Source organism: Perca fluviatilis, chromosome 7 (genome assembly GCF_010015445.1).
Source record: "Perca fluviatilis chromosome 7, GENO_Pfluv_1.0, whole genome shotgun sequence".
Lineage (NCBI taxonomy): Eukaryota > Metazoa > Chordata > Actinopteri > Perciformes > Percidae > Perca > Perca fluviatilis.
Window position 1 is genome coordinate 30,147,056 of NC_053118.1, and position 247,381 is coordinate 30,394,436.

General features: G+C 40.8%; 10 protein-coding genes, 1 long non-coding RNA gene and 1 pseudogene across 17 annotated transcripts; 8 read left to right on the plus strand and 4 right to left on the minus strand.

Annotated features, from left to right (window-relative positions):
• LOC120561635 overlaps positions 1–1,409 on the minus strand; it is a 1,731-nt pseudogene extending 322 nt beyond the window's left edge.
• A 427-nt stretch (positions 1,410–1,836) lies between these two features.
• Positions 1,837–15,504, minus strand: notchl (notch receptor, like). The gene is made up of 11 exons (XM_039804799.1): positions 15,142–15,504; positions 14,026–14,170; positions 12,953–13,285; positions 11,787–12,007; positions 11,109–11,433; positions 9,991–10,166; positions 9,346–9,407; positions 8,873–8,996; positions 6,420–6,517; positions 5,943–6,274; positions 1,837–4,920 (listed from the first exon to the last, which is right to left on the minus strand). Exons 1-11 carry the CDS (start codon positions 15,191–15,193, stop codon positions 4,410–4,412), a joined length of 2,379 nt encoding a protein of 792 aa, XP_039660733.1. The 5' UTR covers positions 15,194–15,504; the 3' UTR covers positions 1,837–4,409.
• A 672-nt stretch (positions 15,505–16,176) lies between these two features.
• Positions 16,177–21,075, minus strand: LOC120561638. Of its 2 annotated transcripts, none has more exons than XM_039804800.1 (5): positions 20,838–21,075; positions 20,362–20,469; positions 20,051–20,199; positions 18,439–19,074; positions 16,177–17,612 (listed from the first exon to the last, which is right to left on the minus strand). In XM_039804800.1, the coding sequence occupies exons 3-5, from the start codon at positions 20,100–20,102 to the stop codon at positions 16,699–16,701; spliced, it is 1,602 nt and encodes a 533-aa protein (XP_039660734.1). In that variant the 5' UTR covers positions 20,103–20,199; positions 20,362–20,469; positions 20,838–21,075; the 3' UTR covers positions 16,177–16,698. The 2 variants fall into 2 exon arrangements, with proteins under 2 accessions (XP_039660734.1, XP_039660735.1); XM_039804801.1 differs by lacking the exon at positions 20,838–21,075 and adding an exon at positions 20,659–20,820.
• Positions 21,076–22,958: 1,883 nt separating this feature from the next.
• On the plus strand, positions 22,959–35,087 carry tap1 (transporter 1, ATP-binding cassette, sub-family B (MDR/TAP)). Its single transcript, XM_039804802.1, has 13 exons — positions 22,959–23,133; positions 23,633–23,965; positions 25,980–26,208; positions 26,456–26,570; positions 27,085–27,209; positions 27,849–28,054; positions 28,790–28,987; positions 29,334–29,462; positions 29,630–29,815; positions 29,925–30,098; positions 31,110–31,269; positions 33,806–33,942; positions 34,033–35,087. The coding sequence occupies exons 2-13, from the start codon at positions 23,645–23,647 to the stop codon at positions 34,261–34,263; spliced, it is 2,211 nt and encodes a 736-aa protein (XP_039660736.1). The 5' UTR covers positions 22,959–23,133; positions 23,633–23,644; the 3' UTR covers positions 34,264–35,087.
• A 4,203-nt stretch (positions 35,088–39,290) lies between these two features.
• brd2b (bromodomain containing 2b) lies at positions 39,291–58,001 on the plus strand. Of its 4 annotated transcripts, none has more exons than XM_039805833.1 (13): positions 39,325–39,424; positions 40,866–41,051; positions 50,075–50,363; positions 50,636–50,773; positions 51,856–52,000; positions 52,208–52,368; positions 53,008–53,505; positions 53,791–53,919; positions 54,085–54,330; positions 54,448–54,698; positions 54,901–55,217; positions 56,059–56,193; positions 56,374–58,001. In XM_039805833.1, exons 2-13 carry the CDS (start codon positions 41,008–41,010, stop codon positions 56,502–56,504), a joined length of 2,484 nt encoding a protein of 827 aa, XP_039661767.1. In that variant the 5' UTR covers positions 39,325–39,424; positions 40,866–41,007; the 3' UTR covers positions 56,505–58,001. The 4 variants fall into 4 exon arrangements, with proteins under 4 accessions (XP_039661768.1, XP_039661767.1, XP_039661769.1 ...); XM_039805835.1 differs by lacking the exon at positions 40,866–41,051 and adding an exon at positions 47,814–48,015 and having other exon boundaries at positions 39,344–39,424; XM_039805834.1 differs by lacking the exon at positions 40,866–41,051 and having other exon boundaries at positions 39,291–39,424.
• Positions 58,002–58,121: 120 nt separating this feature from the next.
• Positions 58,122–65,181, plus strand: LOC120562234 (H-2 class II histocompatibility antigen, A-U alpha chain-like). Of its 2 annotated transcripts, none has more exons than XM_039805838.1 (4): positions 58,122–58,675; positions 59,148–59,405; positions 60,529–60,813; positions 64,229–65,181. In XM_039805838.1, the coding sequence occupies exons 1-4, from the start codon at positions 58,618–58,620 to the stop codon at positions 64,360–64,362; spliced, it is 735 nt and encodes a 244-aa protein (XP_039661772.1). In that variant the 5' UTR covers positions 58,122–58,617; the 3' UTR covers positions 64,363–65,181. The 2 variants fall into 2 exon arrangements, with proteins under 2 accessions (XP_039661772.1, XP_039661773.1); XM_039805839.1 differs by having other exon boundaries at positions 59,185–59,405.
• A 402-nt stretch (positions 65,182–65,583) lies between these two features.
• LOC120562442 (HLA class II histocompatibility antigen, DR beta 5 chain-like) lies at positions 65,584–69,640 on the plus strand. The gene is made up of 4 exons (XM_039806155.1): positions 65,584–66,468; positions 68,025–68,294; positions 68,542–68,789; positions 69,557–69,640. The coding sequence occupies exons 1-4, from the start codon at positions 66,402–66,404 to the stop codon at positions 69,638–69,640; spliced, it is 669 nt and encodes a 222-aa protein (XP_039662089.1). The 5' UTR covers positions 65,584–66,401.
• A 52-nt stretch (positions 69,641–69,692) lies between these two features.
• Positions 69,693–71,548, plus strand: LOC120562235. Its single transcript, XR_005639712.1, has 2 exons — positions 69,693–69,814; positions 69,967–71,548. It is a non-coding gene; the product is annotated as an uncharacterized LOC120562235 (long non-coding RNA).
• A 393-nt stretch (positions 71,549–71,941) lies between these two features.
• LOC120561719 (vitelline membrane outer layer protein 1 homolog) lies at positions 71,942–76,469 on the plus strand. Its single transcript, XM_039804935.1, has 4 exons — positions 71,942–72,210; positions 74,142–74,254; positions 75,643–75,949; positions 76,378–76,469. Exons 1-4 carry the CDS (start codon positions 72,001–72,003, stop codon positions 76,378–76,380), a joined length of 633 nt encoding a protein of 210 aa, XP_039660869.1. The 5' UTR covers positions 71,942–72,000; the 3' UTR covers positions 76,381–76,469.
• A 6,863-nt stretch (positions 76,470–83,332) lies between these two features.
• Positions 83,333–197,650, minus strand: LOC120562846 (raftlin-like). Its single transcript, XM_039806763.1, has 10 exons — positions 197,075–197,650; positions 182,026–182,209; positions 147,732–147,909; positions 136,176–136,284; positions 130,166–130,646; positions 122,527–122,730; positions 110,176–110,294; positions 96,613–96,716; positions 91,005–91,080; positions 83,333–89,045 (listed from the first exon to the last, which is right to left on the minus strand). The coding sequence occupies exons 2-10, from the start codon at positions 182,171–182,173 to the stop codon at positions 88,398–88,400; spliced, it is 2,067 nt and encodes a 688-aa protein (XP_039662697.1). The 5' UTR covers positions 182,174–182,209; positions 197,075–197,650; the 3' UTR covers positions 83,333–88,397.
• Positions 197,651–204,439: 6,789 nt separating this feature from the next.
• On the plus strand, positions 204,440–213,533 carry LOC120562443 (cysteine-rich venom protein). The gene is made up of 9 exons (XM_039806156.1): positions 204,440–204,465; positions 205,771–205,822; positions 206,213–206,276; positions 207,288–207,391; positions 208,185–208,275; positions 210,335–210,477; positions 211,969–212,057; positions 212,211–212,293; positions 212,418–213,533. The coding sequence occupies exons 1-9, from the start codon at positions 204,440–204,442 to the stop codon at positions 212,552–212,554; spliced, it is 789 nt and encodes a 262-aa protein (XP_039662090.1). The 3' UTR covers positions 212,555–213,533.
• Positions 213,534–215,651: 2,118 nt separating this feature from the next.
• On the plus strand, positions 215,652–243,377 carry LOC120562225 (inactive phospholipase C-like protein 2). Of its 2 annotated transcripts, none has more exons than XM_039805822.1 (5): positions 215,652–216,081; positions 216,587–217,057; positions 234,979–237,462; positions 238,732–238,935; positions 242,189–242,569. In XM_039805822.1, exons 2-5 carry the CDS (start codon positions 216,806–216,808, stop codon positions 242,234–242,236), a joined length of 2,988 nt encoding a protein of 995 aa, XP_039661756.1. In that variant the 5' UTR covers positions 215,652–216,081; positions 216,587–216,805; the 3' UTR covers positions 242,237–242,569. The 2 variants fall into 2 exon arrangements, with proteins under 2 accessions (XP_039661756.1, XP_039661755.1); XM_039805821.1 differs by lacking the exon at positions 242,189–242,569 and adding an exon at positions 243,200–243,377 and having other exon boundaries at positions 215,653–216,081.
• The last annotated feature ends 4,004 nt before the right edge of the window (positions 243,378–247,381 follow it).

Consider the following 247,381-nt stretch of genomic DNA (forward strand, 5'->3'; position numbering starts at 1 on the left):
CACATTGACTGGCTGATCGGTTGGTTCTGGGACGGGCTCTGTTTGCTCGCTCGACTCGTCACTTTGTGGGGCTGTTGGGGAGTCGTGGGAGAGCGATGCGAGTCTCTATTGGTCTGAACACAACTGGTCACAGTAAGGGCAGGCGTGCACAGTCTGTGCCCGGACCTGTCCACCAGCAGCCGAAGAATAGACCTGGAGGACTTCCTGAGAAGCAGAGAGCTGGAGGAGGAATGAGCTTCACGTCTTCTTTGGACGCCTGCAGAGTCCGAGACTGAATGGGAAAGCGAGCAGCAAAAGATGCATCCAGTGCTGCTCCAAGCCACAGGCCTTTCCCCTCAGGTCCCAGGAACTGAGCAGCTCTCTGCAGGCAGGTGGAGAAGCCGTCTTGGAAGGAGTGTTTCTGGTCTCCTCCTCCTCCTCCTCCTCCTCCTCCTCCTCCTTCTCCTCCTCCACCATCACCACCTCCAGCTCTCATCTGGTCTCTTTCAGCAGTGTTCTGCAGGAAGACGACTGTGTGCTCGAGTATCTCAGCTTTCTCCACTCTGCGCTGAGTAGCTTCCTAGGACAGAAACAAAGAGTTAATACACAGTTCCACAGCCCCTACTGAAAGACCTTCAATCTTCTAGGATGAACCAACTGGCCACCATCAGAGTTTTTGTGGACTTTACCTGCCGCTGTAGCAAAAGAGTCTTTAGGCTCTCCAGGCTGCGGTTCATTCTCTCCCTTCGACGTCTCTCCACCTGAGGTTTGAGACTCTGCAAGACAGAAAGAGATAATTGAATAAATGAACAAAGGCAACGAGTTTAAAGGCGAAACTGTTTCAGTCTTTTCAACAGTTATGCTTTTGTCCCTGAACAGGAGTGATGTGCATCTCAAGAGAGATTATACAGATAACAGAGCTTGTGAAGGGCTCAAATATTCTGAAATATTTAATGAAAGCATAAATGATACAAGTAGCTTACCTTCCTTTGGGCCTTTGCGTCCTCTGAATCCTGAAGCAACTTCATGATTGTATTCCAAGAACTGGTCTGTCGGTCTTTCAGTCACAGCTGAATATGACCACAGAGACTTCAGTGAGTGCTTTTAAGCCATAGGTGGGCGTAACTTTAGGCTCCACCCACAGACTTCGTTTGATTTCAGTTTTACTCCATGCTGAAACTACTACACTCAGATTTACCAAGTGGTTAATGTGTTTAATATATTTTATAGCATAGCATTACAAGTAAACACCTGCTTTGTTGTGACTCGTTTTTCCTGCAGGTTGACAGTCTGCTCCAGTTTAACAGTAATTTGGACATATCAGTGGAAAGAGGCTTTTAATGTTAAAACATTTAAATAAAGTTAGAAAATGTGAAAATATATACATGTCTTTTTTATTTCTACTTCAAAATGATCTATTTTCAACACATTTTGACAAGGAATGAATGCAGACTGAAAGACCGACCCTTCCCAAATCTGCGGACGCGCAGCTGCCCCGCCGAGAGTGAGCGGCACGCCTATGGCAGGTGTTATCAGCTCGTGTGACACATTTTACATCTGTAAGGGAAATTAACAAGCATCCGCCAAAACAGCGTGATGCCCAGACAAATGACTGTGGTCACCTCCCACGCCTTTATTATGGACGGAGAAACGGACATGTCCTCAGGCTGATACTGCTGAAAATAAGGAGTGTGGAGCCGAGAAAGTCTGGAGAAATCGAGAACATTCACTCATTCACCGACTCACTGCTGCTCGAGGTTCTCGTAAAATTTTGCAACAAAGTAAACTGTTACGGTGTGCGTAAAATCCACTCTTTTATGCGCAGCTCTGCAAACAAAACCAAATCAGAAACTACACTTCAAAGCGAAATCTATCTTATTTTATTCAAAACAAACAAACGAACAAACAATCTGCAAAGTCTGCTGAGAATAGCATGTATGTGTCGCGGTAAAATGACCTTTTACGCATGGCTCTGCATATACCTGTGAAATAATGAGATTAAAACAAAAATGGCACATTTCATGATGGCATTCTGAGAAGCAACGCGTGGGAACCCGAAAGCGTCTTCTCTCTCAACCACTCTTCGTAATGATGTATCGATTCTAACACGTAACAAAGTGTGAACCCAGCTCCCTGCCCAATTTTCCCATGAGAGAGAGTTGAAGGAGCTACTCTAACATTTGCCAACATTATTACAGGTTTGTCGGTGTGGACAGTCTCCTACATTCAGTAAGCAAAAATGAATCAAGTCGTTGTGTCATCTCTATTTTCAAGTACATTACATTTTCTCAAATGTAATGTACTTTCTGTAGTTCTCTATGGACAACCGAGGCGCGCGTAAAGTCTTTCCTTTTACGCGCGGCTCTTCCAATTAATGTGTTTAGGTCAAATAAAAAATAACTCGTGTTCCCGTGTGCCTGTGGGAACCTGAGAGTCACCTCTCCTCCAAGCACACTTTGTGAATGAAGTATCGGTTTTAACAGGTAATAAAGAGAGGATGAAGCCTCCTGCTCTACGTTCCCATGATGAGAACGAGCTGTGGGACATCCTCCCACTGTCACACTCATTCAACATTTGTCTGCATGTTGCCATGTCGACTAAAGGCCATTTGTTTATATATATATTTATTGTCATTTGGTGTGGAGAACATGTGACCATTTGCCTCTTTCTCCCTGCAACATTATAACTGTTTATCTTCATGCACATTGCTTATGCAAGCAGTCCGTTTTGCAGTGATGGAAGAAGTATCAGATCCTTTACTTAAGTATAAATACCACTGCAACAACGTAAAAGTCCTGCATTCAAAATCCTACCTAAGTAAGAACTGCCGCACTCATTCTGCAGTAAAATGTCCCTTTTGACTATATGACATTATTAGGACATTATTTTAAGGCCTTTTAAATAAGGAAAACGACGGAGCAACCTCAGTGCATAATTTGCATTTAAGTGACCAGCGTGTAAAGTGTGTGGGTGGGAACCTGAAAGCTTGCAGTCCTCCACACACTTCTTTTAATGCTGTACTAACAGATAATAAAAGTGCAAATGGGCGTTTTGCTCTCTTTTTTTCCTACCCAGCATGACTGGTAAAGGTCAGTCCTGTTTGTTTTAATGGCCCGAATATCACATGTATCCAAATGTAACCAAGGAAACAGAATGTTGAGTGGATACAGTCTATTTTATGCATGTCATTGGTTGGAATGTGGGGCATTATAGAATGATATGATGCACACTGTCTAAGGATTTCCTTGACACTGTGAGGATCAGTCATCTGTCTACAGATCAGAACTGATAGTCTTTATACATACAAACCCCATAAATAATGGAGGACCACATTAAGACATCTGACACCCCTCTGTATTCGCCAGCTGCTCCTCTGGAGGCGGATACAAACAGGCAATGCGTAGGAGGATGTTTTCTCAGGACAGTAGCTGCTGGCCTGGGACTTCACTGCCACAGAAAGGGGGAAAAGGTCAGATACCATAAGTCTGTGTTTATCGAATCTCTGGTTGAGGATCGTGAGTCAGCAACCCAAAGTGATTCTAAACTTTGGAGACTTCCAAATTGTACCCTGTTGTATCAGGTTGCTGGGAGCTTTTCGACTGGGTCACCATTGAGTCAATAACTTTGGCAGCATATTTTCCGCAGCATTACTTGGACTGCACATTCATCGGCTCTTTGTTTTACTGGATGGTTCCTAAAGTTATAGAGAAACTCCTGTGGCTTCTGCCCTGCCTGACTTATGCAAGATAATTTGAAAATAAAATTAGAAATTCACATTATTTGCATGAAAAGTCTCTTTATTGCATGCATCAGCATGATTCAGACATCTTTGTGCTACCATGCACATGTTTCTTTTAATAATTTCTCTTTGATTGTTTCCGCAATTATCAGAATACAACCTGATATAAGTCAAGACCATGGGAATATATTATAATATTTGGCAACAAGTTTCACAAGATGTTGCAGCGCGACTGATATTCATCACACTTAACTGGCATTCATCTCAGACATGTTCTTTTTTTTACCTATGTAATATGTGAAATTATGAACAATACCCCCCTCCCTATTAAAAATATAATAATAATTTAGGCAATGCTGAGTAAAAAACTGTGGAGGTGATTTGGGAAGTGCTGCTGTGTATTAATTTGACAGGAATGTAACAAATAAGTAATCTTACAAGAAAATCTGTCAGGCGATGCAACAAATGCATATAGGATAATAATTAAGGTCCCACAATTACAGCAAATCAAGGTTGGACTCCCTCCAGGTTTTGGGCCTCCTTGTAAGCTTTTTAGTTTGTATTAGGCTGAACAACCAAATACACCTAATGCCAAACTTAAACTCCTAGCCTCTCTGTAATCGTAAGTCATTATGTTCACGTCTTCTCCGTTGCTTTTTCTATGGGCTGAATGGAAAGGCTGCTGGTTTCTCTACAATGCTGTTTGTGTGGAGTTAGGAGTGTTGTTTGACCTCTCACCTCTGGATTTCTGCTCTGAATCTGCTGAACTCACCGCTAATTGTTCTGCTCTACTGGGAGTGTCACCATTTATAACGGGCTGGCGATCTGATTGGACGGCGGCATCTGTAGGAGGTGAAACAACCACTCTTTCTATGGGCTCATTGGCTGTTCTGTCTGTCACAATAATATAATTGGGCTCTGGCTGGGGAGCACTGGAGCGACGCTGCAATGCATGCTGGGTGCAGGAAAAGGAACGCTGCCGAGGGGCAGGCTGGGGCGACAGGAAGTGAGGTGTTGCCGCTCTGGGGACTTCCTGATGCCTATCACGATCCTCGTCTTCTGAGGTTACCTCCTGTAAGGTGCTGATTGGCCGAGGGGAGCGGCCCATGACTCTAGGAGGGACCAGCGCTGTTGCGGATTGGTTGAGCTGTGGTCTCCAGTTCTGAGGGCAGGGGTACTGCACTCGGCTCATCGACCAATCACTGGCAAGACAAAAAGTTTTTATGTTTATCCCATAAAATACAAATTTACTGTGCAGTCTTTGTCTTAAACACTTAAATCTTTGACTTTAGAGTGTCTTTGAATGCACCACCAAGGAAGCGTTTTTTTTAGAACAGTAACTACATAAGCACAAGACTCCAACACAACTTTTCACTTGTTACAAGTAGGGAGTTGGGTTGGGAACTGGAGGGTCAAGTCCCCGTACGGACCAAAGTACGGAGTGTCGACTGGTAGCTGGAGAGGTGCCAGTTCACCTCCTGGGCACTGCCAAGGTGCTCTTGAGCAACCCCCAAATCACTCAGGGCGCTGGTCCAGCACTTGCAGCCCACTCACTCTGACATCTCTCCATTTGTGCATGTATAGGACTTGAGCATGAGTGTGTGTGTATTGCAAGCTTGCAACAACAGAGTGTAAATTGTAATTTCTCCACTGCGGATCAATAAAAAGTATTAAAAAAATAATAATATTCATACTGCCTGATTTTGTAAAGCATGCCCCCCCCAAAAAAAAAAAATCCTTCCCAAGTTTTAGTTGATATTTTGAAACTCAACACAGTTTGTTGTAGTGGTTTCACTATTGCCATTTTTCAGTGTGAAATATATATATTTTAATGAATATTACTGTGAAAATACTGCTTTACTGCAAAATGTAAATAATAACGGTTAACCATGATGAGTAACTACCTCTTACATGGAATTTGCAAGCCGCAAGTCACAGTCATACAGCTGTGCTTAAAGTAACTTTTTTATAGGATCTAATAGCCACCCCCCTAGTTTGATGCCAACAGCAAATAAAAAAAAAAATGCAATGATTATGCAGTGTTTACCTGATTGACTAAAATATGCACACACAAACACACACACACACACACACACACAAAAAAAGCTGGTATGGTAACTCATAATCTCATGAGTTTCTCACTCAGCTGGTGGAAAATCATCAGAAGGCCGTTAAAGAGACGAATACTGTCGTCTGTGCGTGCATTTTATTACTGAAGACTTACTTTTGTGGAGGTGGGGTCATATCTCGATGCCCTATGATCCCAGAGAAGGAGGCACTTCTTCCAGGCATGCCTTGTGATCCGACCCATGGCGAGTACATCAGGGTGCGATCCTCCCACAGCATGTCATTGGCTGAGTCGACGGGAACAGGCCCTCTCTGAATTTGGTGAGCCAACAGGAGTTCCAGGACCTGGTGATGCATGCCCTCTCTGGCCACGTCCATGGGACGACGTCCTCTCCGATCGTGCAGCTCCAGGTTCGCACCATGAAGGAGGAGAAGTCTGGCCGTATCATAGCAACCATGGATGGCGGAGAGGAAGAGAGCAGTCTCGCCCTACCAGAGAAATAATCATAAAAACAACGTACTTCTGTGATGTCTGGAGGATATACATTAAACAGACATAGTCAGCTTGTTTGAAACATGGATAAATCAGGATTCCTCCTTAATAACCACTGATAAAGAAACAGTCAGAACTGACCTTGTTGTCTTGCAGGTCCACAGCGGCCCCGTAGCGGATGAGGGTCCTTGTTAGGGAGAGGTGGTTTACGGAGCATGCCCAGTGCAGGGCTGATCTCCCTGAGAGAGAGACGGTGTGAGTGGAGGGGAGGCAAAGGGGAAGAAGGGAGGGAGTAAGTCAGCCAATGAACAACCATTACACAACAGAGTCGAGCCCAAGATGGTGAAGGGAGGGAGAATGGAGGGATGGGGAGATTAATTGTTTCAGCTGAAGTCAGAAAGAGATGACAGAGGCAGGTCAGAAAGACAGAAAACATTACGAGATGTGAACAGAAGTAGACAGAGAGACAAAGACACAAAAAAAGCAAGGAGAAAGATCAGCAACAAAGTTAATATGTCCATCAACCCGATCTTGAGCACTAAAGCACATTAACTTTGTTCTGAGTCAGAGGAGGGCAGCAGGGGAGCTGGAGGAGGAAGAAGAAGAGAAGCCATGGAGAGATGAGCACAGGACGGGAGAGGAGAGACACAAAAAGAGGATGTGAGAGAGACGGGGTAAGTTACACCAGTTACTACCCCTCAGTGTACAGGTGACAGAAAAAAATGGCCTGCTCCGGAGCTTTACATGCTATTTTTCTCCAAGGTGAGCTTTAACCCATTCATGCATTGGATCCAAATATGGCACGTGGACAGGTGAGTTTAAGACAGGTAACTTTATTAGCCAAGCTAGCGCCGTGGCTTTAAGGACTGTAATGTCGGTCTGGTGGTTAGTCAGGCTCTTTGGTCCAGATCAGTGGTGGAATGTAACTAAGTACATTTACTCCAGTACTGTACTTAAGTACAAATACTGAGGTACTTGTACTTCACTTGACTCTTTTCTATTCGTGCCATTTTCTACTCCGCTACGTTTCAGAGAGAAATATTCTACTTTTTACTCCACTACATTCATCTGACAGCTTTAGTTACTAGTTACTTTACAAATTAAGGTTTTTGCACACAAAACACAATTTATAAAACATCATGTTTTATTATAAATTAAACTATCCAACAGTATAACGGCCTACAAGTACAGCTGAAAGGATTAGCCAACCCAATTAAACACAGAACTGTTTGGATCGTTTCCAGTTTCTAAAATGTTAGGGATTTTACTGCATTGAGTACTTTTACTTTTAATACTTTGAGTGCATTGTCCTGACGATACTTAAATACTTTTACTTTAAGGGGCGCTATGCAGTTGTGGCCATTTATTCGCTTTTTGCTCGCAGGTTTCTCTATAGAGCTCCCCCTACAGCTTTGGAAAAGATGTTTGGCAGCTCCTATGTTTACTTGTGTCTGACTCATCACTCGGTCAGTCTGCCGTTTGCTCTTTTTCTGTTCCTCCAACAATGCTTTCCTAGCTTTCTGCTTCTTTTTTGCCGGCTCAACCATGACAATAGTGTGAAAAACTCCATCGCTACCTTGTTAGCCAGTTCCTGTATGTGTGCAGTGCCGTGAAGCAATTTGTGACATTGCGAGACCTGATATCTCACGATACTTCCTGATGCTGAGGCCGGCGGCTCACTGGCCGAAAGTTGCAAGCGTGGTTTTTCCGCTCACAGGCGCTAGGGGGGAGCGAGAAGCCCACCATTCAACCCGAAAAAAGTCATATAACCATTCCAGTGACTCCGAAGCTGTTCAGTTAAGGTAAAAAACTGCATAGTTCCCCTTTAAGTAACATTTTCAATGCAGGACTTTTACTTAACAGAGAGAGTAACAGAGTGTTTTTACAGTGTGGTATTAGTACTTTTTACTTAAGTAAATTATCTGAATACTTCTTCCAACACTGGTCCAGAGCCATCTTGCATGTGACATTTCTTTTTTAAATTTGGTCACTAGAAGTGTACTAACTTTGGTGATACTATGACTACTACGATAATACTTTTAGTCAAATCTTTTAAACACTATTGGCTGGATTGCCATGCAATTTGCTACATATATTCATATTTCCCTCAGGATGAGTTTTAATAACTTATGGCTGTGTCTTACTACAAAAATACAAAATGTTATTAGCTTCCCAGTCACTGGGTTTTTGATGGACACTATTACGTTAAGAAACCCCCTGCATTTTGAGTTAAAAAAAACATTTACAAAATCTTCATGCATGAAGGGGTTAAAGCAGAATTACTCAACCTCTGCTTCTGACCTCAGTGATGATGACATAATATGGTTGGATCTTGTAGTGAATACACAGGCAATAATCAAACTGCATTTGCACATAATTCTTTAAACCGTTTTATTACTGATTACATTATGAGCTTAATTGGAGGAACTGTAATTTAAACAAAAGTAGCTACAATTCCTGCATTCATATACTGTGGGTCCTACTTCAATAAGGTTAAAACAAGCACCAAGATTGACATGCAGATACTATTTGACTAAGGTTTGGGGTTGAGTCAGACTAAACTAATATTAGTAACTGTGACACAGATGCATTACCAGTATGATCAGTGTTGTTGACTGGCACTCCTGCTCGCAGCAGCTCCAAGACCACTCTGTCCAGCCCGCTACGCACCGCTCGGATCAGAACCACAGACCCATCCGGGCCACACCACTCTGCCGACTGCCAACACAACAGAGCCATGATAAATATATAGAAAATACATACACGTAATACATATCATACAATCCACCAAAACAAGTTCCTTCACAAGGCTGTTTTGCAGAGGCCCCGGGTTTAAAGAAATGCCAATAAACCAGAGCATGTTTTTCTCCCATCCCAGAATGCTATGCGGACTAGCCAGATCCTCCTCCGCAGCGCTGTGGAGGAAGGTCTGGCAAAGTGAGACTAGGCCTTTTACAGAGTGGTCTACATAAAGACAAGGGAAGAGAATAAACAAATACAGCCCACATGATTCAATTCCTTAATAACACTGGCTCCTCACAACATTTATAAAATAAAATGGACAGACCTGCTGAGGAGGACTGAGCAGAGGAGGAGGCATGGCGTTTCTCTCCCATCCTCTAGGTGGAGCTGATGGAGAACAAAAATCATTTCAGGTGGCTCTCCAACTGACAAATGTAACTCTTTGATATACATACCAATACTATATGGAAGGAGATGTGCAGTTCACATGTAATCTCTGCACAGTATGTCAGAGTCCTATTTGACAGTAAACATAGGCTGAAGTTCAGCAGTGTACATGTTTCATGTGGTGACAATATGGTGTGGTTTAATTATTATTTTCATTATCAATAATCTATAGATTATTTTCTTGATTGATCGTTTGGTCTATAAAAGGTCTAGAAAAAAGTGAAAAAGGCCCAAGGTGACATCTTCAAATGTCTTGTTTTTCTGACCAACAGACATAACCCCAAAGATTTACATTTCCTTTTTTTTATATATAGTGTGTGTTGATCAAGTAAATGATTAAGTGGCTAATGTGTTGCAGCTAGCAAGTAACCATCACTTTTCAGACCAGTAAAACCACAAAAAAAATGACTTTGTTGTTAACAAATGTTTAAGCTGTCTGAAGATTTTAACAGATGCAGCCAGCCAATCAGATGCTGGCCAATAATAAAAATGAGTGACTTAGTAAACTCATGTTAAACTTTACGTTGTACAGGTCTGCGGGGCTGCGAGGTTCCAGCCCGGTAGTGTTTCTGCTCCTGGCTCCTGTGGTCACAGATGGAGGCTTCCTCCTGTCGTCTGGAGCATCTCGCATTGATGTCTTCCATTGAACTCTGGGTAAAGTCTGTGTCACTTCCTATATCCTGGTCCCTTTTGAGAGGTCTGGAAACCAAAAGCACAGTTTTGATACAGCACATTAAGAAACTGCTGTGGTTTTTATGTGGTCACACGGGGTTTTCCTTTTTTCTCTCTTATTATGTTGATTTATAAGTCATCCAAGAGCTCTGCAACACACCCAAACTCAAGAATACAGTCTCACTATTTTAGGGTATGTTTTCCTAAAACATGCATGGGTTGGTAGTCTTTGAGGAATAGAACCAAGACCCTAAACATAACAGGGATTAGAGATACTTATTGTTTTCACTTATTGTTGTGCCTTTATTTGATAGAATGACAGTATAGAAAGGCATTAAGTAAGAGGGAGAGAGAGAGAGAGAGAGAGAGAGAGAGAGAAGATAATAACATGCAACAATGGTTCCTGGCTGCAACTGAACTGGGAAAGGTGCAGTTACATGTGTGTCTTTACCCACCAGGACACATCCATTATCAACTAATCTGTTCAATAGTGTTTAGATGAATCAATTAAACATGAAATCTTCAGTATAAAATATTACAAAGTAGGATAACATGCCCATAACAATGGTGCCATGGTCAAATTGCTTGACCAACAGTCAAAAACCAAAAGCTCTTTAATTTGTTTAGAGAGACACACATCTAACCACATTTGTGGGAACAAGCAAATGTTTGGCATTGTTGCTTGACAAATTATCAAAACTGTTGCCAATAGATCGACTGATCGATTAATCAACTAATGTTAATGTAAATATAATATATACTATATGTGAGCCAGAGAAGTGTTTAAAAATAAATAAAGATTAAAGGTAATATCCAACTTATTGACAGGGAAAAGTGCCATTCAGCCTTTTCAATAACTACACAGGATGACCTCTCACTTGTTTTAGACTACACCATATTTGTCTACATGACATAATTTTTCCAGCAGACAAAACATCCTCTCATGTCTTTCAAAGCAGCTTGTCTCACCGCATTCGAATGGCGTCCTCGCCCAGTGGTTCCCTCCTTCTCTTTTTCTCTGCTTCCTTCGCTTTCTTCTTTTTCCTCAAGCTGATCTTCTCTTTCTCTCTACTTGACCTGACCCTCTGGTCTTGGTGGGCTGGGTGTGGTGTCAACGCCTTGGATTTGGGGTTATTGTCTGTGACCGTAGACCGGTGTCTCACCCTGTTACCACCTTCCCTCTCCGCCCGCCGCTGCCTCACCCTCCTCACCATCAGGAACACCACCAGGGCCAGCACCAGCAGCAGGCCAATCGCTACGGCAATCGCGGCCCATAGCCATGCAGGGGTCGGCTCTTTGAGAGGAAGAATGGAAATTAAATTTTTACTACTATGAGGTAGAACAATTTTTGTTACAGCTGCAAGATATGGAAAAAAGAGATATCAAGATCACAGCATCACTTATCGATGTGTGCGCCTATTTACTGAAATACTCAATTTCATCTGATAGAAAGTCATGTTACATTTATGGTAAATTCCTATTAAGCTCTGCCTCTAAAATAATGTTTGAACAACTAAAACTCAAACATGCAGCAGTGACCAACACATCTACACACTGGAAATGACAAAAGTGTTGCATAGTGTTTTGTTTGGATGAAACTCAAAGCTGGATGGGTGTGTGTGTGTGCGTGTGGAGACAGGACACTACCTTTGACTTCCTCTTTTACCGTTTCCTCCTCTCTGCTTCCTATTTCCTCTCGGACACCTCTAATACTGATGACGGCCTTCAGCTCTGGGAGAGTGGGGAACGAGCCGGGCTTTAGCAACATTACTGCACGCAGGAAACTGGCTGCCTCAGTGGCATAAGGGAAACAGGTAGAGGGCAGGCGGGAGCATGGCCTGTTGTCCACTTGGAGGAAAAGGAGGGAGCTAGGAAAGAGTGACAGAGAAGGAAACAGTAGGAAAGAGCAGGTATATCGTTTTGGAGGCCTGAAGTAGGTTTGTTTGGATACGTTTGCTGAATAAAATCTAAAACCCTTTAAAATCTGAACAGTGTTTTGTACTAACATAAAAAGACCTATTTCAAAGAAAAAAATATTTCGACATAAAAAGTTACACCCTCTTACCAAACAAAAACAAAGGCAAAATACATTTCTGAGATAGCTTAACACACATGTATATTGATACCCATCTCAGCATTCATAACAGTATCCCTGGTGGTCAACGGGCTCAGTTCAGACTTAAGACTACAGTTACTGTACTTAATGTTCCCCAAGGTTCTATGCTTGGCCCACTTATTTTGTCTTTAGAAAAATCACTTAGGTGTTTAGGTGCTTGATTAACTCAAGCATGTGTTGACAAAATCATGTTGTTATTTTCCAATGCTAGATGGAATCTTATTGATATTTTGAATATTATTAAAACAAAGAGGACAATAGAAGCTGTTATACCTGTAATTAATATTCTAGGTATTTAGCTTGATGAAAGTCTTTATTTTCAACATCTGTTTACAAGTCTTGAGTATGACTGCATATGTGAAAAAAGTTGTATGAAGCTACATTAGCTGCTGGTGAGGTTGCATTGTGGGTAATGTAGGTGCCAGGTTTTGACAAGGAAGAAGAAGGTGTTCAATGAAAAAGACAATATCCCTGTTTTTACTGCATCGATTCTTATCTTTTTTTTTAAATGTGCATGTCAGTGTATGTGAGGGCCTTGTGAGTCGGTATCCGACGCTGACGGCCATGATAAAGCGTTGGCATTTGACAAGTTAGTGAACGGTCCCCTCTATTTGTAAAAACACTGCTTCATAGGACTTAACTGTTTAAATAAGACATAACTATACTCACTATTTTTGACAGTTCACTCAGCACCTACCCATTTGAGTCACCCGCAGATGCCTGAGCCAGCAGGCTGGCGAGCTGCTGAGGGTCAAAGTCAAACAAGTTCCTGTTAGTGGCGAGGGGGGCAGAGCCTCTCAGTTTGAGTGGCGACTGGAGGAGGATGCTGAGCGCCCAGAGCAGGGAGCTGTTGGAAAAGGCGCCACGTTGTTGTGGGAGGTTGGCGTGAAGGACCAGGGTGCCTTTGGCCCACAGGGGGCTCTGGTGTATGAAGCAGTCGCTTCCGTCCCATCCACAGGGAGCATTGTCGCATCCCTGCTCACAGTGGGAATTGGCGTAGTGATCGCGGCAGTACTGGATGTGGCCCGGACTGAGAGCCATGATGGGGAGGGATGAAGAGATGTAAACAAAAAAAAAAGATATAGAATAAGAGATTTGACAAAATAATTTCAAGGTTTATAAAATTAAATAAACTTTCATGAGTTAAAAATGTCAGAACAGGAAATAATTACATTATTACTTACTTTTCTTATATCTCATTACTGTTTTTTGTTTTATACAGCCATTAGTTAACATATTGGATAGTTCACTGCCTCAAATTAACAATGTGATTTTAACACACATATATTTTAATATCATGTTTGTGTTTCGAATTCTTGTAAATATTATTATGTTGCTGAACCTTGGTACCAAAGAAAACTTTTTAATATTTCACTATTTATTTATTTTCAATATTCTGCACAAGTGTACTGATTAATGACAATAAACTCTACTAAATTAATCTGATGAATCATAAAGGAATAATAATAATTATATTAATAATCATGATTGCCTATTATTTGAGTTTCTTGCCCAAGTCTCTCTTGCATAAAAACATCCTTAAACCTAGAGTGATTTATGTGAAACATTTTTTAAATATTAATGCAAATAAGAAAAAAAGAGATGAAAAAATACATAATAGATGGAAACAACATAAACTAGCATACAACAATTTAAAAGGACAACCATAACTGGTATGAATAAGCAATGAAAACATTCACTATAAAGCTGGAAAATGGGTTTTTTAAAAGGTGAAAATTAGGGTCGAAAATGACAACAAAAGTGTTTTACTTGCAGTGGCCCCGGTCCTTTAGGCAGTCAAAACCGTCTCTGAGACACTCGGGCTCCATGCACTCCCTGTCACAGGACTCGTCTCCAAACTTGTCCTTACACTTTCTGTTGACTGGACACTGACCCCACGGATCACCAGACGCAGCTGTGGAGACAAGCACAGATTAGTAGCAATAGTACACAATGTTGCACATGACTAGTGATCTTTTTGTACAGTTGTTCTGGGTAAAATGTAATAATGATGTATTTGTAGATGGTCTTCTGTCTTGTCCATGAATGAAACATGTTTATGTCTGCTTGTCCATTTAAACTGCAGGTGAATTTAATATGCACTGACAGATATCAGAGGCAAACATCACTTCCATATTATCATGTATTTCCACACTTGGCAAATATATTGTGTGTGTATTATTTTACCAAGCAAACTGTTTTCACTAAGTGTTTTATCGCAGGACCAACTCACCCACATATTCAAACCACTCATTGTCTCAGAGCATTAGCAACTATTCATAACAATGCAGGTCAAGCCATGAAAGGTGGGTCCTGATACGGGCCGTTAAAGGAAACAGGAAATGGGCCCGACATAAACAGGAAGTTTCCAGGAGAAGCGAATAGCAACAGGAAATGGAGTGGGCCGGGACTTGATAAAGGTCGAAGGTCATCACCGTGGCAATGAGGAATGTGATGGAGTTGGACAATGGGCTTGGCAGGTGTGTGCGGGACCATTAATTCATAGCAGAAAAAAACACATGAACAATATGCTGAAATTAGACACGTTAAAAAAAGAGACCTTTTCTGGTACAGGACGAGTAGAATAGTCATTATAAAAAATGCTTTTCACTTTGTCCTTAACTGAATATTACCAAAAGTTAAATCCATATCTACATTGACAAAAAAAAGTATATTCTGAAATTTTTTTAAATAATGCATTTGGGGAAAATAAACTTACCTAAGTTATATACCAGTATCCTACCCATAGGGCTTCACTTTTTCCAAACTGGTAATCATAGTTCTGTCTACAGCCACAGGACGCTACACTTTGAACAGGCGACAAGTTTTCTGTACTGTATGTGCAAAATAGAGAAAAATATGTTGAGAATAGGGTGGCTAACTCACCTTGACATGTCCAGCTCAGTCCCAGCAGAACAAACGTCCTCAGGGCAAACATCTTCAGGTTGTTCACCAGCTGCGGTGGGCCTTTTCTTCTCTGCCCAGAGGGATCAGCAGTCCAGTCCAGCTGTTTGGTAAACCTGCCTCTGATCTCCAGGAGCTGCAGCTGTGACTCACAATGTTATACACTTAAATCTGTAGCTATGTGGTGTAGCTGCAGTCCTGCTGTTCACAATGAACAGTTAACTCTGAGTGAAGTTGCCCAATCCCATCATCGCCGCCACAATCCGCCAACACCTTCCCACACCACCACCCAGCCCACTTTGTTCACTCGCTCTTTTTTTCAGAGGCCCTGCGGATATCTGGACAACTTCCTGCCACTGTGTGGAGAAGAATAGGAGAGTGATGACTGTATGTGCATGTGTGTGTGTATTTGTAGGTCTTACTGTGTCTCAAAAAAAAAAAAAACACAGTATGGGGTATGTGAGCTGTTAGAAGAGCCGTTATTTCAATGTGTAAAAAGCTACAGGGTGTGAGGGGATGGCGTGGTTTGAATTTGACCTTTACAAAGAATCTGTTTTGTCCAGCTGCCGAGTCAAAAAACTAAACGTAACTGTGAGTGCTCTGCCTCGAAAAGCACTCTGTAAACAGCTTCTGTTCTTATTTAATCCATAAAAGAAAATACACCATTTTGGTCACACATTGCTCTTTATCAAGCACAGAGTGGAATAAATAAGAACCAATAACTTGAGCAGTTTGCAGTGTTGCAAGTCCTTTAAGGCATTTGACTTTGATCTTTCACATTAGGGCTGTTCAATTAATCAAAGTTTTAGTCTCGATTTCGGCTCCTAATGATCACAAAAACAGATTAATCAGGAAAAAAATGATTATTTTGCACATTACATTTTGCAAGTAAACTCTTATTTTACCTTGTGTTCTGAATGAAAAAAAAAAGTTCAAACGGCAAAGGTATTAAGGGAAATTTCACAGTTCAAGGGATTTACAGTATACTGTTGATCTTTTTTTTTTTTTAAGTTCAAAACTTGCAACATCTTTCCAAAAGACAATGACTACTCGTGTTAAATAATTGTGATTTCAACACTGACCAAAAATAATCGTGATTATGATTATTTTTCCATATTAGTACACATGACACAAACTTATTGAAATCCCAAACAGTAGATTAACAGATGCACACATTATGACACATTTTTGTTTTGTAGTTTTGACCTAATAATGATGGTTGACAAAGAAGCTCACAAAGAACTTACATTTTAAGTAACAACGTGCATTCTCCATTACAAAAACAACATAAGTGTAGTGCTTGAATAACAACTGTCCAGCTGCATAAAGACTGGATTGCTTCAGATATTGTGATCCTGGAAGAAGCAACCACAGTCTATGCTTAATGGGATTTAATAAAACTTGAGATCATTAAGTCATTTTGGCAAAGTTTTGGATTTCAACCTTCCAAAACGTGCATGTGATCATGTTGTAAGTAATGAAGTAACGAACAAGAAGCATTGAACTCCAACACAGAACCTTTTTGTCCTTAACCCCTTTCTACTGGTTACCAGCTTTCTCTGGCTGTGGCCCTGGAGCTCCTCTTTCCAAGCAGTATTCCTCCCAAAGCTCATTAAACAAATTCCCACCGAAAGAACACCCTTGATCCCTTTTGGAGTCACACAATCCCAAATCCATCTTTTTAAATACAGCACAGAAAACCTGCCGAGAGAGCGGTGTCGTCTTCCTCTCTAGGCAGTGCTTGTAGTAGTGCCTGTACACCTCGGACATGTTTGAGAAGACCGGCTCCAGATACAGCTTGGAGACGGACGTCCCGCAACAGTATGAGGGAACTTTGGGTAAACTCTCGAGGAACTCAGTCAGGACTATATGCTCTGAAGCTTTACGGGACTTCCTTTGCATTTGCTTCTTGGTGATTTCCTCTGAACTGTCCTGCTGGGATGTATTTTGTGCCCAGTTGAGCACTGACCACTCTCCAATCCCCAAAGTGGAGAGGAACATCTTTTTGCAAACTTGTTTTTTTTCACCACTGCCTATCAAATGATAACGCATGGAGACCGACCTTCTCGACTGAGTCCACGGTGCTCGGGTTCTTTCCACCGGGCCACAGTCGACTAATCCGGACACATAGGTCTTTCTCTGAGCCCAGTTCATACACTGCCAGAAACTGGTAAACAGCTCGTTCCTCATTTCTTCACTGAAGTCTGCACAGAAGCGGTTGGATGCCCTTTTGCAAGCACCAGACGTGCATCTTAATCCCATGGTCCTCTGACCTTTAGTTATGGTCGTGCCGTCTTTCTTTCGTTTGCTGATGTATGGTTTTCCCTCCATTCTAAGTTGCTTCTGTCGATTGTGCTTCCATGTTTGTGGCTTGGCAACTCTGGATTTCTTTCTGGCTGAGCCCTCTGGTTCTGGTGGCCTGTCTTTGTCTTTGTCAGGTGCATTCCCTTGTTCTGCAAAAAACAGGACAAGGTGTGAGGTATTACTGTGATACACTTTAGTGTTACAGTGGAAACTACAGAAAACAGTGGTACTAACTAACATTATTACATAAATGCACTAAGTAGGGCTGCGACTAACGGTTTTTTTTTTTTTTTTTTTTTTTTTTAACATTTTTTGTCACATACAGCAAACATCTCCTCACTATCTGCTAGCTGCCTGTCACCTGAACACTGTAAAAAAAAAACGAGGTCTCTGTAGACAGCCCAGGCTCCACAAACGGCAACAAAAACAAACTGCACCAACCTGCACCACGAAACATAACAAACGGTGTTCCAGCCAATAACCGACAACAAGGATTTGGGGGTGGGGGGGTTGGGGGGTTAGTGCGTGGAAGGGAGGGGGAGGGGACGGGATGAGGAGGAGGGAGGGGCGAGCTAGCCTCCGTTTTGTTTGACAATACTTTGAACGTCAACAAGACGTGACGTCACCCAACATCGCTTAGAGCACCTTTAATTTAGTTTATAGAATTTAAAAAAAAATAGAGTAACAGTCCAAAATGATGTCTTAAAATAATTTGTTTCGTCCAACCAGCAGCTTTAAACCTACAGACATCAATTTACAATGATGTATACCAGAAAAAAAGCATAACATTCTCACATTTGAGAAGCTGGAACCAGCAAATGTCTGGCATTTTGGCTTCGGACGATTAATCGATTATGACGCGTTACATACATTTTTATGTATGTGTTGTCAGTTGACTAATCGGTAAATCGACTGATTGTTTCAGCTCTACAACTAAGTTTACTAAGTAGCTGAAAAAAGAGCAGAGACACTCACCCTGGGTAACTTCTGCAGTGTTACTGACTGCAGAAGAAGCAGGGATCTGTTGTGGGCACTGAGGGACAGCCTGCCTTTTTTCTAAATTGTTTTCACTTGATTCATTTTTGGTTGTTGCTCCTTTCTGTGTCCAGTTGAGCACCGACCACTCTCCTATCCCCAGGGTGGACAGGAACATGTTTTTACACACTTGTTTTCTTCTGCCATCCACCATCAAGTGATAACGGAGTGAAACGGATCTTCTTGACTGCGCTCCCACCGCCCGAGATCTTTCCACGGGGTCACGGTCAACTTGTTCCGATACATACAGTTTTCTCTGAGCCCAGTTCATATGCTGCCAGAATTCATCAAACACTTTCTTCCTGGCCTCTTCGTTGATTTCATTACAAAGCCGGTTTGATGCCTTTTTGCATGCAGTCGAGGTGCACCTCGGTCCCATTGCTCTTGGCTGTTTCGTGACAACCTCACCGTCTTTTTTGCGTTTGCTCACGTACGATTTACCCTCCATCCTCAGCTGTTTCTGCTTGTTTTGGTTCCACTTTGATGGATCTCCAACTTTGGTTTTGAGTTTTTTCCTGCCAGCCCCTGCCTTGTCCTTATTAGTGTTGCCATTTTTGGCAGCTATATTAAGGAGCGCTGAAAAATTAAACAAACATTTTTGGTTTATCAAACACAAAATGATCCAAAAAGCAATGTTATTCCCAGTTCTGGTTAAGAACGGCAACAGCCCACAGCAATACAGGACACCCAATTTGAGTATGTGGATCTACAGACTAAAAGTGGTGATGCAATTTTTTTTTTTTTTATGATCCCTTTTTTCTGCTAACAATAAAAACACTTTGTTGTACAGATGTGGAGAACATGAATCGACACATCATATTAAAGCTAGACACTGTGAGAGAACTACAATATCAGTGTTATTACAGGAAATCTGTATTTGCTGTATTTGTTTTTAATGAAAACAAGCTTGATAATATTTATATATATTCCAGTTATTATAGATATAAAGTATATCTCAGTTATTGTGACTGTTGCGTCCCCATTGATGGTACCGGGGTATTGGTAAATATTTATCATTATTTGTGTAGTTAACGCTTTTTTAAGCCAACTCAAAATGAGCATGCTTGAATATCAAGATAAGAGAAAACGGTATTTGTCCCGAGGGAAATTGCTGTGCAGCAGTTTCAGTACAAAGTGGGAAGACTGCAAATTCAAAAATCAAAGAATAGAAGAATCCAAAATATGTACAATATCAGGTTATCAGTATGGATCCTAAAAAAATCTAAATACATATAGATGTTTAGTAGATTAATCCCAGATATCTCAACATACAGGGTTTCATATTTATGTAATTGGATTTATGTGAATAATGTGTAAAAAGGCACAAAAAAAAAGAAGTAATAATAGGCTTCAAAAGGATTCAAGCTAGCATTCACAAAAGTATGCATCCAACAGTGACAGTTTACAGTTAAATGCCACACAACAAAAAAAAAATGAAATCATCTTTCCCCAAAACATCTTCCTTTTTCATCTCAAAAAAAAACCCCCCACAAAATAGGGTATAGTTTTTCTCCCCCCCCCCACCCCCCCCCCCCCACCACCTGCTACTTACTGGTGTCAGCACCCAGAGGAGACACACTCTGTAGAGGAAACTGGGGAATCATCTGTGGCTCTGCTGTTTTACCGGGTGGGACCTTTTTATGGACGGTCCATCTTTATGCATGTCAGATTTCCTGCTTGCATCAGTGACGTGCAGATGGTCTGAATGAAACAGAGCACACACACACACACACACACACACACACACACACACACACACACACACACACACACACACACACACACACACACACACCTTGGTAAGACAGTGTCAGTAACTGCTGTGTTTATTTACAGAGAGACACAGTCGGAGCTCATACACACCTGCTGGGATGTGGTGCAGCCCAAAAGTCTCAGTGACTGTGGGTCTGTGAACAGGGGGGTCATTGGTGGGTTTGGGATGGAGACCCATATCCTCCATTGCTGCAATGGCTACAACGCAAGAAACAGGTTGTTGGGGGTCTTTTGCATCAAGCAAAACAATTGCATGCTTTTATTCAGTGATTAGCATTGAGCCTGTTTGTCCATTCCCTTGAAACCAATCTAAAAACACCGCTGGTGCATATTTTAACGGTGGACAACAAAGCCATGTGTCTAAATCCAGATGTTTTTGTGGCTTACGTAGAAGTAGACGTTGCAGGCCTGGCATTTGCCGAAAAGGTAAGTCGAAACGGCTGCAATGGTGGTCTTAGAAGATATTAAGCTAACTGTTTGCGTAGCTAACTCCTAGCAACTCTTCTTTAATGCTAAACTACGACAAACAACCTTTAGAAATGACACGTATTTTCGGCTTTGCTTACATAGTGTTATACATTTGAAAACGTCTCGTAGACCCGTCGGTTCCATCCAGATCAGGACACAAGTTTCCCCGCTGCCAGCTGTTTACTTCTTCATGGCTCTCACAGTGAAAACACAACATCTGCCAGCTCGGTTAGCTCACGTTTTATTTGGCTAAATCATAGACTGTAATATACAGTCTATGGGCTAAATATCTTAACTGGCGGATTTGTGGAGCTTCCCACACAGGCAGCTGCCATGTCCGAGCATGCGCACTGGCAAGGCCGTAGAAACTGGGAAGTTTGTATTCTCTCATGAGCAAAGTCTCACATTGCCAAACTTATCTCCAAATCAGATAAATAGAAGAAAAAAAAAGTGACTGTCACATAACAGCAACAATAATAATAATAATAAATAATAATTATTAATATTAATATTAATTAATATTTTTTGTTGTTTAAATGCCTTCCAGTGGTGGAAGTAGTATTAAGTAACTGTCCTGTAGAATTAAAAATGTATTATCAAAATGTAATTACAGACAAAAGTAGGCCACTCATTTAATGGCTGCTGTCCGTGTTATCATCAGTGCTGGAAGAAGTATCCAGATTCTTTACTTAAGTAAAAGTATCAATACAAATAGCCTACTCCATTACAGTCCTGCATTCAAAATTCTATTCCACTAACTTTTCTTTTTTTCTTTTGAAATGGATCATGTGACCTCTTTTGGGCCTAAATGAAACTATTTGAGAAGTTTACAGAGGAAATCACTATTTTGTAGAACCGCTGACAACTCAGAATCTGAAATGTGACTAAAGGCCCTGTCTACACCTTATAAGAAGAAAACAAATGCTATATGGCTATATAAATTAATCACTTTGCTTTCCTTCCAATGAATCTGCCAAAAATGTATGTTGTGTCTTTAAAATATACATGAAAGGAAACATCTTCTAAGTATATAAGTGATTTATGAGGGCTTTCAAGCAGGCGGCTTAAAACAGTAGGAACATTTATAGCTTTGCTCGTCCCATCCTTCTAACATAAAAGCAGGGGGGAGGAAGAATCAGGGAGTTCAAAGTTTCTGTTGGGGGTCCCATGTCCTTAGTTGTCATAATGGGCCTCTGCTTTTCCTACTGTGACATGTCATGAAATGTCTTCAGTAAAAAAAGTCCAGGGAGCACACACAGTGGGGGTACCAGAGTCAAAACAACAATTTTAATTTTGGGTCCAAAAGTAAAAATAGAGTAAGCTATACTTTATTATAGACTACTGCCTATAACTTATTACACTGTCTTGATGGGTGATGCTTTGGCCCAAAAAATGTTTTGAACAGACAAAAATAAATAACTTTTAAAAAGTTTACTTAACAAAACAATGCCCAAAGAAAACAAGTCACGCTAACAGCAACAAACAATATATGAAAACAGGAAAAATATAAGCCTTCGTCATACAAAAATAAGCTTACAGTCAAGGTTGTTTTTTTAATGTAAAACTAAATCAAAATAGAAAGATACTGTCCATATAGATGTTTACATTAGTGTGCACACACAGCAACAAACATAGAGGATATAAAATAGAATAAAAATAAATATAAATAAATAAATCTTGGTTAAAACAAAAGAAGTTAGGAAATCAATTAACATAAGTTTTCTATTCTGTTCAGTTCAGATTTTTAATATCCCATAAAAGGATTTTTTTTTTGCAGCAAGACAGCATAAAAATCATAAACAGAAGATACAAAAAGACATATAAAGACGTTAAAAATGCAGCTGTGATTTTGAAACACATAAATAAAGTAAGTTACGGAGGTTATTTCATTTACATGAATAAATGTGGTAATATAATGATAAATGTTCCAGGACTGATAGTTATAAAGTTATAACCGTCCCATCTTCTCGCCACATGGTGGCGCTGTTGGACTGTTTGTAGATGGCCCAGGTTCACGCCAGGCATATCATATCATATAACCATTGTACTGTATTGCACAGTTTTCGTTGCTTTTACGGTTGTTTATGAAAGCAGGAGTTCAGTTGGGATAAATACTCTACTATTAACGTTTATTTTATCCCTCGTCAGTCTCAGTCTTCGTCCGCCATTGTGGCAGACATAAATGGGGCTTTCCACTTTAAAAGAGTATAAATAGTTAGTTTCGGTTTCAGTTTGACAGCTGCAAGTTCAGTCGGTCGACGTTTGAACAAGCAGCCGGTTGATAACTTGTTAAATTGTCAATTTTGTTTATTTAGGGTAAATATCGGTGTCGGTTTACGTTCTCAGACGATTAGCAAACTGCTACATATCAAACTTGGCTTGTCGAAAGGAAATGTAAGTTGAATTTAAGCAACCGAAATGCAGCTAAACTTGGCTAAGGCTACTGTAACATTACATGATTTACTGTATCATACATTTAGACTTAATACTAGCCTACTGAATGGTAATAGGCCTTTTGTATTTTTGAATGTTTTCCTAATTGGTGTTTCTGTGGGTGGGTTTATCGGTTTACAGTTTGACAAACGGTTTAAAAGAAATCACCCGTGTAGATGAAAGTAAAAGTAATAGGCTTAGAGATAACATCTGCAGCAAACTGAAAGTAAATTCTCACCATGAAGGACATGCAAATGCAAATGATTGCATGGCCTATATATAGTTTATATAGCTTAGGTCTAATTACAATGGGTTTTAGCGATGCATACAAGTCGACCTACTAACGCTATAGCCTATATTTTCTGTTTTGGAAGATGTGTTTTAGTCTAACCGATGAAACCTCACAATGTGTCGAGTCGACTTGAATACCACTGACCCTCTCTGTCACTTATATTTGCAGAACCTGTGCATTATGCAAAAAATGAGCTACTTCTTCCCTCTGCTCTTCATGTGCCTGGATGTGTGTGTGGTGCACTCCATCCGCTTGGCCCAGCTCTCACCTCTCCTCCTCTCCCATCCGTTCATCACCCTGTGGGGAGGAGGGTTGACCAGGGCTTGCCTCCTCGCCCTTCTCACCCTCACCTCCCCTGGGAGCCTGCCTTGGATGAGCAGTTTTGAGGGGCTACAGAGTTTAGGGGTCCTTTGCTTCCACTTCCCGGTGTACACCACTCTTCTCTGGGCGCTGGGCCAGTCCACCATGGAGGAACTGTGGGGGTGGCACTCCTGGGAAAGGGTGGGTGGCTGTGTTTTGCTGGTTTTTATGATGATGTGTTTGAAACCATATTTAGTTGCAGGATGGATCACATGAATATAATAGCAGTCAACACCTTTTTAGGTATGTTACTGCGGGTGACAGATCTAGAGCAGGGCCTGTGATGCATTGTGGTTCCCTGACCATGGTGTGTTCAAGTGCTGGTGGAAAAGTCTAAAAATAACTTCTAGTTCAGCAGCTAAGAACTTTTGTACCTAAAAAATTAAACTCGGAAAAGAAATGATTAACAAACATGGGTGTCCTAAAACTGATTATGTTGGACTGGTAAAAGTACCTTGCTCAAGGGCAGGGGTCTTCAACTTTTTTTAAGCCAAGGACCCCTTAACTAAAAGAGAGATGGAGCAGGGACCCCTACTACATATATTGTACAAAATGAAGTTGCATAATAAACTGAGCCTACAATGTGTAGGGCGCCTAAAGCCTTTATAAATACCTTTTTTGCATAGAATACAAAGCGTTTAAAATAGCCTTATAATATTTTAGAAAAAAATGTAAATTTTTCATTTTAAAACATTCATGTGGCACAGCGAATACTCAGTATTAACTATCTGTGGATGGCTACCTCACTTAGTGACTACCTTACATAGGCCAGTAAGCCTATCATGTGGGGATTAATATTTGCTAATATTATGTTGGATTCATTGAAAAAACAAAAATTAACAATAATTTAGCGGCCCCCTTTGCATTGACTCTGAGGACCCCCTAGGGGTCCCGGATCCCCTATTGAAGATCCCTGCTCAAGGGCACTTAGCAGAGATGGAGGGTGGGTAGATAGATGGCATTGATGCAATATAAATAAGTACAATTATGTACTTGTGCTGTACATGAGTATTTCATGTGTATTTATACCTCTATTCTTCTATTATTTTCAAAATAAGATCCACATCTACCAGGTACAGCATTCAAATAATAATCAAATATTTTACAATATAACACTGACAGGGATATTCCACTGCATAATAAGTACTTTCACTTTTAATACTAAAAGTATTTTTTGCTGTTAATACTTACTTTTAACTTTTACTAGTATAAAGGAGTAGTATTACATTGTGCTATTGCTTCTTTTACTTTACTAAAGGATCTGGTCACTTCTTCCACTGTTACAGTCATCCTGCTTCTGCAACAACAACTTTATTTGTTATAGAAAGAAGTTGAATTAACTCACTTCATTGAAATATTTATTACATTTGCTGTATGTAATGATTTTATGACTTTCTTAGCAAGATTCAAATATTTGTTATGCTTATTTTATTGGTACTTTTTATGAAGAAACCGTTAAGCTTGGAACACAAACAAGACTGAAACCAAAACCAAAACAGTCTGAAGAGTATGAGAGATCCACCATTTTAAAAATGCTGTTGTCTTTGCTTTCATCCTAACATTTGTTGGAATCATCTGAAGCATTAAAGGTCCCATGACATGGTTCTCTTTGGATGCTTTTATATAGACCTTAGTGGTCCCCTAATACTGTATCTGAAGTCTCTTTCCCGAAATTCAGCCTTGGCGCAGAATTACAGACACTAGAGCCAGTCCCACAATGAGCTTTCCTTAGGATGTGCCATTTCTGTATCTGTAGTTGAGGAGGAGAGGGGGGGGGCCTTGACCAACTGCCACTTTGCTCATTTGAAAGCCATGATGTCTCTCTCTCATGGGTGGGCCAAATTCTCTGGGCGGGCAAAGCAGAGAAAGGGGAGGTAACCTTGCTCCTTATGACCTCATAAGGAGAAGATTCCAGATCGGCCCATCTGAGCTTTCATTTTCTCAAAGGCAGAGCAGGATACCCAGGGCTCGGTTTACACCTATCACCATTTCTAGCCACTGGGGGACCATAGGCAGGCTGGGGGAACTCATATTAATGTTAGAAAACCTCATAAAGTGAAATTTTCATGCCATGGGACCTTTAAGTTAATTGTTTCATGTAATATCTTGGGATAATATCTGGATTTGTGTATACAAGCTGTGATTTGTTTTGCAGGTGTTGCAGGGTTATGTTGTGACAGTAGTGGCGTGGCTCTACTGGAGTCGATATGTGTCATCTCTTTTGCTCTCCTGTGGTCGATACATCTCATCTCTGTTGACGATGGCACCCTCTGAGGAGCCCAAAGAAGACACCATTACACCTCTGAAGAGGCTGATGGAATACATGCGGCCCTATTTCTGGCGCTTCGTTTTTGTGCTGTTGCTCGTGTTTCTCTCTTCTTGTGGTAAGTGACACAACACCTTCATTTAAATCAAGTGCATGTTGTTGTTGATTTCTATGCAGTGTTCAGATGCACTTTTTTTTTTTTTTTTTTGTTCCCTTTCTTTTTTTAACCCTTACAAAAAAAAAAGCTTAACAGTGTCCTTCAAGTTAAAGTAGAGCATTGTGAAGCTTGGAAAGACCACACTTGACATATTTTGACAGTTTTATTCTCCTTGAAGTTATATTATGTGATAAACTTCTGACCTCAGGTGAGATGGCTGTTCCTCATTACACTGGTCGTGTGGCTGACTGGATCATAAATGAAGAAGCACCTGATGCATTCACAGAGGCAATCACAATCATGACGCTAATGACTATTGGCAGGTAATGTAAACTTTGTAACAAAGTAGTTAATGCATTACCGGTTCTAAGTTTGTATAATATCCAAAAATGTCATCTTTTATTCTTTATCTTCTGTCATTTTTTCTTATTAGAGAAGACTAATATTTCATGTCAGAATTTGGCTTAGTAGCAGATATGTAATCTATCTGGCAAAACTTGGGTTTAGGGTTTAAAAACATGCTTTCGATACTTGAGTCTGATTTAATTTTGAATTAATAAAATCTTATCAAATCCCAAACTCAGTACAGTTTGCTTTTATATGCTATTCTTTGTATGCTTCAAACAGAATGACAATGTATGCATATGTTTACACATAAAAATGAGCAATCTTTGGGTATAGAGGAGGAATTTAGATAAGAAATCTCTTTTTAAGGTTTGTACACAAAGGAAACTGTTTGATTTAATAATAATTATTATGAACATTTAAAGTAAACGTGTAAAGAAGTGGCATTTTGGGTACTTTACACTGTAATGTGTCCTCTCTCTTACGTTTCAGTGCTGTGCTTGAGTTTGTATGTGACCTCATGTACAACGTCACCATGAGCCTGATACACACCTCAGTGCAGGCAGCCGTCTTCCAGGCCGTGCTGAAACAAGAGATTGCTTTCTTCAAGGCCACAGGTAAGATAAGAGCATGTGTATACTGTATGAGTCCTCTTTAAAGGAACACGCCGACTTATTGGGACTTCAGCTTATTCAGCGTATCCCCCCATACATAGTCCTAGCCTACTGCTCCCAATGTGTGACAAAATAACGCCAACATTTTCCTATTTACATGTTGTGATTTGTATAGTCACAGCGTATACAAATAACAAGGTCAGATGAGACACAGCCATCTTCTAACCGTATACATACTGGGAAGTCTATTTTCTCAGAAGACGAAGCACTGCTACTTGGGCGGAGTGGTTAGCGCAACACCTGAAAAGCACCGTTGTTACTCTCTGCTCCTCACCACGGGGCTTCTCAGAGCAAATCACTCCTCCCAAGTAGCAATGCTTCCTTTAAATGTCAGAGTACTGATACAGTAGGTCATCAGGAATAACCCTTAACCTATTTTTACTTTCACTTATTGTACACACTTTCATTTTTTTTTATCAAAGCCAAGCTCAGTTTCCATATTGTTATGAGTTTCCTAAAATATACAGTATACTTGACAAAATGTGTGTAGGCTGGTATGAATCCAGAATATGCATGATTTTAACAACATATACTTAAACTGTAATTCCTTTGACAAAGCTAATGCACAACTCTTTTCATTAGGTGAACTGGTGTCCCGCGTTACCACGGATACTAATGAAATGAGCGAGGCACTGAGTGAGAAACTAAGTCTTGTGATGTGGTACACAGCGCGTTTTGCCTTCCTCATGTTCTTCATGGTGAGCCAGTCATGGAAAATGTCCCTGCTCACTTGCATGGGACTGCCCATTATTTGGGTCATACCCAAGCTCACTGGACACTTCCACCAGGTAAAGAGGACTTCCTTAAATGTACCATCAAAAAAAGCTGCTCTAATCAATGAACACAATGGATTTTCATGTGAAAGGGGTTGCTCGAAGTGATGAAATATAAGAAATAAACCCAGACCCAGACCATCTTAGCATCTTTGAGCTCATTGTTTTGGTTTTTACGGCCCACAACTTTGATAATTATAATTCCCACCGCTCTCATAAGCATTATTTCCATTCGCAGTAGGCAGCTGTTTTCAGGAAAAAATCTGTGATCAATGGTCTGTACACTACCTGCCCAGCAGACAACTAGCTAGTGAACGTAGTGGAGCATTTAACAGCTAAAGACAGACAGATATTTCCCTGAGGAGTTACACAGAGCTAGGAGAGTGAATATTGGACTTACATTTGCCAAATGGATCGAAACATGACTAAAAAATGAATGCTAATGCTGCTCTGTGTTGACAAATGGACTTGATAAGGTGATTGTATGAGCGTAGTGTTGCCCTCAAGTGGCTGGAAAAATCAATGAATGCCATTGTAAGGGAAAAAAATCTAACCCCAGGCACTGGAAGCTGTTAAAAAAACAGCTGTTGTACCTTGTACAATGTGACATCATGTCAAAATATTTCCAGTGCAGCTATGATCATGTCGGATCTGCCATGTTTGTAAAATATCAAAATTTCACAAATTCATTCTATATATATATATATATATATATATTTTTTTTTAATTTTCTTTTTATCCATTTTTCAGAGTATTGCTGTAAAAGTTCAGGAGTCACTGGCTAAGGCCAACCAGGTGGCCACAGAGACCTTCTCCTGCATAAGGACAGTGAGGAGTTTTGCCAACGAGGATGGTGAGACAGAGCGGTACAAACAGCGGCTAGACGATACTTACGCACTTAACAAAAAGGAAGCAGCAGCCTATGCAGCCTCTACCTGGGCTAACAGCGTGAGTTGAATACTGACCTGGGTTATAAAGTGTGCTATGATTTCTTAGCATGTGTTTGTCTGTTTTTGTCTGATTATGAGACCGTAGGGGGTTTCTGCCATTACAGATGTTTACTGCTAGAATATGTTATAAAAAACTGAAATTTAGACACTTACATTTGGGGAACAGGGTGGAGCCTAGGTGGAGCAGAGGTGAGGCATGAAACGCTAACAAACCTCAAGTCAAGCAGAACCCCAAACATACCCCTGTTCCTCCAAATTGAGCACATTAGAAAAACTGAAACTGCATGTTCAGTGCTGGGAATGAATATTTGAATATTATTCAAACCATTTGTATGTTCTCCCAGATGACCACCCTGGCCCTGAAGGTGTGTATTCTGTACTATGGAGGGACTCTTGTGACCAGAGGGGACGTTAGCAGCGGAGACCTGGTGTCCTTTGTCCTCTATGAGTTGCAGTTTGCCTCTGCTGTTGAGGTGAGCCACAGGCCAAGACAATGGGAATACGCTTGAATAACACATTATGTTCTTTACACTTTGGTTTCCCCTCATGCATGATTACAAGTGGCTGATTGGTTTGTTCAAAATAACATATATAAATGAATCAAATTAAAAAGTGCCTCATTCTACCACCTCTCTTCCAGGCTGTCATGCGTTATTACCCAGAGGTGAGGAAGGCAATTGGTGCCTCTGAGACGATCTTTGAAATATTGGATCGCAAACCTGAAAGACCACCAAATGGCACTTTGGCCCCTAAAAATCTTAAGGGTCACATTCAGTTTAAAAATGTTACATTTTCCTATCCTAATGAGAGCAATCAAGTGCTCAAGGTATGTATTTATGCATGTTTATCTCCTTTGCATTTATCATATTTACAATTAAAATGATTTTATCGCATACAACTCTTTACCAATTCACCCTATTTCTCTCTTATACCAGGACGTGTCTCTGGAGATGAAGCCAGGCCAAGTCACTGCCCTTGTGGGGCTTAACACATCAGGGAAGTCCACCTGTGTGAAGCTGCTGGAGCGATTTTACCAGCCCCAAGCAGGGGAAATTCTACTGGATGGGAAAGATCTGCAAAGCTACGAAGACCAGTACCTACATGACAAGGTGGTGTATTTGAATATTTTAAGCATTTAGCTGAAATTGTCATCTAATTTGACTTGCAGTGAGCATAATAATAAGAAACACTGATGAGTTTTAACCACTATTAGCTTTCTGGAGCAGTGTTCTATGAATGGGTTCCCATTTTGTTTGTATTGTGCAAGAGGAAGCGCAAGCACACAGGCAAAGTTGTGCATTTGGTGAAAACCACTGAATTTTAAAGCTGCATTGAGTGAGTTTTGGCCAATAGGCTGTTGTCCTAAAGCAATTAAATGGGAAGCAGGTACTGCGCTCCTCAGTTGACCATGTTAATGCTATTATTATATCGCTGATAAATCTATTTTTCACCATTAAAACAGCATATTTTAACTTTACATTCCTATATACCTATTTAAAAACAACAGTAAAGACTGCAAGGAGCTTTTTTTGCCTTATGGGACCTTTCCTTTTGGGATGCTGATGGCGGTTGGCAGAACTCTTCTGTCCAACCCTTATTTATACAGGGAATCAAGAAGCCTTATTACTGTACTCTTTATTTGGACATACATATGGAAAAAAGACATAATAAACAAAAGCCTGTGTGGGTGAGGAACTGAAAACCTACAGTGTTTATCAAATGTACCACAGAAATTGACTAAAAATCAAGATGACAAATACATGAGTGAATTCTGCAGCTGAGACCATAAAACAAAATGAAAATGAAATTAAAGTAGCCCCGAGCTGTACAATGATGATGCTATAAGGAAGGTGAATCACAGTTCATTGAAAGCTTCTTCTCAGATTCCTCCAAATGTCTTTTTAATTACACTCATTTGTCAAAGGAATATTAGGACAACGTCACCATGAGCCTCAGACACACCTCAGTGCAGGCAGCTATCTTCCAGGCTGTACTAAAAAAGGACACTTACTTGCACCTTTTCTCCTTCCTGCTCTTGCCCTCATTGTGAACCATTCTTAGAGTCACCTGTGACAGTTACACAGCTACTGACGTTTTCTCTGCATCCTGTTTGTTTACAGATTGCTGTGGTGAGCCAAAATTGTCTGCTGTTTGCTCGCTCTGTGCGGGAGAACATCAAGTATGGCTACGGGAATGCTTCTGATGAGGAGATGGAAATGGCTGCCAAGCAAGCTAGTGCCCACGACTTCATCACGAAGCTGTCAAGTGGATACGACACAGGTTCGACCCACAAACACAGCATATATTAGAATGCATTCTTAAAGTGATGGTTCGGAGTAATTTCACCCTAGGGTCCTTTGCACCATGACCTCGAGCCAAACACCCCCCCAGAAGCTTTTTTCACCTGTGTCTAACATTGGGAGAGTTAGCGTAGAGTAGCGTTAGCCGCTGAATAGCTTAGCGCAGAGGCTAATGGATCCGAAGTGTCTCTTAACATTACCCCACTAATAATGCCCGAAATGATACCAAAGGTCTACACTAGTATATATAGGTTATGCACTCATAAAACGATGGATTGTAAAGTTTGTAAGTACACCAGAAGGTTATGTAAATAACACTTGCCTGCTGGCTTCTGCTCTCTGCTGTTGTTGTTGCTGCTGTAAGACGAGTGCTTAGGGACATCTACAAATTACAACACCGAAAAGAGATGCAACAAAAATATTTTTTAATTTAACTTATTTTTTAAAGTAAGTGCTGTAGTATAACTAGCAGGAGACAAGTAATAATTGAGGTAAGTTTGGAGACATTACCTTATTTAATCATTAAATTAATAAATATTTTTGTTGCATCTCTTTTCGGTGTTGTAATTTGTAGATGTCCCTAAGCACTCTTACTGCCCGGTAGTAACAGCAGCAGCAGCAGCAGAGAGCAGAAGCCAGCAGGCAAGTGTTATTTACATAAACTTCTGGTGTACTTACAAATTTTACAATCCATCGTTTTATGAGTGCATAACCTATTTGTACTACTGTAGACGTTTGGTATCATTTCGGGCATTATTAGTGGGGTAATGTTAAGCGACACTTCGGATCCATTAGCCTCTGCGCTAAGCTATTCAGCTGATAACGCTACGCTACGCTACGCTACGCTAACGCTCCCAATGTTCGACCCAGGTGAAAAAAGCTTCTGGGGGGGTGTTTGGCTCGAGATCATGGTGCAAAGGACCCTAGGGTGAAATTACTCCGAACCATCACTTTAAGTCCGGCCTTCACATGGGTACTTGTTATTTTCTGGAGAGAATTTTTCTTTTTTTAATTTTAATTCTTTGATGTTTGCACAATGATATAATGGATCCCTGTAATGGTTCACTTATTAGTAGTGGGAAAACTGTAAAAAAACAAAAACAAATTTCCATCATACTTTCATACTTTGGCTGGTATGATTGTGAAACAGGTATTAATAAATTGCATTCTATGTGGTATTAAAAAAGTCTAAAACACTCCTAAAGGCAGGGTTGGTAACTATTTCCAATGTACACTTTTTTATATATTCTTTCAAATGGTCTTTACGTCCTCTGAAAAAGGAGTGAAAAAGATCCATCATCTGTTGCTGCTGTAATCCTGTAAAAACGCCCACCAATCACTGCCTCGCGGACTGCTTGGAAAGAACCAATGAAATGCCTCATTGCCCCACTGTGTGTACTCTACCCCTCCTGTGTAGGAGCCTGAGCTCACTGCATGTCGTCACCGCATTGCTGTAGTCATGTTTGTTTTAAACATTTGGTTTGATAATATGTTTACTTACTTGTGAATGCGCAATTAAGTAAAATTGCGTCCCTTTCTCCGCTCTGTTCTGAAGCAGCGACGCAGTGGTACAAATGCACGTCTGTGTGTAGAGGAGGGCAGGGGGAGGGGTTAGACGTAGCCCCGAGGAGATGCTACTTTATTTATTAAGCTAGCTATCTTACCAACCCTGCCTTTAAAGGTCCCATGGCATGACAAATTCACTTTATGAGGTTTTTTAACATTAATTTGAGTTCCCCCAGCCTGCCTATGGTCCCCCAGTGGCTAGAAATGGTGATAGGTGTAAACCGATCCCTGGGTATCCTGCTCTGCCTTTGAGAAAATGAAAGCTCAGATGGGCCAATCTGGAATCTTCTCCTTATGAGGTCATAAGGAGCAAGGTTACCTCCCCTTTCTCTGCTTTGCCCACCGCCCACAGCTGCCCAGAGAATTTGGCCCGCCCAGAAGGAAATAGAGCTACAACCGTGGCCGCAAGCTGGTCAAGGCCACACCCCCACCCTCCACCTTGCCCCGCTTCTCTCCTCCTCAATAGCATTTAAAGTTACAGACACAGAAATGGCACATCCTAAGCAAAGCTCATTGTGGGACTGGCTCTAGTGGCTGTAATTCTGCACCATGGCTGAATTTCGGGAAAGAGACTTCAGATACAGTATTAGGGGACCACTAAGGTCTATATAAAAGAGACTTCAGATACAGTATTAGGGGACCACTAAGGTCTATAGAAAAGAGACTTCAGATACAGTATTAGGGGACCACTAAGGTCTATAGAAAAGAGACTTCAGATACAGTATTAGGGGACCACTAAGGCCTATATAAAAGCATCCAAAAAGCAGCATGTCATAGGAACTTTAAATTTAACTTTGTGAACCCTACAGACAATAGTAAAAGGACCCATGCTTTTAATGAAGTACTCTTGTAACAAACTACACTTTGTGGTCTTTTTTTCTTATGTAAAACAACTCGCTGTTTCCCTAAAGATGTACATAAACCCAACAGTATGTTCTTCTGTTGGACAGATGCTGGGGAGAAGGGAGGCCAGGTGTCCGGAGGCCAGAAGCAGCGTATTGCCATTGCCAGAGCTTTAATCAGACGTCCTAAAATCCTGATACTGGACAACGCCACCAGTGACTTGGACACAGAGAATGAATATCAGGTCGGAAATTCCTCTCGAGTTTCTCAAATTTTGCTCATTATTTACTCCTGTTTTTCACATGTAACACCAAGTCATATTTGTACCCAACAGGTCCACAAAGCTTTGTTAAACCAAACCAACAACTTCACTATGCTGTTGATATCCAACAAGATGAGTGTTGTAGAGAAGGCCGATCATATCATTGTCCTCAACGGTGGGATGGTAGAGGAGGAGGGCAGTCATGCGGAGCTGTTGAAGAAAGGCGGTCTTTATGCTGAACTGGTGAGAAAGCAGAACATGGGCTTTCACCGTCAAGAAGAGGAGGGGAATGATACACACTGAAATGTGCGGGCGGAGGTTGCCCTCAAGTCAGAGAAGCAGTCCAGTTACTGGAAGGTTGCTTGTTAAAAGTCCAGACTTAAAGGGTCACAACTCCAGTTATACTTGTACTATAAATAACAACTTCATTATTAGACCACACTTCATACTACAAGTCTTGCTAGAGTTTTTGCCTGTTAAGAATATTTCCCATTTTCATGCACCTTTGACATACCGTAAGTGAAGTTGTACTTGAAATGTCCTACTCTTGTTCCAGTACATTGAAATTTGCATTGTTATATTAAGGTATATCATGACATAGGTATTTTTCTGGAAAATGACCATATTTGACAATGACATCTAAAGGTATTTTCTCACATTGATGCAACAATCATCAAAAATCAAGTCCCAATGTTTGCAACATTGCCCACAATGGTCTAATAGAACCAGGGAGCCAGTATTGAAGGGAAAGCTTCCATTGTATAAATGATATGGCAAAATCTCAGTTAAAACATTTGAATAATCCAATTGTACTCATATCGCCCAACCATATTGTGTGAATGGGAATCACTATGAAGAGAGTTTATAAGGATCACATGCTATTGCTTCATGCTTTGCAAATATAGATGTAGAAAGAGATCAGATAGATTATAGGTGTTTCGTACTGTAATATTTAAGTGGAATGTTTCTAAATGATTAGGTTGTATATATTTTTTTACATTTGTCTTTGTTTTATTTGTACTATATTTTCCCTGTATTGAGGATTCTTTACTTAGGTAATTTTTTTCAACCTGTTCGTACTCTGTTTCCCTCCCCAGAGTTGTGCGGCAATAAATCGTTTGAATTAATCTTGTCTTGTCTACTATTTTTTTTTTAAGTTTTGGCATTAAAATAGCAATGTTTTCAATCAGGGCTACTCTGTGTAAATGTTTTTTTTTTTTTTTGCATGTGCTGTAAATTGTTGCAGGTGATTGTATTAAAAGGGAGTTTTCCAAAGTTTGCGACAGGGTAATCTCGGTTTGGGTTTGAAAATTTGTAATAGAAAACCTGAGTTACTTACAGTTTTTCTTGATTGCTTTGATGCAGCAGTCAACTCACACTCCACATTTTTAAAACAGTTAACACACAGGCCGAAACAGTGGCACTCATGGTCAAAGTGACACATTTTGTTTGCAAAAGGCTCTAACCGTGCCAAAACATTTAAAATATGCAACAAAAGCTAATTTTGCCTTCAAACAACACAACTTGCAAACAAGTGTATGAGCTCTTCCAATCAACCATTACACAGTGGACAACAAAATACTAAATACAGCACTCAGTGCGAATCAGTGCACCATTGCTTGTCATTGTAGCCTATTACTGTACGTAGCTTTCATGCCAGTGCCATTTTTTGTCAAATTTGCCTTCTTGCAAAGAATTGGATCCAGAATCAGAAATGCTTTGATGCAAATTTTATTGATTCCATTGATTTTCAAACTGTGGCTGAAAACTGAAATACTGTAAATATTACACAAAATACATGTAAACCAAAATAAAATCTATTACAGTAAAGTATAAACATCTATTACTGTAGAGTATAAGAAATAGCCACTATTGATACTCAGACTCTTGTGTCTTGGTGATGGGGCCACATGGCCTAACCCTGCACACTGATTGCTAATTGAAGATTTGTGTGAAGGAGTGTCAAACAGGTGCTTCAGTGATTTCATACTGATGTAGTTTCTAATAGTTAGGAACAGATGGTTTCTGTTTAGTTACCATAGCTAAAACAACGGAGTTTGGACTCCTTGAATGACATCCGTGTTAACTGTTCTGCAAAAGGGTGGGGAAAATGTGTCAATCCAATGAGAAAGGGTTAACACATTTGCAAGAGGTGTCTTCTGCTCTGCTGAGACAGTGATGATGAAAACCGAGTGGATCCCAATTTCCTTAAAGGTCCCACGGCATGAACATTTTTTAACATTAATATGCGTTACCCCAGCCTGCCTATGGTCCCCCAATGGCTAGAAATGGTGATAGGTGTAAACCGAGCCCTGGGTATCCTGCTCTGCCTTTGAGAAAATGAAAGCTCAGATGGGCCGATCTGGAATCTTCTCCTTATGAGGTCATAAGGAGCAAGGTTACCTCCCCTTTCTCTGCTTTGCCCGCCCAGAGAATTTGGCCCACCCATGAGAGAGAGAGACATCATGACTTTCAAACAAGCAAAGTGGCAGTTGGTCAAGGCCACACCCCCACCCTCCACCTTGCCCCCCCCTCTCTCCTCCTCAATAGCTACGGACACAGAAATGGCACATACTAAGGAAAGCTCATTGTGGGACCGGCTCTAGTGGCTGTAATTCTGCACCAAGGCTGAATTTCGGGAAAAAGACTTCAGATACAGTATTAGGGGACCACTAAGGTCTATATAAAAGCATCAAAAGAGCACCATGTCATGGAACCTTTAAGCAAGTCAAAGCAATTAAGAAAAACTGTAAAGTGTGGGGTTTGATGGCTGTAAGCATTTACCAGGTCTAATTCAAGATGCCATTGAGTTGCTTTATGGGAATTGTAGGCGCCAGCATTTTTTGCTTGACCCAAAGGGATTAGAGGATATCTCAGCCTCTGCTGCTTCAATTTTTTATCATTATTTGAAAATTGTGAGTCCCCCAGCTTTATAACGTGTAGTAATAAGTCACCGGAGTAGGCTACTCCTTAAAATACAGTGCCTTGCGAAAGTATTCGGCCCCCTTGAACGTTTCGACCTTTTGCCACATTTCAGGCCTCAAACATAAAGATATAAAACTGTAATTTTTTGTGAAGAATCAACAACAAGTGGGTCCCAATTATGAAGTGGAACGAAATTCATTGGCTATTTCAAACTTTTTTAACAAATAAAAAACTGAAAAAGTGGGCGTGCAAAATTATTCAGCCCCTTTACTTGCAGTGCAGCAAACTCTCTCCAGAAGTTCAGTGAGGATCTCTGAATGATCCAATGTTGACCTAAATGACTAATGATGATAAATAGAATCCAGCTGTGTGTAATCAAGTCTCCGTATAAATGCACCTGCTCTGTGATAGTCTCAGAGGTCCGTGTAAAGCGCAGAGAGCATCATGAAGAACAAGGAACACACCAGGCAGGTCCGAGATACTCTGTTGGAGAAGTTTAAAGCCGGATTTGGATACAAAAAGATTTCCCAAGCTTTAAACATCCCAAGGAGCACTGTGCAAGCGATAATATTGAAATGGAAGGAGTATCAGACCACTACAAATCTACGAAGACCCGGCCGTCCCTCTAAACTTTCAGCTCATACAATGAGAAGACTGATCAGAGATGCAGCCAAGAGGCCCATGATCACTCTGGATGAACAGCAGAGATCTACAGCTGAGCTGGGAGACTCTGTCCATAGGACAACAATCAGTCGTATACTGCACAAATCTGGCCTTTATGGAAGAGTGGCAAGAAGAAAGCCATTTCTTAAAGATATCCATAAAAGTGTCGTTTAAAGTTTGCCAAAAGCCACCTGGGAGACACACCAAACATGTGGAAGAAGGTGCTGTGGTCAGATGAAACCAAAATCGAACTTTTTGGCAACAATGCAAAACGTTATGTTTGGCGTAAAAGCAACACAGCTCATCACCCTGAACACACCATCCCCACAGTCAAACATGGTGGTGGCAGCATCATGGTTTGGGCCTGATTTTCTTCAGCAGGGACAGGGAAGATGGTTCAAATTGATGGGAAGATGGATGGAGCCAAATACAGGACCATTCTGGAAGAAAACCTGATGGAGTCTGCAAAAGACCTGAGACTGGGACGGAGATTTGTCTTCCAACAAGACAATGATCCAAAACATAAAGCAAAATCTACAATGGAATGGTTCACAAATAAACATATCCAGGTGTTAGAATGGCCAAGTCAAAGTCCAGACCTGAATCCAACCGAGAATCTGTGGAAAGAACTGAAAACTGCTGTTCACAAACGCTCTCCATCCAACCTCACTGAGCTCGAGCTGTTTTGCAAGGAGGAATGGGCAAAAATGTCAGTCTGTCGATGTGCAAAACTGATAGAGACATACCCCAAGCGACTTACAGCTGTAATCGCAGCAAAAGGTGGCGCTACAAAGTATTAACTTAAGGGGGCTGAATAATTTTGCACGCCCAATATTTCAGTTTTTTATTTGTTTAAAAGGTTTGAAATATCCAATAAATTTCGTTCCACTTCATTATTGTGTCCCACTTGTTGTTGATTCTTCACAAAAAATTACAGTTTTATATCTTTATGTTTGAGGCCTGAAATGTGGCAAAAGGTCGAAAAGTTCAAGGGGGCCGAATACTTTCGCAAGGCACTGTATTATGTCCCGCACCAGGCGAAGTTATATTCTTTGTCAAATGGTATTTCTTGATAGAATCCAAGCATTACTTTCATAGGCTAATAAAAATGATTCCAGCTCAAGATGTTTGTTTAATGCATGGCTAAAAAGGCTGTGGGGGTTCATGGTAGAAAGTGTTGCTATACGTGAAAACAGAATCTCAGTATTAAAGGAATTTCGGTCAATCTCAGTATTTCTGGGTTGAAAACAGATAATGTGTCGGCACGTCATATAAAAGCATATGAAGCAAACTGAGTGATTGCCCACAATAATAATAATTGCCACTTTTTTTATAATGTCCATAAAATACAGTCACCACCAATGTAAAATCCGAAGGGGTTTTATATTAAGGCAGGACCTGTATCAGCAACCCAGATAGGCTACTGCAGTGCAGATCACAAACACATAACACCATTCCATGAAAACAGAAGGACGTTCGTCTGTAAACGTTAAGCCGTAATTGTAAATACTTTGAAGGCTAAATCTAAAAAACTGAAGAAAATTCAACGCACTGCGGCTTCAATTGTGTTTAAACATGACAGAGCACAAGATGTACCGGAGAGGAGGGAGGTACTGGGCGTGTGCTCGGTATGACATACGTCTGGTTACAGCCAATAAGAGCGCAGAATCACCCCAAACGTGACAGGAAATATGCAGCACTGCCACGTGGTAGGTTTATATAGGGTCAAACGGAAGCGATTGGGCGCCATTTCGTTGCGGAGTTGTTTGGTAGTCTCTCAGTGGAAGTGCAGCGTCAACAGTGGTGGAAAAATTGGATTGTAATAACACTCCGCCTTCAGCCCGATGGAAGCGGCCGTCAACCCGCATCACGACAGGTAAAGCCCGCAGCAATTTAGATCGATGCCTACATGAACCGTCAAGATTTGATCGGCCTTGCAGTGCCCGTGCAGATGGACAAAAGTTAAATGTCATCATATAATGGTTAGCTAGCTTGGTTAGTTACCGTTATCCTCTCGATAACCATACTAGCTAGCTCGTCAGCGAACGGTTATTTGGACACAGATTGATTTAGCTAACGTTAGCTTTTAACTTAAAGCTTGCTTAACGTTGACTGAAATGCAGTTACATTTGTAGACTCGGTACGTGAAGCCCTTTCTTTTTTTTTTTTTTTAGCTTTTAACGTTAGTTTCTCTGGCACAAGGGAAGGCAAATGACAGCTGCAGCCCCACCGGCCGGCTCTCTGTGAGTCAGGTCATTCATCGCTCAGGCTCCCTGTTAACGCTAGCTAATCTCGCAACTCATGTGCCTATCTCATAAAATAACCGGTAACGTTAATAAATACCGTGTCATGTATGCTTATAAGACACATCATGTGCTAATGGAAGAAAATGTAGCAGCCGTCAATTAACCGATTTGTCAGGCATTGTTGCAGTCCGGTGACACTAGCTGTTGCGCCGGATGATCAAACGTCATGCTGTGGCGAAATGTCTGGGATAAACTGACATGTTAACAGTTTGACCTTTTTTCTAAAGTATCACCGTTATATAAGGATGTAGCGCTTTTGCTTTATTTTTAATTTTTTACATAAAATCGCTGTCCGTCATTCGTTTCTGTCATTGTGAGGCAGTGTTTACAAACAGTGAGGGCGGGGCGTCCGAACCACGCGATAACCAGCTGCTGGATTGTAAAGCCACGACTTTTTCTTTCGTTAAATGATGAAGATTGTTGGCTCTATAAAACGAATGCATTTTGGCAGAAGCACAAGCTTATTCAATACAGGTTGAAACAACAAAAAACATTAGTCACAAGGAGCTATACAGGTGTTTTAATCTAAATATTAATATCTCTGAACATTCGGTTTATTTTTTTCGAAAGTTTTATTTTTTTAATTATTTCAAATGTTTACAACGCAAATAATTGATTGTGTGTGTTTTATTGTTAAATTTTTGCCAGAGCTTTTTTTTTTTTTTTTTTTTTAATGATCATGTAAATACTTTTTGGTAATGTTTATCTTTAAGCCACATTAGTATTATGGAGCTAGAACAGTGACCGTAACCTGTGGTATTGAAAATAAGAATTGGCATTGAAACAACAAATGCTGGCACTGAAAAATGCTGAACTGAAATATAAAACCCAAACATCAAAGTTGTACTCACAATGCTATTATTTTATTTCACTTTGACATTTCTTTGCATTATGATAGGTTTTTCAATGTCAATCTAAATTTTTTTTCTTGAGGTCTGTTTTTTTTCAGTGACATTATTATTATTTATTTTTTTACGCTGTCAGGATTTTTACAATATCACTGGTTTTCAGTTTCAGCTTTCTGTCATTGTTTTGGCGTAGAGAGGAGGGGCTTGAGGGGAGAGACAAAGAGGGTGCGGTTTACGGGTAATTTGCATATAATTTGCATACTGGCGAGAGACCACACCTCCACAGGCATCCTCACAGATGTGTTATGCAATGCCTTCCACAAGTTCACCTGGAACCTCCAAATCTCAAGTAAGTCTGTTTATCTCTCCCTGTTTTTTTCACATAGAAGCGGGCTGGTTTAGTGTTAACTTTTAATGTAGGCCTAAACTGTGCTGTTTTGGCAGAGGTTAGCACACGTCAGCTAACTTGGCTAATTGGCTAATTGTAGCCAAGTTTCCTGCTGTGGATGTCAATCTATCTTCTATATTAGTATTTATAGTAACAGTAATTCCTGTCCTTTAGGAGTCCTAAGGCCAGTGTTATTGCTGGTGAACAAGGCTTGACTCGCTTGCATCTCTCATTTGTTCCATCATGGATGTATTAAGAGAACGAGCTCCGCTCTCTCTACCTGGCTAACACTGGCACGCAACCTTAATGCCCCTCCCCCATAATTCTCATCCAATCACAAGTATAGCTGCTGACTGACTAGGCAATTCACACACTCACTAGGCTCGTTCAAGATGAGCCAGATCTGCGCAGATCTGCGCAGAATCGATCACCGGCGATCGCCGCCCGTTGCATGCCGGTTAGATTTGTGTCCGACTTGATCCCGACTTGCTCTGACGTCATGTACACCGCGGAGAAACGATAATCTCCACGAGACCAAAGGCCGCGAAGTTCTGAAGACGCAGGTAGGCGCAGTTGCTTTTCACCAACTGCAAGAGCCAGGCGACGACGCGGACCCAGGGCATGCTGGGAAGAACGCCGGTCTCTCAGCTGATCGAACAGCTGATTGGTTCAGAATCGACTCAACATGACGACGTTTTATATAAACTTTTCATTGATTTTGAATCGGAGGGATTTTAACTGCTATTTGTCTGATTTAAAGGCTTATTCTGTACAGAACACATGTTGTGTGGCTGATAGTTACGTTTAGAAGTCAGAGAGACTAAATCTGTTCAGGTTACGGATCATCTACAGTCTGTTGTTAATTAAAATCAGCAACAGATCGCATGTAGAGCATTCTGACAGCTACTCTGTCATAATAAAATCAACTGGAGACTGTGTAGGAGCTGATATATGGGTCTGATAACATTTTATTAAATCGGAATTCGGACCACAGTGTTTGTGTCACTTCCTGTTGAGCCTGAAGGCTGCTGTCAGCTGCTGGAATCAGCTGGAAAACTGTCCGATTTGAGAGCGGACTTTTGTCACCGCCCCCTGCTGCTGCCGCCTGCTCTCGTCTACTTTACAGGCGAGGCGCACTTCATCTTGAACGAGCCTACTAACAGGCATAATGCGTTCACGGACATCTCCTAAAACTGGGAAAACACAGTTACTGACAAACTGCCTTAGCTGAACATAACGGTTAACGTGATCATGTAAACCAGTCTAGTACAATGTTTTTTTTTTTTTTTAACTGTTTAACTGATAGTGTTAATCGGTCAAAAATATTATCGGTTAATGGTTTACTTGGACATCAATGTATAAACTTGCCTGTAAACAAAAACAAGTATTTATGTGGTATTTCTGGATTAAAGGCGTAACTTTTAGATTTCTTATCCGATTTCACTAAGTTGTGTATAATTACAGGCACCTTCGACTGGGAACCAATTTATGGAGAGACTGCTGAGAAGGCTTCAGGAAGTTCTGCAATGTCAGCCTGTGGATTTTGACTATTTACACTTTTACAGTGTTATACACTTGCACTGTTTTAAGTCATTAAATGGGACTTGTACCCTTTTGCATAGGCCAGTAGACATTAACCCTCATATGCGTTATCATTGGATTTACTATAATTTATTATGTAATATAGAGTCAAATTCTTACTTGAATATATGCATTTGTAATTCATTGAAACGGTACAGCTTTAACTGTTTTGCTGGACTCCATGTACTGTAAATGCATGCCATTTCAAAAATGGTTGAATCGTTGGCCTCTGAATCGTAATCAAATCGTGAGGTGCCAAGAGATTCCCACCCTTAGGGTTAAGGCCGGTTACACACTGCACGCGTCTCGCGAGCGTGGCGTTTCTGTTGCGTCTCAGCTGCGTGGATTTTTCTGTGTCCTTCATACCAGAAGCGTGTCTGACGCGGCGCTGCTCCTGCTGCTAGGTACAGGGAGGGCTGATCTCGGGACATAGCGCTGACAGATTCAAACTGATAAATGGGTAAGTGGGCTGTCTGAACAACTTTGTGTAGCTGTAAAGAGCCTATATAGCCTATCTGATGTTGGACCGTCACTCAGAACACACACTACATTGTTATCGTAGCCTATCCTACCCTTTATATATAGCCTACTGATTTGATTAAAGCAAGACAACGTCGGCAGTATTGACTGCAAAATATGTTACAGAATATTTCGTTCTGTATGACAGGTGCAATATTTGAAAATCTTTTCTCTGAAATTTTGTATTACATTTATATCTACATTGATGTCAAAACCTAGACTTTCAAACATCAATATGTCATTTATTAATATGTATTTGTGTCTAAATGACACATAAACATATTTTCCTATTCTATTTTGCCTGGAAACGCTTCCAACACGCTCGCGTCTCGCGTGAAAAATAGGCGTCGGTTCTATTTCTAGCAGGCACGCGTCTCACGCCGGCAGTGTGTAAGCTCTAACTTGTTAACATGGGAGCCGAAATATAAACGGACACGCCACGCAGCTGACACGCAGCTTACACGCAGCTGACACGCTCACGCAACGCTTCCAGTGTGTAACCGGCCTAATGGCTGCCCTCAGTTCTGCGGCCCCAGAGGGACCTGGATGGGTGGTAAAATGACTCCACTGGCAGACTCTTCTCTCATAGTCCCCCTCCAAGAAAAATCTTGTATTGTAATCTTGAATTTATTTTTTATTTTTTTTTGAGAAAATTAATTGTACACTTTAGGTGTGCATTTTATTTAAATAATAAATATCCAAAACAAAATTTAAAAAAAGGTTTAATTGAAAATGTTTAAGCTGCACAGGGTCCTGGAGAAGTCTGGGAAAGTGTCAAGGTCCCGCTGGAGGCGCTTGTTCAGCTAACCTCTGCCAAAGCAGCACAGTTTACATTAAGTTAACACTAAACCAGCCCTCTTCTATGTGAAAAACCGGCAGAGATAAACGGACTTAATTGAGATTTGGAGGTTCCAGGTGAACTTGTGGAAGGCATTGCAGCTATGCGGTTATAACTCATCTGTGAGGATGCCTGTGGATGTGCGGTCTCTCGCCATTATGTAAATTACCCGTAAACGCGCCCTCTTTGTCTCTCCCCTCAAGCCCCTCCTCTCTACGCCAAAACGGTGACAGAAAGTTGAAACTGAAAACCAGTGACATTGTAAAAATCCTGTCGGCGTAAAAAACTCACTGAAAAAAGACAGACCTCAAGAAAAAATGTAGATTGACATTGAAAAACCTATCATAATACAAAAAATGTAAAATTAAAATGGTAGCATTGGGAGATTATAACTGTTTGTTTTATATTTCAGTTCAACATTTTACAGTGTCTAGGCCTGTCACAATAGTCAATAAATCAATTAATCGCACGATAAAAAAAATGACCGCAATAATTACCATTTTCATGCTTGTTGTCTCTCTCTCTCTCTCTCTCTCTCTCTCTCTCTCTCTCTCTCTCTCTCTCTCTCTCTCTCTCTCTCTCTCTCTCTCTCTCCCCTTGACTGGAGGACCACTCTCGGTTCCTTAGCGTAACGAGGAGTGAACCCTCTTTGTCAGGCGCGTGGTCTTTGTGGGGTCGGGACTCCTGGCGCAGAGAGAGAGAAACGCTAGTTGAGAGTTGGAGCAGGGTTTCCCGCAGCACTTTGCAGTTAAGGCACCGTCAAAAATAAATAAAAGTATATGAGCGATATCAACCGTGTTACTCGGCGTCCCGTTTTCTCCCTTTCATTCCAAACCACACAGCTGACAACCTGCAGGGGGACAGGCTCGGATAAATATAGGGTACTAGGCTCGGACATACACGCCGCTGTGGACTTGTGTCAAATAATTGTTAAATGTAGTACAGAGTCTGTAGTCTATCCCACAAACACTCGAGGAATGCTGCAAACGTTTGACAGCCAGCAGGCTATGAATTACCTGGGAGAACATACGTGTCACAAACGGCAAACAACTGCGTGAAAGACGACATACTAAAGAGATCAAAGACATATTGTGGATATTTAAAATGTCTTCCAGTTCCAGTGTTAAATATTCTTTAGAAATAAAAGTTTATTGATCTTTGAAAAGGTGTGCATTATTATGCCATTATCAGTATATTAGATGAAAATGGTCTCGCAACGACAATATTATCGTTTTATCGCAATAATTTCTGGGACAATTTATCGTCCAGCTGAATTTGTTATCGTGACAGGCCTAACAGTGCCAATCTTTATTTTCAATACCACAGGTTACTGTCACTGTTCTAGCTCCATACACTAGTAGCTCTGTTGTTCAAAAGTAACAACAGAGCACACAGGTGCACCAGAAACATTTTAACCAGTAATGCCCATAATTAAAACAAAATCGGTCTGTCTGTCGTGTTGCTGGGTTTCTGACTTTTAAAGCTCACAGGCTTTGCTACAGTTTGTGTGTCAGTGGGGCAAGTGTGTCTCCTGAACTCTGGGGTGCGCTTTAACTTCTTCTAAATCTGGTTCACATGCTCTGCTTAGAGGGAGGTAAATAAGGGATGTTGGGGTTTATGACGACATGGTGGCCTCATCTGACTACATGGACTGAGAGACCTCTCGGGTCTATATAGAACATAGTCCATGTAGTTGTGTTGAACCACAGCCAAGACTGGAGATGATTGGGAAATGTGGTGTTTGTTTCTTCCTTCCATTTTAACCAATTCATAATAGTAACTGTAGCTATACTGCAGGGAACATATTCCAGTTTTGAGGCCACAGTGCCTCAGTCAAGGTCATTGGCAGGAGTATCATTCATGCCTTTGTAAATGGGCGGAAACCAGAGCTCAAACATTCCATACAGAAAAGAGCTGTCAAGCTTCCTCTATAATACCATAAGAACTTCATTTGTTATATTTTTCTAAATATTTGAATATTTAATGCTCAAAGGCAGCCTGTTATGTAAGGGATAATGTAGAGCGAGGCAGTTGTTATAGCGAATACAACCCCAACAGGGTGATCAGGACCCCGACGGGGTCAGGAATACTCAGGCTTATTCAATGCCAATGCCACTAGAAGCATGTGGCTGTTGTTAGACGTTCTGTCCACTAGAGGGACTTCCAACATTAGCCTGGCTTTAAAGGGGACCTATGTCATGGTGCATTGTATTTCTGGCACGCAGCTTTGTTTACATTCATTTTCCACCACAAGCACACAGCGACAAACACAAATCAACAGAGAACTCTGTAATGAAACCTAATCTAACAAGTGTAATTAAGCGGCTCTGTTGTAAAGGCTAACGGTGCTCAGTTAGCACAATGACATCACGTTAGAAAGCATGTTTGAAAGCTCAGCCAAAACGATTTGTCGTAAACTAAGTAACATTAGTGTTAGGCATGATGCTAACAGCATTGATAACCAAGCCAAACGGTGCTGTCACTACTATTTTAATGATTAATAAGCAACCTGTGTCTTGCAGATTGTCACTTTACTGAAAATACAGCTATTAGAAGGTAATTTATGAAGTTTACGCTATACGCTATAACTCGCGACGCAGTTAGGAAACACGAACAAGCTAACTAATGATAATAACATAAGCATTTTTGCCTGTTAAAACTATTTCCCACCCTTCTTCTGATTCCCAGCTGCAGCCTGTCATTCCCACTGTACTTACTCGGTACATAACTTTAACGTTAGCTCCGTGAGCTAAAGACCTCACAACGCCTTGCGTTTCTCCCGCCAACTTATTGTTCATCAAACGTGACATGATAAAAGCATTTTGTTTTCACATGCGGGTAGGCCAAGGTGAGAAGAGGGAAATAAGCTAATGTTAGCCAACATATTTATAAAAAAAATCACATTTGAATAGGACTTTCAGCATTCGAATAGTATTGATTTTTTTTAACCATTCAAATTATATTTGACAGCCCTAGAGCAGAGTTTAGATTTGAATCCAATGTGTGCATGCTTATTAGGCCCCTTTTTTAAGTATCTATGTATTAGTTATTATTAATTATTTATTAGTGTCATAGTTCTGTTTATTTATTTTTTTATGTGCAACATTTTATTCCAATAAATATTTATGACACATTGCCCCTTTGCTGTGCAATGTGTGATTGTGCAGCATCCTTGCAGTTTGCAACAACAAAAAATTACATGACACTATCTCAATGAACATGTCAAATATCATGCGACATTTCATGCATGGAATTAGTGTTAAGTCTGATCGTTTTTCCCATGATTCATAATATATTTTATAAAAAACAAGCAGTTTCTTGTATTTATTTGAAGCAGAATGTGATCATACATATCATATAGATATTGGGGTCTTATCACCCAGCCTTATTGTAAATGAATGCTTGTTTTTTTTTTTTAGCTGGTGAGTAACCTTGTGGTTGATGGTGGTTCCCATGACTGTGCTAAAAGTAGCAGCCTATTGACAGAATCCTAGATTACGGTTCACTGACTGGGAGGGCAAAACCATAGTTTCACCGGTCATGGGTTTTATGTATGACGCATGTATAGGCTGCACTTTTGGACATAAGCAGATTTTCCATGAGTGCATGCGTTCATGGGAGAGGTTAACCGAACGGATCTCTCTGTGTCTTTTGTTTTCCCTCACAAAAATTTGGTCACAGTTCTCCTTTTTATCAATCATTCATCATAGTGTAAAGAAGTGATATGTTGTTTGTACTTTCATTCTCACCACTTTTATTGTAAGGTAGCATTTCTGTTCCCGCAGTAGCTCAGTCTGTAGAGAGTTGGTGTTTGGGAACCGGAGAGTCGCTGGTTCAAGTCCCCATACGGACCAAAGTATGGTGGTGGACTGGTAGCTGGAGAGGTGCCAGTTCACCGAACCCCCAACTGCTCGGGGTGCCTCTCCATTGACAGCTGCAGCCTCTCTCCTATACAGCTCTCTGTTGCATGTATAGGTACTAATTCAGGTAATTCAGGCCAGTGTGTAAAGTGTATTATAACATACGTGGGATTAATAAAGTATAAATTATCATTAATTCAGTGTCCTGATTTTTTAAATTTATTTAAATTTATTTTTTTAAATCGGCCCAATGACTGTTATTCGTCATACTTATTTATCATGCACATAAATACATCAAAACGTGTGTAATGATTGGGAATGGTGCGCTATGACTTTTGTAAGAGATTTGCCGGGTGTTTTTCATGAAATCAGCAAAAAAACGTACACAATTTTCCATAGACTTTAATGGGAAATCTTTGGGAAATCGCTTAACATAGCTCAAAACAAGACTTCGGCCTTTATTGGGCTGAATGGGCATTCTGATAGTGTGTGTGTGTGTGGAGCCAGAGGGGAGCTGCAGTATGATTATCTGGCATTTGTTTCAAACACATTGCTATCTCCCCTACAGTTTTCACTCTTCATACAACATGGTTGGTCAAAATGTAGGAACATTTGTGCCGGTCGCAGACATGTAACTATGGAATTTACCGGACTTAAACTTTTGGCTCTGTTCATACCAACTGCTGATAGAAACAATGAAAAGAAATATCTGGAAGGACGCAGACGGTTCCCTGTTTGTTACCTGCTCTGTGTCACATATATTTGACACCACAAACATAAAAACCATATCAGTGCGTTCGCCAGACTTTTATCTCTCTGGTGATAATATTTTTGTCATTTGGACTCACCATTTTGAATTACAGAACAAACTTATGTATAATTATCATTAAATGTACACGTTTGACCCATTGAAGATACTCTACGCCTCTGCTCCCTCACTGCGGAAATCACCATAGCAACAAGTTGTGACACACACCTCCTATCATGGAGACTCTTTACTGTAGGCCGTGTTGTCCTCTCTTTGCAGGACAAGTCAAACAGCAGAGTAAAGGTAGCTCAGATCAGCTGTTATTAACTATATACCTGTGGTGACGATGGCCTTTACCCAACCATTGCATTTTCTCTCTCTCACACACTTCAATCGCAATCTTTTTTTAATTAAAGAACGAACTTCAGAGGTATAATCATTAAATGGACATTTTGACCTGTCAAACATACAGTGTCCCCCTCCCTCCTCCACTCCTTCACTGCACAAATCAGACTTTCACTGTGCCTCATGTGAAAGTCTGTTGGCCTCCCTAAGCACATTGTTAGAAAGGGCAACACATTCTTTACATTTTGATGTAAAACAAATGTATGAGAGTTCAAACTGGATGGTATAGCAAAATGAAAATAAATTTGCATCTGCTGCTCCTCGCTCAGTTGGATCCCCACCTCTGAGTCTGAACATTGTATCCAAGACACACTAATGGAAAAATGTCTGAAGGGCTTTTTTTCAAAGCCTCAAAGAAGGTTGAGTATTTTAAAAAGTATTAATGTGATTTGAAAGTTGAATACTACTCTGAATGTATGAAAGATGTGGAACATTTTAAAGTAGAGCTGGGCAATATGTCACTTTTATATCAATATCGTGATATTAGACTAGATATCGTCTTAGATTTTGGCTATTGTAATATCGTTATATGGTATAAGTGTTGTCTTTTCCTGGTTAAAAGCTGCATTACAGTGGAGTGATGTCATTTTCTGAACTTAGTAGACTGTTGTAACTGTTCTATTTTTTGACTTTGCCCACTTAGTCATTATATCCACACTGATGATTATTTATCAAAAATCTCATTGTGTAAATATTTTGTGCAAGCGCCAATAGTCAACACTACAATATCATTGCAGTATTGATATTGAGGTATTTGGTCAAAAATATCGTGATATTTGATTTTCTCCGTATCGCCCAGCCCTATTTTAAAGTTGAATAGAGTTTCTCAAATTCTGAATAACCAAACACAAACTCCTCCTCCTATCATGGAGACTCTTACTGTATGCCGTGTCAAACAGCATATTTACTGTTAGCCAGTGTTATTGGGATGTGCACCAAGTAGTAGGCACACTGTCAAAATTTCTTGCGGAATTTTCTAGTTGTTATTGTTTATCATTCCATCTTATCTTTTCCTCTGTGTCCTCCCCTACAGCTCTCTGGTCGGGTTGTCCAGTGGCGGGATGGACCAACACAGTAGTTCGGGCAAACGCATTCGCAAGCCCTCGTTGCTGTATGAGGACTTTGAGAGCCCGTCTCTGCCGCACACGATGCCCCAGGGTCCTCCCGTCCCACCGCAGCCCCCAGTGAAGGATCCCAGCCGGCCAGGCCGCATGACCAACCAGCTGCAGTATCTCCAGAGGACCCTGATGAAGTCACTGTGGAGGCATCACTTTGCCTGGCCATTCCATGAGCCTGTGGATGCCTACAGGCTTAACCTACCGGTGAGTTAAATGCAGCAGCGTCAACAGAGAGACTTTCACTTCCTACTTTCCCTTTTAATTTTGTTGGGTTTTATTTATGTTTCAGCAATTCATTGTGGTGCCTCAGCTCAGATGTTAAAGTAAAAATCCCCTACAGGATGCTTCTTCTGTTAGATTTAGTTAATTTGCAATATTCAACATACTCCACAACTCATGGTTTCATTTTTTATTTTATTTTTTAAATAAAAACTCCATGTGTTTCAGATCTCTGTGTAACATTCTGCCCTTTTCAGGATTACCATAAAATTATCAAACAACCCATGGACATGGGGACCATCAAAAAGCGTCTGGAGAACAACTTCTACCGCAGTGCAAGTGAGTGCATTCAGGACTTCAACACAATGTTCACCAACTGCTACATCTACAACAAGGTAGGTTAAAAGGTAAAAAATAGATCTTTATACATCGTGTTTTTGTCCGTTTTTAATTTCTCTCTTAATCTTTCCTTAATAAGATGACGTTATTCTAATGCTTACATGTATATTATCGGATAGACCTTACTCACTGCAGGGATAACACAGGGTTATATACAGTAAAGCTCAAAGCAATTGGGGCACATGTCCAAATGGAGATTGGTACCAACTTTTAAAGTTATAGTTTGTTGTTTTAACTGCCCTACCAAAACCTTTAGTTTTTTTTTATTGATGATCCGGGCCCAGGTGCAGGCCCAGGGATTTTCTTGAGGATTTGAGAGAGGGCATTTTTACACCTTTTCTTTATTTCCCATGAGAAAAGGGTCATCTAACACTTTGCAAACAGAAACTTGTCTGGGATTCTATCTGGGCTGCTATCCTATGTAAGAACACGTGCTGACCTGCATATACAGCATAACTCTTGAGGCAAGAGGGAAAATGAAAATGTAAAGTTGACAAGGAAACAAATGATTACAGCATCCAGCTGTTGAGGAACATGGTTTTGCCTCTGAAAATTTAGTGGAAATCCATTACCAAATTATTTTTTACAAACCAGACAACTGCTCTGAAAATGTAAACACAATGTCGGATACTTAAAGTGATCATGCAACAGATTACAGTGATTGTCCCCCCATTATAGGGCTTTGACAGTGCGTCTAAATCCAGGTGTCTTGCTAAGGGTGTCTTATGTGGTAGTTCCCGAAATCCCCAAAACTTTGGTTCTGTCTTAGCATCTAGGAGTAACGCCAAAAATCATTTTATCCATATATCACTGTTTTTACTTTTGTTATTCATTTCATTTGTAAAATATCAGAAGCAATAACTAACCCTTCGAACGAGCTTCAAGCATTTGTGAAGCAAACGTTTGGTATTTAATGTATTGATGTTTTCAGCTGTCCGCACATGAATTAATCAGCTAATCATCAAAACATGAAAAGAAGTGAATTGAAATTAAATTCCGTCCCAAGAACAGTATTTGTTTACTGTTATGGCTTCCTTGCAGTGTTGCTAATGTGTTTGTGAATTGTTTTCTTGGCTAGCCGACAGACGACATTGTGCTGATGGCTCAGTCCTTAGAGAAGATCTTTCTCCAAAAGGTGGCCCAGGTGCCCCAGGACGAAATTGAGCTGCCTCCTCCAGCTCCTCGAAGCAAGAACAGCAAGGGAAGAGGTCGCACATCTAACTGTGAGTTAGTGACAAAGTCTTACAGAATTTGAAAGTTGTTTTTATAGTTGTTGTTGTTGTTTAAGTTTACAGCTATTATCACAAGAAACTTTTGACTACACAAATTAGCAGAAAAGTATAATGTAAAAGTAGCAGACATTACTTTTGGTCACGTGTTATTCTGTAGCTGAATCCTATCCCTAAAGTTGAAAATGTATCTCTCACCAGCGAGGGCTCAGCAGGTGCCAGCGGTGTCCCAGTCAGCCTACTCCCCTTCTTCCTCTGACACTGGGGATTCCATGCTGGCCAACTCTCCCCAGGCTGTACTGACCAAAAGCCTTCCCCCAGCCAACATCATGGGCCTGCCCCCTACACAGCCCACAACCAAGGTATACAAAAACACAATTGATCTATAAATTGCAGGAGCGTCTGTCTGTGTGTGTGTGTTGGTGTTAAGCGCATATCTCTCGAACTGTTAGTCCGATGGATTTCAACCTTGACAGTTTTCTTGTTATGGGCACGAGTAAGTGCAGTGCCAAGTTTGACATTGTTTGGATAAGAAACGCAAAAGATAGAATCCGTAAAAGAAGCACATGTTGGCTTTTGCTGCTCTAGCCGCTGGCCCCTCCCCCTCTCACACTGAGTGAGCAGGACCAGACACAGATAAAGAGAGCTAAAATGTGACATACACCTCAGACCCACAAACATGTGCAAAGTAGCACTACGTTAACGATCAAACGACACAAGACAACGTTTTCAACGGGCACTGCACCAGTATGTATAATAATTAGCATAATTTGTGTAAAAATGTCTGAACTGGTTGTCTATTGCTGTGCATATAAAAATATATATATGACAAACAAGACCAGGGTTTTTAATTAGGCATATTTTAAGTACCTCATTCAAGAAACATTGCAAAATATTTCGTATATTCAGCATTTTTCGTTGGAGGGAAAACGTGTTAAATTGCAAGCATTATAATGATTGGATTAAAGCCACAATATTGAGATTACAATATTTCTTTGTAGAAAAAAGGTGTGAAACGTAAGGCAGACACCACCACCCCCTCCACCATGGGCCTGACTGTGGGCATGTCCGGAGCAACGCACATGGTGGGCTTGGGGAAGGGAGGCCACGGGGGCCAGGTCCACGACACCTCCATGCACACCATCTCCTCCATGGGGGGCATGAGCTTGGAGACCCAACCTGCAATGGGCCTGGTCAGGAGCCCTGGAGGTCCCGTCCTGCTCCAGCCAATGATGGCAGGCAGTGGACGCAGAGTGGGCAGCGGACGCCCCATTAAACCCCCCAAGAAGGACTTGCCTGATTCTGTCCAGGCTCAGCCCTTGAGGAAGGGCAAACTAAGCCCTCAGCTGAGGTACTGTAGTGGGCTGCTGAAGGACATATTGTCAAAGAAACATGCTGCGTACGCCTGGCCTTTCTACACCCCCGTGGACGCAGCTGCACTGGGACTTCACGACTATCATGACATCATTAAGTGTCCCATGGACCTCAGCACCATCAAGGTGACTTCTCGTATGCTTGTACTGGTGGAAAGAGTAACAGACAATCAATATAGCTCCTACTGTGTTACTGATCACGGTTTGTGTTGTTTCAGATCTCTTAATGTTAGAATGTCCTTTTTAAATGTACAGTAACACACTGTGATGTCGAACACAGAAGCAAGCATTGGGGCTGAAAATCTGCAATGTATTGTAAAATGCAAATTGTCATTTATTAAGCAATATAAAAACATGGATTTAAAAGTCTTGTTTAAGCTCTAAAATGGTCATTTGCGATCTCTCCATCAGAGGAAGATGGACTGTCGTGAATACAGGGACGCTCAACAGTTTGCTAGCGATGTCCGACTCATGTTCTCCAACTGCTACAAGTACAACCCACCTGACCATGATGTTGTGGGCATGGCACGGAAGCTGCAGGTGAGCCCTCCTGTCCAGTTCTACTTTTCAGATGATCAGACTGAAATGAAAGGGCAGCAGACTGTGAGGGGAACTCTCTTCTGTGACAGTTAAGTTTTACTCCCTTCCTTGTTTCTTACTCTTTGTTTTTGTTCTTTTGTTCTTGGGCTTTTTTTTGTGCCCCAGGATGTGTTTGAATTCCGTTTTGCCAAGATGCCAGACGAACCACATATGGATCGCACAGCCATGTCAATGAGTGGCCATCAGACATCCTCCTCCTCCTCTTCTTCCTCCTCCTCGTCCTCATCTTCCTCCACCTCTGAGAGTGAGCCCAGCAGTGAGAGCGAAGAGAGCGAGAGCAGCCCGAACTCGGACAGCGAGGAAGAGCGAGCACATCGCTTGGCTGAGTTACAGGACCAGGTGTGCACGCAAGTAAGTCCTCCCAGTGCTATTTCTTTATCCAGGTCTCTTCATCGCGCAAATTTCATGTGCAAACAACAACGGTTTTCAGAATGATCAGTGTTTTTTAAATTAAAATTGTCTCAACAGCTCCGAGCCGTGCACGAGCAGCTGGCTGCCCTCTCCCAAGGCCCCATCGTCAAGCCCAAGAAGAAGAAGGAGAAGAAGGAGAAAAAAGAGAAGAAGAAAAAGAAGAAGCTGGAAAAGCGAAGTCGAGTCGTCAGAAGCAGAGCTGGCTCTGAGGAATGGAAAATGCCCGGCAAGATCCTGAAAACCAAGTCTGCCAGAGCAGGCTCGCAGCCCAAGAAGAGCCAGGGGAAGAAGAGTAACAAGAACCGCAAGTTAGTAGTAAAATAATGGCCCACAGCATCAAATTACCATCAAACTGTATCTCATCTTCACACCAATGTGGTGTTTTTAAAGCTTCACAATATACAGTAACATAAACATAATCTGATATAGGTTATTACTTATTTAGAATCTGAAGCAGGGGATAATAATGGGCTTTTTTCATGACTGTATGGCTTCCTCTTGATTCTGCAGGGCCACAAAGAAGCCGTTCTACCCCCCACCGCCCACTTCCATGCTGCCACACTACGACTCTGAGGAGGAGGAGGAGATCGTGCCCATGTCATACGATGAGAAGCGCCAGCTGAGCCTCGACATCAACAAGCTGCCGGGCGAGAAGCTGGGTCGTGTGGTCCACATCATTCAGTCCAGGGAGCCTTCCCTGAGGGACACCAACCCCGAGGAGATTGAGATTGACTTTGAAACGCTCAAGCCGTCGACACTGAAAGAGCTGGAGCGCTATGTCATGACCTGTCTGAGGAAGAAGCCCCGTAAGCCTTACGGTGAACAAGGTGAATGAAACATCCGCCAAGCAAATACCAGCATATTGTGGTTAAATAATGTCTTGTATGTAGCTTTGCAGTCATTAGATAGATAGATAGATAGATAGATAGATAGATAGATAGATAGATAGATAGATAGATAGATAGATAGATAGATAGATAGATATGCAGGGACAGTTAATTGATATTCAGCATGTGGTGAAGCTGTCTTGTAGGCCAGTGTTTGGGGCAGACTTCATCTATAGCAGAGTTTTGCAGCCAAAATGAATTTCTCTGTGATTGGTTAGCTGCATCGTTGCAACACCATATAGAAGTTTAGTTTCCCCACCCTCAAGCAACTCAAAGCAGTTTTGTAAGGTACAGCAGTAAGCCAGCCGATCAGTCGTCTCAGAGGACATCGGTAGAACCATCACAGCGGTAATAAGAAGAAGGCAATGTCTGACAACCAGACAGGGAGCCAAGTACACCAAATTGACAGGCATGCAATGTAGTTTTCTCAGCCAGTTAATGCACTTTGGTACCATACCCACATATTTTATTCATCTCTGCCCTCTCTGTGTGTCTCAGTGACTGAAGGGTTAGTTTTCCTCCTGAGTAAACACCGTCTGATAAGCTCCTTAAGGTCAATACAGTGATGAGGAAAGTTTATGAATTATGCTTAGAGTTAGTGTGTACAGTATGGCAACACAGGGCTTGATGCATGAAGCTTTAATCAATGACAAAGGTTGTGAAATGTTGGGTCACATCATGAGGCGGAATTTCCCAACACTAATGACTATACAAGCTACACTAAACCAATGTACTGCCAGGGTTATTAATTCCAACAACAACAACATTGTCATCTTTCCAGTTGCAGCAGGAAAGAAAGGCGGTGTTGCCAAGTCTAAAGAGGAGCTGACTCTGGAGAAGAGGAGGGAGCTGGAGAAGAGGCTGCAAGACGTCAGCGGGCAACTCAATTCTGTCAAGAAACCTACGAAACCTAAAGGTGAGCCCACACATTGTTCTTCTGTATGTGCATGTTTTCTCATGCACACTATTTAGATGTAAACTTGATTATTGTCTGTCTCTTTATAAACTATTTTACAGGGTTAATATTTCCCTTACTTTCCGTCTCTCCCCGGCTCTATCCGTATTTATTTACGTACTCTTATTGTTGTGTTCTCAGTGGAGAAGCCCAGCGCTGTGGAGACTCACACCCAGCCCTCACGCCTCAGCGGCAGCAGCTCCAGCTCCGACTCATCTTCCTCCTCTTCCTCCTCCTCGTCCTCAGACACCAGTGATTCAGACTCTGGTTGAGATCCTTAGCACCGGCTGAGAGAGAAAACACTAACATCTCAGGGACTTGGGCTGGCCCAGGACACAACACACCCTGAAACAGTAGTGGGCTGAGACAAAACACTCCGAGTGGACTCTGAAAAATGTTTGGAATGTGGGATAGAGGGATGGGAAACGTCTCTGTGGATAATCGTAGAACCCAAACACTAAATGCCTTGGTTTCCCCCTCCTCTCCCTTTTGTAAATACTTGTACAAATGTATGTTTCTTTTATAAAGAAGAATTTTATGGTGATCCCCCAAAGAGGGAAGTAGAGTACTAAAAATAGGATGTGGAAAGACGGGCCTTACTCCAAATGTGCTTTGGCTGGCCTTGCGCTGTGTCCTCTGTGGTGAGGGAATGGAAAAGTGTTTATTTATTTGTTTTTGTTCACCCACATTTCCTCAGACGTTACTGGAATTTGAACCAGCAACCATTTTGGTCACAAGCCTTGCTTTTCTAACATTTGGCCTTCTGCCACGCTTAGATTTTTAGATTGTCCCCTAGACTCAGCCTTAATCATCCTGATTGTTAATAACAGTTAGATTATTTGGGAAAATACTATATTGCTGCAGTTTAATCTCAGTTTGACATTGAGCTTTATGCTGCAAGTTTATGCAGTCTGTTTTACAGCATGTACTGTAGTTCTTGTTTTTTGAAAACAAAGTGGGTTCAAAGTACAGTATAGAAATGGCTTAACATACTGTAATTACAAAGTTTGTAATTAAGTAACATACTCTCTCTGTTTGTATTGATTTTGATGGCTGCACTATTCTCCTATAGTCCTCAAGCCATTTTTAGACTGCCAGTCTTATAAATATGACACTAATGGAAGTCCTGTCTTCAGTGTTTTTAAATCAGCGCTTCACTGTTGGACTTCGATATTGTTCTCAACATTTCTCTTCATTACATCAAACTGCAACTGAAGTGTGCATCTCTTTCATAAGAGCTGAACACACATGCTGAATGTTATTGGATATTGGTGCAGGTTTCTGATTTCCACTTTATTCTCCTCAACATGTGAAGTATTGCATTACTGTTTTTTGAAGACATCAGCACTTAGAAACTCAGTGACTTGTTTCTAAAAGAAATCGTTCAGCTGTTCGGCACTTACTGAAACAAATGGTGTTGACTGAGTAACGCCACAAGTTTCCCATAAAGAGACCACAAAGTCCTCATAGCCCAATGCATAGTTGAAGCTGTTGTTGAATGTTCAGTAAAGAATATATGCTTGTATATACTTAAACTGTATTTGCTGTTGCACAAACTATTGTATTTCTGCTGTTCAGTCTTTATTTTATTTTCAGTTATCTTGTTTCCTTTTTGACATGCTGTTAATTTCTCATTCCAGTTAATGGTCTTAGTTGTTTCCTGAAGAGAGTTCACATGAGCATCTCTGCCTCTGGTCAAGCAGGTCGTTGCCTCTCCGACGCATACCTTTCATTTGACAAGTGTGTTTATTAAACTATTGTCTTCTGTAGAAAAGAGTTTTTGAGTTTTGTCTGGCTGTCTGGGATCAGAGGCAGTGTGATATTTCATTTTCTCAAATGTGAAGCTTTTTTGTTTTATCTCAAATTTTGAGTATTCTTTTTTTCTGAAAAGAAATGATAAATTTAAAGGAAAAATCAGCACATTAATCGAGATGAAAACAACCATTGTCTTAAAGCTGGAGCACAAATGACCCCTCTTTTTTGTGTTTTTTTATTTTTCTTTATTTTTTTTCTTTAACTACTCGATTGCTACAAAAACAAATATTGCCTTGCAGTATACTGAAGTATGATATGACATACAGTTAACAGGGCATTCTATAGCATAAAAAAACAAGATAAACACTGTAAACTTTGAATTTTAAGAGAAAAAAATGTGTCCAATTTAGGTTTTCTCCAGACAGGTGCAAATATTGTGATTATGATTTCCCTCCACTAGGTGGCAGCAGTTACTCATGCTAAAATCAGAGCGACATGTTCCTTCATTGTTTTCAAGGTGGGAACATTGTTGTCACTGAAGCATCGACTGGTTTGTGTCCTCTCAGCATGTGAATCGTTGGTGTCAGTGAAACCTGCTCAGTTTGCGTTTTGGAGAACCGGAAATGCAACATGGCAATGAATCTGTTCCCAGTGCTGCTGGTTATTTGTCTTCCAAAATGGAGCCAAGGTAAGTTTTTGTTTAAAGAACATTAATCATGATTGTAAGGAGGCATTAAGAGATTTTGTTTTCAGATATGAATATGAAGGAAAGTAAGTTCAACATTGATGATGCAGTAGGTTTTACAAATGGACAAGAAGTACCATTATATTTTGATCAGTTATGTACTATAACCACATTTTTTTTATACTTTATTTTCTGCCTCTGCATTATAACGTCACTATATTCTTCCATTTAACTATTTTGCAAGCCAGCTACATTTTTACAATAGAAATCATCAGGGTTGGTTACCTGCCAGTGTGGCTGATAGAGCCAGAAACAGACACAATTTTAGTAGCGGCTTGGATGATGTCTGGTTTTAACTCTCCTAAGCATAAACCACACATTTGCTCACAGAACAACTTGGCAGAACATTGAAAACATTGTGTACATTTATGTACCTGTAATATGCATTTTATTTTTATTTTTATACAAACTGCAGGTAAACACTTGCTTCGTTTTCTGACCTTCTGTCAAAGGAATGTGATAAGTGACGGCCAGTATGATATCGAATTTGACGGCGATCAGCTCCTCTACGTTGACCCGGTCACCTATCAGACAGTTCAGCGTCTGCCAGAGTTTGCAGAGCAGTGGATTCCTGATCCTGAACTAGCCCATGACACATTTGTGTCCCTGGGTACCTGCAAGTACAACATCCCACGAGCCATAAAGGGAGAAAATCATCCTCCGGAGACCATAGGTGAAGTAGCTGGAACATTGATATGAATACTTATATGAATAAGATGTTGCTGAATCTGCAAGCCTGATTAATAGTCACCTTGAGTCAGTGGTGGAAGAAGTACTCAGATCTTCTATTTAAGTAAAAGAACCAATACAACAATGATGAAAAATCCCACATAAATGACAGTGCAGAAGCATTATCAGCAAAATGTACTTCTAGTATCCCCTGTGACTGATATATTATTGTACATGACATGATTAGTCTGAGTCTCTGAAGCTGCAAATAAAAGCTGTTAAATGCCAAGAACACAGCAAACTTCAGTTGAAACAGCCAGTAAAAAAAGTCATGCTGCTGGCTTAATCTTTCCAAAAAACTAGATATAGCCTAATCACAAAAACAAATAGTCAGTGAAATACTGTAAGGGGAGCAACAGTAAGCTATGTTGTTAAACACGAGTTAATCTTTGTGATGTGCAATTAACGTCTCTGGGTGTGTAATCAGGCTTGTATTGTCAGTGCAGGTTAAAGTGTCCGTCACTGTTTATTGTGTAGCTGTGCACTGGGGAGTTTTCATTTATTAACATGAGTTTCATGACACTGGGGTGTGTATCAATGACATTCTTCCTCTGGTTTAAGAATTAATTACAGCATGTGATGATGAGATTGTCAAAAATATTGTATGGGTGGTTTGTTGCGATGTCTGTTACATCACTCAGACCACGACGGTGCTAGTAGTGTATTAACGTTCAATTTAATTCCTTCACATCAAGACAAAACAGCGAGTTCAAGAGCACATCACCGGGCACACACACTCCATGTCCTGTACTTCAGGCCTCGACTACAACCTGAAAACGTGTCTTATTCTATGGTTTCTTGCAGTATCTTTTAACAATAAATCACTACTCATGTAGCCACCTGCCAGTGATGCCCTACTGGAAGAAATGCATAACTTATAATAAAACTACATGTCTCAATTAATTACTAAACAGAATACAGATTCAATTATGTATTATGTGTAAACAAACAAAAATACTTTCAAAAGGGGTATTTCCAGGTGCTACATGTCCACATACTGTACATTTGGCCACAATGTGTAACTTTATCTTTCTTTCTCTGTCAAACATCAATCCATCCATCTGCAGCCAGTCCCACCTCCATAATCTACCCCAAGCAGGAGATGGAACTGGAGGTCCCCAACACCCTCATCTGCTTTGTCACCGACTTCCATCCGCCTACAGTCACCATCACCTGGACCAGGAATGGCCAGCTGGTGGACCAGAGTGAGGTCAGTCAGACTCAGTACTACTCCAACAGAGACTTCAGCTTCTGCATCTCCTCCTACCTGGACTTCACTCCGCAGGAGAACGACATCTACTCCTGCAGCGTGGACCACATCAGCCTGCGGGCGCCTCTCACCAGGTTCCTGAGTAGGTCAATCATAATGTAGTCTATATCCCCGACGTTCCACTTCCGGAATTGCTCCTGTGCCGCCGGAAATTCCGCCGGATGTCACTCCGTTACCTTCTGCTTTCTTTGTGTTGTAATTTTAAACTCCAGAAACGTACACACTTCCACCAAAACAAAGTTCCTTTCCTAGACTATTTTGCAGCGGCACCGGGGCTCAGTCCGGCCTTTAGCACCGCCCAAGACGATTGTGATTAATTTAAAATAATGCCAATAAACCAGAGCACGTTTTTCTCCCATCCCAGAGTGCTGTGTGTACTAGACAGACCCTCCTTTGCAGAGCTGTGGAGGAGGGTCTGGCAAAGCGAGAGTAGTCATAATGTGACGAGTCAGTGGGTGTAAAAGTAACAGAGGGGATGTTCGTTTTTTATGAAACAGAAGAGCAAAGAGGTGGAAAATTAAAGATATGTAGAAAATAGAGAAGGATGTATGATATTTAAATTTTGACAAATATTAAAGAGCCCATATTATGCTTTTTTCCCCCCCCCATCTTTTAGTGTGTTACATAGTTTTTTTTGTGTATATAATAGATGTATAAAGTACAAAAAGTGCACCAACTGCCTACAAACGCCTCGCCCACATTCCTGTTTGAAATTCTTCAGTTAGTGATGTCATTAATTAATTGTAGGGCTGTCAGTTTAACGCGTTATTAACGGCGTTAACGCAAACTCATTTTAACGCCGTCAATTTTTTTATCTCAAGATTAACGTTCTTTCGGATCTAGCTAGAGCGGAAGCAAAATTACGAATCCCTTAGGTCAGGCATTTCACCTCGAGTGGTTAAGGTTAGGATAGCCGATTGGTCAGGGGATAGGACCTGAACAAATGGGGTTACGTTACCTTGGACGCCTGGCTAATAGTAGTGATTGAAGGGCGGGTATTTCACAGACTGGAAACAAAACAGACACACGCCGCGGCCGCACACACTTGTTTGGGCTTGTGAGCCGCGTAGCTAGTAGGCTCGTCACGGCAATTAGCTTCGGAGCGAGTAGTGACTCTAGAGTCATAGTGAGAGAACCAAAGAGTCTCCCCTGTTCTTTCTGACCACGGTGGGAAACCTGGAGCAGGAAAAGTTACCCCTCTCCTTGAGTTTATGGAGAAGGACAACCAGGAAATGAGTCGGGGGAAACTGTCTATGGGGAAATGCAACGCTACCAAACTACGCCCACGACAGTCGCTATGACGACTAGCATCTTTCAGGGCATGAGGCAGTACCAGAATGATAGAGAGACATATATCTCTATGGATCTGGGCAGTACTATCTGCAATGGAAAATGGAGGTAACAGTGTTACATTGTGTGACAGATTATTAGCTCCAAGTGTGAATGTTAGTGTGAAATTGAACACTACGTGTATGTATATATATATATATATATATATATATGCCAATGTTGTTTTACCTGGTTTTACCTTGTTGTTTACCTGCCCAGGGACTACAGGTGGAAATTAGCAATTGTTGCTATAACCTGGCCCAAGACATAGTCTCTTGTTTAACAAGTTTAATGTTTATTTGTGCATTGTCCCTGATTCAAATAAATCAATTTCCATTCCAATAAAAAAATGATTTGCACAAAGCAAGCCAATCCACTTTTCCATGTTGATAAGAGCATTAAAATGAGAAAATATAATGGGACAAAAAGAAGTCAAGGGACATTTAAAATAGATAAAAATGCGCGATTAATTGTGAGTTAACTATGACATTAATGCGATTAATCGCGACTAAATATTTTAATCGTTTGACAGCACTAATTAATTGAGAATGCCAGCCAGGTATTTTAGGCAAAGGAGCTGCAGCAATGGGCAGTATGATAACCATAATATGTTTTTTGAACATGAAAGCATGTAAACCCTATTCTAGTAGACCCCAAGAGTCCATATATGATGCTGAAAAGGAGTCTAATAGGGGCTCTTTAAATAATCATTAGTTTTCACTGCCATTGGCTGATATGACTTAGAGATAACCATGTGTAGGAATAGATGAGCCCAAACGATGTCAATTAAAATGTAGAAATATTTTTTTTTAATATTCACAATTATCGGCGTGCGAGTGCTGTGGCTCTCTAACGCTTTGGCTACGCTGCATGCGTAACAAATGCGGACCGCTCGCGGAGCGTATGTGCTACGGAATGTATCTTTTAACTGGCTACACTGCTGCGAAACACATTGCGTAGGATCGTGTGATAGACAGGAGACACGGTGAGCTTTCCCTCTGGGATTGTTGTTGTTTCTTCAGTTTTTGGAGCCGGCACAGCGCTGTGAAAACGTCAATCAGCTATTATCAAAGGATGCAGGTGAGGATAACAAGAAATAAAAAAACAGAAACTATCAAAATGAAACTGTCAATACACTTATTACACTTATTACACTCATTAAGTCGTTTCCTGTATATCAGTAGTGTAATTTAAAAGAAATATACACACTTTATGATCCATTTCTGTGTAAAAGACACCTTGCGTTAAAAAATATAAATAGAAGACTGTCCTATTTTTACACTTTTAGAACGGATTTCTGCGGAGCATACGCACCACTATGCCAGTAGCCTGTTTCATTGATTATAGTAGAAGCGTAGGGTTGGAACATCCGCTCTGCACGGCTCTGCACTGCGTGCAATGTAGCTGGCCCATAAGGATGGTAATGTCTGTGTGCCGGTTTGTCGTCCACTACCGGTCCAGACTGAAATATCTTTACAACTATTGGATGGAATTGGCATGGAAATGTGTGCAGACATTTATAGTCCCCAGAGGATGAATCCTACTGATTGTTGATCCTCTGACTTCTCCTGTAGCGCCACCACCAGGTTGACATTTTTAGTTTTTAGCAAAAGCTTCGACAACTATTGGACTGATTTTCCATGATATTTGGTAAAGTACACATATATTCTTGTCTACCTCAGGATGAACCACTTTGGTGATCTCTTAATTTTTCATCTGGTGGCATCTTTTGCTCAATGCAATTTATTAAATATGTTATAATATGATGATAAATCATATTTAACTGAAGTATAATGCAAAGAATGTTGCACAGACATGTCTGTATATTGTACATAGTGTTCTTTATTATTTTATTGTATTTCATTCTTTATACCTTGTGTTTCCTTGTAAATGGCATTCAGACTGGAAGGCAAAGGAAGAATTTCATTGTACATGGAGACTTGCTTTTAACCGTGCATATGACAATAAACACTTTGACGTGACTTTTCAATGGCTTCAGGTGATAGATGGTAACTTAGGACTTTTGTTAGATATTTAATATCAGCAAGTGATATTTGGCAGGATATTATTGGCACAAAATGTTGGCTACAAGTAGTAGTGAGTAGTAGTGAAGACTGGAGATGTGTAAAACTCTCTTTCTGCTTTCTATCTGTGTGTGTTTTCCACAGATGTTGCCACAGTACCCACAGACCAGCAGGTTGTAGAGACAGCAGTGTGTGTTGCTGGTGTGATCCTGGGGCTGATTGGAGTTGTCACAGGACTCTGGTTCATCATGAAAGCCAACAAGTCCTGCCAGGCGTAACACGCATTTAGACAATTGACACCTGAATTTCGATGTCAGATGTGTGATCACGTTATCTTTTTCCCCATGTGGTTTTCCTCTGGTTGCAAGGTGGAGTGAAAAGTATTTTTATCATAGCTTTATTTTGTTTTTACACCTGCACTGTTTTATGTTGTCTGTATCTGTATGTTTTTCTTTCACATGCACAACAACACTGAATGTAAACCTGAGCTAAAAGTACATCAGTTAAAGCTATAGTTTGACATTTTGGAAACAGGGGGAAACAACTAGCCTGGCTCTGTCCAACAGCGACAAAGTCCACCTACCAGCACCTCTAAAGCTCACTAATTAGAAAGAAATATTCCAGCACATAACCCCCCATAAAATAGAATATTGTTGTTTTTTTACGCTTAAGTTTTAAAATTATTTGAATTAAACAAAACAAATATAACAAGTTCATTTTTGAGCTTAGAGGTGCCGGTGAATTATCCCAAAATGTTTAACTATTCCTTTAAGAATTCAAGGGATCATATTTCTAAATTTGCTTGAAAAAATGTATGCAGTGGACTCTATGCTTTAAAGGAGTTAAAATTATCAACTTAGCACAGATAGTCTAACACGATTGTCTTTCACTTTACAGAAGAGTGTAATATATATTTTTCTAATAATATCAGAAAATGCATGTTTTGCCATATCGTAGCTAAGTATCAGGTTTGCTGCTTATTGTGTTTGTCATGTACAAATTAAGCACATGAAGGGAAGTTGAAAATATCTGTTCCTGTTTGTTCTACCACATGTCAAAGTACATGCAAACCACATTAAAATGAAAGAGAACAGTTCCCTTACAGTCTTTTTTTGTGGCATTTTCAGTCCTTTTTAATTTGATAGGACAGGTTACACATGAAAGGGGAGAGTGAGGAATTAACGGCATGCAGAAAAGGGCCGCAGGCCAGAAGGACTAAGCCTCTGCACATGGGTGCGCGCTCCAGGAGCTACCCAGGCGCGCCTTTACAGTCTTGATCGTGTGTTGATTAACCTTTCATTACAGCAGCCTGTGCAAGCACTGGCACATTCACAAAATCACCATCAATTATCACAGCACAGAATGAGCTTTTGGGCGTATTGCTGCTCCTACGGTGACCGTCTGACACGAATAATAAGTAAATAATGTTTGTCATGTCTGCTTGCGCGTGTGTTAATAATGGCACAGAATGGCAATGCTCTACACTGCCTCTTTTCTCTGCGGAAATGATTTGGCTCGGGCCTAAATCTAATTATTTCCACAGTGATAGCTGCCACATTTTTAATGAGGAAGTGTGTGGAGCTTCTGAAGGATGGATTTGCGACCTCAAACACTGAAAATAGATCTACTGCAGCTTTAAATTTGCAATAAAAGTAAATATTCAGTGGTGAGCAGAGAGATAAATGACAAGTAAGTGTACAGAAGTGAAACTGACTTCCCAAATAACGGACGTGGCATTGCATGAGAAGAGTAAAACCACACTGACCACGTTTCTGTTTTTCTCATTTGCATGTAATTGTGGTGCTGAGATGTATCTCCCATTAAAATTTTTTTAGCACGACCGCTCTAAAAACTCTGCCAAACAAAGCCTCTCTCATCTGTTTTAATAGGTATCGTAAATTAGTATCATAAATTGTCACACTGTTTTCCTTCCTGAAGATTTATCTGCGTGAACCTACCTTGAACCAGTCCTTCTTTTCTGCGGAGCCTCTTTCTTATCTATCTATCTTTCACGTCATTAAAGTGAATGGAGGCATTGTTAGAAAATGTGTCGCTTTATTCTCCGAGATCTCGTAACTGCTTTCAGAATCAACTCACAGAGGTCTTGCCAGTAGATGTGAGGATATGAACCACAAACAATCAAACGCAATGACTGTGACGAAACCTGAAAGACCTGTTCATCTCTGCACTGCTCTTGTATAAGCATTTGAATAATTTGATTTACGGGAAAGGAGGATGTAGTTTAGTTTCAGGGTTTGAAAGGGTTTTAGTAGCGAGTCTGCATGCAGCATGTGACGTTGTTTTCAGTGTTTAAGAGATGATGGGACTTTATTTTCTGCTCAAACTCACAGTCTCTGCTATTTTACTCTGCAGTAGACCAGCAGGTAGGGTTCTTCATGTATTCCTGTCTTATATTAACTTTTATTCAAGTATGATATATTATTTATGTTAGCTAAATGAGTTGTAAAGGTTGATAGACATGCCTAACAATGCAATAAAAAAAAAACTTTTACTGTAAAACTGAGCTGCTGATGCTCATAGTTAATAGCTTTAGTTGATGAGACAGACAGAAGTTATTTAAAGGAAATATCCTATCAAATTTTTATTTATTTTTTTTTTACTGCATATGTCATTTTGAATGTTTCTTACTTCTTGCCACATCACATACTTTTGTTGTATTTGTAACCGTCAGCAACTATCTGGCCTTTTTGTACCTTTGTAAATAGCCCTATATTGACTGAACTGCCCATGCATCCGTTACAAACACAAATAAATGTGACAAGACAATAAGTTTTAAAATATGATGACATGTGCCAGGGCATGCTGGACAAAACCCCTGAATATAAAGAATTTGATAAGAGGGAAAAGCAGCAGCTTCCCCTTTTACAAAATGCTTTTTGTACCCTGTGTATATATGTGATCATTAAAGCTACAGTACATTGTGTAAGAATTTCTCCCATCTAGCGGTGAAATTGTATACGACAACCAACTGAATATTACTTTCTAGCCCCTCCCGTTCCGAGCGCATTTTAACTGCTGCGGTGGCCGTTTCATGCCAAGATTAACATGGCTTCCAGAACAACTTTGTCCATGAGTGTTCCTACCAATGACAAGGTTACTTTAGAAAACAATTACAAATTGCATGTAGTTATTTAGTCAGTTAGCATGTTGGTTATGACCTGTAAAATGAATAATAGTTTTACGTTTTTGTTATTTTGGTAGCATTTCATTGCTAACATTAAATGGGTTAAATGGATTAAATGTTATGCTACATTGTGCTTAGGCAGGTTTGGTTTAAGTATTGTAAATGGTGCTCCACACCTTATCTATAGGTGTTTTGGCTCATGAGTTGTTGCAGTTAAGTCTAGATTGTTGCTGTTTGGGTTTGGGAATGTATTCACATGTACCTGGCTGATACTGTACCTTAACAACATCACAAACTATGCCCTCAAAACTCATTCAAACCTCTTGATGGCATTACCAAACCCAAAACATGAGCTTTATCAATTATAGCAGAACTATAATTTTATTGAAAGGTGTTCCTTTTATTTTGCCCATCCTATGTGTGATACTATTGGTTAGTCATAGTTAACCCTCTGAGATTCAAAAGACGCACTGGCGCGTCCAAACGATGTATGACAAAACTCCTACTCAAAAAGCGATATTACAGAAATATAAATATATATTACAGACATTTATTTCCTACTTTAATCATATATAACCCTAAGACTTTGGTGAACTCATTTTAAGCACCAAAACAATTTGTACAACACATCATAAGAAAGGATTTGTTTTCAAAAAGAGATTTGAGCAATTTCAAAAAAGCCAACGTCAACGTTTCAGCTTTTGCGCCAAATTATCTCTACTCAGTCCCACCCCACCTCCATTTCCGACACCCCTGCACAGTTGTCTGTACTTACTGGTTTTCTGTATGTTACAGGTGGCTATGTATATCAGATGATATATGACTGTGAGTATGGTGACAACATCACCGACATGGTCTTCTTTGTAAAAAACATATTTAACCAGAAGATTAACACCCAGTATGACTCTCGGGTTGGGAAGTATGTCGGCTTTGGAGAATATGGCATGACGAACGCTGCCCATTATAACAGCCAGCAGTGGAAAATGGATGAAAGAAAAGCTCAAGTGGAGACTCTTTGCAGATACAACGCAAGATTATTCAGAAGGAGCACACTGGATCGAAAAGGTAATGTTCTGATTTCTAGAGGAGAGTTTACAGCAGGATATAGCACTCCTAACAGCGCCACTTCATTTGGTTTAATTTGCTTCATTGGAAAAAGGAAACAATTGTTCCCTCCCCATTCTTTAATTAAATGGCTTGAAGAAAACTGTTTAGCCCCTGACTTACTCTTCTGCACTCTACCTTGAAGCAGGTCCTACATCCAGCAGGTCATTCAGCTAATTTTTTTGCTCTAATCATTTCTACACTCCAGTGCGTCCGACTGTCAAGGTCCATGAGCCCGAGCCAGCTGACTACGGGAAGCGGTCCATGCTTGAGTGCAGCGCTATGGGGTTCTTCCCTCAGGAAGTGAGGCTGAGCTGGCTGAGAGACGGCGTAGAGGTCACCACTGATGTGTCGTCTACAGATGTCTTGGCCAATGGGGACTGGAGCTTCCAGCTGCACTCTTACCTGGAGTTCACACCCAGAAGAGGGGAGAGGGTGAGCTGCAGGATCAACACAGCCGCCGAAAAAAAACGAAGAAAAAGGGGCCCAAAAAAAAAAAAAAAAAAAAAAAAAAAAAAAAAAAAAAAAAACACACCACAAAACCTACCCCCCCCCCCCCTCCTGTTTATAAAAAATATTTAACTTCAATTCAATAAAGATAGATTAATTGGCAATTAATAACAATATTTATAGAATTAAGTTAACTTTTGACAATTAGACGCATTTTCATACAATACAGGCCTATGATGATAGGAGATAGGACAGCATTCCGCGTCTAGACTCTGGTAATGGGGAAGAGCCAGCAGGTGGAAGATGGAATCGCATTGGTTAAATCTCATGGAACAATCAGAATCTATTAAATTAGAGTTTAATTACGATAATGATAGACTTTGAACATTAGGCATCCACATTTGCTTGGTTTTCAGTGTGTCTGTTTTGAAACCATTGTAACCATTTTGCTATAAAATAGAATATCAAACACCCAAAATTAAATAAAAGTAATGATTCATTTTGGGTTCCATACAACGTACATGCTTGCATCCAATTTATTTTTGCGTGCAATTTGGTTGAAAAAAACACATATTTCTGATATAATTTCAAATTTGACCCGAGGACAACACAGGGTTAAGCTCTAAGCCAGATATATGAGAGCTTCCCTTTTGACGTGAATACTATTAACAAGTGGGAAACTTGTAATTATGATAACTCTGATACACTGGTGCCCAAATTATTATTATTTTTTTCAAACTGCAAATGTGCCCTCTTGTATGTTCCTACAATAGATAAAACATGACAACGTTCCCTCTAGAGTGCTTGCCCCCGCCTCTCAGACAGACAGAGTCCTCCATTGTTCCGATGTGACATGAATGCAGCATATTGGTTGGGAGTTGGTGGGTTGTCATGAGCTCTCATTATTTCTCTCACTTAGACACCTCGTCACTCAATGCTAAATACTTGAAGATGGCTGTGGGGATCATCTTCTTCTTCATCGGCTTCTCTGCAGCTACTGGTGGAGCAGCTTACTACTGGTGGAAACAGAGGTGTGTTGACATCAGTGTCTGTATTGTGAAACCATTCGCTTTTCTTCTGTGCCAGGTTAATTTTTTCCATTATTAGATTGTGACAACTAGTGTAGTTATGTCATAAAATGAATGAAAGTCTTCAGGTTTTAAAACACATTTTCATGTTTCAGGTTTGACTTCAGCCAATCAGGCAGACAAGCACAAACTCCATGTGATCCCTCAGAATTGTTGAGTTATTAACAGAATAAGATAAAGCTCTGCTGAAGATCTGAATTAGGATGCAATATAAAGTATTAAAGCTGGTGACCCCTTCAGCCCACAAAAAAAAAAGAAAATTATCCCTCTCAGCATGCCTGACCTACAGTGGAAGGAGAAAAACGACATCGTGGGAAGATGACATGCTGTTGTTTCCCCCCCAGCATGGTGGAGCGCCTCCTTTATCATTTTTGTCAACCAAGGACTTAACCGACATGTTATCCTTCAAAACAAAGTGCCATAAATTGTTTCAACGTTGTGTTAGGATCATCTTGTAGAATTAGGTGTCAGACCTGTCACTTACAATAACGGTTTCACCTTGGTTTGAAACTTATCATCTTTACATGACATGCAGTTCATTTATTTTGTATTGAATTCATTCATTTAGTTAAATTATATATTCTTAAGGTTTCCCTTTCACTATATGATCATCTAAACACTGTGGCATTGTGACTTCTCTACACTTCCACACTGCAAAAAAATAAAAAACTGATTTAAAGCTGCTGTAATCAATATTTTTATATTAATAATGGATCACATGACAACATGTATGTTTACAGGTGTCAGTCATAGTGAGGAACCCACAGAGGAGTATCACTGGACTCTGTAGTTCCCCTCAGCTCCACGTGTCTTTCAGCGAAAGGTTTTGTTTTCTGTAGCCGACAGGCAGCTGTTACCAGCGGGAAAAAAACTCTACAAACCTACTGTACACTATTTGCTAAGCAACAAATGATAGACAGACAAAGTTAGGTTAAGAAAATTTAGTATTTTGAAGATAAAAAGCCAGATATTTCCCTCAAGAGTTGGTAGAGACCAAAAACAACTACATTGATCAGGTGGCCTGAAAAGAATGATAACGTTTCTCCGTATCTAGTGGTTGTGTAAATAAGGAACTGTTTGCTAACAAGTTCGCCATATCAACTTAAATGGTCATAAGATGGTGATTACGGCCTGTTACCGCTGCACCCAAGCAGCCCAACAAATGTATTCTTGTAGATTTAGAAGATATTGAGTCTGAATAACATCATAATCAGCCTCACACCATGTGTAATTTGCAAACTTCTCCTCAGGTCCCAAACTCTCAGGTACTATACTGTAGACATGACAGGAGTTGGTAGCTACGACCCATTCTGTATATTAATGCATTGAGAATAACTATACAGTGTCATGTACAGTACACTTATGTAATATGCTAGATGGTAAAAGTTCAAGTTCATGCAGTCTGTAAAAGTGTTTTGTCAGCCTACCGTCCATTATTTGTCCTATATATGTAGATAATGTAAGATAATAGGTATTATTTTTATGTTCATGTGTAAATATGAGTGTCAGTGTGTAAAGATGTATGTATACAGTGATATCTTGATCACCATAATAAGAGTATAACGCTGCTTTCCTTAATTCAGTAAACATGGGCTTTATCAGTCCCCGGTGATATACAGTAGGGTGTGGATGTCTGCATATCCTGGCGAGACAAAATAAACCTTTTCTAATCTCTTATTTCCTGTCGCTGTTCTCAATCTATATACTATTATTCTTGGACAACAGCAGTCTTTGCAACATCGACTACAAGACTTCATGAGTGTAAAAGCTTCTGTTGCTGCTGAACCTTATCCTATGAATTACATTTTTAAAGGTAGCGCAGACCTGTGGTTTTTTTGTGATGTAGAAATGTTAAATTCCTGTAGATTCACTGCATGTCGTAATGTGAAAAATGAATGCATTGTTAGAAGCCTGTAGCAGAGACCCTGTGTCTTTGAACTTCAGTGAAAAAAAACATTTTCTTTCTCAAACACCAGCTGTTCAATCCCACGCCACTCTGTAAATGATTCAAACTGATATGAGTGCTCTATTTTGGAATTGACTGGGGAGCTATAAGAGCTTTGAGCCTGAACCCCCCGGTACTTGTTAGTTGGCATTTCAGAGTGAGACACTACCTGATTGCTGTCAATATGGCGAGTCTTTTCACCGTTGTGGCCATGCTGGCGGTGATGTCCAGTGGGTTATGTGAGGAGAAAACCTTTCTGCAGCGAGCTGGTGTGGCCTTTAACAGCAGACAGTACAGATCTCTGCTTACTGTGAACAACGGAGAGCAGTTTGGAAACTGGACCTGGCCCGAGATGTGTCCTGACAAGTTCTTCGCTGTTGGCTTCAGTGTTAGGGTAAAGACCCTGACTCTCTCACATTTAAATGTTCTATTTCATATGGCAAGGTAAAGAAAAAAAACGGAGGGACACAACACATGCAACAGGCAGATAGCCTATAAAAGAAAGAGAGAGAATGAGAGAAAGGAAAGTCACATATACATACAGTAACGCTGATGCATTTATTTCTACTCGTAAACACTTATCTGACCAGCATTTGTACTAGCCAGGACAGGTCAAGGCAATCAACTCGCTGAATCTCCTTGTCCACAAAGAGATTCATGTAGATGATATTTTTCTATTTACATATATAGGCTTTGTCAGCGGTGGAATGTAACTACTGTAAGTACATTTACTCAAGTACTGTACAAATTTGAGGTAGCCTACTTGTACTTGAAGTCTTTTCTTTTTATGGCACGTTCTACTTCTACTCCGCTACATTCCATCTTACAACTTTAGTTAAAAGTTACTTTATAAATTAAGATGTTTGTACTCAAAACACATGGAATTTATAATATACAATGTTTTATTATAAATTTAACTACTGTTTTCATTGTTTCCAGTTTCTAAAATGTGAGGCTTTTTCTGCATTGTTTAATATTTAACACTTTAAGTACATTTTCCTGATGATACTTACACACTTTTACTTAAGTAACGTTTTCAATGCAGGACTTTTACTTGTAACAGAGAATGTGTACAGTGTGGTATTTGTACTTTTACTTAAGTAAAGGATCTGACTACTTCTTTCACCACTGGGGTTTGTCTAGTTAATATACCAGGGTTTTTCTATTTGGTAACTTTTGCCTCATCTCTTTTTGATATTGTAAATGTATTTTTTTACTTTAATATCAAATTAAAGCTTTATTTGTGTAGATATAGATTTGTGTTATCGGAATTCTTTCCCTGGCTTGAATGTAGGATGTTTCATATTTTCACTGTTGCCATGTTTCTGATTTGAGCTTGTTTTTTTGATAATTGGGATCATGTGAAGGGCCCCTCCATTGGCCTCAAGTTGATTGCCTTGATTTGAAACACCTGTCCTGGTCAGAATATTACCAGTCAGATGGCTGGCAGGGCTTTCCATTCTCCATTTAGTTTTACAGATTAGAAAAGGAATATAATTTCAATATTATATGTATATATAATATGTATATCCCTGTGGAGAAGCTAGAAGGCATAGGTTCATGTAAATGAAAACCGTTTTTGGTTGCTGTAATTTTTCCTCCTCTCCTTTGCTAACGCAATTTTAACGTAAAAGATGAAGGACAAACTCCTCAGTCCTCATTCTACGCAAAAATGCATTCCGAAATTCACCCGAAGCTAATGAGGCTTCAGCAGTTTGAGGTAGTCAAATCAAATGAGTAGCTTCTTCCAAAGTTGCAATGTTTGGAGTTCAAAATTCCCCTCGTTATGTTACTACTCTTCCACTGCAGCTCAGCAACAACACCAACAGGGAATTCGTACTGAAAAGACTTTGAAAGAGACACCAATCTCGTCTCCCATCTTATAATGGAGTTGAGTTAGGAAGAGATCACTTCACAGCCAACAAGGAGAGTAGGAACAATTACAGGTCTACAATGAATGGGCTGCATGTGAGTAGTAGTTTTAAGATAGACGTGGAAAAATGCAAACGCTTTCCTTTAGGGTGGCGGGAAATATCTGTTTAAATGGAGCAAAAAAAGAGAAAAATAATCTTGACAGACCTGAGAAAACTGCACTGAAAAGTAATCCATTATGTGTGTGTAAACCTGCATGCAAAACCATTGTCACTGAGACGAACTCTGTTTCCGATACTAACCCACATTTCTCTGCATAGACTGCAAACACTAAAAACAATCTACGCGTTCACCTGGTATGCCCTTTCAGATTTGGCAGCTGCTTCACCAGAATAACATAACGTAAGCTGATTTGACGATAGCTGTTCTGGGAACTGTTTTCTGTTTCCTCAGGTGGAGTCTAACCAGTACGGGGCGGATGACACCGCTCTGAATGGGATCCGCCTCATCTGTGCCAAAGACGGGAGCCGAAGCTTCCTGTATTCTATTGAATCCCACAGTGGCTAGTGAGTAACTCCCAATGTATACCACCTTCTAATGTAAAATATAGATGTGCTTCAGTTAAATTATGGGATGAACTTAATGATGAGTTAAAAATGTGTACATCTTTGTTGAGTTTAAATGAAATTAAATTAATTAACGGTTATGAAGTAATTTGAATAACATGTAAATTGTAAAATGTATTACTAGGACTGTACTCAAGTATTTGGTTTCATTTAGTTTTGTTGGACTTCTGGGTGATTCTATAGGGATTATGGGATGGGATAGGCAAGAATAAGGCTTGGCTTCAGCCTATTTCTTGTTCATTTAAAGGTGCTCTAAACGATTTTTTTAGGCTAGAACATTTTTTGTCACATACAGCAAACATCTCCTCACTATCTGCTAGCTGCCTGTCCCCTGAACACACTGTGTCTGTAGACAGCCCAGGCTCCACAAACGGCAACAAAAACAAAAAGTGTTCCAGCCAATAACCGGCAAGAAGGATTTGGGGGTGGGGGGGTTGGGGGGTTAGTGTGCAGAAGGGAGGGGGAGAGGACGGGATGAGGAGGTGGGAGGAGCGAGCTAGCCTCCGTTTTGTTTGACAATACTTTGAACGTCAACAAGAAGTGAAGTCACCCAACATCGCTTAGAGCACCTTTAACTATGGTGGCAAATTGTGGGAAAAAATTGTTTCTTTCATGTATGTTAACCGAAATAAAATTATTCATCATCATCATCACCCTTTATAAATGGCTTAAAATTAGATTTATTAATGGTTTAGAAATAATGTATTAATGCTTTACAGGTCAGTTATATTACACTAATATGTAATATATCATGTATCATAACTGATGTGTAAAGTATTAGTAAAAGTCATATTAACCATTAATAAAGCCATTGGTTACAACTACAATAAATGGTGCCTTATCAACATTTTGGGTTCAATATGTCCCTGTTAACACAATGATTTTCATTTCAGGGAGCCAGCATTCAGCAGGAGGAATTCCAATGTTAGACAGCAATGAACATATCAATAGACATACTTTCCTTTGCCTACTTTGAGTATGTCTGCCACTTGCTAAAATGTTTTTATTGATGTCTTTAAACATGCAGCTGTTAGTTGCTGTGGCCAGATCTGTCTTGTGAAAGAGCTCCTTGATGCCAGTGGGACTAACCTGGCAGTACTTTAAAAGGTTAAATGAGAATTAAATAAATAAAGTAGGTACTTTGAAAGCAGCAGGATGCTGCAGACTGGCAGTTTCCCATCACATTCAGAAGGGAAGTGAAAGCACCGCTTCTGCCAGGATTGCAAATTAGGTGTTCAGATGTTGAAATGTCTCGACTTCCTTTTAGTGTTTCCAGCCCTCATCTTGGATCCCCCCCCCCCCCTTGTATTTCCTCCTCTCCTGTCCAGCTTCGGTGAATGGACCCAGCCCCAGTACTGCCCCAGTGGCATGCTCTCCTCTTTCCAGATCCGCGTGGAGCCCCATCAGGGTCTTTTCGGTGATGACACGGCCATCAACAACATCAAGTTCCGCTGCAGCAGCAACCCGACGCTGGAGGCGGCCGGCATGGACTGGGGAGAGTACGGCCACTGGAGCCAGGAGTGTCACGATGGTGGAATCTGTGGCATCGAGACAAAGATGGAGGAATACCAGTATGGCCTGGACGACTCCAGCCTCAATGATGTGCGCTTCCATTGCTGTGCCAAGCCTCAGCAGGTAAGACAGAGGGTTATATTTTGATAAACCAAAGCCCAGAAACAGTTGAGGGTTTTATTGACACATCCCCACAAAGTACAGAAGTTTTTGTTTTTATAAAGTCTGTGGGCAAACATGTGCAACCCTAATCTGTTACACTAACCCGCTGCAAGATGCAAGACAATCCAACAAACTATTTTTTTCTGAGCACTTTAAGGACTTCTTGTCCACATTGGCTTAAAAGTACAGAACAGATTACTAAATGGATGTTGAGGTGAGATTGTTTTGTCATAGGGGATGTACAATTTGGGACTGTTTCTTACATTTTTAAGGTATAAGAAGTTTGCAGGAATATATAAAACAATTCAAATGTCAAATGTAATATATTCTGTATATACATTACATTTCATTACTGTTCACGAACTTGTGTTTGGTGTTTTTATTGACAGTGATCGGCAGGTGAATATCAGCACGCCTGAGCAGTTTGATCCAACGCCCTGAATTCGAAGCTGACAAATAATAAAAAGCTCATTTGAATTGCTGCTGTCTCTATAGTGATTTCCCAGAGCCTGAAGGTCTTGATGTGTTGTGTGTCAGTTCCTTTTCTTTATGAAAACTTAAATACGACAGAGGTCAGACTTTAGAGCAGACAGCAATAATGCTCGTTGAGTGTCACGTTCAGCAGGAAAAACAGAAAGATCAAGGAGCGCTGCTCCAAATCAAGAGCTCGTCTGAAGAGCCTCTTTTTACATCGTGTCATCCCCTCATCACCTCTCATCAGCATGAGCGCAGCGTGTTTTCATATCCAGTCTAATGAGCCAATGAGCTCACAGCAAAGTCATAATAAGCGTGAGCACAAAACAGAGCCGCTGACACAGGCGTTTCCCAGAATTCCTGCTGGAACTTAGGTAATTAAGAAACGACAAGAGAGGGGATATTAATTAATTCACAGTTTAAGGCCTGACAAAGGTTGATAAGACACTGATTGGCACACACAGAGGTAATTGTGTTAATTAATCGGTGAGTGTTTAATCTGCTAACACACAAGTGTGTGCGGAGGTGTGGGGAGGGAACTCAAGGACGTTATCAAACACTGCGGTAATGGTTTTCAGAAGATTTTGCAAGTCAGGGCAAAGTGATTATAGTCACAGCTAGTGCCTCTCTGTTATGGTAATGCATACACTCAAGCTGACCTCATATCTAAGTTCAAAGTGTACTTATTGGAGTTAGATGCTCAAGTGCACTTGTTGGCTTGCTTGGGAAAGCAGATATGCTCGGATCATCAGGAGGAGGGTTGACAAGGAAAACGGCTGTGTAGGGAGCTCATTTCAAGTTAACTATGTACTGTAAAATACAACTCTGTCCAAGACAAATGCCTATTTAAGTTCTGAGAGCCCAAGGTGTCATCTTCAAACGGCTTAATGTGTCTGAACAACAAAACTCACTGACTCACTGGGGTGACCGTCGGTACAAATGCATGCTGTGCAGCCAAACTCACAGAACTTTACTTTATATTGCACTGGAGATCTGAAAGTTTCCAAAGATACCAGAAATATCAGTATGTGTTTTAGGGAAATGTGTATAAAATAATACATAACAAGGCATCAACAAGGTTAAGATAAAGATATATAGATATACTGGGGTGGCAGTAGCTCAGTCCGTAGGGATTTGGGTTGGGAACCGGAGGGTTGCTGGTTCAAGTCCCAGTACGGACCAAAGTACAGTCTGTGGATTGGTAGCTGGAGAGAGATGCTGGGCACTGCCAGGTGCTCTTCAGCAAGGCACCATACCCTACCCCCAGGGTGCTGGTCCAGCACTGGCAGCCCTCTCACTCTGACATCTCTCCATTTGTGCATGAATAGGTGAATGTATTTCAGGCCTGTGTGTAGTGATTTCTAACAGAGTGTAAATTGTAAACAGTATAAATTAAACAGCAGAGACGTGATAGGTGGAGCTTAAAAATGCTGGATACTACATTTCCCATAATGCCCATCAGTAACGTATTTCATTGGACCTTCCCTGCCTGTTATATGCCCTCATCTTTCAATCTTTAAACCCCACATTTGTAAAACAGTTGGTATAATCTCAGTCTCAAACCTAACTCTAGCTCAAGATAAGTTGTTAGGGTTATTTTCATTACACTGCTGGTTTCAGAAGCCTATTATATAGTGGCACTCTCCATCACAACTAAACTGACCTTTACTCAGACTGCGAAGTAACGAATGACATTTACTCCTGTTGCTGTAACAAAGTCGTTTTTTTTTGTGTACTTGTACTATTTGGAGTATTTTAAAATTCTGTAATTTCACTATGTATAACAAGTATATCAAGTGGCATCCGTTACAGAGTACAACCAAATATCACATGAACTATTAGAGTGGAACAAAATAAAATATAATAATAATAATAATAATAATAATAATAATATAGAATATAGAATTAAGTAATCATGGGTTGAGATTAGGATTACCGTACATTGTGCGCAGTCAGTGTAGGTTAAAAAAAAAATTAATTCTAATAAACACTAATACACCACCCGACCAGCACGCTAAGTGACCCAAATCAAACACGCCCAATCACAGGGGCATGCTGGGTATGGCTAACATGCTAAATGCTAAAACATGCTGGTGAATGATTTGACTGAGGAACTTTTACTCTTAGTGAGCAGCTAGAAACTGAGTGGACTGGTTGAGCAGAGAAGTTGAACTGGAGCAGATAGAGGAGGACTTTGGGGTGCACACGTTCAGACAGGTGAGTTCCAAAAACTGTTTTACTGTAAGGAGAAGGCGGGCACTGGGTTACCTAGAAACATTGCATTGTGTGTGTGTGTGTGTGTGTGTGTGTGTGTGTGTGTGTGTGTGTGCAGGCTCTCGTTTGCTTCTAATGTGTGTGTTTGTCCCGCGTGACTGTGGAGTTTATATTTTGGTGTGGCAGGTTATGTATGGAGTGGCAGGTTATGTATGGTGTGGCAGGTTATGTATGGTGTGGCAGGTTATGTATGGTGTGGCAGGTTATGTATGGTGTGGCAGGTTATGTATGGTGTGGCAGGTTATGTATGGAGTGGCAGGTTATGTATGGAGTGACAGGTTATGTATGGAGTGGCAGGTTATGTATGGTGTGGCAGGTTATGTATGGAGTGGCAGGTTATGTATGGTGTGGCAGGTTATGTATGGAGTGGCAGGTTATGTATGGAGTGGCAGGTTATGTATGGTGTGCGGTTATGTATGGAGTGGCAGGTTATGAATGGAGTGACAGGTTATGTATGGAGTGACAGGTTATGTATGGAGTGACAGGTTATGTATGGTGTGGCAGGTTATGTATGGAGTGGCAGGTTATGTATGGAGTGACAGGTTATGTATGGAGTGGCAGGTTATGTATGGAGTGGCGGGTTATGTATGGTGTGGCAGGTTATGTATGGAGTGGCGGTTATGTATGGAGTGGCAGGTTATGTATGGAGTGGCAGGTTATGTATGGAGTGGCAGGTTATGTATGGAGTGGCAGGTTATGTATGGAGTGGCAGGTTATGTATGGAGTGACAGGTTATGTATGGAGTGCAGGTTATGTATGGAGTGACAGGTTATGTATGGAGTGGCAGGTTATGTATGGAGTGGCAGGTTATGTATGGAGTGACAGGTTATGTATGGAGTGGCAGGTTATGTATGGAGTGGCAGGTTATGTATGGTGTGGCAGGTTATGTATGGAGTGGCAGGTTATGTATGGTGTGGCAGGTTATGTATGGAGTGGCAGGTTATGTATGGTGTGGCAGGTTATGTATGGAGTGGCAGGTTATGTATGGAGTGGCAGGTTATGTATGGAGTGACAGGTTATGTATGGTGTGGCAGGTTATGTATGGTGTGGCAGGTTATGTATGGAGTGGCAGGTTATGTATGGTGTGGCAGGTTATGTATGGTGCGCAGGTTATGTATGGGTGGCAGGTTATGTATGGAGTGACAGGTTATGTATGGAGTGGCAGGTTATGTATGTAGTGGCAGGTTATGTATGGTGTGGCAGGTTATGTATGGAGTGGCAGGTTATGTATGGAGTGGCAGGTTATGAATGGAGTGACAGGTTATGTATGGAGTGACAGGTTATGTATGGAGTGACAGGTTATGTATGGAGTGACAGGTTATGTATGGTGTGGCAGGTTATGTATGGAGTGGCAGGTTATGTATGGAGTGGCAGGTTATGTATGGAGTGGCAGGTTATGTATGGAGTGGCAGGTTATGTATGGTGTGGCAGGTTATGTATGGAGTGGCAGGTTATGTATGGTGTGGCAGGTTATGTATGGAGTGACAGGTTATGTATGGTGTGGCAGGTTATGTATGGTGTGGCAGGTTATGTATGGAGTGGCAGGTTATGTATGGAGTGGCAGGTTATGTATGGAGTGGCAGGTTATGTATGGAGTGGCAGGTTATGTATGGAGTGGCAGGTTATGTATGGTGTGGCAGGTTATGTATGGAGCCTAATGATTGCACCCGCCGCGGTGTTCATTTTATTTTGTCAATATTTTGTAGGCCTAATTGTCTGAGTTTTGTCTATTTCTCATATATTTCCTGCTGGTTGATTCTAGTGAGGCTACACAGAGAAAGGCAGTTGTATATACAGGCTGCAAATGTCTGACTATAGAAATGGAATCTATTGTTGGGTTTGGACACAAGGGCATTTTAACTGACTTTTCCTTTTACTCTTATCTCTTTAACTTTTACAGGACATGAGTAACATTTCTTAAAAGTAGGCTAATTGCACTTTTACTTAAGTATACGATTCTCGTTCCCCCTAGAAGTGTTTGGATCTTTTAAGGGTAGCCTAATATCAGGAAATCAAACATTTAAAAATCCAAAGGGATCTATTGAATAAGTCCAACTGCCATAGATGATGTGATTGTTGCTCAGTATGTAGCTAGGTGCTATATGTATGTTTGTCATATATGTTGTGAAAAACCCAAAGGGATATATTTTATAATGCTATGAAATTGAGAAAAGTTCCAAATCATCACCCTTATTAGAAAAGCTGGAATCTGTAAAAGGTTGATAATTTGTATAAAAAATAGAGGTATTAGAAAATTACAATTGCTGGAGATACATTTTTTTCTTGATCAAATACTCTCAACTATAACTTCAGTACTGTATTTTGAGGTCTATTTCACTGCACATGATGCCTTAACCAGCCACTAGATGTCAGTGCTGCGTCAACTGGAATTTAAACCCACATCTCACTAGAAACAATGACTTTTATTAACTTAACACATTTAATATAAACATCTTAGCTTGAGTTTATTGAAGTGTTATGAATTCTGGATTAATCAATTAAATGTTGAACACTAGGGGTGGGAATCACCAGAGGCCTCACGATACGATATCATCATGATATATTATTGCGAATTTAAACATATTGCAATATTCTGCGATATATTGCAATTCATTACCTTTTTTTACAACTTCAAATTTTTTCCCAATTTTAAATTACGTCCCCAAAAGGAAACTTTGTCAACATCTGTTTTATCTAAAAACATACATTTCTCTGTTTGTTCATCTCACTTCAATTTTATTGCTGCAATAATGGGTTGGATTGTAAAGCAGACAAACTGACCAACAGATATATAATAAAAGATCGATACTTGGCGTCTGTGTATCGATACAGTATTGCCACGGAAAATATCAAGATACTATGCTGTATCGATTTTTTTCCCCCACACCCCTATTGAATACATGGCCCAGCCACGCAGCTCCCACCTCTCAGTGAACCACAGCGGCCCTCTGGGCACGAAGGCCTCAAACCTGCATTGAATCAACATCAAACCCAGCCTGAACGCTGTTATGGCATCCTGTACCACAATCATGAAAACAACATTTCTTCAACTCTCAGAAGGAACTTCATCATTCAAAACACGCTGCAAGCTCAGCAAATTGTTGTGTAGCATTACCTCTGTGTCCTAGTGTGGAACCTTAAGGATGTAACGCTGCGGGTCATACTGTATGTCTAATGTCCAAACCGCACGCTCAATGTGTTTCTGACTAGCTTAGAGGTTCGCCAGCGGTCCCCAATCTGCCTCAGGTGCAATTAACGCCTCCTGTAGTGAACAGAATGGATGTGGTGTTGGTGGTTTTGGTTGAAGGCAAAGCCCTACTCCTAATGACCTTATGCTCCCCTGGGCTCCGAGCTCATGACTTATTGATCACACCGGCTGTGTTGACTCAACTGTAAATATACTTCTGTTCATAAAACACCGTAGGGTTATTATTGTGGCTGCCGGCCTCTGTTTTGAAGTGAAATATTGATGCATGAGGGACAGTTTTGAGACTGAACGGCATTGTTTTGATGTAAGGGCTGGATGAATGGTATTGCTGTGGTGTTTGGGTGCAAATAGCTATAAAGTTGATCTATTGCAAGGTTCCCACAGTAATGAAGGTAATAACCAGATGGAGCAGATTTGAGAAACCCACAGTTCTCTCATTCTGCTTCTTTTTGTATTTTCACTGTGTTCAGTGGACTGAAGTTGTCATTTCATCTTTCAGTTACATTCTGTATTTCTCCAAGGGCAGCATGGACTGTTCTTGTAAACAACTAGAACAGAAAATTTCAAAAAATGTTATTTTTGCTGGTTAATGACACAGAGATAACTTGAGCATTGACCTTTGTGTCAGCTTATTCTCAAGGTTTTAAGTAAAGCCGTACACTTTCTTAATTGTTTCTCCGTCTTCAGATGTTTTTTTTTTTCTTCCTATAATTTCAGTCTCTGTCTTGTAAGTATCTCGCAGGCTGGTAAGGCAGCTATGTGGTCAGTTCCCCATTGAAGTGACAAATAAGTATAAATCCTTTAATGTCACATACAATGCAGGTAATGCTGGTTTCTCACAGTGTGACTTTGCCATGTGGCAATCAAGCATCCTCCTTTGGTTCGGGAAGATATCATACTTGCAGTGTCATATTGTAAAATTCTGCAAGAATATTTGGTTTCTGTAATTATTAGATTTAGTCCTGATTTATTTTGCCAAATAATTGCAGCAAATAGATGTTGTTCCCTGTTCCTACTGCATTTCAAACATTGCACTACTGATTGATTGAAGTCAGTTTTCTCTCATTGTGAACAATAATAAGACAACAGTAAAAAGGAATGTTTTTTTTTGGACATGATCTTGACTCAATCTTTCACTTGGACTTAATTTAAGTGGACCTGACTACATCCCTATTGCGGAATGTACAGTATGCATCTGTGTAAATTTTTCTCTTCCAACTCTAAAACAAAATGAAACCGCATTGATGAGCTCATGAGTCAAATCTAGAGCTAAACCAAAATTCCCGTAAAAGCTTTGCGCTTGAGCATCTTTGAGCAACTTTCAATAGCAGCGGCCTCAACAAACAGGCCCTGTATTCCCTTTGACACAAAAGAAGCAAAGACACATGTACACATTAAATATAAATCATTTTATAATATACAAATTGTACAGATGTCATGAACAATAGGAATGTGGACATATTCAGGATAGCAAAGATAAAGAATACTTTTTCTTCCTCGATAGCACTGCTATGCAAGTGACAACTGCACATGATCAAAGATACTCAACATTCAAGATGGCAGCAGAGGTGATTAAAAAAACAGCAGAGACAAAAACCTAAGAACACATTTTCCAGAGGCTGTGAGCAAGCTAAAGTGACAACACAGAAGAAGAAAAATGACGGCATCTTATTGTATCATGTTCTGTCATTTCTACTCTGCCCATTTCACATCATAGTAGCACACAGGACAGGAAATGAACCATTATGTTTCTTCATAGCATTACCAAGAACAATTGCACCAGCGCCACTATTGATGATCAGAGACAATTATGCCAATAGAAGCCAGGAAAATGTATATTAACTTTTTTTTTTTTTTTTTTTTTAGACAAATACAGAGAGCTGCAGATGTATATTTAAGTCTTAACATTAGTCAAAGGTCTCCTTCTTTTCACGGATGGCTAAGGTAACATGGTTCAGCATCATTTAACTGATGAAGTGTGAGATCCTGCCTCGCTTTTGTCTCCTTGGCTGTGTTCTTCTTTTTTCCTTCTACCAGACCAAAAAAAATAAAAAAATAAAAAATAATCACAATTACCCACAGTCCCTGGATGTCAAAGGTTAGACTGCACTGCCACCAATCAGCCCTTATCAGGATGAGATGGGGCCCTGAAGGCCGCGGCCTCAGGTAGGATACAGGGCCGTTTGGAACTTTTGTGAAGATTACGATCATCCTTGTTTGAGGATGTCCAACGGGAGTGTGGTAGGAGTCATGTCACATGAGACCACCTCGCCGCTTAACTGATATTCCAAACTCTGCACTTCTAGATAAAGTGGAATATGATCTGCCTGTTTTTGCAGGATGCCAAAGGGGAATAAATGTCACAGTTTCCGATTAAATAAAAAAACAACAAAAATAGTAGAAAGGCAGGAATACTGAAACAAATTCATATTCATAAAACGGATATATGACAGTTAAAATGTTTTTCACGACGCTGGGGAAATTAAAAAAAAATAAAAATAAATTGATTAAATCTGACGAAATAAATTGACCAGGATTCAGTGGGGATATTTCTCAAATATTCATAAATGATCTTGTCAGCTATCAAAAGGCGTCTTTTGGTATTGCCTTTTCATTCGTATTCATATTTGTCACATTCTGACAAACGTGAAAGTGACAGCTGAGTCTTATTTGCTCCCCAGCAGCTCTGATGCTAGCGGGAGCATAACATATTTCTTGAATACAATAAGTGCTTATTAAAGCTCAAACAGCCAAAAGCTAAAAGCAACTGAGATAATGATGTTTAAAAAAAAAAAAAAAGACAAGAAAAATAAAACACTACAGAGAATATTATGATATGACTTCATATCTTAATTTCAATTTTATCAGAGTGGTTATTTGTCATGTGCTCGTGCCATCTCCTGTGTACAGCTGTGGAAAATCCATTCTGGCTCAAATATGACCCTTGACCTTTTCTGTCATTAGCCCTCACGGGTCTGGACTCCGTCATAGTGGAGGGCGAGAGGACAAGGAGCATATGTTTTGGGGGTCAGACACACAGCGACCCCTCATTTTAAAACCACCAAAAGCCCTCGGGAGGTAGCTCAAAGCGTCAGTCAGAAATACATTTTAGCAAGCTTTAGCGGAAAAGCAGAGGCATCACAAAGCCCACAGTAAGAACTCTTGACTCAAAAACAGAACATTCACAATAATAAAACAAAATGTTCTTCCAAAACATATTACCTTCATATAGACATACACGTGTATCCCCTCACTCTGAATTCCAGTAATAAAACAGGAAACAACAGCTTCAAAATACCAACACTGACTGTTTCAAATCTTTCCTGTTTGACTATAACAAACATATAACACTTTAATCACCATTGTGCCTCTATACAACATTTCTAAAAGCAGATTGTGGGGCATTTACAGTATAGTAGTAAGGCTAAGCTGGTCACAGTTTTTAAATTCTACTCTACACAAAATCACTTGCCATTTTACATTTGAAAAGAATCTCAGCGGCGGGTGGATTAATTAAGGAGAGCACTTATTCCGCATAATCAATCATACTTCTGTGTAACTGAAGAGTTTCATCTCCAAAAAGGAGACATTTTTCTTGACCAAAGTATCATGTATTACTCATAAAATAAAAGATCCAAATTATGGCAAATTATAGCCAGTGTGAAGCAGGACAGCAGGTAGTTAAGTTAAGTTCTTCATTAAGTGAATGCTAACATTCTAATAAATAGGTTTTCCGACGTATTTTATAATGTATTGTTTCTAAATTCTTTGCAAAATTTAACATTGTTAACACGGACTCTTCCTCCTCAGTGCAAATGATTCCCCGTGACATCACCGTTAAATCTGAAGGCTATTTCCTTGACATGTTGAGGTGTTTTGATGTAATACATCCCCCAATAAGTGACCCCCATTATAAATGCATGATTCCTGACAGATACCCCACTGACTAAACCCATTAGTGAGCTAATGAGAGCTCTACACCGTGAACATCGCCACCTTTCTCTCTCCCTTTCACATCCCCCCATCCCTCTTTCTTAAAATGGAAAGCCACTTGATGCCATGAAACAGCACATTATGACTCAGTTATTGTCAGAAATGATGTCTGAAATGAGGTGCTTAAAGAGCTGGAGGTAAAATAATGAAGGAAATCTCTACAGGGAATGTGGAACGCAAACGGCTGTAACTTTAAATGAGCCTATTCATTTCTTTTATTTGACTCTCTTATGCTCGGTGGTCCTACTCTTTCACTCTCAACGGCTTTCTATGTCTCAATTTCTCTCTCTCAATCTTTAGGTTTGGTCTCTCCGTAAACAACAAGGCCCAGTCCTGACCACACAGCTTATTCTCGTCTCCACACTGATGAGAGCTTTTGTTGGTGGCCTTTGACTGGAGATGTAATTAAAAATGCAACTTTGTGCAGAAATAAATCCTCACTTCTGTAGGTGAAAGCTAACTAGGTGCCTCTAAATAAGAGTTCTCCCCCCCCCCTCCCCCCCTCCCCGAGCTGCAAACATTCAGCTGAATTTCACATCCTTATCTGACTCAGCTTTGAATATGGAACATTCTGTATGCAAGGTGAGCGTAGCACACCACACCAAAGAGTGATTATTGGCTCTTTTTGAAGCACTTGACGGCTTAGAGCTCAGCGTAAACAATTCTCTCTTCACCCTACTTTGGATTGCCTGTCGCAACAAACGTCTTTCCCATCACCTCTACCAGCGTTTTCCAAGTTCCATCCACCTCACAACTTACTATGGTGCACAGAACGAAGGAACGGGAAACCGTAATAGTCTGTGATCACATAAAGATGCTTTTCTGAGCCTGTCAGTCGTGTGGATGAGGACTGTGACCTGTCAAGATACTACCCATCGGATTTTGGAGCTGACTTGTCTTTTCCTAGCTTCACAAACTAAAAAAAAGCTGCTCAGTACAAGTATCTGGGTACGACTATTAGAACGTATGCTTCTCTATTACTATTCTTCAAAAGCAAGCAGCGAACGCCAGTGTTTCCCCCAGTGTATTGTTAGCCACCGGGTCTAAGTTGCCAGCCACCAGGCCTAAGCCACTGGGAATTATTTTTTAATGTAATGTTTTTATTTTTTTTAAGTTACAGTTTTTTTTACGGCTCGGTTGGAAACTTAGACAGTCATATCTTCAAATGTCCAGTTAGCTTTTAGCACTGACTTAATCTAGCGCCATATGGAATCTTATAGTCTTATAGTTTTTTTAAATTCTCAATTTTGCGATACCGTCCATGATTGTGTTATCACAGAAACCATTGGGCTCTACATTAATGCTGCTATCAGTCTGTAACTGGCCCCTGCCGGGCCCTCATAAAAAAAACGATTGCCACCGGGCGAAACAACTTTTCAGGGGGAAACCCTAAACGCTCTTCGATCCATGATCACTGCTGTTTTAATTAACCCTTACATTACATTGCATTGAGAATCACGTAACGCTCCTTACTCCCTTAAGGTCCTGGTCACACCAGAAAGTGGCACAGTCTAATTTAGAGGCTTGGTGATGTAGGAACTATTTACAAGGCTAGTTGGTAAAACTAAAAATGCTAAAAAGCTTCTTTTTATCTTCTCTATACTGGGGCGGTCACTCCCCTCTCACATTTTGTTTTCAGGTTTGTACACCACTTCATCCAATAATGAAATGCTAACTGTCAGTTAGCAAGCTAGTTATCTTGGTCGCTAACGGGACCATAAGTTCACACAGTTTATTCAAAAGACGTATTTGTAGCCTTGACTCCTGTCTCATAACTGTCTGCCTCTTTTGTGGAGCAGTTTCAGACAGAGGTAGTAGAGAGTAGATTGTGCAACACAGCTAACAAGCTACTATAGCTTCCTCCATTTTGGCTCTCCGAGTCTCAGTGCCCTCAAAGTTTAACACAAAATATAATGGCTTACTATGGGTGCAAATTTATCAAACTTGTTGTGAGAAATTCACATAGATTTACTTCGCCAGGACAAACGAACCCACTAATCTCTGTGATTCCATTGACAGGAAATGTTTTTTGCCGCGGAATTTCACCGATGTGACCAGGCCTTTAAACTGTTTCTCATTTTTCTTAAGAAACAGGAAAACGCTCCCAATCTGATCGTGGCATCGTTCAAAATATTCAAGCCCCTGTCGATCCTCATCCAGATATTCCAGTGTCTCCACATTGTCTATCCTGCAACAACATCTCCTGTTATGGATATATACATTCAGTATGCGTGGTTATACAGTAGGGCTGATGTCTGCAGTTACATGAAATCGCTCTGTAGCTACAATATGGCAGGTTGCGGGGGAATTGTCTATGAAAGATGGTAGGTTTGGAGAATGCTGCAGCGATGGGGATCGAAGCCCCTTTAATTTGGATCAGGGACGACACTGTGAACCAGTTCTTAAGATGGGGAGTAGAGAGGTAGGGTGGGGGAAAACCTTGACTTGGACTACTTGGGGTTACTCTAGAGTCTCCTCTGGGCTTTGATTAGTCGGCGTGGCCTGTGAGTCTGCCACGATCTCCTTCGCATTGACCTCCACGCCTGCTGGTTCTTCTGTCTTGCACTTGATCGCAGTCTCTTCGCCCTTGTCTTTCTCCTCATCCGTCTCGACCCCGTTTTCGATTACGACTTCTGCTACGCCCTCGTCCTTTTCTTTGGTCTCGCTCTGTGTTTCGACAGTCGCAACGATTTCCGTCGCTTCCTGGACCTCTCCGTTTTCGAAAGGCTCTCCGTTCTCTTTTGTTCCCTCTTCATCCAGTGTTATCTTTTCTTCTCCCTCTTCTTCTGTGTGGTTTTCTGCTCCCTTGTCCTCTGTCTCTGCTCCTCCATCTTTCTTTTCAACAGTCTCTATGCTGATTTCAATCCCATCATCAATCATTCTATTTTCCTCACACCTCATTTCCCTTTCTTTCGACGTCTCACTTTCTCTTGCTGCCTCTACATCTGTTGCGTTCCCTTTTTCATCCTTACTCTTCTTCTCTTCCTCTTTCTCAACCGTTTCTCTGTCATCAAGAATCTCAATTTTTGTTTTCTTCTTCTTCTTGTTCTTTGCCGTGTCTTTGATGCAGTTCTTGTTGGACTTGCTTCGGGGCTTGAAGATCAATTTCTGAAACATTCAAAGTTTACGTAAGCATGAAGCGTGGAATACATTGTAACTCTTTAAATATGCTTTTGGGCACACAGCAGTATGCACAGACTTAATTAAGAATAGATCACAGTGGATCTAATATTGCACTGGGATAACGAGCTAATTCAAATGAGTCTCATTGATGCAGAGAAGGAAATTGAGGCCATTTTGAGGGGAGTTATTGGTGGCCTCCAGGCCTGCAGTCTAGCCAAACACTTTTATGCAATATGTCCTCAATTATTTGAACAACTTCTGCAGGGTTCAACACACTGCGAGGATATAGAGAACTGAGATAGACTGCAAAGAAACGGCCAAGAAAATCTTGTTAACGCTAGCAATTCCCTGAATCTTAGGGCCTATTAAATTTGTTGTTGTGATGGCAGTTTAAATTCGGGTCACAGAAAGCATCACATGGATTCATTCCACTGTGGACAAAGGTTAGCTTTAGAGGTTATCGCCACTATTCAGGGTCGCCAAGAAAGCATTACCAAGCCTGCTTCTCCAAACAACACATTTGTCTGTTGCTGAGGAATTCCCAATATCTCTCTCAGTTCTCTCATTTGTCCAGCGCTGTGTGTGTTAGGCTACTTAAAACAAAAACAGCTGTGGAATCGGAAGTGGCAAAAGCTGATGTTGGCCTTCGATATATGGTGAGCAGTAGGGCTGCACGATTTGGAGAAAAAGTCATATTGCGATGCTGCGGTTGCAATTTAATGGTATCATGAGTTTACTATGCAGAAAATAAGCTACTAACATTTTGAAATTTGAACATACAAAGTTAAACAAGCATAAGAAGAAATACATTAAACAAAATGTGCAATACTTTTTTAAAATAACTTAATATTTTAGAAAATTAAATAAAAATAAAAATAATTTATTAAATTAATACATTTTGTACGCCCTTATAAACTATAACATTCAATATGGGTGTAATGTTATACTAGTGATTAAGGTACAAAATATACTTTGTAGACCCTCTTCTTAAGGTCTGCATGCTCTGAACCCCTCTAGACCTAAATACTCACGTGACCATACGCGCCACACGCGCTACTGCTTAAACACACTGATTGCGGGCGCCTGGGTAGCTCACCTGGTAGAGCGCGCACCCATATACAGAGGTTTACTCCTCAACGCAGCGGCCGCGGTTTCGACTCCAACCTGTGGCCCTCTCCTGCATGTCATCCCCTTTTTTTTTTTTTCTCTCTCTCTCTCTCTCCCCTTTTATGTCTTCAGCTGCCCTATAAATAAAGGCCTAAAACAGCCAAAAAAAATCTTGGAAAAAAAAAAACACACTGACTGGTCACTGGTCACCTTTTGTGGATGTTGTTACGAGGGGCGCGCTTAATACATCCCTGGGGTACCGTAATTCAGAGGGCAGATTCAACACAGAACCATAAATCAGGCATTAGTGAGAGTGAGAATGGCAGGAGAGTGAGTGACGTCAGTGCCTGAGTGGTGAAGCGAGGAGAGCGGCCGTCGGCGGTGAGCGGTGTCAGAGTTAGCGTAGCGGCTGTGTGAGGGAAAAGCAGAGGAAAAAAAGAGATGGCAAAGATGATGTAAAGTGAGTTAACAGTGAACACCAAGCTTCTTAAGACACGGTGGCTCCATCTGCTGTTAATACTGTTGGTAAAGTAAAGGGGGTTACAACGTGGAGACGTGGATTGCACACGCACACAGTACACCTTTTTTGTTTACTTAAATCGCACAATTGTTGCGGTTATGTAATCGCACGGAGTGACATCTCGATTGCGATTAGATTAATCGTGCAGCCCTAGTGAGCAGGTGACCCCCTTACTGATTATCGGTCCCCCCCCCACCCCCCCGTGCCACCCCACTTAAAAAATCCTGGAATCGCCCCTGCAGGTGACAGACCGACTTGTTTGAGACTCCACATCCACATTAGCCAAGAAATACAGAGAGAAATGTAAAGTTGTGTACCTTGGATTCCCTCCTCTTTCGGCCCAAGACAGGTCTCTGCAGGAACACAATCTGTTTGGTGGACAAACTTCCATCACTAAAAGATGAGGACAGGGAGAGAAAGGGAAAGAGGAGAGGACATTAGCGGAAAATATTGTCAATTCAACGAGAGAATTTTATTTCTTTAATCAAATACTTTTATATTTTGGTACTCATTTATCTAGAGATGATTAAACATAAAATGAGAATGGGAGATGGAAAGACACTTTCCCCAATTGCTTTTAAACACTTAGAAACAATGTTACAAACACTGACAGACTCTTTATAATATCTTAATTTCTTTGCTTGAAAATTTGCTGCAGAACTCCAAGATAAATATGTATTTATATATATGATTTGAGTTAAATCCTGGGATAACACAGACTGATCCACACTCTCGCCGACCTTACATCAATAGTCAAAAGATTGCTGGCCACCGCTCATGCTTAATACTCTTATCTGACAGTTTAAGGATATAGGCTCACGTTTGTGGCCCAACCTCTTCACTGCTTGTCATCTGTTTCCCCCCTTATGTTTGAGTCTCGTAAGCAAACCGATATTTCACACCCAAGGAGGCAAATTGTGCAGCTTGTGAACAGCAACTTCCTAAAACGTGTATTTCTTCTCTTTTCCTTAAATTCCCCAAACATAATCTTCCATCCCATGCACATGACACACTTCTGTGTTCTGAGAAGGATAATCTTCACAAGTCCCCGCGCTGACAGATTAAACGCGGCAGAAAATGCAGGTTCATTTCTGAGTGGGCTTCCTGTCTCTCACACTCACTCTCCCTCCTTTGTCTGCTCATCTTCGTCATTCATACAGCCCCTTTTTATAGTGCAGTGTTCTCTTTTCAACTAGCTGCCTGCTCAGTTTTACCTCTCTGCTTTTATCTCCGGTGACAGCACAGTTTTATTGTTTGTTTGTGCTTTATTACTTCTATTTATCTTTTGCTATTTTTGGACATGGCTTAAAAGGAGATATGTTGTCCTGTGCTGCTATCTGACACAAGTTTAATAACACATGCACATACTAACACACGCACGCACAACACACATACACACAAGGGTTAGGTGCTGGCTAACGTTAAGCTGCCAGATCAGCCTTGCACATGAGGAAAGATGGCAGGTTTATGATCGCTGCAGGACCCTAAAAGCCTGCTACAAATCTTCCCTTTCTCAACATCAAATGGACTTGTGACTCTTCCAGCAGAAGGCTTACTATCTAAACTATCCAAAGCCCACCACAACTTCTTTTTTCCATTACCTTCTTCCTTCCACCATTTATCCATAAGCCATTTTCGAGGCTGTCAAGAATGCTGGACTGCTTCCTGGCAAATCAAAGCTGAAAACTAACCGGAGTTCCTAGCAAAAGACCTAGCCCATTAAGGCAGAGAGGAGTGGATGGCTCAGAAAATTACAGGCCTTTACTGAACCTACTCTCGGCTGTCGGTGTCAGCCACACTATTATAACTTGAAGCCATATAAAAATGCAATGTCCCGTTTCTATTTATGGGTGAATGTACCTGTTGGAGGCTTCATCTTTAGGGAAAAAAAGTCTACTGCACACCTCTGCTGCAAACTGCCACTTAAAATAAAAAAAGCCGGACAAATCAAATGCTGCACTCAAAAATGCTATTTTTTTCTTCAGAAACGAGATTAAGACTCTATAATGTATATATGTTGATCACTATTTTGTCTCCAGCTGATTTAGATACCTGCAATAATGAACAAATTTGTCTGAACCTTGTTATTTCCTTGTTCTTGTTCTTGTTCCACCGTTAGTGTAGAGAAATTCACATTTACTGTTGTTAATGGCTCTAAAATGTAATTACCATCTACATTAATTGAATGCGGCAAACAGGAATGCATGCTCTGAGACAACTACATGAATTAATGTCGTATGGAGAAACCGCTGAGCACCAGTTAGCATTAATTTCAGACACGGCTGAGATCACTGACACTTATCCGACCCCTCCAGATGAAGTGCAGTCTGCAAACCCTACAGACTACATAAAAGTGTGCATTATCAAATTTTGCTATTTAAAAATGCAGGAGTCAACAGCACAAAAACAAGTGTAATGAGTATTGCTAATCTGAAATAGATCATCAACCATTATTTCTGCACGCAAAATGTTTTCAAGGCAGGGGGAGAAATGAGCTCCGTCTTGTACTGTATCTAGGCCGACTCTGATTAATTAGCCATGTTGTGCTGTTGTGTTGTGGCATTTTGAGAGAGAGGAGAGAGGGAGGGAGGGAATTTAGTAAAAAAACAAAGGATGAAAATAGAGAGGTAATTAATCAGCTATGCTGTGAAAGAGCGGTAAACATGACCAGCTGAGATGGGAGCAAAGCAAACAATCGCTCAGTGTACTGATAGAAATACTGCATGTACACTTCATCAGTTTGACACATTATATAATAAGAATAGTTTCACATTTTTAAAGTCTATCTTAAAACAATACTCCCGTATGTATATTTAAATTATGTGTTGCTGTGATCATTCCTCCTATCCAAAGGATCCCTCTCCTGTCCTCGTTCTTTGTAAAAAAAAATATCTAAAGTTTAGTGTTTACAGTGTTTGGTGCGTCTGACAAAGTGCAGTGTGAAAGCAAAACGAACCAAATGAGAAAAGCAACAATGTTGCAACTTCATCCCAGAATCGAACGCTCAATGGTGTTTTAAGCCCCCAACGTTGACTTCAAGGCAGCGCTGCCAATGTCGACTTCAAGGCACCTAACCCTAACCCAAAGAGTATAGAAGTAACAAGAGGCGAAACTCAATAGAACGTTGTGTTGCATTCAGTCCAAGATGGCGGAGCTGCACTCAATGAAAGTTCCATTGCAAGCTGCAGCTCGGTCATGGGTGCGTTTGTTGCAATGGAACGTTTTATTGAGTGCAGCTCCGCCTCTTGTTACTTCTTTGCCTAACCTTAACCCTAACCATTGCCTAATCCTAGTTAGCATTAAGGGCTGCCTGGAAGACGACGTTGGGGGCTTAAAACACTAGGGGTGTAAGTACAAATCGATACACTTGAATATTGCGATATTGTATTTTGCAATACTGTATCGATTTTCAAAAAGGCAATATCGATTTTTTTTTTTTACGTTAAAAAATATTCATGTAAGACAGTGGTTCATGTTTATGTTGTGTTTAAACCCCCTACCGCTAGATGGCTATGCTGAGACGCACCGCTAGTGTCCTTGCCTAACAGTGCCTAGCAGTGCCTGACTTTTTGCTAGAAGCTAACAATGTAGCTATGGCTGAACCTTGGCCTACTTTAGCATATAAACATTTGCTCGCTAAGAACCTGTGAACCACAATCCCAAACTGGCAGTTTGATTTTCTGTGTACTGAATTGTTTACCTAAAGTAATCTTCTTTGACTTTTATGAACATCATGTCTTTTTTTAAATATTAGTTTTTCTAAAATGATACTTTAAAAAAATCCCAATATATCGCCTTACACACAGTATCGAAATATATTGCAATAAATTGAATCGTGACCCATGTATCGTGATTTGTATGGTATCTTGCCAATACACAGCCCTATAAAACACCAAATACCGAATGGCACCAAGTCCACCGAACTATGGGTGTGAAAGCGCCCTAACTGACATTGTTAAGTCCACCTTTTTGTCAAATCTGTGACCAAGCAAATATTGACAGACATCTTTTATCTAAATGTACTGAAGCATTATCTGCGGGTAATCATTTACTACACCTGTTTTGTTGATTTGTGTAGTAGAATTTTGTAGTTTTAGTTGTCTACTGCTAAATAAGATAGCCATTAGCTGTCAGAGGCTAATGTGTCGGTAATACAACATTCTGTTAAATTACTGTTGGGATAACTGTTATGTATTATATATTATATATATATATTTTCGGTTTTTACTTTTACTTTGTGAATTCTATGTTTACTAGATTAATTAGGTGTTTATTCTACCCTACATGGGGAGTTAGCGTTGATATTTTCCCTGTGATACTTCGTTTCTTCCTAGCATGGGGCACAATGCAACTCATTTGACAGCTAGCTAGCATATACTACCTACCTTAGTAAATCCAGTTTCCTTCCAATACATATGGTTTAACTCTGTTTATCTGCTCTTTTCTGATTTGCAATGACTATTTAATTTGTTGTCCCTTACAGTTTTCAAAGTTTCACATTTCCTTCAAGTAAAGACTTCAAAGGTCAACTGCTGTCCCTTAACCTTGTATTAAACATTATTTGACTGCATTTGAAGCAAAGTAGATATGTTAGACATTGAAGGCCTTTGACTAAAACGTTTACACTATTTTTTTAAAACATCTACAGCATGAGTTGTTTCTAAGACTGGTTTGAAGAGTCTTAACCATACTGCAATGACATATTTGACTGGTACAGTACATTATCAGCATGTTGAAGATCAAATTATGTCTTGAATTGAAGCTCTTCGGGGTGCCTGAAGAACATGCGAGGCCTTTGACCATAAGCGGATGTACACTCATATAGCCGCCATGAGTGATGAGTCAGCACAGGCTTAGCTGAGGAACCGTTACATTTCAGTGACGAGATTTTCCACCAACAGTCAGAGCTGCTGCTTTTAAACTTTCACAGCTGCTGCTGCTCGGCTTGAAGCTCAGCCTAAATTGGCACAGATTTAGGTACATTTTTTCTAAAAGCCGTCATATTTCTTTGAACAATAACTTGAACAGATAAGGTGTGCGTGTTAAGTTTATAATATCTTTGGATTTTAAGAGTCTTCAGCCGAGTTATCAGCTTCACATTTCTTAAGAAACTCTTTGTAGGTCTTGTCTGAAATTCAGAGTTGAATCCCCACGACAAAACTAAAAGATGGCAGTAGTGACATTTTCCATTTTCATCCACAGAAAAACAAAAACATGAAAGTATGTGTATTCTCTGTAAACCCTGCAGTGACACCGAGCTGTCACTTCAGGTTATAAAAAGCATTGTTATCTTGTGAAAACTCCCAAATATCAACTTTTATTATAAACAAAAAAAATATATACTCTTTTTCAAACTTGGTGACTATGCACTTTGGGGATAATCCAGTGGGTTTTTAGTAATTCAAGAGCATAATAAAGTACATTTACTCAAGTACTACAGTAAGTAAAACCTACTTACGTACTTGTACTTTGAGGGTTATTTATTCAAACCTTTCACTGCATTCTGTCATTCTATTGTATTCTTTTTTTTATTTCATTTGCTTTTTAGAAAATCTAAAGACCTTAATCCTAATCTTAATCTTACTTTTTAAAAATATTAAAATACATATGTACATAAGTGTTGACCCCATAGGAGACACATATAGCATCAGTGTTGCAGCCATTTGGTTTAATAAACCACATGAATAGTTAAGATGTGTGTCCTGAATACTTTTTTACAAGCACAAAGTAACAAGGTTTGCGGTTGCTCTTGTTGCAATTTCTTCTGGTTGCCAACAGGGGTCATTACATGGTCATATATTACTTAATATCCCTTTTTTTTTAGCCTAATTAGATTAGAATAAGAATTATTCTATACATTTTTATTAAACAAGGACCATGCATGGACCATAATGTCCCTTTTAATAGACAGGTGAGGGCCATTACCTGTTAGTCTTGATTACAGGAGTTGGCAGCACACAGGTGAGCCTCCATCCATAAGTGGCCAGGGACTGTAGCAGAGGAACATAATCTGCCTTCACCTGCAAACCCTGTGGAAAAAACAAGGTGTCCATTACAACCTGCAATCAACACAAACCACCTGAAACCTGCACATCATCCCCATCCATCTCCATTTAAACACCACGTACGCCGCACAGTGAACAGTATGCATGCATATTATGTAGCAGAGTGCATTCACTGTGATTACTGCTGTGAAGCATCAAGGTATGAGATGCAATCAAGTGTTGTCAGCATCACTTCAAATCTCAGTTAAGAAAAAAACAGAAACATCACATTTAACGACTTTAATACAAAGAATGTGTGCCGTCTGAGAGGTTGTTTTCTAAAGCAATGTACACAGAAAAGAATAAAAATCCGAGACACAAACTGCTGCAGAAACTCCCTGGTTGCCATGAGTCAACATGGCAACCGTCTCTATTTATGACAAGCATTTGTCAGCACAGTAAGTCCTTGAGCAAATAGACTGCTCATGTGAAACTGCTCACTTTGTGGTAAACATTTAAATGCTGTTTGTGCTATTAAAACACAATCAAATGAGCCATTCTCTTAATGACATTCAGTATTTAAATCAAGAATGGATGAAACGCACAAACATTTCAATGCTTATTTTGACTTTGGGGAAAAAATAGGTTGTTATTAAATTCAAACTGAAATACACAGATTACTTAATGTACTTTCAGAACACACATCCTGTTCGAAGAGGAAGTGTGCGTGTGGTTTGCCATTCTTTTCATATTAGGCACCTGCTGAAAATGAAACACCACAACGCGTGTCAATCAGATTGCTCATACCTACAACAACATATGCATTCGCACACACACGCGCACACACACACACACACACACACACACACACACACACACACACACACACACACACACACACACACACACACACACACACACACACACACCACACACAAAACCACCCACAAAGCTGCCAGTTATTAAAGAGACCTCAAGGGGCGGCGCCATCATTTCCAAAAGGATGCCTGAATTTGTGGACTATGCAAAGCAAAAGAAATTTGAAAGACGAGAGTAGTAAGTCTCAGTATTCAGGCCGTTAACTTTTTTACATAAATTCCAGAACGTTGCACTCGAGAGTGCAGTATGGGTATTGATATGAGTCAGGAAGGCTGTGAACATGAACACAGAACTGCACAGAGTCTATTCATAGTGCAATGATCAACTGTACAAGAACAGAGACTTGCGAATACATCACACCTACACACGCTACATTAGCCTTCACTATACTGTGAACTGTGAAAATCTTGTCTAATTAAAGCTGCGCCAGGCGAGGTTTTTTTCATGAGAATATACTTTACACCCGCCTTCATCAGCCTCTATCACAGAGAGGCTGCATTTTTTTAAGATTATTTTTTTAAGCTTTTTGTATTGCATTTTTATTAGATATTACATATAGAAAGGGGGAGAGAAAGGGGACGACATGCAGCAAAGGGCCACAAGTCGGATTCAAACCCTTTTTCGTCTCTGAAGGAGCCACACCGCAGATTCATGAACATCTGGTGACATAAAAGCTTCAGAGTGAAATACAAAAGCAAAGCAGGACCATCACTTTCTGTATTTTTGTAGAAAGTATCACGGATCAGAAAAGCTTTTATTGTGGTAACCAGGGTGCTAGTTTTAATCTTGTCCTTGTTTCTGCTCTTACCAGTTTTCTAAGTTTTATATATATGTATTGCTTTAACATACATTTCTTCACTGTAAAAACTACTGCTTGACTTGACTTCTATACTACTATTACCTCTACTAATTATGCATCAGGGTCCAGTGGGTGGTCACACAGGGACAATAAAGAGCGAGAGTAAAGCCAGAGACTGATTAGCATGCAGTATTCATTGTCTGCCATGAGACAGACCACAAGTCAAAACACTTAAACCCACTCTACTGCACAACGCCTCATTTTTCTTCCGCAATTTCTTATTGACAAGGATGACAGAACATGCACAAACAGACCTAAAGCAGTCACATATCAAGTTGTAGGTTGCAAAAAGCTAATCGTTAGAATACAAGACACCGCTCCAGACATTATTTACACAAGCATTACTTTCTAAGTTCCTACAGGGAGCGGCACATCTACATTTTTTTCCGGGGGTTTATGTTGGAACCACTCCCAGAAACAGGCTCTCTTTCAAAGCCTGCCCGGAAAGAAAATTGAGAAATAATTTTTATGTAATGGCTTGCTGTTCTTTGGAGTAGGTGAGAGTTAATCACAGTCCCCGGTGTCTGTCTCCCCTCTCTCCTCCTGACTTATTATGCAGGGCCACCTCGCTGCATCAGCAATCCAGCACCAATCTGTAAGCCTAAAAAACAAAGTTATCAGATCACCATCTTTGTCTTCGATGTTATCTGAGTGACTATAAAGAAGGAGGTCCACACGGTAGAGAGCGGAGCTGTAGTTCAACCACCTCGGTTAACACTACTTTAAATTAAATCCAGGTTTTCCCTGAGATCATCTCGTTGCACAGATAAACACATTTGTACCTTGGAGCGATGGGCTCCAACCACCTTGTTAAAGGGCATCTCCGCAGGAAGAGGAGAATATGTCAGTGACATTCACTGTCACAGTTTTCCCATCTGATGGTGGTAGCTATTAACAATAACCCACATCCAATCTTAATGTTTTTGATGTTAAACCTCTATCATTTGCAGAGAAGGTATGGGGATATATTATCTAGGGCTGCACAATTAATTAGGCATGGGCCAGACACCTTTTTCAAAGTCAAGGTTTCAAAACCACTAACATTTTCTGTCATACTGTTCCGAAAGTATGAGCTGTTTTTTAGGAGTGGTCAAGGAGAGAAACTGCAGTTTAGTAATCCGTCTCCCTGCCAGTGTGCAGTGTGTTTTAAAAATGAAATACATTGTGTTCAATGGGAAAAAAATTAAATTTTTTTACAAATAATACATTTTAAATCTGTAATTGCAATACCGTGATATTTTTGCTAAAGGTTATCAAACCGTCTGCATCGAATACCGGCCCATGCCTACAATTTTATCGAAATCGCAATATGGACTCCTGCAATATCCAAATGCTGCAGCCTACAAATTGTATCCTACAGACTAAAGAAAAACAGTTTTATACAGATCCTCGCACAAATCACCCTATCATTTTTTAGTTTTTTTCAATAAAAATAGGATTAATGATAAATACAAAAATTATCATTCCGGCCAATATTGTGAATCATATCCCTTTCGCAATATCAGTCAAAATAATCTCAATTAGATATTTTCCTCATATCGTGCAGCCCTAATATTATCCAGTGTTTGGGAACTGGGACCTCCTGTAAGACAGTTTGTTTTCAGGCCTATGGCAGAGGAGGGTGCAGCTGCAGGTCAACTGGAGGTTCAGAGTTCACTCTGGGAGTTTAGGCTAGCTCAACAAAAACACCAATATGTTGTTTTCCTTTAAACCCCCTCCACCGACTCTGCAAGGTAGACATAACAAACCATAATTCTGTTTTGTACCAGCTCTGAATATAGCTTTAATTTTGCAGACTACCAGGGTCAACAGGTTTGCAGACACAGCCTAGTAATGATGAAGCAAATACCTTTTAAAAAAGGGCATTCAGATACTGTTCCTGATAGGCTGGCTCAACCTGGAGCGTTGTCACAGCAACAAAAAAAAATTCAGCATCCACTATGTTTTCAAGCAGTGCAATAGCCTTCTCTGTCTAATTGTGATTGGCTGTCTCAAAAGCATAAAAAAAAAAATATATTTATATATTATATATTTATATATATATTATTTATTATATTTATTTCTTTTTATATACATAGTTTCCTCACGGTTACATCTGATCACTTCTGTGTTTAGATAATTGATTGATTGTTTAGATTGTGCTTGAGCTAATACTTTGGTTTTCCTTCCCTTCCAAGGCCACCTACGCACCATCAAGGGACCTTTTGCCTGCCTAAAATTGCTCTGCTGCTACAATAATATAGCAAATTAAAGACATGCAAAGTGCATCCAAACTTTTACGAGGTACCTTTGAGTCGAGACTAAACTATGTAGCCTGATAACACATGGTGAGGTAGTTAGAAAAACAAAGGCTCAGCCAGTGCGTGGAGTTGTTACTGTTCCTCCCGTGTCAGAAAAAGCTTTTATCATGTACTTTTGCAGGGGGAAGTAAAACATTAGTATTTGATGATTGCAACTGATGACTCAAATGGGGGTTTCAGAGACAGATCACCAGACATACCATCAAGTTAAAAGCAGCAGCTGTAATTATTTTACTTTTGTTGTTTTTTTAAAGGGAGAGGGCTCAGAGCCAAATTGTGACAGGGGAGCCCAGAGTTCCTCCCTGCCTATTTTTGTTTACTGCTTTGTTAAATTAGCCTGCAGGCTAGTTAAGTAAAATGCAGATGTTTTTTTCAAGGTTAACTGAGCTGACTATTTTTACCACAACCTACTTTGGAGAACAGAGGAGCACGAGATAAAGGCATGCCAGTTTATGTGTCATGTTAACCTCAATTTGGACTCAAATCTGCCTCTTTTGCTCATGACTGCACCCACACCACACCACACCACACCACACCAGGAGCACAAAGTCTCAAAAACGGTGAGTGCTAAGGTGTGAAACGGTGTGCAACGGCTTCGAGATAAGTTTTCTCTCGTTTGGTTGGTGTGTCTCTCGTTTATTGGATGTGTCACAGGTGATACCCAATCGGCAGAGATGTGTATGTAAACTCGTGGTAAAAAATAAAAATAAAAAATAAGGCAGAGCGCTTGCGCACACAACAGGGTGTTCAACGCACCCCCGTTTAAGTTTAAAAAAATGGGTTTCTACGTTTTGTCGGGGCTGAAAGTGGCCCTGTTCGTCTCTGATGTCCCTTTAACCTGGTATCTGTGCTAAGCCATTTCCTGAGGACCTCCACGATACGGTTGCAGTGGTGGAAGAGATACTCAGATCTTTTACATAAGTAAAAGTATCAATACAGCAATCTTAAAATACTCAATTACTAGTGAAAGTTCTTCATTCAAACTAAAAAGTAAAAGTATGTAGACCTAAGTATCATCAGCAAAATGCACTCAAAGCATCCAAAGTGAAATACTTGTTCTCTGCAGAAAAATGGCCCCTGTGACTGATATATTATTACATTTTACTGATACGTAAGCAGTATTCTACTGTTTTAACTGGTCGAGCTATTTCTTTTACTACTCTACAGTATATACAGTCGGGTTAGTCTTGTGGTAGAGTATATCTTGACCGCCATTCACTCCCGGGATTGCCCCCTCGGTGCCACATGGCGTAATTTTCAATCGTTTTTTTTATTGTGTTTTGCGTTTGTTTTCTTTTTTTTCTTGGAATTTTAAACCCTGGTGGATTTCTGAGGACTATGGTTAACTGCTCCTCAGATCTCTGCAGGGTAAATCCAGACAGCTAGCTAGATTATCTGTGACGATTGTGATTGGTTTAAATAAATGCCAGTAAACCAGAGCATGTTTTTCTCCCATCCCGGCATGCTACGTGGACTAGCTCCGCAGCGTGTGGATGGTCTGGCAAAGCGTCTTATGGTTACCAACCTCTAAAGGGTCACAAGATAAATCTGGGGGTAGTGAGATAATTGGACTTTTCTATAATCGGTGCTGCTTCTTTTTTGTAAAATAGATATATTTAGATCAATTTGACCTCTTTGGGACTCAAACAGTTATTAAATGAAACCATTTGATACATTTAGAGGGGAAATGTCTCTTTGGTGCACTGCTAATAACTTGTAGACATCTGAAAGGAACTCCAACTGGACATTGCTTTTTTGTAATGGGTCACAAGCCCAAAACTCAAGGTACTGTCTTAAATCATCTTATCATAGTTTTTTTTTTAAATGTAAAATCTTGACCTGAAAAGTAACTAGTAACAATAGCTGTTTATAATTTCACCTCTAGAAAATAGAAGTATAAAGTAGCAAAAAATGGAAACCATTAAGTACCTCAAAATTGTACTTAACTACAGTACTTTAGTAAAAACCTTTCACCAGTGCTAAGCCTATATTCTGCCACTCCAATGCTATTATTTGTTTCTAATACCTCACAGTACTACACCTGATAAACAACTGCACCCTGTAAACAAAAATCTCTCCCTCCACGCCGGATCTATCAGCGCCATCACAGCATTGTGTGACAGAGCGGGCGCGATCTCTCACTTGCAGGGACAGTGCCAATTACTCTCCTTCTATCTAGGTCACCTCTCCTCTCACCTCAGTCAGAGACAATAGAGATATCATGGACAGGCGATACACGTTCGATCAGCTCTCTCCACAACATTTCAGGCCACAGCATGCACACGCAGAGCACATAAGAAGTAATATTCTGTGTTATAAAAGCACCAGGCTTGATGTTACAGAAAAAAACCCGAAAAAAAAAAAAACTACAAATCTGCATCCTGTGTTCTTTGCATCAACCACTGAAGTGAATCAAGCGAACCCAGAGGAACACACTCGGTATCCGGTGGCTTTTGTGTGAATTTGATTTCAAGAAGCTAGAAGTGGCTGAACACACGCAATATGTTCACGTATGTGTGTGTGTGTGTGTGTGTGTGTGTGTGTGTGTGTGTGTGTGTGTGTGAGACTGACTGAAGTGTCCTTGTCTACGTCTAAAACTACTGTATTTCTTTAAAGCCTCCTCCCTGCCATACCAATGCTGTGATGTGGGGCCCTTGTGCTGCTCTTAAAAGCCGAGGATGCAAGTGAATTCTTGGATTGAGTGACAACAATGTCAGCTCTGTTAAGCTCCTTTCCCTTGCTTTGACTTTGGACTGCCATTTCTTAAATTTGAACTCCACTGATATCAACGTTTACGGTGTCTTTCCACAGCAGTAGACACACACTCTCTTAACTCGTCTATTGGATTACGAGTTGTCAAGATCAAGGAGTGTATGAGAAGCCGTCTAGGCAAGAATTAAATACTTTACTTGCACATACATATATACTGGTACTAAACACTTGCACATACATATATACTTCACTTACACATACATATATACTGGTACTAAACACTTGCACATACATATATACTTTACTTGCACATACATAAATACTTCATTTGCAAATACATGTATACTTCACTTGCGCATACATGCATGCTTCACTTGGGCACACATATATACTTCACTTGCACACGCATGCCCAACACTGACAATCATATGGTATGATATCTAAAATTGTGTTATATGACTTTATATGCCCAAAAAGCTGTAAATGTTGAGAAAATAAAGCATACGCAGCTCCTTATTAAATCTGCCTTCAGATTCTAGATTTAAGTCGTTTTGTGAACACCAAACTCATAAAACGACAGTTACAGTATTTTTAATGTTATAGCTGCGCTAATAATACCCATAAACATTGCTTTTCTTGTGGTAACCAGGGAGCTACTTTGCAATCTATCTTGCTATCTGCGCTTACCATTTTTCTAAGTTAAACATAAAGCAGTGCCATCATTTTCTTGCAGGTTTATAGGTTCAGTAATAAAGCCTATCTCTGCTGTACCTAATTAGTGTAACAAACAACCATGTAAAGAATATTCCAAAGGGCCAGTAACAAAAAGGACCAAAAGACAAACTTTTTCATTTACCTCCAGTTGCCTTACAGGATATTTTTAGTTTTATGTGCGGAGGTTTGGAGATTTGTGCTGCCACCCTGAAACGGAGGTGAATAGACTTTCTCATTCACCTTCTTTTTATTGAGGAGACAGCACTTAACACACCAAGATTATGTGCGTGGCTGGATAAGTGTAAGGGATAATGCCCGACGAGGTGTCCATTGTCAGGAATTAATGCACAACGGGAGTCCATTAATTCCTGATTATGGACATGACAAAGGGCCTTATCCCGATTATACAATGGTCACTTGCCAAAGAAAAAAAGAATTAGACCATTCATTTATATTTTCATGTGTTTATCACAATAACTCAGTTCCCTGGTAACACCTGAGGGTTTGACTAATACCTGGAACATTCATTACCATCCCATAAGTTTCAATGCAATGCAAATGTTGTTCACTGCTCGAGTAAATCGAATGGACCTTAGATACGACTTGACGACGGGAGGTATTTCCAGTCAACAGCTCATAGAACCCTTTGGCTCAGCTATGAGCCAGAAAGCTAACGTTATGCTGGCAAGATTCAAAGTCTACGGTTGACAAATGATATTTGACAGTATGTTTAAAAACCAGCTAGCTATACAGTCATGTCATTGTCCCTAAATCAATATCAAGATTTTCATGAACAAATGATAATTCATGAACACTATCGGCTGCATCCTGCAGTAGCGAGTTGAGCGAAAGGGATGTGAGATGATCTTTTATGTGATACCAACTATCAGTAAGTTCAGAGGGGCAGTTGTGTTATCAGAGGATGAGGCACTGAAGGACTACATTTGGTGATGTCAATAATATTACAGCTTAGTAACATGTTGTAATACATTTTAGACAGAGGTGCTCTACTTTAGAATACCGAACAGAAATTTTCACTGGAAGTAGTTAGTAGGTATCCATTAACACTAGGATTGGGCACCGAGAACCGGTTCCAACTTCGAACTGTTTCAAAAATTTGATTTAGAATCTGATCATCGGTTCCAAATTTAAGATGCGCAAGTTTTGGTTTCCGTAGCGACCACCCTACTTCCAGGCACTTGTTGGGTTGCAGCCATGGAGCACAGTAAGCGTGCTCTAATTTTACGTAAAAAAAAGCCCGGTAAAACTGTAAATCACCATTGAATCAAAATAAAATTGCGACCTGTTTCACTCCACCCCTCAAAGAATCTGAGAATTGATTAGAACCGGAATCGAAAGGAAGAATCTGAATTGGAATCAGAATTGTTAAAATGTAAACGATGCCCAACCCTAATTAACACATTTTAATGGACACCCTGCAGCCAATCAGAATTGAGTATTCACCCAGATCTGGATATAAACTCTTTAGGAATGTGGGTAAATTGATCCTTTAGGGATGTTCCTTTACAGAAAGATGGCTAAATACACTAGCTGTAAATTGATTTTTGACTTCTTTATCCCTGATTTTCCTCTTGGGGGCACTTCACCAAGATTACATGTCAAAGTCAATTTACTAGTTGTAGGGAGTACCACACAACCTGTAAAAAAATTTGTAAATGTCCTCTGTGGCTCTGTCAAGTTTGAGAAAATTTGTGTAATCTCATTTTGGACTTGAAACTGCAATTTTTAATAGAAAATATGCATTACACACTGTGAGCATGGGGCTTGAAAATGAGGCAGGGAAGCTTGACCAAAACAAGTGACTGAACGTCCGGATATCTAACTTTAATATGTCTCCCAACGGAAGTATATGGAGGTGCAATACTAAATTGCTTGCATTCCCATTTAAATGAGTACTCCACTGATTCTGCATTGCGCTCCTATAACACTGTCAGACTCCCAATGGACACAGTTTTTAAAAAATTATTTAAAAAATGCTGCTGTAGAATTAGATATATCATCTCTTTTGTTTTACACATTCTTCTTCCTTGTCAAATTCTGGCGCCTACATTATCCAGAGTGCAACCGGAACACATACAGTTTTCAGTATGTTATGTGTTGTAGCCTTGAGCCGCTAGCCTCAAGCAGAAATAAGGAGCAGGGTGTGGCCGGGTTGGCTCAGTGGTTAGAGCAGGTGCACGCATACTGAGAGGCTTATGCCTCGATGCAGAGGTCCAGGGTTTGAGTCCGACCTGTGACGATTTCCTGCATGTCTCCCCCCCCCTCCGTCTCCCCTTCCTCACCCAGCTGTCCTATCAATTAAAGGCGGAAAAGCCCAAAAAATTATCTTAAAAAAAAAGAAATGAGTAGCAGGCTACAGAGGTCCGGTAAACGCAAAGAGTTCTTTGAAGCGTATGTTAGATTGAGTAAAATATTAAAACAGGAGATTACATGTTTGTGATGGAAATATTCTACATGTCAGCGCACAATCAAATAAACCTTTCCCCTTCAGCATGACATGTTCAGTATATTTGTAAAATGTTAGTATTATTTTGAGAATTTAAAATATTGCACTTTGCACAACATAGATTTGTTATAATGGACCTATGCTGTCGCTGTGTCTGGCAGAGTTGAAGTGGATAATGGCGCTATAAACAACATATTAATAAGAGAGGACGAGAAGCTTCTAAGAAACCTCAGTCTCCACTAGACGTCAGCTGTGCTCAGGTTAATATCAGTTCATCTTTTAATATAACACAGATACGTGGATGTTTTTGTGACTCTGGTGCTACTTCACTGTTTTTATCTGGGTACAGAAAGACTGAAACAACACCCTCCCGCTAATGCACTTTGTCCAAATTGATAAACAAAATTTGACTGCAGCAGCTCGAGCCAACGTATTAAGGCCAACCCTAGCTGAGGTCTGAAGGAGGACATGTTTTGCTTGGTTATTGCTCCTTTAAAACTCCTTGGAAGGAAAGAGGGCTTTCAGTACATTAGTTTCAAGGCATCTCCTGTATTGATTTTCCCATAGGACACAAGAGATGCAAAGCTGGTCCTAATTGGAGTTTCATAGCACAGACCCTTGATGAGTGATTCTTTTAGAGCACTTCACCACTCCATATGGTCCCTATTCAGGTCATTGTCACGTTCGCGCAACTGCTGCATCTTCAAATGTATTCAGAAGAACATCTGTCAAAACTCTGTGTTGTTTTCCTTTTCGTGGTGAAGCTATAAGAAATGTCTGTATCAACTCTTTAGCACTGATGGCATTTTTATGCAGAATATATGCAGCCTTTCACATATTGAACACTCTGTATATGCGTATTTCCGTTGCTTGTCATTTAATGCATTTTTTGCCGTTTATCTTCAGGCTGTGTTCTACTGTCATTTAGGAGAAACCGTTTCCATAGCACTTACAACTTAATTTGTCAGTTTGACATTTAATTTTGTAGTTTTTCTTCTTTAAATTTGTTTCAGTGATTTGTTCTGAAGTCAACAATTTTTGACCCATGAGTTTCTGTTAGTTTCTGTTTTTTTTTATCACATTTGTTTGCTTTTTATCATTGTACTTTAATACAAACAAAAAAAAATCTCCGTGTTATGACAACTAAACTGACTCAATTAAACTAAACTTGGTTTATTACTTGGCAATAAACTTAATATATGACCTAATAAAATGAATGCATTTTTTAAATTTAATACGGCAGTCTCTTAGTGTCATTGTCCCATCTTACAAAATCAGTCTTGGGATATACTTATTGTCACTCTAATTGTTGTCAAACTGTTTAAACAAAAATAGTTACTTGAAAAATGTGATGAAATACTCATTACATATTACTCATTGAAACAGTAATGCACAGCACACAAAATAGTTAAATTACTTGTACTTCATTTTCATTACTCAGGTGCCTTTTAAAACAATTCCAAAGCCTCCACACTTCACACATTTAATATCTCATTGAAAATAAAAGAACTTTAAAATATATATATAAATATCAGTGTTATAAACAGTAATTATGCATCCATATTCAGTAGTAATCTGATGTGCTGCAGCTCATCACCACTCTACTGTTTGCGAACACCTGTGGATCTGATGCCATTAGAAACTCAACACTTTTCACATGCAAATCCTCTGATTAGTTATTACTCATTCATAAATGGAACAATTAAAAACTTTTTTTTTCTTCAGTAATGAACAAACACTGTCCCTATAGACAATAGCTACACTCCCACTTGACGACAATATAAGTGATTGCTTGCCCTCAGTGAAACGGCTTGTTTTCTTTCTTCTTCTCTGAGCTTCATACATCCAATCACCTGTCAGACCTTTGGATAAATCAAACTGTAAAGCACTAGGAAAAAAATCTAAATTGACGTATATAAAGAAGAAGAAAAAAAACAAACACTCGCAATCAATATTCTGCCTTATTTTTCATTGTAATTAACCCGTCACTGAAACAATAATGAGCTGTGAGGATACTTTGCATATCAATTTTAGGCAGTTATCACAATGAATGGAGATGATGTGAGGCCCTGATCGCCCTTTGTGAAGGAGTGTGTTGTCAGTCTGATTTGGCATGGTGCAGATTGCGCGGGTGAAACAGTTTTTGATAAAGTCCCAGTGGAACAGTTGATTGGATCGCCTGGAGCACTGGGTGTCGGCTCGGCGTCGTTCACTGTTGACGCTTCTGAGGAAGCCTTGAAATCCATTAGGCTGTAACAGTATTACCATCCATCTCAGAGGAGTGGAGGCTCTCCTGCTGCCGCCAGACAACTGCAGCAGTCTTTTTATTGGCACATGTGGCCATCAGCACTGGGATGGACAATCATAGAGCCACATTTGGGGGACAAAAGTGTCCTTTCACACTTGGACAGCCACGGGCCGCAAAAAAGTCTAAATTCAATTACAGAGATAGCATCGGCAAACACAGACAGACACACAAAACCCAACTCATCCACACAAACGCATGCACATACAGCTGCATGCACAAACATGTATACACATACACACATACGGATGAAAGGCAACAAAATGGCCGCAAACCCTTCAACTCTGGACAGAAATCAATTTCAAACTTGGAAGTTGTGCTGAGGAGAGACGCTAATCGGTGGGCAGATAAGGGCTTGTTTGCTTCCGATAAGACAAGCGACCGTGACACATGTCCCATAAATTGAGATTTTCCAGATTTGCCTTTGGGGTTTTTGGGGGAAAGGTTGGCTATAGAGTAAAGAGGGGGTGGAAGGGCACAATATCTGAGTGACAACTGATTTCAATGCAAGAGGACCAGACTTTTTAGGGGGATGTGCCCTAAACAGGGCTGGGCAATGTGGCTTAAATATATTGTTGAATAACACAGTATCAATATGAATGTTTTTGCGATATTGATTGGTGAGAAATTGAGGAAAAAATAACATGTTGTAGAGAGTTCTAGTAAGGTGTTGGGCTGCTACAAGCCTTCAGAACAACTTCCAACGGCCCTTGGCATAAGTCTCTGAACCTCCACTGGAAGTTAAACACTATTCTTCTGAAAGATATTCGCTCATTTGGTGTTTTGATGTGGTGGAAAGCACTGTCTGACACACAATTTCAAAATCCCCCATTTGTGTTCATTTGGCTCGAGAGATGTGGTGACTGCGAAGGCCACAGCTTATGATTCATTTTAATTGTCATCCAACCATTCAGTGAGCGCTTGTGCATAGTAGGAAGCATCTGCAGTCCTCTCATTTATTCAGGTTTTATCTTTAATAGGCCACAGATGTATCAAAATATGGCAAATGTTGACACATCTATTCACCACACCTAACCTCTTCACGCTTACCCTCCCATCCATATAGGCCACTCTAGTTCCCCGTATTGGATGTGAATCCTGAGGTGTATAATCATCCAGTAATTTGGATGTCTCTTTCCTTGGATATTAAGCTGTTACAAATAGCCTGAAATCATTACATTTGGACAGCAGAATATTTGTATGCAACCTTTTCGACGAGAGCACAAAACCTGTGAAACTATAAGGAAAAGAAAAATCTCTCCACTCACATTAATGACAGTCCATTGCTCCACCACTATGGCATCGTATGTCGGGGTTGCCCCGTTCGGCTCGCCCTCGCTCGCCTCCTGGAAGATGAAGACACTTTCCACCGACTTAGGCAGCATATCTGCAGAGGAGAAGGAAGAAAACCGAGCTGTGAAAAGAGAATTTACTGGATGGAGCGTGTCTGTCTTGTCTCTGCGGCTCCTTTAGGCCCTCCAGGCCAGAGGAAATGGAATGATATCACTCAGCCACATTCACACACAACCCTTTATTACATAGCCAGTGGTGTGGGCCATTTGTATGAGCAATGTGCACTTATACATTATGCAAGGCGACCGTGTAAAAGAAAAGAGCAGGTATTCCCCTTCTGGGATGTTAAAAAAGAAGAGGAGACATTATGCGCTACATCAGTGTTTTTCAGGACCTGGAGCCCTGCTGGTTTTCATACTCGACAGCTAAACAAAGGCTAATTACAGCTGGGAAACAAGGTGAATGCAATAGCTGATAGGATTCAGAGGATCAGGACTGAGAGCCACTGCTTTAATAAAGATGGACAGATTTTAGCGATGGCAAAATGTAGCCACTGATTTAATGAAGTCAGTCCGTAAGGCAATGAAGCATAAATCCTTTTGCTAAGCCTGCATTATTCACCTTAAAAAAGCTACATGAAGACATTGACGTTGATGCTTTAGGCCACTAGTGAGATTGTGTGCTGCTGACCAAATAGATATTCTAAGCTTCTCTTCTGTTGGAAGCTAACAATCGCAGGATTGGCATCCGAGACAGAAACACCACTCCACCCCCCCCATGAGCCGGGACCCCTCTCCACCCAACGTCTCTTGTTATTCATTTGATACACGTGCACGTTACATGCAGGTACACACACAAACACGCACAGTGACACAATACACGCCCCATGGTCCAGTCTTCCCGGCTGGCCTGAGTGCTTTCTCATTACTCCCACACCATTTACACACTAATGCAGTTTGCCGGGGCCCAGGCACCAATACCAGACACTCCACATTTCATTACTGGGCCCTAATAATAGGGGGATAGGAGGCGGCTGGAGAGCCCGTGGACAGAGAGAGAGAGGGAGGGAGTGAGCAAGACAGTAGGAGAGATGGAGTGGAGGGATGACAGGCTCTTTTTTCCCCCTCCCTGAAGACCCATTTAGGACCCTTGCACGCTCAACTGAAGTCATCTCTCAGACATCTACTCTCTCAAATACAGACATTGTCGTTGTTCACCCCATCCACCCATTTGCCTTTTCTCTTCCTCCACTCCCTCCATCACTTCCTTCCTCCCCCAGTCCATGGCTTCTCCGTCTCATTCGTCAGCCCTTGGCATACGAAATAGAAAATATGAGGCACCAAGGCACACCATCGGTCCCCTCTTGGCGCGACAGGGATCACTCGAGAGAGATCGACACAGGGTTTCTGTCTCGCTGCTCTAGAGGGAGCAGCCTGTCTCTGGTGATAATGCAGAGGACAGAGAGAGAGAGAGAGAGAGGGAGAGAGAGAGAGAGAACGAGGGAAGTGGATGAGAAGGAGTTGATTGCTGCAGGCGTCGAGTCCGTCAGGGGAATGCACCGGTTGCGTGCACGAATAAACATTATCTCGCGCCTATTGACTGAGAGCTGAGCCGAGCAGCCAGCAGGCTGACTGAGAATAAGTTGTTTACACTTGCAAAAACCACCGTGCAACCTCAGTAAAATTGCTCTCCGTCCCCTGTGACTCACACACTCGAGGTCGCAGGGCGAGGCATGCCAATAGTGTCACTAAAAAACAGGAAGTGACAGCATTGAGACTGAAAGACACAGACGCAAATGGAGGGGGAGAGTCAGATAGCTCGAGTGGCAGGGTCACAGCAAGTGACACCCGGTGACACACAGCAGATGAAATCAGTGCCCAAAATGACAGATGAAAGGATCACGAACAGACACCAAGTGTGCGTACAACATGCTGACACACAGAGACTGAAACTTAAAGTGTTAAGTTTGTAGTAGTCTTTGGTATGTGTGGGTGTTTGAATGGAGATGGGAGGTCTTTGGCTGCACATATCAAGTTAGTTTGGAAGCTAATATTCATGGACATGTTTTGCAAACCTGCTGTTGCACATGGATTTCTAGCACACAGTGTTTCGAATAAGGAAATGGCAGAGAAGGTATACAGGAAGTTGTTCCCATGAAGCTGTGTATCACCTTGGAATTAGTTATTGTTCCAGCTGGTGCTGCTGCTAATAATTATTTAGATTTTTGATTAATCTATGGATTATTTTCCTCGATTAATCGTTTGGTCTTTAAAACATCAGAAAAGTGCACATTACAATTTCTAAAACCTCAAGGTGATGTCTTCGCATGTTTTGTTTTGTCCAAGCAGTGGTCCAAAACCCAAATAGATTTAATTTACCGTCATGTCAAGACAAGGACAAGTAGCAAATCCTCAAAAAGGACTTAAATGTAATAATTGAATAATTGATTATTAAAAAAAGCTCTAATAGCTCTAATTCCAGAAAACGTGAAACTGTTCAAACTACTCTGTTTTAAAAACACTGGCAGGAAAGACATGATTTCTTTCTGCCACACTAAAAATGTACCTGGTTTAAATTTTATGCAAAGCGGCATTAGAAATTTGATTGGTACTTGCCAGTGAACAGGCAGGTCTATCCAAACTTTGAGCCAAAACCATGAAATTAGCTCAGTCTGCAGACTCAGGTGTCCAACAGACAGCTGGGGTGAGAAGCAGAGGCAATTCTTTCTGTGTCCTCAAGCTCATCTGAGCCTCTGCAGTGTAATATCCTTTTATTTTGGCAATCTTTTTTCAGTGCTTTGTTCGTTAGGCCTTGAGGACTGCCTGGACATGAAACAAAATCTTTTGAAAAAGGTATTTTTAGCACTTTATTGGTGTTTTAACAATTATTTGGAGCATGTTGAACATACAGATCTACAGTGGAGAAGTATATAATGTTGCAGGTGTGTTTCAAAACGTTTCTATGGACATTTTAATTACTTTTGGTGTGACAGTGTTTTTCAGGTTCACCACTGTTAACAGCATGCATGGGGGTACAATGGTTAACTTACAAGGCAGACATCCTTTAACGTAAAACAACCCATGTTTTTACTGGTTGAATAATTAATAAAGAGCCGTACACTACATATTTGTTTGGATTATAATTCATGAATTTATATACGTATTAACTATAATTTAAATCAAGCGTACTCACATAAAACGTGCATTTTTGTGCTCACAAGTCCATGCGCCTTAGATCAGTGTATATGTGTTCAAGTCCAGCTGCCCGCTGCCGAGCCGGAAAGTGACCAAGGTCATGTCTGCGGACATGATTTAAACATGTGTGCCAGGCGCTGCCTCAGAGAGCTGCAGACAGACTGCTGACAGCTTATCTATATTTCAAACAGGAAGAGTGGACATCCGAAGAGAGGGACAGACAGAGAAAAAGAGACCAGGGTGTCTAATGTGTGGATTGGATGTGGCTGTTCCCTGCTGAGCCAAAGGTTTAGCAGCTGACAGGCTGTTACCTGTGGGTAACCAGGCAGACTTTAGCTGGTAGAGAAGGAACATAGGATTGGATACCAGGGGTGTGTTTCCAAATGTATAATCTGTTTGTTTTGGTCTGAGAGAAGATACAGGGGTGGAAAACTTCAGGTTGGCAAGCAATTTTAACTTATTCTGTATTAATATTCATTCATTTCCATTTTCCACTAAGTTACAGCTATGTTCTTATATTGTATGAGCCCAGCCACGTGCACCAGAGTGAAACAGGAGGTTGAGGGTGAGAAATTTGCTTTCTTACAGCTGTGGAAAGGATTTATCCTCCATCCACCCTGGGAATTACATGCACCGGCAATTACGAACTTAACTTTTTACATTTTTAACTAGGTAAAACTTCAAGATAACTATATTTTTGTGACTAAAGTGTATGCAGGAGCAATCATTTCATTTACTAGACACAGAGGATGGTCTTTCAGTGTAAAACAAAACAAAATGGAACATCATTAACATTTGTGGATCATCACCAACGCTGTCAAAAACCATTGTTGGACTTGTGCCTGCTGGGGTACTGATTTATAAGGATTATCACAGTGCTCATGAGAATCTCAATGCATAAATGGCACCACTTCACAGTCATATAAGCCCTGCAACTGTGAACATGATTTCCATTTAACAGGTTTGTGTGATAGTGGATGCTCATGTTTAGCCCAGCTAAAGCACAGTGATTCCTGTAGGTGATTTGGCTTGCGTTCTTACTCCGAACAATTTTTTCCAAGCTTATGAGAGGTTTAAGTTTAACCACCTGAGTGCATTAGCAATTTACTCATATGCCCAAATAGTGCTGGGCGGTATACCGGTTCACGCCGAATACCGGACTATATTTTCGTCATGATATGAATTTTTAATATACCGCCAACATTATGCTGCGCTGTGCGACACTGTTTCAGACGGGACCCTTTTCAATGTTGCGCTTGTAAACACGCATGGTGCGACTGCGAGGCGTGGTGAGGGTAAACAGTAGTGCTCTGGTGTTACATTACTGTGAAGATGGATAGGATAGACATTGAAAGTTCCGAAATCGAAGCTGCAGAACTAGTAGAACATGATGACACAGAAGAAAGAGGAGCCATGTCTGTTGTTTGGTTTCAAAAAATCCGACGTCGACCAAACAACCATTTTATGCGAGTGTTGTCAGGCTAAAGTTGTCGCCGGAGGCGGCAACATGAGCAATTTGCTCCCCCACCTTAGCTGCAAGCACGTCTTGGAATATCAAAAATGTACGAAGTTAAGGTCAGCGCCCTCCACATCAGCAGGTAACACAGGGAAAGCAAAAAAAAAGTCGAGCCAAATGTTCCTTCAAGATGCGTTTGCTAGAGGGATTCCCTACGACAGAAAAGCAAATGGTGGATCGAGATTACAAACTCTATCACTATCCGCCTAGCCATAGACATGGTCCCGCTTAATACAGTCGAAAAAGAAGGCTTCAGGCAGATGATCAAAACGCTGGATCCCAGGTATGAAATATCGAGCAGAAAGTACTTTTTCTTTTTTTATGGGCATTTCCGCCTTTAATGATAGGACAGCTCAGACACGAAACGGGGAGAGAGAGGGGGAAGACATGTTGGAAAGCCGTCATAGGTCGGACTCAAACCCAAGGGGATAAGCTTCGCTTCAGAACTCGAACCTCCTATGGCGCCATTTTGATGCTACCTTGCCATCACCTCCCGTTAGCATTCCACTGACTAGCATTCATTTTGGCGCCACTTGACAGCGAATAACTTTACATCTGAAGCGTTTAAAGACTCTATTTGTCCATTTTTTATTTCTAAAGAAACACGACAATGTATAAAAGGCTCCATTACCTTGTACCTCACGTTATGGCTCCGTAGCAGACGCGCAGTAAAGCTGGCCATCACCGGAAAAGTGCTTCTAATAGCCTTCACTGGTCTCCGTCCAGAGCAACGGGGTCTGTTGGTCCATCATATACTGTCTATGCTCAAACCCTGGACCTTGTGCATCAAGGAACAAACATCTATATGTGCGCCTGTTCTACCAACTAAGCTAACCAGCCACAGAGCAGAACCTACTTTAGCCAAGTTTCTATCCCTAACTTGTACCAAAAGCACAGAGCTAAGCCACTAAGCTCGAAACAGACCTGGCGACCGTCCGCCACTTTGCGGCAAAAGTATAATTATTGCAAGTTGTACTACTTTTTGTATTGGTTTTATTAAAGAAGTTCTGTGTTTTGACTGCAATTGTCTTTGCATTCTGATTCCTCACTCACGAGTGGCTATTCTTTGTAAACAGCATCACTTTCTGGGGCCATGGAAACCTGTATTACTACTAGTGTGGAATAATTCTACAATATTCACTCATCATGACAGTAAAATAGACCATCCTAAATCAATCTACTGCAGTAATTCCTCTCTCAACCAGTAGAAAATGCTGTGAACACCTGATTATGCATGGGAAAAAAATATGGTCATATACCGTGAAACCAAATTTTGAAAAATACCGTGATATACAATTTTGGTCATACCGCCCAGCCCTATGCCCAAACACACTAAACTGCATAGTTTGAACTACCAGTGCTGAGTGAACACAGTGGTAGAACCTGTCTTCTGACTGCAACTCAGAGGTGGAAGACACACATGCTGTATTGTCAAAACTTTTATTTAGAAACGTGGGCATCTTGTAGGTTTGCACACACTGTAAGTTAACGCACACATGCAAGTTAATGCACACATGTATTAAAATTGCAGTTCTTATTCCACCTCTCTCTCTCTCTCTCTCTCTCTCTCTCTCTCTCTCAACGTTTGTCTCAGAGAAACACTTGCACGTGGTTTCCCTTCCCTGAATTTATTCTCACAGAAAAAAAATGGAATTTCATATTCTCTGGATCTCTCTTGCTCTCTCTCGCTCCCTTTTTTTCTCTCCCTCCATTGACTTTGCCCAAATTTAGAAACCAGTGAGGGCTGACTGTCATGCATATGAATAGCTCAGTGTCTCACAACCGAGCTACAAATCCTCATTGTGGCTCTGGAGATAGCTTAAGCTATACAAGTAACAAAGGCAAACTCTCCGTCAACACTGTTACTGTCAGTTCTTCATCAAACAAACTCGACCCCCCACCCTGCTTCCAACTCCAGGGAGGGAGTGTGAACTTACGTGTATTTTGTGTTTGCGCATGTGTGCGTAAATGGGTGTATGGGTGTGTGTCTTTGAAGGTAAATGTGGATGCATGTAAGCCTACTGTGCATGTGTGTGTGTTTGCAGGCAGTGCCACAGTTTGTATAAATCTTTAATGCATGTCTTATGACAGTGGGGCCTGTGTGCAGCTTAGGATCTGTAAATTCAATATTGCTAGAATATCCTACCCTGTGGCTCGGGCGAGGTCTCCACACACTGCAAACAGACAGCAGACAGGACTTTCGCCTTCTGAGCGGGCTGTCACACACACGCTCGCACGCACACACGCACGCACGCATGCACTCGTATGCAAACAATGCCCCCTAATGCTTTCTCATCCAGCTTCACCATGGAAACCCATCTTTTGATGGAGCTTGGGGACACAGTGCGTTTTTGTGTGCAAATGTGCATCCCTCTGGACCATGCCAAACAGCCGACTGTCAGAGACGATAGAAAGGTAGCAACAGTATTTAGGAAAAGGCCAGAGTCGCACACTGACTCCAGGAACATGACCAGTAATGCACGTGCTAAAACAAAAGGCAGGTAATCAATGAACTCTACAGTAGGTCGACAATCAGCAATATAAACAACAACAACAAACATATTTTCTCATTTTCGGTCACATTGTCCGTTCCCCCCATCACCCCACATGTTTAAGGTATGCAGCTCTTTGATTGCTTTCAAGTTGATTATAAATGATGTTACTTCTTGGAATGTAGGCATCAGATGCACAGAGCTGCATGGATAATTTCAATCCATTACTGAATTATGGGTTTTGCGTAACAATACCGCCATTATGAATAATTGTTAATGTATGGTTCATTTATTGTTTTTAGTGTTTAAAAAATAGGCACTTTTTCTTTATTGTATTTGGTTACATGACTGACGTGAAATCTGTTGCATTTTCAAAGATGCCAAATTGGATTTTATAATCTGTCTCAGATTACACAGCATTACAACTGCTTAAAACTTTCCAATCAGACATATTTGCAGGATTTTAGGATGATATTCTCTGGTTCAAATGAGAACTAGCATCTCTCAGATCTCTTCCATCCTTTAGGCTATTTACCTGTGAGCAAGGCACTTGCTCTTAGTAGTAGCAAGTTGAAGATATAGGCTAACAGCCAACTCCCAGATACAATAAAATGTAGAGCAACACATCACTGAACAGGACTAAGAGTACAGCCATGCTAGCAGCTCTGCGGGTCTTTATTTGGGCACAGCAGTAGGGCTTTTTGGTGCTTTGAGCTAAATGCTAACGTCAGCATGCTAACATGCTCAAAATAACATGCTTATGTTTAGCAAGTTTAACGTTTGCCATGTATAGATATTTGGTCATAAACCAAAGTCTTGGGCCAATTTTTACCTCATGATGGCACTGGACAAAAAAAGTAAGGGATTACCTAATATATTATAATTCTTCTTGAGGGCCACATGGATATCTGTACTTCCATGGCTATGCATCCAACAGACGTGGCGATATTTCACTCAAAACCACAAATGTCAAGCCCCTGGTGCTTCCAGAGGAAAAGTCAGGGGATAACTAAAAGCGTTAGTATTCACCCTCTTGGCACAATTGATATCAGCATCAAATTTAACGGCAATATTTTCAACAGTTGTTAAGAGTATTTCAGTCTGGGACAAAGTGGTGGACTGACCGACCACTGCCATCCATAATAAAAAAGCAGACCGGCTCAGCAATACTCCCTCTAAGAGATAAATAATGTAAAAACAATATTAGTACAACGGGATGAAAGTAAAAACAATAAGGGCAGAAGGTCAGTCTTAGAAAAAAACTAAATTGCACTCATTGGACTGCCCGTGTATCTGTCAGTACATAAAAGCTGAAGCACGCTGTATCTCAAAGCAATGCTGTCACTGTCACAACGATCACCCATCCAACCGCCTGTGTCCGTCTCTGTCAGTCCATGTCCTTTAGTGTGCTGTTTTACTGTCACACATGTCCTTGATGTTTGTGAGGTTGAGATGGTCTCCTGCATCGTGTCGAGCGTCTCATCATGAATTGAATGAAAAATGAAGCTTGTCTCAAAGAAGTTGCTAAATCTGGAAACGGCAGGAATGGATACTAATTCTAAAGCCGAGCTGCACGGCAGTTTGATGCAATTAGCTGCTAACAACAAACGGGATGCCGCTTTGATGTCATACTGCCAGCTACTCTCAAGAGACCAAAATCCACAAAGTACAGCATTCACCTCTGTAAAGTTGTCTGTTTTCTAAAGTGGCTGAGCCTAAAGCTGTGGGCTGAGTTCAGTCCTATAAGTCAGTGCAGGCACTGTCATAAGACAGTTTCATAATGCAGCTGATCTGCTTTCAATTCTACCCAGTAATTTCACTGTTCAAGAGTGCATATCTTAGCAGCGCATGAAAAATGCAAAATATGTTATAGGACCCTAATAAGCAGAAAAAATTGAATCATAATAAAACACTTCATTACTTCATTCTCAGGACATAAAATATGCAAGGAGGCACTAATTTGTTATCAGGTTAATTATCTATGTTTCAGAGTTGCTGAGGCGTTCACTTTCCCAGATTAATGAATTATGACTCTTATTTACTCTGGCTGGCTGATTTCTCCAGTGTCAGAGCGAAGCACAGAGCTGCTGGGGTCTGATGGAAGAGGAAAACCCAAACAGGAAATAGTTTAAAAGAGGATACCAGACATAAACTAGAGAGATGAACTCCAGCTTCTAAAGCATCCTCCATTAAGAAAGAATCACTATGTCAGCCACACAGCACACTGGTGAAAACAGACTTTCTGTCTCTTGTAAGACACCATTACAGTGTCTACATTTTCCTTAAAGGTCCCATGGCATGAAAATTTCACTTTATGAGTTTTTTTAACATTAATATGCGTTGCCCCAGCCTGCCTATGGTCCCCCAGTGGCTAGAAATGGTGATAGGTGTAAACCGAGCCCTGGGTATCCTGCTCTGCCTTTGAGAAAATGAAAGCTCAGATGGGCCGATCTGGAATCTTCTCCTTATGAGGTCATAAGGAGCAAGGTTACCTCCCCTTTCTCTGCTTTGCCCGCCCAGAGAATTTGGCCCGCCCATGAGAGAGAGACATCATGGCTTTCAAATGAGCAAAGTGGCAGTTGGTCAAGGCCACACCCCCACCCTCCACCTTGCCCCCCCCCCCCTCTCCTCCTCAATAGCTACAGACACAGAAATGGCACATCCTAAGGAAAGCTCATTGTGGGACTGGCTCTAGTGGCTGTAATTCCGCACCAAGGCTGAATTTCGGGAAAGAGACTTCAGATACAGTATTAGGGGACCACTAAGGTCTATATAAAAGCATCCAAAGAGCACCATGTCATGGCACCTTTAAATCCTCTAGAAATTTAGAATGCTAACATTTCGCTAACAGTCTGTGGACGTGGCATGTGAAGCCATTGTGGAAGACTCTGACCAACTTCTGATATTAGCCAGTCTGATGTTTTCATCCAGCCTTATAATTGCAATAAAACAATACATTTTTATAAAAGCTGCTGCCGTCGGCTATCTGCAGCGGGCGAGGCTGGTGCTCTGTTCCCCCCGCGATGGAAGCGCGCACACACACAAACACAGACGGTGGATGCAGGAAAAACTGGAGATGAGACGCACACGATAAACTAAAAACAGCTATGCTCATTATTGTAAGTGCAATGATAAGTTAAAGTCCAATAAGTAACGTTACTTTATCAAACCGTATGAATGTGTCCCAGGCCAGGCCAGGATAGGAAATAAACTAACAATGTAAAGATCAACAAGCCACTGACAGATATGTTCAAATTTGATTCATTCAATAAATTAATATTTTTTGTCTTAAATCCACTATTTTCATATTAGACCAACATTTGCAGCATCCTGAACCTTTTTGATAAGGTTACCAGGAAAACTCAGCCCAGAGTATCTTTATTCTCCCCGAAAGAAGTTTCCTTTTTATTTTTAAAGTACTATACCAAAAAAAAAACGCAACCTTTATCACATTTTTTTGCAAAAGCTCCCACAAAATCAGGCATTTTGGGCTGCAACAATCTCAAAAAAAAGGTCACAAAACCCTGGAGGAACTGATATATATGATATTATATTTGCCATGATCCCAATCCATCATCTTAGTCATGACCGAAAGAACTAGATCCCTGGAACAAGCGGCCAAAATATGTTTTCTCAGGAGAGTGGCTAGCATCTCCCTTAGAGATAGGGTGAGAAGCTGAGTCATTAGTGAGGAACTCAGAGTAGAGCCGCTGCTCCTGTTGTGTCGAATGGAGCCAGGTGAGGTGGTTTGGGCATCTGGTAAGGATGCCCCCTGGGTTGTGGGGGCAGCAGCTCCCTGCTGGAGCTGCTGCCCCCACAACCCGACCCCAGATAATGATAATGATAATGATGGATGGATGGACCATTTTAGTTTAACGTGGTAGCATGCTAACATTTGCTAATTAGCACTAAACACAAAGTACAGCTATGGAATATCATTAGTGTTGCAGGTATTTGGTCATAAACCAAAGTATGAATGTCAGTACCAAAAAGTTTGGTCAGACGTTTAATTTAAAGCCACAAATGCCAACTTCATGGTGGCGCTAGTGTCAGTGCATCTGGTGAATGTTGATCCAGTTTGCAGTACAAAATCCTGAAGGATTGCCCCACTTCCTGACAATGAGAGTCATATATGTTCTGATTGTTTCCTAGTGAAAAATGAATGCCAGCCAATGAATAATTAATGGCACACAATGACTTAGGTGCATCATTACCTGCCCCAGGCTTTTTATGTTGTAGATGTCGACATGAATTTGGCTTCTGCTTGATGGTGACAGTTTTTACTTTTAGGGGGAGAAAAAATGCAATTTGGGAATCTTTTGGGGTTTTATTAACTGTAGTTGTCTGAGCTTTAAGAGTACCTGGAAAGGGAACAATTCTGGAGAATCTAAGAAGCCATGACCAAAGTTTAAGGCTGTTTTAATCGTACATTACAAACCTCTCTTTCTAATGTTTCTTGATTGTGTGTGATATCTAGCCTCGTGAGACCGCCCTGTTCTCGCAAGCTCCAGTTTTTTACTCTCAGATCAGTCTAGCATCTTGAGATAGAGAAAATTTGGAGCCGTTCGCCAAACGACCGACCAATCAGCATTGGTTTTGAGGCGGGTTTAGGTGTGACGCAACGAGAAGTTAGTTAGTTAGTCTAAATAACATGGCAGCTTCCACGGCTGAGATGAGCGTAGCTATCGCGCAAGTTTTATCCGAATTAGAAAGTATTTCTTCATTGAAAGAAGAGCAAAAAACGGCACTGGAGGCTTTTCTCTGAGGAAAATATGTTTTTGCTCTTCTCCCGACTGGTTTCGGCAAGAGTTTGATCTGATTGGTTGATTTGGCCCGTCTATCACCAACATAGGTGGTGATAGACAGATGGTTTATCCAATCAGCTAACCAGCATTTTCGCCCCTTCACCAAAAGTTCTCCAACGGAAAGTTCCCAGATGGATATGCCGAGCAAATGCGAAGCAATCCATCTGGCGGAGTCAGGTTATGTGATATGCAAACCAAAAGCAGAATGTGTGGTTATTAAAATTGCAGTGAGTTTTTCTCCTCATGAGACATTTCGCCCCACATCTTTTTCCTGGGAAAACTCTGTGTTTTGCAGTAGCAGTGAGTGACGCTGGCTTACCGTTCACGTTGCCCAGGTGGAAGTATCCATCGACTAGTGAGGCTCCATTGTTGAAGTGCTGGGTCATGTGATCCAGCCAGTTGGCCTCCACGCCTTTGACCCCCTCATCACAGTTTTGAACCCTCAGTGGCACCTTTACAGTGTAGTACTTCACCTGGCCCTCTCGGACTGGCGGGTGGTTGTACAAAGCGAGCAGTTCCACCCCTGTTGGGAAACGACAGAAAACAACCCCCCCCCCGGCCATTGATTTAACATGATATAGGTTGTGACAATACAGACGTAGCCTCTGTAGAACTCCCACGTTTTACTGCATGATTATTAAACTACTGCTGTACATTGGCCACAATCCAAAGTGCAATTTGGCACCGTCTGTAGGAGCACTTTCCCTCTTTAGCTGCCACAAGTTTTGGTTTGAAATATATACTTTTTTGTTGCAAACAAATATCTGCAGTATTGGTTTATGGACCACTTCTGAAGGACTTCTTGATTTGGGAGAAGTTATTTTCCAGACAACCACACTGTGAGCACCGTGTTAACAACCAATTGGATATTTCCTATGAGATAAGCAAACCGGGAAACTCAGCCAATGTGAAGAAAGTCAAAAAGCTTCTTGGCCAAGAAAAGTTGGCCACAGGTTTCCTGGTTGTCAACAACAAATAACATTTTGTTTTTTTCTTGATTTTCTTGTCCTGTGAAAAATGGGTTGCTGGATGAAATTAAAAAAACAGCTCAGGGAAGTGGACGGTTTGCATGGGTCCTTGGACAGATAAGAAAGCTGATCTAAAGTAATTAGTTATAGAAAAATTGGGCAGCATTGAAATGGAAATTAGTACACTAAAATTGGATACACCTTAAGCTAAACTACAAAAAAGTAACTGAGAGCCTCCAATAAATTTGACCCTGACTTGTCAGTTGTCTAATTGTGTGGTTTAATTGTGTTTCCATCAGCTGCCTTTGCTTTAAAATGTTTCTTGTACAGTATCTAATGATTAAACAATACATATCATTTCTGAAGTCTTGTAAGCCTGTGCGGGCAGGACAAATTTGTATGCTAGATGCTATATTACAAACTTCAACATCATCATTATCATAACCACAAGTTCCACCTGGCAGGTGCAAAATAGACGAGAAATGACAAAGTAATACAAGATGAGATTTGAGTTGCCCCGAGCTGGACTAATAAACTCAAAATCCTTTCCAAGGCTGTTGCCTCTTTTTTTCACTTGGTCTTTTTCAACAACAAACGTGAAGTAAATCAAAAGCAATTTGATCATATTCATTCTACAAGTCATCCTTATATTCCTTTTAAGGTTTTCTAGAAGTGATGTTACTTTGTTAATTCCAAGTATAACCTTGAATAATGCATTACAAGCTCTCCAGCTAGCTGTTGTTCACATCAAGCAGAAATATACATAATGTAGTGCCTCAGGAGAGAGAAACGGGCTTGGAAATTTGCCCACGGTACGTATGTCACTGCTCCTCGCTCATATCATACTAAATCAAAGTAGAAAGGGTTTTATTTGTTGTGATGTGAGTGAGTGAAATATTTGCTCTGCTGTGCTTTGAAGAAAAAAAACAAAACCAAAATGTGAGATGTGAGCGGGGTTCGAATCGGGCAGAAAGCAATTCAAATCGAGTCTGGTAACATTTCCCTCTTTCTTTTTAAATGCAAATGTCAGACTGTCATTGCACAAGTGAGCCAGATGGATGAGCAAAATGGGCAGCACTGCCACCCACCCTTCCACCTACACAAACACACACACAAACGCAGGGTGGTGGAAGGGGGAGTCATGTCTCAGTCGCTTTGGTTCTTCCGTCTGTCCATCCGTCCATCCGTACGTCGGGCAAACAAACAGAAAAAATGAATCATTTATAACCATTTCTTGTCTGGCTCGTCTGACTGATATGACAGCTGGCCACCGAATTCCCTAAATCTTGTCATTTGTCACTCTTGAGAAAAGTTGAATCACAGCAGAATATTCACACACACACACACACACACACACACACACCCCCGCTCGTCCTGCTCTCTGTTGCCCATGTTATAAGGACAATATGGCAAACAAATGTTGGACAACACACACACCGACGAAATTAGTTCCCATTCAACATGCCTCTGACCAGCAAGCGCAACACATTTCTTCGCTATGGATGACTTTGTGATCTGCGATCTGTATCATATAAACTGGTTTACAGTTTATGTGCACACGCCTGAGATGATGTATCACTACGGTTTGTCCCATGAATCTCTTCTGTATCTCAGGGAGCTTTGGGTGGGTCATGAAAAAGACTGCTTTTGGAAAGTTTTGCAGTAAAGATATGGTTCACAACTCTTATTTTCTGTAATCACGGTGCAATTAAGTAAGACCACATTAAACCGTATTCGACACAGATGATTCCATCGCTACTGATGGGACTGTTATGGGTGGACGTCAGAGTTGTTCCTTAATAAATAACAGCCACTAGCCAGAAAACGTGCTGCTCTGCCTCTGTTTTGCTCACAATATTAGATGTTTTCTGTGTAATAGCTGAGAGTTTTGCATGCATTATATTTCATTACGGTCTAATTTCGCTATGAATGTGGCACTAAGGCGACTTTAATTTAGATGGAGGGGCAGGTTGCTAATCTTCTAACCTTTTGCTCAGAAAATACTTTGTGTGTCTGTAAACACAATTTCAGCTGTTCTCTGTTCACAGGAGATACTCTCTACTGGAGCATCGGAGGGATTACGTACCTTGCCTCAGGGAAACTTGAGCAGTGCAAAACAGGGCAGGGGGCAGTACCAGAAGATATGAGGACTATTATTACGAAATGTATATGTAGGAATAAAACCAAATCTGTCTTGCTGATATCCATCACTCTGAACTGCAGGATAATAGTGAGTCAAACTGGAGGCCGTGCTTTCACATGGCATTCAAACGTATTTCAGAAATCACTTTGATAGAAATCTGTAGGGCTGCCCTCTAAACGTCCATGATTCAAATAATCAGTAAAGAAGCACCCGAGTTGACTTACACTTCGTCAGTCAAATCACTGCCTCTTGTTTTTTTTTTTGTTTTTTTTCTGCTGCACTATTTTACACAAATACTGATTCAGGTACAGCCCTAGTCTATGTGCAGACTTTTTGCAGCTGAAACTCACTGCAAAACGCAAGTCAATGCATTAAAATCACTAGATTTGACTTGCTTTTCAAAAACAACAAGCTGTTCTTTGTCAGGGTGGGCTGTGATTGACTAGTTGCATCACTGCAGTGCATCATAGAGGGAGAAAAAAAACATAGCTAGCTGCAAGATGAAATGCAAATGCTAAAGTAGCTGAGCTTTGCAAGTTAAAGCTGCATCAGAAGAATATTTTTCTTATTATTCTAAATGGGAGCTGGTGGTTGTTTCCACTTTGATTTTCAGTCTGCAATGTGTTTCAGATGGGAAAAAAAAGTCTTAATTTACACAACAAAATTGTGGTTCAGAATTCATGAAATGAATGATAAGCAGATTGCATTCCTCATTACTTTCTCCCTGTGGGATTTCCCAGTCAGGACTCAAACCAGTGACCCAACAATTACATGTTCCCAATGACTATGACAAACTTGAGATACTACACAAACATCTTAGACATCCTTTCAGAAAATGACTGCAAACTGCAGATGAGCAGATACTTTGTTGTTAGGAAGAATATTAGGTTGAGATTCTTTGACCTTTGAGGAACTCCATTAGTAACCAACATAAATCCCTAAAACGAGTCTCTTGCCAAGCTCACCACTCCCCCTGCCCCCTTGTGCTGCAGTGTTCTGTAAATGACACACGCAAACATTACTGTTTAATAGAAACAGAGCAGAGATCTGCTGGAGAGGTGATATTTTACCAAGAAGCAGTTGTAATAAATCAGCAGTCTCATTTGCGTTTTGGCTGTTATCTAGAAACAGTCCTGATAAATAACTTGATTAATGTTTCAGAGAATTATTAGGGTCATTTTTGTGCTATAGGGCAGTAAAATCTTACATAATGCCCCACTAATTTGATATTTAAGTGCGTACAGTGTCACACACACACACACACACACACACACACACACACACACACACACACACACACACACACACACACACACACACACACACACACACACACACACACACACACACACACACACACAGATGCACCAAAGAGTATGACTCAAAGAGTCCTTTGAACCTAATCACAAATCAATAGCATCAACAGACGACTGCTTGGCCTTTCAGAATAAAGTTGTACAGCTAACCTGAGTCTTGTGGTCGACGGCAATCCGGCTAACAAGAAAATGAGCGCATGGGTTTTGTTAGGACGTTAAGAGCATGTGGCTTCAAAGACCTATCTGATGGCAGGCCGGCTGCCCAAATGACGAGGTTGGCCGCAGTAACCCTGCAAGTGATCCTAGCAGCGTAGCTTTCCAACATGACATGTCATTATTTCAATGTCTGTTTCTATAATCTGAGAAGCTGGACACTGATTCCATCAGAGCAGAGATAACACTGATCTCAAGGGTTGAAAACCAAGCAGCTGAAAAGACTCCCCTCTGCACATGGACTCAGATGATTTCGGACTGATTTTCCTCAGGATTACACCTATGATAAAGCTCTTAATTTAAGCTCTTTACTTCATTTTATGCTGTTTGTTTAAAGCTTGTTATATATGTTTGAAGCCTTGATAAACCTTATATCATGACAAGAAATTCAATCAATTCATCTTAGCATCAGAGGAACAGATACCTCAGGCAGTCAAACACTTAGCTTGTCAAATATTGACTGCACATCAATATCCTCTTTTTGTTTTTTGTTTCATGAGGTCCCCTGCACAAATTCTTATCCCAACTCTCTCGTACAAAATACATTCACATACTACTGACTTGCATCGTCTGTAATGTTTTTCAAATCCAGGAAAGGTTTTAAGCCTACCTTAATGTAAAAGGTAAGGCTGGAAAAGAGACAAAATATGGTGCAGTAATAATCTTTCCTTGGTTTGATTATGTAAAAGTATCCAGGTGGCATTTAATTCCCTACAAAACGTTTTTGCTCATGCAAATTAGTTGTATCTGAAAGTAGACACAGGGTTGTCTGATCCAGACATAAATGTACAGCTGTCACTACGATGTTATACTTTCCGTTTGGTCTTTTCAACAGAATCCCTTTCCTTCAAACCATTCAAGCATTTGAGTCTCCAAACTTATGGGCTCAGTTTCTATCCAGAGCTTAAGTCTCAGGGATAGTGATCATCTTTCAATCCTAAGCCACAGACTTTCGCCAGCTCTGCTGCCAACACTTGCACGGCATTCACCTCAAGATCTGAGGATTAGCTAGGACAAGCCAGCGGTAGCCGAGACTCTTGGGCCTCCTCGGCAGACTGGGCATTAGTAGAGAGGGACATGGGAGCTTGGCAGGCTCCCCTACCATCCCGGCTGGCCACTATACCAGCGCTGCTGGCGTTGTCACATAGATTCAGGGGGATGAAGGTGGGGGTAGAGAGAAAGCGGTGAAGCTGAGGGAGGTAGAGGACGAGGCAGTGGGGGATTATCTCGCTGCAAAATGCACTGTAGGGAGGCCCAGATGGACCAGTGGGCTGTGGTCTGCAGTGATGCCAAGTGCGTGATACTGCACACCGAAGAGTATTTTCATTATGCAACACTCGGTATTAGGTGCTTTGAACCTAATCGCTTTGTACACTGTACTGTACATACAAATATGCATTATACACAAACACACACACACGTTAACACTCCCACTGGGATGTGTGTCCAATGCACACATCCGACACACATTGCTCCGACACATATCCCAAATAGGTGCGGTGAGAGGAGGAGAGACTGTAGCGGGGGGGTGATAGTGGTGGGTGTCTCCATCTGTCAATCCAAAATGCTCAAATAAAGCCGGAACTATACATGTCCGTGCTAATTTCAACAACTTTCCCACAGAAAAGGGGGCTGCCGTAAATAACTCAGAGAGATGTAGCTATATGCCTCACTTTCTGGGAAGACAGAAAGCGAGCCATGAAATGTGCAGTTTCCGGAAAAAAAACCCGACAAAACTGTTGTGGCAAATTTCACAGACTTAGCTTTATCAGCTAAGTTTGAGTGTGAATTTGTGTGCACCACGGCTATAAGACGATTCCCTTTGTGTAACAGATAGAGAGGATTATATCCCAAGGCAGCACATTGTTGTGTAACATTGAGACAATAGCAAGACAATGACTCCTCCGCGTTTGCCAAGTGTTTCAAGAAGGATTTACGGCGCCACGCTGTTCTTTAGTTAAACAGCCAAAAGGTATGGCTTCAAATGAAACCAAAACCTAGTCTGGCTGTCACCAGACCGAGCTCAATCTTTTAAGATTGAACATTGGTCTGGGGAGTCTGCTCTGTATGTTTTACTGCACAAGAGGCGTGATCAACGGGCATAGTTCAAATGACTCTTTTCGCAACTGGATAGTCCTTCAACCAATCAGATCAACGATCCGGGTGACGTAGCAGCGACCCGACAGCAATCGGGCTGGGTTTACCCAGTCTAACCAAAACCCAAATTTACACATATATCCAGACAGATATTGGCTCAAGATTAGAAGCTGCCAGTTTGAATATCTGTGAATTTGAGACAAGAAGCTACAGTTAACAGGGGAGTGCAGGATTTAACCCCTGACTGCTTCAGCTGCTCTGGGACCAGCAGTCATCTGGGTTGATGAGGGAGCTCACAGGTGTGAACGTGTCTTAATACGCAGCATAAAAAACAAACATTTTAGAATTGATGAATGCTAAAACATTTAGCTAATGTACTGTATGATGCTAAAACCAGACCCATCAACACTGAGCCTTTCACCGTTTGAAGTTTTGACCTTTTCAATTTTCTTAATTAGCATCCCTCATTAGGCCTTTCTGTGTAATCTGTAAGGATAGCTGTGTGGCAGGTCTCATGTCGTTTGGAGTCTTGTCAAGTTCTCAAGCTTTTTTTAAATTTTTTTTTATTTTGACATTCAAATTGTGAAGCCTCCATTGGGCCAATTAGTGTAATTTTCTTTTAAAGGATGTGTTCACCCAAATAACAAAATAGCATATTTACTCACTCACGTTCAGTCAAATGTGGCCATGCAAATACTTTAGGTTTTATATGCCCACGATTTGAGATTTCTGCCTCTACCCAGGTACAATGGCAGTGAACAGAATTTTGTTTGGGGTGCTCACTGAAAAAGGGCATTTTATGAACTGTAAAAACAAAGTCATTTATATTTATAATAATAAATACACCTTAGTTGTCATGGTGCTGAATTTGTTCAGGAAAGGAACAAATCTTTATATTATGTAGGCTACATATAAAGGGCCTCTTGATATTTTGTACTGTTTATGAAAAAATGTCTTCATTGTAACTGCAGCATATGAAATGTTTCCATGGCTGTCCATTACCCAGAACCGGAATCATCCAATTAAAAAGTGGTTATAAAAGAATGTGTCCACACAAACCTCATGATGTTATTGCTCTACTTTTGTCTCCACTCTTTCCCCCCAGATTCATTCATATTTCACAGCAAGTAAGACCTTTATAGTCCTTATTTTAGACAGTTGCTTAACACGTCATTTTCATTTTAGTTTGAGTTCATGATAGCAACCTTAGAGACCACTCACCGTGGCCCCTCCGCTGGCGGTATCTTGGCCTCTCCTTTGCATCTCTGTCTTTGTTGTTATTGTGACACGGCGACTCCTCCTCCGTCAGCTCCTCACTCTGCTCCAGATCTTCCTCTGGTATTGGAGACGCCACAGGCGAGACCACGCCCTGACTGCCCTCCATCCCGCTCCCTGAACGGTTCCCAGTGTTCTCACCATGATTCTTCTCCCCACCCGGTGCTCCTTCCCCAGCCTCGCATGAAGCCTCCTCATTGGCCTCTTTGTCCACTACATCGGCTTCAGTTCCAGGTGCTGCGTGGTTAATGGGGCTTGAGGGGTTCGAGGGGCTACAGCTGCCCAGGGAACCGAGCACAGAGCTGGGGCTGGAGTGCAGGGAAAAGGAGGGGGTGTCTGGTTCTCTGATCCTGGTGCATGGGGCCCCATAGGGTTCCTGGACAAATCCCACGAACATCACCCCCTGGTCAGCCGCATCCTGGATTTGCTGTCGGGAACATGAAGATAAAAATGAAAAGTTTGAATGAAATAAATACAGCTGATGCTACAGGTGTTGCTTCTATGCATTCACTGATTTTGATCTAATTCGAGCTAAAACAAGTAGTCGACTGACCAAAATTACATATCGACAACTACCATATTTTGATAATCTATGAATTGCTTCAGTCATTTTTTAAGCAAAAATGTTAAACATTATCTGCTTCCAGATTCTCAAATGTGAGAATTTGCTGTGTTTCTCTCTCATATATGACAGTAAATTGATTGTCTTCGGGTTTGGACTGTTACTTGGTCAAGTCAAAGTCAAGCTATTTTTTATTTTTTGTAGATAATTCTTGGGCCTTTTCGGCCTTTATTTTTGACAGGACAGCTGAAGAAATGCAAGGGGAGATAGAGGGGGAATGACATGCAGCAAAGGGCCACAGAACCCGGGCCCGCTGTGTCGAGGAGTACACCTCTATATACGGGCAACGGCTCTACTAACTGAGCTGTCCCGACGCCCAAAGTCAAACTATTTGAAGATGTCACCTTGTTCTCTGAGAAACTGTGATGGGCATTTTTTTTTGCCATTTCTTTCTACAGTTTACAAACTAAACAATTAATCGATTAATAAGCTGAATTAATGATTGTGATCAGCAGGCTAATGATGATAAAAGTAATTATTAGTTGCATGGTGCATCCCTTGACTTGATTGCATGTGCTGTTGGAGATCTTTGGTTTGAAGCTGCTGTTGCACTCATTACTTTTAGGGTTAGGGTTAGGTTTGGAGCATTGGCAAAATGCCTAAAATGTAAATTCAGGATGTAAAATAAGAACAACCTATGAAGCAGAACATAGACAACAAGTTATTTCCCAAGAGATCTGAAACTGAAACCAAACACTCAGAATAAGTTTGAGATCAATTATCTTTGAAATGGAATTGTTTCCACAATACTTTTTATGGAGACCTCTGCATCTCTTGGATCTTTGTTTTTTCTACCCCCACTCTGTTTCTTTTCGTCCCAGCAGCTTCTCAAATCTCTCAGTTGTTGATTAGATTGGAGCGGCCACAACCCCAGTCAGGGACGGGCCGCATCCCACATCTAGCACTTTTTATTTTATGTCAATATTGGGATTCTGCCACAAAGCTAGATTGAAACTTTAACTGTCAGCGAATGTTAATGATGCCATTCTCCATTTCTGCACCCCTCCACCAACGACCCTCACCCCCCCAAGCAAAGCCGGTGCCCGTCTCTATCTCGAGCCATAGTGAGGAAAGAAAATAGAAATCAAATCAAATCACAGGTTATTCACTATGAAATTAAATTGGAAAACAGTCACATTGTTTCCACCCGTATTGTTTAATATCGGTGAACGCTCTCTGGGTGCGTCTACATCATATTCCCCATACCAATATGTTGAAATGGAATTGCTGAGATAAAAGAAAACTGTTGTATCTCATTTAATGGTAATGCAGGCAGAGAGAGAGAGAGAGAGAGAGAGAGAGAGAGAGAGAGAGAGAGTTAGAGATGAATGGCTTTGACAGTCTAATGTTGGTGCAGTTGATAGCAAAGTAGATTTGAATAGTGTACTGTAATGATTGAATTTATTTTTAGTACCATTATCATTATAATGTTATCAAATCCTGTGTTTGACAAAGTTGAACGATTCAGATTAGATTTCTTTTTCCAGAGACATCTTGCCAACAGTCCAATATCATTACAAAGACAGCAGATAAACCACAAACATACTGTAAGTGTACATAAGCGACAAAATAAGAATACATCACTAAATGTGTAAATGTAGTGCTGATTTGTCTTTTGGAAGAATTCAATGGAGATAGTAAATAAATAGATGCTTAAATAAGAGGACAGTGCTGAAATGTTGTTTAAAGGTCTTATGGCATGAACATTTCATTTTATGAGGTTTTTTAACATTAATATGCGTTCCCCCAGCCTGCCTATGGTCCCCAATTGGCTTGAAATGGTGATAGGTGTAAACCGAGCCCTGGGTATCCTGCTCTGCCTTTGAGAAAATGAAAGCTCAGATGGGCCGATCTGGAATCTTCTCCTTATGAGGTCATAAGGAGCAAGGTTACCTCCCCTTTCTCGGCTTTGCCCGCCCAGAGAATTTGGCCCACCCATGAGAGAGAGACATCATGGCTTTCAAATGAGCAAAGTGGCAGTTGGTCAAGGCCACACCACCGCCCCCCTCCACCTTGCCCCCTCTCTACTCCTCAATAGCTACAGACACAGAAATGGCACGTTCTGAGGAAAGCTCATTGTGGGACCTTATGACCTGTCTCTCTTAGTTACCTGTTATAGTTACGCTGTTATAGTCCTAGACTGCCGGGGGACTTCCTTCCTTTGACACACTGAGCTGCTCTCTTCTTTAAATAACTTTGTGTACCCGTAATTTACTAACCTAGCTTCTGGGAGTTTACTCCAGTCCTTACTTTTTCCCCAGCGTTTCCTTGGAGAACGTTGGCACCAAGACCTGGTTGAGCTGTCGCGTGGTCCTGCTGCACTCCTGAGCTCACGCATGCCCTGCAATGTCATGCTCGTCCTGCTGAACCCTGCAGCTTCCGCTACATCCAGTCACTGTTCCATTATTAATGTGACTACTATCGCCACTGTTCATCACACCCCCAACCGGCTCAGTCAGACACCCTACCAAGAGCCTGGGTCTGTCGAGTTTCTTCCCAAGAGGGAGTTTTTCCTCGCCACTGTCGCACTGCTTGCTCTTGAGGGAATTACTGGAATTGTTGGAATTGTTGGGGCTTTGTAAATTATAGAGTGTGGTCTAGACCTACTCTATCTGTAAAGTGTCTCGAGATAACTTATGTTATGATTTGATACTATAAATAAAATTGAATTGAATTGAATTGAATTGGGACTGGCTCTAGTGGCTGTATTTTGCACCAAGGCTGAATTTCGGGAAAGAGACTTCAGATACAGTATTAGGGGACCACTAAGGTCTATATAAAAGCATCCAAAGAGCACCAAGTCATGGGACCTTTAACTGAACTACAGAAGATTAATAGATAATAATGTATGTAATTTATTTATTGAGCAAAAATGTCAAACATTTGTTGGTTTGAGCTTCTTAAATGTGAGGATGTGCCACTGTTCTGTGTTTTGTACCATTGCAAATGATGAATATGTCCATTTGATGCATGACGCAGACATAAAAAAAAGTATTACCCTCAGTATAAACATCATATAGCTTCAATTAAAATGTGAAACAAGATGATACAGAATTTATATCATGTATACTGTCAAACAGTGAGGAATAACACCATTTTAATAATCGCTAACGGAAACAAAAGGAGAAATCTGGATGCGATGCAGCTAACTGAATATGAGAATAATTGTTAGTTGCACATACACTTTTGGGATCTACCATATGAGATTTTCTGCAGAATCAATACAGAATACATGTAGGACAAAATAAAAAAAATGATCATTCTTCTAAACTTCTTAATCTAAATGAGCAGACGTCGCGCTGGCTTAGATGGAACCACCTCGGGTCAACACAATAAGGTTTTGAGGTCAAGGAGGAAACTTTTCTTCACCTCGTTTCTCTTCATTAACCAACAGGACGCGGAGCACAAACTTGATGAAACATTTTCTGGAAGCAGCTTCCCTTATTCTGCCACCAGAATATCAACAGCCTGCAGTGAAAAAACCAATTTCAATTTTGACTTGAGACCACATTTCCTATTTCCTCCGTAAGTTATTAAAGTGGCACCAGGAAGAGGTGTCTGAAGGTCAAGATGAGAACTCCGGAGAGAGAGATTGAGCGGGGCAGAGAGAGTGGAGGGAAGAGATGACGGAAGGAGAGGCACAGGGATAATGGCAGAGATTGAGACGGTGATGAAGAGAAGGGGACGAAGATGAGAGGTGGGAAAAAAGAGATGAAGAGAGAAAAACAAAAGGAAACAGAGAGAGAGAGAGGCTAAAGGGAATGGACTTCTCCACTCACTCCTCTACCACTCATCCATGTCCACTTCCCTTTTTAATAGATTTTTAGCATGGCCTCATCCTCCTCCACCTCCTCCTCCAGCAAGCCTGTAGCAGCTCAGTAGATTAAAATGATAACCAACAGTAATGAGGTCCTACAGGACTGTGGTTGCATGACTAATCGAAGGGCAAAATGTACAGAAAGGTTCAGGAGCGAGGCTTCAAAGGCTGACATAACGGTCACAGATTACGGGGGAGGGGGGGGGGTTGTATCACGATGACGCGTCATAACCAGCTCACAAGAGAGGAGGGTGTGTTCATATACATCATCTGAACTTAAGTGCCATTTCAAACAGGCCTTCTAAGGCAGTGCATTCACAACAGTGCAGAGCCAATTCATTATCAGATCAGTGAGTATGACTCTTGCATGTGTGCGCTGCTTTCCCCTCTACAGAAAATATAGAAATGTTAAGCTATTTGGTTTGCTAATTAACATCAGCCTTACACTATTAAGGAAACACAGCTTTTACATATCGCCTAGCCTATATATACGACGTTCCACTTCCGGGATTGCTCCGGTGCTGCTGGAAATTCCGCAAGATGTCCCTCTTTTCGGCCGGATGTCCATTACCTTTCTTTGTGTTGTAATTTTAAACTCTGTTCCATTTCTGAGAACTATGGTTAACTGCTCCTCAGATCTCAGCAGGGTAAATCCAGACAGCTCGCTAGACTATCTGTCCAATCTGAGTTTTTTGGTTCACGACTAAAACAACTTTTGAACGTACACATGTTCCACCAAATGTTGTGTGGACTAGCCAGACCCTCCTCCGCAGCGCTGTGGAGAAAGGTCTGGCTACGCGAGACTACATACTTCCTGAATCTGACTTATAGGATGAACAGCAGCGTGGCAAAACCATCTATCAAAGATTTTAGACGACTGTGTTGACACTCTGTGGGTTACTTTGGCTCAAGCTGAAACTGTTAATAATTATCTACCACAAGCACGTTTCTAGTAGCAGTAGAAGCCTGTCGACATGGCTCGTGTTAGAGGAGTTGCAACACAATCAAAGCCATCACTAATTCATTCCTGACAACCTCTGGTTAAAATACACACGTTACCACCACGCCTGTGTTTTCTTTATCTTTTGAAATCCTTTTTTTTTTGTCACTCCTTCAACATTGTGTACTTCATTGGCAACTGCCTCCACTCACTGTGTGACAGGCTGCAGTTAAAAGCATTCACCCTGACAGCAGCGTGCTTGCATGCAGCTTTAACAATGTATACTGTTGTAAACGTGCAAACATTGTGTTCTCTGAACCTTCAGAGAGGATGACAGACTAATCAAAGTTTTGGTAGCAGACTTGAGTTGATATTCTGGTATTGAAAATTTAGGACATTTTTTAACATTCTCTTCTTTGTCTGCTCTGGATCTCTGACTCTGATGATAGAATATGCAATTTCTCTGCTTTCATTCCTCCCTATCTCTTGCTCCCTTCCCTTCCGCCCTGCATCCCAACTTCCAGCTGGGCACAAAGTGACAAAACCCTTCAGCTTGGCATTTGTAAAGCAGCCCTACCTTCTTGACGTAGCCCTGGATGAGCTCTGCGGTGGGCACCTGCTCAGCAGACAGACACTCTTCCAGCTGTAGTTTGTATGGCGGGCAGATAGGCTGGCTCCTTTCCACCCTGCAGGCACCACAGTGGGGGAGAGAGGACAATGAGCTTCAGCCTTTCAGCAAAGCCAGCCATGCTCACGACACATGAGGGTACCCATGCATTCACACATGCAGCCACACATTGACAACCGACCTAAATTTAAAATATTACAGCCATAAAACATCACAAACAGGGTGCTATTCACAGACTATATCAGTCTATAATACAAAAATAACCCCCTATCAACAAATTACACGGCATCAAGAAGCTTTGTTAATGTTATTGTTGCCCTGTGGGAGGCGAGGGAAAAATACAATAAAACACTTAAGTGAGACAAAGATCCACATGGATGAAAGAAAACACATGGGGAGCACAGAAAGCAGGAAATTCAATGTAAATCTCTTCTTGCACCCCATACCCCCTTTATCCCTCCCCGCTGAGGCCTTATCTGTATTTGGAGTGAGGAGAATCTATTTATATGGTGTTGTATTTTCCTATTCTGTCCTCTGGAGGAAATCCCAGAGCTAGCCCTGAGGAGACTAATGCCCCGGCTTCCACCTCCCTGCTTCTCATCCTGTTGACAAGGGGAAGAAGCCCCACACGCCCTTTTCCTCTGTGTGCTACAGAGTCTTTGTGCATATACAGTAGGTGTGTGTCTTTTTGTGTGAGGGCTGTGTGTGTGCTCTGCGAGAGTTCTGGCTTTACACGGACACCTGATGTGGGGGAGGGTAAGAGATGCATGCGTGCATGCTGGTTGGTGTATTACAGGCCGTGCTTACAGCTTCCCAGTTCCACGCAAAGACTCCCTCTGAGTGCACATACATGTCACTGTGTGCGTGTCTGTGTGTTACTAATACTTTATCACAGTGATTTTTTTTTTGACATGCCCCCCCATTGGATGCAGAATGAGCTGTTTGATGTATCAATTATGAATAACATTTGAGAAATCAGTTGCAAATCAACATTTTAAAGTAATAGTTTATGCTTATTATTTATAACAATGTTATAATAATGTTGGCTTGGCTTTTTTATGTTTAGCATACAGTTAATGTCAATCTTTCCATTTAAGAGAATCTCATTTATGTCAAACTATTCCTTCAATGTGATTTTACTGAAGAAAAAACCCTGTCAAGTGATTATATATTTATTATTGTGTTATTGTTGGTCACATGAAAAATGCAAATTAAAGACACTCCAGGTATCTAATAATGTAGTGGAACATAAAGTAAGGGGATTTGCAGAAGACAGATTTAAAAAAGGAAAGCTCACAATCAGTAACTTTTAGTCCCTACAGTGGTATAAGTCAGGATCCAAAACACTGAATCCTACTCTTCCCATAATGCAGCTCAGTAGCCTCTTTCATTAGGCCCCCTCTGCCTTATAAACACCCATTTTTCAAACTTCTGCCCCCAGTTTTTAACACACTTTCTATTTAAAATGTGTAGTCTCCATGCCCAAGATGAGATGAATCGTAATTTTCTCAGACTTGACAAAGCTCCTTCCAGAGCTACAAAAGACATTATTCAACTGATTCACGGCTGTGTAATTCACTTTGACATATAAAGTTGGAGTGCCCCATTTAAAGAGAGCAAGATAAGCTTCTTTATATTTTTTCAGAGTGTTTGCTTGATGAGGCTTACCTGCTTTTCTTTTCTACCCTGTTAAAATATGCCCATATTTCACTCTACATGTCATTTTACTGTCTGAATAAATGTTGCTAACCTGAATCTTCATAGGATTATTAGAGCAAAAGCACTCTTGCATTATTCCCACATGACTCAGAATTGCACAGTTTGAAAATCACCGCGTTATCACTTTAAACCTTGAAAGCTTGAGTCTTTCTGTTAGACTTCACAGCCTAACCAATGGCCCTCACTTATGTCATCCATCCAAACAAAACATTTTTTTTTTTAAAACACAGTCGTCACACTTCTATTCTACTGTCGCCAGGCATATATCGCTGTCGCAGCACACAGCGAAACAGAAACTGGGCCGACTGACTCGTTAAGGACAAACTTCACACGTTCTGTGAAACGAGCTGAGAGCCGCCGTTCGTTTTTTTTCCGCAGCGTCAGAACAATCAAAGGCACGATGGCAGAAGCCTGGCGGCGCTGTCAAAAAAGGTGGATGTATCCTCTGTTGGTTGCGACATAGATCACAACCAACCAGCTTGGTACTCCAGGCACATCTTCAGGCTTCACAGCCAGTACAGTGTGAAGTGCACACCATTTCTTAACTTTCTTACATTCTAAACGATTATACTAATACACTACAGACCTTTATACAACATGTTTGGCAGTACTGTACTGAAAGATCTGCAGGTGCCCCCGCTTGCTGCGAGTTAAGAGGCCGCTTCAAATGATGAAATGAAAAGCCCTTTTATTCATAGTGATATAAATTCACTTTGCAGAGGAATTCAAACTCCAGCAGGCTACATCAGTGATAATCTATCGTTAAAACCGAAATGAATTCAGTCCTTCTGAAAGCTTGTGAAGGTGTTACTTCTTTTTTAAACGATAAATAACTCATTTTTGAATAAAACTCAGAATGGAAGGAGCATCAGAGAGGGAGAGAGATGTGTGGGAACAAGAATTGAAACGGTGCACTCAGTCCTGAAGGGACGCCTCAGGTTAAAAATAGCAGCTGCATCACCTGCAGTCCATCTTCTCTGTGTGAAACAATGACTTCTCATGCAGCGTGCAGCACCGGCTGTCAACCTCTGAGGTCTCGTGTGGTTAGACTGGTGTCAAATGCCTGCCTGCCTGCCCACCTACCTGGAGCTCCCTCCTGGGTGAATACACCTGCGAAGCCCCCCCCTCCTCCCTCTTCATGTCTGCCCCACAGATGGGTCGCATGCTTTGTTTCGCCATAGAACATCTTGTGTAAGACTAATCACTCCCACTGGAGCTGAACGCTCACATGGTAACTAATTGCGAATTACCTGTTAATGGCTTGCTTTGGGATTTGTTTTAGCATTGTAGCGGCTACATCATTTGTAAATGTGCGGTTTCCAATTACGCAGTGCTCACTGGGGTATGAAAAGGGATTGTGTTGACGTGTTATTGTTTTTGTGTGGAAGTTAAACTGTAAAAAAATGTCTACAACCAGTTTAGTCTTTCTTTTTTTTTTAAATGGAAACCTTCTCAGAACAAACCTGCGCACTCAATTAGATTTCACCCTCTTTTATTTATCTATCCATTGGCACCATTTGTGGCAATAAGCGCTCATTTCTTTGGTGTTTCTGTTAATAAAGTGTTCACTCTTTTGAGACTCATCTGTCTGCTTAGCCGTAGTGCAGGATGTTCCGTTTCACGCTAGTGACGGTTCTCTCTGACCAATCAGTGGTCTGCAGTGTTTTAATTCCTTAACACCTTTTAGTATCGGCTCAGCCCGCTTGGAACCTAGATCGAGGTGGTACCAAAAAAAAAGTAGCAGGTGGCTCCATGAGGCTGTGCGTAGCATAGTGAGCTAAATGCTAATATGCTGGTGTGTAGCAGTTATAACGCTTAACTTGCTCAAAGTTTTGGTTTAGCTTGTTATCATGCTAACAGTCAAACGCAAAGTAGGCCTACAGCTGAGGCTGATGGGAATGTCATTAGTTTTTGCCGTTTATTTTGTATTTGATTATCAACCAAAGTACTGTAAATTTTGATGACGGTGCAGGATGAAAATTCAGGGGATCACCAAGTCATTTGGATACATTACCTGTGAATCATGAATGTCTGTACAAAAGTTTGTGCCGATCCATTCTAGCAGATATTAAACTAGAATAAGTAAAAATTTTGACATGCTGGTAGCTCTAGAGGAAAAACTTTACCCAAGTAATTTGGATTTATCCACCAGGGACCTTGAGTATCTGCAGCACCTTCACAGCAATCAAAAATGTCAACCTCTTGAGAGCAAAAGTCAGTATAGGCTGCATCCCCTGGAGACCATGTCTATACAAAATTTCACTTCAATCCATTCAAAAGAGATAGTTCTGCCTAGACTAGAGTGGTGGACCGATTAGTGTGGCTAATTAACACAGCTTTGAAAGTTAATGTTGTCTTTAAAGCTTTAGTGCGTAGTTTCTGTCTCCCCCATGAGGAATTCTAAGTAATGACAACAAAACTGTGGGCGTCTCCTCATGATACAAGCCTTCTGTGATCGCTCACCGCCCCCACCCCTCCCCCACGCAGTTGCTAGTAGCCAAGGAGGACACGGAGGATTAAAAAAACAGGATGGACTCTTCAGAAGAGGTATTATCCTAAAGGCCTAAAATGCCCATAAAATAATAAAAAAAAAGATTTCCTCATGGGGGACACAGAAACTATAGCTGTAAATGGGTCAATGTTGTGAGACCTAAATAACTTTTTGGACACAGGACTGTATTTCACAGGAAGAACTCAAATCAGGTTATATATTGTTTGAAGCAATTGTTGCCAGAAAGTAGCAAAGTGCACATTCAGTAAAACGTTTTAAACTATTACTTTAATGTTACCTGTTTCAGGAATTGGCTTTAGAGGAGTTAAATGTGCACTTACTGTATACAATAAAAGCTTTTCTTATAAAAAAGGCTGAATAAAACCATTTTCACATAATAGTCAGGAGCAGAGCTGTGTCAAACCTCTGACCCCTATCACCCACCACCCATCTATTGCTATGACGACACAGTCAGGGAGCAGCTGAACCCATGTTTAGCACTCTGTCGCTGTGGAGCTTTAATAATAGAGCATACCTCTCCTAATGTCACATTTTCACACATTTGTGAATAATTCCACTGGAGCGAATCCCCTCTAATGGTTTTTAGTACGTACCTCTTTATTTTCCTCTTTCTCCATCTCCCTCTCGCACTCTCCACCCTGCTTCTCCCTCTCAACCCATCGCTCTCTTTCAGTCCCTCTCTTACACTGCCTGAGCATGCAGGAGCTCCTTGCAATTACCCAATAATGATGAATATATCCCATCAGACATTGCCTGCTGAACTGTAACCCTTTTCCATCGCAATCAAATTGAACACTGGGAAATTTGACAGTTGACATTTTACATTTTCAAACGGTGCAATCCATTCTGTCTGCATTGCAGGGTTTTTTCTTCTTCGTTCCTGCAGCAGGTTGTAACCGGGGACAATGCCTTTTTGGGTTTCTAAAGTTATAACCCCCTTAACCAGACATGTCAGTAAGGTGACAGTGTCTTATTTACAGATGATACGACGCTGTATGTACACAACCTCTGTGTACTGCCTGACATTCCTGCAGCGTCACCTCCTCCAAGTAAAGTGCTGAGCCTTTCACACTGGGGCTAATACTGTAGAGACTTGACTGTGATTGTGTCCACAGACATACTGTGCATGCTAAATAAAGAGCTGCTGTACACCAGTCAGCTCCTCTACCTTCACTTATGCTTTGTTTTCAGTGCAGTTGCAAAAAGCTGTTCTCTTTTGAAACGACGGATGAATGGCTGCTCGCTGTCATGCTTTCAATCCCATTCACTGTATCCTGCCCCAACCCCCACCCTGTCTTCTTCTACTTCTTTGGATTTCTGGGTCTGACAGCAAAAGGGAACTGGTGAAGAGATGTTCTTCTCTTTTGGTTTCTCTTATTTCTCTTCCCTCATTTTCCCCTGGTGGAGATTTGGATTCCTCTGGGCTGGTGCTGATGCGAGCAGCTGTCTCCACGGTGACAGACGCTGGAGATAAAGCTTGGGCTCCGCTTTTGGCCGGGACCATCAAAGGATGGTAGACTTCTCTGCCCCTTTTTTACTCAATATCTCTCTTTCTCTCTCCTTTTTCTTATCCCTTTCAGCGTCATCCTGTCTTCCTCTCTCTGCTTCTTCACACTCCAGCTGTGATTTTCGTTTCTTCCTCTCTACCCCCTCATGGTGTCTTTTTCTCCAGAGCAAGGCAAGGATGAGATATATATATATATATATATATATATATATATATATATATATATATATATATATATATATATATATATATATATATATATATATATATATATATATACATCAGTTTTGCAGCAGCAAGAGCTTTGTGCGATTGTCTGGGCATGTCGAAAGTGAACCTGAGGTGTGAGGTGTTCTACAAAACAGCATGGGAGGTGATTACTAATGGCCACAATCTGCAGGAAGGTAGGGCAGATAAGGTGCCATGCATTTTAACTATATGACCTTCTAAAACGTGGCTGGCTGCCATGTTTTCAACCCACTATTAGGTGCCGTAAAGTTGCCTGTTTTATAAGCATTTTCAAAATAGGTGCAAAGTAATAGTTATCCCAGGTTCCAAATGTAAAAGTCATATTCATTCTCTGCATAGACAATGGTACTGTATGTGCATTATTATTTGTTTGACTTTGGATCCCATCTCCTTCCAACAATCAACGTTGTCTTTTAATCATGATCACAATCTTCCTGTAACCTTATCCAAGACATTTTAGTTGCCTAAACTCAACCAGACCTTAACCCCCCCAAAAAAAAACAGTCTGTCATTTTGGAAGGAACTGACAAGAAGCCTTTTCTGTCGTTAAGGTGTGAGGACTTGATGTGCTGGAAACATGACTAGTTAGTGACACTCTTTTAACCTTTGTAATTTAAAAACTTCATCTTGAAATAAACACGATCCTGATGAACAAAGACGCCTCGGATGAGAAGACCTGGATGTGTGGAGTAAGAGTGTACGGCAGGTTTTTAAAAACATCCGTTTCTTTCTGCAGCTGTCAGTAAGCGAGGCATATCAGAACACCTTGCACAACACAACTCTGGCAAAATGATGGTAAATAATGATAAGACAGAAAGTTTGACAAACCCAAATTATGTTTAATGTTTGCTGTGATGAATTATCTCACACTGTGGTTGTTTCTCATACTGTACGACAAGAAAAAACAGGAAATGGTTTCTCCTGAAGGGGGGAAAACAAGTCCTCATATCTCCAACAAAAAAAGCAGGGATCAGAGAAAGGAGTGAGGCATGTCAGACAGTTTTCCCTCAAGGATAAAATATCTGGACGCTCTTACCGCACTTTAGAATTTTAATTATCATCAGCATACATTTGCACAAACCAATTAATTTATTTCCTTCTAATTTATTACTTTTTGATTGCATTGTTTTTTACTGCTTGTATCTTTTATGTTTTTCTTTATTGCTTACTTTGGTTGTATTCTTCTTCTATGTGGAAATTTTCTGGTATAACTTAGCTCTCCCATAAGGATCCCCAAAGTTTCATCATTTATTTATATTTTTTTTATCTTAAATTTATCTTTTCACCAAATCCCCCCGGTCATCCTTCTCCCATTTCGCATCCCTGATCCTCTATTCATTAATCTTTCTGAAAACAACAACAACAACAACAACAAAAGCCTTGCACAGATAGTCTCTCTTTAGTTTTTATTTTATGTCCTCTGTTTCATTTTCCTTACATGATCATCCTGATGTTGCAGCAGAGCTGTCGGAGCACAGCAATCTTGGTTGCTTGTAATATCGGGTATTGGTTTTCTGCAGTTATTGTGCTGTCACTGTGGCTGAGAGCGTTGGCTAAATGACTAAAATGTCAATGTAGATTAGTAGCAGCGGTGTTGTGTTTATGCTCAGCAGTGAAGAAATTACAGAAATGTGTTTTAAGCTGTGAGGAATCTGGGGTGGATTCTGCTCGGGAGATTTATCCTGAACAATGTCACACATTCCCATGAAGTTACACACAATATGCACAAAGACAAATGTAAACAAGAGTTAGTATGCAATGCTCATAAAACGCTCAAGTCTTGGCCGTTGGCCGTTCTCACTCCCAACTCGTCACAGGGTTTGCCCAAAAAACGTTATTTAGCCCTGTGGCAAGTAGGGGTGGGAATCACCAGAGGCCTCACGATACGATATCATCACGATACTTATGTCACGATACAATATTATTGGGATTTTAAACATATTGCAATATTCTGCGATATATTGCAATTTATTACCTTTTTTCCAACTTCAAATATTTCCCAGTTTCAAATGATGTCCCCAAAGGACAATTTTGTCAACATTTGTTTTATCTAAAAAGATACATTTCTCTGTTTGTTCATCTCACTTCAATTGTATTGCTGCAAAATGGGGATTGTCAGCAGACAGACTGACCAACACATATATCATAAAAGATCGATACTTGGCGTCTGTGTATCGATACAGTATTGCCACGAAAAATATCGCGATACTATGCTGTATCGATTTTTTTCCCCAACCTCCAGGGGCAAGTGTCTTTTTTTATTTTTTTCAACGAGGGCCCGGAGTCACAGACTGATTAATTAATGTATTGTATAAATGTAGAGCCCAATAGTTTCTGTGATAACAGAATCATGGACAGAATCGCAAAGTTGAGAATTTAAAAGCTCTAAGACAGATTCCATAGGGCTCTATTAAAGCGTAACTCTCGCCAAAATGCAACCTAGGTTGTTTTGCGAATGAACGGACTCCATAGGAGGAAATGTCATTCTTATATGAGGCTCTTTTTTCAACTACAAGGTCAATATTGTTTTTCACCAACGACAAAACAGCGACTTATCCGTGCATTTATACGGAACTAAGCTTTAGGAGCTTTCCGTCTTTACTCTCCTCCCTGTTACGTTGCATTCGGAGATCGACACGTTTTGACTGGCGAGATGGTAGCGACCGGAAACAACAACTGCTAAAGTGAGTCGTTCAAATTAAAACCTTTCTTTTTAGTAAACTCTGGGTAAAAAAACAATGTTGTCAATGCTTTTGTTAAGGTGTAGAGCCCCTGGTGATACTTTGAGCAAAGTTTCATGTTGTGTCGAGACTTCTTATTTTTTTTAAAATAGCTATTTTGAGATTAGCATGAAAGTGCCCCTAGCACTCCCATTCAAAAGGCCATTTGACCGAAAAAGATAATACGATAAATCTTAAAAGTGGCGCTTCCGTCCTAATTATGCTTTTAAACAAAAGTTTGACTCGGGTACATTCACAAAAACACCCTAGGTTGCATTTTGGCGAGAGTTGCGCTTTAAGTCAGTGTTAAAATCTAACTGGAGATTTGAAAATAGGACTACATCTACATTTCCAACCAAGCCACCCCACTGTCACTGTAGTTTAAAAATACAAAAAAATGACGTGTTTCGCAGTTAGTGGCGGGACGTGACTTCCTGTCAGCGGGGCTACGATCCTCCTCCCCTCCCGTGTGTGTTTGTGTGTGTGTGTTTTTATATTTTTAAACATTAGTACTTTGAAAGTATTTCTCATGTCACAGAAACCAATGAGAGTGAATCTTGTGTTTGAAAGTTAGAATCATACTGTCTGTGTTTTTGTTCCTGTGCTCTGCACAGATCTAACAGCCGCCCGCCTGCTCTGATCCCTGGCTCTCTAGAGCTCTGTGCGCCGCTGTTTCCTGGAGAAGGCAGCGGTGTCTGCGCCCCAGGGACCGCTGGCAGACTTTTATTTTTCTGAATTCACGAATACGTAGGATATTCCTACAGACATTCCAGTTATCTGACGTTGCAATGTCTGCTGTGGTATGTGTTATTATCAGCTGGAGAGTGCAGTGCGTGCTTAACACCACTGTTTACAGAACGTAATCGTTTAATAGTGTGGATGCGATTGCTCACATCGTTATAGTTATGGATATAGTCAACGTTGTTGGTGTGGACGGGCCTTTAGTCAGTGGCCCTCAGCTTCAGATACGGATGCACAAGGCACCCTTTAGCGTCTGTATGGGACGCACTGGGCAGAGCAACTGCTCGACCAGGGGGCTATATGTTTATGTACTGTAGTATGAAGAGCGACAATGGTGGGGAGTAGTATTAAAGACGAGAAATTGACGAGTTGGGAGTGAGAATGTGTTGGAACGGCTTGTCTAAAGAAAAAGCTTCAAGTGCTGGAGCTCTAACCTCTTCAAAAAGGGACAAGACATCCTCTCACACACATACACACACACACACACACTCTCACAAACCCATGGGAACAGTGTTTTGGTAAACAGGCCAGGATGTTTTCTGGACTTCAGAGCCAGACAGAGCGGCCACAGGGGCTGTCTGCATGTCACTGCTGCCAGGGAAGGTTCAATCTTTTTGATTGTCATGGTTTTACTTCAACTGACTTTACAGTACATGGTCCTGAATAAGATAATCAGGTTTCAGGACCCATGGGGCTGTCAGACCCTTTCAAAACCCCAGGATGAATCTTTCCAAAAAGTAAAGCAGTTTTTCTGCTGGAGTCCAGAGGAAGCGATCTCTTTTTAAGGATTCTGACCAGACAAAAAGCCACCTCCACTGTCCATCACTCCCCCGACATGCCCTTCAACCACCCTTGGAGCCACTCCGTGGCGTCCTGCCCTGACCCGAAACGTGCGCCCACCCCCATATTTCCCAGGACACAGCGGCTCGGGCACAGGGCTGGAGGGCAGATGTAGGGGGCGGTGGTGACTTTGGGCCATGCAGCCGGTTTTGGCCCGAGCATTGAAAGGGCTGGAGATCGAGGATTGAGGTTATTGCTGACTCACGTCCAATTACATCTGCCCACAGGACAGCTTGCTGAGCCACAAACAGATGTTGTGATGCTCTGGTGTTGATACTGAAGCAACACCGAAAGGTTGTGCGACCGATAAGAAATGCAACACAAAAATCCCCTTTTTTTTTTAGTTTGTAGCTGTTGTGGAGATCTTTCTGCTCGGATGTATCCTGCATTATTAACAAAAATAATTTAAAAAAAATTAAACACTGGCCGTAAACATGTATGATCATTATATAAACCCTAATGTCACTTACCATCCAGCCATCATACCATTTTTGAACCACCCAACACATGAAGATAAAGCAAAATCGGAGTCCCATCAAGTGTTTCTCTGCATAATGACACCAATTAAGGTGCATTAGCAATCTCACCATATTTTTTTAAGTGACTATAATGGCTGCATCATTTTGTAATCACAGAGGTCTTATTCTCAGGGGTGTAGCTAAGAAGTCTGAGGCCCCTGAAAGGTGATTTCCTTGGGGTCATGTATAGGGGGCGGTGGTGAGAAAAACGTATTTCTTTTAATAAGGGCCCTCTCCTTTTAATTGTCACAACCTTTCACCGACAGTGACGGTTATTACTGTAAAAAGCATACTTTTTGTTAACTTGTGAACTTAGAAAAGTTGTAAGTATTTATTATATATCACTTTCAGTTTTCTGAAAAATGTGCAAATTTTTTTTTTTAACTTGGAATATTTCCAAGTACATTTCTGTAAAAGAAGAAAAACAATAAGCCTCAAATACCAGTATATACAATCATACAGTACATGACCTTAATCTTCTTTTGAGCCAACACCGTAACGGAAATACTTTACTAATAATACTGTTGCATGAATTATTTAACTGGAAACCTTTAACGACTAAATTGTCTGCAGAAACTGTAGGTGGATGTTTGAGTTTCCATTAGCTTAGGGTGGGAGCAAACTAATGTTTTGAGCCTTACTCCCATGTCAGATAATTACACCTTTAATGGCCAGAAATCACTCTCATGTGGCTCTTACCCGTCGTTGAGTCGGATCAGTATTGCCCGGTAGAGCTGGTGCTGTGGGCTGTTGGACTCTGGACCACAGGGCTGGATGAACGGGTGAAAAGATGCCAAAACAAAACCCTGCTGGTAAAGGTCCTGCAGCTGGTCGGGCAGCTCCCGCACCGACGAGAGACGCAGCGTGGACGTCCCACCTGAGAGACACCAAACGGGAAAAGAATGTATGAGACAAAACAATTTGTATGTGGAATCACTGAACATTTGTGGGGTTTATTTGGATATATCTTTGCTGCTAAGCGCTGATGGTTGTGCTATTGTTTTGCGGAAGTTAAAGGTGTTCTTGCTTGCAGCAAGCGGTACTGTGACTTTGGATTTCTGTTCATGAAATTTGAGTTTTCTTGTTTCTTGTCTGTCAGCCATGGTGGCGGTCACTGCTCATGTCGATAATGCTCCTATTCTTCTGTTTATTCCAAACTAAATCACAGCCGAGTCTCCAAAGCAATCCCTTTAGTAACAACAAGACTGTTCTCAGGAAAAAGACACATTTGTGTTTAGAAGCAGAAGAAGTACAAATCACTTTTAACTGGCAATAACGAGTATTTATATGGAAATCTACTGTCATGATTTCTCTTTCCCTGTCGGCTATTCTTCCCCTTTAGCCTCACAACCTCCCTTTCCCCCCTGCCTTTCCGTGGACCTTGTCATTGGATCCGACATTTGCCATCACCTGATCCTGCTCCTCTCTGCAGCTGACCCTCGTTGTCTCGCTAACCCTTCCCTAAATGGCTCCAACACATATATTCATTACAGACAGCCACCTGCCTTCTTTTTGCAGTCATTTTTTGTTACCATAGCCTCTATTGAGGCTATGGTAACAGTTCTGTTCTGCCAGTGTCTGAATTAGTGTCTTCTTCCTTGTTGCACCTGAATTGGGACATTTAAAAAAAATATCTTAGTGAGATTTAGCATTCCAGTCTTCATGCAGCTCAGCAAGAAATATCCAATGCATAAAGTTTCAGGTGACACCTAAGTAAACTGATGTAAGGAACACAAGAAACATTTTTCCATGCAGTTCTTACTATCTGGACTATTACTGTCACACTGCAAATTATGTAAATGACAGTCCTTTTTCACAGCAGTTAGCCTCTTTTTGATTGCTTCCATTTAATTTGTGTTTGAGGTCTTTATTATTGTACAAAGGTTCCGGTACAGCCATACTTATTCTTTAATGATAATACCCAACAGCTCAACAGAGATGAGGAGGAGAGAAGGAAAATAGCTTTACAAAAACAAAAAAGCAAACGCCACGTGAAGATTTGCAATTCAGATACCAACACTGATTTTGGAGTCATTCCCTGTTTGTTTTGGCAATTAGCATCATGCTTTTCACTCCATCCCCTCAATCTTGGAGTTAATAAGAGTGGCTCAAAATCCAATCATAGCTGATTGCTTCGGCTCTGTATCACAGCAGCGCTCTATATTCTGACACTTCCTTTGATTCCCTCTCAGTGCAACTTCCATTACAGCGGACAGGGGCCTGACATTAATGAGCTGCAATCAGTGAGTGACCAGCTGTTTTAAAACGAAAGTTAGGGACGGAGTTGCTGCGCAAAGCTCTTTCTCAGCAATATTTTCTCCGAGCCGCCACCGCGCACCTCCCTGAGGGATGACAACCTGCAGCAGACAGCCGCTGGCAACGGCCTGTTTCAGGGAGCAACCAGCTGTGTGACAACAAGACACACGTAGCTTCTGTCAGGCAACATCGGCCAATCAGTATGTATGGTAATGAGAGTGGGAAGGGAGAGTGGTTTAGGTCCGGGAATGGCAGCAATAAGATTAGAGAATGGAGAGCTTGATAATGCGAAGGAGAGGAAAAATGGAGACGGCAGAGAGGTCAAAATAGAGAGTAAGAGAGAGACCAGGATTGAGATGGTGCTTGGCCCCGGGTGCATGGCGGCTGGGATCCCAGCAGTGCGCTGTTCGAGGCGACATTTACTGCAGGCCAAACAGCTGGGGCGCGTGGGAGAGCGCCAACACAAAGAGCTGGATGCAAAACGAGAGACCAGGGAGGGAGAGAGGAGAGGAGAGGAGGGAGAGAGGAAGCAGAGGTCTGGTTGTCTGTACAAGCTGTCACAAGACGTGGGAAATGCCGCTATGGCTAATTAGAGTCAATGAGACCATACAGAAAGAAACGTTTGGATCCATGGGAAAAGTCAAAGTACAGAAGTTCAATGGAAGGTCAGAGAGAGGGCCAGTGTGGGTGGAGCAGACTGGTGAGACCATGCCAGCCGGGTTCTTTATGTGTTTGGTCTCAGGTAGAGTCAGCAACGCTAACAAGACTTTCAGTCAGGAACACTCTCGTCATAGATTTAACCATTTATTGCAACAAATAAATATAATAAAATACACTTATGCTTGGCGCTGTTGGCTCCGCTCTTTATGATACTCCCTGGATTAGCCAAGCAGCATGCTAAGCCAAAACAGAGAGCTCAATGTAGAAAACCCCCAATGGGTATATAGGAGAGGGCCCAAACCAAGACATTGAAAGCATTTTGACTTTGAACTATGAAGGTGGGGGGAGGCTGGGGCGGTGGAGGCAAAGCTTTACCAGCAGTGGCGGTGAGAGAGGCAGCATTGGTGTCAGGGATCAGTGAGGAGGGAGTCGCATTTAAATGGCCTGCCTTGTGAGAATGGGCGGTAATTGACATGTGACTGATAGAAATGATAATTAAATCAGCAGGCGTATGACTTCCGTGTCCTGCATGAACTATCGCAATGCTTAATTTCCAATAATGGAAGTATTGTGTATGACAAGCTTGGAAAAGCTGCTGTCAAGGTGCATTTGGATAGACTGGGTGAAACCCAGCCCGATCTGCTGGTGTTTTGATTTCACCCTGCAGCTCAGGCTTGAAACCTGTACGTTTATCTATCCTGCTTCCGTTACAGTTTTGCGGGGACCAATCACAAACTGGCTACCCACCTGGCACGCTATTGGCGGGTTTAACACGATGACGATAGAGAAGCGGCCAAGCAGCTTCTTGTTTACATTCAACATAGCGGCCACCGAAGCGCAGCGACCCGTTCATGCCGCTGTCGCTGCTACGTCACTCGGATCGTTCGGTCTGATTGGTTGAAGGACAATCCAATTGCGTACAGAGTCATTTGAACTATGCCTGTTGATCACGCCTCTTGTTCAGTAGAAAATACAGAGCAGCCTTCCCAGGCTAATGTTCAATCTTAACCCTTGTGTTGACTTCGGGTCAAATTGACCCGTTTTCAATTTATGTCAGAAAATATGGGACATAGAAATAAGTGTGAAAATGTGTAGAAGAAAAATGTAACAATTTAAAACATTGGAAAAAGCAAAAACAAACTGAAAAAAGGTGTCAAAAATGTCGAAAAAACAAGTTTTTTTCAAGGTTGACGGAAGGACAACACAAGGGTTAAAAGATTGAGCTTGGTCTGGTTATAGACTGACTAGCATTTGGATACAGATTACTTAATATTTGAAAACCCCCAAACTGTAGATACAGTATAATGCACTCTACTGTATGTGTATGATTGACTCTGGAAATGCAAAATCTGCAATTACGAGTTGTGTAAAATGATGTTCATGCTATACACACATTAGTGTAGTTATTTTTCCACAGTGCAACCACGAGGACATCAGAGGCCAAATTGAGTTCAGTCAGTCACACACATTTAAACTCCTGACACCATGCAGCACGCTCTCACACATACTGAGTGTTGTCGCTTGTTTGATGTTAAAGTCTTGTTAATGTGTGTAAAGCAGCTGTGCAAAACATCTGTCTCATTCATTACATTTGGCCAGTGCAGACAAGCTCCTGCGTTACTGTGACCGTAACATGTGGATCTGTTGTTCTTAATATAATAGTGAGTGATTTATTGAGCTGCACATAACGTGCTGCTAATGTATAATTCTGCATGCTTTTCTACTTGTCTACTGTGGAGTTTTCTGCACGTCTTTACATTCACAGTGACATTTCATACATTATTTATCTAAGAAGCCATCGAAGCATTTTATTGCGCATGTACTTGGGATGATTGTGGTGTGACAAGATCCAATGTGAATTGCAATTTGTGTAAGCATAATTGTATGCGCATCACTTACAGGCTCAAGACTACTGGATACCAACCTTGAGACAGAACATATCGCAGTCTCATTGACTCCAATTGAGTACAATGTATTTAGTTTCATAATGTTATAATTCAATGCATATTTTGTCTAATGCTTTTTTAGTGTGTTTAGACACAGTACAAAGCATATACCAATCAAACCAAACCAAATCAATGCTAACACGTATGTGGACACAAACCTATTCAAATTGGCTCTGGGCACAGAAGCATCAGCACAAGGTATAAATATTTCAGTTTGAGCTACAAAATCTGACAAATTTAGTTTTTGAGTCCAATTTATAAACAGACAGAGAAAATAGGATGTATCTGAAATAAAATAAAGGTTCCTGGCAAGTTTTGAGATTAGGGACTGAGCTGTCACACAAAGACAGCGAAGGTACTCTGCACATACACCGTCAAGGCGTAAATGGCTAGGAGACTGTCCTCGTGCGTGAATAAAGAGAGGTGAAAAATTTTCAAGTTCAATCTAAAAGTGACATAGCTTAAAGGTGCCATGACATGGTGCTCTTTGGATGCTTTTATATAGACCTTAGTGGTCCCCTAATACTGTATCTGAAGTCTCTTTTATATAGGCCTTAGTGGTCCCATAATACTGTATCTGAAGTCTCTTTTATATAGGCCTTAGTGGTCCCTAATACTGTATCTGAAGTCTCTTTTATATAGGCCTTAGTGGTCCCTAATACTGTATCTGAAGTCTCTTTCCTGAAATTTCAGCCTTGGTGCAGAATTACAGCCACTAGAGCCAGTCCCACAATGAGCTTTCCTTAGTATGTGCCATTTCTGTGTCCGTAGCTATTGAGGAGGAGAGAGGGGGGCAAGGTGGAGGGTGGGGGTGTGGCCTTGACCAACTGCCACTTTTCTCATTTGAAAGCCATGATGTCTCTCTCTCATGGGCGGGCCAAATTATCTGGGCGGGCAAAGCAGAGAAAGGGGAGGTAACCTCGCTCCTTATGACCTCATAAGGAGAAGATTCCAGATCTGCCCATCTGAGCTTTCATTTTCTCAAAGGCAGAGCAGGATACCCAGGGCTCGGTTTACACCTATCGCCATATCTAGCCACTGGGAGACCATAGGCAGGCTGGGGGAACTCATATTATTGTTAAAAAACCTCATAAAGTGAAATTGTCATGCCATGGGACCTTTTAATTTATACTAACTGTTGATAATTTTACATTTCAGTTTACTTTTAATGTCTTTGAGCTGTTTAAACATCAGGTTGGATTTCTAATCTGATTAGTGTCTTTGTAATATCTAATTGATTACAACACGTACTTCTTTCAGAATGAGATTATTCTTATCCTTTTGCATTGAGTCTGTCACTCCCCAGCCTTTACACCTCGTCAAACCACATTCCTGTGACAGACAAAATTCAAAGCTAAAGCTCATATGTGTGACATTGTTCAACCATATCGTGCAGGCAGTATAACACAATGGTGTGGTGTGCTTTAAGTGCTGCACTACATCATCAGGAATGCAATTGAAGGGAAAAAAAGGGATTTCTGGATCAAGCCTGCTAGCGCCAATCAGGCGGCAGCTCCTGTGATGTAGCTAGAGAGCTGATTCAGTTCGGATTCTAACTTCCTCCCGGGCACAAATCCAGAGGTTCATTGTGAAACCACGAAAGAAGGAGTAGAGGAAGAAAAGAGGGGGGTGAAAAAATCATATGCTGTCCCCTCAGGGCAAGTGAGGCTAAAAATACTTCTCAAAATTTTTCAATCACACTCTGTCCTACTGCGCCACAATGCAGGAGCTTTAGAAGTTAAAAGGCATGGAGGAATTAACACAAAGAAATAGGCCGCCATCGTGAAACATATTCTTTTAACACAAACACACACACACACACACACACACACACACACACACACACACACACACACACACACACACACACACTGGGCTCCTCCTCCCCCTTCCTCCACCGCTGGCTGCCTTAGAAATGGAATTAATCCTCCTGTGATCTGTAATTTTGTTTTCTCTTTCGTTCCCCCTTCGTTTTGGTGCGACATGAACACCCTGTCCTTTCCCCAGAGGGATGCTATTGCTTGTGCGCATGGTTCAGGAGGCGCTAGATATTAGGTGGAAAATGAAACCGTCTTTGCTTGCTCTCTGATCCCCTTAAGATGAGTAAATAAGGAATGGTTTCAATTAGGCAGTGGGAACACAGCCGCTGGCGACTTTTTAAGTTGGCTTTAATCGCTGTGTGAGCTGCTAATAATCTCATCCAGAGGCCTTTAAATACATAGGCTCTACATTTATTTATCAGACCAAATTTTATTTATCATGCTGTCCCCAGAGCAAAGTGTTGCCCAGTGCTGCGTTTCTTTAAATCTCATGCTGTTGTAAAGACGTTTACTATGCCCTGAGATCGTGTTATCCAAGGAGAATCTCTTTGTTTGCGCGGATGAGAGCAAATTAGCTGCCGTAAAACTGCTGCAAGTGTCAATGTTGATGTTTTATACCGCGAATATTTAGGCCTTTGAAGCAGTCTGTGGTCGATACACACTGGCAATGTGGTAAACCTTACATGGCAAACTGTCAGCCAATTACTTCACTCAGTCTTTTTGTTTACCCTGGAAGAAAATTCCCTCCCATATCATCAGAGAGGAGCCCTAAACTCACAGAAACAAATCGCTTCGTGACAAATAATGAGAAAAGAGGGGCTTCTGGCTGACAACCAACAAATTGGTTTTCTGGAAAATTGTGTTAGCGCAGAGCCGTCAAACAGACGCTGCCATTAAACACAGAGGAGGAAACAAAAGTGGGGGGAATGTATGTATGAATGTATGAAGGGGGGAGTGATCGCTGCATCTTCAGTCTAATGGAAAGATCAGTTGCTTACTGTTCATGTTGGATGACAGGTCAGGGGTCAGAATAACATTTATGCTGTATGAGTTTGTAAGTTGTTTAAATCAAAGCCATGCAGTTTTACAGCTCAGTGTCATTTAGGGTGAATAACACATCAAAATATGCAACAACAACAAAAATACACCGAGTGCTGCGGTGATGTAGCTCCTACAGCTGACTGATCAAATAGAGTGATGTCTTTTTTTTGTGCCCTTGACTCTCTGTTGATACAGTTTGAGATGTTTGCTGCTTTTTGCCACTGTACAAACATCCATAAATTTTGATTTATCTATCAGATCAACATTTAGATTGAGCTTTTTTGTTTTTTTAAAGATTATTTTTTGGGCATTTTAGGCCTTTATTTTGATAGAACAGCAGAAGACATGAAAGGGGAGAGAGCGGGGGAATGACATGCAGCAAGGGGCCGCAGGTCGGAGTCGAACCCTAGCCCGCTGCGTCGAGGAGTAAACCTCTATATATGGGTGCCTGCTCTACCAACTGAGCTATCTGGGCGCCCTAGATTGAGGTTTACGTTCATTTTTGATGTTGGACACAGAAAACAATCTCACCACAAGGTCCTTTTTTATTAGCTGTTTTCAGTGGTGGAATGTAACTTAGTACATTTACTCAAGTACTGTACTTAAATTTGAGGTACTTGTACTTTACTTGAGTCTTTTCTTTTCATGCCACTTCCTACTTCTACTCCGCTACATTTCAGAGGGAAATATTGTACTTTTTACTCCACTACATTAATCTGACAGCTTTAGTTACTAGTTACTTTACTTTTTAATTAAGATTTTTGCAAATAAAACACAATGGGGGGGGGGGGGCTGGACATAAAATTTACAATTGTAAAACTCTATGACAAGTGAGCAAACTGCTGAAGAAGATCGTGAGATATGATCCAAAGCTCCAGAACAGCTATTAGATGGAGCTTGTGGCAAGATTGTTTTCTTAACAACAGTCAGACTGAAACATTTGATTATCCAGTTGCAAAAATGTAAGCCCATAAATGAAAAGAGTGAAAAGAAAAGGATAACAAAGAAGAATAAGGTCATTTATTTGAAAAATGACAACAGTTTAGGGAGGGAAGGTTATTGAAATAGTCTCGATATACTGTGGGGAAAGAGTTCAGTGGTGACAGACAGGTTGTGTTTGTGTTCAAAGAGAGAAGGAGGGAGGGTGTGTGTGTGTGTGTGTGTGGGAACAAGCCTTTAGTTCAGAGTGAAGATGTAAACATGCAGTTTGAATATGCAAGCACAAGAGAGTTCATCTAAGGAGCAGAATAAATAACAAACACCCGTTCAGTTTGTTTCTCTGATGCTGACCTTCCCCACATGGCCAAACATATTTAGCTGACTCATCACTGGGAATTAGCAGCGACCCTAAATTCAATGTGTCTCATATCTGGACAAAATCCAAATCTGATTTAATACACATAGAGAGCTGGAGTTGAAGATTATACTAATAGAAGAATATGAAGGCAGGAGAATCGGAGAACAAGGAAGGGGACAAGAAGAAAGAGGATGAGAAGAAGAGGAGGAGATCAAGGAAATGAAGTAGAGGGAGGGGGATAAGGAAAGAAGAAGTGGGGAAAAATGTTTGAGAACATTTTAAAGTGCCCATATTATGCTCATTTTCAGGTTCATAATTGTATTTTGAGGTTGTACCAGAATAGGTTTACATGGTTTAATTTAAAAAAAACACCATATTTTTGTTGTACTGCACATTGCTGCAGCTCCTCTTTTCACCCTGTGTGTTGAGCTCTCTGTTTTAGCTACAGAGTGAGGCATCTCACTTCTGTTCCATCTTTGTTGGGATTCGCACATGCGCAGTAGCTATAAGGATCACAGCAGCTAGCTAGCTGTTTCTCTAACTTCAGTCAGTACAAGGCAGGATTAGCCGGGAGACTTCTTCTAAACCAGGGCCCACTTCCAACTTTGCGTGGAATACCTGCAGAACAGGGACATGTAAGTAGTTCTTTTGTAGATTATAGTGAACTCGTGTGTGTTGTAGCAGTGTTTTGCCATTGAGAACGAGGGGGCTAACCTGCTAGCGCTAGCATGCTAGCGGTTAGCCCCCTCGTTTCGGCTAGTGACGTAGAAAACCCTGCCTATTTTGACCAGCTCACCCGGAGACTGAAGGCAGGATACATTCAGAAACCTGTATCTCACTCAGAACAGCATGGATGGTTTTTTTTCAAGTTTGTATGTGTGTGGAAGCACCAGAGACACAAAATAACACCCCAAATCCCAAAAAAAGTGTTTATTTTTTCATAATATGGGCACTTTAACAACTAACCAGCGACTGACACATGGGTGACTTAAATAATTGGCTTATGAGTGAGACAAAACCTTTAAAATGTAATGCATAGATAAATAATTTCAGTGTTTTGATTTTAGTATCTTATGGTCTATATCCACGACGTTCCACTTCCGGGATTGCTCCGGTACCGCCAGAAATTCCGCTGGATGTCACTATTTTCGGCCGGATGTCCCGATAACTTCCGCTTTCTTTGTGTTGGAATTTTAAACACCGGTGGATTTATATGGACTATGGTTAACTGCTCCTCAGATCTCTGCAGGGTAAATCCAGACAGCTAGCTAGACTATCTGTCCTATCTGAGTTTTCTCTCGCACTACTATTTTGCAGCGGCTCTGTGTGGAGCTTGGCGCCGCCCATGATGATTGTGATTGGTTTAAAGAAATGCCAATAAACCAGAGCACGTTTTTCTCCCATCCCGGAATGCTGTGTGGACTAGCCAGACCCCCCTCCGCAGAGCTATGGAGGAAGGTCCGGCAAAGCGAGACTATTGCTACTGTAAAGCTGCCAATTTGAACTCTTCAAAAGGCTTTGGACAAGACATACGTTGGAAACATTTTTCTTCATCTCAAAAGATGTTGTCCCTTTGTCTGTGAGCAGTGCATTTGATCCCCAAACTGATCAAGTGTAACCTTTCTACTGAATAGGGAGCACAGTAGGACGCCATGTGTGCTCAGTCAACTTTCCATGGATAATTCTTACTTCCCATGAATAATAAAAGAAAAAACGATCCTTCAACTTTGAATTGAAATCTTGCCTCTGACACTAGCTCACTTCCCCTTTTAAACCCATCTGCCATGTAAGCACCTCTGTGCTGCAGTCTGCAGCATTTCCATCACTCAACACATTTAAAAATAAATGAGTAAATATGAAATTAATAAGCTGAAAGATTGGAGCGCCGAGGCTCTGCACACACACGCGCCATGCACCGCCTCTGGGAGAAATGGTTCGACCACATTTGCATCGGGGAGAAAATAGCCTGGCATATATTATCCACCCCCTGCAACTGATTTCTGATCCTGCTGCTCCTATCCACCACATCTCAGATATTGCCTCACCTTATCATGATAACAAAAGTATTTGTTTCTGCTAATAATAATCGCTCAATTAGCAGCTGACGTGTTCACACTGGTGCACAGCATCTTAGAGAACAGAGTGTTTTTGTTTTCTTTCAGATGAAAAGAAGTTGAGGAAAAAGATGCTGTGCCCCTAGAGAAAGGCGGAATTTATTTCTGGTACGACACAACATCCTATCCCCTCTGTCCCCTAGTAGCAGAGAGAGTGCAGGGGCAGAGGGGCTGTTTAGTAGAATATTTTATTCTAGGCTGCCTGACTCATGATCCTTTATCTGAATGAGGTTTGAGCAAGTTAGAATCTACGGCCCTGACCATGGCTCTGAAATATCAGTAGCCTAACTGTGTATTGATAAATCCATGGTTCTGTCTGTGGCCCCGAAGTAGCAGACGGATTTGTTATTGCGAATTGAGTCCCGTCCTTCTTTCAGTTTCGTCTTGTATCTTTGATATTCTCTTAGTCTTAAAGGTCCCATGACATGGTGCTCTTTGGATGCTTTTACATAGACCTTAGTGGTCCCCTAATACTGTATCTGAAGTCTCTTTTATATAGACCTTAGTGGTCCCCTAATACTGTATCTGAAGTCTCTTTTATATAGGCCTTAGTCGTCCCCTAATACTGTATCTGAAGTCTCTTTCCCGAAATTCAGCCTTGGTGCAGAATTACAGCCACTAGAGCCAGTCCCACAATGAGTTTTCCTTAGGATGTGCCATTTCTGTGTCTGTAGCTATTGAGGAGGAGAGACGGGGGGGCAAGGTGGAGGGCGGGGGTGTGGCCTTGACCAACTGCCACTTTGCTTGTTTGAAAGCCATGATGTCTCTCTCTCATGGGCCAAATTCTCTGGGCGGGCAAAGCAGAGAAAGGGGAGGTAACCTTGCTCCTTATGACCTCATAAGGAGAAGATTCCAGATCGGCCCATCTGAGCTTTCATTTTCTCAAAGGCAGAGCAGGATGCCCAGGGCTCGGTTTACACCTGTCGCCATTTCTAGCCACTGTGGAACCATAGGCAGGCTGGGGGAACGCATATTAATGTTAAAAAATAGCATAAAGTGAAATTTTCATGCCATGGGACCGTTAATTGACGACGTTTCATTTCCAGGATTGTTCAGATGCCGCCGGAAATTATGCCGGATGTCCCTAATGTCGACCAGATGTCGCTACCTTCCACTTTCTGTGCGTTAGCATTCTAAACTCCGGTCGATTTATGAGGACTCCTCAGATATCTGCAGGGTAAATCCAGACAGCTAGCTAGACTATCTGTCCAATCAGAGTTTTCTGTTCCACGACTAAAACATCCTTTGAACATGTTCCACCAAAACAAATTCCTTCCCATGGGTATCCCGCGGCCCCTCCAGAACGCAGCGCGGATGCGCCCAGTGGAAAATAGGGGTAATGCGAGTAAATCATGAGGTACAAAAATATGAAAACATCGGACCAGAGGCCTACTATATTAGTGAAATCCGCCACTTGGTGATGGCTATTATAATCTAAATCTCCTTCTAATTATTTTCTTTCCCAAAGCAATCACTCTGCAATGCCGCACTGTATATCCCCAGAGCAGAATTGGTCATAAAACCCAGGAGGAATAATCCTAATAGCCTACAAACTGATGTTGTGCACCTTCATAAAGTCTTAAATAAAAGCAATGCAACATGAATATACTGTAATTGGCCTTTTGGAACTGAAAGCACCACCCCACTATTGTCTCTGTGAAGTAGTCATATCGTTATTCAGTGTCCAATTAAAATGGCCTTAGTCTCCTCAGGAGCTCTCCACTCCTGTGAGGACCACCTGCAGAACCCTCGCCCGGTCTCAGCAGCCCGCCCTGAGTCATTAGCCTTCATACAGGCACAAAATGGAAATGCCAGTAACTCCTCTGTCCTCCCTGCCGTCACTTTTTTCTCTCCTCTCCCTTAGCTCTGATTTCTCTCACCCCTTTGCCACAGGAGGGGGAAGTTTCTCAGCTTGGCTCCTCTGCACATTTAGCCTATTTTTCTGCCTCTGGTCTCTGCAGGGAATTTGCCCCACTCTCTTCTTCTTCTCTATCTCTGCCTCCCTTTTACCAGTACTGCTTTCTGTTACCATCGCCCCTCTCCTAAAACCCCCCTCCATTTATTCCCTACACTGTGTAGAGAAGAGCAAAATCTTTGAAGGGTCTCTCGTGCTCTTAACCTCTTTCACTGCCTCTACACGTGAGTGTCCATCTTCTGTATTTTTCTGTCATCTCCTCTCCTCATTGTCAGGACAGTGGAGCAAGCCAGTGCCAAGGTATCAGCGGTATGATGGTGAAATGAAGAAAAAACAAAAATGAAAATCCCCAGATGGTCACATGGTAACATTGGCTAGTATATTTTCAAAAAAGTGTGTTAATTCAGTTGTTTTTGTTTTTTATTAAACACTAGTATAGTGTCTCTAGTGCCATAAAGTAATAATGCATTTTTATTCCTGCAAAATACATCCGATGCCGTGTACAATGTAACAAGACTACTGTCATGCTAGCGGCTCTGTGAGGCTGGCCCGGTGATGCTTTGAGCAAAATGCTAACATGGGCATGCTAACATGCTGATGTATAAAGTTTACAATCTTAGTTTAGCGTGTTAGCATGCTAACATTTGCCGATTAGCGCTAAACACAAAGCTGAGGCTGATGGGAATGTCATTAGTTTTGCAGGTATTTGGTCATAAACCAATATACCATATTGAACAAATGAAACATTGGACCGTATGATGGTGCTAGAGGGAAAAGTCAGGCGATCAAGTCTGAGGATATATTCTAATTTCATGGCAATTGATACCATAGTTGCTAAGATTTTTCATTGTGGACCAAAGTGGTGACCAACAGCTGCTAGCGGGGCTAAAATCCAGTGTTTAGTGGCATCGTAACTGAAATTTGTATTTTTTTGAGTGCAATGTAATATAATTTCATGATAGTGATGTACATTGTTATAGCACTGGTTGATGCTGACAAATGTGTTATTTTAAACTAATAGCCTGTATAACAATATAATGGTGAGTCTGTGATTGCTGCTAGGGAACATTTTTAAAATGATTTGTAATATGAATATGATCAACAAGTGGAATGATTCATTGTATTTCATTGAGCTAAACCCCCTTTTATTTTTTAAATGTTCAAAATCAACAGTATAGTACAGTTGAACAAAGAAGAAAACAAAGTTTTGCTTTCAAAATTTGAAAGATGAAGACACAAGTTTTGTAACGATTATTATTGTAATTTTGCCAATTTAGTGTGGTATTAAAATGCAACAAGTTGCACCGCCAAAGGACCTAACCGTCCTACAACATAGACGCTTCTTTGGGGTAAGGTACATGTCATTGTTTACAAAGGTGAGGGGACACTGCAGATAAAACCAGAGTTTAGGTGGGTTTACTGTCCATTACTTCCCGGCAGGGTTTGAACAGTATCGACCCCTCCGTCTTTTCACGTCACTGTGTAAGGAGCAGTCGGTGCACCTACTGTGTGGACTAATCTATGTTGCTCTGCCTATATCTTAGTTCTCTCTCTCTCTCTCACTCTCTCTCTCTCCCCCTCCCTCCGTCTCTCTGAGGTCCAGGACGGCGTCATTAGCAGTCGGGGCTCAGAGTGCAGCTCGGTGGAGCCCTGGGGCCGAAGCTTTGTGCCTTAATTACCCAACTAATGAGTCACTGGGAAAGTCACTGGGCCTGCTGATGCCTTCCTCCCTTTTCTCTCTCTCTCTCTCTCTCTCTCTCTCACTCACTCACACACACACACACACACACACACACACACACACACACACACACACACACACACACACACACACACACACACACTGTATTTACTTTACTTCTTTTGACATATATATGCTAATTACACACTCATTTGTACGCGTGCACACACACACACACACACACACACACACCACACACACACACACACACACACACATTCAATCACTTGCACTTGCCACATCTAGACTGCAATTGTACTCACTCACTCACTCACTCAGTCACTCACTCAATCAATCACTTATTCGCTTGCTTCCTCACTCTCTCCTGGCCTGATTTACACACTCACACACGTAATTATTCGCTTACTCAGTTGCTTGTTTGGTCCCTCCGTCTACATCCACACTAAGCCAGCTAAATCTGACAAAGCTGTTCAAGTGTGAAACGGATAGATCCGTAGGGTTTATATAAACAGTTACTGTAGCAAAACTTGATGAATCTTTTCTTCTTCCTCCTCTTTCATTTGGCAAACAACAAAACTGTGCCTCACAGACAACATATGATACGGAGCTGGACAGACAGTCGCATAATCCTCTGTTCTCGCCCCTCCTTCTCTCTCTCTCTCTCTCTCTCTCTCTTTCATCACCTACAGTGTTTTAAAATTAACAATATAATTGTTCTCATTTTTCGAAGCATAGAATAGCAATTTGATCGCAACTCACAGATGCTACCTGTTAACCAGGCAAACAAATATCCACACCTGTATGCAGGCCCGGATTATCCATAAGGGCCCAAAGGCACCAACCATTCACAACCAGTGGGGGGGCACCACATGACACAAGCTTTAACAATATTTTACGTAAATTGTTATATTCATATCACTTGAAATTGTTGAAAGACCATACATTATTCGTTTATGAACACTAATTTCACAATAATAATAATAATAATCCATCCATCCATCTTCGTCCGCTTATCTGGTGTCGGGTCTCGGGGGGAGCAGCTCCAGCAGGGGCCCCCAAACTTCCCTTTCCCGAGCCACATTAACCAGCTCCGACTGGGGGATCCCGAGGCGTTCCCAGGCCAGGTTGGAGATATAATCCCTCCACCTAGTCCTGGGTCTTCCTAATAATAATAATAATAATAATAATAATTAATAATAATAATAATTAATAATAAATAAATCAATATTACATGACCATTATCACTCCTCCCCAATCTGTCAGAGTTGAGTTGGTCCACAGGTACGCGCAAATGTATCATTTGGGGGATGGGGGGGGGGTTATAACAATAATCAAAAGTGGCCAGTTTAACCCCCCCAAAAATGTTATCATAATAATGAATGTAAAATATTAACTGTTATAAAAAATGATAAGTGGTTGGCTTTCTTGATTAAATGTAAATGGCAAGCAAAGAAAAACATTTTTCACACAAACCCCCCCACCTCTTGGTGAGACTTGGTTGCGCCCAAAGCTCACAGCACGGCCAAAGAACTTCTAATATATCCGTAGACCGGCTTTGGCACGGCCGGTGCGCTTCGTGAGTTTATTCAGTAAGCAGAGAAGTGAAGAAGACCGGTCCACAGTCTGCACTTCTTTTCCTAGAACTTGTATTTCTTTCAGAGGACTTTGTGCAATAAATCCATATTCTTAGATCTAATATTGATAGTCTTTTGTCCATATCTTATTAATTGTCGGTCCTTTTATTGTCGTTAGCTGTGATGCTAAAGCAGTTTTAGCTTTCCCGTGATGCTTTGAAAATTTTTTGATCAATCAGAGGAGTTGCTTTCAGGGCCCGTGAAATAAAGTCAGAAAAATACACATTTGACCGATCCACAATGCTGCAATATATAGTATTGATTTTGAGGTATAGTGCCCAGGGGCACCACATTGTCTTAATACGGGCCTGCCTGTATGAAGTGATAGACTCTACCGACGTTTATGCTAAAATATGCTCCAAGTTGCATTTACATGCAAGGGAAACGCAAGCCATTACGCAGCCTCTGTAGTCAGCTGGATTGATAGAAGAGTGTCTGTTCTGCAGGACACGCATGAGACAGAAGACAAGCCGTGAGAGTAGACATGATTACACTCACTCTCTCACTCAGGCCACGTTCAAACAGACAACAGTACGCTTGCAGTTTTTCTACTGTTTACGTCACTATCGTTGCAACAGAGGATAAAACGCTGAGATGTCGCTGGGATAACTTCAAACTCATGAATTTATTACTCAAAAAGGCCTCCCTGTATCCTATTTCGTTGTCTTGAAACAACAAGCCCCCACCCACGCAGCCTGTTTTTGTTTTCGGTTTGAACACCGTTTTTTTCCCCCCACGTTTATGTATTAGCTCAATTGCTTTTACCTTCTTTCTATTGCTATATCTTACTTAATCACTCACTCAATCACTCACTCGCTTCAGCTCACATGAAGCGAAGCAACCAGGTGCACCATGCCCAAAAGAACTAATACTGTACATTTGAGTGCAGTTATTCCAATGAAATTATATTATAGAGCAGAATTTCTTGCACACAGACTGGAGACACACACGCTGTCTCTGTGCCTTTCACACCTCCTGCGCTCTCCCACTTCGGATTCACACAGTAACACGCAGACGAATGGGATCGCACCTGCATGTAGAGAAGAACAGTCTGCTCCTGTTCAGTTCCCAGATGCTACGAGCGGACATGATGACACTTGCTGCGCTAATAATGTCGGACTGAACTGCTGCCAGGGGTCAAATCCCACGACCATGTAGTGCTTTTATTGAACCGGTTCAACCATGAATGTTACGCTGAAACAGAATTTAATCACGTTTTCATAGCAGTATTGATTTTCACATCACTCGTATCAGTCAGACATTATTTGATAAAAGGACACCTCATTTAATAAAATCATTGCCGCAATGAAAATTAAGTCGTGGGTAGATATTGAGTTTAGCAGCTTTCTTATGACCTTTGCTTTTAATGAATGGAAAAAGTGTTTCTTATTAGAACTAGATATATGTTTTTAGAGCCACTCATTTCTTTTTCTTTTTTAAGATTCTTTTTTTGGGGCATTTTTAGGCCTTTATTCAACAGGACAGCTGAAGACATGAAAGGGGAGAGAGAGGGGGAATGACATGCAGCAAAGGGATGCAGGGTCAGAGTCGAACCTGGGCCCGCTGCGTCGAGGAATAAACCTCTATATATGGGCGCCCGCTCTACCAACTGAGCTATCCGGGCGCCCAGAGCCACTCATTTCTACCATTCATTTCTAAGATTTACACTGGTGACATAAACTCTATTTCACAAAAGTGAAAGGTATCAAGACAAAGTTTGTTTTTCTCCTCTAAATCCCTTTTTTTTTTATCTCGACAACCCTCACATTCACATTGCCAGCTTACCATTAGTGTAATGGGCACCAAAGGATGGATTTAAAATGTGAGGAGAGAAAAAACAGGAGGAAAATGGGAACTGGAAAATTGGTGGAGCATCTGCCCTGAGGCAAAAAAAATCTAAAAGCTAACTCATGACCGGAGGAGCGAGGAAAATATGGACGCGGGAAGCGAATGAGACACGCTTCTTTGCTCCTCCAACAACTCCTGTTAAGATGCCCTTGAGCAAGGTGCTTAACGGCCGACTGCTCAGATGGAGCTGCTGACTGGCACCAGACTGTGTTTGTCCTGGGCAGCTCCCAGGTCTTAATGTCTGGAGCTGAGCGAGTGTGAAGGGCGTTGCTCAATAAGAGCACACAGAAGAGCTTTTCTGGGTAAATAAAGATAAATACAAATAGACTGCATGGCCGGCTAAATGCTAATGCAATTGCTTTCTCTTTGTCTAGACAGAGCATTTAAGGCTGCCTGGGCAAATTTCTAAATACATATGCATCCCTCAATCTGTGTCCAGAGCTCCGGTGGAGGCTTTTACTGGAGATGGGGAGAAAAGCGGGCAAACTCATCTTCTGTTCCCCTCGCTAAATGACTGGAACACTGTATTTTGTAGGCGCACGGCTAAATGAAAAGGCGCCTGATGTCTTGATAAGGGAAAACTACCTGTAATTTGTTTACGCAGTAAAGAGGTTTATATATAGAAAGAAAAAAAGGTCTGTTTTCTCGTTTCCCACTGTTTTATTCTCTTCAGGCTGACAGGAGGCCTTCAGAGTGCGTTTTGTCCGCTCAACGCCACCTCCTCCGCTGACAGCCCTCCGTTGCCTGGAGACGCTGCTTGAGAGACAAGCGGTGGGAAAAGAGCAGGTTGTTGATCAAAGCCCCCAGATGGCTCGACTGCTACGTTTTCAGTGCCGCACACCACTTTGACTTCCTGTTCTCTGCTAACTACAAGTTGCGGGCTTTTTCCATCCACCTTGAAATTGCCTCCTGTCGAAAATCACATGTGAAGCGTTTTCTGCAGAGACGTGCCGTCTTGATTGGGTCTTTTCTTCTGTCATTAGCATTGCAAAAGAGTGCACATTTGAATTTTAAAACATGGGGTTCTGCGATGATTAAGATCTCTGACAGGCGTGGGATGTTTTGGTGGCACCGTGGGTTTGCTATTAGATGCTTTGTGCTGATGATTGTGGTGCATAATTAGCTCTATACTCTGAAGACTGCAACCAGAGCAAACAACCTGTGTTGTAGTATTGTTACCTTTCAGGCAAAAAAGGTTAAGTGTCAGAGAGGAAAAAACATATTTTAAAGTTAATTCATGAGCATTCTATAAATTCTGAAACATTTTTTAAGACTTGTTTACTGTAAAATGCTACAGAAGAAGTATTCAGGTCCTTTACCAAAGGGGCAAAACCACAATGTAAACCTCTTCCATTACAACTAAAAATAAAGGGGATTTTTGAACAGAAAGCACTTACAACTGAATCTGCTGCACAGCAATGTCTGTGTTGTGTATTTTGAATGGCGTCAGCAGTGGCTACCGGCTACACTCTGTGTCATACAGCACATGCTGCTGCTATCCTACTCTAATCTCTCATGGCCAAATAGAGCAAGTTGTAGCTTAAAATAGAGGAAATGGTTAGCAATATGACACAATTCAAACAGTTTAGCTAAGCAGCATCACACACTACTTCTGGATAGAACCAGATAATTAAATTCAGATAGCGCTAAAATGAGCGCCTACATTGTTTGTCTTCACAGTTGTGAATCAAGAATTAATTTCAACAAAAATAGAGTTTGTGATCATTGGAACAATGGAGGTTTTTTTTAGTTTCTGTCCCGTTTTTTTGAGTTTGAATAAAGTGTGTTTTATGATGAGTTCACAAGGTAACGTTAATTAATCTCATCTCCGTTCGGTGAAAGAGAAAAAACTTGAACTCAGAAGGTGTACGGTTATTTTCTGTTTCTGTTTCACATTTTGTGAATTGATTCTGTTAACTAAAAAAGCTTAGAGAGCTTAGCAAAGTCCCACCACAGTATTCATGAACGGTGAAAGTGGGCTTTAGAGACTAAAACCGTGTTTTGTACCAGGTTGTAAACATTTTTATTTCTGCTGTAAAGTCGGCCATTTGAACATATGGCTCTATGGGAATTAACTCCCTTTTGTAGCCAGCCTCAAGTGGCCACTCGAGGAACTTTAGTTTTTGCCACTTCCCCATTGGCTTCATTTTTCAGCACCGCAACAACCTCTTGCTGTCTGAAAATGCCTTAAACGTACACATTATGAGGACGATCTATCCTACATATCTCTGTCTCAGTAGGTAGAATGTAAGTAGTAACTACAGCTTACAAATAAATGTTGTGGAGGATAGCTATAACGTAGCTTAAGTAAATTACGGGTACCTCAGATCTGAATTTAAGTAGAGTAACTGCACTAACTGTAGTTTCTGTCATCATAATATTTGATGTAATTGTCTGCATATCAAGGTTTGCATGTGTGGTTAAAGTCAACGCAGGCCCTGAAACAAACGAAGCAATGCAGACTTGGACACGCACATTTAAAAACACTCTTGCAGTCAGCCCCGAGCCCTTGGTATTCCTCCAGCTACCTGTTGAAATGTCTTGCAGTGAGAGCTGTGCGTGCCTCTTCAGTTACCACAAGAACCCTGACGGGAGAAGAACCCAACATGTCACTTCTGATACTCTGCTAGCAGAAACTACCTGGCTGGGAGAAGTGCAGTGTCAGTGTCGAGTGAAGGCGAGCGTGGGTGTGATCGGGAGTGTCAGAGGTAGCTGAGGGGACATCATGATTTACTGCTGGTTGTGTTGTGATCCAGATTCAAAGAAACATCTGGGAACTTGAACATGTAGGAGCTCACTTGTCACATTCCCCTCTTTCCTCTGACATCTGAGCCAGACTTTTACAACATAGGATAGTAGCTATACCTCCGATTCTTTTTACTAGTGATGTTATACTGTTGAGCATGTGGAGAATGAAAAAAAAAAAAGAGTTCTTGATAGGTAAAGAAGATGCAAAATTAGAAATGAGTGTGTATAATAATAATAATAATAATAATAATAATAATAACTCAAGTGTGAATGTGACCACTGTCCTGTTCTTTGATGAGAAGACACCTGAGTGGTACAAACCCTTGATAATATGTAGCAGCAAAAGAAAATGCAAATCCTGCACAAACAACCACATCAACAAAAGTAAAATAACCAATATTGAGTGTTTCTGAGTCAATGTGCATAGGTCATTTAAAATGCATTTAAAAAGGACTACAAAGTGCCACTGAAAATCCAAGGAAAGGCACCCTTAACCCTCACTGTAACAGTAAATATGTCTCTCCTTTAAATACTCCACCAGCTAACTCTTAGTCAGCCTGTTCCACACTTGGATGAGGAGTCGGGCTAAAAATAACAACAAAGTGTGAAATGGTTTCAGGCTTGCAAATTGCTCTTGACTGTGAAACTGTACAAGGGCTCTGGTGACCTGTTTGTTGCAGAGCAGTTTAAAGTTGGTATCTGGGCCTGTTGTGCCTGGAGTCTCTAAACACCAACCAAGACGTAGCATAGGATTATCTTCTTCTTCTTTTAGTCCACATCTTCAACCTGCAAGAATAAGGTTCGAACGTGAAATATTCAGGCTTTCCCTGTGATTTAAGGCTACCCCTGAGCCATCATTGTATGTCATTTGTGTTGCAAGAACACAAGCCAAAAGCTCCTGTTGTGTGCAGCAGGAAGTGTGTGAAGTAGAGATCAGTTGGATGGTCTCAGCAGATGGTTTGTTGATATGCCAACCAATAAGATAGCTGTTGCTTATTACTACAAAGTATGTTGTTAAAGCATGTCGTCCTAATGTAAATTGAGTTTTTTTTGTTTATGATGAGCTGTAGCAAAACCAGTTTTGTCAAGTGACACATTCTCTATCGAGTCGAGGCAGATCTTAAGGGTCCAGTGTGTGGGAATTTCTCCCATCTAGCGTTGAAATCATATATCGCAATCAACTCTCTCGCACCACGCAGGTATTACAGCTACGGTAGCCTTCACGCTTCAAAAAGCCGGTCTCTTGCTCTTTTCAATATCCTTTTTCTTTTTCTGGCCGAAGAAGAAGACTCCTGTTCCTGAAATTTGGATTTTGAATACGTGTGGTCCTCCACGTTTCCATCTTCAAAATCGCCGGGGCCGGGAAGCTACGATACCCATTAGCAGCATTAGCAGCACCTGTGAGTTTATCGTGTGACAGCGAAAACGTATTTCAAGATGCCGCATGAGCGTCTACCCCAGATCACAAAAATTTCAAGCCAAAAGGATTACTTGGAATTGATGGTGGGGGTAAATATTCATGAAAAAGGACAAGTTTGTGAACGGGCAACACAGATTTTGATAATGAACAACTAAACACATTACACACTAGACCTTTAAAACATCTGCCTTGACTGGAAAGCACTTTGGGTCAACTTCTGTTGTTTTAAATGTGCTATATAACCTAAATAAATATGACTTGACTTGACTATCCAGAAGTTTATTGCAAAAAGAAATGCAACACCTGCCACATAGTGCACTGAAATTGTAAATGAAAGAGGCAGTGGTTTTCTTCCATTTGAAACCAAATCATTGACATTGTACAGACTCGGATCAGGTGTTAACTTCAATAAAGTCCTTGTAAAGTCAGGACCATAAGCGACAGGACAAAGCCAGGCTCTGTGTAGCACCTAATCCCTGTTGGATTGAACACAGCTGTGTTTAATTGATTATTTTAAATTAAACTTTCATTGGTAAGAGGAAGGTTGTGTTATTTGTTTTTTCAAATGTTATAATCTCACTTTAACATTCATATGAAAGAAGGACTCTTTGGTTTGTAACCAAAGCTGATTAAATTCTGTTAGGGTTAGTTAGCATCTCTTTAAAGTCAGGAGCACCTGTCCAATGGTAATACATTAGGTATTGAAAGATTTAGACTAAACATTTAAACTATATTTTGGAGAAAATCGATAAATTAAATATGACAATGAAATTTCCTGGCAAGTTTTAATGTCACTGTGATCAAGTTTAAAGCATCCATTACATTGGTTGTGGATGACATCAATGGTCAATATCCAGTAGGCTACTAACTGTAACATGGCTGTAACATGACTACAGCCATGCTAGCAGCTCTGTGAGGCTAACATCAGCATGCTCACGATGACAATGCTAACACGCTGATGTTTAGGAGGTAGATTACAGTGGTGACGTCTTAGTTTAGAATGTTAGCATGCTAGCATCGGCTGATTAGCACTAAACACAAAATCCAGCTGAGGCTGATGGGAGTGTCATTAGTTTTGCAGAGTTTTAGTCATAAACCAAAGTAGGCTATAAGGGACAGATAAGTCATTAGGATTCATACTTTGGGAACCGTGAATGCCTGTCCTCTCAAGACAATGCATCTGCTAGTTATTGAGATAAGTCTACTACTGCGGCTAAAAGAAAATTCATTTTAGCCTTACATACGAGCAAAACAATGTATCATCTAATCCTGATTCAGACTTGGAGGTGGAGGAATATGGATGGATGCTTTTAGACAATTGAGAGTTTCACTGGGCTGCACTGATGGGCCATGGGGAACCAGAGACCGAGCGTATGCTAATAGAAACACAGTGCTAATCCATCACCCAGTCTCTTCAGAAGTAATTAAGTCAAATTATAGTCGGCCCCCGCACTCGCACCTTAATCTCCCACCAGATGGGGACCCTGCTGAGCAACAGGTGGCCCTCTCTTCATATGAACCTAAATCCCACCACTGTCATTTGACTCCTTGAAAACAATGGTGGACCCAAAGAGAGCCAGACAACCCAGCGAAATATGAGACGGATGTGTAATTATGACGGAGTGAGTGCATGTGTTCGATATCTATTTCATAATTAACTACCTACTGTGCCTCTGTGCCACCTAGTTTCTTTCTTTTGCCCATAATGATAACAATAGACTGAAAAAGAGATGCACAGTTACATACAAATGGCTGCTTTACATTTGTATAGTTCAGAAAGTCTTCATGTATTGTTTTCAGGAGAGAAACGAAACAAAAACTGCACCTGCAATGGTTTATCAGGCATACTTAGAAATCAATATTTTTTTTAAATTCTAGGAATTAAGGGGGCATAATTAGAAGCAAATTTTTATTTTCACTGAGGAGATTTTCTCAATTGTGCTCATTGCTAATTACATGAATGGTAAAAAATCTGTAAAAACATACTGCTGGTACAACTGCATGTGGCGTCTGCACAGTGTGTTTTTAGACATATCATCACGCAGTATAAACTCTACCCATCAGGGTGCTATCACAAGTCGTCACAGAAGAATAGAGAATTATATGTCCATGTTGCAGCTGGAGACTGTGAACTCTGATTGCTTTTCCCTCATCTCTCTTCCATGACTGCAAATTCATCACACCAACAAACCGCTCTCTGCATCGCACGTGGGTGTCAGTGCAATCAAACTGTAACGTGCACGCAAATTGACCCCAATCAGCACGCTATTTTTGAATGCCACCCCTTGATGTGATGGGATGAAAACGCAGGTTTAAAGCGTCTCCATTCCCGTTTGACAATGGCTTCGGGCAAATTGTTAGTCCATGCTTGCAAGAATGAAATCAAATTAAAGGTCTGCGAGGCCACAGTGTGCACCAGCTAGTTGAAGCATGATTGACAGTGTTGTCTAAAGATGCTATTGTCATCAGTTGAGCTCCAGAAAAGAGTCAATTTCAGCATAGTTTAACAAACATTTGCCACAAATTGCTCACCCCATTTGTCAAACACACTTAAATAAAACAGCTGTTTTTTTCACTTATTGATGCCGTGAGTTCGGTAGGCCTCAACGTAGAGCTGCTTTCCGAGTAAAGAGGGTATTGCAGGGGAGGCGGTGCAGCAGAATGAGGCACACTGCTTCTGCCATTTCATACTAACTAGAGGAATCTTAAAATATGCTTTTGAAAAACTGCCCAGTTTTCAACTCCCTAACACATCCAGAGTGGTGGGAGGGGTACGCATAACTTCAGAAGCTCTCAGCTGGAGCTGCTTAATGGGAGTGGGAATAGACTTTTAGCTCTAGAAGAAACAACTGTCTGCAAAAGGAAGTTTTGGATATCTCTTAATCACTGTTTTGTGGTCTCTCGTCTATGCAGGAGATCCAACTGTTACAATGCTAAGCTCACCTGGGCTCGGAGAACAAAGGAACACAGCTACTAAAGGCTAATCTAGCTCGTAACATTAATTGTATCGTCTCCTCTCTCTGCGTGTGAGAATGAGACTAAGCTGGCCTGGATGAGTGTACGTCTTTCCTACTTCTAGAGGGCTTTGCATTCCGCCTTCTGGAGCCGGGCCTGCTAGCTTTTGGTGTCTCCCTTGCCGAGATGGCCAGCACACTTTGAAGTACCGCTCCAGCCTCTCTGCTGTCGGGTCTGCACTAAAGCATGGATACTCGAACCCGACGGGTTCTGACGGGTTCTGACGGTACCCGACGGCTGGGCCGGGTTCGGACAGATATTAAGAAATTATGATCGGATTCGGGTCGGGCATGGTCACATCAGCGCGATAAGGCATTTGTTGTAAAATGGTGCTGCGGCTCCTTTAAGAGAGCTCACCAGAAACGGGATTTTAACCCCGACGTTATTCCTTTTTTAACGTCGGCCCTGGAGGTAACAAGTCCCCCCTTCTGACCACGGTGGAAACGAAGCAATCAGGAAAGGTTAACACATTGAACATTTTAAATTTAAACAGCTTATAACGTGCGCTTGTTGCCCCGTGTGCGCTGATGCGCTCATCTGTTGACATTTCCGAATGCCTTCCTGCAGTTGCTTGATAAAAGCGGGCTTGCCACACGAACAAACGTCATTAGTATGAGGAAAAAAATGAGATGTTAACTATGTCGGGCTCGGATACAAATTTCTTAATGCCTGTCGGTCTCGGGCCGGGTTCGGTCACGGCTCTGTCGGACGCGGGCCGGGCTCGGACAGAAAAATTCGGCCCGATCCGGACTCTAGTCTGCACCAGCCCGCTCTTCGGTGTCGTAGTTCAGGTTTTAGAAGGTGTATTTACAAAAGTTGTGTTGTGGGAATGAATAGTCTTTCAGAGTCTTAGTCTTTCCGTGCTTCTGGATTATTTCCCTCCTGAAACAATCACCTGAATGAATCCCCTCTCCCCCATCTGCCAGTGGGCCGGGTTGAATCAGCTTCACACAAACACGCCCCCTCATGCGTCATATGCCATATCAGTTCTGACCCTTATCAAAACTAACCACATAACTTCCTAAAAGACCTAGACTGATATCATAACACAACACTCAGAAAGAGCCAGAGTGCTAAAGGAAAAACAAGATCATTGAGTGAAATACAGTATATGACAAGAATTCTGCCTCAGATCTCGGATCAATGCAAGAATCATTTTTTGGTTGTATTTATGATTTAGTGCCATTTTTAGAGATGCAGAGGCGAAAAGCAGTGCCTCCTAATTACAGTTTTATCTTCTTACTTCTCTATGTTGTTGTCCCTACTGAGGACGCAGCCTGTAAAGTCAATACCCCACATAAGCAGTGTTGTGTTATCTCCAGTCTTAATGGAAAGGCTCCTGCGCATGCACTGAACATAATCAAAGCAAACCTTTCTTTTGTTGTCAGAGTCGATTATGGTGAAAAACTGACTTTAATTTCACATTCAGATAACTGCTTCTGAAAAGTGACACCTATTCTAACAAAATGATTGATGGCAGCCATAAAAAAAGTGAAAAGCAAACTGGTTAATATTGATGTTATGAGTCATCCTTGCTTACAAAGCTGTTTTTGAATTGAAATTGCTGAATTTCAGGTCTGGACATGTTTCCCGAAATGAATTCATGGCATTTTAAAACAAATATCCAACACTTTATTAAAACATTGTAGCATCCTCCTACCTTCGTGTTAATTGATTTGAAAAGGACAGCGAGTTTTACAGGAGGTGCAATTTATAAGTTTGAGCAGTGGGGAGACAGCTTAGAATTTCATTATCGAGCTGACATATGATAGTTATTCAGTGTTCACAGCATTTTCTTCCTCTCAAGTAAAAGTATGGAAATGTTGAGAGTGCGCCTCGTAATGTCATTGTGCGACTACTTGTCGCTGTCGGGAGAAAACTCATAACTCAGATTTTTGATGATTGTTTGTTTTCACTTCAGCAGAGAGATCACATTGTTCCTCTATGAGCTGAGAAAAAAGTTTGACCTCTTCAGCTAAAAAAGAATAATTTCACAACGTCTGAAGGAATGCAAAGTATGCATTTTCAATAAAGCTCCAATCAAGCCTTTTTATACTTCAGGTCACCAAACAGAGTTTGCACACAAAGAGTTTCCCGTTAAATAGTTGAGTTTGTCCGCAAACTGACTTCTGACACGCTGTAAACGCCCACTTGGCAGGAAGTGAGGTCAAGGAGGAGGTCACTTCCTGCACATTCTGCTTGTGCTGCTTCTTAAGAGAGCATCTAACAATAGCTGTGACCGCGTGAACGATCCTCTATTTCTCTCTGCACACATAAATACATTTGTTCCCCTTTGGAAGGTGCTATCAGGGCCGGGCTGAAGGCCGGCAGAGGTGTTTTGTTAAATTTAGATTGTTTGCTCCTCTGCTGTGGAGACCCTGATTGCATTTCAACACAATCAATAGTGACATATTGGATCTGAGTGAGATGGCAATAAGAGCCAATAAAGCTTTGAGGGGGCGCTCGGGCGTATTTTTCTGTCAGGCAGCAGTGGCCACGTTGGAAGAGGCAATAAGCAGGCAGGCTGGATAAAACACAGCAGTATACAAACGCACAAGACAAACCAACGCAGAGCCAGACACAAGACGTTCTGAGACTTAAAAGACATTTCACCCAACTACATGTGTACACACTCACACACAAGCCATAGTACACACCACACACAGTCTCTATCTGGGTTTCTATCTTTCTCCCCTCATTTCCTCTCTCTTCAAGACACTTACACTCACTTACTCATCTAATGACGCACGCAGGTTCCCCACCCACATGCAGAATTCGCATTTCAAAAATGAAACCCAGAGAGCCTCAGGATGGGTTATTTTGCTCTGCAAGCACTGGGACAGTCGAAGGTGCAGTCATGATGGGGAATGTGATGAATTCTAGAAATTCTAAAAATCCGAGTGCTCTTGTCTTGGTGATTTAGCAAACTTTAAAATGTCTCTGAATCAAACTTGGTGTTGTACGTCTGCTTTCTTTGTTTGTTTTTCTCTTATTCCCTGACCGTCTGACCCTCCATCTTATATTCCTTAAAATCCCCGCGTCGTGCAGACCTGAACAACATGAATCAAATCATGAGGAAATTGCATTTGCTGCAACAACAACAACACGCACGCACACACATACACACACACACACACACACACAGCGCACACTGTAAACTGAGTTCAGTTAACTGCAGTAACAAAGCCTTCAGACACAGGATATAGTCTGCACAGAATACGAAGCATTACAGGGAAAGCTAATCTTAAACATGCTGCTGAGCGAGGGACAGGGAGTGAGAGATGGAGGAAGAAAGAGGAAGGAACCGAACCGAAATCTGCGTTTCCTGTTGCTGAAAACTTTGTCAGCAGTTGCAGCCGTTTGAAGCTTAACGAATGGAACCTGCTGAGCTCTGGCTCTGTCACACGCCTAAAACGCTGCTCTGACATCTTTGTCTCCGCAAACGATGGCTTGGCATTTTGCTGCCTGGCTGGCTCGAAACAATACAAGTAGCATCCACTTAGTGTGCCACTAACTACGGATGGAGGCAGATACAAGAAGCGGCGACACAAGTCTGAATTTGTGCTGTCGGTTTGGATGCATATTTCATGCACATTTTGAAAAGATTCCACAAATTACTGGTAATCAGGTTGAATACATTCATCAGGAGCTCTCAGTGTGCAAAGACCGGCCTTTTCCAAAGGAGGTCCGGATTATTAATTCAGTATTTTCCAATACATAATCACCACTTGCCCATTTTGATTTCTCACACCATCAGAAACACATTTCCCATTCAACTCACTTCGGCCTGCATCTAATTTCCAATCATGTTGTGATTTAAGCTGCGCAGCCACACCCTGGGCAGCAGGAATATAATGGAAATGTAATGTAAAAAAACCAGATGACCGTGAATTCAGTCTTCAATGTCATTCTCCCCTTCAATAACTGCGATTCAATTCCACCTCTCAAGCTGAGGAGCCAGGGGATAAATCCCAGCTCCCCCGCCATCCAAGGACTAATCTCCCCTCGGAAAGCCACTCCGGCGTGCGGCGTTCCTGCTGACCTCTCCTGCAGCTCGGTCTTGTATCTGAGTGGAGTGACGGGAGGGAAGGCTGCTCCTGCGTGTCACTCACCTGCCGCCACTGCTACAGCTCATATTAACAAGGGGACTCGGGGCTCCGGGGGTTTTGCATATAAATGATGTGTCTAGCTCCTGAGATGATATCAAACGGTGTGTGTGTGTGTGTGTCTGGGTCTTTGTGTGTGTGTGTGTGTGTGTGTGTATGTCTGTGTGTGTGTCTGGGTCTTTGTGTGTGTGTGTGTGTGTGTGCGCGCGCGCCTCACATGTCTGCTTACCGGCTTTGATGTCAAGGACGACATCTTTATATTTCCAGTATTCCCAACCTGCTCGGCAGAGAAGACGCGACGCATTGAGCTTGTTTTCAATTTTTCATTTCTCCTGACTGTTTTTAACATTTGAAAATCACATTTTGGAAGAAAAACAAAAAAACAATTCATGCCACACATCCCCGAGACTTGTGCTTGCTGTGTTTATGATGAAATGTCTTCTTTCCACACCATCTAACACAGCAACAGCAAGGCACTTCCTCAGCTCCCTGTAGGGTCATGATCTCAATAGCAAACAGACTCTGCGTTTTGTTTCTCTGCAGCTCTTTTAGAGGCGAGTGAATGGTAGCAGAGTGACCGTGACGCTGAATGCGCGCTCCAAAATGATACAGCAACATGAGGCAACAACTCATTGGCGGGCTGATGCTGATATTCGGTGCAGAAGAGGTTTATTACCTACAGCTTTCCGCCGATTTACTCTTCCTTTCATCACTGTTTCTGCAGTGAAAGCTGTTATTTTTGGTGGCTGGTTAGTAGCCTTTGGGGCCATTCTGGTGGCGGTTGCAGAAAGACATGATCTAACACTGTGGCAAGAAATTATTGCAAACATTATTTACAGTTCAGTAGTTATGGTGAGGTAAACTCAGCATCACGAGGGCATATTTCCCAAGAAGAGAGAGATGAGGAGGAAGCAAAAAGTCAGCTTTAATTTTGTCCCCAGTTAAAAAGGCTGATGCAGAACATTTTTCTGCAGCTTCTGTACAATAACTTTTTTTAAAGAAAGGCTTTCTTTTGTTATGCAAAATTAGACAGTGATAATGATTCCCAAATCGGAAGTTAACAAGAAAAGAACAATTTCCTTTATGACATCAGTGTTGTGATGCAGATAAGTTGTGATATGAAGATTTCTCGTGCCTCATCTTAATACATGACAGGAATATCCGAGTCATGGCTAAAACGGACAAGAAAAAAGCCAAGAAAGGTCTGGATTTACATACAAATTTAAAACGTGCTTTAAAGTTATTCTATAATCAAAATTCCTAAAGAATACAAGCGATTATTTTAGGGTGTAACATAAAAGTTAAAATGAGACATGCACAAATGGCATTTAAACGGAAAATGGCACACTGGATTTCCCTTCAAACTCAGCGTAATCACACCACAAGTAGAGAAGAACAGGCCGGCAATATCTATCTAAAGTTTGCTAACATTAGCCGCCATAAGTTGATGGTCATGCCAAACAAAGGAAGGCTGTATAACCAAAATCCCTGAGTGTATTGAGCTGAGTAAGAGTGTTTTTTTTTGCTTAGGAATTCAACTCAAAGGAAAATTGTGTTGCTTCTTTTTTTCCCCCGAAAGTTACATAGTCTCACGCAGGGAACAGGTAGTCGTTGGCTTTGAGTATGATCTTGAAGTTTATCCAGTCAATGCATTGTCATTAACGGGTTTGTATGATATCGAACGAAATTATGGCGACGGCCGGCCGGTCAAATGACAGTTAAGTTTAGCGGTCTTTACATTTAAATTTAGCTAAGAAGGTACAATGTGGAGTTTTTGACCACTAGTAGTGCTATGGTGCAACATGTAAATGATTAGGTCCCCTTTTATTTATATCTTGTGCACATGAATGAGGATGCAAATGACACCACACACATTCCTGCCATTGGTTTCACACTATTCCTCTGATCGACAGGAGAAAAGTAGCGATGTGTCGGCAAAAGGCAGGGATGAAGAAGACTGCTTCTGTATTTATCAGTAGATGAAAACATAGATGTAACAAATGCAGTTTTTTTTGTTTTTAAGCTTTGCCAGACTTTTATGAGGGAAAATACATACAATGTATTTTGGTGAGGAACAGCTAAGGTAAGTTTTCTGTTTAGAAGAAAACTCCACATGGTAACTTTAAAGGAACAAGAAGAGGAACGAGTTCATTTTCAAATAACACAATTCATTTTTTTTAGGAAAAGTATTTGACTGTTAGTAAGTATCTTGAGTATCTTTACTATGCCAGTTTCGTCTTTGAGCCAACAGTCAATTTAAAAAGGATCCCTGATTTTTGTAGCACCTCACACTGTAAGTATCTGAATTTATGTTCACGCCCTACAGCTCTACCAGAGACTATTTTCATATTCATAATCTTTGACTGTGTCTTAAATATTTTACAGGTTTCCTGTAGAAAAAAGGCCAGACACATGAATCATTACCTATACTTACATACCTTATACAAGGTAATTAAAGCCATGAGTAACACGCTTACCCTTCAACGAAAATCTGCTGACACAGTGAAATGATTCAGCCACTGGGGCTGCACTCCCAGATTCTGATTCCTCAAACTTAATGTGCTCTTATGGGAAAGAGAGTGCTCATATTTTAAGAGATGAACAACAATAGACAGAGGCGTACTGACAGTGACAGACAGAGTAAGAGGACACTGATTACAGTAAGTACCAACCCCTACCATTACAGGGAAAACCTGAAGATAATAATGTGGCCATGAGCCAAAGACACACACAGTTCAACAAAAAGGAAGCACCTCCGGCCTCATCTTCCAGCCCCGCCCTTATGTCAGGACCTCTATGAGGAGGGCGGCCTGGTCCCCAGACGCCCACGTTCCTCGGCTCCTTCATCCATCCAGTCTAGTCAGCATGACAAACTAATGAAGACTAATCAACTGTCAGGGCGAACACGCCGCGCATTACATCTCCTGGCTTCCCGTATACCATCCCCCCTCCTCCAACCTCAGCGCCCTCCCACCGCCGCCACCAAACTCCCCTCCCACCATCATTTCAGCTATAACTGTCATGAGCAGAAATAACAGAGTGATGGCTATATATAGCGCCCGGCCTATAGAGCAAACACAAACACACACAGAATCGTCCCTGAACACATTCAAATCATTTCCCATATGCTCACCTTAATGGCCTCCATTATATCATCTAATCCTAATTCCAAACCCTAATCTTAAATTTACTGCTTTGACCCTGTGCTGTGACAGTATCAGCTGCTCAAAAAGTCTGTAGTAAGTTAGCAGATGACATTACACTCTACTTTGCAAATCAATATATTTGGCAGCTTCATGCTCCTGGCAGAAGGAAGGAAATCAACGTGTTTACAGGCAGTCTAATAATTTAATTACAATCCGTGTAAGCACAATACTTTTGATTATTGAAACTGTCATTGAAACACCAGGCTATCTTTCTAATAGTCAAATAATGGAGTTAGATTTCTCTTTAAAATTACTTTCGGTATCGACTTGCTTTCTGTCTGGTCTTTTTCTTTGTTTTGGTTCTGCGTGCAAACTGAAAAATTGGAAGCACAGCAGTGTGTCTGAAAAATTAGTGGTATGCCCAGCAGTGGAGGAAGACGAACAGGGTCTACTTTATGGGGGGATTAGCAGAATTACTTTCCTGTTACAACTATTATCAGGAATATTGGATGTGTTAAAGTGCTTTGCAAGTTCATTAGTATTACACGCTTATTCTGGATAATCAAGGCAAACAACCTATTTGTATGCATGTAAACATACTGACTGTGTCTCATCAGACAAGCTGAACATGTTATATATGTATCAGCATGCAGCAAATCAAATATCTCAATCTAGGTTTAGAACACAATGACACAAACACACATAAATACTCCTCAATACACACACACACACACACACACACACACACACACACACACACACACACACACACACACACACACACACACACACAACAAAGACCCTGAGCCGTTACTTTAGGTCTCGGCATCTCGGGAAGCAACACCCATCTCCTATCTCATAAACACCTCAGACTGAGGAAAGGAAGGAGAGGAGGGGGATCTACCGGCCTTCCGTGTGTGTGTGTGTGTGTGTGTGTGTGTGTGTGTGTGTGTGTGTGTGTGTGTGTGTGTGTGTGTGTGTGTGTGTGTGTGTGTGTGTGTGTGTGTGTGGTATTGTTGTGTGTGTGTGTGTGTGAGTGTCAGAAGGATAAATGGAGGGGATGCTGTCTTTGATAAGGGAACTGATTCATTTATATTTTATGCACATTTTCATGAAGAAGGGAGACTAAAATTCTGTTGACCGAAACAACATCTTCATAGTCATACGGTTAAAAAAAAAAAAATGAACAGTGTATTAAAAAAAAAATATAACTGAGGAGTGAAACCTTGATGAAAACATAGTTTTGTGAGGATCAAACTTGTAACCTTTACACCCCCCCCCCGCCCTTTTCCTCTTTTGTTTTAACAAAACAGTCTCTCTCCCCCGGGGCCCCTTTTTTTGGTTTTTGTCCCCCCTGCTAGTGGGTTGGATTTGGTGCCATACATAATTGATGGCCGCCAGCAGGATGTTTGGCGTGGATTGGGCTGGAAAATTTGATATCATTAGCACAACGTGAAAGCATGACTGACTAATTGTGAGAAAAGAAATTACAAAAGTGGCGGCTATACAGGGAGCAGGCGCTAATTAACACTCCATCATTACAAAACAATCCTGATGAAAATTACAGCCAGTGTGCTGCTGTTTCATGTACATGAGTAATAGATTTCTTATGCATCTGAATCCTTAATGTTTTTATATTGGGGATGCGCAGGTATAATAGCATTTTCAGATTAATCACACTGAAGTATCATTATTCAGTGACACAGCAAAGAGTTGTAGTTGAAGTGCAGATCAGCCCCTTGCAAAACTTGAAGTATATTACCTTCTTATCACGGTGAGGTATGAAGCCACAAAATGCCAAAGGCCCTAAGCTATCCATATCATTTCAGCCATGCATGTGGAAGAGGCAATAATTTAGCAATAATTTATTTTTACGACCCGGCAGCACAAAATGACCAACACATATCTGCAAAAGGGGGCTGTGGGTATTACTTTTGGTATGCTGAGATTTCAGGCTTTAATAATAATAGTAATAATACATTTTGTTTAAAGGCGCCTTTCTCGGCACTCAAGGACACCGTACAGGGATACAGAAGACATTTAAAAACAGCAAAAAATAAGAACACAACGATAATAACTACAGAAAGAGGCAGAGCAATTGACATTAAGTGGAATGGGCAGTTGTAAACAGATGTGTTTTGAGTTGCAATTTGAAATTGGTGGGTTCTACTCTATTTAGTATAATAACTAGCCCACTGCTAAAATTAAAAGGATAGGGGGTTGTGCGAGAAACAGGAAAGTAGATACATTCCCTGTCGGAAACAATAAAGGTCACCGATTATTTAAAACCAATGTGAAGCAGATTGATAGAAATTCATGTCTTACCATCTTTGCCAATGAGGAAATCCAGGTAGCGGTAGGTGTAGGCCACGCCCACCTTCGTCTCCACCTGTGGTCTCTTCAGGGTGGAGTAGATCTTCCCCGGACTATTCTCCTCCGACGTCGGCTTCATCTTACGCAGCCCGCAGCCCATGGCTCCACAGTGTGTGTGTCTCTCTGTTCACGGACCCTGCCAGCCAGACAAAACAGACTCAGACAGTGTTTCATGTGTCACTTGTGTGTCTGTGTGTGTATCCCGCGAGTAAATGACTAAGTGCACACGGATAAGTGTGTGTGTGTGTGTGTGTGTGTGTGTGTGTGTGTGTGTATGGTGTTCAAAATCGGAGGTAACCTTTGGTGAAAGAAGTACTCAGATCCTTTATTTGAGTAAAAGTAGCATTACCACAATGTACAATTCATTCCTTCAAAGTTGTATCTATTGTTGGTATGCAAACACTTCCATGACTATGGAAGTGTTTTTGTATTTGAGCTCTTTAACTTTAAATCATGTGTACAGGTGAAAATGTATGGTATGAAAATGAATTAGCAGGCTCTTAAACTTGTAAAAACATGTAATTATTCACATTGAACAACAAATCTGCATTACGTTATAATTAAATGGGAATATGGTAAATTTAGGAGCATAATCATCTTGTAAATGTAAGGATCACAAGTACAAGTACTCATCAAGCACAACGTTTATAATTATGTATTTTAATAAATTCTTAATAATGATATATTTAATAATTAAATCTGTTAGAGTGCATTATAGTTTTTTTTAACTGATTATACGTCTTTTATGTAAAATCTTAATTGTCAAAGTAGCTAGTAACTGTAGAAGTTAAATAATTGAAGTACAAGTTTAAAATAATACAAAAGGGAAGAAAAACACTGATCAAGTACAAGTACAAGTTTCTCAAAACTGTACTTAAGTACAGCATTTGAGTAAATGTACTTATTCCTTTCCCCCCACCGGGTATGACTGATTGTGAGCCAGATTAGCCTCTTTGTGACATACTGTACATACAGACTTGTATATACACACACATATATATATGAAAGCAAACATCCATGCACTCTGATATCAATGATTCCTCAGGGATTTCAGAAGGAAAACCAATAAAGAAGAGCATGCTGGATAAGCGTCTGTAAATAAATAAATAAACACAAGTAAATGAGCTTGATTTTTCATGGGTTCCCTCTCTCTTGTTCCCAGGGAGACCAAATTAGCAGAGACAACCGTGGAAGAAGAGGAGGCCTTAAAGTGCCGGCACCATGGATGCCGATTCACTCCAAATGGTTTGTGACAGCATCACTGCCTCTCTTCAGTGACTGCGTCTGGGAGCAGGTGACATCCTATTGTGTGCCACTGATTAAACTCAAAGATGGATGAATGGATGGATGGATGGATGGATGGATATATAGCAGTGGTACCCTGCCCACCCCCTCCCACCTAGGCTGATGAGGAACCCTCTCTATTATGCGCCTTACTAATTACAGAATGTCGCAGGGCCTTGGCTGGAAACTACGAATCCGAGCCGGCCGTCGCTTCAGAGACAGGACAGGAAGTGCGGAGGGGCTGGGACGTAGGAAGGAGTGGGAGACGAAATAGGAAACGAGCAGACGGGGGCTCCGTTAATGAGGTGAACGGCAAGAATGGAAAAGGTGAGAATCAATCAAGGGAGAGAGAGGAAATGGGGTTGGCTGGGTTAGAGATTGTTTGTCGAAAAAAGGTTTGGGGGGTGGGGAGGGGTGGGGGCGCGGGTAATGCATGGCAAGTAGAGTCTGGAGAGACAAAAAGGGCGTGCAATTAGAGTCCGTTGAAAAGAAAAGGGGTGATCAACACACATCGAGGGAGTGGGGCGAGAGAAAGTGGGGAAGATGAGGCTGGAGATTCATTACGGCTGTCGTGAAAGCGTAGTGTTTCCAGTGACACTTACATGAATGTCTTTGTTGGGCTTTATGAATCTCAACGTGCATCACAATCATATCTCTACAAAGTCTCAGAGCGGCTCCCTGAAATGGACGACGGGCTGATGGACTTTTGATTAATACCAGAACACACTCCAATCCTGTGTGCCGCAAAGCCTTGAAACTTCAAAAAGCCTTCTAAACGGTTTGTACGTGTCTGAGATGTACTGAGGAGTTGTGTCTTTGTCTCTCTGCACATGTGTGCCGAGCAAGACTGACTGTCTTGCTTCTGTTTTCGAGAACAAAAAAGCCAAACACAACCTGCAGAAGCTGGCACAGTCAAAGTCCCTAAAGGTGCTTCAGTCCCCCCTTAAATTGTCACTCAGGACTGCGCTGCACTGTGCTGCAGTTTACCACGCAGCTTCACAAATGGCTGTATTCAAAGAAAAAAAAGAGCTTGAATTTTTCCAAGTCTTGGATTTTTACACTGTTGCCTACAGTTACTTGGAAATAGCTTTTATCATTTCTCCCCCTACCCTGGAGAGAGTAGGAACAACAAGAGGGAAGGCGAGGCTCTGTCATGTAGTTTACAAGAGCTGGAGAAGAGGTAGTCAGAACAATAGGATGGAGGGCTTTGAGGGAGGGGTATGAAAAGAAAAACAAATTGGATGAGAAAAAAAATGGAGGGGCTTGTATTTGCATAGCTCCTTGAGACCAGGGAGGAGGAGATGTGAGGCGAGCAGGAGTATTTTTAGAGCTGAACTGACAGAGGAAATGTGCAATGTTTATGATTTTTTGAGTCACTGTTTCTTGCCTCAAACCTTTCCTCTGAGGTGGGAACTCTGGGCAGTTGCAGAACCCACAACACCCAGCCTCAGCTGCTCTACACCCTGTTTATTTATTTTTATTTTTTTGGAGATTGACAAGCAGGGAGTCAGGGATGCTTGACAGGGTAGACAGACTCTGGGTAGCTACAAAAAAAAAAGAACAGGAAAAGGGCCATTGATTTCCCTTTTGCTGAATTAGCAACGATCCTCTTGCCATTTTGTTCTATCTTTTGTCTCTTGCTAATGGCATTTTGAGTTTTTATTTGATAAGAGGTTTTATTCGATAGTATTCTCTATTCGTGGGCCCAGATTGACTTTCAGAGCTTTGTTGTAGCTGAGATGCACTTAGCTTTGGCCCTTGCAACCAAAACATCCCACAGCACTTTGTATTGTGCTGAATGTGAAAGGTAACATCAGGGAGGTGATTGTCTTGCACTGCAATGTTTTCTATCTGTCGGTCAACAACATTTTGTGAATCCAAGGATTCCTTTGTCTTCTGTGCTCACATTGATCACTGGGGTCATTCCATGTTGCTTCTCCAGGGGTTTAGCACATTATTGAAGCTGAAATAATTTACCACTTTGGGGCAGAATAACTGTACTGTGAGCTGAAAATCACAAAGTCTTGACGTATTATAACAAATGTTTAATATTCACTCTCCTTTTAGCTCTGTTTGGGTCACCATCAACTCCCAAGGGAAATATCAGGCTCTTTAGATGCTAAATGCTTCACAATGTTCACTAGCTAGCCGCTAACTTAGTTTGTTTTGTGGCAGGCAGGTAGCGTACAGTGGGTTGATCAGAGTTTTTTGTGTGCTAAAAACAGGTCCCAGGTCCCAGTGACTGTCTTGAGAAAAACTAACTGCTGAAGCTAGTCGCCAATATTGTCTGTCTCCCGTTTGGTGCTCAGCCAGAAGCGTACAGTTGGAACTTTCTGGGGCGAGAGTAGAATTTGAATTACCTTGCACGGCAGTTGGATTCTCGCTATATATCACGAGATCAAGCAAGTAATGCATGATCACCAGCGGCTCAGACCAATCAGCGTCCCGTGAGAAGCTACTGGCAGCTACGGGCGTGGTTAAGGTCTGTGTGTAGCCACGGAGATGCGACTGTTTGTTCAAAACAACAACAGTGGCTCCGAAAGATGCTGCTATAGCATCAGTTAAATCAGAACTGTAGAATATTTCTTCATTGAAGGAAGAGCAAAGAATGGCACTGAAGGCCTTTCTCGATGGAAATGTGTTTTCACTCTAGCTTCGGCAATAGTTTGACAGACAGATGGTTCATCCACACACCTGCCAAGTATTTTTTTTAAAGTGCTTGCCCTTTTCCAAACAGTTTCCAATGACGGCGTCTTAGATGGTTCTGTGTAACAAAACCATTTGGCATGTTAAATTATAATTTCCATGCCATAGAGCCAAAACTGCAGAGCTGCAGACTGTGTTCTTTGTAGGTTTGACACTACAAGCAATAGTCTTCATATACACATTTGATCCACTGTATTAGTAGTATTAGAGTATTGGCGCTTTCTCATGTGGAATTGAGACTTTATAGTCATGCCTTTTACACCAATGTAGAAGATGATCATACAAAACCCCACCTACACTTACAGACATCACAGCATCAGCAACAAGAAGAGACTGCACTGAATGATTTTAATGCTGTCTGACTGAGATCTCCCCCATATTACAAGACCATGTTACAAGGCTTTGATAGCACCATTGCTGTGATCAAACCCAGCAGCATGGGAAGCTTCAGAGTGGATTAATGGAGGAGGACATTAATTAGGACACTGTGTTCTTGTGTTCATCTCCATGTAGTCTCCCTTTTAAGCCCGCTCTCTTCCTCTCTCACGCTTTATCTCCCTAGCCCTCTTTGCCTTTTTCAGACTTTTGATCTTCTTAATCTGACAAGTAGAGTGGAGCGCTAGCCAGGCTGCGTTTGGTGGTCGTGGATACTGGTTCAGTATCATCCGTAGTTTATTGTGAGGAGTAGAGTAGAGTCGAGGGCTCTCTAAGGCAGAGTGGTTAGAGAAACCATCATGTAAATGAGAGGACAAGACTGACCGCACAGGAAAAACCACAGCAGTGGCTGTTGGTTGAAATGCTTCAAATTGTTTGCCATATGTTTTCCTGACAAGCAACCTCCTGAGAAATATGACAGTATTGGTCATTTTTTGAAATGGCATTCAAGAGGCCAATAAAAAAGGCTGTGGTTACATGACATACTGCCGCAAAACAGGGGACGGGTCGGGAGGATCATGGGTCTATTCACCTTATACTTTTCAGCAACAAGGAGGTGCTCCGACTGCATTATTTTGTCTTATAACTTCTTTAAAATGGGAATGTGTTGCATTGTGTACTTTGGCATCTGTTGCTTGTGATCACATAGCAAACATATAATCAGTTTTTATAACAGAACATACAGCTCAAAGGACTGACAGAGCTGGAAGAAAATTAGAGACTTTCTTCTCCAGCAGTCTGACAAACATCGACCGCTATTTACAATGAGGCGCTAATAAGATCACTTCTCCCACACAGCTCTCAGATCAGCCGGTCATGTATTAATAGTAATGGTGACTGCTTGGAATGTGTTAATGTGGTATTTGTATTTCAGTCTGTGTTTGTAACAATAGGATATCATAACAAAAGTTGTCTGAGTGTCCGTTCAAATTGTGTGCTAATACAATATTTCTTCATCCAAAACACAGAGTCACAGTAGAGAATCCTCTGGTCAGTACACTATTACACACAGTGCAGTTTTGGATCAAATGTTGGTTTGTCATATTCTCATTTCTAATTTCATGAAGACGATATTTCCCTAGTCTCGCATTGCCAGACCTATCTCAACAGCGCTGTGGAGTAATATCTGGCTCTTCCACACATTCATTCCAGGATAGGAGAAAAAAAACGCTCTGGGTTCTTTACATTTCTTTAAACCAATCACAATCGTCTTGGGCGCCACTAAGCTCTTGACACAGTGACGTTGGATCTGCAAAATGTTCTCAGGTTTTGGCATGTTTTGCACCCCGATAAAAGAAAACACCACATATAATATTAAATGAAGTTAACGGTTCACACAATACAGTAACGTGATCTTTTTAAATTAGCCGGATACATGGTTAAACGTCATTGTGTATAGCCCGGTGAAACATTACTTCGTCCACAGCAATCCTGCCATAATCTGCCCCAAAACGTCCCAGTTAGATACAGGGTTCATACGTTTTGAAAAAAACTGGAAAAGTTATGGAAATTCCAGGCCTGGAAAGGTTTTGGAAACATAAAAAGACCCAGAAAGTTTTGAAAAGTCATGGAATTTTTTTTAACACAGCATAATAACATGTGATTAATAAATGTATTTTCACGTCGTCTTAACCTCAACATTGTATTTGGGGAGCGATATTATGAATCCCACTATGAACCACATAAATTGTCATTCATTTTATAGTTAAACCTCTGAGGGTAAACATTTAACACAGATTTGTATTCTTATTGTATAATGTCGACTGACATTTTCAGGAACACATAGTCATGGAAATTTGCCAAAAAGTCATGGAAAAGTATTGGTTAAAATGCGTATGAACTCTGTAGATAGTAAATGCTGTAACGGTAAACATATTCTTTGTAAATGTTCACAATCATTCACTGAAAGAACCAAGCAACCTGCCTTGTTGCACAATCCAAATATTCTTCAAAACCTGCCATTTTCAACGTGTAGCATGCTAACCATGATGTTTTGGGGTGCTTTCACATCTGTAGTTTACTTCATTTGTTCCAGGCCAAGAAAAATACATTGTTACTTTTAGCTCGGGTCCATCTTGTGTTCACACTGGCTTTTTATAAACAAACTAAAAACTGTATTGTGAATTCATATCGATTGACAGGTAACTGATTGGACAATTTTGGTGGCTGCCATCCTGCTTCATTAGCACTGTATGGACCCACGTGGGGAAATCAAATTCTGTACACTGACAGCAAGTCATTCTGCACTTTACTGAACCTTATCTTCTCTGATGAGCTCACAGAAATGATTGATCATCAGTAATACTAGTCAAGACTGTAACTGGACCTCATATATCATATTGTGTAGAAATAGTGACAAACAGATGTTTGTTTCGCTAGGTTTCACTCACTTTTTATTGGGGAACTGCTGAATTACAATTTCAAATAGGAAACATGCACAACACACTTCTGCTAGTACTTTTACCTGTTCGTGTATTGGGGAAAATCCCTGCACTGATGTGCTGATTCGGCTAGGAGTTACCATGGTTACCAAATTACCTTGCATAAATATAGGCTATACATCACTTCCAGCCTACAGATTAGAAGATGGCTTTATTAACATTTCACCATCAGCTGATGGCTTTAACATTAGTTTAGCATTTGAATTCATGCTAAGATCACATATCTACTCTCATAAAATCCCGTAGTTGGTCTGTTTAGCTTTCAACCAACAAACTGTGGTTTGATTGATTGAACTAAACCAAGTAGATTATATGTGAAGCACAATTTGTGTTTTAGTTTAACCAGACCTTAACTATTGAGCTGGCAAAAAAGAGAATGGTCATATCAGTTGTTTTTCTGGAACAAGCGCTCCTTTACTATCCTTCACTAACTCTCTGAGCTTCAGCCTCACTCTCTGCTGCTTTGGGTGACAGCGTCAGCTAAAAATGTTAAGACTCTATTTGGAAATCCCCCACTATTCCCTTTCTTCCTTCCTTCCGTCCATCCGTCTGTCCTTACCACCTTGAATCCTCACCTAAGTGTGACAGAGAGAATGGAAAAAAAGGGGGACTCAAGAGAGAGAGAAAAAAACAATGGACACTGAGGCAGGATGTTAATGCGGTAACCTTTTATGTGACGGACCAGCCCTGTGTAGCTACACATACTGTACATGCCATGTACGTACAGGACCCTTTTAGTCAAACTGGTTTAATGAAATAATCCACCAAAAACCTATGGTGTGAATATAGTGCTGTCTGCCTGATTTAAATGTGGCTTGGTCCCATGTGGCTTAATGTTTAGCTACTCTTAACCTGCTTATACTTGTGAGCATCAGTCATAAAAAGATAAACTAGATAGCTAGCAGTATGAACTACGTATTTAGCAACATTTTGGCATATTTTAATATAACTATGACTTTCCGGACCATACCAAGCATACAAATGGACAGATACGAATAAGTGGATTGTGGTGGAGTGGCTTGAAAAGCTTCTATAGACGTTTTTTTACACTTATTTTTAATATGCAGCTGTTTCTATTATAATCCATCCACTGTTGTGAATCTGTGTTGACTATGCCTGTCCGTCACCCACAACAGAGAAAACTACAAACTTTCCAGAGTCACCATTTAACATGCAGGGGGGCTAAAACTTGATGTTTAAAACACGATTTCAGTGGAGTATTACTTTAAGTCACTTTGCGAATAGCAACCCTGGGCAACTGAGGTAATAAAACATTTACTGCCTGGTGCTCATAAATCATGGTGGATTGAGAAACATAGTACCATCATAGCTTTTATAATTTCTTTTACTTATAAATCAGAAAAATCAATCATTATAATTGTATGCTAGTGTAATATCCAGAATGCTATAAATTAGTGTTCATTTTGAATATTCAGCTGTTACTAGGGTTGGGTACAGAGACCTGGTGCTAATACGGCACTGACCGGTGCCTTCACGACCGTTATCTACCGGACCGAACAGCAACGCGGATTTCGCTGCTACTTAAATGCCTGCACTTCTCTCTGATGCTCCTAAACGGACGTTAGAGGCAACCGAAACATCGCTGCATGGGACGCTAATTAACACCACACTTGGCAGCAGCTAACGTTAGCCTACCGTTAGGTAGCAGCTGGAGTAAACACGGTTACAATGCTGACAGCTAAATGGTGTAAAAGTTTTTCTGTGTTTCACTGTAGAGGATTACAACAGGGGGACGTACGACAGTCTGCAGCTGCCGTTGTCTGAAAAACAACACATATGTTGCGTTCACTTGAAATATGCCTCGCCAGCTTCGTGCTGCATTCAAAGTTATTGTAAAATACCCTTTTCCCATCCAGTGGTTGTTTTTGTCGTTTAACAGGAATTTACTGGTGAAATAAGGCAGAGGCTCGATATTTATATAACTTTATATAATGTATTTTTATATAACTATTTGACTGAAATGGTAATCAGAAATAATCTCAGAAATAAATTATTTAAAAAAAGACTAAAATGTTTTGACTAAAACTTGACTAAGATATATTGAGTTATCAGGTAAAAAAGTCACTGTTATGCACCTTAAGAAATAAAACTATTAAGTAAGAAGACATCTGTGTTGCACCGGCAATTTTTTTTTTGCTTTATATATTGAGTTCTCTTTTGACTAAAACTAGACTAAAATGATGAGACTTTTAGTCGACTAAAACTTGACTAACAAAAAAAGATATGTGAATGACTAAATAAGACTAAAACTAACAAGGACAATTGGCACAAGACTAAGACTAAATTAAAAATAGGTGACAAAATTAACACTACTATAAATCTCATCTTCTGAGTCTTAAATTCAGAAGTACAGTTTGTTACATTACTGGGTCAAAATTAAAAATTGACTGTAGAAAGGTCATCACACAAAGCTTTAAGTATTAAATGCATTATAATGTGAGAGGCCCCAAAACATTTCTACATTAAAGATGCCACAGAAAAGCTTAAAATTTCATCTCAGACATCTCCACATCTAAACCATTACGCACTACCAACAAGGAGGCCCTGGGTGCCAAAGGTGGAATTGCTTTCTCAACTCACTGAATTTGTTAAATTTGCTTTGAATGCCCAAGGACGATACACAACGAGAAAGCATGCAGGACACAAAAAAAAATTGGGGATGATGAGTGAGGCGTAGAGAACAGGCGAGTAAACAACAGTGTCTGTCTGAGATTCTCCGCCGTTTCAAGGCTCCCGGTGGCTCCGCGGTTCGCCGTGGCCTCAGCCAACCTCGTCTCCGTATGGTCTCAAGGCCCGGTTACAGTCTACGCACACACACACACACACACACACACACACACACACACACACACACACACGCGCGCGCATAGAGAAAGCTATTGCCATGGGAACCAACCCCTCTGTGACTATTCCCTTCTTAGGAGAATAATAGGCACCAATCTTTCTCAATCTCTTTCTCTTTCATTGTCAGTTTCTCTCTCTTTTTCTCCTTTTCTGGTCGCTATAAGCTCACAGTCTTCCTCCCCACCAGGACTGTCTTTCTCTTTCCCACTCCTCCATGTGCAGGAGCAAACACTCATGTCCCCCTGTTTCACTCCGTATCCTCTCTGCATGACTTTGGCAGGCATGAGTTTGATATGTTATGCATAATCTATATCCACGACGTTCTACTTCCAAGATTGCTCTGGTGCCGCTGGAAATTCTGCCGGATGTCACTCTTTTTTCGGCCGGCTATCTGTTACCTTCCGCTTCGCATTTTAAACTCTGGTGGATTAATGAGGACTATCTGTCCAATCTGATTTTTTTGTTGCACCACAAAAACAACTGTTGAACGTAGACATATTCCACCAAAACAAGTTCCTTCCCGAGGCTATTTTGCAGAGGCGCCATGGCTCCGCCCGGCGGCTTAGTGCCGCCCATGACGATTGTGATGGGTTTAAAGACATGCCAATAAACCGGAGCACGTTTTTCTCCCATCCCGAAATGCTATGTGGACTAGCCAGACCCTCCTCCGTAGCTCTGTGGAGGAAGGTCTGGCAACGCGAGACTATGTTATGCATAATCTATCCACGCTGGGATTTGTACAGTTCTCAGAAGTGAGAAGCAAAACATTATCTCAACCCAACCTGCACAAACACAATGTTGGATGTTTTCAAGTTGCATCCAAAGAAACACGGTGAAAGAGGAATACTTGGTAAAAATAGAAAATTCTTCGCTTGCGCTCTTTGCAATTCTTCTCTAAAACACTGAGGGTTTTAAAGAGACTTTCCATGAGTGACTCATTGCTTTCTTTGAACTTGCTCCAGGCAGGTCATTTTTTATTAAAGCCAGCCGAAACCAAGTTCTTAGGTTTTCAGACACCCTATCGACATGTCCGTGTTGAACATTACCCAATCAATACTGCTGCAATTTTCTTGACCACCCATTACAACAGTAGTCAATTTGCCTCATAGAAATATCAAGGGGGATGTTTTTTTTCCTCTTCTTTTTTTTTTTTTTTTGCTTCGAGGCTAAGCTACTACACATTCCGCTGAATATTGGCTCTTTTGTTTTCCTTCTTGCCTGGAGGATTCATCCTAATATGCCATCTTAGGTCTAGGGCAATGCCAGAGGCTTGAATAACTTAGTATCTTCAAAAGCACGATCACTGTCACCTAGCAGGGGAGTAAGGGGAAAATAATCTATGCCCGAGATCTTGTAAATGAGCATTTCACAGGGAAAAGATGGGAGACTTGCAGCAGAAGCTGCAATCAAGATGACACCCTGTCATAAGAACTGCAAAACTCACACCCTATCTACCAGTGTGTCATTCAGCCGTGTTTACTGTCCAAAGTTTTTATCACTGCCAATAAGGATGCCAAATCGGATTGCTGTTCAACAAATCACACCAGAGTTTCCATCCAAACCATAAAAAAATACCTGGAATTAAGCACTAAATATCTCTAAAATACAGATAACTCTGCCAACCAAAGACTTATATGTTGTCATTATCTAATCATTGTACTTACTTTGATTTCATAAGTGTAAAAGTAACCTGCCGGCATCTTATTTTTAAAATTAAATCATTCATATTTTTATATTTCATCATGTCCCAAATGTGAAGCTTGTGCGAGTTTTTCTCTGGCATGAAACAGGAGCAGCATAGAATCAGAGTGAATTAAATTAAGATGGTTTAAAAATAAATACCTTTTCAATTAGATATACCCTACATTTTTACATGAGTATAAAATGTTCTGGTATTTTGTTGTGTCTGTGGGTGTTTGTCTATACATAGTGAGTGGAGAGGAGTACACGTTATGGTTTTTACACCAGCCAACGCTTGCCAATTACCTTAATCAAATTTCACACAGCACAGGGGGATTCACTGTGCCCGGATCAGATAGCAAACAGAAGTTGATTAAAATACATGTTTGCTAAAAGACTGGAGAAGAAAATCAACAAAGGTTCAGAAAATCCATGAAATAATGGCTGATAGAAGGGATTCAGGTAGTAAAACTCTGAATCACAATGACTGTATGTTGTAACATCTTGTGACATCTTCATGTGTTTCAGTGTTCAAGAAAATAATCTTGGACTGATTTTAAAGAGTTGGTCCACCCAAATTACAAAAAAAATATTTTCTCATTTACTTTAGTCATATTTAGCCTTGAGTTTTGGCTTTGTGTGCCAAAGTTTTAAAAAGTCCTCTGTTAAAGGGGCACACCACTGATTTTACACATTAAGCTTAGTTTAATCATCACACGGAGTACTACTCAGCCTGTGAGTGTGTGGCTTTAAAGAAGTGGGTTTTTACTAGTCAGGAAAGCCCTATATTGCCATTGAGTTGCATCATGGGAAGTGTGGGATCCAGTGATTTTTAGAGACTAGGCCGGATGTCCTTTACCTTCCGCTTCGCATTTTAAACTCCGGTGGATTTCTGAGAACTATGGTTAACTGCTCCTCAGATCTGTGCAGGGTAAATCCAGACAGCTAGCTACACTATCTGTCCTATCTGAGTTTTCTGTTGCACGACTAAAACAACTTTTGAACGTGCACATGTTCAACCAAAACAAGTTCCTTCCTGAGGCTATTTTGCAGCGGCACCGGGGCTCCGTCCAGCGCTTAGCGCCGCCCATGATGATTGTGATTGGTTTAAAGACATGCCAATAAACCAGAGCACGTTTTTCTCACATCCCGGAATGCTGTGTGGACTAGCCAGACCCTTCTCAGCAGTGTGTGGAGGACTAAAAGTCAAGAAATTTGGCGTCTGCTGCTTCAGGTCTGTCTCCTGTAGGTCCTTAAACTTAATAGAAGCACAGTAGTAAATCACTGCAGTATCGCTGTAAATGCTAGTACGTCATTAATAAAGAGTCATGACTTTATCACTGTTTAATAAGCCATCACCAAACATTAGTAAGTCATTTGCAGTTACACATGTTAATAAATCATTAAAAAGCTTTTACCATAATACATTAAGTCTACAGTTGTAAAGGTTAATAACTTTTTAATAAATGGATTTTGGTCCTGATGCCCTAGAGCTCTTTTCAGAATGTGAGGGGTTGAATGATCCATTAGAGGGGTCTTCCTTCTGAGCTAAAGAGCTAGCTAAAATTACCAAAAATAGGAAATTTGGTGTTCTTAATAATAGCCTTGAGTCATTAGTTAGAACTTATAAACTCTCTGTTAAGGGAGCCTTATTAGAAAGTGGTGCGTAATTCCATTTACCCCCATTGTATTGGGTTGGCAACATAAATCTCTAATACAGATATTTCAAAGCTGAGCAAATGAAACCAAAACTATCTGGATAGCAACATATAACTAGAGGTAATAGAAAATTAGTTTTTTGTAATTTGGGTGATTTAGGCCTTTAAGGTAATGGTTTCTTCACCTTTTGCCCTGTGTAATGTTTCCCTTTTTGACATGACATTGTAGCGTATCGAAGCCCAAACCACAATTACTTCCACATTTCCAACAGCCGAGTGTATAGTGTAGCCATATGGGGTTTCTATATTGTTTTCCTGTGTGTGTGTGTGTGTGTGTGTGTGTGTGTGTGTGTGTGTGTGTGTGTGTGTGTGTGTGTGTGTGTATGTGTGTGTGTATGCATGCTCACGGTGGTGGTACTGCATGTGTTTATTGCATGTTACATGTGTTCACTACATTAACCCTTTGATATGCACACTTGACATACTGCAGAAGGCTGTTTTTACCACTGTGTGCATTTGTCAGTGAATTATACTGTATTTTGTTTGTTTGTTTGTGTTTTTATTTGTATTTGTGCATTTTGTATGTCATGTGTTACACATCTGTAAGTGTCTTTTTGTTTGATATGTTTGAGAAGCTACATCAAGTTTCAGTGTTTGTATTCACCATTCTGCCCATATGCTTTTTGCCTTCATGTGGTTTTTTTGTCGTGTTTCTGGATGTGTGTTTATCTGTGTATGTTCTCCGTGTGTGTGTGTGTGTGTGTGTGTGTGTGTGTGTGTGTGTGTGTATGTGTGGTATGTGTGCATGTGTGCTGGTGTGTAACAGACAGACTGAGACAGAGACAACTCCTGACCCACCAACACTGTAGAGTTAACGCAGCCAGCCCGACGCTCCACTGCTCACCAGCTGGAACTAATTAACAGCAGTTCTGTCAGAATGAGCTCTCTCACTCACTCACTCACTCACTCACTCACTCACTACTCACTCACTCACTCACTCACTCAGTTTTTCTCTATCTACACACACAACACAACACACACACACACACACACACACACACACACACACACACACACACACACACACACACACTCACTCCCCTCTTCCCCCAGCTTTTCCTCTCTCTAATGCCCTCGTCTTCCTCCTCCCTGACTTCCCCCCGCCCTTCCTTCACCTCCTGCCATCCCTTAACTTGTTTTTCCCTTTAAACCTCCTTCTCCCGTATAAACATGCACGCTTGGGTGAACTCATGTACCGGAGAACAGATTCTAAGCATGTAAACATTCACTTGTACTGACGGATACGGATACATAAGCACGCAAATTGCACAGACAGGGAAACCCACACTTTTACCCTTTATATGTACAGTACAGTACAGTACAGTAGAGTACAGTAGCTCACAAATCACACACTCCCCCTGTCTCCTCACTAGTGGGAGTGGTGTGGTACTGCAAGCCGGACACATCTTGAAACACTGTCAGGGTCTATGATTGGATCCAGGTAGACATTTTTGGCATTCTCAGCCCCACTATGTACCAACCATCACGCATGTGACTTCAAAACAACCAGACCTATTGATGTGCATAATAAATAGTCAGAGTGTGTGCGTGCTTGCAAGCATGTGAATATATGAACGTGTGTGTGTGTGTGTGTGTGTGTGTGTGTGTGTGTGTGTGTGTGTGTGTGTGTGTGTGTGTGGTGGCGGTGGATTTAGAGCTTGTTGTTGAACACAATGCTCAGAAGCCAAACTTGTGGCTTGCGGCAGGGTCTAATGAATCAACTCTCTGTGGTAAACAATTGCCACCATGCAGTCCAAGTTTACAGTGGCTGCTGTCCAGGGAATCAGGCGTGAGTACTGTCACACATCTGTTCGGAAGTTCAAATTCATACACATGTTGAGAAGCTGGGACACAAACAGGAAGCGAACATACCTGTTTCACAAATCACGTTGAAAAGTTCACTGCTTGGACACGAAGGCAGCAACTGGACCAGAGCTTCCAGCAGAGAAACGCATTCTACTTGGAAGGAGGATGGAGGACGGGCTCAGATCCTGTCCGATACACTGACTGAGGTTGTTGTGGAGCTCGCTGGCTTAAAGGAAACCCAATCCTCCGGCAGGCAACAGAGAAACCAGAGCGTCTACAGACTCAGCAGCAGCAGCAGCAGCAGCTCCAGCGGTTTGCTTCGTCTTCCCCCTTGCCACCTAACGGAGCTCAAACACACTTGTAAGCTCGGTGTGTTTAGGTCATGCTCAAAGTATGCCTGTATAACGATGTTCTGCAAGCTCAGGGAAACCACATCCTGTCACATATTTACCTCCCTCCCCTGTCTCTCCCTCCCTTTTCTCTCTTTTCAATCTATCTTTCTATGTGGTCTCTCTCTCTGTGTCTCTTTTCCTGTGTCTGTCTCTCGCTCCCCTGTGATTGTCTGAAGCAACTGAGCGCTCTGACCCAGCGTCTGTTCACCACAGCCTCTCTGCCTCTCTGCCTATCTCTCCAGCAGCCGCAGCAGTTCCACTCGGCTGACTGAAGAATCCATCTGAGGAGAGGAGGGGGGAGAAGAGAGGGGAGGGAGAGGAAGGAGGGAGGTGAGGAGGGGGCTTCGCTGGGAAATACCAGAGTTAGAGAGGGGAGGGAGAAGGAGAAGGAGGAGGAAGGGCGGCGGGAGCTGTTTAGGGAGTGAAGGACTAAAGAAAGATGGGCAAACAGAAATAGAAATCGATAAGTTTGTTTGTGAGAAAGATGGAGAGAAGTAGGAAGAAAGAAGTAGAATACTGTGCCACATACTCAATACACACACACACACACACACACACACACACACACACACACACACACACACACACACACACACACACACACACACACACAGTCACATATCCACACTGTGGAAATGGCTGAAGTGTTTTTGGGAACTGGTGCTAAGTTCAACAAAAAAAATGGGTAAGGGGTACATGATGTACAATGGTTGTTTTGTTGAATACACTGTGTGTGTGCGTGCGTGCGTGCGTGTGCGTGCGTGCGAGAGAGAGAGAGAGATCCTCAGTATTTCACTCCTCTGAAGTGGTTATGCATATTTAATATGTCTGGGTCAGGACCCCCTATAGCTCTGTATTTATTATTTAAGCCAGTTTGTATGAGGGACCACCACTCTTAAAACATAAACTGTGATTCCCCCCACAACAACTACTACTAATACTTAAGCAACCACAACAGTACCAACAGCAGCTGAGATCTATGTTGGTACCATAGACCATACAGTCTGTGGTTGGTACAGAGTATCCTTACTTGAGGCAAACCCAAATCACTGCTGACATCAGGGAAGAAGTTTCCGTCACTGTCTGTCCGTACCAATCACTCTCTGCAATGCTTAAAATCTATTGATGGATACAGCAAATGACTGTAAGGTTTGACCCTGGCTGGATGTCTTGACTGTGTACAGAATTTGATGACTGTTTAGATTGTTAAATATTTCTCACCCTTTCAGATTTTAAGGTAATTTAAAGCAGCTACAATCAATATTTTAATAATACTACATTTATGTGAAAGGGGTCACTCATAATGAGAATTATCACCCAAATATGCTGTCCCCCTCAGCTCTACAGGGCGTTTTAGCGTCTTTCAGCTCATTGTTTGGGTTTTACTGCCTGCAACTTTACTGTTTTTGGTTTGTTCTCACTGATCGCATAGCGTTGCTTTGAAAGCGGGCAGTTGTTTTTTTGAAAAAAGGTCTGATAAATCCATTGTGCACCTACTGCTTAGTGCCAACTTTTAGACAAAGAAAGCAAGTAGCTAGTGAACATAGGTAAGCTTTTTTGCTTGTTTGCCTCACAGTAATTAACTGAATGAAGTTCAAGTTTTAGCTTAATTTGAATACTGTACAATAGGGATGGGCATCGTTTGGATTTTAACGATTCTGATTCCAATTCCGATTCTTCCTTTCGATTCCGGTTCTTATCGATTCTCGATTCCGATTCTTTGAGGGGTGGAGTTGAAACGGGTTAGATGCTTATTTCACAAATAAGAGGAAAGTTTTATTTTGATCCATAGGTGGGTTGCAGTTTTACAGCTTTTACAATGCAAAATAAAGCCACACTAGAGCTCTGCTTACTGTGCTGCACAGCTGCAACACAACAAGCGCCTGGCTGCTACGGAAACCAAAACTAGCGCATGTTAAATTTGGAACCTATGACCAGATTTGAAACCAAATCCTCCAAACGATTCCAAACGATTCCAATAAAGAAACGATTCCGATGGAATCGTAATTTTTGAAACGATTCCGATTAGGAATCGGTTCTCGATACCCAACCCTACTGTACAACACGTCCAGTTTGAATCTAATCCAACAATTCTTCCAAACCATACGACGATATAGATATATTCCTATAAAATGACCCATAGGAGCGTTTCATTAATTCATCGGTGGTAGTTTGGTTAGGTTTAGGCACAAAAACTACTAGGTTAAAGGGGCGCTATGCAGTTTTTCTTCGCTGTTTTCTCGCTTTTTTTCTCTATAGAGCTCCCCATACAGCTTCGGAATAGATATTTGGCAACACTGTGTAAAAACTTGCTCGGTCAGTCTGCCATTTCCTCTTTCTCTGTTCCTTCGACAATGCTTTCCTAGCTTTCTGCTTTTTTTTTGCCAGCTTAGTCATGACGATAGTGTGAAAAACTCCATCGCTACCTTGTTCTTGCTAGCCGGTTCCTGAATGGGCGTATGTGTGCAGTGCCGTGAAGCAATTCGTTACATCGCGAAACCTGATATCACGCGATACTTCCTGACGCTGAGGCCGGTGGCTCGCTGGCCAAAAGTTGCAAGGGTGGTTTTTCTGCTTACAGGCACTAGGGGGGAGCGAGACGACCACCATTCAACCCAAAAAAAGTCATATAACCATTCCAATGACTCTGAAGCTGTTCAGTTAAGGTAAATTAAGCTAAAAAAAACTGCATAGTTCCCCTTTAAGTTTCGAAAAAGATCGTGGTTTGGGTTAAAATCATAGCCATTTGTTAGGTAACTTCACTTCTGGTTATGCATGTGACCCTAATCATTTTTGGAGATTCATATAGTGCATTAATCAGGTCAAAATTTCAATTTGTCCAATATTTTAGTTATGACTAAATACTTTCAAAACTAATGACTTTCCTATCAGCCTCAACTGTGTTGTATTCACTGCTGATTAGCACATGTTAGCATGCTTACATGCTAAACTAAGATGGAGAATATGCTATCCATAATACCAGCAAAACACAAGCATGTTGGCACTGTCACTGTGAGCATGTTAGCATGCTCATGTTAGCATGTAGCTAGCATGGCTTTAGTCATCATAACACGTAGACAATTATGTGATACGTTCACCTATTTTATTTCATTTATAAGTATAAAAAAAAGCTTAATATCACAATGTAAAGAAGTCCTTTAAAGAATTATTTCTCGATTTTGTGTGCAAAAATGTGTGTATGTTGCCATAATTACCGGTGAAGAGCTCCACGTACTGTGATTAGACATACTAGTCTTACACAATGTGCTCATGAAAAGTCATTTTCAGCCTAATGGGGTATTCACGCGCTCATTTGCCAGGGTCAAAGCTGCCTTTTCAAGGAGAGTCCTCATTTTGTCGCTCAGATGTTGCTACGAGAATCTCCAGGCCACAAATTAATGATACGTCTCTTTTAAAGATGAAGATGTCCTCCCTCTGTTTGCTGTCACATCAGGGGCCCCATTAGACTTTAATCACCCTTCCTGAAAGCATGAGCGGAAACTGCCAACATGTATCTAGATGTGTTCAACGTGCGTCCAATTTTGGAAGGGCATTTTTCCGCATTAGACCACCTTTACATGAAAAAGGTTCAGTGCTGGAAGGGAAAAAGGGTCAGTTTTGGCATATCACATCTTTAAAACACCTGTGGAGAGACCTAACGTTAGAATGAAAGAACAGAAGAAAGGGAAATTGTTCATGATGGGGGTGCTTGACTGCTTTTCCAGTTCTTTAAACAGAGTGAAACTAAACAGATGCCAAAATCCTGAAGCTTTCCTGGAGCTGAGGCTTGAATGACACTAATGATCACCCACAGAGTAATTGCCAACGCGCTGTAGCTTTTGATAGTAGCTAAAAAAAAAAGCATGCCAAAAATTGAAAACAAATACAAACATGGTAAGATTACATTTACATGATGTCATCTTAACATCTTACTGTCCAAATGAGGTGTGTTTACTGGTTTGTTACATGGTCTGACCCTACTGGTAAAATAGCCACAAAGTGCACGCTGCTGCACGTCCCACTGGAGAACTGTTGGACAAGCGAAATAGGACAAATAATGTGAGAAGAGTTGTAAAGATGGCCAGCCAAGCATAATGTTTGTGCAAGTGTTTGTGGAACCATCAGTCTTACATGAGTGGCTGAGGACTCAGACAGACAGGTGATTGGACGGGAGTGTGAGTGGGACAAAACGCATCCCTAAATGAGGCTCCTCGTCCTGCTGTAAAATAATTCAGTTGTTCAATCACATCTATAATATTCAAGGTTTCATACAAAGAGAACAGTCCAGTTCTGTCATTGGACCTCACTGCTTCCACAGCTCCTCTGTGACTAAAGATGTGACAGTGCCCCCTGGTGTTTAAGTTGGAAAGTAAGCATTTTAAATGGTGTGAACATGTATTTCATTGTGGCCTTGCTTTTATTGTGCCAGAGTGATTGTGTCTCATTTGCTTCTATGTTGCATGTTTGAATTAGTACCTGATAATAAAGCATAATGATGTCGTGTGATACATGTATATCCTATTAATATCCCCATTTTATAATTCCTCTGCATGCATATTTACTATTTCAATAACCGTTTGGATTTTCTTTTCTTTTTTTTTAGGGTGACTACTGTATGTAACATCTACCGATAGGAAAATGGCATTATGGCTAACTCTGGTGCATTTACAACAATGTTTATTAATGTTTGTAATGCCTGTCCCTGTTAAATAAACCAACAATTAAATAATAATTGTAATTCTCGATTTTGTTTAAGTGTGCAAAAATGTGTGTATGTATATCTGCTCTGTAATGCTTCGATAAACAGTAAACATTATAGTTCTATGACACTGACAGTGATGACGCAAAATGACAATTATGCCCGTAATGCCTGAATGAATGAGAAAGTGGTTTTGGTAGATTAAAATCAAAGTTTGTTTGTCATACAAACATAATTATGAAAGTATGAAGCTAAAAAAGCTACTTCATAATTTGAGTGCTAGAAATGTATCCATGCACATTATGGACTCTTTGGCAGTGTGCAAGCATTCAGCAGTATCTTTCTCTTTTTCTGATGATTAGATACCTAAGTTGAGCAACAGGAGTGAACAATAACAGGTTTTCAACAAAGGCTTCAACCTTTCTCGCATAATGTCCACAGAGCCACGCTGCATTAGTTCTGCCCCTGGGTGTCTGCCTGTAGCTGCACTCAGGGCTGTCTGGCATTCTGTTCTATAATGGCTACTATTACTTTAAATAGTGTGCCTTTATTCTTACCTCATGGGAAGAGTTTTTGTTCCAAGAAAACCATATCTGAATGTATACAATGGTACATAAAGCACTACACCCATGACATCCATCCTCTCAGGGAACATTTAACACTGTTGACATTGGAAAGCAGGCTGACGTGTGATTTACATTTTGTATTGTACTGCTAATTTATTACTAAATGTCTATTTGTTGAATGTATAGATAGTTAACACCTACCAAAGTCACATTCCTTGTGTATTTAAGTATAAAACTGATTCTGATTCTGATCTACAGTAGCTGGTTTCACTCACATTGTAGCTTCATCAGCTTCATTGTTTAGCCACATTAACGGTGTAGCTCTGTCCGTTGGTCAGAGCACTACTTTGGCATCTCTTCCGGAAGGATTGCCATGGAATTATGTACAGAAATTCATGTTCCCCATGTCCTCCACCAGCTCACTCAGGCTGATGTGGTCCACGCTGCAGGAGTAGATGTCGAGTGAAGTCCAGGTAGGAGGAGATGCAGAAGCTGAATTCGTTGTTGGAGTAGTACTGAGTCTGACTGACCTCACTCTGGTTCACCAGCTGGCCATTCCTGGTCCAGGTGATGGTTACTGTAGGCGGATGGAAGTTTTCAATAACCATTAAAATATCTCAGCATCTACCTGATGGATTAGCATAAAATGGTTGGAAGGGAAATTCATGGTTCCCAGAAGATGAATCCCAATTATTTTGGTGATCCCCTGACTTTACCTTTAGCACCATGAGGTTCACATTCTTGGTTTTGAGTAAAATTCAAACTAAAAGGGAACTAGAGCTAGATGTCATCAAAATATTCGGAAGGCATGTAAACGGCTAAAAGAGTGTTAGAGAGATACGTCACAAGTGCTTTTTCAAACTTCTGTCTTATTCTTAAAAAAAAAAGAATATGTTTTTTCAAAGGAATCTTTTTATAAAAACATGACAAAATTAAAGCTGCAAGCAGCGTTGAACGGGCCCTCGCACCTCTTCGTGAGTCGAGGTTACTGGCAGCCGCCGTTCCTTGCGACTAAGCATTTGCGTGGCACTCAGACACCGCAAATCGTCACCAATGAAAAGGGAACTCCCTACTGAGTTCAGTGATACCTCACACAAGACTCTACGTCATACAGTTCATTAGCTGTGAAAGGGGGCATGGCTAAAGCATTACCATTACCAATGAAAACGGAACTCTCTGTTGAGTTCAATGATACCTCACACAATAGTGTACAAGAAACGGGTCATTAGTTATTAAAGGAGTGTGGTTTAAGCATATGGGACGGGGCAAATCGTCACCAATGAAAAGGGAACTCTATGCTGAGTTTAATGATACCTCACACAAGACTTTTTCTCGTTCATCGCTAAACACGGAAAATGGCCGCCATGCCACGCCCACACCATTGGACGAAATGTTTTTCTTTTAATAACTTTTCATCTTTAAGGTCTTTAGTTAACACAGACCGAATTTGAAGTCCATCTGATGAAATCTCTAGGAGGAGTTCGTTAAAGTATAGCACCTTGACTTTTAGGCCTACTTCCTGTTGCCGCCAGGGGGTGCTATGACTTTGAGCCTGTAGATGTCGTCAGGGTTGGAAACGCACAAAATGGCCGCCACAGCCACAGCCATACCCTATGACGAAAAGTTTTTCTTTTAATAACTTTTCATCTTTAACATCTTAAGATGCCAGAGACCAAATTTGAAGGTGATCAGATGAAATCTCTAAGAGGAGTTCGTTAAAGTACGACATGTGGAAATGGTCAAAATCACACTAATTTTGAACTTTCAATTCAAAATGGCGGACTTCCTGTTGGGTCTAGGGTATGTTTCCAATGCCGTGTTTTGTACATCTTGACATGCTTCATATGTGTACCAAGTTTCTTGAGTATATACGTTAAACATACTGCAGGGGCTACATTTTTTAAGTTTTGTAGGGGGCGCTAGCGAGCCATTTTTGTGCGCCTATTCTCGAAACCCTTTTCACCAGAATTGATGTGACCGCCAATTTTGGTGAAGTTTTGAGTATGATAAGCCCCTCAAAAAGGCAATTCATTTGCCAGACAAAGGAATAATAATTCCTTCAGTTTCAATAGGGCCTTCGCCGCTGTCAGCGCTCGGGCCCTAACAAGACGATTCCACGAGTAAGCATACTCCAAATAGCCGGCTCAAGTAGAACTTGTTTTTGACCACTAAGCCTGTTTGACTCCTGCTGTCCATTGTACTGTATGACAAATGACACAGTAATGCGTTTAGCAAACAGACGATAGCAGCATAATGCTTATTGTGCATTAAGACACATAATCAAGAGTCAACAGAGAGGAGTGTGAACATGCAAGCATGCACTAGGAAATAAAAACCAAAATATTTATTCAGAGGAAAGCTATGTTTAATGCTTCCTCAGTCAAAATATTCATTGTGTTGGATCAGTCATATTTTTTAAATAACCTTTTCCAACGTAAGCAACAAGTCCTACGTTTCATTTTTTGATTATATAACCTTTAAGACATATATATTATATTTCACCTCCGAGCTTGTGCTGCTATTTCAAAAACAATATTTCTGCATCTTTTAGCAAACAGGCAACAGCCACACACACAGACCTGCTACACTGGTTGTTCACAATGATACACATCACGAAAAAAATAAATACAAATGTATACAATTTATCAAACATTCAGCTGTCCCATCCTGTTCTCCATTGTCCTGGTCAGAATGACCTTTCTGATATGCTGCATTTTGTGCCAAACAATGGGTGTGTCTTCAGTCCACATGAGCTATATGACTTCAATCCATTTACATACAGGACCACACGGATGTCTTTTGTAATCTGTCAATGCTCCTTTTCTTTTCTTTTATTTACCTTTACCTCATGTGCTTATCCATTCTATGCTGTGTAAACTTGAGCCAATGTATCAGAAAGTCACTACACCCTTGGGCTTAACAATTCCTTGTTTACTCTCTGTCAGTTGCAATCTTTAAAGAAAAAGCCTCTTCAGTTCTGCATGATTGACTTGTTTTTGTCCAGTATCCATTGTGTAAAGCCTTGCATATTGCTGCATCATTAGCGGCCACAGGGGGATGCCAGACTATATCTAAGCGTTAGCAACTGAGCTGAGTCTATAAAAGGAGGGAGAGGAAAGCGCCAACTCACTTCCACCTCCTCACGACCCTGCAGCAGGTATATGCCTCTTATTTCAGATGTTTTTCTTAACATATTTTCAGCATTATTTATTTTTAAATCTTTTGATGATACGAAAAGGTTCGTTTCAGAAAATGATCAAGCACTATCAGAACCCATGTCACTTGAACAGCAACATGTTCTTTATGTAAACTTTATTTTTCTGTTTATTGCTTTTTTCTCTTTATGTCTTTTATCTGTTTGATCCACATTCAAATTCAAACGGAGAGATCAATTCAAATAAAAATCAGAACGCAATTATTCTAATAATAAAGCTGAACAATATGCAAGAACAACATGAAACAAATGTCTTAGTAAGTCTTTTTCAGTAGTCTTCCTTTTGTTTTAACCTTTCCTGTGAATAGTGAATGCATCTTCCTTTTTGTCCAGAAAAATGTTTGCATTCCTGATTTGCGCCTTGACTCTGCAGCAAGTGCACTCTGCCTGCGTTGTGGTGAGTAGAATGTTACCAAGTTTTTTAATGTTATAAGTTAATACAATATTTTATTTTGATTACAGGCTAGAAGGTACATTTACTTAAGTACAGTACTTGAGTACAGTTTTAATGTACCAATACTCCATTGGAGTATTTTGATTTTGTAAGACTTTAGTAAATTTTGGGCAGACATATTATTGGTTGCTTAACTGAGTAATTTGCAGAATAAGGTTTTGCATGCAAACTAAATGGTGAGCAAATCAAACTTGATCCATTGCTGGAGTCTAATCTAGGTCTGGCCAATTTGAACTTCTTCTAATATGTTTGTTATATTATGTAAAATGATTTATTACTGATTTAATCTGTTTGTCTGTCTGTAACTGATGTGTATTGTCCTTAAACGGTCTCTCTTGAGAACGAGACCCTGTGTCTCATTGAGATCACCTGTATAAATAAAGGTTAAATACATTTTTTTTTAAATCCCAATTCATGTATTTTCAGGGTTCAAATGAACTGACTAATGTTTTTTGTAGGGTTAATTAAGACAGCACCAGAATTGTGTATTCACAATATTTAAAAAAATAAATACCACTATATAATTTCCTATACCAGTGTGTAACACTGTGAAAGAACCTTCTAAAAAGGTTAAGGATTTGACTATTTCTTACTTTCCTGATACCTTTAAATTTCTTCTTCTTTTCAAATGTACCTTTCTGCATGTCATGGTGTGCCCACAGCAAGGTAAGCACAACCTTTACTGCATCGGGTTTGTTTAACTTTACATAGGGATTTTAATTTTCCAGCATCAAGACCCTGCCAATAAGTCCCCCAGTAAGATTATGGGATTTGGTACAATCCTCTCTGTGTGTTCTTTTGTTATGCCAAGCCATTTCAGAGTAATTAAACCAGGATATGTTAGTGATTCATATCATAGATATTCAGCCACCAGAGTAAATATCACTCTGTATTTTATCTTTAATATGTTGTTTACCCAATGGGTTTAAGTGTGTGTGTTTCTGTGTGTGCCAGCAGACATTTGCACAGAAAACACAGAGGTTCAGAATGAGATTGTTGACCAACACAATGCCTTCAGGAGAGCGGTTCAGCCTACTGCTTCTGACATGCTGATAATGGTCAGTCCTGCTTTCTACTCCCACAATAAAAGGCTCCGATAATATTTGCTAATATTTCCCAGCATTTGTTATCCCTCGCTTATGGAAAGAAAAAGAAAAAAACAATAAAGGCGACAGTTTTCTGTACTACGCCTGCAAATCATAAAAGTCTTTTGAAAATCAGGGTTGTATAGTTTGATGATTAAGAGCTGACTCAACTTTAATTGTTCTGATGCAGTGAACTCCCCCTGATAGTTACAGGTCAAAACCATTTACTGTTTACAGTACAAAGACGTTACAAATGATGTATGAATGCTATTTGAAATGTGAAAATACATTTTGACTGTGGTCTAACATAGATAAATGTTACTCTAAAATGTCATTTTATGTTTAATACAGTTGAGTAATGTCAACATCTTCTATTTAAAGCAGGAAGCCAAGCCCAACTACTACAATTTCATTGTACAAAGTTGAAAATCTATCAGTCAACAAGAGTAAAGATGTTTTATTTCCTGACCAAAAAAATTGGATGGCAGGAAGTGTAAGGTTTCTGCACAAAAGAATAAAAAAAAAAAAAGGAAAAAACGTGTGTTTACTTGGAACTCAATTTTGGCTTTGGGCTGTATAAGAAAAGCACGCCAGCGGGTCTCAAAGGGGGAAGCACCCGTCAATCACAACCTTTTATTATCAGGGTTAGAGTGGAACATATTTTTTTTTCAAATAACAAATGATCCCATTTTCAAAACCAATATTTTGTGCAAGAAAGGATCGTTTTCCTACATTGTGGTTGTGGGTGTTTTTTTTTTTTTTACAGAGCTATAGTGAGGAGGTAGCAGTCAGTGCTCAGGCCTGGGTTGACAAATGTATTTTGGCTCATGGAGAACCCAGCACCCACATGCTCAATGGTATATTTTTTCTTCCTTTATTCTTTCTCTTTCTTATTATCCTTTTTAACTTGCTCCACATGTTGATCCACCTTAAAGACCTCATATTATGCCAATTTTCAAGTTCATAATTGTATCTAGAGGTTGTACCAGAATAGGTTTACATGGTTTAATTTTCAAAAATCCCCATATTTATGTCGTACTGCACATTGCTGCCGCTCCTCTTTTCACCCTGTGTGTTGAGCGCTCCGTTTTAGCTACAGAGTGAGACATCTCACTTCTGTTCCATCTTTGTTGGGAGTCGCATAGCCTTTACTCTGTAAAGACTACTAGCCAGTCAGAAGCAGAGTAGGGCGAGCCCTGACAAGCAAGCTAGTGTGATCCAAAACAAACCCGCGAGTCTGATCCCAAAACACAGGCAGAACAACCCGAACCAGTTTTGCTGGAGCAAGATGTTTCAGAGTGGTAAATTATTTAAATGTTAGAAACTAGTCTTTCATACGTAACGTTTTAATTCTGCAATGTCTCCTGGACATGGCGATACAACTATCTGAACTCTTCGGGCTTCTGCTCTAACTGGTTTGAGGGCGTGCCACACTAGCAGCTGGGCGAGCATTATAACATGTGTTAGGCTACAGAGTGACGCGAAATGACACGCGTTTGTCACGGAAGTAAAGGCTGGACTACAATAGAGCTGTTTGGAGCAGTTTGTGAACAGTGTTTTCTGTGGGAGATGGTAACTCCCTTTAGCAGAGATGGCAAAAGTACTCACTTCCCGTACTCAAGTAGAAGTACAGATACTTGTGTTAAAAAATACTCTGGTAAAAATAGAAGTACTGATTTAACTTCTTTACTCAAGTAAAAGTAACAAAGTACAGGCTTGGAAATTTACTTAAAGTATAAAATTAAAAGTAGCCTTGCAAAGCTATCTGGACCACACAAATGTTACTAGAGTGCAAGCTGAGAAACTTCAATGGACATGGAAAAAAGGCTCTTTATATGCCATTGGCATTTTAAATGGATGTCTGCCAATAGGCCTAAAACATCAAATATATGATTATTGTGACAGAGACTGGGACTCCATGTTAATAAGATTCTGACTGAGTAGCAATACATGAACTCAGTTGTGATTCTGTGAGAATTCACAAATCCAGTTTCTCTTTTTTAATCTTCCACTTAACATTGGCACAATTTGCAGCACATTGGCCAGGAGTCATTCTTGATGCTTAAACATCTCTCTCAGATAAGGCCAAGGATGATTGGGAATGTCTTGCTGCGTGTCTGCTGCATCTCTGGGATCTCCGTTTTCTTCATTTTCAATCATGTAACCGTCCATACTACTATGTGCTAACGTTACCGCCATCAAGCCGCAATGATTTGCCGTGAATGAATGCCGCCGAATCTGTCGAGTCGTCTTTCTTTTTTCATTCAATTAGATTGAATTCGGTATTGATGACGCAAAAAATAATAACAGTAAGTCCACTGAAATGATTTGAAACTAAAGTAACGAGCCAATTTTGTAAAATGTAAGGAGTAGAAAGTACCGATATTTGTGTTAGAAATGTAAGGAGTAAAAGTAAAAAGTCAGCACAAAAATAAATAGTAAAGTAAAGTAAAAATATTTGAAAAATCTACTTGAGTACAGTAACGAAGTATTTGTACTTCGTTACTTTGTTACTTCCCATCTCTGCCCTTTGGGGTGGGCTTTGGGCTTTTTTCACTTTGTGAACCTATAGCATGCACAAAAAAGATATACCGTATAACACAATAAAGGAAAGGGAAAAGGCCAAAAAGCATAATATGAGCACTTTAAATAATACCTCAGATGTGCATTCAGTGTAAAGGTTCCCTGTGAACCGACCTTATCAGAGTCACAGTGAACATTATCTTATCTGCGGTCTCGATACCTTCTTTTATTAACAAATAGAGTAGGAAATGTTATCATTAAGGAGATTATAATCAACAGTTTTTTTAACGAACCCTGTTTTATCTAAATAACTTCTGGGACATGAAAATAAAACTGTGTGTTTGCAGGCACCCATTAATCAGTGCTGCCATGTGTTTCTCACCCAACGAGCAGGGTATGAATTGGGGTCAAATCTGTTCTATTCATCCTCACCTTACCCGTGGACGGAAGTCATTAAAGCCTGGCACAGTGAGGTGTCAAGCTACCTGTATCCCAAAGGCTCCACCAACGGCCAATCTATTGGTCACTACACACAGGTAACACTTGGCTGTTGCCCAGGTAACAGTAATGTGTTGACAAAGATAATTGTGGAAAACAAAGTAGCAACGGCGGCAATAACGACAGGTCATGTTTCTGCTTTATTAATGGATGGTTACTTTTAATTAAAGCATCTATAATCAATATTTTTATATAAAAAAAAAATGAATCAAATGTAATGCAGTAGTGGCTCTGCAGTTCCCTTCAGCTCTATGGAGCGTTTTAGTGTCTTTCAGCACACCGTTACGTTTTTTTTCAACCCACAACTTTACCGTTTCGGTTTACTCTCACTGATCTCATGAGGTGCATCTCATAACCCTTAAATTGCCTCCTTGACTCCTCTGCTTGCGTTCCTTCGTAGCGTCTTAGTCCCTCCCCCCGAGGAGGTATGGGAGAGACGAGAGGAAATCATGGGAGGAGATTGGAATCGAGGAAATGTGCTTTTAGAGGGATGAGAGGTCTTTTCCTCTGAAGCGTCACATGAATTTGCAGCTGTATGGGCAGAGTTAGCAGCTCTTTCAGCTGCACGGCTTCCGGGAAGGCTGCTCTCGTGTATCCTCGCTCATGGCTCCTCGGTGATCCCTCCTCAATGCGCTCGCTCCTCGGGGCAGAAATAAGAGCCTTGAGACGGCCTTCACCGAGGAGGGACAAAACAACTTCCGGTTCAGCCGAGGACCGAGGAGTCGAGGAGCTATCAAATAAGGGTGATGAGATGCACCTATAGCCTCATTTTCAACCATATCAGGCAAAGAAGAGCATTTAGCAGTTAAAGAGAGAGAATGACCTCAGGAGTTGGTAGAGCCCAAACACAGAGTTAACCCTTGTGTTGTCTTTCTGTTGACCATGAACTTGTTGTCCTTTCAGGTCAAAATTTATTTTTTGTCGAATTTTTTCGATGTTTTTGTCGCCTTTTTCTGTGCTTTTGACACTTTTTAAAAACATTTTTGTCATTTATTTTAACGCTTTTTTATGTTAAAGTTTAGTCAGGACACTGTTTTGATACCAGTTAAAAACTTTTTTTTAAATGCTATTAAATTGAATAAAACACCCAAAATGCAATGAAAGTAATCATTAATTTGACATGCATCCATGTTATTTTTGGGCAATTTCGGTTGAAATTAACCCATATTTCTGATATAAAAAACATTGAAAAAGGGTCAAATTTGAAGGGTTAAAAAAAGATTGAATATTGGACTTTGAAACACAACTCTGAATAATGTTTCTCAGTATTGGCTGGATGTGTAAATAAGAAACTGTTTGCTAACAAGTTAGGCCAATAGATTAAGGACCAATATGCATGGCATATGAGAGACTGTTTCTGTGGATTCCAGCTTTCAAAGAGCCTGTTTTTCTTTTCTGTTTTCCTAAATATAAATTTTATGGTAAATTGTCTGTACAAAATCACCAATCCTGCTTTTACCAATGGATTCATATCCTCCATCAATTTTTACACTTTCACAATGACTTTTTGTTGTTGTTGTTGTTGTCAGGTGGTGTGGAACAGCTCCTACAGAGTTGGCTGTGGAATGACATTGTGCCCGAACAACATCTATTTCTACGGCTGCAATTATTATCGAGCGTATGTGACCCTAATTCACCCTCCATACCCATAAAACCCCTGACATTGTTTCGCATGCAAAGCTTAACAGTGGTAGAAAGAAACAAATTATGAAACTGTCTATGTATTTAATGAGAGGTTAGTTGAGAATCAAGTTTCTGATTTGTTTTACAGAGGAAACTTCAAGGGATGGCCACCTTATAAGGCTGGACCCCCATGTGCTTCCTGCCCCAATGACTGTGAAGACAAACTCTGCAGTAAGTAACAGATATTATGACAATTACACACGGTTCTTTGTATGGCAATATATATTACAAGGAATATTGTCTACTGAGGGCAAAAAAAAGATTATGAGCTAACCGCTTCATTGTTTCATTTCAGCCAACCCCTGTCCTTACATAAACAAATACATCAACTGTCCTACCTTGAGCGTCACGACTGGATGCGGCAATAAGCTGGTGAATGACTGGTGTCCTGCTTCATGCAACTGCACCAATCAAATCATTCCTATAGCCTAAACACAAGCCATTGAGTCTGCAAATTGTACTCAATCTACACATTTACATCTTTGTTGGTTCTCTGTCTAAGCTACTTTAACTGTAATCAATTTCCTGAAAGCTTATAATAATATACTCATGACGTAACCAAAGAACATATTTCTGAAAATATTGTGGTTTAGCACTGGTTGCCTTAAATTAAAGGGATGTTTTGGGAGTGTTTTAAATTATGTATCGCTAACCAAACCCCCTTGGGACACTTCGTCAGAGTTTTGTGAAATAGTCCCAGTGTTGCATGCACATCATGTTGGATTTCACTCAACCTGCAGGGCCATGCATGATGCCATATGGGGATATCTCCCACTCCGCGTTATGAATTGCAAGAAATGTGTCAGCACAAGCAAGAAATCCACCCAAGCTAAAGATAATATAAACCACAAATATGAATTCTACACAATCATACAAAAAAGACTACATTGGATATCAAGTGGTGTATGCTGTTTGTGTTATGGTTGATAAGAGTTAAACATCTCATGGCTTATGCTACAACTAAAGTAATGAGATGTTTAACTCTTATCAACCATAACACAATTACAACATACACCAGCATATATATATATATATATATATATATATATAGAGGAAAATAGCGTCCCTCTACCACACGTCCCCTTGTGATGCCACAATATATGTATGTATGTACACACATATATATATATATAGGAGCCATGTATATTACGTTTGTTTATGGTTTATAGTTTTCACCTATTACGTAACGTAGGATGTCATGGGGGTTGGTCTCCCAATCAGTCTATTTATACACCTGGACACCTGCATTGCGGAGGCTAGAGAGAGAGGGTGAGCTGGGGTTTTTGCATTTTCTGTTGATCGCAAGTTTTCCACATTTAGGTTTACCTTTTTGCAGTATTTTCAGACAACTGGATTTTGTTTATTAATGTTTTTTTCCCACTTTCAAATGAACAATAAATCCTCGAAAGCATATATCGGAGTGGATCTGAATTATTCAAACGGCGCGTCATACAGGTGATTGTTCCCTGACTCAGCCTCTCGGCGGCTTATTGAGGTTACAAAGAAGTCGCTACAATATATGTATATATATATGTATATATATGTGTGTATATAATATATATATATATATATATATATATATATATATATATAAACATATAAGTCAATTTAGTACAATGTTAACACTCAATTTCAACTGTCAGCTAGATCTTCTACATTGAAGGTTAAAAACAGTTAGTCAATTGATTCTGATTATTGTTAGACATTCCAATACCCAATACGACTGCAATCTATAAATGTTTGCACATTCAAACTCCAGCAAATAGGCCTGAGTACACACACACCATGTCCCATCTTAAATATGATCACAAGGTAGACCTAAGATAAGAGATTTTTGATCAAGAAGACTTCTTAAACTCATAATCATTCCTTTAACGTCATCTTAAATTAGCAAGATGGTTTGTCCTTCCTGCTTGGATGAAGTACAATTTGACAATACAATGTATACCTTTTTTTTTTTTGATACTCTGTGATATTGGCTATATCTATCTAGAAACATAACTTGCTATCATCATATCTGACATTAATGATGCATAAATGTAAGTAGGGTAAATGTAATTACAGCATTGATGACTTTATCAGCTGTCAAGACTGCAATGTGTATTTCTTTGAATCTCACCTTGAATAAATGAGCAGCTATGCCATGTCATTGTGTCACAAACTATAGACCAACTCTACATCAGTGGTTCCAAGCCTGAGGGTGAGACCCCCACAAGGGGTTGCGCAATAAATCTGAGTTGCAAGATAGACTCTCTTGCCTTTTTTATAGAGAATAATTGGATACTTTAACCTCTTCAGGCCTCTAAAATAAAATACAGAAAACTCTTTAGTTGATGTTTTTAAGTTCACAGCCAGGAGATATGCAACGGGCAACAAGGGGGCTCAATTAGACATTGCTTGTTTTAAGGATACACAGGTCAAAAAGGCTGGAAGCCACTGGCCTAGATTTTAAAATGCGGCTCAAAAGAGAAATTTTGACTAGCAGTGCATTGTTAGAAGAATAAATACAGAGGGTAATAAGGAAATCTGCACTGCACAATAACCAAAAAGTCAATAACCCTTGTAAACCAGCAGAGGGCTCTGTTGTACAACTCACCACACCTCCTGCTATTGGATCCCAGTGTTTAGTTTATCTGCCTTCATCTGAACCAGTGGCCTATGAATAACATGCATTAAATCATGTAGGCTATCAACAATGTTATGCCTCATCACTCACACTGTCTCTTATAGGCCTACAAGAGGCTACAGTTTCAGGGTATATGAACTACATGTAAGATGTGTGTTTTACCATGTTTGACTAATATTTTAAAGCTCTTGTTAATCTCCACGAATGAATGACTTGTGATGATTCTGTTTGGTTAATGTGCATGTTTCACAAGAGGCTGTTATTCAGTGAAGGTTATTTCTTCACCATTGAGATGTGTCCATCATAATGCACTGTCCACATAAAGAGGAAGACCTGACACAATGTGACTGAAACAAAGAAAAAAAAAGTCATGTGAGCCTTTCTGGCAGATAATGGCCGACCTTAAGAGATGCCATAGCTTATGAATAAAGCTGACATGAACAGCAACAATATTAATGATACAGAAAAGAAGATATATTCCCTTTATTTAGTCGGGTCTAGTGGTTTAAAACTGCAATGACCACCCTGATTTAGACCCAGTGAGGTCGACATTTTAACCTATAATACAGGCTTTTAGTATAATTGTTCTTTTTTCTCTGTTTAATAGCGCTTGGAAAAAAAATCTTCTTTTCTGTGATCAGCTTTCTATATCTTCAAAAGCACCTTAAGTTTCCTGGACTCAATATGTCAAAGTGACTATAAGCAGTTGGTCTCTTTTAATATGAATCACTTCTTTCGTCTACAATCAAAATAGGCTACTAATAGCCTACAGAATAAAACAGAAATACAGAAGACATATCGAGTGATCAAATTGAAACACGTATTTGTGGGTCTATTTGCTTTGCGGAACAGTAAAAGGGGGCGTTTCTTGCTTCTCGGTGAAAAAAAATAATTAGGTTTGATTGACAACACTGCCTGTTATGCCTGTCGTTCGTTCACGAGACATTCACAACTTTGTTCCCTGGAAACGACTTGTCTGAGTGAAGGTCTGACAAGACTCTGCGTGAGACACCTAACAGCAAATTAACGTTCAAGTGTTTAAAATGTAAACGGAATAGCCACTGTCCGTCGAGATTGACTGACGGTGGAGGATATTTCTTCCTTTGTTTGCTAAACCAGCTAACAACAGAGGTTGTATTGACTGGACTTTGAGTTGGCTGTGAAAACTAAACTTCACCGAGCTAGCTAGGGAGTTAGCTAGTTAGCTAACTAGCCCAGCCCAGCAGCACAAAGCAGCACAGACAGCAAACGGTAGTCTGCTCATGCAGTTCCTGCAACTAAGGAAGACCCGTACACACCGTCATTCCCATGGAAACACAAGGCAGTTCGAAAGGTAAGTAACGTTAGCTAGCTAGATAAAGCTACCGTGCGTTACAGTAGGCGGATCATGAGTTTTGTTATTGATCATGAGTTGATTGAACTGATAACTTAACATGCTTTTTTATATATTTAACTTAACGTTACCCACCACTGCTAAACTGAAGAGGGTTGGTTTACGGTAAAAAACAAAACAAATAAAACAACACGGGGTGGTATGTGTGATGAAAACGTGCTAAAATCTTTCAACTTACTGAAAAATGCATGAACGTGACATGTGAATATGTGAAGCACGTCGGTCGTATGTGTTTGATCAATGTTGCATTTGCGATGACAGCGTTCTCTGATTGTAACTTAACATCCGCTTTCAGTGAACACGAAATGTCAGTAACATTAACGTTACGCTTCAGCTTCTTCTTCTTATGGCTTTAAGACGCTAAATATCTGCTACTATTAACGTTACTGCTTTTACTAGTGTCATGTTGACTAATTATGCGAATCGCTGTGGTTTCTCCTTACAGAGTGCAGTGCACGGAGAAAGCCCCTCTGTCTGTAGGAACCTGACAGATATGTGCACCGAGAGATGATATGGCAGAATTGCGTGCACATGTTACAACGAGGCAATAGGCCAGGCAGGAAATTGGGGTAAAGCTTAAACATAAGGCTTTGCTACCCAGTAGCTTGCCAGCCAGCGTGTGCGTGCGTGCGTGTGTGTGTGTGTGTGTGTGCTCGAAGTGCCTATGGCGGAGTTTGGGGATGACGGCAGCCTGCCTCCATTGAATCTTGGGGATACGGCCGTGCCCAGCGACGAAGCAGCTGGCAAGACGCATTGCGAAGTGTCGGTCTTGAATGGAGACTGTGGCATATCAGAAAATATGGTCGGTTCAGGATCCCTCGTTTCACCTGGCAGCCAAGCACGGGTGGAAACAGCCAACACCTCTGTCGGATTTGATGCCAAATCTGAAATACCACGCAGGACCAGCATTATCAAGGTAAACACTGAAGTTAAAGTCCCGTTGTTATGCCATTCATTCCGGTGGGCTATAGCCTGCACATTGACGCTGAACATAGGGTGTTGGAAGTTACAATGCATAACCCATGCTCTAATTTAACTAACGTTAGTCTCTTTTATACCAATATTGTGCCTGCTTTTCATTAACCTCGACTATAACATGGTTACACGTAATCTTTCCGGGAAATAGGTGTTTTTCACAATCCAGGCCAGTACTGGGATCACCAGAAGCACATCCTGTACTTTGTCTGAATATTTTGCTTCTCCTTATTTGAGCTTGCATGTGCATAATCTGACCAAATATGCATGCCTGTCGAGACGGAATGAGATAGGATTATCTTTATTTTACCCAGATGGGAAAATATATTTTGCAACAGCAGAGAAGTACAGGAATAAAGCAATGGAATACGTCAGATAAATGGTATACGTACAACTCTTGCATACATACACAAGAAGCATGTGGTTGAAGGTGCTTATGTTCATTATACTAATAATATGGAAGCCAAAACAGATATCTTAAACAGATATTTTAAAATTACTAAATAAAGATTGCACATGCATGAAAGTGGACTGAGGTAATGGGATGTTATTGTAGAGAGCAGCAAAGACGGGGAATAACATACAATACAATATGAGAGGGACTGTCCAATAAGTGAAAAGCAGAATACACACTTCAGACTGTTCAGAAAACAGCAGCAAATAATAGTGTTAAGTAATAGTGACTACTGGTTAATAAAATATCATGCAGGGGTCCTGAATGCAGTATGTTGATCTCACATATGCATAGAATAATGATAGGTTCTGCCTTAACATTGTGAGTGTTGCATACTGTTAGCCTAATATATATAAATATATAGTAGTGAGTAACTCTCATATTGCCATATTGTTTTTAATCTTTTGCGCGGTTAAAGATGCATCTTGTTTGCTTAGTAACTATCATCGTCTCTGTCAGAGAAACGTAACTAGCGGTCTCGAGTAACAAGTGTGGGCATCACCTATGGGCCGAAGGAAAAGCCAGAGTCGGTAACGTAGGCTACTACGGCGTGGATGGACTCAGTTCTGAATTAGAAGGCAAGCACTGGGCGCTCGCTCTGTGAAAGGCGCGGTACACGTAGATGGCCGGTGGCTGTCTACGTGTTCATATAACTTTATACATCCTTGACCTGGCTGAAATCCTTGCACACATCCTCTCCAAGGAGTGCACCAGCAGTAAAATGTCCCGGAGGAAGTTCATGCAGCAACTGGCAGAGGAGCTGAGAGCGGAGTTCATTGAGGAAAAAAGGGCACTGGCGCACGCACTGCAGCAGACACCAAAACGGACGCAGTGCCAGGTTAGGTTAGGTTATAAATGTTCAAATAACAAAACTTTTAATTGTTATTTGGCTGTTAATGAGTTAAGTTGAATGAATTTCCACACCACATTTTTCGGGATATGAATGTATGAAATAATTACGGTTTACTATGCCATGATATGAATTATTGAAACACATATTACTACTCAAATGTATAATTAAACTCGTTAAAATGTACATTTCGATGTTATTACGTTTTTCTAAAGATATCCTAACCCAATACATGCATTAACATCGCAATTGGGTATTTTTTATGAGAGATTACAGAGTTTGGAATCTGGCGGTGTAAATGACTGTTACGTCCTGTTGTTGGAATCCTCTACAGGGAAATACAGTCACGCTTTACCTCGCTTAACGTAAGCTGTCAGCATTATAACCATTGTGTTTAATCCAGCTACTAGCTAACGGTAACGTAGCGTCCCGTGCAGCGATGCTTCTGAAAAAAAAAAAAAAAAGAGCCAGGCACCGAAATTTCCATTCTTGTTCGGTCTCGTTACTACCGTTTACGTCGGAACCGGTGCCCTATTGGCACCGTGTTTCGGTACCCAACCCTAGTGATCGGAGAAAATCCCTGAGCAAGGCACTCAAGTCTTAACCTGATCCAGGAGCTGATCCTTGGTGCTCTTATGACTACTGAAATGTATACATGTACATATTTCAGAGGGATATGTAAATAACAACATACCTTTTAACAGATTCTTATTTCTAAACTATTTGACATTAGCCTCATTGTGATTCTGACTTTCAGTCTAAAGCTTTGCACTTTAGTTTACTCATCTCACTGTAATGGACGTTGGTAGTATTGCTTAAGGGGTAACAAAGATGATGACACTTCCTCGCATTGCATCAGTCTACTGTATGTTGAAAGCCTTGGAGCCATTGTCTGTCAGCAACTCTGTAATGTATGTCTTGCCTCTGCTGCTGTAGCTGTCATAATGTCAGCCATAAAACTGTAAAAAAAAAAAAATAAGTTTGAAAATGGTGAAGGTGAGTTACTTGGCTATACAAGGGTGCAACGGATCACAAAAGTCAAGGTTCGTATTACGGTTTTGAGTCACGGATCGGATCAATTTTCGGATCAGCACAAAAAAGGGGGGACAATATATATATATTTTTAAATGCTTTCCATGTATTACTTAAAGAACTGTCATAAAACACAGCAGGTTCAAGCCAGGGAGCGGAGTTGGCTTTCCCGGGGAAAACAAAGGACTTTCACCTTGTGTTCCTTGGGAGGGTTTTAATCCAAACCACAGATCAACTATAGTCCGGTACACCACTAGGCTGTACTCAACAAAGGATTGATTATTACATTATTCTTTACATTAACTGTACTCTACCCTTACAGATTACCGTAGCATAGAAATCCTGAAAGAGATGTCAGAAATGTATGCGTCTTATTTTGATGATGTTTACATTTGGATTTGAGAGGTCAGTAAATTAGTAGTCAGACCCAGAGATGTAATTCCCTCTAGGGCCAGCTAGATTTAAAATGCATGAGCTGTGTAAGGAATTTGTTGAGATGCACTTTTCAAATTAAAGTGTCTGGTGTGTTTGACCATATTTGGTTGCTTAATAGTTCATTACCATGTGCACAATCAATCCAATGCCATTATTAGGACTATGATTTGATGCTTCAGTGCGATTTCTCTGGTTTGGGTACAGTCTCTGGCAGTGGACAGGGTTTAGCTGCTCACCTTTTCACCGGAGGTTTTACAGGCAACACATTCTTGACACATTGTGGGTGTTGAACTTTGACGTGCCCTCTGCCTGGAGATTGATGGGGGTAATATTGACATTTCTGCCTTAGAAAGTTCCAAGTGATCGCTCGCTACACAAGGCTCTGTCTCAGGTTACAGTTAATTTCTTGCAGTTCCCAGCATGAGCATGATTTGTCATAGTGATGTGTCCACTCCTGTGAGCTATAGGCTCTGTCGAAACATGTTGAAGCTTATTTGAATAAGAGAAATGTCAATAGATTTTTGACTCCTTTTTTAAGACATTTTAGACATTCAACTCAAAAACTATTTTAAAAGAAGTTTTTTATTTATTTATTTATATATAACACGCAACTTTTAAAACCCCTCATTGCTGTTTCTGTTAAGATCAACGTCCCTGTCTAATTTAGTGAACTGGTCCAGAGGTTTCCACATGGTTGTCCAGTCAGGGTATGCATGCATTAAATCATTCGGAAATGCTCAATGACCTAAATTCAATAAGTGCTACTATATATCAGACTACAGAATAAAAGCGTTCATGAAAAGGCATAAGTAAGTGAAAAGCACAAGTCAGTTTGAAATGATTTTGTGGTGTTTGCTAAGCAACGCAGCACATAGACGGCTCAACATCCAGTGAGTCACGGCAGAGATGAAAACCTCTGATTGGTTGAAGCCAAAATAAATGTCATGTTAAGTTAAGCATTAAGAGAACATGGACTGTTACCAAGGTTTGGATTGATGCAGGAAGTGGATTTCTTAATCAGGATAGGAAAAATATCATTCCTAATAAATGTGTTATGTAATGCTAGTCATACACCAACAAACCAAAAAGTAAGAGTTCATATTCTGAAAGTGATTTGGACGTCACTAATAACACTTTATTAATAACGTGGAGATGGTGAACAGTTATGTAAAAAAAAAAAAAAAAGGAGGCAATATGTTGATTAGTAAATGTGGCGTTGGATAGAGAAAGTGATAATGTGATGTTATAATCCCTCATTTTGTTCTTGTGTGAACCCAACACTCAGAATTTCCTATTGGAAAATTGGAAATTTCCTACAAGGAAATGGAGTATGCAGCAAGCCATGCCCTTGTCTTCATGGCAATATTTTCTTGAAGGCAGTTGTTTTTGTTTTTGACAGTTATGACTGATCGAATATTGCACTGAGACGGTGGTTGTGAAGGGTTGGACCAGTGTTGACAAGGCAGCCTGTTTCACATTGGCAGTCAGAGCCCTCAGTTCTTCGTAAACTGATTCTCTGAAAAGAAGGGAGGATGTGGTCGGGTTGACACCAAGCTTATTCTCATATTAACAGCTATAATAGTTGGCGCTTCACAACATCACGTTTGTGTGGTGAGGGGTTACAAGCTAATGGCACATCTAAACTTTTCTACCAAAATAGTACTTCTGAAAAAAGTGAAGCTTGCAGTACTTGGTTGTCAAAATAGCACCTTTGCAGATCTTTTAATTTGATGGTTGCTGAATACTGAACTTAAAGTGATAGCCTACTCCACCCAAAATCTACACTCACAAGCCTTGTTCAGACCAAAGATTCCCGGCGAGACGAAACCTCTTTAGAATATAGGCTAAAACGGATAGGCCAGTCTGAACTGGCCCGTCTCAGTTCGACGCAAGCCAGCTGATGTTGTCGCCTGTGACTCAGCTTGTCAAGCGGCAGTGGCTGGTTTTAGAATGTAAGGGATATCGGGGCGGCCTCTAGCTCACCCAGTGGGAAAAAAGCCTGCAGTCTAGAATTGTAATAGCATAACTAACTACGAGGAGAAGCAGGTGGGCCGGGTTAGGTGGACGCTGCAACTCCTCACTCCCTAACTATAAGCTTTGTCAAAGAGGAGGGTTTTCAGTTTACTCTTAAATGTGGTGACGGTGTCTGCCCCTCGAACCCAGACTGGAAGCTGGTTCCACAGAAACGGAGCCTGATAGCTGAAGGCCCTGGCCCCCAGTCTACTTCCAGAGACTCTAGGAACCACGAGTAGCCCCGCATTCCGGGAGCGCAGATTAATTTTGGGTGGAGTGCCACTTTAATATAACCTTCTTTACATTACAAATCAAAATGTATAGTAATACATCCATTAAGGAGGCAGCCTTCCAGTCCTGTGTTTGTTTGTTAGTCAGCAGATCATTATAAAAACTTGAATGGAAAAATAAGTTACTCCATAACGTTATATCACCATTGTTCTAATATTAAAATAACAAATATAGAGATGTGTACAGCCTTGCCAGAGTTATGCATACCTTGAGTGCTTTGTACTTTTAAGTTATAACGGTTCATGCACTTAAAATATCCAATGACCAGCATATGTTTAGGTTACAGAGCAACTATGTGATACTAACTAAGGCACTTATGCACAGCTTGAGTTGTGGCTTCGGTGTTTACTAGTCCATTTTTAACATTGTCTTCTCCAGTAAATTGTAACCATGTTGTATGTGGGTGGCCAGTGGCAGGAGAAATAATAAGCCCTTGGCTACACTTCTCTTCCCACCCTTACGTCTCACCATACATCCTCTTAAACAAAGAGGATCTCTCCATTGCTTGGTAAAAACACTTCCTTCACAGCTCTGATAGGAGAGGAAAACAAACTGAGTTTGTGATATCACCCTGTTAAAAGGGAAAACAATATGGTACTAATTATGGTGGACCAGCAGTGCTGCGAGTCAAAGATAAGTCTCTCCATGGGAATCCTCATACTGTATCATATCATTCAGTCAGGCTCAGTGGCAATTAAGCCTGCATTACTCAGACCAGTGCATCACAGCCAAGGTGTGATTTTTGTTTTTATTGGTATGTTTTTTCCTGTTAAGGTAACAGCAAATAAGAGCAAAATTAACAGTATACACTGAATTGGTATCAGTTGTTCTTTATTTAAAATAAGACTGTGTCGGAGAGTTGGATTTCCTTTTGAATTCACCTCTTAAATGTGTTTTAGAGGGCAACTCCTGTAAGCAATAATAATGTAGTTGTTAGTTGTGTTGGTAACTTTGCCGTGAAGTCAACTTTTGCTTTATGTGCCAAAGAGTGATTATATACCATCTGTAATTTTTATGTCAGGTTTCAGAAAGCTTGCACCATACATCTTTGCACGCTACATCGTGCATACCTACATATACATTTGACAGTTGAAAGTCAGTGTTATGTGGTAGATTTACTTCAAATACTTATGTGAATACTTAATATGAATATATTGATATGCAAGTGTTTTGGGAGTGGTTTCCCTAAAGTCTTGAAGTGACAAAATGTTATTGTAAGTAAAAGGATGTTTTCAATATGTCTACTGTATATGAAGTACTTAGTGCACACCCGTAATGCTAATGTAGTCATCAGTTCACAGTGTTTCTAAATAGCTTCCAATCACACGTTTACATTCTGCAGTCTGATTTATTGTAATCCGTAATTACTGGTGTACATGCTACAGTACGTTTGTCTATGTGAGTACCTACACTGGAGCAAAGTAAGTGATAGCCATGGCCAAATTTGTAGTACCAAATGAAGCAAGTCAAATAAATTGGGGGAATGCAGGGGCAAACAGAATCTCCTGAAATGACTCACACTGAGTGTCCACGTCCAGCCTACTGCACATTGTTGTTTATTTAAGTGGGTAGCAGAAGTTCCCACTAAGAATGTGAAGATGGATATGTTGTTGATATTGCCTAGCATTTTCAAATTAATTATTCATAATGTCACACAAGACACTGCCACTTAAGCGTTACTTACGGACTTTCCTACCATCATTTAGCCTAAAACGTCCACCCACAGATTGTTGTTTAACCCAAACTTTCTTTGAGCAATGCAGCTTACATGCTTGATTGTAATCCAGTTGTCCAACCCAATGCCACTGGCAGTTGATGTGGTAATTCCTTAAAGATCTTTTGACAGCCATCCTTGTTGCAGGGTCCTGCTGTTGTCTCCCATTCACTCATTGTGGCTGCGTGCGTTCAAGGCAACTTGCAGCAGTAGTGATCAGTCGTTTACCAGAATCATTGCTTGTTCATTTATCAGCTCAGCTGAGTGCTGTTCTCCTCACCCAGGTATTTCAAGGGTAGCTCTAATGATAGATTGTGTTTGTGATTGTTTTGGTGTGCTTACACTGCAAGTCTAAAAGTGCTTTGCAGGCTGGCCTAAATATAAGATGTAGTAGTATGCATTGTTCCATACTGTGTGCTACAACTGTATACAATGGGCCAAACAGCCATGTTATAAGGTGGAGGTTTGTTTTGCTGCTGAAATGGTTGGCTATACATGTTTGCATTGTAATGTCAGAGGAGACCAGCTGAGTATTGTTCCTTTATCTTGTCTTATTCCATCTGAAGTAGGCCCATCATACTGATTGGGAAGAGATGTGCTCACTATGATATCAGAAATAGTACTGGTAACGATTCACACCGTCATTGTGCTTAGCTTGGTGGTTGACCTGTCTCTCAAGGTTATTATTTTTTTTTTTTATTCACACTCGCCATAAATGTCAGGAAACCAGGATAGAGTTACATGGCCATTTAAAAGCTGGCTTGCAGGACAAAAATAGACACGAGGGAGACCATTACCTTTCTTTTCATTTAGCTGATATCTGCAGGCCAGAGATCACTGATGATTTTTACAGGCTTAAATTAATCAGCAGCTTATTGGTAACACTGAAGTCATCCTTAGGGGCTATGGACTCATTGCTGTATGTTGTCGTTTGTCCTCTTCCCTAATCCCTATCCAGTATTTAAAAGAAACATAATTACTTGTTTTGTGAATACGCCACTGTGATAACTGTTGAAACGTACCTATTAATATTACTGAATTAACAAATTAATTTATTGTAACTGTGGTTAATGGCTCAATCAATATTTGAGAACATGATAGTCTTTCTCCCAAAGCCTAGAGCCAAAAACCTAAGAGCTGATGATGTAAACCCTGGAACAGCTCCACAGGGAACAGTTTGGAGGAAAATAGTGGTGAACAATGAACTCAGAACACCTAAGGGGCTTTTTCTCTGGTTAATGGTTTGATTTTCCTTATCCATTTCTCACAGCTCATTTGAGTTTAATTTGGCATAATTTCCCTTTTCAGAGCTGAAATATTGCCATTAAAAAAGCACATTTGAGTTTAAATTTCAAGGAAACATTTTATAGTTTGGACCATATTAAAACATTTTGTTTGTCTCTTTTAACTGCTTATGTAATTTTGTTGCATGTTCTTGTCACTTGTGTGTATCCACCCACCAGTGTTATGCAATGGAGTATGTGGTCCTAGGAGGTCAGCCAATCCAGTGACTGAAGCCTATTCTTTTAATGCAGATAAACAAACAATACTTATTTGTCCGTCATATTACATCAACTAAATCCCCTCAAATTTACAAACCCATGGTTTGAATACTGACAAGAAATTCTTTTTGAAAAATACAAAAAATGAATACTAATAAAGGTAAGAAATAATAGAATAGAGTACCAGTTAACAAACCAACATGATAGAAAGTCAAAAACTGAGGGGAATAGATCCTGAATTAAGGTCCCTTTTTTGTTGTCAGCTGATGACTGAGTCACAACCACAATGTTCCAAAGATAGAAATATTGCTTTCATTTATATTAGTTCAGAAAATGGTAGAGCTTTAAAAGTTTAGTCCCAGGGTAGTCACCTTTCTTCACACTTGATTTGACCAACGACTGATATCAATGGTACGAAACAGAAGCAGCTGGGCCTTGCCAGCTTTGACTGCAGAGCAGCTAGATAACAAAAAGTCTCTGTATGCTAATTTAAATCAAACAACAAGCTCTTTACTTTATTTCTTAGATTTTATTGAATGTTGATTCGACGCAGTATGTTATGCAGTTTGCAGTCTTATTTTTATGTGGTCCTATTTTTCTTCAGTCTTGATGAAAATGTTTTTTTGTACATATTCAAATTAAAACCATCTCGATAGGTCTCACTGCATTTATTAAAAATAATACATCCCAACAAATTGGGGTGTTATGGTACATTTACTGGAGCCTGGATGCCAGCCGAACTTAGCCCCGCCCACAACATTTGAGGTCGGGAAGTTCGGTCTGGACTTGATCCGTTGTGGAGCAACTGTGCTCGAACCAGAGCTGTTCGGACCAATCAAATTGTCAGGGCGGGCTTTATACGATGATGGACAGATGATCAACAGTAACGTAATCAACCACGTCACCAAAGAGCACTTGGGTTGAATTCGTTTACAACAAAGATGGCTGCCTTCACGTTGATACCGACAGCGCCTTCATTTTAAAAGAGGAACAGAGAACTGCGATCACGTATGTACACACATTGCCACACCTGTCCACATGACATGGAAACTGCCGCCTCTGCCTTTGCTGTGACGTCTGTCTCTGTTACTCTGATTGGTTGTAGGTCTATCCAATTGAGTGCAGAGGCATTTTCTTTCCTGGTTCGGTTGAAACACGGCCCCATAATCACAGCCCAATGGATCAGCATCAGACTCCTATTCTGACTGGAATCTGAGTGTGACGACGTCAGGCTCCATATACTGTACGCTGGACCCGAATATTCGACTATTTGGATATTCATTCGTTAGGAAGATGTTCAGTTTTCAATTTTGGGATCCGGATTTTCAATTCTTTTTTTCTCCTCAATACTGTAGAACACGTGTCAAACTCTGGGAAGTTGAGTTTGACACCACTGCTGTAGAATAAGCGGATCTTTAAAACATGAATGCCTTCAATTAAACCAAAAGATGCGTGTTCCAGCGCAGTGTTTCCATTTCAGCTCAGCGTGAAAGTCTTTAGTTGCTGCCGTCATTTATGGTTGCGCTGTTTCTCTCCTCTCGTTTGATCTCTGTTTTCACGAGGTGGGTGCTTTGCATATGCACACACAAACCCGGTGCAGAGCAGAGAGAAAGTTGCAGTGTGCACAAAGTGATTGTCATCACCAATTTTGAAAAGTTTATGCAACAGAATGTGACCCTTGTTTGGTATTAGCACAAAATCTCGAACTGAACGGGTTATCAAAATATGTATTTCCTCTCCCTTACTGTCAGCAGTTTGGTTTCCTTGTGACTCATTTTGTTCTAGTATTTGTTGTTCCTCCAAAGCTCTTGACCGAGTTACTCTCCCATCTCTCTTTCACACACATTAGATATATTTTCATCTCAGCCTTCTCTGCCTTCTGAACATATCAGGTGGTGTTAACACAGTATTGTAACTTGGTAGTGGTTGATTTGATGCAGCAAATCTCCCTGCTAATTATGTAGCAGAAAAGGTATCATGAACAAATGATATGGCATAGAGGCATGACTCAAAATCGTAAATCATCCCTAATACTTAGTCAAATCAATAGACAATATTAAATTTAAGCATATTATGCTCAAAGTGCATGAGAGTGTTAGATGCTTAATACTGGACCAATGTCAAATATCGTTGTTCCCATCAGTCACTTTTTTCACACAAAAACATAGGAAAATCGGGTCCAGGTTGAAAAAACAGTAGTTACCCTTTAATGTAACATGCTATACCAAAAACAGCATGACCCCAAATCTGTGGTTTGTATTTTTAAGAATTTAAGTTTACACGATCGAATATGTTTCATCTTTTTTTTTTTTTTTTACGCAAGTACAAATTGTTGTAAATTATGATATACTGTATCAATACGAGAACCTTGCCATATAATGACTGAATGGAGACACAATAAGTGATAAAGTTGAATTAGCATCCAGTCGTAGAAAGGAGTGAAGATAATTTATGCAACATATAAAGTCCAGACTTACATTGTAGGCAACAAAGACTAATGAAGTTAAGTGTCAGTAATTGCATCTAATGTGACAATGTCAATGTATTGGGTATAATGCAAACTCCACTTCATAATTTGCCACAATATTTAGACGTCCAAGTGTTAAAATAATGTTAAACTAAAGCCATAGATTTACCCAACCAGCAGTATGTTAAATAAGAAACTTAGATGTGGAAATTGTGAAATCCTAATACTCTTCTTTAACCCCCAATCAAATAAGAATGTCTTCAGGCTAACTGATTTCTAGCGGCGACCAGCTTCGTATGTCCTTTTGTTATTTCCTCTGAGGTTGGACTATTAGTCCTAAAAAAAGGAACATATCCCACTGTTAGAGCTGTGGGATGTGTATGAGCTTCTTAGGTAACCATGCTGTTGCCTTAGCTTGCTTGGTAGGTAGTGGAGGAGATTTTAATGCAGTCTTGGACCTAATCCAGAGATAGACAAAGATTCAGCATCTGAAGCTTGACAAGAGGACTGAGGAACATTAGAAATCTGTTTCCGGTTCCAAAAGATGTCAAATTTAATTAGTAATTTTATGACATAGATGTTGCATGTAATTATATACAGGCCTAACTAATTGATCACTGAGTAGGAGTGTTCATAAACACCATTAGTTGACATTAAAACAATAGAGATGTGTTTTAGGCTAACAATAGGGTGACATTTGTACAAGTCTGGTAGCCTTATTACTGATGTGATTGTTCTCATTGAATAGATTGAGGTTATTGTGAAAGCTAAAAAGTTTATTTATGCTGCATATGCTATTGGGCATTTAGGTAGAACAGTGGAGCAGGAAGTAATAGGTCCCCTGTCAGGTCCTCAGTTGTACAGACAGTTCATAACTGCTCACTGAGCCAGAAAGAAATGCAGGATTCCGTCCATTAGGGGATTCAGATTCCTATGGGATCTGTGAGCAGTTGGATAATCTGTCTTTACTTATTCACTTGCTGTTTTATTGTCTCTTCTTGTGTTTGCCTCTCTCTGACTCACCCTCTGTCTCCTTCACTGATTTTAAACACCAAGTATATATTATGTAAATGCATAAAAGTAATATCCCATGTCAGGGCGAGACTGATGGGATAAGCCTTGTTATTCTCTCTCTATTATGAAACACCTTGCCAACATCTAATATCCTTTATTTTGTGAACATAACTAAAAAGAAAAATAAACCCAGAAATGGATCATGAGCACCGTTGAGCCACAGTTATGCAAGAATTTCTCTCAGCAATGAAAGAAAGACTTTAACCTTGATTCCCCCGACATTATACTGTATACAGTACTGTAAACTCATACAGTTTCACAGGTTTCAAAAAGTGATAAGTTGGGGTTGTAAAGTTCCTGAAATATTCAAGGCAAAACTTTTAATGGAAATTAACAAGACTTATGGGAAATAACGGGAATAAAATGGAAATATAGGGGTTATTTGCTCAGGCTGTATTTACCATGTCATATGCAAATAGAAATAAACCTTTTATCATATCACAAGCAGACCTAATCCATTCATTTGTCAAATATAGTGTAAAATGTGCCATGTGGTGAGTTATCGAGCTAGCAAGTTAACTAATGGGGAAAGGTTCTTTGAAAATTTGAGCCGACAATGTGGGCTGGGTGCAAAATGTATAAAGTACTAAATATCACAACAAATATTAAATATATTCACTTCAGTAATATAATTAAAACTTACCTGAAAGCATATAGTCCTTTGGCTCAGACTGCCCTGCACGCACAGGGTTGTAATTCTACTGAATTCCTATTTAATGGGATGGAAGAGTACCTTTGCTAAATGTCAATTAAATGGGCATACTTTTAACCACAACATGCCATAAGACCTATTGCTTTTTTAATGTGTATTCCCCCCCCAAAATTGTTCAAAAAACCCCTCAAATTGCCGAGCTTAACATCCCTTGGAAAATTTCTAGAAATGTACAGACCCTTTGCAACCTTACTTTGCAACTATACAGGTGACTTGATGATCAACAGTAAAGTTCCATGAATCTTTAAAAGCAGTCAGCCCTATTTTTTTTACTAAAACACCACAACCTTGTAGGAAAGATAGAGGGCCTAATTTACTAACACTAGCGCAGTTTGCGCTGCGTCTGTTTATGTGAGTTCGGTAATAGTGCACGCTATGCTTCCACATTTTGCGTAGTATTTATCAACCCTGACACCCATCAGGCAATCAGCGTCTTTCTCCGCCCACTAGACGTAAATTGCGCTGTAGCAAAGCGGTAGCCTACTTGTGCTATGATATGGCTGAGTGCAGACTGTGATATTCCCACTGCTGATGCTATGACTGTTTGAAATGATCCTGATGCCAATATTTGTAATGTAGCGAGGAGTTTAACAACTGCTGGAATGGGATGTGAACGCTGAGTGGGAGATTCAATTTCATCTTTGATTTCTTCCAGTAACTCTTAATATTGCATGGCTGCTTGATCTGTAACGCTAAATGATGTTGTGTTCACTGACAAAGTGTGATTCTTGTGTTAAAAATATTTTCAGCCTCGCCTATGTCTTCGTCTTGCTCAAATTACTGTTGCCATTTCACCAGCGGCAAACTCGACTGCGGCTGGTTTACACCTGCTTTTACTGACAGTCTTTGTAAATACCACGGAATATATAATTAGGTGCACTTTGCGCTTATCCTCCCACCTTTTTGGGTGGAACTCCCACTTTCCCCACGACCCTCCCACGAACGCATATTGAAAGCGCAACTTGTCTCTTCTCGCTCATGTGGCAGACAATCTGCGATTTTACCCAAGTGCGCCCGGTTTGTAAATAGCTCGCATCGGTTACGTCCGTCTTTGCGACCAATTAGCGCCTGGAAACGGGCGCAAACGGCTTGATAAATCTAGCCCAGAGTTCCTAACTGAGGCTGTGTTTCTGAGATTCCTTGGTCTTTTCAGGTATTCCGCTTGTTTTGGCACTGTGCTTTGACCTGGCTAACACAAAACATCTTGATCAAAGTTCACTTTGAAGATAGTTTATTGTTGGACTTGAAGAAACAGAGATGAACATAGATAAGTAATATTGATGTCTAGAAGAATATGTACCCTATAAAGCAAATATCTGATCAAATATAAATAGACAATCTGATGACGGCAATCTCGTGTTTTTAAAAGTACCATTTAAGGACTAATACAACTTGCCTGAACTTATTGAATAAGAAAACACTCTGGGCCATCTGACTTTTACCAGAGACCGAAAAGGGATTATTTCCTGAGTGTCCTCAGGAAATAATAACAAATGCTAAGACAGAGATGGGTGTGGGCAGTATTGTTTTCTAGTTTGTGGTAAAGGAAGCTGAGGGAAAACCTGAGAAGAATGCCCGGCATGGCGCTCCTGTTAATAAATACAGCAGGAAGCAGACACATACTATCAGTAAGCAATGACCGCAAATTCACATTCTGGCCCAGATCATAAGGATTATCTGCAGTCATGCATTTAGTTTTTAAGCTCCCCTCTTTATATAATAAATTCTCCTTAAGCAGCAGACTGTGTAAAAGAATGTGATGATTGTGTTTACATTTAATTGACATGGTCCATACATGGAGAGGTTAAGATTCTACCAGCAGTGTGTCAGCCTGTGTGTTTTGCAATCCTCCAACACCCAGATGGGATTTATAATGATTAATTGATTTAAAAAAAATAATTGCATAATATTTTTGGCCTTCTGTAATTTCAGAATTATCCATTGACAGGCTTCCCTGGATCTGTTAGATAAGGTGTTTTTGTATTTGAGATGTTTTTAATGTTGGGAAGGACTTTGTTTAAGCCTCCTTGGCATTCGTCTTCCTCTGTACATCATCTATTTAGTTTTATTACTCTATCATCTACTCTGATGCCTTAATTGTGCAAACAAATAAACAATCTGACACAGACTGTGCTGTCAGCAGCAGGCAGCACTCTGGGTCGGTATCAATTTTCTGTTCTTCATTTTGTCCAATTGCAAACAAGTGTGTGTATATATAAGAGGTAGCACAGCTAATCCCTGTGTATTTCTAACAGCAACTGCTGAGCCATGGTAGTATGGTGAGACAATAGGGGAAACAGTAAGCAGACAGACAGGAGACAAATATAAGTGATTATGATGAAACGGCTTCAAAAATTACAGAAAAGCTGGTCTTGTGAAAAAAAAAAATGGCCGCTGCAATTTAATCTGTCAAGTCAGTGTTGTCACATTTCTTATTATAATGTCAGCTGAATGGGTGAAGTAAGTGGAGAAAAATATAAATATCAGATGGAGGACGTGTGCAAGCTCCCATCAGTCCCTACAGGATTTCGCAGCCTTTTGTAAAAAATTGCGATAAAAGTTGCGATGTCTTTATATTGAAGTGTTGCGATTAAGTTGCGAGAGACAGTGAAAATTGCAAAAAAAAGTTGCAATTCTTTTTTTGGTATCATCCTTTAAAAATAAAAAAGGAAACTTATTTCGGGAAGAATAAAACTACTCTGGGCTGAGTTTTCCAATTAACCTTACCAGTTTTTGTTGCCGTTTGTGGAGCCTGGGCTGTCTACAGAGACCTCGTTTTTTTTTTTTACAGTGTGTTCAGGGGACAGGCAGCTAGCAGATAGTGAGGAGATGTTTTCTGTATGTGACAAAAAATGTTGTAGCCTAAAAAACGCGTGACACCTTTTTAAGATGAAAAATATGAATTTTATTAAATGAAATCAAATTTGAACATATCGGTCAGTGGCTTGTTGTTCTTTGCATTGTTAGTTAATTTCCTATCCTGGCCTGGCCTAGGACACATTCATACAGTTTGATAAAGTAACGTTATTTATTGGAATTCAACTTATCATTGCACTTAGAATAACGAGCGTAGCTGTCCTCAATTTAGGCCATCCTGTTCGTCTCATCTCCGTTTTTTCCTGCATCCACCGTGTGTGTGTGTGTGTGTGTGTGTGTGTGTGTGTGTGTGTGTGTGTGTGTGTGTGTGTGTGTGTGTGTGTGTGTGTGTGTGTGTGTGTGTGTGTGTGTGTGTGTGTGTGTGTGTGTGTGTGTGTGTGTGTGTGTGTGTGTGTGTGTGTGTGTGTGTGTGTGTGTGTGTGTGTGTGCGTGCCAATTGCAGGGGGAACTTAGCAGTCTTATGTGCATTTATAGTCCGGTAGATATAGCCCCGTCAATCATACACGTAACCCAAAATTCTATTATTAAACCCCTTTTTATGACTTTGTTTATCTTTCCTTAACACATGCTTATGAGTGCTGGTTCTTTCAGTATGTGAGGTATGCACATCTCAGTTTTATTACATAAGAGGCTGTGAAGGTTTTGTGCATTTCATTAAACCCCAAAGGAAAATTAAGATCAATGGTTTCTACTAATGTTCAGCATAAGGAATTCTTAACCTGGCAACATCATATAGTTGACAAAATGATGCATTGCTTCTGTAAAAAGTGGTACCGTTAAGCTATGAGTTGGAGCAATCCAAAATATCAAATGATGTCCTTGTGCTGCCGAAACCTGCTGCAGCGAAAAAGAGCCGGATTCATTTAAAATGTCAGAGATGTGGCTGCTGTAGATGACTGGATATTTGTGGGCGATACTCTCCTTAGGGAGATTTTCTGTTGTATCTCCATAATGTACAGTGACAGGTACCTTGAGTCACCCAATAAAGTTGCTGCCGTGTGCTGTGCCGCTCAGCAAATGTTCAGAGGGAACAAAGAGGGAACCGGAAGGAAGGAAGGACTTAACATGCAAACAGTATATCGGAGCAGACAGCATGTTGTGTTCTGTTGTATTGTTATGTAAAGTGGAGATCTACTATTTCTTCATGTTGAAAACTTGAAGACGGAATTTTTTATCCTGAAACCTGCTATAAAAACATGCGTATATCTCTGCGTTGGCGGCTGTGGCTGGACGCATTATGTTTTCGGGTTGTCTGTCCGTCCTATTCTTGTGAACGCAATATCTCAAGACCCCCTGGAGGGAATGTCTTCAAATTTGGCACACGTTTACTTGGACTCAAGGATGAACTGATTTTGGTGGTCAAAGGTAGCTGCGACCTCACAAAATGTGTTTTTGGCATAACTCAAGAATTCCTATGCTAATTATGACAACATGTCACACAAATGTCTAATAGGATAAAATGACGAAGTGATGACATTTTATATAACCAATGAACTGAAGGGGAGACATTTGGTCGAATACTGAATTTGTGACACTAATCTTGGGTGCCCACCTTGAAACTGTGGTGATTGTATAGATCGTTCTGTGGTGCTGGGTTGAAGATGTGTGTGAAGCATCCATGTTTTGCCAAAAAATACACTTAATGCCTTTTTTTAGTAAATTGCTTTAAAGTCCACACTACATATACATTATGAGTCTGGACAGACATGGATGTAAACTGCAACTTGACTAGTCGGTAGAGGCATACAACCGCAAGGTGACAATTCTACTTCAGGTCTTTTTGTGGTGACCAGTCTAGAGACTGGTTGAAGGAATGATGGCCCTAAATCTAAAATGTATTTGAGGTAAAAAATAAACTGTAATTAACACATGGAACCACATTTTGTTTTGTCATTAGTTTAAACAAACATGCATCCTCAGCATTGGCTAGGTTATGTATGAATGGGAAGTAGTCCCAGCAGGGTTATGCTTTTCTTAAGCCAGTGTTAGCAGTGCTGGAAGAAGTATTGAGATCTTCTACATAAGTAAAAGAGTACCACAATGATAAAATACTGCTTTGGAAATATTACTTAAAGTAAACGTAGATAACTATTAGCTGAAAAATATACTTACAGTACTCCTTATGCAAAATAGCCCCCCTTCAGTTATATTTATCATATTAATTGAATATTATTACTTATTCATTAACATGTAAGCAGCATTTAAATGTTGTCAAGGTATAGCTAATTTTAACAATTTTATTTATTTTGTATTTCTTTCTCTTCAGCTGTGAAAGATTGCAAATAACTGTAAATGTGCATCAGACATTTACTCTTTGTAGACTTGATTTATTTGTTGAGCTAATGATGAGAAGTAAAGCACTGGGAAAACTCCTATTTCAAACCGTTTCAGAAAGCTACAGAAGGGTTTTTATTCATGCACTACTTTCTGTTTCTCTGCAGGATAGCTCAAGACAGCGTAAAGAAAGAAAGAAGACTGTATCATTCAGCAGCATGCCCACAGAGAAGAAAATTAGCAGTGCAAGTGACTGCATCAGTGCAATGGTGGATGGCTCTGAGCTGAAGAAAGTGCGATCCAATTCCCGCATCTACCACCGCTACTTTCTCCTCGATGCCGACATGCAGTCTTTAAGATGGGAGCCCTCGAAGAAGGAATCCGAAAAGGCCAAAATTGATGTAAAATCCATCAAGGAGGTGCGGACAGGGAAAAACACAGACACTTTTAGAACTAATGGAACCTATGATCAGATATCAGAGGACTGTGCCTTCTCAATCATCTTTGGGGAGAACTATGAGTCCCTGGACCTGGTGGCAAACACTGCAGATGTTGCCAACATTTGGGTTACAGGGCTGAGATACCTGATCTCCTATGGGAAACATACCTTGAACATGATAGAGAGCAGTCAGAACAACATGCGCTCATCTTGGCTGGGTGAACTTTTCGACGAGGCAGGCGGTTACAACAGCAAACTAATAACCATATGTGCTGCTGTGCAGCTAGTCAAAAAGTTGAACCCGGGACTTAAAAATGTGAAAATAGAACTGAAGTTCAAGGAGCTTCACAAAGCTAAGGACAAAGCAGGTTCTGATGTGACAAAAGATGAGTTCATTGAGGTCTTTCATGATCTTTGCACCAGACCAGAAATTTATTTTCTCTTTGTTCAGTTCTCCAGTAACAAAGAATTTCTGGATACCAAGGACTTATTGATATTTCTGGAGGCAGAGCAGGGAATGGCACAAGTCAGTGAAGACACCAGCATAGACGTCATTCAGAAATATGAACCGTCTAAAGAGGGCCAGCTCAAGGGTTGGCTTTCTCTCGATGGGTTCACCAACTATCTTATGTCTCCAGAGTGCCATATATTTGACCCTGAACAAAAAACCGTATGCCAAGACATGAAACAGCCCTTGTCCCACTATTACATCAATGCATCCCACAACACATATCTGATCGAAGATCAGTTCAGAGGTCCCTCTGATGTGACAGGGTATATCCGTGCCCTCAAGATGGGCTGCCGCAGTGTAGAGCTGGATGTGTGGGATGGGCCTGATAACGAACCCGTTATTTACACTGGTCACACGATGACATCACAGATAGTTTTTCGCAGCGTCATTGACGTCATCAACAAGTATGCCTTTGTTGCATCCGAGTTTCCACTACTACTGTGTTTAGAAAATCATTGCTCCTTAAAGCAGCAGAGAGTCATGTTTCAGCACCTAAAGAAGATCCTTGGAGACAAGATCCACATAGATTCTCCAAAACCTGAGGACTGCTACCTGCCCTCTCCCTTAGAACTGAAGGGAAAGATCCTGCTGAAGGGTAAGAAACTGAGCACAAACTGCACTGCTTCAGAAGGTGAGGTGACCGATGAAGACGAGGGGGCAGAAATGTCTCAAAGGATGAGCATTGAGTCTGCGGAACAACAGACTATCGCGGCCAAAAAATTCCAGCTGTCCAAGGACCTCTCTGATCTTGTGACCTTGTGTAAGTCTGTGGAATTCAAAGACTTTCCAACGTCTTTCCAGAACCAGAAGCAATGGGAGCTTTGCTCTTTCAATGAGGTCTTTGCCAGTCGCTGTGCCAGTGACTTCCCAGGTGACTTTGTTAACTACAACAAAAAGTACCTTGCACGAGTTTACCCCAGCCCCATGCGCATCGACTCTAGCAACATGAATCCACAAGATTTCTGGAAGTGTGGTTGCCAGATTGTGGCAATGAACTACCAGACTCCTGGCCTGATGATGGATTTAAACATCGGCTGGTTCCGTCAGAATGGGAACTGCGGCTATGTGCTGCGTCCAGCGATTATGAGGGAGCAGGTTTCATATTTTAGTGCCAACACTAAAGATTCAGTACCTGGTGTTTCTCCACAGCTCTTACACATCAAGATCATCAGTGGACAAAACTTCCCCAAACCCAAAGGCTCCGGTGCCAAAGGAGACGTAGTAGACCCCTACGTGTACGTGGAAATTCACGGAATTCCTGCTGACTGTGCTGAACAAAGGACTAAAACGGTCAACCAGAATGGGGACAACCCTCTGTTTGATGAGAGCTTTGAGTTTCAGATCAATCTCCCTGAGCTTGCAATGGTGCGCTTTGTGGTGCTAGACGACGACTACATTGGTGATGAATTTATCGGCCAATACACAATCCCCGTTGAGTGTCTCCAGCCAGGTTTTCGCCATGTACCACTACAATCTCTGACAGGCGAGGTTCTGCCACATACCTTGTTGTTTGTTCATGTGGCCATAACCAATCGAAGAGGGGGCGGCAAACCACACAAAAGGGGACTGTCTGTACGAAAGGGCAAGAGAAGTAGAGAGTATGCCAGCATGAGAGTGCTATTGATCAAGGCTGTGGATGATGTCTTCAAAACAGCCATGCTGCCACTGAGGGAGGCAACAGATCTCAGAGAAAACATGCAGGTAAGACAATTAAATCAAACTCCATTAAATGCTTATACTGTTCACTAGTAACCTCGGATGTGTGCACTACTGACCCAACTTTTTCTTCCATCTTCCAGCATGGGAATGTTTTTCTCTGAAAGGGTAGACTGAAGAAAATGTAACCCCAAGTCAAGTAAAGATTATAACCAGATTTACTACAAAGAATCTTGAGCATCTTAAAAAAAAAAAGCCTCCCTCCCTGGAAAGATGTACACAAAACCACCAGGCTTGATTAAATTACATTTGATCTAATCCTTATGTGTTGCGCAATAGTCAAAACAAATGTGGGAATAAAGTTGAGAAACATTGGGATGAGATCCCTTTTGAAATGGTAAATTTTTTTGTGTGATGTTAAAATCACTGCAGCTACTACAGAAGATGAACAGGGCCTTTAGCCTATTTTTAATGGCTCCCAATCTAGACAAATCCAGTCCCAAACCTTTCTTCTTATGATAAAGGGATCATGAACACAGCGTAATTTTCTCTTTCATGTTCACATTTATGCCTTATTTGTGGACTTTATTTCTCATTTGAAGTCTCCGTAAAGAAATTCAGTGAGTAACGCTGTACTGGAGTGTCACAACAATCTGTGGTTGGTCCCATGTTGTGTTTCTTCAGGCATTGTAGTAGGATTTATTTTGGTAGCCCTGTTTATATTGCAGTCATTGTGTAATAACAAGCCACTGGCTTTGAGACTATAACACATCTTGGCTGTCCAGTCACAGTTTGTCCCTCCGGTCCTTTATGTTTATGGATTTAAATTTGTGCTTTCACAGGAAGGTTTTGTGTGTGTGTGTGTGTGTGTGTGTGTGTGTGTGTGTGTGTGTGTGGTGTGTGTGTGTGTGTGTGTGTGTGTGTGTGTGTGTGTGTGTGTGTGTGTGTGTGTGTGTGTGTGTGTGTGTGTGTGTGTGTGTGTGTGTGTGTGTGTGTGTGTTTTCATTCCATTTCCGTGTGAAACTGGTGTCAGTCCAAAAGGATTGTTTATGATTAGCTAACATGTGCCAAAATAGAAGTTCTCACAGGTAGTAATAAGTGAGCTTCCAGCCACTTCCTTTGACTACTTCGTGGGGTTGTGGTTATATATTTAATCCAGATCAATGCCAGATTTTAGCGACATTAAATATATTCCCTTTCTTTTCAGACTTTTACTAGTGTTATGTCATTAGACATATGTTTTGCTTGGCATGCCAGTATAAACCAGTGTAACTGCTTGCAAGTCAAGCTTTAATTTCTCTCTTCTCTCTGCAGAATGCCATTGTGTCCTTTAAAGAGCTGTGCGGCCCTTCAGCAGTGGCTAACCTGAAGCAGTGCATCTTGGCCCTTTCCCCTCGACTGACTGGACCCGACAACAGCCCCCTTCTGGTGTTCAACCTCGCCGACCAGTACCCTAACTTGGACCCCCAAGGCCTGCTACCGGAGGTCCTCAAGAAAGTCGTCACCACCTATGACATGGTGAGTAGTAGTCTGAAAGACTTTGTTTGCACAATAATACCACCTGGAAGTATGTGATGCCAGCAGATGGATCAGATACATTACTGTAAAATTAAAAACACAACAGGAAGAGACACAAATTACTGATCTGTGTGGGTAAAATATAAAACGGGATTTTACATTCAGTTATTCAAACCTAAAAAAATGAGAGAAACAAATTAGCACACATTTTTTAATCTTAAGATGTTTTTGTGGTAAATGTGCTTTTACTTTCTTGTCAATCCTTGTGGTTCTCATGCAGGCAGCAGTGCACAGAGAATTTGTATTTGGCAGTGGTGCTATCTTTGTATATATCTATGTATCTATCTATGTATGCATCAATCCACTAAAGAAAACAAAGAAGACCTTACCAAGCAAACAACCTTTGATTCCAATCAAATCAATACTGTGGCTTTTCTGGATGGTTAGGTAACATGGCAGGAGCTCTGTTAAGTAATAAAATCAATGTTCACAAGTTATGCAACATGCCATTGAGGCTATTCCCAGACAACGCCATTACCTTAAACACATCCTGAGCAAGTCGACTTTCTATGATTATTTCAGTCACGAGGCAGAAATCCCCTACATAAATCCACTGGCTGAAGTAGAGCAGCAAGTGAACGACTTAAAAATAATTTTGCATCCAGTAATTAGAGTTTATCTTATCAGATTGATCACCATCCTTTTGGCTGTAGCATCTTGCCCCTAGAATAGTAAACCCTATTAGATGGGCCTCGATAGACTCAATGCATGGAGACACAATTAAGTGTTATCTGCACCCAACTGTGTTATTTTTATGGCACACTTTATCCCTTGGGACTGTGGGAAATGAACATCTGAGAAGTGGTATGATGCTGAAATGAAGGATTAAGGTGGCCCCTCTGCTGGATTCAGACTCATGAGTAGAGGGTTAGTTAATTGGGCCTAATGGAAAGAGTGCCAGGAAAATTGAGTTGGAGGGAAGAAAGGAGAAAATGACGAGGGTTTGGAGACCAAAATCATAAGTGGTGTGAAGCTACAGGCCTGAGTGCCAGATGAGACGGAGAGCAAGTAGGTGCACAGATGAAGGAGAGCTGACGAATGCAGAGGCCCACATGAAAGCAGGAGAGCCAAACTTTAAAGAGTTGTAAATAATGTATGGCACGGTACCATTTGAAATCCAGGCACCGTGTCAAAATCCAGACTTTCGCTTCCTAATTGGCAAAAATAGAATCTGGGTCTCAATTCCTGCCCATTTGTGTGCTGAGAAGGAGGTGGAGAGAGTCTGCACGATGCCAGCTTGTGGTCTTAGATAATATGCTCTGATTTCTGTTTTTGTTCATAACCGATGCAGTAAGGGCCATCCTGTAAATCGATGAGTTGGGAATGCACAATCTCTGAAACACTGAACCAAGGGCAATACAAAGCTCATATGTTCGTCATTGATTTGTCTGACCCAATATAATTTTTTCTATGGCACTTAAATATATTAGAACTATACATAGCCTGCATATTAGTTATTATAGTTACGTATTATTATTATTATTCATCTGCATATCTTCGATATCTTTTATTCATAATTAAGGTCTGTTGTGTTTAACATGTATTCCCCTTTACATGTTACTAGTTACATACCTAAAGGTATTGCTAAGATAATATCACATTCAAAATAAATGAGCATTTGTGTCCGTTATATACGGGTAATAATAAAACTAAACGCAGCACTTTCAAGAGAGTGGTCTTTAGTGTGCAAATGGGGCACAGTCCACCCACTTACCTTAGATTATACCTTTTAAAAACATTTGAGATGCGGTATCTGCCACCAAGATGGTAATCTCTTCTCCCATTAGGGTAGTAATCGCAGCGTGTGCGACAGCTCTAAGTGCCACAACTGCAGCTGCGGAGTGACACAAAACAGCCACAATCGCTTAGTCATGACCCATGACTGCTTTCAGTGTAACATAGTGATTCACTACATGGGTTTTTGAAACTGCATCTGTCCCCCGTACAGTACCCGATATCAGGGGATGGACTCTATGTAATCATGCCCAAAAAAAGGGCATGATTGTCTTTAGAAAATCTGTCACTTTGCCATGCCCTCTCTGACTCTCACAAACATGAGTTATAGATCTAAATTCTGATGATGTAATGGTAGAGGTACCCATATCAACTCATTTCAATACAAATGCACAGCACACCAACAAATTCTAACTGATCTCACGACCATCCAGTAGGACTTGATGGAATAAGAAACCCTACCACTATTTTAGAAGAAACAATATTCAATGGTAAAGCCTAGGGGTGGGAATCACCAGAGGCCTCACCATACGATATCATCACGATACTTATGTCACGATACAATATTATTGCGGTTTTAAACATATTGCAATATTCTGCTATATATTGCAATTTATTACCTTTTTTCCAACTTCAAATATTTCCCAGTTTCAAATGATGTCCCCAAAGGACAATTTTGTCAACATTTGTTTTATCTAAAAAGATACATTTCTCTGTTTGTTCATCTCACTTCAATTGTATTGCTGCAAAATGGGGATTGTCAAGCAGACAGACTGACCAACACATATATCATAAAAGATCGATACTTGGCGTCTGTGTATCGATACAGTATTGCCACGAAAAATATCGCGATACTATGCTGTATCGATTTTTTTCCCCCCACCCCTAGTAAAGCCTGAGTTGCTAATCAAATGTTTTCCTACCACAGTGTTCTTAAAGGATGTCTGGTGTTTATCTTACTGTCAGCAAATCTAATGAAAAGATCAAAACCAAGCTTATTGGTTCCCACTAATGACATTAATCTTTAACAAATGGATGACAAATACATACAGCAATAGTACTTTAAAAAGGCTCAACTGTGCACTGTTTTCAAAACAGAAATAACTAGTGCATGTGTTGGGGATAAATGCATTTGGTGCTCTTGTGAGTATTTCCGGTAACAGGATAGTGTATATGGGATTGACTCAAAATAATAATTATAACTAATTATAACGTGTGTTCACCTGTATTTCTGAAAGAAGTTTCCGTCCTTCACATTTTCTTTCCATGCTGTTCCTGAGACCCCCTGCGCTCCCCCCTACTCGGTCTCTTCTCTCGCTGGCTGGCCACAGAGCTGGCATGCTCCAGAGATCGATCTTAGGGGCATGATGTTTGTCACTGCTCTTTTTTTCAGAGTGGCTTTGTTACACTGAGCTTGAATGAAATGGTGTTTTTCTTTCCTTCCTTTCCATTTTGGCAGCAGAGCAGGGCGGCCTGGCTTTGTGACACAACCTTGCGGTGCACTTAAGTCACTTAGGGAGTGTACAACTAAGTGTACAAGTCAATTACAGCAATCCTGCATAAACAAAGGCCCCAGTGCCCAACAGGCACAGATTGAAATCAAAAGCAGTGCAACATTTGGGTACGTATACTGTATCATCTCCGTCAGATGAAACAATTAAGCTTTTACTAAGATTATTACTAAGCTAATCGAAGCGAAAGATCCAGATGGCCTGTTAGGCACCCTGTTCACTCAGCATGTATTTACCTCTATCTGTGACAGGCTACATATGCATCATTAACCTTGTGAAACCCCACTGTGATGTTGTCCCTGTGTAAGGAAGTCAAAGGTTTGTTTTTGTTGTTTTTTTTTAGGGTGGTGTTGGGCGGGTGCATTGTTGGCATTTAACATGTAAATAGATCCCAAAGTCTGCCTTAACAGCCGCCATGAGACTTTTAACAACCTGCAGGCAGCAGAGTTTTTGCATTCAATTAGGGTTGAGCACCACACCACAGGAGCTAAACTTAGCATCTTTTACAGCTGCAGTTTCACAGATAACACCGCAGTGGTCGGTCTTAAGATTACTGAAATGTTTACGTTTTACTCTCATCCTAATCATAACCACCTTGATTGTCTCCCCTTTTTTATTTTAAAAGAGATACATTTAAAACCAAGTATCAGGGTTGACATGTATATCTCCAGATGACAAGACACTGTTCCTGTTTGAAGAAAAAAAACGTCCCTTTTAATAAACACCCTAATTGCTTGTGTCTCCTTTCCTCTAATTTTGGCTTTCAAAAATGCAATTCAGCAACCACGCCCACCGCCATGCCTGTAATAACAGCTTGTTTTTCTGAGCCCTCCCTGGATAGAAACACCCGGCCACCAGACGGAGACTGCTCCCTGCTTTATTGTGGGTTGCCAATTTTTTTTTTTTTTCTGATGTGGAAATAAAGGCAAATATAAACAATATGTTTTGTCTCCTCTCAGATGATCCAGACCAGCAAGACTCTGCTAGAAAACTCTGAGGGGGTGTATGAGAGAATTCTACAAACCCAAAAAGCAGGTAAGAGATGGTCAGATGAAGTGGAACAACCATAAAAGGCTGTTTCCTGACACCATTAGACAGCTCCTGAATGCTTGCCCAGTGGACCCGCCATCTCTCTGAAGCCACACAACGCAGATCACTCGATATGAAATTTGATAGAACTGATTACACTTGCATAAGTGGAATTAACATTTGAATTGTGTTCAAGTATGGGATCCAGTCACTGCTTCCCTTTTGAAAAGCTGCGGTTCAGACCGAGGTGTTTAATTCACGCCAGTAACGGCCTTTGTGCAGTATTTTAATTACACGGTTTTGGTTTAGGGTTCAGAGAGAAGACTGAATTGGACAACATCAAAGCTAACAGAGGCGGTCCATGTATAGTTTTTCTGCACCATACGCTCGATACTAGTAAGACCCTCATGTGTATTTAATGTGTTTATGCAGTCCTGGCTTTCTAGCCTATTGTAACCGAATGACTTAATGCAACCAGGGGTAAAGTAACTTCAGTCAGCTTTTCTGGTAAGCAAAGTTTTATTGGCAGCTCTTCAGTGAAGGCTCTGCTGGATTTAAGAATATGCACACAGACACAGTCTCAAGAGGATAGTCAAAGGACGGACAGCTCTCTTCCTTTTGGTGTGTTTTATCTGTGCTCCTGTTGTTTTCAGAGGTGTTTATTCTGCGACAATTCTTGTTTAATGTAACAAGTGTTCAAGCGGTCTATGCAGACGTATGGGTAAAAGCCCAAATACAATTTTTACATTAACGCAGCACTGTCTGGCCATGAATTTCATCTCTGTAGCATAGCAGGCTAATTTATCACTGAGTAATCCCGCTGGAGGCGCTAAGGGAGAGTGGAAGGGCGGCCCATCGGCTTGGCTTTATTGGTTTCCAGATGGACAGACTTATAAAAATATTTAATTTCTATTGTCTTGGGACATCAGAGAAGAGGAGGACTGTGTCTTTTAACCAATGCGGGGATCAAAGGCTTTGTGCTGTTTTTTTCCTTGGTGTTTTCAGTTGGACCACCTTCCAGCCCTTAACAATTAGCAGCCAGTGGCTTTGAGGAAAAAGATGCTGTGATGTTGAGCATGCTGGCATCAGAAAGATCCACCAAAAGCCTCTGCTCACATCTGTGCAGCTGGGAGTTTTGTTGTGACCTTTTTCTATATGGTTCAGAGATTTTGCTGTAGCATTTGCAATTTAAAATGGCTAATGTATGAAATGAGTGAGTTCTGCCTGCGTTCCGTAATCATAATAAGCATCTTACTTATTCTATTTTGAGGACCACCTGCTGTTTTGCCAGCCATTTACAGATCTACAGCAATATACTCTGTTATTTACAATATGTACAGTGTGCAAAATTATTGGCTCACCACATTAATTACTAATTGAGCATTGTTTGATCCATAGAGCATGTGTGCAAGTGTGTATTGTCAACTTTTGTGAGTTCTGCCTGTTGCTCATCTTCCATTGGACTAATATAAGTTACTCTTTTGAAATAAATATTTAAACCCGAAGGAGATGTCTGCCAGACGTTATAAGATCTTTTTCTACGTTAATACTTACTCATCTTAACAAAATGACATTTCATTATTCGTAAAGTCCTGTTTGAGGATAGATGACACTCCATTTCATGAGTTGCGCATTTGGAAACGCAACATTCCTAGCCCTTATTGATAAAAAACCTTGTCAATCTTTTTTTTTTTTTTTTTTTTTTAATGAAACAATAGTCAAATGAATAACACAGCAGTGAAAAGGCTCCAATAGACCAAACATTTTTTTTACGGGGCTTTTGGTCTCAAAGCAACATTATATATGATTATTAGGGCTGAAACTATTCCTCGAATAACTCGAATAATTCGATTACAAAAATCCTCGATGCAAAATGACTTGCCTCGAAGCTTTGTTAAATCAATGTTACCAGCGTTGTATCGCTGACGGACGGTGTTTCCGCATGGAGCAATATTACTGTCGCACAGACGCGGCTCAGTCTGCTGCTGGCGACCTATACTGTCTATGCTGGCGACACGTGCCAGAGCGTAAATAGCGAGGGGCTAACCCTAAGAGAAGAGACAGGCTGGAGAAAACGACAGAAAGTGTCCAAAGTTTGGAATCAGTTCAAACGTAATTAAAACTAAAACTCTGTACAGTATGTCTACTGCAAAATCAAACTAGCTTACCACGATAATAGCACGACGTCAGTGCTTTAGCATCTCAACAGAAAACATTGAGTCCAACTTAAATCATCCATTCCACGAAGCGGACCCAACAACAGTAAATCACAGAGTCGTATGGACGATGAAACTACACCAAACACAACAGCTACCAAAATCAAAGACAAGAAAATGCGTAGTGGTGACCACGATCTGATCTAAAGAGCTGACGCGTTGACTATCCCTTCGGAAAAACAGCTGATCTCTCTCTCTCTCTTCTCTCTCTCTCTCTCTCTCTCTCTCTCTCTCTCTCTCTCTCTCTCTCTCTCTCACGGAGAAACAGCTGATCAACGACCTAATAGCATAAGTGTAACAGAGCTATGTGTAAATGAAAATAGGTTGAGTATAACTAATATTTACAAATAGGCCTACTGTATACAGATCAGTCTCAGGTTGAAACTTGTAGTTCTGAAAGTTAAGTTGCACAACTTAATGTAATGTTTGTGCATGTTTAATGTATGCCTTAGTTTGAGGTTGATATCATTTGAAAAAAAAAAAATCTTTAAAAACAATGTAATATGGCACTTAAATGCACTTAATATGTTTAGTTTTTTGAGAGATGATACTGTAAGCAGTGTAGGCAATACAAATGTTGCTTTATTCCGAAAACGATTTCTTTTTTCCCTAGTTTGGGTTGTTTAAAAACACAAAAACGAAATTATCCGATTAATCGATCGATAAAGTGCTAGATTAATCGATTACAAAAAGAATCGATAGCTGCAGCCCTAATGATTATCTAAAATCAGCTGGAGAAAATTCAACAGCCAACAATTGCAAACTAGGACACAACAGATGGCAAACTGATGAACTTGAGCATTGATTTCTTTTCCTTCCTGAACTGACATAGTTTTACCCCAGTGGTATGTGTGTATGTGTGCGCTCATTTCAATATGGCATGTTGCATGGTTTCGTGTCTGTTGTGTAGAAACTGGGTCAGTGTAAACCCAATTCCCCCTTTACAGCAAGCACAACGTTCCAGCAGCAACAGCTATTACATTTGTGAATAATCCATCACATTGGCTCAGTCAGTGCCCACTTTCCCCTCACAAAAAAGACCCACACAAAGGCAGTAACGGAGAACACAGTCAGGTGTTTGAAACTCACACAGGGATGTCACTTCCCTCACCGGGTCAACACTCATTTAGGTTCCAATTAGCATCCAGGGCAGATGGATGGCTGAACCTGCAGCAGACTAACAAGATCAGTACAGAAGATGTTCTTAAATGCCAAGTGCAAAAATGATGGTGTGGAGCTGCAGTGACATTTTGCAGAATACAAAGCAAAGGGCTAATGTTTGTGTTAAAATACACTTCAATGTGGATTGAACTTTGAACCAGCTTCTCTGTGCCATATATGATAGAAATTAAGATACAATAGGAGAAGTTAGAACTTTATTTATGAGGGAAATTGTTGTTCAGTACAAAGTTGGAAAGTGTGCACCTATGTAGAGTGCAAATACAAACAATATAAACAATAAAACATGATCAATAAGGTGGAAAAAAACAAATGTACACAATGCCAGAAATGTAAACCGGTTTATGTAAAGGGTCATAAATATAATATTTGTCAACTAGTGAACGGTAAGGTGCAAATACAAATAAACACCGTCAAAAATATAACAGGTTAACAGTAAGGACTCCATATATGAATAAAAAATGGCATATAGCTATTTATGTACAATATTAAATATTAGTACAGGTAGGTGTATATGCTTAATTCAAAATGATAATATTGCACGTAATGTTCCATTTTTGCGTACTGTATTATGGAGTCCGAGAGTTATAATGATTGTAATCTAAATTGATTATCTAGGAGTTTTGGGTTGTTGGTCAGACAAAACAATAGATCTTAAGACGGCATTTTGGGCACTGAGAAAATGTGATGATCTTTTTTAAAAAGGAAAATTTTTTT

What these genes read in the sequence shown, in the direction of transcription:
- notchl (XM_039804799.1), bottom strand. Translation starts at nt 15,193, where the DNA reads ATGTTTGCCCTGAGGACGTTTGTTCTGCTGGGACTGAGCTGGACATGT. An exon ending in ACTGAGCTGGACATGTCAAG is followed by an intron (nt 14,171 to 15,141) that starts GTGAGTTAGCCA and finishes TTGTCTCCACAG; the next exon opens with CTGCGTCTGGTGATCCGTGG. An exon ending in ATGACCCCACCTCCACAAAA is followed by an intron (nt 4,921 to 5,942) that starts GTAAGTCTTCAG and finishes TTGTCTTGCCAG; the next exon opens with TGATTGGTCGATGAGCCGAG.
- LOC120561638 (XM_039804800.1), bottom strand. Translation starts at nt 20,102, where the DNA reads ATGATTCCCCAGTTTCCTCTACAGAGTGTGTCTCCTCTGGGTGCTGAC. An exon ending in TCCTCTGGGTGCTGACACCA is followed by an intron (nt 19,075 to 20,050) that starts GTAAGTAGCAGG and finishes TTAATTTTTCAG; the next exon opens with CGCTCCTTAATATAGCTGCC. An exon ending in CACTGCAGAAGTTACCCAGG is followed by an intron (nt 17,613 to 18,438) that starts GTGAGTGTCTCT and finishes TGTTTTTTGCAG; the next exon opens with AACAAGGGAATGCACCTGAC.
- tap1 (XM_039804802.1), top strand. Translation starts at nt 23,645, where the DNA reads ATGCAAAAAATGAGCTACTTCTTCCCTCTGCTCTTCATGTGCCTGGAT. An exon ending in ACCAGTACCTACATGACAAG is followed by an intron (nt 30,099 to 31,109) that starts GTGGTGTATTTG and finishes GTTTGTTTACAG; the next exon opens with ATTGCTGTGGTGAGCCAAAA. An exon ending in ACACAGAGAATGAATATCAG is followed by an intron (nt 33,943 to 34,032) that starts GTCGGAAATTCC and finishes TGTACCCAACAG; the next exon opens with GTCCACAAAGCTTTGTTAAA.
- brd2b (XM_039805833.1), top strand. Translation starts at nt 41,008, where the DNA reads ATGCAATGCCTTCCACAAGTTCACCTGGAACCTCCAAATCTCAA. An exon ending in ACTGCTACATCTACAACAAG is followed by an intron (nt 50,774 to 51,855) that starts GTAGGTTAAAAG and finishes TTTCTTGGCTAG; the next exon opens with CCGACAGACGACATTGTGCT. An exon ending in GCATGGCACGGAAGCTGCAG is followed by an intron (nt 53,920 to 54,084) that starts GTGAGCCCTCCT and finishes TTTGTGCCCCAG; the next exon opens with GATGTGTTTGAATTCCGTTT.
- LOC120562234 (XM_039805838.1), top strand. Translation starts at nt 58,618, where the DNA reads ATGGCAATGAATCTGTTCCCAGTGCTGCTGGTTATTTGTCTTCCAAAA. An exon ending in TCATCCTCCGGAGACCATAG is followed by an intron (nt 59,406 to 60,528) that starts GTGAAGTAGCTG and finishes ATCCATCTGCAG; the next exon opens with CCAGTCCCACCTCCATAATC. An exon ending in GCCTCTCACCAGGTTCCTGA is followed by an intron (nt 60,814 to 64,228) that starts GTAGGTCAATCA and finishes TGTTTTCCACAG; the next exon opens with ATGTTGCCACAGTACCCACA.
- LOC120562442 (XM_039806155.1), top strand. Translation starts at nt 66,402, where the DNA reads ATGATGGGACTTTATTTTCTGCTCAAACTCACAGTCTCTGCTATTTTA. An exon ending in GAGCACACTGGATCGAAAAG is followed by an intron (nt 68,295 to 68,541) that starts GTAATGTTCTGA and finishes TCTACACTCCAG; the next exon opens with TGCGTCCGACTGTCAAGGTC. An exon ending in TGAGCTGCAGGATCAACACA is followed by an intron (nt 68,790 to 69,556) that starts GCCGCCGAAAAA and finishes TTCCTACAATAG; the next exon opens with ATAAAACATGACAACGTTCC.
- LOC120561719 (XM_039804935.1), top strand. Translation starts at nt 72,001, where the DNA reads ATGGCGAGTCTTTTCACCGTTGTGGCCATGCTGGCGGTGATGTCCAGT. An exon ending in CTGTTGGCTTCAGTGTTAGG is followed by an intron (nt 72,211 to 74,141) that starts GTAAAGACCCTG and finishes CTGTTTCCTCAG; the next exon opens with GTGGAGTCTAACCAGTACGG. An exon ending in ATTGAATCCCACAGTGGCTA is followed by an intron (nt 74,255 to 75,642) that starts GTGAGTAACTCC and finishes TCTCCTGTCCAG; the next exon opens with CTTCGGTGAATGGACCCAGC.
- LOC120562846 (XM_039806763.1), bottom strand. Translation starts at nt 182,173, where the DNA reads ATGGGCTGCGGGCTGCGTAAGATGAAGCCGACGTCGGAGGAGAATAGT. An exon ending in TTTCCTCATTGGCAAAGATG is followed by an intron (nt 147,910 to 182,025) that starts GTAAGACATGAA and finishes GGTGTCTCTCAG; the next exon opens with GTGGGACGTCCACGCTGCGT. An exon ending in CCGCCAGCGGAGGGGCCACG is followed by an intron (nt 122,731 to 130,165) that starts GTGAGTGGTCTC and finishes GTTTCCCAACAG; the next exon opens with GGGTGGAACTGCTCGCTTTG.
- LOC120562443 (XM_039806156.1), top strand. Translation starts at nt 204,440, where the DNA reads ATGGCGGACTTCCTGTTGGGTCTAGG. An exon ending in TCCTCACGACCCTGCAGCAG is followed by an intron (nt 205,823 to 206,212) that starts GTATATGCCTCT and finishes CTTTTTGTCCAG; the next exon opens with AAAAATGTTTGCATTCCTGA. An exon ending in GGCTGCAATTATTATCGAGC is followed by an intron (nt 212,058 to 212,210) that starts GTATGTGACCCT and finishes TTTGTTTTACAG; the next exon opens with AGGAAACTTCAAGGGATGGC.
- LOC120562225 (XM_039805821.1), top strand. Translation starts at nt 216,806, where the DNA reads ATGGCGGAGTTTGGGGATGACGGCAGCCTGCCTCCATTGAATCTTGGG. An exon ending in GCAGGACCAGCATTATCAAG is followed by an intron (nt 217,058 to 234,978) that starts GTAAACACTGAA and finishes GTTTCTCTGCAG; the next exon opens with GATAGCTCAAGACAGCGTAA. An exon ending in ATCTCAGAGAAAACATGCAG is followed by an intron (nt 237,463 to 238,731) that starts GTAAGACAATTA and finishes TTCTCTCTGCAG; the next exon opens with AATGCCATTGTGTCCTTTAA.